This window comes from Malus domestica, chromosome 04, assembly GCF_042453785.1.
Source record: "Malus domestica chromosome 04, GDT2T_hap1".
NCBI lineage: Eukaryota > Viridiplantae > Streptophyta > Magnoliopsida > Rosales > Rosaceae > Malus > Malus domestica.
Window position 1 is genome coordinate 4,715,992 of NC_091664.1, and position 273,680 is coordinate 4,989,671.

The 273,680-nt window shown below is 37.7% G+C and overlaps 19 protein-coding genes and 5 long non-coding RNA genes across 33 annotated transcripts; 10 read left to right on the top strand and 14 right to left on the bottom strand.

The window, feature by feature from the left end:
- The first annotated feature begins 14,114 nt into the window (after window positions 1–14,114).
- On the top strand, window positions 14,115–14,763 carry LOC139195238 (uncharacterized). The gene is made up of 2 exons (XR_011579910.1): window positions 14,115–14,195; window positions 14,312–14,763. It is a non-coding gene; the product is annotated as an uncharacterized lncRNA (long non-coding RNA).
- Window positions 14,764–27,349: 12,586 nt separating this feature from the next.
- LOC103432731 (replication factor C subunit 3) lies at window positions 27,350–39,005 on the top strand. Of its 2 annotated transcripts, XM_029100902.2 has the most exons (11): window positions 27,350–27,529; window positions 27,607–27,717; window positions 28,187–28,219; window positions 28,915–29,083; window positions 29,403–29,584; window positions 29,697–29,833; window positions 29,966–30,064; window positions 31,853–31,922; window positions 32,136–32,210; window positions 37,558–37,603; window positions 38,481–39,005. In XM_029100902.2, exons 1-11 carry the CDS (start codon window positions 27,446–27,448, stop codon window positions 38,537–38,539), a joined length of 1,065 nt encoding a protein of 354 aa, XP_028956735.1. In that variant the 5' UTR covers window positions 27,350–27,445; the 3' UTR covers window positions 38,540–39,005. The 2 variants fall into 2 exon arrangements, with proteins under 2 accessions (XP_028956735.1, XP_070676536.1); XM_070820435.1 differs by lacking the exon at window positions 37,558–37,603.
- Window positions 39,006–41,260: 2,255 nt separating this feature from the next.
- Window positions 41,261–42,482, top strand: LOC103432727 (calmodulin-like protein 3). The gene has a single exon (XM_008370922.4). The coding sequence runs from the start codon at window positions 41,386–41,388 to the stop codon at window positions 42,055–42,057; it is 672 nt and encodes a 223-aa protein (XP_008369144.1). The 5' UTR covers window positions 41,261–41,385; the 3' UTR covers window positions 42,058–42,482.
- Window positions 42,483–44,118: 1,636 nt separating this feature from the next.
- Window positions 44,119–87,025, top strand: LOC108170249 (uncharacterized). Of its 2 annotated transcripts, none has more exons than XM_070820437.1 (5): window positions 44,119–44,256; window positions 82,068–82,131; window positions 82,454–82,500; window positions 82,608–82,844; window positions 86,615–87,025. In XM_070820437.1, the coding sequence occupies exons 2-5, from the start codon at window positions 82,093–82,095 to the stop codon at window positions 86,841–86,843; spliced, it is 552 nt and encodes a 183-aa protein (XP_070676538.1). In that variant the 5' UTR covers window positions 44,119–44,256; window positions 82,068–82,092; the 3' UTR covers window positions 86,844–87,025. The 2 variants fall into 2 exon arrangements, with proteins under 2 accessions (XP_070676538.1, XP_070676537.1); XM_070820436.1 differs by lacking the exon at window positions 44,119–44,256 and adding an exon at window positions 79,790–79,931.
- On the bottom strand, window positions 46,159–48,712 carry LOC103432790 (inactive disease susceptibility protein LOV1-like). Its single transcript, XM_008370997.1, has 4 exons — window positions 48,563–48,712; window positions 47,859–48,195; window positions 47,625–47,770; window positions 46,159–46,824 (listed from the first exon to the last, which is right to left on the bottom strand). The coding sequence occupies exons 1-4, from the start codon at window positions 48,710–48,712 to the stop codon at window positions 46,159–46,161; spliced, it is 1,299 nt and encodes a 432-aa protein (XP_008369219.1).
- Window positions 55,582–59,247, top strand: LOC103432791 (putative receptor-like protein kinase At3g47110). The gene is made up of 2 exons (XM_008370998.4): window positions 55,582–58,379; window positions 58,574–59,247. The coding sequence occupies exons 1-2, from the start codon at window positions 55,694–55,696 to the stop codon at window positions 58,993–58,995; spliced, it is 3,108 nt and encodes a 1,035-aa protein (XP_008369220.1). The 5' UTR covers window positions 55,582–55,693; the 3' UTR covers window positions 58,996–59,247.
- Window positions 87,026–87,753: 728 nt separating the features above from the next.
- On the bottom strand, window positions 87,754–88,376 carry LOC103432728 (uncharacterized). Its single transcript, XR_529033.3, has 2 exons — window positions 88,234–88,376; window positions 87,754–88,040 (listed from the first exon to the last, which is right to left on the bottom strand). It is a non-coding gene; the product is annotated as an uncharacterized lncRNA (long non-coding RNA).
- An 8,816-nt stretch (window positions 88,377–97,192) lies between these two features.
- LOC103432733 (protein FAR1-RELATED SEQUENCE 6-like) lies at window positions 97,193–101,781 on the bottom strand. Its single transcript, XM_008370926.4, has 3 exons — window positions 100,956–101,781; window positions 98,679–99,237; window positions 97,193–97,772 (listed from the first exon to the last, which is right to left on the bottom strand). Exons 2-3 carry the CDS (start codon window positions 99,228–99,230, stop codon window positions 97,551–97,553), a joined length of 774 nt encoding a protein of 257 aa, XP_008369148.1. The 5' UTR covers window positions 99,231–99,237; window positions 100,956–101,781; the 3' UTR covers window positions 97,193–97,550.
- On the bottom strand, window positions 101,780–105,458 carry LOC103432732 (protein FAR1-RELATED SEQUENCE 5-like). The gene is made up of 3 exons (XM_070820438.1): window positions 105,289–105,458; window positions 103,740–104,152; window positions 101,780–102,239 (listed from the first exon to the last, which is right to left on the bottom strand). Coding segments are annotated over exons 1-3 (603 nt in total). The 5' UTR covers window positions 105,290–105,458; the 3' UTR covers window positions 101,780–102,050.
- An 834-nt stretch (window positions 105,459–106,292) lies between these two features.
- Window positions 106,293–117,674, bottom strand: LOC114824328 (protein FAR1-RELATED SEQUENCE 5-like). Of its 4 annotated transcripts, XM_029100904.2 has the most exons (5): window positions 117,532–117,615; window positions 117,234–117,417; window positions 116,424–116,845; window positions 114,714–114,930; window positions 106,293–106,808 (listed from the first exon to the last, which is right to left on the bottom strand). In XM_029100904.2, exons 2-4 carry the CDS (start codon window positions 117,235–117,237, stop codon window positions 114,727–114,729), a joined length of 630 nt encoding a protein of 209 aa, XP_028956737.1. In that variant the 5' UTR covers window positions 117,238–117,417; window positions 117,532–117,615; the 3' UTR covers window positions 106,293–106,808; window positions 114,714–114,726. The 4 variants fall into 4 exon arrangements, with proteins under 4 accessions (XP_028956737.1, XP_028956739.1, XP_028956740.1 ...); XM_029100906.2 differs by lacking the exon at window positions 117,234–117,417 and having other exon boundaries at window positions 117,532–117,674; XM_029100907.2 differs by lacking the exon at window positions 117,234–117,417 and having other exon boundaries at window positions 116,424–116,859; window positions 117,532–117,652.
- A 2,032-nt stretch (window positions 117,675–119,706) lies between these two features.
- Window positions 119,707–123,679, bottom strand: LOC114824330 (protein FAR1-RELATED SEQUENCE 5-like). Its single transcript, XM_029100909.2, has 3 exons — window positions 123,445–123,679; window positions 121,908–122,470; window positions 119,707–120,339 (listed from the first exon to the last, which is right to left on the bottom strand). Coding segments are annotated over exons 1-3 (759 nt in total). The 5' UTR covers window positions 123,446–123,679; the 3' UTR covers window positions 119,707–120,144.
- Window positions 123,680–123,767: 88 nt separating this feature from the next.
- LOC114824329 (uncharacterized CRM domain-containing protein At3g25440, chloroplastic) lies at window positions 123,768–128,136 on the top strand. Its single transcript, XM_029100908.2, has 4 exons — window positions 123,768–123,899; window positions 124,202–124,538; window positions 126,405–126,806; window positions 127,541–128,136. Exons 1-4 carry the CDS (start codon window positions 123,820–123,822, stop codon window positions 127,883–127,885), a joined length of 1,164 nt encoding a protein of 387 aa, XP_028956741.1. The 5' UTR covers window positions 123,768–123,819; the 3' UTR covers window positions 127,886–128,136.
- Window positions 128,137–135,810: 7,674 nt separating this feature from the next.
- LOC114824331 (probable fructokinase-1) lies at window positions 135,811–139,650 on the top strand. The gene is made up of 4 exons (XM_029100911.2): window positions 135,811–136,698; window positions 138,057–138,389; window positions 139,064–139,180; window positions 139,284–139,650. The coding sequence occupies exons 1-4, from the start codon at window positions 136,288–136,290 to the stop codon at window positions 139,410–139,412; spliced, it is 990 nt and encodes a 329-aa protein (XP_028956744.1). The 5' UTR covers window positions 135,811–136,287; the 3' UTR covers window positions 139,413–139,650.
- A 2,765-nt stretch (window positions 139,651–142,415) lies between these two features.
- LOC114824332 (uncharacterized) lies at window positions 142,416–147,888 on the bottom strand. The gene is made up of 7 exons (XM_029100912.2): window positions 147,611–147,888; window positions 146,565–146,674; window positions 145,668–145,817; window positions 145,329–145,561; window positions 143,811–143,921; window positions 143,326–143,370; window positions 142,416–142,704 (listed from the first exon to the last, which is right to left on the bottom strand). The coding sequence occupies exons 1-7, from the start codon at window positions 147,747–147,749 to the stop codon at window positions 142,545–142,547; spliced, it is 948 nt and encodes a 315-aa protein (XP_028956745.1). The 5' UTR covers window positions 147,750–147,888; the 3' UTR covers window positions 142,416–142,544.
- A 1,320-nt stretch (window positions 147,889–149,208) lies between these two features.
- LOC114824334 (uncharacterized) lies at window positions 149,209–151,269 on the top strand. 2 transcript variants are annotated; one of them, XR_003772564.2, is made up of 4 exons: window positions 149,209–149,438; window positions 149,949–150,055; window positions 150,145–150,231; window positions 150,837–151,269. It is a non-coding gene; the product is annotated as an uncharacterized lncRNA (long non-coding RNA). The 2 variants fall into 2 exon arrangements; XR_003772563.2 differs by having other exon boundaries at window positions 149,217–149,438; window positions 150,145–150,349.
- A 12,863-nt stretch (window positions 151,270–164,132) lies between these two features.
- LOC114824333 (B-box zinc finger protein 24) lies at window positions 164,133–167,658 on the bottom strand. Of its 2 annotated transcripts, none has more exons than XM_029100913.2 (3): window positions 166,930–167,658; window positions 165,176–165,475; window positions 164,133–164,610 (listed from the first exon to the last, which is right to left on the bottom strand). In XM_029100913.2, exons 1-3 carry the CDS (start codon window positions 167,110–167,112, stop codon window positions 164,374–164,376), a joined length of 720 nt encoding a protein of 239 aa, XP_028956746.1. In that variant the 5' UTR covers window positions 167,113–167,658; the 3' UTR covers window positions 164,133–164,373. The 2 variants fall into 2 exon arrangements, with proteins under 2 accessions (XP_028956746.1, XP_070676540.1); XM_070820439.1 differs by having other exon boundaries at window positions 164,133–164,607; window positions 166,930–167,497.
- Window positions 167,659–170,334: 2,676 nt separating this feature from the next.
- Window positions 170,335–176,520, top strand: LOC114824335 (uncharacterized). Its single transcript, XM_029100914.2, has 10 exons — window positions 170,335–170,536; window positions 171,181–171,389; window positions 171,481–171,820; window positions 171,988–172,212; window positions 172,622–172,881; window positions 173,793–174,007; window positions 174,763–174,888; window positions 175,070–175,246; window positions 175,620–175,757; window positions 175,847–176,520. Exons 2-10 carry the CDS (start codon window positions 171,251–171,253, stop codon window positions 176,159–176,161), a joined length of 1,935 nt encoding a protein of 644 aa, XP_028956747.1. The 5' UTR covers window positions 170,335–170,536; window positions 171,181–171,250; the 3' UTR covers window positions 176,162–176,520.
- A 552-nt stretch (window positions 176,521–177,072) lies between these two features.
- LOC114824336 (electron transfer flavoprotein-ubiquinone oxidoreductase, mitochondrial) lies at window positions 177,073–192,030 on the top strand. Its single transcript, XM_029100915.2, has 18 exons — window positions 177,073–177,591; window positions 177,827–177,903; window positions 178,487–178,593; window positions 179,185–179,266; window positions 179,349–179,457; window positions 180,150–180,196; window positions 180,302–180,376; window positions 180,612–180,728; window positions 180,864–180,932; window positions 187,784–187,876; window positions 188,594–188,696; window positions 188,860–188,984; window positions 189,370–189,419; window positions 189,516–189,582; window positions 189,676–189,755; window positions 190,951–191,079; window positions 191,163–191,229; window positions 191,837–192,030. The coding sequence occupies exons 1-18, from the start codon at window positions 177,159–177,161 to the stop codon at window positions 191,918–191,920; spliced, it is 1,914 nt and encodes a 637-aa protein (XP_028956748.2). The 5' UTR covers window positions 177,073–177,158; the 3' UTR covers window positions 191,921–192,030.
- A 41-nt stretch (window positions 192,031–192,071) lies between these two features.
- Window positions 192,072–195,670, bottom strand: LOC103432736 (uncharacterized). The gene is made up of 3 exons (XM_008370930.4): window positions 195,182–195,670; window positions 194,863–195,078; window positions 192,072–194,735 (listed from the first exon to the last, which is right to left on the bottom strand). The coding sequence occupies exons 1-3, from the start codon at window positions 195,530–195,532 to the stop codon at window positions 192,243–192,245; spliced, it is 3,060 nt and encodes a 1,019-aa protein (XP_008369152.1). The 5' UTR covers window positions 195,533–195,670; the 3' UTR covers window positions 192,072–192,242.
- Window positions 195,671–196,038: 368 nt separating this feature from the next.
- Window positions 196,039–197,924, bottom strand: LOC114824337 (uncharacterized). Its single transcript, XR_011579911.1, has 2 exons — window positions 197,569–197,924; window positions 196,039–196,289 (listed from the first exon to the last, which is right to left on the bottom strand). It is a non-coding gene; the product is annotated as an uncharacterized lncRNA (long non-coding RNA).
- A 9,580-nt stretch (window positions 197,925–207,504) lies between these two features.
- Window positions 207,505–215,579, bottom strand: LOC139195239 (uncharacterized). Of its 2 annotated transcripts, none has more exons than XM_070820440.1 (2): window positions 212,558–215,579; window positions 207,505–212,125 (listed from the first exon to the last, which is right to left on the bottom strand). In XM_070820440.1, the coding sequence occupies exons 1-2, from the start codon at window positions 214,020–214,022 to the stop codon at window positions 212,070–212,072; spliced, it is 1,521 nt and encodes a 506-aa protein (XP_070676541.1). In that variant the 5' UTR covers window positions 214,023–215,579; the 3' UTR covers window positions 207,505–212,069. The 2 variants fall into 2 exon arrangements, with proteins under 2 accessions (XP_070676541.1, XP_070676542.1); XM_070820441.1 differs by having other exon boundaries at window positions 207,789–210,150.
- A 19,191-nt stretch (window positions 215,580–234,770) lies between these two features.
- On the bottom strand, window positions 234,771–241,362 carry LOC103431477 (uncharacterized). The gene is made up of 2 exons (XR_011579912.1): window positions 240,727–241,362; window positions 234,771–235,157 (listed from the first exon to the last, which is right to left on the bottom strand). It is a non-coding gene; the product is annotated as an uncharacterized lncRNA (long non-coding RNA).
- A 1,512-nt stretch (window positions 241,363–242,874) lies between these two features.
- Window positions 242,875–246,058, bottom strand: LOC103424928 (uncharacterized). Of its 2 annotated transcripts, XM_070820442.1 has the most exons (4): window positions 245,584–246,050; window positions 245,265–245,480; window positions 244,662–245,137; window positions 242,875–243,616 (listed from the first exon to the last, which is right to left on the bottom strand). In XM_070820442.1, exons 1-3 carry the CDS (start codon window positions 245,932–245,934, stop codon window positions 244,670–244,672), a joined length of 1,035 nt encoding a protein of 344 aa, XP_070676543.1. In that variant the 5' UTR covers window positions 245,935–246,050; the 3' UTR covers window positions 242,875–243,616; window positions 244,662–244,669. The 2 variants fall into 2 exon arrangements, with proteins under 2 accessions (XP_070676543.1, XP_008361236.1); XM_008363014.4 differs by lacking the exon at window positions 242,875–243,616 and having other exon boundaries at window positions 244,580–245,137; window positions 245,584–246,058.
- Window positions 246,059–263,305: 17,247 nt separating this feature from the next.
- Window positions 263,306–268,139, bottom strand: LOC103400462 (probable transcription factor PosF21). Its single transcript, XM_008339113.4, has 4 exons — window positions 266,833–268,139; window positions 265,515–265,647; window positions 265,250–265,334; window positions 263,306–264,038 (listed from the first exon to the last, which is right to left on the bottom strand). The coding sequence occupies exons 1-4, from the start codon at window positions 267,534–267,536 to the stop codon at window positions 263,650–263,652; spliced, it is 1,311 nt and encodes a 436-aa protein (XP_008337335.3). The 5' UTR covers window positions 267,537–268,139; the 3' UTR covers window positions 263,306–263,649.
- Between the last annotated feature and the right edge of the window lie 5,541 nt (window positions 268,140–273,680).

Genomic DNA, 273,680 nt, shown 5'->3' on the forward strand with positions numbered 1-273,680 from the left:
GCTAGGGGTGATTTCAAAGCCATGATTATGTGTGCAATATAATTTGATAAATTCCAGTTATGAACTCTTGAATCGTGAATGCAATTGGCTTAACTATTTGATTGATAACTTATTTGTATTTGTTAATTAAGGGTCGACACTTAATTGGCATGCATAAATCCGTTGCTAGAATATAAAAAAGTTTCACATAATCGTTACAAACTTATATTCACATGTAGTGAAGGTCGCTTATAAACGATCGCGTTAAGCTCAATTCCTAGCATGAGTGACATGATGTCATAGTTGCAAGTGCTTTGTCAATGCTTATGATTTTCATTAAACGTAATGATCTTTGATAGTATCTCTATTATGATGTCATGTAGGGAACTTTTGAAGAATGTTTTGGGTTGTCGAATGATGTCATCCGATCCAATAAAACAAGGAAAATCTGAGAGTTAATTAGTGATGTCACGGTTAATTTGGAGCATTGTCATTCATAATTCAATGAAGTAGTAACTGGAAATTAAGTATTTGCATACATGTCATGTGTGGAGAAAAAGCCTCTAGCTATCCCATCCATCATCTTATTTCTCAAATTTGTTTTACAATCTGTCTAGTTTTTCATACTTGTTTGTTTGTTTCAACTTTGTCCAAAACTCAATCCCCCTTTACTTTAGTGTGTCTAATTAGTTAGAATCTGTTTTAATTTGTGTTTTTAAATGTTTTGATTCAAGTAAAAGTCAATTTTCGTCCAAAGTCATTCCTAGTGTCTAGTTTAAGTTTATTTAGTTGTTTTAAGCTGTTTTGAGTATTTTAAGTTTTCATTGAGTCTTGTGAGTCTTGTTAAGTATTTTTAAGTTTAGTTTTATGTTTTTGAGTCAGTTTAGAGGTTATTAGCAAGCCCTCCTAATCCCCGGTCCAGAACGATCCTTACATATACTTATACTACAATTGTCAAAAGAGGGTTAAATTTGTGTGTTAAGTTAATTTTCGCATCATTTCACCACATTCAGGGCCCGTTCCACCACCGTAGCACGATATTGTCCGGTTTGGGCTTACCATTCCTTCACGGTTTTGTTTTTGGGACTCACAAGCAACTTCCCAGTGGGTCACCCATTCTGGGAGTGCTCTGGCCTCCTTCTCGCTTAACTTCGGAGTTCCTACGGAACCCGAAGCTAGTGAGCTCCCAAAATGCCTCGTGCTAGGTAGGGATGTGAATATACATTTAAGGACCACTCCCCTGGGTGATGTGGGATGTTACAATCCACCATCCTTAAGGGCCCGACGTCCTCGTCGGCACACCACGAGCTCTGATACCATTTATCACATCCCAGCCCGAGTTTCACCACATTCAGGGCTCGTTTCACCACCGTAACACGATATTGTCCGGTTTGGGCTTACCATTCCCTCACGGTTTTGTTTTTGGGAACTCACGAGCAACTTCTCAGTGGGTCACCCATCTTGGGAGTGCTCTGGCCTCATTCTCGCTTAACTTCAGAGTTCCTACGGAACCCGAAGCCAGTAAGCTCCCAAAAGGCCTCGTGCTAGGTAGGGATGTGAATATACATTTAAGGACCACTCCCCTGGGTGATGTGGGATGTTACAATATGCTTCTATGATTATTGATATGAAATTATGAAATTATTTTTTAGGGTGAAATTATTGATACAAATTGGGAATTAGAAGAATCGTGCTTTTAATTTGCTCATATGTATGTATAATTGTACATATAGATAAATTGGCATGTCAAAAGCCATCTTTAACTAAAATTATTGGTAATAAGCCACGAGGTGGACTTGTCTATAATCAAATGGACTCGTCTATAATATTAGTTCTTTTGATTAATTGAATTGTTGGTTGGTTGGACTAGTTATTATGCATACTATAGTAATAATATAGTCTACTTTAGGATTAAGAGTCTAAGAATTTTTATTTCTTTCCATTTTACAGTTACATAATTGAACGATACTATAAGAAACAATGCTTAAATCCTCCTTCAAACATTTCGGGTAGTCATTCTTCTTCAAATATTCCGAGTAGTCCTCCTCCTCCTTCAAATATTCCAAGAAGTCCTCCTTCAAATATTCCAAGTAAGTCACAACAAAGTGAAGCCACTGAGTTGGATGAAATATTGGTTAATCTTCTTGCAGACCCTGCACATAGACGTCGAATGCTTGATTATCCACCTAATTATCGTGAAGCAATTCGTAGACACTATCTCCAAGTTGATCCTTGTCAACCTTGAGACCACATCATGCTAAGAAAGGTTAGTGACAATCGATGTTTTATCATTCGTTGGCTTGATAAGTTTAAGTGGTTGGAGTATAGTATATCAAAAAATGCTGCATTTTGTCGTTATTGTTATATTTTCAAATGTGATTTTGATCAAATGGGTAGCACTGGAAGTGATGTATTCACTGAAATAGGGTTTACAAATTGGAAGAAAGGACCTGAAAATCTTCGAGTCCATGAGGGAGGTGTTGGAAGTCTTTATAATAAAGTTGTACAACAAGCTAGAGATTTGATGACACACAAACAACACATTGAAACATTTGTGATTAAGCAAACCGATGAAGCTCGCATTAATTATCGTACTTTATTGAGTGCCTCACTTGAGTGCACAGAATAGTTGTTGGGACAAGATTTGCCTTTTCGTGGCCACTATGAATCGTTGAAATCAAGCAATAGGGGCAATTATTTGGAGCTTATGCAATTTCTTTTTAAGCATAATGAACAAGTTAGGAAGGTTGTGTTTGAGAATGCTCCCAAGAATCTTAAGTATACTTCTTCCGATATTCAAAAAGATCTTGTCCGTGCTTGTGCCATTGAAACTGTAGATGCAATCACTAAAGATATGGAAGGTGAATTTTTTTCTCTTTTGGTTGATGGAGCACGTGATTCTTCAACTAAAGAGCAAATGATAGTGGTATTGCGTTATGTGAATAAAAAAGGAGAAGCAATTGAAAAGTTTTTGGGTGTTCAACATGTTTCCTCTACAACTAGTAGCTCGCTTGAAGGGGCCATTGAGAAATTGTTTGCTACAACAAATTTGAATATGTCCAAGTTACAAGGACAAGGCTATGATAGAGCTAGCAATATGAAAGGTGAGTTAAATGGTCTTAAAACAAAGATTTTGAACAAATACCCTCAAGCATTTTATATTCATTGTTTTGCACACCAACTCCAACTAGCTCTTGTATTTGTGGCAAAGGAAAATGAGGATGTTGCCAATTTCTTCATCGACGCTAGTAGTTTGGTGAATCTTATTGGATCATCGTGTAAGCATCGTGATGCATTTAGAAAGAAACAAAAAGAATAAATTCAGAAAGCTCTTGATCTTGGTAATCTTGAAACGGGTAAAGGGTTAAAAGTGATCGCAACCAAAATAATCTCGGTGAAGCAACTAGGTTATTCAAAGACATACAAACTTTTGATTTTGCATTTCACCTTTTCTTGATGAGACTTATATTGGGAATTACAAATGAGTTATCACAAGCATTGCAAAAGAAAGATCAAGATATTGTGAATGCGATGGCATTAGTGGAAGTATGCAAGCAAAGACTACAATCTTTGAGAGATGATGACTTTGGGGACTTGCTTCATGATGTAGAAAAGTTTTGTGAGGAGCATGATATTATCATTCCTAACATGGAGGATTTGCATTTCCTACTTGGAAAATCAAGGCGTAAAGCTCCAAAAATCACAAACTTCCATTACTATCGTGTGGACCTCTATTTTCAAGTCCTTGATATGCAACTAAAGGAGTTGAATGATCGCTTCAATGAGGTAAACACCGAGTTACTTCTTTGTATGACATGTTTGAGTCCGGTGAATAATTTTGCATCTTTTGAAAAAGTAAAAATTGTTCGTTTAGCCTAACTTTATCCTTAAAATTTTGATCGTATGGATCTCATGAATCTTCCAATTCAACTTGACAATTACATTCATGATATGAAGATACATAGTGAGTTTTCATCATTGGGAGGAATTAGTGATCTTGCAAAAGAGTTAGTGAAGACCCGAAGGTGTGAAAGCTATATGTTAGTGTATAAACTTCTTACATTGGCTTTGGTGTTACCGGTTGCAACCGCTTCGGTGGAGAGAGCTTTTTCTATTATGAAGATTGTGAAAAACACCATTGTGTAACAAAATGGGAGATCAATGGTTGAGTGATAGTATGCTTGTTTACATTGAGAATGATGTATTTGCTTTTATTGATAATGAGCCTATTATGCGACGCTTTCATAACATGAAACCTCGCCGTCAACAATTGTAATTTGTTTGTATTGATTAATTATGAAAAACATTACTATATAAAAAGATTTAGTTGTTGCCATTTTTCTTTAATCTTGCATTCTTTTAAGTTCGCCCCTCCCCCGAGAAATCCTGGCTTCGCCACTAGACAGTTGGTGTGCCTAATCGGAGGATACCACGTGCCCCACTAAAGAGTCTATCTGATTTAATTTTTTAAGAAAATCAATTAAATAAAAACTAAAACGAAATAATAGAAACTCTCGACAGTTGAGCCAACAACCCATAGCTCCCGTCCCCGGCATCCAATCTGTCTTCCTCCCAAATTCTATTTCATCCTTCTTTCTCAAAGATGGGAAAGAAGAACGCAGTTTTGGCCATATATTCTTAGAAAAAATTGAGTAATCGATTCTCTCAACCCCCACTATAATCTCTAGCTCGAGCTGACATTAACTCAGTGAGTCGGCTCCTGTGCTCATCCGCCTCGCAGTTTCATGCCCATCTCAAAATACCGTACAAGGAGCAAAGATTTCCCGTCAAAGAAAAACTCGAACATCAAGCCGATGAAGATGACGACGAGGAAGATGGTCCACATGGTTCCAGCTGGGGCATATAGCGTCGGCGGGTTATCGATTGGAGGAACTCCATCAACCACTCTTTTCTTGTTGTTGTTTGTCTATAAGGAAGAGGAAGAGAGGGATGTGATGTGGTACCAGATTTGGACGGGATTGGGGTTGGCTTGTCTCGCCAGAGAGGGAGTTGTATGGCCTGGAGATTTTGTATTTGAATCTTTCGGTTCAAGTTTTTAATTAATTAATTTTTTTAAAAGATAAACCTTGTGGATTTATTAATAGAACAGATGTCGTGATTTCATTAAAGGGGAATTCCAGCAGTCAATTTTTCATGGTGATGTTGGCTTGGCAGTCGAGATGTTGTATTTTTTAGGTTTAATTTTTGTTTAATTGATTTTCTTAAAAACTAAGTAGGATAGATTCTTTGGTGGGGGACGTGGAATCCTCCGATTGGATGGGTACACCAACCGTCCATGGTGATGTGGGGTTCCCGTCACCTCCAAAGCAAAAGAAAACAAAAGAGGAAGTATTTTAGTTTGATCCAAAAAAAAAAAAAAAAAGAGGAAGTACAGAAAACAAAAGAAATAGTTTTGAAAAATGAACTTAAGTACTAGGGTTTCGTCGTCACATTAACAATCTTACGTATATCTTCGAATTATTATGAATTACTCATGCATATTTTTAAGGTTAGGTTTTCCTAATATATATCCTAGTTGGAACCTCAAACATTGAACATATATCTAACATGCAACTGTCTATGGCATTCGATCAAATGTGAACATGCAAGACTCAATAAGTTTTGTGAAACCCTTTTGAAAAATCATGCAAGCGTTAGGACGTGGCGTCCATCCTAAGTGAAGTTACACATTAACCACAAGAAGCCTTAGTCAATTTTAGGGACAGCCTTCCGCCAAAATTGCATCAAATTATTTTTCTAAATATCCTAATGATGGCCACATCAAGACAATTAGATAATTTCAAATACAGGATTAATAATTCAAAACATGCATACATAACATCATAAGCAAATTGAAAATAAACTACATATTCTTGCTAATGCTCCTGGCCTCACCCTAGCAAAGGAAATTAGTTACTAACAATCATAAAACAAAATGTTAGATAGAAAACATCATGAAAATAAACTTGAATCGTCCAAAGCTCTCTAAACTGAGTTCTCCAACGTAATGCGTTAAAAACTCTAATGGCTAAATAGCCTTATTTATACTACTACAAAAGAAAAGGTCTTCTAAAAACTAGGAAACATAATAGAATAAGATAATTAGGAAATTCATTCCTATTCTAACTTTTGGAAAATCTTCCAAGCTGTAAAACAGCCACGTTTCTGGATTTGTAAGGCTCCAAAACAGGTTCAAAACAGCTAGAATTAAAGCTTAGGACGTCCCGAACATAATTGCAGAAGGCCTCGAACCCAAAAGACATCATCTTGGATGTCAACAAGCCCAAATAAGCCCTCACCTTGACAGCATTGCGCGATGCTATTTTATTTCATCGCCATAAATTATCCGTTTAGTAGAAAAATCTGAAACTTTGATACGAACAAGCTGAGAGACTCATGAACATCTTCTAATTGGAATCACTCCAAAATTCGTACGTTTAATTACTTTTTTCTCAAGAGGAAGTCAAATGTCCTACATTGGAAATATAAGTCAAAGTTTCAAAATTCTCACAAAATAACCAATAAATTAGTACTAAGACAAGGATAAATGTTTTATACAGAATCGACTAATCAGATATTTGTCTTGTTTGAGCTTTGTGAAATATGTATTTGTTTGGACCCAAATTTACACCATCGGCCCGTGTAATCAAGGCCGTTAAGTAAGCATAGTTCTCAACTGTCGGATAGAAAAATGAAGATATTTTTGTTGAAGGATAATATTATGGTTTTTATCATAATTATCTTTTAATATGAATTATATTGGCATATTCTTAAACGGGATGGATAAGATGCAGATTATATCCTCAAGTAAGTGGTACAGTTCAAATTAATTTGGATGTCTGGCAATGAACGTGCAAATTGCAAAGCTTGGGGATTTGATGATTTTAAAGTCATGGTTTTGGATAATGATGGGATAAGGAACCTAGGTAGACTAGGCCTTTTTGCATGGTGATGGATATTGTCCGATGGGTTTAAAAGCTATTGATGGAGTTTTGATGATAAGAAGTCTAGGTGGGCTGGGCTTTTTATGAGATATGATAAAGCCTAACTTTTATTAGGTTTGAAAAGTTAAGGAAAAATATCACGAATCAATTTGAGGGATATGCGTTGGTTTCTGATGTGGATCAATTTCAATTCCACGAATTAGAGTTGTAGTGGAACTCTGCAAAATTATCTGGCCATGCCAAGCAAAAGATAAGTCCCTATTAATACAGAGGCGCTGTGCAAAGAGACCTCCAATTCAACACACAACTGCCCTGCACAAATTCTCTCAACAACCTTGAGATTTTTTATTTTCTCTTTTCGTCGGCACACCTTCAGTTTGGATAAACAACACTGTGAAGGCAACCAGTGATATCTTCAGTTGGCATAAACAGCACTGTCGCCGTAGAACCAGCCGATCTCGCAGCGTCTTCAGTTGCCATAAACAGCACTGCGTCGAGGGCGATTGGTTATCTACCAAAGTCTCGGTCGAGAAGGATTTTCAAATCCTTATTGGCAGAGGTCATCTCATTAGCTTTTTCGGCGAAGTGAGGTGTTACAAGTTATTACATTCGGCACATTAAAAGCCGAATTTGATATTGAACTTCGCAGAACTAGTAGCCTTGTCTTCATGCTCTAGAACCCGAAGGCCAAGAGTGCTCCTTCCTCGGCCGCAGTCGCGAGATTCAGAAGTTAGCAACGCACCCAAAGCAACATCAATAAATTTTACTCTTCGGCCAATGAGGCCGACTAGTTGGCACGCCCCGCACAAAACTGAAGGACGTAGTTAGCTCATAGATTACTCAGTCTGCGCGCCACGTAGGTTTAGTAATTTTTAGGGTCAACAATATTAGACTTGATCAATCTCTGTAATTGATATAATTGTGTATATTGGACTATGATTTGTATTACTATTATTGTCAATAACGCGGATATTGTGATAATGTTGATTATATACATATATCCTTTGTTTCCTTTTCAACCTTACAGTCCAGGTACCGATCTCAGGACATGAGGCATGTTTTTTTTCACCAATTTCCTATTTATGTATTCTAGTAGTTGTGTAAGGTCGGACGATAAGCCATCATATATATTGATTGTATGCATCTGCAACAACAGCTTCAGTATCGCAGCACATTTCATGGTACACCATAAAATGCACTTGCGCTACCTCAACTTCCATTTTCAATTTTTTAATCTCTTCCTTCAATGACTTATTCTCTGAAGTTCATAACCTATTGGTACATGGAGTGACTCATCGAGTTCGCACTCGTTAACACCTTTGTGGTAAAGATTGTCTTGTGAACTGATGAGTTGAAAATTTTTTAACAGGTCGAACTCTTTTTTGGAAGTAGTATTCACAACCTCTTTCGTTCGAATCTCATCCAAATTAGAACCACCACTCCGACTGGTTGTCAAACGATGATCCGCAACACCAAAAGTTTTCTGAAGTTCCAAAATGTAAAAATTTAAACAAGTTACTACACATATTACACCATACAACTATTCTATATGTATCAAATTTCGAAAATATACCATCACAAAATGACTAATTTTACCTTTTCAGAGGTCATAACTGACGACATCAAAATTCCAATGGCAGGGTATATATATATATATATATATATTAAACAATTAATTATAATTTACCATCATTAATTTAGGTATCGTTTGGTACGGAAAGGGACGAAATTGGACGAGACGGAACGGAGAGGGAGCAAAGATGCTCTCGGATGGAAACAAGGAGGAAGAAGAAGGAAAGAGAGATGTTATAATTTTGTGTTCCACAGATGTGGAACGAGTCGTTCCAGGAGGGTGAAGTGGAATGAGTCGTTCCAGGGGTAAGGTGGAACGAAAATTCAGCTAAAATTCGTCTCGTAGAACAACACGTTCCACCCGTTTTAGGTACACCAAACGTGGGACGGAACGGCTCATCCCACTCCGTTTCGTACCGTCTCACCTACCAAACAGTACCTTAGTTTACAGAAGGATCTCCAATTGCACTGTTCGGAGGATTTCAGTCTATTTACAAATTTGCTACCGCCTCTTCCTTTTAAGATATTTATGTTTATGCCATTGGGTGAATTTCCTTACATTTACGGTTTTGCCATCGGCTTAAAAACCGATTTTGAGCCTTTGGGCTGCATCTGGGGTTTGGCTTTTGCTTTTGAACGAGGATCCTCTACGGATCCTTTTTGTGAGGATCCGAAGATTCGTGAATCGTGTTTATTCATCGTACATCATACAGTCATAAATTATTTAAATTTTATTATTTAAAATTGAACACAAACAGAGAAATTGATTGAAAAAACTGACGAATGTATGACATTGAAACAAATTTGTAAGATAAGATATGACATTGTAATTTTTAAAGCATAACATATAAGGTATAAAATTGTGGTTCGATCCATAATTAAAGTAATTTTATGTAATTTATCCTAATTTTTGTGTTTCTTAATTCTTTTTTGGCCTTCGCTTATCAGTTATCTGGAAACCAAATTTAGGCTCCTGTCCTTTTTCAGTTTATTGTTTTTTTTTATTGCCTATTCCTTTATTAAAATTTTTTATTCACTGCCTATTCCTTTATTAAATTTTTTTATTCACTGCCTATTCCTTTATTAGGGTTCTTTGTAAATTAGGTACCCGGCTTCTATGCTCTCCCACTTCTCATACACTTACATTCTCTCATATTTTGTGTGATCACAGTTAAGCCATGTCAATATTTTATATTGATTTTTTTATAGAGATAATAAGATAAAAAACAATAGTAATATAAAATGTTGACGTGGTTTAACCGTAACCGCATAAATCGAAGGGGATGGGAGTGTATGAGAAGTGGGCGGGCAGAAGCCAGGTCCATAAATTGTTGACTTTTGTATTTTAGGTAGGATCCCTAATTGATATGTAATCCCATGTAATCACTTGTAATTAGTTTTTCTTTCCTTTTATGTTAGGGTTGTACACCTATAAGTTCCTCTTATTGAAAAGAATATATCATCATTCAAAGCATTCTCTTCTTGGCACCAGAGCCTAGGTTTTGAAAAGAAAAAAAAGAAAAGAAAGAGGAGACGAGATCGTGCTCTGTACGGAAAACCATAACTACCAGCCGCGCAGCCAGTTGTGCAGCGCCGTCCGACTAGCGAGCGACGCCGTCGTTGCTGACCCGAGAACCCGAACTACCCGCCACGCACCCAGGTGTGCAGTGCGCCGATCAACCAGCGAGCGACACCGTCGTTGCTAATCCGAGTTCACCGAGCCGCTCCCTGCATCCACCACCACGAACCGAGATTCAACCCACTGCCTGAAATTTGTCCCAGATTTCGACCTGTGTATCTGTTTTGCGTGCCCAGATTCGATTGAACCCAGTGCACCCACTTCACAATGGCTCCCTGTGCTTGTCCTTTTTCAAATGGATTTGACCGAACCGGACATGGGAGTAGGACCGATCGAGACCAGTTCAAGACTTGTGATCCCCACTGTAACAAGTCGTGTACCTCGATTGTCGAATCGAAAATAGATTCTAATATAGGTAACAAAGGTAAGGCTTTAAAAGTTTCTGCATCTGTTACGAATAATACATGGATAATTGATTCCGGTGCTACTGAACATATGACTTGTGAATCTAGACAGGTACAAATCCTAAAACCACCCACCAAAACTGTTGTGAGTGTTGCCAACGGTAATGTTGTTCCCATTATTGGAGAAGGCACTGTCTCCCTGTCAGATACCCTTAGTCTTGATACCGTGCTTGTTGTTCCTTCTCTTGACCATAATTTATTATATGTTGCTCAAATAACTGTCGCCCTGCATTGTCTAGTGATTTTTTGGCCTTCCTTTTGTGTTTTTAAGGACATTCGGACTCGCAAGACGATTGGTTATGGTATTAGAAAGGGGAAGCTCTACTACTTGGAGTTGACATCAAACAGTTCTCGAATGTTGACTCACGCTCTTGTAGTGGACGGAAATCCGGGGGATAGGAATAAAGCTTCGGAGGTTTGGTTGTGGCATCGTCGACTTGGACATGCTTCTTTCGACTATCTACGGAGGTTGTTTCCTAGCCTATTTGTTAAGCATGATGTTTCTAGCTTTAAATGTGGTGTTTGTGAACTAGCTAAAAGTCATCGTGCTTCGTTCCCATCCAGTTTGAATAAAAGTTCTGTTCCATTTATGATAATTCATTCTGATGTTTGGGGTCCATCTAAAACTGCTACATTTGGTGGTGCTCATTGGTTCGTTACTTTTATTGATGACTGCACACGTATGACTTGGGTTTGTTTGATGAAATCCAAAGGTGAAGTTACTTCTTTGTTTCAACAGTTTTACAAAATGGTACAAGTACAATATAAGTCACAAATACAGGTTCTCAGGAGTGATAATGGTGGCGAATATGTTAACTCTGAACTTCGTGCCTTTCTTGATCATCATGGGATTGTTCATCAAACTACATGTCCATATACTCCACAACAAAATGGGGTTGCCGAACGCAAGAACCGTCAGCTTCTGGAGGTTGTTCGTGCTTCTTTACTCGAGGCTTGTCTCCCGTTATCCTATTGGGGAGAAGCTCTCACCTCAGCTGCGTATCTCATTAATCGTGTTCCATCCCGATCGGTTGATTTTCAGACACCCCTTCAGGCACTTTCTTCACATGTTGATGCTCATGCAGTCCCTAATCTTCCACCTCATGTGTTTGGTTGTGTGGCCTTCGTTCATCTTCATAAACAACAGCGAAGTAAGCTTGAACCTCGAGCCTTACGATGTGTGTTTGTGGGGTATGCATCAAGGCAGAAAGGATACCGTTGTTATCACCCACCGACAAATAAGTTGTTTGTCACTATGGATGTTGCGTTTCATTAGAATGATATGTACTTTGCCAATCCCGAGTCTTCACTTCAGGGGGAGAATCAGAAAGAAGTTCAAACTCTTGATTATACTATTCCAGATATAGATAGAATGAATGATTTGGATTTAAGTGGTGATGTCTTGGAAATAAGTGGTGATCATTCACACGAAAATAATGATGTGAATGAATTGGAATTAAGTGGTAATGTCTTGGAGACAAGTGGTGATCATTCACATGGAAACAATGTTGAAAACCTTGAAAGGGATGAGTCGACATCGCCAGATAACTCACTGCCTGATAGCTCACTGCCAGTTTCCTCACCACCTGACAGCCCTGTGTCGCCAGCTACCTCACAGTCGATCTTGAGTCCCAATAACCATAATCAATCGTCTTCGATCCCGGATGCACCACCACCACGTCGTCTCCCTGATCGCGTCAACCGAGGTATTCCTAAACTTACTTATGAAGCCGACCCTAAATGCAAAACTAGGTATCCGGTGAGTAAGCCCAACCCTGAGTCTAATGTGTTATACCCGTTAAGTAATTATGTGTCTACCAGTCACCTTTCAGAATCAAATAAGTCGTTTGTGCATCAATTATCTACTGTATCTATTCCTAACAGTGTGCAGGAGGCTTTAACTGATCCACGTTGGCAAGTAGCAATGAATGAAGAGTTGAAGTCTTTGAAGAAGAATGCTACCTGGGAGATCACAGATTTGCCAGCTGGCAAGAAACCTGTGGGATGCAAATGGGTCTATACTGTGAAATACAAAGCAGATGGGACGGTGGATCGTTTCAAGGCAAGACTGGTAGCAAAAGGATACACTCAAAAATATGGAATCGACTACACAGATACATTTGCACCTGTAGCCAAGATCAACACAGTTCGTGTTTTGTTGTCCTTGGCTGCAAATCTTAATTGGCCTTTACAACAGTTCGATGTGAAGAATGCCTTCTTGCATGGAGACTTGACAGAAGAAATTTATATGGATCTTCCACCGGGATGTAATGCTCCAGATAAATACAAAAGAAAAGTGTGCAGATTGAAGAAATCCTTGTATGGCTTGAAGCAGTCCCCTCGAGCATGGTTTGGAAGATTCACAAAATCTATAAGAGCATTTGGTTACAGACAAAGTAACTCTGATCATACTTTGTTCCTGAAAAGACAGAATGGGAAGCTTACTGCACTTATTGTGTATGTAGACGATATGGTGGTAACAGGTAATGATCCGGAAGAACGTGCGGCCTTGCAAAGATACCTATCTACAGAATTTGAAATGAAGGACCTTGGATCCCTGAAATATTTTTTAGGGATTGAGGTGTCGAGAAGCAGTTCTGGAATTTTCTTGTCTCAGAGAAAGTATATTATTGATTTGTTGCACGAAACTGGCATGTCAGCTTGTCAGCCAGTAGCTACACCATTAGAAGAAGGATTGAAGCTTAGTGTTGATCCTAATCAAGTACCAATTGACAAAGGAAGATACCAAAGGTTAGTAGGCCGTTTGATGTATTTGGCACACACAAGACCGGACCTTGCTTATGCCTTGAGTGTAGTGAGTCAATACATGCATGATCCTGGAGAACAACATATGAATGCCGTGACGAGAATATTGCGATATTTGAAGGGAAGTCCGGGCAAAGGAATTTTGTTTAAGAGGAATAATCACTTTAGTGTTGAAGGTTATACTGATGCAGACTGGGCAGGTTCCATTGATGATAGACGCTCAACATCAGGTTACTTTACGTTTGTTGGGGGTAACTTGGTTACATGGAGAAGTAAGAAACAGAATGTGGTTGCCCGTTCCAGTGTAGAAGTAGAATACAGAGGTATGGCTTTGGGGATTTGTGAAATTTTATGGCTTAAGCTTCTGTTAAGCGATTTGGGTATACAACATGATCAGCCCATGAAATTATTTTGTGATAATAAAGCTGCTCGTGACATTGCACATAATCCGGTACAACATGATAGAACAAAGCATGTTGAAGTTGATAGGTTCTTCATCAAAGAAAAATTGGAAGGGAAAATAATTGAAGTACCAGCGATAAGAACAGAAGATCAGTTGGCAGATATCCTCACAAAAGCTGTTTCAAGTCACAAGTTTTCAAGTTTCTTACACAAGTTGGGCATGAGCGACATATATGCACCAACTTGAGGGGGAGTGTTGACTTTTGTATTTTAGGTAGGATCCCTAATTGATATGTAATCCCATGTAATCACTTGTAATTAGTTTTTCTTTCCTTTTATGTTAGGGTTGTACACCTATAAGTTCCTCTTATTGAGAAGAATTTATCATCATTCAAAGCATTCTCTTCTTAAATTAGGGGGTTGCACTGTGTTCATTTTTGTGTTTCTTCATAGTTGGCTGCTTTTTGCTTCTCAGGAAACTGAATTCAGGTTCCTTTTTCACTTCACATCATTTGAATATCCCTGTGTTGCATGGTTGTTTTTCCATTTCTTGGTTGCTTTTGTATTTTTGTAATTCACTTTTTAATTTGATTCTTGACATGTAGATCAAACACAAGCATACAGATCAAAGCATGCATTCACAAGGCAGGCACCAAAGAGATCATTACTGAGGTATTTGTCTATCCATTCTTAATTTTGTTAGGTGCTAGACAAAGCAGGCGCCAGGTGAAATAACCCCCTGTTTGTAATTTTGTTGAATGATTAGTATATTTGTTCCAAACCCCATTTCAATTGTATTTGTATTTCTGTCCATTTATGGATGATTGGTGTAGCTGCTATGATTGTCAGATTGTATATGTTGGTTATTGGTTGACTGAATAAGCTCACCGAGCAAAGAATCTAGATGCTATTTCAGTGTATATGAAGACGGAGTGTGGCTGTGAAATATATGATTACATTGATCAGGGATGGTGAGTATGACAGAGTCCGAGCAAAGTTTCTTGGTGACGCAGTGTAGATGCTATGCTTTTAATTTAGTGATTTTTTTCCAGCAAGAGTTTCGTGAGTTTTTTGTTCAATTACTCTCTCCTCATTTGATTTGTTAGATGTACAAGAGTTAAAACCTTCTTCGCAGAAACTTCACGTCCTCCCTCGACAATTTCAATATAAATATATGTGTGTGTGTGGAGATGTCTCTGTGTGAATATATGTCTGTATATATAGGTGTATGCTTAGTCCCTGAGTTCATGTGTGTGAATTTTTATTCATGTGCTGAATTGTGGCTTTTCTCTAAATTGAAGAACTAAAAATGGCAAGCAAACTAAAAAGCAATTGGATTATGAAATGGGTATTTTGGTTTCTCATCATTTCTTTGGTTTTCTCTGCTTCGTTTATTTCATGCTTGCGTGTTCTTTTGTGTGCCTCATGTCTTTCTCTACAAGAAGTTTGTTGGTGTTCTTAACTAAGAGATATAATTTCAGGGATTATGTTTTTAAATTCATACAAAATATTTCTTGAGGATAAATGGGTTTGTCGGGACCTGTTTTCACTACAAATAGGATGCATCTTTTTTTATAAAAGAAGAGAATGGTGAATTGCTAAAATTTCATTCTTCATCTTGATTTCTTTCATGATGCTTTTTCTTTCATTTTATTTGATTCTTCCATTAGCTTTTTGCTAATTGCTACCAGAAAATTTGAAATTGAATAACAATTACATGCCAAATGGACTTTAGAGATCAAGTATGGAGTGGACTGAGAGGAGGGGTCGTCATTTTCTCTCAGGTCTCTCTCGACAAGGTTTCCAAATGGTTTTCCCTTATTTTTTGTACTTGTTTTTGTTTTTTCCTAGTTTAATGAGATGTAATTAAATGGTTAATTTACCATACTAATGAATGAACTCTTTTGAATTTTTAGTAGTAAACTAACAAGTAGTGCCTGCGCGATGCTGCGAGCTTGAAAATTGTTTGAAACGTTGTGTTCAAAAGATGTAGATATGATGGTTTAAAGCATTAACACTGTTTATAACAAAGATTCAAAAAATTTTGCAGCCTAAAGATTTAGCTGGTGCAATGTATGTTTAAAAGAGTGGAATTGTTGTTTGTCTGTATGCAAAATATACCATGGTCATCCATTTTGTTGCAGCAGTTATACATAATTTTCCAGCAGCAGCAACATTTGCACACAAAAGGCTATCAAATCTGTGAACATCTGCAGGCAGAAAATATTGGACAAGGATTGTCTGCCCTCCTACTTCATTTGCCCTCCTGTTTGTATGATCACGGTTAAGCCACGTCAACATTTTATATTACTATTTATTTTTGTCTTATTATCTCTATAAAAAAAAAATATAAAATGTTGACGTAGCTTAACCGTGACCACACAAAACAGGAGGGCACCGAAAGTGGAAGGGTAGACAATCCTTGTCTGAAAATATTACACCCATCTATTGTATTCTAGGAGTTCTATGTAATTTTCGGTGAGCAGTAACGCTTAGAAAACATTACAAAGCGGTGGTGTATGTACATGCAAAATATACTAGAGTGTTTATCACCGAGGACTATTTACATCCCAAAAAAATATTAGAAGCATTGTCTGATGCAGATTAGGTAAAGCTGGAATTTTTCTCACCCTGAGTGGCTAGAGTTATGGTGGAATATATTTCACGATGGGGAAACCAACCTAAACAAAAGGAAGATTGGGAAACATTTAGGTAGGCAGTAAATTTATGCTTCAATAAATTTAGATCATAACAAAAAGTGATGGTAGAGTATTGGCACCTATCGGTTTTTTAGAGGAGTCAAATCTGCCTTTGGAGGAGTGGGAAATGAATTTTTTATTTTTTTTAAACAACTTGATGGGAATTTGATCAAAGTCTTTTTCACTCGGTCCTTCTTCTACATCACTGTTTCAAATAGATGACAAATGTTAGAAAAAATGAATAGATAATAGTTTAAAACATGTACAAAGGAATGATAGCAAACAAACATTTGTTCATCACCAATAAAAAGAGGTCTTCTCACCGACTCTCTTTTTTGGTTGTGTGATTCTGCAGTTGTATCTGGTGTTGACATATAAGATGAAACCGTAGTTGAGGATACAGTAATTTCCCTTAACAATGTCTGTGGAGTTCTTGGCTCAATATTTGTATCATGAGAGACAATGTAAATGAGGATCACTTGAATTAAGTGTTTCTTCTATTGCCAAAACGCAGGTAATTTTTTTTTTTTTTTTTTTTTTTTTTTGGTCCTATCAATATGAGAAACTCATTGGGTAATTGTTGTTGATCCACCAATCTCTGATATTGATTTACCAATTACTAAAACAGTGATTTCATTGGTGTGGTCCTCAAGAATCAAATTTACTTCAGACTGTATATTTAACAATTGGGGTGATATACATTTAACACAATCAATGATTCAAGCGAGAATTTTTTTTTTTGGTACCAATGCATTAAACGCGAAATAGTATTGATGTTAAGTGAGGAAGAGCATAAATTATTGATCATATATAAATCGGAGAAAAAATGGTGACAGGTTATTTTTAAATTTGGATCCAGGAAATTGAAACAGAGGATGTTACACATTACTAAGGCATTGGAATTTGATTGGGTGTTTTTGGTAAACCAGTAGCCCACTCACTGGATCCTTATTTGTATTCTATCTGCTCAACTTCGGTTTAGCCAAAATAGTGTGTTTTCCTACTGAGTTATCGTGCATTAGATGTTAAAAAATGTAATAGTATTTTCAGTGCACAGTTGAGAGAGTGCATTTGGGGTCCTACAATTCCTGTGTTGAGCTTCCAGTGCACAGTTGAGAGACAAGGAAGTGTGAAGAGATCAAAGTTTAGGATTTTTGTTTGGCCACCATTGGCGAAGTGAAAGGTAAGTCTTCCCGATACTGTTTTGGGTTTGAAAGGAATGACAAATGAAGTCGGTCATAGTATATGTAGTAGGTATGCTAAGATATACCGTTATGAAAGTTTAGTGTGTGTTGGATTCGAAATATTTCTAAAGTCTCTTTGAGTTTGAAAGGAATGACAAATGAAGTCGGTCATAGTACATGCAAGTCTTTGAGTCTTGAATATTTTAGGCATTGTGTCAGCAATTCGGGATGATTGTAAAGCAGTACATGTAACGTTGATGCTTTTTATTTGACACGCGTATTTGTTTCGTTGGAATTAAACTTGCAATATACGTATTTATGCCAAGGAAAAGTCAGGGCCTATGGAGCCTGTTATTCTTTGTTAGAGGTTCTGTTACAAAATTAGGGAGCTATCCTGTCCATTTATGCTTCTATTTAGTAAGATTAGGGTGATAAAGATTTGTAGGGTGTTTTCTAAGTTGTTTTGGAGCTGCATTCTTTTCTTGGCAGACCACATTAGGAAGCATTTTTTCAATTGATGTCTTATGGAAAATTTTCGTTATTTAATCCTCCTTTTGTTTTAGTTTCGTGTTAAGCGCATGGCGTATTTTGCTTTGCTTGCCAGTTGTTGGATGTGCCGTTGAGAATCTTTATGTGGAACTGATTCATAACTGTCGCGGATTATAGGAGCACTTTGTTTTGATTTGTAAACAAACTATAGACTTTATCTTTGTCAGGTTGCAGTATAACGTTTAGCGATTGAATTTGTAAAACCATTTGGCAATCTTTTCAGAAACTTACTATTCTTGCCAAATGCTCAAGTATCACGTCTTCTGCTTTTCTACTTTTACTTTTTTTGTGTTTTTCCTCAACGTAATAGGTTGATTACTTGAGATTATGATTTTGCTAACGCAGTGTAATATACAAATGAATGTTTCTTATAGCATGCATATCCATATCTAGCAAGCAAAGTTTGATTTCATTGATTCTCAAGTACTACGTTTTTTTAGTTGCTTTGTGTGAAAACTATTCGTGCATGTTGCAACTAATGCATTCAGTGCCTACAACAAAGCGATGACACATTTTCTAGTTAAAACTATTAAACAAAACATCAAAACAAAAATCGACATACTTCAAAGTCTTGTTCTTTGTCTCTTGGCGGGGACACCTTATTGGGAGATTCACACCTCAAACTTCCAATCACGTGTGACTTTGATGCATCGCTAATCTAAATAGCCAAAATGATAATTATCGTCTAAACATTATACCACAACAACAAAACATGAAAAAAAACAAAAGTTAAGTTCAATTCAACGTACCTGTAACCTATCAATTTCGATAGTTGACATAGCCTCATGCATTACCTGGATATCCCACTTCACAAATTTGGGTGCTAAGTCCATTCTCCCTCTTACAGGTTCAACCAGTGAAATTTTCTCACACAACCAAAAATGTTGACACACAAAAATATACTGGTCAGCGAATTAAAAAGTATATAGAATGAATTATAAACACACCCAATAGTATACGATACATACCGGCAACAGCACGACACATCCAGATACCTATGATGGTTTTCCGCAATTCTTCACCAGTTGTTTTTGCAAACAATCCCATGTTGCTTTTGCCCAATTGTAGTCTGCAATTGTTCCAACATCTTGACAAAGGAAAGTTATGTTCCAAGAGATGGTACTACCACTATTACAAAGTAATAATGTAATACAAAGATGCAAACACAATAGGCATACAAAATCCTTGCGATTCTGTTGTGTTTTCCCTATTACTACTGCAATCATAGCAAATTCAATATTTTGCCTAGTAACTCTTGCAACTGTTTAAAAAAAAAAAAAACAATGATGAGACCTTCCTCAGACGTTCATTAAGGTTTTGTATCTCGAGCAAAGTTAGGCAATCCAAGCAACTCCTCAACTTCGAACCCTATAAACTTTTCACACCTATCACCAAATTTGAATTCGCATGTCTCGGCATTGAAACAATTAATTATTCTATGCGTAAATTACAATTTGCACCCTCAATTTTGGTTGCAATTGCAACCTCATACACTATTTTTAAAACATTTTAATCTCATACATTTACTATTATTTCATTTTAATTTCATACACCTATTACTCAATCTGTTAAATTGGTTGTTAAGTGGTGATGTGAAAAACATAAGGGTAAATTACACAAAACTACCTCAAGTATGGGTCAAACCACAATCTCATACCTTATGTTTTAAAATTTACAATGTCATACCTCATTTTACGAACTTGTTGCAATATCAGACATCTGTAAGTTTTTCTGTCAATTTTTCTGTTAAATGATAACGTGGCTTGAGGGGCTCGGTCCCTCAAAAATTAATTAAATTTTAAAATTTTAAAAATTTTAAAAATTTTAATTTAAAATTGTGGGACCCACTCCCCATAACCCATCTGGGTTCTACATCTCTCCCAGAACCCTAACCCAGATCAACATCCAGTTCCTTCATGAGGTTCGCCACCGAGAGCTACGCCATGGAGAAAGGACCTAGATACAGAGCCTACACGGAACTTAGAGAATTGCGGCTAAGGAGGAAGTACATGACCCCATAGGAGCTCGAATAACCCGAACCCAAATCGACCCCATTGAAGAACAAGTCAAATTTAAGACCCATGACACCAATTCGCGAAAAGGGTCTTCTGTTCTCGCTCTGGTGCCCAATTTCTCAGCCATGTTGCGAAAAGAGAACCGCAAGCCGCCGTCGAGGCTTCCATCGATGCAGTAGATGACCACGCCGGCGAAGAGTTTGGCGAAAGCAGCGTACGGGGTATTGTCGAATTCGAGAGGGAGTAAGTCGGCGAGCGCGGGGGAGAAAAGGTACAACAATGGCGGAGGGGTCATGGCGAGGAAGGGCTACGCGAGTATGGAGGAGTTGAAGGGTTTGTCAGCAATGGCAATGGCAGAGCAATTCACTCTTTTATTTTGTTTAATAGAGATTTCCTAGTTAGTATTAGTAACCAGGAATATGGATAAAAAAAACGATCCGGATGGTTCTTTCTGCAATTCAATCTTATGTTACCAAAAGTTAAAATCCGAAGAAAACCAAAGACTTTTGGGGGGTTTTTTTTTCTTCTATTCATTCTTTCTTTGATGTTTTATAGCGTGGGAATTTGATTACCACTTATAATTCTTTTGTTTTTTTTTTCTTTGTGCGGAATGTAACTGGTAAATGATAAAGTTTGATGAATTGTTCCAACTCCTGGATGCATTCTTTTCCCCTTTGACTTTGACGTTAGTGCAAATACTCTGTGCCATGGTTGTGATGGTGCTTGATAGGGAAATATATGTATGGAGGTCAAGGTGGAATCGGGAAGAAAGGCAAGGGTGATGGGTCCACATTTTTTTTATTTTTTAATATTTAATTAATTTTTAATTCAGAATGGGCTCGTATCAAGTCATGTTAGTATTTAACAAATAAATTAACAGAGAAAATAAAACGGAGGTCTGACATTGTAACAAATTCATAAAATGAGATACGACATTGTCACTTTTAAAACAAAAACATGAGGTATGAGATTGTGATTCGATCCATAATTGAGGTAATTTTGTGTAATTTACCCAAAACATAAAATCACATATTTTGATAGGGATGACAATTCTAACCATTAAACCCGATAACCATGGATAACCGTCCGAATAGATTGGATTTGGATATGATATGGATATAGGGAAAAACCGTGAACTTTATTCGGTTATGGTTTTGGATGGTTATAAGGATCTCCAATTCGTATCCGACCCAAATATTATATATATATATATATATATATTTGATATATAATATAATTTTATTCAATTTATCGAACCCTCCCTATACTAATTCATTATGCATGCATCAAACCCTATACTATATTTATTATGCACCATGCATGGGGCATACCAACAACCTTATCAATTCAATACTCTTATTGTTATACTCAACCAAATTAATTCATTGAATCATTTTATATATCAACTATCAAATGTTACAAGTTTATCAGATTCATCTCTCTTCAAGAGTCTCACTGTCAAGAAAAAGGTGCATGTTATCATGAACAACTTCAAATATATTGTTATGTTTTTTGTAATTGGATGTTGCTATTTAATGACGAAATTAGTATCTACTAAAATTTATAATACGTCAATTGGATGAATATAAATTTTTTTTTTTTTGACGAAGATGGATATAACCGATAACCGATTGAAAATCCGTTACCCGGTGAATATGGTTATGGATAATCCCCGATGGTTAATTTGCGATTATGGATATAGTTAATTTTTGTTATTATGGAGATGGATATAGCATTTCCGTCCTCAAACCGAACCGTTGCCATCCTTATATTTTGATGATGTGACAAATAAAAATAATTAAATATTAAAAAAACTATTTAAAAACAAAACTATATAAAACAAAGTGGGCTTCACCCACTTCTTCTCCAGGTTCATCGCAGCGTCCGAGCCCTGCTAGACTTCGCCGGACTCAGAGAACCGATCGCGACCGATCTCCGTTTACCCAGTCACCGTTCTTCGCTTTGAGGCCAACCACTGCATTGCATCTCCCACGACTCCCCAGAAAAAAAAGCCAAACCACCTTTCAAAGTCTGCAGCTTTTCACCTTCAATGGGGTTTGTCACTTGCTGATTTCTCCAATCCAGTTCTTCCATGGCAGCACCTCCAAATCCCTCCCAGATCCAAACCCCACAATCCCTTTAGCATTTAGCACCATGAAGTTTCCATTTCTCAACCAAATCCCATTTTCCTAACCAGATCCCACACACCCAATTTCTCATCTCACTCCCATTGAAACACACGTAAGCAAATCCCAAAATTCCATCTGCTTCCCAAATTCCATTCTGAAATTCCTCACTTCCCTAATTCCAAAATTAAAAAAATCCAGTAGGCTTTTTAGCTAAAATGGTTCATGAGATTTGCATAACTGTTTACTTTGGTCCTTGAGATTTCAAATCAATAGAAGTGGTCTCTAAGATTGTCCACCATCCATTATTTTGGTCATTCCTTTAAAAATTCCGTTAAGTGGATCGGAGCTCTTGACCGGAAGTTTGGGTAATTTTCAAAATTTCGTAACTCAATCGTTTCTTAACCAAATTCGACCCATAATATATCAAAATGAAGATAGAGAAGTGTAGAATAAGATTATACCTATTTGGAAGCCTAATGGTTGCCGGAGATGGTCGGAAAATAGCCTCAAAGTTGACTGCTCCGAGGGAAAACTGAAAAACTCGCTAGAAACTGGGTAAACTTTAAACGTTCATAACGTATTCAATACTCAACGAAATCAAGTGATTCAAAAACAAAAATCATACTTCGCAATGAGATGGAGAGAATAGTACCTTTTTTGAAGGCTAACTCACTGTGGTTTAGCAAAAAAGGGCTCGAAAGTGGCTAACTCGAGACTAAGATAGCCACTTTCGAGTCATTTCCCGGCCAAATCACGGTGATTTAGCTACTGAAAAATATACCATTCTCTTCTTCTCGTTGCGAAGTATGATTTTCGTTTTTGAATCACTTGATTTCGTTGAGTATTGAAGAAGTTATGAACGTTTAAAGTTTACCTAGTTTCTAGCGAGTTTTCCAATTTTCCCTCGGACCAGTCAACTTTGAGGCTATTTTCCGACCATCTCCAACAACCATTGGGCTTCCAAATAGGTATAATCTTATTCTACACTTTCCTATCTTCATTTTGATATATTATGAGTCGAATTTGGTTAAGAAACGATTGAGTTACGAAGCTTTGAAAATTGCCCAAACTTTCGGCCAAGAGCTCGAGGACACTTAACGGAGTTATTAACGGAATGACCAAAATGATGGATGGTGGACAATCTTAGGGACCACTTCTATTGATTTGAAATCTCAGGAACCAAAGTAAGGAGTTATGCAAATCTCAAATATCATTTTGGCTAAAAAGCCAATCCAGTATGAACCCAACACGCAGAGCATCAAGATCTACACTTCCATCTATATCTGGCTGCATTTAGCGGCCCCTCATCAACCCTTTTAACGGTCTCTTTATTCTTCCCATAAAGCGCTCGATCTGACCATTATCAGAATTATCCTCCTCGTTGTATTCACTGCCACGCTGAGTGGCCGGAACACTTTCCGCCAAAGTCGATGTTCAATGCTACTGTTCAAATTAGCCACCGTTGATGTAGGCGAAGCTTAGTTATGTTGAATTTAGTTAGACTTGTTAAGCATAATGGCTTAGGGTGGGGCCGGAGAAGAAGGTGGGTGGGGCCAATTTATTCTTGTTTTAAAATTAAATTTTAACATTCAATCAATTGTTTTTTTGCCACGTCATTAAAATGTGTGGGTTTTATAATTGCCATATCATCACTTAACGACGAATTTAAGGGATTGATTAATGGTTGTACGAAATTGAAATGAAATAATAGTAAATGTATAAGATTGAAATGTTTTAAAAATGTTGTATGATGTTGTAATTGTACCCAAACTTGAGGGTGCATATTGTACCTGTATTCTAATTATATCTTCAAAAGTCTTCCTACACGAATGAGGATTCTGGGATCCTCCAATTGTGCGGTCAGTTTTTATCAAATACTATTTATATTCATTTTTAAATAAAAAAATTTACAATGATTTCTGATCACACAATGTCCGATGAACAGATACGATTGGAAGATTCCCGAGATTCTCTCATAGAGGATCCGGAGAGGATCCTATTTCTTCCTACGCATATCATCACTAACCAACCCTCCATCATAACCTCTGAAATAACCCTAAAATGGTGTTCCTCTTAGTTAAATTGAATGAAAATATACATTCCATGTTACAATCAAAAGACTAGTTAAATTGATTGAAACTATGCCATTGAGGACAGGACGACAAACTGCAACTAGTACAAAAAAGACAAACTGGAAAGGTTGTAGGATGGTTAGCTATATCAGAAGCTAACATTAAGAAAAATAGCTGACATCTCTATTTTCTTTTCACGTGGAAAGGACAACAAAAAATGTCAATGAAACATGGATAAGTAAATTAGCCTATCTTAATTTGCCTCCTAATGTCTGAAAATACTGAACTGACCAATGTATATATTAATTTTCTTATCTTATGTATACTAGCCTTCATGCACGCACGTGAGCGCGTGCAAAAGGTATTTTTTGAGTTACGGTGTGTTATGCGCGACTTACACGTTTTAAATGTATTTACCGTAAATTGATAAAAGGAAAGTCAAATATTTGAAGTAAATGAATAATCTTAGATCATGCTAAAAGTAAGTCCTCATAAACCAATTAAAGCAGCTGAATTCACATAATAAAACCAGTCTCTATAGAATTTACATTAAGAATAGAGAAAATAATATTTAATAAACAATTGATTGAATCACATTATTGCTAGCACATTGTGAGGCTAAGCTCACCTGCCTCCCCCTCAGTGTAGATAATATTGTTTGTTTAAAAAAAAATTTGACAACTAATTTAATCACATTATTATCCGCGTGCGAAAGACCTTTTTTATATCTGGCATTGCACGACTTTTAAGATGTTTTGAACATGTTTAAAAATAGAGAAAATAATATTTAATAAACAATTGATTGAATCACATTATTGCTAACTCATTATGAGGCTAAGCCCACCTCCCTTAGTGTAGATAATATCGTTTGTTAAAAAAAAATCATTTGACAACCAATTTAATCACATTATTATTTATGAAAGACCTCTTTTATAATCGGTATTACACACATCTTAAGATGTTTTGAACGTGTTTAAAAATAGAGAAATTGAATCACATTATTGCTAGTATTTTGTGAGGCAGTAATTTTTTTTACAAAAAAGCACAAAAAAAATGTTAAAACAACGAAAATACCCATTCCTTATTTGATGCAATATTTTGGGATGCCTTTGAATTTTTTTTTTGTCTTGAGGGTATTTTTATCTAAATTTTTTTGTTGAAGCCTGGTGACACCAAAGTACTATTCACCTTTTCCATTCTCTAAAAAAATACTGTTAAAAAATTTAATTATTAAAAAAATACTGTTGAAATAGATTACTTCTACCAATTTTTTTATCATTGTTCAACGGTATATAATGTACCCCCGAAGACGACGAGATTAAACACTATAGAATACGTACATATTTTCATAAAAGAAATATGAAAAGAAAAAAAACGTATCAGAATCACCTGTTTAAATGTTTAGATTATTATCAGATTCATTGAAGATGCAATATACGGCATGTTGTTTCAAATTATCTCTATTGCAGTTGAATGATGTGATTCAACACAAAAAAAAAGTTGGATTTTTCTGATTTTGAATCTCTCTCCCGAAGCGTGGGTAGCTATTGAAATTAGTGATAGAACCTAGAATCAATATCGTAACATCTAGATTAGAAACGTCTAAAAAGATGTCCAGAGATAAGGATAGTTTTTTGGAACAGCTGATAAGTCTGGATTTGAAACGTTTGGGGTGAAAGATGATTTTCTGGAAACAACTGATAAGCATAAGTTTCATAGGCATAATACTATTATATTAGTAGGTCAATAGTTTTCCAATGTGGCTACACATTTTTAAATTTGGACTTTTATTGGATGTTTATAGATACATGAGTTTTGTTTAAGGATCGTGAATTGTAAGGGCTAAAATCTAATGGACCCTTACAATTATTACAAGCAGTTTATGCATTATTCCTCCTTTCTCCTTCATGTATGTAATGTCGTTTCTCTTTCTCCTCACCATCTCCATTTTTCTCTCTCCGAACAGGCCTTTAGTTTTCAGGACATATACCTAAACTGTTGCTAGATATTTGTTTGCTTACCAATTTAGATGGGGGCAATTTGCAAGTGAGACTACTTTATTATACTTTCCCTCAAGGTTACTTTTTTGGTCATCAGGATTCATTTAGGTTAGCAATTACAGCTTCCCCTTTAGCATATGCCCTTCAAGCAGTTATAATGGCATTGGTTACATGTATATTAAATATCAGACTCCCTTTTCTGTTACAACTCAAGGTAGTTTTGATAGATTCTAGCGTCCGATGATCTCTCTCTCCCTCCCTCACACATGCACACGCTTATTTTGAACACACTAGCAATGTTTGATATCATTGCATCTTATTAATATGTTTGTCCAAGAATAATGATGTTTTGTTATTCACTAAGATCACCATTTCATTCATTATTCTTTTATACATTTTATCAAACAGTTGGAGAACATATATGAAGCCAACTGTAATCTTCAAAAGGGCAGCTCCTAAGGTATCCATGGACATTTACCAAAATTCGGAAGGTCAGCATCCAAAGTATCCATAAATGCTCACCAAAATTTGGGGGGTCAGCTGACCCCCTGTCTCTCAATGCATCTGCCACTGCTTAGTGGAAGAGATCTGGAGAGGCTCTCTTCTCACATTTTCTCATTTCGTTTTCCATATTTACCCCTTTATTCAGCCTCATGTATGTGGCACATGACTCATTTTAACAGAATTGATGAAAAAGATCATTGTTACATGTTTGGAAGAGTTAAGGGACCAAATGATCATAGATTTTAGTTAAAAGACTATTACTCAATTTTTTTTTTGAAGCAAACTATATACTAAGGAAGATGAGGTGAACTCAACCTCACAATGAGTTATCAATAATGTATTTGCCGATAAAAAGACTATTACTCCAATTAAATGCTCCAAATTAGTTAATGGACCATTACTCAAATAAAACGATTAATCTACACTGTATTTGCCGTTGGATGAATCCAACGGCTATAATAAAATAGATGCCCCAGATTAGGCCCCACACACAGTGGAATTTCGCGCCACTTTTGTCCTCCGGTGAGTTTCTCACTTTTTCCTTGCCTGATTTCTCCCAGTGACGGCAGTGAAGACTGAAGAAGAAGATGCTGTGGGTAGACAAGTACCGACCCAAAACCCTAGACCAGGCAATTGTCCACCAAGACATCGCCCAAAACCTCAAGAAACTCGTGCGACTCTACCACTCTCTCGTCGATATCAATTCCCAATTTCTACGATTTCATAACCCTAACTTCTTCTTGTGCAGGTTGCAGAGCAGGATTGCCCCCATTTGCTCTTTTATGGCCCTTCCGGCTCCGGCAAGAAAACCCTCATCATCGCCCTCCTCCGTCAGGTTTTCGGTCCCAGCGCCGATAAGGTCCCAATTTTCTCATACATTTTCCCGTTTATTTGTTTTGAGCATTTGGGATTCAAATTATTGATCTTTTTCTTTTGGGTCTTCTGTCCACCTTTATATAGTTTGTTTTGGTATCAAACGAATTTACAGAACTAAAACGAAAAGAAATAGATGAAAAAAAATGCTTAGCTCTTAAACATGCGAGGATGGATTCCTCCTTACAAGTCAATCACAATCCGAAAAGTTTGCATCTTTTTTTTCTCTTTATGGTTCCAGTAATGAGCAATTCGTCCTTATAAGCCAACACATACAAATTACGGTTCGCTTGTAAGGATTGGAATGACTCCTTACCTCTGAGGAGTCAATAGTTGTTCAAGTACCCCACTTAAATCTATCTCCACAATTAAACGAGCATTTTATGGAAGAAGTGTGATGTTTTCTTCTACTTGAAATTTTCTTATTTGAGAAATTTTGTGTTTGTGGTTGGCAGGTGAAAGTGGAAAATAGGGCATGGAAAGTTGATGTAAGCTTCACCTTCTTTTGATTGATGGGATTGATCATTGTTGCAACTTCTGTAAAAATTGTTGCTTATTTGTCATTTAGGTGAAAAGCTGTGTTAAATTCCGGTTCATTGATGATTACTGGCCATCTTTTATCCCATACATCGAACATGCTAATGTATTATGTTTATGAGTCATTTCATATCCGAATAATTAATTATGAATTCAAATTCAAATTCAATTTTCTCCTCTTTATGATTAATTTCTCATTTCCTTGTTCAGAATGCATGGATTGGTTTTTCTTACCTCTATTTGTTAGCTTCTTGAAACGAAATTAGGTGCTTACTTTCATTTTTAGAGAAAAGCCTCCATAGAATTGGAGCTTTAGGATATATTTTAGATCTCTTACATGATATGGCAGAAGGACACTTGCATCTCCAACCTTTGTGAGTATAGTACGTTAACCAATTTATATATCTTTTAATGCTCACCTTATTTCCAGACATTTTGGGCCTATACAATGTATTAGTAACGTTATTTATGTTTAGGAAAGATTATTTTCCTTTGAATATCTCCTTGTTCAACCTAAAACTATTGTTCAATGCGTTTTGAGCTCCTTATAACCGGTATTTGATTAAATCTTCCACTTGCTTATTCATTTGATTTTTTTTGCATTCAATTTTAACTAGAAGTTTTTTTTCCTATGATTTATTTATAGGCTGGGAGCAGAACCATTGATATAGAGCTGACTACATTGTCAAGCACAAACCATATTGAATTGAACCCCAGTGATGCAGGCTTTCAGGATAGATATATTGTCCAAGAGATAATTAAAGAAATGGCTAAAAATAGGCCCATTGACACAAAAGGGAAAAAAGGATATAAAAGTAAGTTGAACGAAGTTTACTATCCTATTATTTATGAATAAAACTTGTCCAGTGTATATGTTTGGAAGTATTTCTTTTATACATTCATTTGAACAGTATGCAGTATTTCTTTAGAATAATTTGCTTGTTCATCTTATGGTTTTTTATTTTGTTTTCTCATCCTTTTCACAGTTCTGTTCAATAGGCATTGTATCTTTCTCTCTCGTCCCCATTCTAAAAACCTAAGAAAACAAAGAAAATGCAGTTGGACGATCAACAAATTTGGTGTTTCAGTCTTTAAGATTTGTGTGCTGATAACATGTCCTCTTTGCAATGCCAGTCTTAGTGCTGAATGAAGTTGACAAGCTTTCAAGAGAAGCGCAGCATTCTCTTCGAAGAACTATGGAGAAATATAGTGCTTATTGCCGGCTAATACTATGCTGTAACAGTTCTTCAAAGGTTACTGAAGCAATCCGGTCTCGGTGTCTAAATGTGCGAATAAATGCACCAACAGAAGACCAGGTTAAATTTGCTAGCATACAACTTGTAGAATTTGATATCATAAAGTATGTTTTGACTTCCACTGTCAATTTAGGTCTCATTTGATGGTTTCATGTGAAACTTTTTGTGCCAGATTGTTAAGGTATTGGAGTTCATTGGAAAGAAGGAAGTGCTGCAACTTCCTTCTGGATTCACTGCTCGTATAGCTGAAAAATCAAATAGGAGCTTAAGGAGAGCTATATTGTCCTTAGAAACTTGTCGTGTCCAACAGTTGAGTGCCAGAGTTCTAATTGTTCATCAGTTGTGTGAAGCAGTTATTTTCTTTCTATGCGCATATGCACCTTGCAGGAATAGCACAGGTTCTGATGGCTATGGTCTTCTGTACTTTTCATGTGGTTGTAGGTATCCCTTTACAAGTAACCAATCGATACCCCCAATGGACTGGGAGGAATATGTTTCTGAAATCGCCTCTGATATAATGAAGGAGCAGAGCCCAAAAAGGTTTGGCTCTTACATTATTGACATATATTGCAGCATTTTATCTGTAGTTTGAAATTGTTCTAGTTCAATGGTCAAATTGAACTCAAGAAAACACTGTAAAATGTGGAAAGCCATTGGCTGGCCTATTTGTCTAGTAGAGGCTGCCCCCATTAATTGTTTATTTTCATTCATCATGTTTCTTTCACAACATATCCAATTGAACTTATGTAGATGCTTCATTAATTGGGTTGCTTCAGATAGCCAATTTCTCTCTTTTTTCATATTTTTTGTTTATTAGTTGTCTCAAGGAAGAAAGGAAAAAGAAAGCCACTGTGGATTGGCTACATCTCTCTAAGTTTATTGCTTTAATTAAAATAAATAAAATCATTGGCAGCCTCTCCATAAATGGGGGTAAGGCTAGCCGACATTCACCTCTCCCAGACCCTGCGTAAAGCGGGAGCCTTGTGCACTGGGTACGACCTTTATTGGCAGCTCAAATATGAGCTTCTTATGCAAAATCCGTAGTAGGTCCAGCATCATGTAGTATTTTCCAAATTAGGTATTGGACCTTAGAACCCTCTTTGCACGGCATTTTAAGAGCATGCCACCTTTCATGTTCCTCATTCTAATTCTTAGGTCTCTCACTATGGATGCCCACAGATTTACGGTATGCATGCCACTTATTTACTTTGCTTGTAATGAGATTTTTATGATAATCATTTTTGGCATCTTCTAGTAGTTGGACTTTGGTTTATGAATGAAGATCATGGTGTAAATTCAGTGAATTCTTGTCAGAGTTACTTTATTATTCTTTGTTGCTTGCGGATTCTATACTTTGCCATTAACCTTTTTCTTGTATCTTACTGTACCACCTTGGATGCACTATTCTTGGAATACTCTTTTGATCAACAAAATAACTTCTTCTTTATCACATGCCTTACCTTTTGTGATATCTTGATGCATGTATGTATCATCCATCTTCCCCTCCTTTGCAACATTTCATGGATGGTTAATCTGCCATTAGATGATTGTCAGTCTCAATTGGCTTTTGTGGTTTCTCTTTCTGGAATTCAAGCAGAATAGATTCCACATAGCCAGATGTGACAAATTTTGATGCATCCTGAATTTTCTTGTGCTTTTGGATTAATCTTGTAAAACATAATTCAGCCATCCAGTTTTGTATCTAACCTCCCATGATATTTTTCAAATTTTTCGCTCTTTCAGCTAGATGATGTGAAAGTGTTGGATATTTTGAATCTAAGGTCATGATTATTAAAAAAAGGCTTTATTTCCCACCAAGGGAGATTTTGTAATTGCGTGAAAATGGAGACCAGCAGGCCCTTGTTTACTGTAATACAATTATCTAATATGAAAGGATTTGACAAATTTCTTTTTTGTTATGTTGTTAGAAGAAAGGCCTACTAACGCTCCGGTTCGAAGATGTGACTATGGGACAGAGGTTCAGGGCCGAAGGGGTAGAGGAAGACCTAGGAAAACTTTGGAAGAGACCCTAAGAAAAGACTTAGAGTATTTGGATCTAACGGAGGACATGACACAAAACCAAGCGCAATGGCGTTCTAGGATTCATATAGCCGACCCCACTTAGTGGAAAAAGGCTTTGTTGTTGTTGTTGTTGTTGTTAGAAGATCCTGTATTTAATTCATTTTGGGATGCCTGAAGTTTTTCCTTATATTTTTGTAGCTATATTCACGATTAATGAAGTGGGGTTGGTGATTCCTGGCTTCTCATTTCGGATCTTCTACTATTTCCTAAAATTTTCTGATAAAAAAATTATTCTGTTTGCTTAAGGCTTTATCAGGTGCGGCAGAAGCTGTATGAGCTACTTCTAAATTGTATTCCTCCAGAGATCATCTTGAAGGTACAAATATTTTCCTTTATTATTGTTTTCTATAATTTGTTGCCCTACCTTATTTGTTTTAGGTTTTTTTTTATTTTTTTCCCAATTGTTTTAGGATTTATTAAGTGTGGCAAAAATTTTATGAGCTACTTCTTAGTTTAGTCCCACGGAATAATCTTCATTCTACAGTTTTTGCTCAAATTAACTTGAAAGTTATATTTTCTGTTTTCTCAGAGGCTGCTTTATGAGTTATTGAAGAAATTGGATGCAGAACTGAAGCATGAGGTCTGCCATTGGGCTGCATATTACGTAAGTATAATCATTTTCCATACCCTTGGTTCCGACTTGAGTTCCTTTTGCACAATGTGGTTGGATCAAGTTATATATATATTGACCATCTCCGCTTATTATGAGCTTGCATCTGTTGTGCTGCAAATAAACATTAGCATACCACAACCACAAAAATTATGCTTAGCATGCTGACGCCATCACATTGGTCCACAAGTTAATAAAGTTTTACACGTTTGGTATTTCGTATCATAATGTCCTAATAGTCATTTTCCTTCATTTTTTAAAATCTTTCCCACCCGCTTTACATATTATGGTAAATGATAAAATCCCGAGAAGACAATGCGGTTAGGATATCCATGATCCATGGTTGATTTGGTGGATTCTTCTGGTCGTCATCTGATGTTATTGGATGGTATTGGGAGCTAGGTTGTGGTTGGTTATACATATATCAGTGTATTAAATAGTGTTCTCGTAGCGCACCAAATTTCCGGGTTTGTCGCTAGGCGTTCAAAATTTTCTACAACATGTAGTTGATTTGTGGAGTTCCCAAATAGCATACGCTATTTGATCAAAGTGTATGCAATTGCAGTTATAATTTGGTTGTATTGTTAAAAAGGCGTACATTATCATGGATTTGGGCATTTGGGCTTAGGCCTTCCACAGTAGTTTGAATGAATGGGATACCTATATACAGGAATCAGGCACAACAACAACAACAAAGCATTTTCCCACTAAGTGGGGTCGGCTATATGAATCCTAGAACGCCATTGCGCTCGGTTTTGTGTCATGTCCTCCGTTAGATCCAAGTACTCAAGTCTTTTCTTAGGGTCTCTTCCAAAGTTTTCCTAGGTCTTCCTCTACCCCTTCGGCCCTAAACCTCTGTCCCGTAGTCACATTTTCGAACCGGAGCGTCAGTAGGCCTTCTTTGCACATGTCCAAACCACCGGAACCGATTTTCTCTCATATTTCCTTCAATTTTGGCTACTCCTACTTTACCTCGGATATCCTCATTCCCAATCTTATCCTTTCTCGTGTGCCCATACATCCCATGAAGCATCCTCATCTCCGCTACACCCATTTTGTGTACGTGTTGATGCTTCACCGCCCAACATTCTGTGCCATACAACATCGCTGGCCTTATTGCCGTCCTATAGAATTTTCCCTTGAGCTTCAGTGGCCTACGACGGTCACACAACACGCCGGATGCACTCTTACACTTCATCCATCCAGCTTGTATTCTATGGTTGAGATCTCCATCTAATTCTCCGTTCTCTTGCAAGATAGATCCTAGGTAGCGAAAACGGTCACTTTTTGTGATCTTCGCTAGATTGCTCCGGTCATTAGTGTGGATAAGTATATAAATGAATAGAGATAGGAAAGCAATCACAAGATGTACGTGGTTCACCCAGATTGGCTACGTCCACGGAATAGCGGAGTTCTCATTAATTGTGAAGGGTTTACACAAGTACATAGGTTCAAGCTCTCCTTTAGTGAGTACAAGTGAATGATTTAGTACAAATGACATTAGGAAATATTGTGGGAGAATGATCTCGTAACCACGAAACTTCTAAGTACTGGAGTGTGGTATCGTCTTGACTTTCCTTATCTGTCTCATAGGTAGATGTGGCATCTTCTCTGGAAGTACTATTCCTCCATCCAGGGGTGGTATCTGTAACTGGTGGAGATGCACAAGGTAATGTATCAATGTCACTTGAAGCTTACTTGTAGTTTCAGGCTTGGTCAAGCGCGATACAAACCATGTAGTAGGAGTCCCCCAAGTCGCCGAGCTAGGGGATCTGCTGAAAGGGGTGACAGACAAGGTAAGCAATCAGAGCTCCGGCTGATTGTTCACATTCTCCCTATCTTGCAGGCAGCATGAAGGATAAAGAGAAGAAAAATGAGAAGAGATGATATGGGATACTTTTGTTTTTGAAGAAGTAACTTTCCACAAGCTTATTCTTGAACTGGGCTGGAGGGTTTTCTGGTTTCCTCCAAAGATAAGGCCGACTGAAGAATTTGAGGGTCAAAACAAGTCCATCAAATCTAGAGTACGTTCGACCCTGCTGATATGGGATACTTTTGCTTTTGACAGAGTAATGGATGTATCGGCACGTGTGCTGTTACGCTTGTCTCCACATGCTTCCTTGTATCCTTCTCACTTGCCCTATCTGTTCCTCAGGTAGATGCGGGATCTTCCCTGGAAGCATAAGATGTTGAAGATGAGTACTCGAGAGCAATGCCAGGTAAGTAATCAGGTAAGGGGTTCCAGGCAGTCAGTTCCTGGCTGGAAGCTTGATTCCAAGTGCTGACTGATTGCTCTCTTTCTCCTTGTCTTGCAGGTAAGAACAAGGCCAAAGGAAAAGACAGGGAAAAAGCATGATATGGGATACTCTTGCTTTTAACCCTGATGATATGAGATATTCTTGCTCTAGTATAGCTTGTTTACAGAGGTATTATCGGGGGGAAAGAAAGCTGAATATTTCGAAAGACTTCGTTGGGAGTGCCCTCTCAGATAAGAGGAAGGGTTGAGCATTTTTGCAGGTCTGCATGTCCGTTGGGGATGGAGGTCGACATATATAGGAGTCTCCCTAACATCAAGTAATAATGTTATTCATTTACCCTGCTTGGTCATAGCACGGTAGTGGGAGCTGCCAGCTTCACAAGTTTTAACTCTGTCAGAGCACTTTGAAAAAGTGGTTTGTGGTATCTGGAAAGCTGATGTTGCGTGTGAAGATTACAGACAAGCTTTATCCAAGGAGATCCAGCTCTTGAAGTTGGGAAAGTGGTGCCTCTTCGGTTTTCAAACAAGCAATCCTGTCGGGGATCTGGCTCTCGAGATTCGGAGAACGATGCCTCTTCGATTTTTGAGAAAGCAATCCTACTGGGGGTCTGGCTCTCGAGATTCGGAGAGCGGTGTCTTCGATTTTTGAGAAAGTAATCATGTTGGGAGTCTGGCTCTCGAGATTCGGAGGGCGGTGCCTCTTCGATTTTGGAGCAAGCAATCTTGTTGGGAGTGTTTTCTCGAATGTGAGTAAAGGTTGGGCATGTTTGCTAGTCTACCTTGCCACGAAACACAGAGGTTGACACACAGGGACTTTCCAATTATCCAGCAGTGGTACTGTTCCTTTACCCTCTCTTCGATTTTTGAGAAAGTAATCATGTTAGGAGTCTGGCTCTCGAGATTCGGAGGGCGGTGCCTCTTCGATTTTGGAGCAAGCAATCTTGTTGGGAGTGTTTTCTCGAATGTGAGTAAAGGTTGGGCATGTTTGCTAGTCTACCTTGCCACGAAGAACAGAGGTTAACATACAGGGACTTTCCAATTATCCAGCCGTGGTACTGTTCCTTTACCCTCTCTTCGATTTTTGAGAAAGTAATCATGTTGGGAGTCTGGCTCTCGAGATTCGGAGGGCGGTGCCTCTTCGATTTTGGAGCAAGCAATCTTGTTGGGAGTGTTTTCTCGAATGTGAGTAAAGGTTGGGCATGTTTGCTAGTCTACCTTGCCACGAAGCACAGATGTTGACACACCGGGACTTTCCAATTATCCAGCAGTGGTACTGTTCCTTTACCCTTGTGGGTAATAATATGGTAGCTAGACCTTCAAAATTTATGTGTCTAAACTTTGTTAGTGTTTTTTCTTTGCTAATCTTTTACCTTTCTTGGTCAGAGCGATGTAGTGGGAGCTGCAAGCTTCACGTGTCTCAACTTTGTCAGAGAACTTTGGCAGAGTTTTATGTGGTACCCATGAGCTACTGTTGCGTGTGGGAAGTGGGTGATTGAACAGTACGATTCATGTGCTTTCTACTTCGCCAGAAATCTTCGACAGAATGCCCATAATTTCCGCAAAGCTGAGTGTGCGTGTGACAGGTGCTGACAGGGCTGGAAAAGTAGGTGCCTCTTCGATTTCTGAGATCGGCCCTCGTGGTCTCTGAGCAGCCCAGCTTTTGAGAAAGCAAGCCTCTTCGATTTCTGAGATCGGCCTTCGTGGTCTTTGAGCAGCCCAGCTTTTAAGAAAGCACACGCCTCTTCGATTTCTGAGATCGACCCTCGTGGTCTCTGAGCAGCCCAGCTTTTGAGAAAGCAAACGCCTCTTCGATTTCTGAGCAGGCGCCTCTTCGATTTCTGAAGCTTCATCGAGTGCAGATTTTTATAGGGGCTGACATTAAGTTCCAAAGCACACTTGAATATCCACCAGTAGAAGCTCCATTCTTGCACTTCTAAGATCTTGATTTGTCCGACCTCTTCTCTCTTCAACACCTTTGAAAATGTCTGGCCCCTCCGACCGTCGTTTTGACTTGAACCTTGTTGAAGAGGCAGCCCCGCCTTCTCCAGACAACATATGGCGCCCATCCTTCGTCTCCCCTACTGGTCCTCTTACCGTTGGGGATTCCGTGATGAAGAATGATATGACCGCTGCGGTAGTGGCCAGGAACCTTCTCACTCCCAAAGATAACAGACTACTTTCCAAACGGTCTGATGAGTTGGCTGTTAAGGATTCTCTGGCTCTTAGTGTTCAGTGTGCAGGTTCTGTGTCTAATATGGCACAACGCCTATTTGCTCGAACCCGCCAAGTTGAATCATTGGCGGCTGAAGTGATGAGTCTCAAACAGGAGATTAGAGGGCTCAAGCATGAGAATAAACAGTTGCACCGGCTCGCACATGACTATGCTACAAACATGAAGAGGAAGCTTGACCAGATGAAGGAATCTGATGGTCAGGTTTTACTTGATCATCAGAGATTTGTGGGTTTGTTCCAAAGGCATTTATTGCCTTCGTCTTCTGGGGCTGTACCGCGTAATGAAGCTCCAAATGATCAACCTCTGATGCCTCCTCCTTCTAGGGTTCTGTCCAGTACTGAGGCTCCGAATGATCCCCCTCCGGTGCCTTCTCTTTCTGGGGCTCTACCGACTGCTGAGACTTCTCCTAAGCAACATTTGTGAAGGCTCCCTCTTGTTTGTTTATTTTGACTCAAGTATATGTACATATTTGTAACTTACTGTCTAGTGTAACACAGCTGCTACGCTAGTGTGAGAGAGTTCAATAGATTAATATTACACTCACGAGTTCAATATATTGGTACACACTCGGTTTCCGGCCCAAATATATTGGTATCATACTCACTTTTGCCTGCCTACTGTGGAAGGCCTTAGTGAGACCAATACAAAGGAATTATCAGGTTTATTTTTTATTAACACAATGTATTATTTGTATCGTAATATTTTATATTCCGCAAGGCGTAGTGTAAGCCTTAATGTGTTGACGCATAAGCTTTTCAGAGAATATCTTTGCAACTTATTGTCCTCTGGGTCTACACTTTCGTAATCTCGTAGAGTTATCTTTACATTGCATTTTTTTGTTTTGTTTACAGGAACACAGGATGCGTCTTGGGCAGAAAGCAATATTTCACCTGGAAGGTACTTCTAACTCTCTGGATGCAGCATGAGAGTATGATAAGTAAAAACGAGGAAACCATACACGTTATGTTGGTTGCTCTGGATTTATGGGTTAAAATGTTTTTGAAATATACCTTCACATAGCGAAAACAAAACCTAATTGCATATAAGGTTTCATCTATTTTATGTGTGCATGGTAAATATATTAGGCAGCACTGAGTAATGTTGGATGCTGGCTCTTTATAGCTTGTGCGATATTGTTTTTGTATTCATGTTTTTTGATTTTTCGTTTTGAAAAGAAAAAGGATTGAAATGGACGAAATGATTATAAACCTAGAACTGAAAACCATTTACAATTAATACAAGCAGTTTTTGTATTATTCTTCCTTTCTTCTTCATACATGTCATGTTCTTTCTTTTCTCCTCACCATCTCCATTTTTCTCTCTACGAACAGGCTTTTAGTTTTCAGTACATATACCTAAACTGTTGCTAGATATTTGTTTGCTTACCAATTTAGATAGAGGCAATTTGCAAGTGAGACTACTTTATTATACTTTCCCCGCAAGATTACTTTTTTGGTCATCAGGATTCATTTAGTTTAGTAATTACAGCTTCCCCTTTAGCATATGCCCTTCAAGCAGTTATATAATGGCATTGGTTACATGTATATTAAATATCAGACTCCCTTTTCCGTTACAGCGGTCAGAATCAAGGTAGTTTTGATAGATTCTAGCGTCCGATGATCTCTCTCTCCCTCCCTCACACACGCACACGCTTACATACATTTCTCTATGCCTGTGGGGGCTTGTACTCTTGAATGACACATTAGACAAAATGAAGTTGCCTATTGAGCTGGCGTTGCCTCTAATGAAGTTCCTCTCAATCTTATTTTGCCAGCATTCGTGGCGAAGTTCATGAGCATCTATAAGGCTTTCCTCATTGAAGCGTTTGGCTGAACTCTGCACTAGCATGGTTTCCCGTCGACCTGAAATGTATTTTTTTCTACTTGATGGCAATGAATTGTACTCAGAGTTCGGTGTTTATCGTGTCAGTAGATGTTATGAACGACGTGCATTGTCAGCATCGTGTCAGTAGAGGTCGCACTTGGTGCGATGGCAAGTGCCTTCGTCCATGAGCGGTAGGTCTCGGGTTCGAGACTTGGGAGCAGCCTCTCTATAAATGGGGGTAAGGCTAGCCGACATTCACCTCTCCCAGACCCTGCGTAAAGCGGGAGCCTTGTGCACTGGGTACGACCTTTTCTCACTTAGTTTGTAGAATGGTTAGCATTAGACAACCTCTGGCATCCTCCTACTCAGAAAACTTTTAGCTTTGTTTATGCTGCATTTTCCCGAAAGATTGTATTTGTATTAGAGAAAACATTATTTTCCTAATTAGGTTTTATTTAAATTGTTTGTTATTATATCTCTGTTAGTAGTATTGTTAGGTCTATTGTTCTTAAAGCAACATGTTAACAGCAATAATTAGCATGTTGGGATAGTCTCGAACATGTTTATTATATTAAGAGAAGAAAGTCTAAGCACTCGTTTGGTATCTAAAATTGGATTAGCACGGTTAACTTAATATATTCACGGTATGTTGAAGGATTCGTTTGGTCACCTGATTTGTTGTCCGAGAACTTGACTTGAGTGTGATCACACGCAACGTGACGTACGAGGATATGGAGAGTTGTGTCGTATCAGATAGTATCACGACACGGATGTTTAAAGGAAGAAAAATGCAGGCGAGACAGTTGGCGCGTTGACGTGAGGCAACTGCCCGTTTGGCATTAGCGGCGGTTGCACGGGCGTGATTTAAGGGTCTGGCTGGCCAGATCTGATTTAAAGGCAGTTGCTAACTTGCTATCCCACTTGAAAGAGAAACAGCAGCTCATCAACAGCTGGACTAAAACTGCACTTTGTGAGTCTCTCTTATGGAGCATCTTAATTATTTTTAATATATATACACATTTTATTTATATATATTTTTTATAAAAGACCATTCGAGTCGGAAATCGATCCTCTCGGGTTTCCTTCCTCCTAATCCATCAAATCAGGGAATCCGTGATGTTGAAAATTGATCCAACGGTTACAAATATGGCCCATTTTAAAAGGTATAATAACTTTAACTGTTGGATCAATTTTCAACGGTACGGATTCCCTGATTTGGTGGATTAGGAGGAAGAGATCTGAAGATGATCCATTTCCATTCGAGTCTGAGTGGCGCCTTTTTTTTATAATTTTTTTTATAAATAAATGACCAGTTGGTGGTGAAGTCAAGGCACTTAGCCTTTTTGGAGGCCAAGAAGACTCACTGAGTTTTTTGGTTTTTCTCTAACCACCATCGTGTGATTCATTAACGTCACAAATCGAGGCTGAAATGAGCTGTGTGGGGTACGGACTTAGGCCTGGTAATTAGACTTTTTAATATACAATAGAGTATCTGATCACATGTTGCACAAAATGTGAGCACAAACAAACTGCTGCCCGACATGTTTTAGTACTATACACGCATAAACTGGTTATCCAGTCCAGCCATGCGGTGACCTAGGGATGGCAAAAGTCTCCGTCGGCTCCCCACCATGTGGAGGGAGAAGCAGGAAGCCACATCGGGATTGGGTTGGGTTTGGTATTGTGATGCGGTTCTCAAATCCGCCCCAAAAATTCTATTAGTAAAGTGATAATTACTTGTATAAAAAAGTAGGGAGCTGACCACTTGGGTTCATTTCACAAATTAACTTAAACACTAATTTTTAATTTTTAATAATAACCTAAAAAAATGATTGGTTGACAGATTATGGAGCAGAAACATACGAGTTGTTAACGTATCGTGACGCTCCACCACTACGAATTTCAGTGTAGCACTGGAACTCATATAGATGAAATAATAAATAATAAAATGATAGAAAACTCATTATCTTTGAGATCTAACTTAATACTTTTTATTTACTGAGTAGACGTAGAAATTATAATAAAAGGAAATGATAAGATCATATCCATTTTTTTCTTTTGAAGTAAGAAAGAGAGAATGGACTTAACTTCATAATAGATTAATAATAAAATAGCTTAAATTCGTCATTGACGATAACCGAACATAAAATATTTCATTTACAAATGAAAATAAATATGACTAAATCGTAATAAAATAAAATAAATAAAGGTCTCCATAGTTGATCGAATCTCACACCAAACACCGTCAGAAAGCTGCCACAACTTTGATTTATTCGACTACGCAACGACTTTGCTTCAAAGAAACGAAAAAGATGTAAACAATGTCTCCACTCTTAAATTCCGCCACGCGTCATCAAACCTACACGCCACGCGGGGAGAGTAAATCCAACGGTCATTTTTTCCTTGCCGGCCCCGAACCTTTGCCGCGTTCCAGTCCCCAACGTCGTCCTTTTTTTTCTTTCTCCCAACTCTTTAACCAATAGATCCGTTATCAACGTTCACTTTTTTAAATCAACGGTCATATTTTAAATCAAAAACCTAAAAAAGGTACGCGAAATCGGTTCCCCACCCACTCCAAGTCACAAACGACAATTATAACAACGCGTTTTTGAAAACTGTAAATTAATGGGTACACTAATGAATCATTATTAATAATTAAAATTAATTAATAATAATAATAATTTGATTTTTTTTCAAAATACGCGTAAAAGTGGCACACTATATTTAGAGGCCAATGTGCGCACCCAACCCTAAAATTGTCTCCAAAGTTTTCTCAACAAACAGGAAGAAATAGTGGTCAAGGCAGAAGCAACAACCACCCTACAAAAAGAGGTGTTACCCTAAACTCCTCCCAGATGCCAACCATTTTCCCAAGGATTTTCCTTATTTACAATCTTCTTAATACATTCCTCCTCTCTTTGGTCCCCAAGCATCTCAGGCATCTCCTCCCCTCCTCCTGGTTCCCCCACCACACCACTCTTCTTGACACCAAAACACCGTCACCCCAACCCCCACCTCCGTCGTCGTTGTCTTTGCCCTTGCCCTTGCCTTCTGGCGGTGCTTGTCACGTCAGAATGGACCCCAATGAGCTCAAACGCGTGTTCCAGATGTTTGATCGCAATGGGGATGGGCGGATCACCAAGCAGGAGCTCAACGACTCCTTGGAGAACCTGGGAATCTACATCCCGGACAAGGAGCTCTTCAACATGATCGAAAAGATTGACGTGAACGGTGATGGGTGCGTGGACATTGACGAGTTCGGGGAGTTGTACCAGTCTATCATGGACGAGCGCGACGAGGAGGAGGACATGAAGGAGGCATTCAACGTGTTTGATCAAAACGGAGACGGGTTCATAACCGTCGATGAGTTGAGGTCGGTTTTGTCTTCCCTCGGGCTTAAGCAAGGGAGGACTATAGAGGACTGCAAGAGGATGATCATGAAGGTGGATGTGGACGGAGATGGGAGGGTCAACTTCAAGGAGTTCAGGCAAATGATGAAGGGAGGAGGGTTTAGTGCGTTGAGTTAACAAAAAATGTGTCTTAAACCCTAATTGGATCTGTAGATATTTTTCAAAAAGTACACAAAAAAATGAGTGGCGATTGTGATCACATGTTGTAGGATACATGGTACGTACAAATCGTCGAGGGTGTACATGGCTCAACGGCATTGGCGGCCGCTGTGAGGGACGACGGCACGTTGGGGCTCCGGTGAGGGCTTTGGGAAGTATGTTGTTGATGGTGTGTTTAGGAACGAGGGAGGTAATGTCAGTGGGACAAATCTTGGGAGAGGGGGAATAGGAGGGCATAGATTAGAAGTTGGGGAATTTTATTCTTTGTGGGATTTTTATTTATTAAAACCAATTGATTGTTATTTTCCCGACTTGTTATTTGCTTGAGAATTTTCATATTGTATTTGTTATTTGGTTATTGAAATTTCTGTATATTGTTGTCATGAATTTTTACCACATTGGATTGGACTCTGCATCGAATTCGAGCCCTTCGGTTCTCTGACTTTTAACACCTTGGATCGGACATGCGTTGATACACCTTTCGATTCGTTGAAACTGCGAACGTATTGTTGATCAATAATTTATCTGAAAGTGTAGTTAACCGCATTGCAAAAATTACCAAGATAATGATGTAAACGTGTAATGTGTAGATTCAGATAGGAAAGACTTGTTGCAAAGCCATATGCAAATGTGTAGTTTCTTCCCACAGTGTACAATTTATGAATTTACGGAAGTGCTGACATTGATTTCTTAGATAAAATCGTTAGGGAGATCATGTTTTTAAACTACTTTAGATGTTCCGTGTGTTTTTCGAGGCTAAAATGGCGAGACGACTGTGCTCGAAGTGGATGTGCACCGCAATGTCGAGCACCATCGCGATGGAGGATGTGCACAGCATGGTAAAAACGCCAACAACACAAGACATTCAAGTCTACGCTGTTACCTTTTTCATTGAAAAATCTTCCTTCTCCCTCAATCATACAACTAAATTTCGGTTTTACTTGTTTCCTTAAGCATACAGCGCAGAGGACGCCCCCAGAACAGAGCAGGGTTATTCTTATTTCGGTTGTTTTGTTTTACCAATTTGAAGACAAATTTCGTTTGTAAAGAATATTTTTACAAACCAACAGCCAAGGAGCATTTTTATAAGAAAATTGGAGCAATGGTTCTTGAATTTTGGTCAACTTAGAGTTTTGATCTTTGAATTAAAATATTTTTTGAGTATTGGTTTCTGAATTTATTATAATATGGAACAATGATCATTTTACATAATTTCATTAGATTCTCTATCTAAAATAAAGGGTTTTAAAAAGGCGTGAAATGGATGGAAGTTGTAACTGAGTTAGCCAAAAGAAACAGGTCACGAATTTTTAGTTCTGGGACCAAAGCTCCAATTAAGTTAAAGTTCATGGACCATTGCTCCAATTATCTCGTATTTTAATTGTTTTTTTACTTGTACGTCGAAGGTGTTCTACTCACATAGATGACAAAAAAGTATTATATTTGTGTTAAGTTTGATCCTATAATTAATATTATTTGTATAAATACAATATTTTCATGATTATAACGAAAAAGCTTCTTTTTGAATACAACAATGTACTTATACTAAGGAAATAGAAACTTAGAATAAGCCACACAATGGACCTGTAATAATTTAGTTTGATTCAAACTTATCTTTGATGATAATTGAACATAAGATTTCTCACTGATTCATTAAGAAGAATAAAACTACACTTTAGTACTAAGTGAAAAATAAAAACTTTCCAAAACCTCCTAACCATCAAATTTCGTTAAATATTGAGTTAGTGTGCAAAATGCTACTCTTATCATATATTTATACTATTTTTCTAATAAGGATGAAACCATACGTATTGACGGATCATACCTCTATGAAAAAGAACAATACAAATAAAAGTACAGATATATGCTAAGTTTAACATTACTCCCTAGTGTGCCGACGTGACATGGAGCCACCTAAAACGTAGAAAAGTTAATAAGCTATTATTTTTGAAGACGCAAAAAGTTATTAAAATTAAATTATAGGGGTTAACCTGCGACGATTGAAATTACTGGTGCTAAAGTAGAATATTAAAAAACTAGACCACAATCACAACTTTCATAAACCCTGATCGTGAAGAAATAAACCTTCTTTGGTCTCTCTGACAGCCCCAAATCGGCGACTGGAAGCTTCACTCCGCTGCTTAGGATTTCAACAGGGTAAGTTTTCTCAGCTCATTCAAAGCTAATGGGTGTTCTTCTCAGGATTGTAAATTGTGTCGATGTCTCTGGTTTCAATCTATTCAACTTAAACCGGAATTTTGGGTAATGCCTTATTGTAAAAAAGAGTGGGGATTTTTTGGGGTACTCCATGAAAGTGCAAACTTTAGTTTAGAGAAATTTGTAGAGGGTGGGAGGTGGGGAGTGCCCATTTTACACCTCTTGACTTTTCCATACATTTTATGCTTGAATTATACATTTATTAGATTCCATGAGAGTGTCTTTATATCCAAAGCAAATGGAGGGTCAGAGAGGAAAAGGATTTTCCCAAATATTTCTTGACAGTTTTTTGCTTTATTATATAGGCAACCATACGTTCTCCTTTTTTCTCCAATTTGGGTACCTCCTTATATTTTTTCTTCTCAATTATGTGTTCCTGGGTTTTGTTTCTTTTTTCGCTGGTGATGATTGGTTGCTGGGTATACAACTATTGGTGCAAACTTTCCCATGTTTTATACCTTAGTTTGCTTCTTTTGATTTTATACCACAGTTTTCTACCTTGCAATAGTATGAACAGTTTTCTTATGTATGTAATCCTACAGTGTAGATCTTGTTATTAGTGACCTGATTAGAGTAAGTAGGCTCATCTCGTTGGAGTCTGATGTTTGTAGAAGAGCGTAGAAATGAACTTGGTCATTTCCTCGAGGGCTTTAAAAAATTTAAGCATTTTAGTCAAAATGATTCCTAAGATTGGCATAACTCCTCAATTTGGTCATTGACAATGAAAATTGATAGAAGTGGTCCCTAAGATTGGCATAACTCCTCAATTTGGTCACTGACAATGAAAATTGATAGAAGTGGTCCATGAGATGGACATAACTCCTCAATTTGGTCATCAAAAGCTTTTTCAACCATTTTAAAAGCCCTTCCAAATGAGTCCAGAGTATGTGTGTCCTTGATTTTCATATGCACAGAACTACTTGCTGAGACACGTAACTTACAGTGCATCAAGAATCAGATGCGAAAGTTTTTTTTTTTCCAAACCAATGAATAGAAATACTTTTTATTCTTCCTACTAGAGCAAACAGAAAGTTGAGAGGTCTGATAAGATGGAAAGAATTGGGAGATTTTACTTGGCATTGTGATGGTGAAATGAAGGTTGAGAGAGTTGACACAGTGGAGCTGCATCAAGAATATTTTGACATAACTAGGTGTATTGAATACATACTCCTACTGTCTCCACGATAGCTGCTTAAAATCGAAGCAATTCAGTCTCCGAATCGGGCCTTTATGACAGAACTGGTCAATAGAAATACTCCAGCAACTCACCCTTGTCATATATTACATAAATCGCATTGGATAGGTATGTCATATTCATCACATTCACACCCCGTAAACCGAAGGGAGGTAGAAGCAAATTGATAATATTTTGATTCATTCTCTACGAATCATTGTCAATGTTCTGGTATCAGTTAACAGTTTTCCTTGAACGCTTTTTAGCTTATGGAACGCTTTAATTGATCAGGTTTTTGCCACCAGGTTTAACCACCGAGGCCCTGAGGGCGTAGACTGTCGATGAAAGCACCAATACGTACAAAAGAAAAACCCAAAGAAAACTTCAAATCCATCTTGTTTCGGTTTCAGCAACTAGAGCAAACGCCCTGATCAGTTAAAGAACAACAGCAACTACTAAAATAAATAGCGCCTCATCACAATCAGGCAGCGCATGTGGATAAGAAACAGACAAAATTACACACAGCAACTGCAAGCAGAAAACACACAATGAAAATACAAGCAGCGAGCAGCAAGCAATTTTACGTACATTATCGTCATAAGAAACAAACAAGGAATTGATTTCATTACCGAAAGCAACCTCTCCAATGGCACACTGAAGCAATGGATTCACCTTATGATCAATTTCCACGTATTGGTCTTGAAAGATAGAATTTGAGTCTCTGCAACAAATTCCTCTGGCATATTTGTGAGCGTCAATTCCTCTAAGGTAGTGGAATTGATAAGTGTTTCCGGAACGCTTTTTAGCTTATGGCAGCGTCGGATTTCCAATTTCTGGAGGTTTTGCATTGCTCCTTGCTCAACCACCCACCCCTCTAGATCTTCCAGCACCCAGAGTTGCAGGATTCGAAGTGAACCAAATTCACTTTGCTGAGAAACCATTTTGCTTCCAGAGTAAGAGTTGGCCAAAAGCCTCAGGACTGTCAAGTGTGGAAGCCGCCGGAGCATCAGCATAGGATCAACATTCAACCTTGAGCATGATAAAGTAAGGTCCCTGAGGCTTGGTGGGAACTCCAAAGGGTCCTTGTCTAAGTTGGCTAATTTTCCCAGCAAATAAAGTTTAGTGAGATTCTTGAGACCCACCAAAGACACCAGATGGAGTGATGAAGGTCTGGCCATTTCATCATCTTGTGTGGACCTCAACTTTAAAGATTGGAGGCTAGTTGGTTTCGCGATGCACTGGCCTAATCCGTGAGCAGTTAACGGCCTGTGAGACCCAACTTTTTTAGGTTTTTGCGGAACTTGATATAGCTTTCTAACAGTGTCAAGGTCTTCCTGTCGACAAATATTCCAGATAATGTCTGAATACTACGTGTGTCGTCCAAATCCTACCCACACGAATATCATTCAAGTATAGATGCCGCAAGACATCCATGTTCTGAAAGGAAACTGGGAGAGAACGGATATAAGTATGCTTGAGGTCCAAGGTCTGCAGATGGATGAGGTTACGAACAAGATTTGCTATGTGCTTATATGGTCTTGAGCTACTTTTCATATTGCTAATTGGTTTTACAGTGGATCCTCAATTTCATCATGGTATCAGAGCAGGTTGTCCTTGTGTGAAGCCAAATGATCACACGCGCTCCACGTCATCCAGTTGTTGTCCACGTGTAGGCTTGAAAATCCGTTACACGTACGGCGGCGTATTGAGAGTTGTTCCACATTGGTGAGGAACAAGGATTGCTATGTGCTTATATGGTCTTGGGCTACTCCCTATATTGCCAATTGGTTTTATGGTGGAATCTCAATTTCATCATTGTTGAGAGTTGTCCTACGTCGGTGAGGGACAAGGTTTGCTATTTGCTTATATGGTCTTGGGCTACTCTCTATATTACCAATTAGTTTTATGATGGAACCTCAACTTCATCATAGTATCAGAGCATGTTGTACTCGTGTGAATCCAAATGGCACACACTCCAAGTCACCCAGTTATTGTCCACGTGTAGGCTTGAAAATCCGCCACACGTGACGGGACGTGTTGAAAGTTGTTCCACATCGGTGAGGGACAAAGTTTGCTATGTGCTTATATGATCTTGGGCTACTCTTTATATTGCCAATTAGTTTTATGGTGTAACCTCAATTTCATCCGGAAGAGCATCCACGAAGGTCCATCTTAGGCCCATATACCTCAAGTGATAATGATATCCCGGTTCTTCAGGCAACGCAGGTTTATAAACACGTTCAAGATCAAGCACCGTGAGTAGCAAATAGCCTCTTTTACCTATGATCTTGGTGACAAAATTTCCAATTTGGAGTGCTTGCATATCCTTCTTTTGGAAGTTAAAGGATGTATAAGACAGTAGATATACATTGGACGTAAAGTTCTGAGTCAGCTGGGTAGTCCTTGATGTTAGCATACTCGGCAACCCTACGAACTGCAAACTGAGGAGGAGGTGTTTGACTTTGATGATCATGATCACGGTCAGTTGATGATGATGACGACGCAATATTTTTGTGAATATGAAAGAAACTGACTTGCTCAGCTTTGGGCAAAATGATGTCATAGAATTTTCCTGTAATACAACATCTCTTGGGACTTGTATCGGATACTGATCTGGATACACGGACCATTCGTCTCTTTTCCAGATCTTCCAAATACTCCACTGCCAAATCCTCTGAAACTTCAGGAGCAGTCACTCCGTTATTCTGAATATGTTACCTTTTGACCAGAAAATCTTCTGCAAGCCAAAGGTGAAATAATCTTCTGATGGGTATATCCATTTCTCTTGGAAACATCCCAAGATAGAGAAGGCATGGCCTTAAGTGGGACGGTAGTTCATAGAGTAGTTGCACTTGCACTTGATCATTGTGCTGCTGCTTAGGGCAGTTTGATGAGCTTGCGGGCGCTTGTGACTTAGTATTGTTAGTATCATCATTATTGTTTGCAAAAGGATGTGGCTCTACCATTTTTCAACTTCCAAGTCGAGATTCTTTCTTCAATTTGCATCATCTCCTTCCAGAGGTTGTGATGAGCCTTTAGACCTTTAAACAATGTAATACATCAGACGAAAACAGATCTCTGCCTACGTGTTCTTCCGAGGACAAAAGTGTCAACAATGTCCTCCAAATCATGAGCTATGCCCAAAAATTCTTCAATCGACTTGCTAACATTTTCATCATCACTTGTCTGCTTTTCTTCTGCATTTCTTAAATGACTTCCCATCTCTTGAATGTAAGAGTATGAGTATGAATTGAACATTAAGAGTCGAGAAGTATATATCTTTTGAATGGAGAAGTCCTATTAACAAGCTTAGTGGAAATCCTTTCTCTTGTAGGATTGTGAGTACAAGTCCTTGTAATTTTGGGACTTATTTCTATGCTATATCTATTGAGGGTCACTTGTATCACTATATGGATTACTTGTTCAAGTTCTATAAGAATTCTAATAGGAGAATAATTAGAACGATCATATATATATATATATGATCTTAATCACTGCTCTTGGCACTGTCTGCTCATTGCGTTTCAAATACCTATTGTTTGGAGAGCATTTGTGTTTGCAAAAGAGGAGAAGGTTATCGGATCAACAAGCTACAATGGCTTCATCTTCTACACCAAGTTCTGCAGGTTAGTGTCTATGCCTATGTATCGAATTTTCATAAACATATTTGCTGATGAATGTTCAGTTTGTTCTTGTTTTGTGGTGATTCAATTGGCATACTTGTGGTGAATAACGTTGGTATATATTTGTATATCTTACATGTGGTATCAGAGTTAGGGACTGGCCTGTACTGCCACGTGATTGGGTGGGTCCCCATTTGACCCTGCGCAATGGGTGAGTCCCGACATGGCTCCACGTAGGACAAAGATGCCACGTGATTAGGTGGGTCCCCGTTTGGCCCCGCTTGATGGGTGAGCCCCGACTTGGCTCCATGTGGTTGCCAATATGTGGATCTCTATGTGTGACCCACAAAATGGGGTCTCACATGGGGGGAGTGTTGGAACACCCATTGTCCCACATCAGCCAAGAGGGAAGAGAGAAAGTGTAATACCCTGAAAATTTTAAATATATGAATATGTGAAGAAAATCGAAAATAAATCGATTGATGATTATAAAGAATTTAATCGAGAACTTTTAAAGTTTTGTTTCCGGAAATTATAATAATCTACGTATTTGTATTATTGAGCTTTTATATGATTTTTCAAGAGTTTATAATAATTTGTGTAAGTTTAGTTTTAAATTAAACTAGTTACGAGGTTTACAATTTGGAAATTAACTATTTAAAATTCGTAGAACCTTTTGAGGTCACAATTTATATTTTTGAATAGAGCTCAATCTCACAAACGCGTGGGCGCAAACCGTTAGTGAAATGGAGTTATAACGAAAAAGTTATTAACGCTTAAAGTCGAGGGTAAAATTGTAAGTGTATCATTTCTAGAATACTCTAGATTTTTAGAGCCAAATCCGGAAGGCCACGTGTGTGGCCCAGATTAAAAGTAAGAAAAATTAGGTGATGGAGATGGAAGATAAAGGAGAGAAAGGAGGGAGAAAGAGGCCAATCAGGAAAGGGGGGGGGGGATGAGAGAGTGACCAATGAGAGAAGAGAGAAAGGAGGGGACAAGAGAGGAAGGAAGTGCACCGGATTCTTCGACCCGGTTCTATGCCATCGACCCGACCCGGCTTTCTCCACCTCCTCCGGTGGCTTTTCGTCGGGTTTTTCTACGAATTATGTTACCAAACCACCTTAAAAAGGTTCAATGACCTTCCCTCTTCCTATTACACCCCAAAAATCATGAAATTTGGCCTTGAATGTGGGAAAACCGCACCGGTGGGTGCGATGAACCCGTGCCTTTGTTTCCCCCAATTCTGAAATGACTCCATCAAATTAATACCACCATTAGACTCCCCTTGAGGTCTGGAACAAAGCCATTCATTGGTTGGGGCGTCGGAGTTGTTTTGGAGATGAATCAAGAACACCAAAAAACAAGGGTTTCCGACGGTTCGTGGCCATTTTGAGGTGTTTCCTGGCCAAATTGGCCTTGGTCTCAGGTATGAAAGTTTCTCTACTCATTGAGATCTTCATTTCTGTAATTTTTGAGAATTTTTAGAAATAGTTGAGTTTTCCGGCACGTCGGGGCGACCGATCGCCACCCGTGGTGGCTGGTGCGGCGGTGCACTGCCAGGGAGCCAACATTGTGTTTTTATGCAAACTTTGTTATTCTAATTATGTTTTTGAGACCTAATTGCTGTGGTTTGACTATTAATATGATTGTAGTATATGTTGGATTAAATGAATATATTCATATTTGGTTTGAACTTTGGAAATGTGAACTACAAATGACTTGATCCCTGTTTATGGTACGTAGGCAGTCTAGCGAGAAGTTAGATGCAACCATAAAACAAATAAGATTAAATAATTTAGAATTACATTTTTGTTGAGAAGTAGAAATTATATTTGGGCCTATCAACAAACTAAATCCTTGAAAATAATTATTTCGGGGCCAGGGTGTGACAGAAAGCACTTTAAATAGAATTACCCCACTCTAACTAACATAGGGGCCTTTTGTGATAAAACCCCATACCTAAGGATTGTGCAGGTGGTTAAGTGGGGATAGTATCGATGTTGTTAGAGTGGGCCCTCTGCCCGTTGACCTGAAAAATTCTACATGATATCAGAGCTATTGATATTTAGACCATTGAATTCAAAATATGGTTTAAGAACAAAACATGACTTAATCATCTCTGGGACCTAGTCTAACCCAGAAAAAATGTTAAAACGACACCGTTTTGTTAGAGAAAAAAAAAAATCTAAAAGAGCCGTTATAACTTCCTTTTCGTTTCAGATCGCGAAGGTGGGGTGGTCTGTGCTGTGAGAGAAACAAATACAGAGGGCAATGATTCGTGAAGGTAGGAGTTGTTTTAGGAACATATATGGGTATTTTGGGTAAAAAACTTTGATTCCCGATGGAGCCCTCTACCCGGAATTCAATTACCACCTCTATAGAGGTAATCCAATTCCGGTAAAATCAGGAATTGAACTCCTGAAATTTGGTGGACCCCACATAAAGTCTCTGTCAATTACCATTTTAACCTTCTAATTAAAACTGAAGATGAATAAGAAATATGAGCAGAAATCTAATTTCACACAACTAAAATTTTGTTATTTTTTTTCAAAGCCTCACCTATATGTGAACATATCTCTATTAAAAATAAAAAATAGAAATTGAACCTCTCTTCCTTCTCTCCTCACTCCCACGTTCTCTCTCTCTCTCTCTCCATTTCCTTTCTATTTTAAAAACAAAAATAAAAAAAAGTTCACACACTTTGTGTGTCACCATATGCTAGTATATTATATATGTATTAACAAGACCTTTTATTTTCTTTATCATTATTTATAAATCGTCTTTGCAAAAAAAAAAAAATATATATATATATATATATATATAGAATTAGGGATGATTTAGTCATCTTAAACGCATATATGGATATGATAATAACTAACATTCTTACCATTCAATAGGTTAGTTGGTTGATAGATGCGAAACGTAAGAAATTCTAAATTTGATTATTTTTATTCTAGGGATGAAAATTTCAATTGGTTAATTGGTTGATAGATGTGGATGATTAAACGTAAGCAAATGCCAATTTGATTATTTTTATTGTAGAGATGAAAATAAATAGTTATTATAATATTTATATGGGAAAATAAATAGTTATTATAATATTTATACGGTTAAAACACGTCAATTACAAATAGACAGACAAACGGGTAAAGAGGTGCAAACATGTGGCAGGTTGTTGGATAAATCGTCAAAATGGTCTTTGAGATTTGTATAACTCATCACTTTGGTTATTGAGATTCCAAATCGATAAAAGTGGTCCCTGAGATTGTCCACCATTCATCATTTTGGTCATTCTGTTAAAAACTCCATTAAGTGTCCCGGAGCTCTTGGCCGGAAGTTTGAGCAATTTTCAAAGCTTCGTAACTCAATCATTTCTTAACCAAATTCGATCCATAATATATCAAAATGAAGATAGGAAAGTGTAGAATAAGATTATACCTATTTCAAAGCCCAATAGTTGCCGGAGATAGCCGGAAAATAGCCTCAAAGTTGACTGGTCCGAGTGAAAATTTGAAAACTCGTCGGAAACTAGGTAAACTTTAAATGTTCATAACTTCTTCAATACTCAACGAAATCAAGTGATTCAAGAACTAAAATCATACTTCTCAACGAGACAAAGAGAATGGTACCTTTTTTTATGGCTAACTCGCCATTTTTTTGCCGAAAAACGGCTTGAAAGTGGCTAACTTGAGACCAAGACAGCCAATTTTGAGCAATTTTCCGGCCAAACCACGGCGAGTTAGCCATCCAAAAAGGTACCATTCTCTTCATCTCATCAAGAAGTATAATTTTTTTTTGAATCACTTGATTTTGTTGAGTATTGAAGAAGTTATGAACGTTTAAAGTTTACCTAGTTTCCGGCGAATTTTCAAGTTTTCACTCGGATGAGTCAACTTTGAGGCTATTTTTAGGCCATCTCTAGCAACCATTGGGCTTCAAAATAGGTATAATGTTATTCTACACTTTCCTATCTTCATTTTGATATATTATGGGTCAAATTTGGTTAAGAAACGATTGAGTTACGAAGCTTTAAAAATTGCCCAAACTTCCGGCCAAGAGATTCGAGACACTTAACGGAGTTTTTAACGGGAAGGACCAAAATGATGGATGGTGGACAATCTCAGGGACCACTTTTATCGATTTGGAATCTCAGGGACCAAAGTAATGAGTTATGCAAATCTCAGGGACCATTTTGATGATTTACCCAAAATCTAATTTCCATCAATTACAGAATTGACGAATTTGAAAGCATTGAGCTTCGATTGAAAATCTAATGGAGTGAAGGGACCAGCAAAGACTCACTATTTTTAGTCCTCACAGTTATGGCCATACAATCATTCATAAAATGCTAAATAGCCAAAACGGTTTATGAGATTTGCATAATCAATAGAAATGATCCCTGAGATTGAAAATCAATAGAAATGGTCCCTAAGATTGTTCACCATTCATGATTTTGGTCATTCCGTTGAAAACTTTTTGGACAATTTTCAAAACTTCGTAACTCAATCGATTTTTAACCAAATTCGACCCATAATATATCAAAATGAATACAGGAAAGTGTAGAATAAGATTATACTTATTTGGAAGCCCAATGGTTGCCGGAGATGGCCGGAAAATAGCTTGAAAAGTGACTGGTCCGCGGAAAAACTGGAAAACTCGCCGGAAACTGGGTAAACTTTAAACATTCATAACTTCTTCAATACTTAATGAAATCGAGTGATACAAAAATGAAAATCATACTTCTTGACGAGACAAATAGAATGGTACCTTTATAGATGGCTAACTCTTCGTGTTTTGGCTGAAAAATGACTCAAAAATGGTTAGCCATTTTCGAGCCGTTTTTCACAAAAATCACAGCGAGTTAGCCATCGAGAAAAGTACCATTATCTTTGTCTCATCAAGAAGTATGATTTTTGTTTTCGAATCACTCAATTTCGTTGATTATTGAAGAAGTTATGAACGTTTAAAATTTACCCAGTTTCCGGAGAGTTTTCTAGTTTTCCCGTGGAACAGTCACCTTTCAAGCTATTTTCCAGCCATCTCCGGCAACCATTGGGCTTCCAAATGGTATAATCTTGTTCTACACTTTCCTATCTTCATTATGATGTATTATGGATCGAATTTGGTTAAAAACCATTGAGTTATGAAGCTTTGAAAATTGCCCAAAGAGTTTTTAACGGAATGACCAAAATCATGGATGGTGGACAATCTCAGAGACTATTTTTATTGATTTTCAATCTCAGAGACCATTTCTATTGATTATGCAAATCTCAGAGACCATTTTGGCTATTTAGCCTTCATAAAATATCTTCTTTCTTCCTAAAGGATAATTTTGCCTAAAAAAAATGATAAATACTTGTGTTTTTTTTTATTTACTTACTTTGTCAATATGAGACTAAAACAATTATTATTTTTCGAGTCTTTAATTTATATGTATAAGAAATGAATGAGCACTAAATTAAATCTAGTATTGCTAAACACATACATACATTAATTTCTTGAAGGCTAATACTAGAAACATCAAATTTTAAACCAAATTTTGAAAACCGTATGATGTGATTGTTGATGATTGTATTATTACTTAAATATTAATTAATGTGCATTTTCCTATTAGTGATATGTCATATGGTTTGCAAACTTGATCTACGCATTACTCTTTGTTGAAGGTTAAACTTGAATTAGAATGAATGTCTAAAAACTGCAACTCACAAAGCTACTAGCTAGTAATTATAAAAACAATTAACAAACAGATAGAAACTCGTAAAAATTGGATAAAAAAAAAGCACATATCATTTTGAACTCATGAGCCTTCATTAATTTTAAACAACAAAAATCATTACTTCTGATTAAACTTCTTGATTATTTAACCAAATTTTATAAATTTGTAAAAATTGGAAAGTAAAAAATGCACATAGCGTTTTAAACCCGAGACCTCCTTGTTAATTTTAAATAGCATAAGCCATCAATTATGGTTAAAGTTCATGATCATTTAAACAAATTTCAAAAATTTATACTTTTATAGAAAGAAATTCATAAAAATTGAAAAGTAAATAAACACAAACACAAGTAGGGTTTTGAAGCCAGGATCTTCTTGTTAATTTTACACACAAAAACTACTAGTTATAGGTAAATTTCTTGAAATTTTAACTAAATTTATAAATTTATATTCTTATGAAAACATATATGAATATACCACCCTAATAATTTTGGTGCCCTAATTTTTTTGGGCCCCGAACGTTTGCCAGCCCGCACTAGGCATGGGCCAAGCCCTGCCCAATAACAACCTGACATGTTAACGGGTTGATCAAAAACTTGTTATTTTCGTTTCAGTTTGTGTCAAATTAACATATTGTATAAAAAATTGTCAGTACTAGTCACAGTCAACCCAGCTTGATAGTGACGGAAGGACCCAGGAGGAGCTGTGGTCTAATATTCAACTCCTTACCTAATCACCATCATGAAATTCTCCCCTTCACATTTGTAGGCCAAGTTTGCACGTAATCCTAAAAAGCCTTGAACCCTGCTTTTTCAAGCCCTGAACCCTGCTTTTTCATCTGCTCTGTATTTCTTCAAAGACAGCATGGAGCATTCCTGTAGTACTCATGGTAGGCTTATTTTGTTTACGTTCTTTCGCGGGCTTGTTCTTTTGTTATGCATGAGCACACATGTGGATGCCGCAATTCTGCCCGGAAATGAAACCGATCGTTTGGCACTGCTAGACTTCAAGGACAGGATAACTCAAGATCCTCTCAATGTCATGAGCTCGTGGAACGATTCCACTGATTTCTGCAGTTGGGTTGGAGTTACATGCAACCCTTCCACCAAAAGAGTTTCGATTTTGAAACTCAACTCCCGAGAACTGGCAGGCTCTATACCAGCTTCTATAGGAAACCTCACCTACCTGACAGGAATCAACCTAACAAACAACGGCTTCCATGGTGAAATTCCTCAAGAAATGGGTCGTCTACGAAGCCTGCAATATCTCAACCTATCTGGAAATTCATTCAGAGGGAAGCTTCCAGCTAATATATCTCACTGCACAGAGTTAAGCGGGCTCGATGTGCGCTCCAATGAGCTTATCGGGTCAATTCCGAACGAATTCAGTTCCTTGTTGAAATTGACTTACCTTTTGCTTGCTAGTAACAATCTCACAGGAAGCATCCCGAAATGGATAGGAAACTTTTCTGCTTTGTATAGTATTTACCTTCTCGGCAATAATTTTCACGGAAGCATACCAAATGAGCTTGGTCGTCTAAAAGGCTTGCAAGTGCTGACGCTTTCCGAGAATAATTTGTCTGGTATGGTCCCTCCTTCAATTTATAATATTTCTTCTTTAAGGAGGTATGCAGTCACTCTAAACCAACTGCAAGGCGAGCTACCTCCAAATATCGGTACTACTCTTCCAAATCTTGAAGTATTTTACGGTCATTCAAACAATTTCACTGGTAATTTTCCTATCTCCTTGTCAAATGCTTCTAGACTTTCGGGTATTGATTTTTCTACCAATGTCTTCACTGGGACAATCCCTGCAAGTTTTGGGAACTTGAAAAACTTAGTTAAACTAAACTTAGCCGGCAATTTACTAGGAAGTGGGAAAACTGGTGACCTGAATTTTCTTAGCTCCTTGGCCAATTGTACTATCTTGGAGATTTTGGGTATTTCCAATAATCAATTTGGAGGAGAATTGCCAAGATCCATAGCCAACCTTTCTACTAGTCTTCAAATTCTTGCTGTAGGTGGCACTTTGATACATGGAACCATCCCTATCGGTATTGGAAATCTTATAAACTTGACTGTTTTGGGAGCGGGTCATAGCTTTTTGAGTGGTAATCTACCCGATGAAATTGGAAAGCTTCAGAAGTTAGGGGAACTGTATTTGAGTGATAGCATGTTTTCGGGTCGAATCCCATCCTCCCTTGGAAACTTGACTTCATTGACAAGGCTCTACATGCACCAGAATAGTTTTGAAGGAAGCATTCCTCCAACTCTTGCAAACTGCCATACTCTATTAGTACTTAATCTTTCTGGTAACAACATAACAGGAGCCATACCTAGAGAGCTTATTGGGCTCTCGTCCCTTTCAATCTATTTCGGCCTGGCTAACAACCATTTAACTGGTGCACTGCCACAGGAAGTAGGTAAATTGGCCAATCTCGTGGAGCTAGATGTATCAGGAAATCAGTTATCAGGTGATATTCCAAGTGCCCTAGGCAATTGTATTATGTTGGAGCGCCTATGCTTGGCAGATAACAAATTTGATGGAACAATTCCTGAATCTCTTAATAGTTTAAGAAGCTTAGAAGAGATGGATATTTCGAGCAATAATTTTTCTGGGCAGATTCCTGAATTTATAGGCAAGTTAAAATTTCTCAAGAATCTCAATGTTTCTAATAATAATTTCGAGGGTGAACTGCCTAAAGAAGGGATTTTTCTAAATGCAAGTGGTCTCTCAATTCTCGGAAATGGTGGGCTTTGTGGTGGCATCCCACAACTAAGTCTACCTCCATGCTCCAACTCAAAGGCTCATTCATCTCGAGGACTGCTTGCCCCAAAAGTAGTCATCCCTGTAGCTTGTGCGCTTGCATTCATAATTGCTCTGTCATACTTCATTGTTGCTCGTTTAAGACGTAAACCTGTAACTTCACCTTCCCATAAGGATTGGAAAATGGGTGTCTCTTACTTGGAACTTGTTGAATCAACTAATGGGTTCTCCATGGACAATCTTATTGGTACGGGAAGTTTTGGTTCAGTTTACAAAGGCATAATCCCTAGTGATGGAACTGTAGTTGCAGTTAAGGTATTGAACCTTCAACAAGAAGGAGCTTCCAGGAGTTTCATCCGTGAATGTAATGCTTTAAGAAGTATTAGGCACCGTAATCTTCTCAAGATCATAACTGCCTGCTCAAGCATTGACAATCAGGGCAATGACTTCAAAAGTTTAGTTTTTGAGTACATGGTAAATGGAAGTCTTGATGCGTGGCTGCATCCAATAGATAAGCAATCTCAAAGTAAGAGATTGAGCCTTAGACAAAGACTCAATATTGCAATTGATATTGCTTCAGCATTGGATTACCTCCACCACCATTGCGATACATCGATTGTTCATTGTGATCTAAAGCCAAGTAATGTTCTACTTGATGAAGATATGGTGGCTCATGTTGCTGACTTTGGTTTAGCAAGGTTCCTCTTGGAAGCGGCGGATAACCCCTCTCAAAGTCAAACCATGTCAGCTGGGCTAAGGGGTTCCATTGGCTACATTCCTCCAGGTATGCGTTTTTGTGATTCTCAATATGTTTTTTATTCCTAAAAACTTATTAGTAGCCCACTTAAGTCTCTATTAATATGAATGAAAATGGAAAAATACCTCTTTTCTTTTGATAAGAAGCATCAGCGAACTCTTAAATAAGATTTGAATTATAAACATTTGACTTGACATCCTAATGTGAGTAATGGATGACAGAGTATGGCATGGGAGGCGAAGTAACCATACTAGGAGATGTTTATAGCTTTGGGATACTGTTGCTAGAAATGTTCACGGGAAAAAGACCTACCGATGGAATGCTTGGAGATGGTATAAGTATTCGCAATTTCACAGCCTTGGCAATGCCTGATCATGCCATGGACATAGTTGATCCTTCATTGCTCATTGAAGGAGAAGATGCAGATGCTAATGATGACAAATACAAAAATGAGATAGAAGAAAAACCTATTACAAATTGTCATGACCACGGCCGAGTCCAAGGAAGAAAATTGGAGGAATGTTTGGTTTCAATGATGCAGATAGGACTCGCATGCTCTGCAATATCCCCGGGAGAGCGGATGCATATGAATGTTGTTATCAACAAAATGAAGGCAATTAGAGACTCATTTATGAAATTATGAAGACGAAGCTAGCAGTATACGAGATTGGGCTAAGTTTCTTTTCTTAATCTCACTCTTTAGACTCTTATATATGCCAGAACATAATTTGCCAAAGATAGTATATGTACCAATGTGTGTTGTATGTAAAGTTGATTTAGTATTTTATAATTATATTGTAGAATAAGGGAATATTGTTTTGTTCTGTTTACGCTTTCTCTGTTTGTATCGTATTACTACTAGAGAAGAGCCAGGTCGAGTATAATTTTTGTGAAAGTCATGTGATCCCCCTTGTCTAGCCTTTTTTTAACTGTCATTTCTCTCTTCGTTCATCATACCTATCATTGTTACTTTTACTTTTTGAATTGAGATTAGTAGGCCTAGTAGTAGTAAAAGTATTCCGACTAAAGAGCTATCTTGCACTTTGAACAGTGAAATTCATCATTAACTTTTTTTTGCTGAAATTACTTTTGATGTTCTATGGTTGAAATAGTTACATTTTTGTATTAATTAGTTTCTGTTTAAATCCAACCAGTCTCGACGATATATGTGTTTGGGTTAATATTTGAACATTGAGCTGCAAATGTGTGGAAGCCCAGAGATACCAACTAAAGGAAGACTTGCCCGAAGCCCAGAGGCAAATTGGCGCATTCCCATTAATGCATAGGCCATGTGCCTATGATTTAAATGTCAAGTTATGAGGACTAACTCACAATCAGCCAAAAAGCACTTTTCAGTGGCAATACAAGTAAAAAGTTGATGACTCACTACCCTCAAAGTGCTTTCGGGCAAGTGCAAAGTCATAGCAGTCGGGCTAATTCGCCTATAAAAGGAGGAATAGGCCCCAGAGACAACAAGACTCAACCAATCAAACAAACAAACATACAAACTCTGCTATCAAGCCAGATTTGCATCTAAAAGCTGTAATCAGCCCAGATCTTAGTCTTTTTTAAGATATCTCCCTCACAAAAGCTATCTTTTGTCTTGCTTAGAAGCTCTGCTATCACCCCTAGTGGCGTAGTATCGATTCCCTTGTGTAGGATGGTTTACATTCATCCCTTTTTAGCATAAAACCTCTGTAAAGTAAAAAAGAAGTGATTGCAAGAGGTTCAACCTTGCCAGACAAGGTGAAATCTAGCCCGAATCTCTTTGTTTGATTTCTGAATTTGTAGATCTATTACTTAATGCATCTTCAGTATGTATTCAAGTCATATCCGCCTGTTTTCCTACTTTAAAAGTCTTATTTGTATTTGGATATGGTCAGTTTAATGGATATGCCTTCATTTAAAACTAATCAAGAACTAAACAAATGACTTAAGGGATCTGGACTCCCCTCATTCGAATATATAAGACTATGAACTGAAAGTCCTTGGTCATAAGGCAAGAAAAAGAACTTAATGTGGACTTAACCCATCCACGACAATCCTTTGATAACAAGAAGTCCGAGTAACTTGGGGCGCAAGTAATCGACTAAACACAATCTTGTTCTACATCTGCTATATTGAAATAGCAGTTGCACGCCTAGCACTTAGTTAGTTTTGATTGCGAGCCTCAAGGCCTACACCTAAGGCCCCACAAAGGTACATTTCAAAACTAACTTTGTCCTCTTCTTGCAGCACATCAGCAAGCAATAGCCCAACTACACATCCAAAGTGCCAATCCCTTGGGGAGATGTGCTGAGAGCTGAGGAGCCATCTCCAGAGAAATCTTTGCCCAAACAATATGACATTATCCTAATTGCAGCATAAAGGAGTCTTATAATCCTGCACTATTTCAGTCCATTTTGATTTGCTTGATCCATCCTAATTAATATTCCTTCATCTAAATTTCGATATAGTCTATCTGAACTCATCAGAGTTTATCATATGCTTATACAGTCAATTCCTTGTATGAAAAGTTAGTAAGTTTGCATGTAACCTAAAAAGTCTGAAACCTGGTTTTACATCTTCTTTGTATTTTAGAAAAAACAGCACAGAGCATTCTTATAGTACTGCATTAAGGAGTTGCAGATGAGCATTTTTTGCTACCGGCAACCAATCTCCACTGCATTGCTGGATTCCCTTCATATTTTATAAACGATAATTATTGATTAAAAGAAACAACATTGATTAATCGTGCAGCTTGTCTTGGTCATATGAATTATTATGCTTTAGAAATTTGATACCAACTCTGTGGATGCAAATTTCCACCGTCTTCTCCATTGACGAAAATGCACCTACAAAATAATAACACCTAAGATTAAGGCTAAAAGTATCACGCGCCCACGATGAATTGGGGGGGGCTTTGGCCAAAGAATCTCCGATGTTAAAGTTAAAATTCTGAAAAGAATATGTTTAGGAGTTTATGGGTAACAAATGGCTTAGCTTTTTAGTGGGAGAATAGGGCTATTATAGGGGAGTGGCCGGCTATATATGTTGAAATTGTGTGAATAATTGTAAGATATTATGTGAAATAATATCTTGCAATTAAGATGGCAATTAATCCTAAATTAAATAGGAAATTTGGGAGTTACCTTTTGAATAAGGATTTGATGAGGAGTGATGAGAGGGATTTGAATAAATACCATTTTGATCACCTTTGACTCTTCCTTGATTGAGCTGTTATTGTCCATTGCATGCACGTGGGAATCCCGGTGTGCCTCGAGAGTAATTTTTTCCTTTTTACCCAAAAGTCCACGTGTCACCTCCATAATTTTCTTGATTATTTTGGGCTCCACAAATGCCCCTACACCTATTGAGTTGCTCGCAGGAAAGGGCATCAGGTATAAAGATTTTCCCTTGCTTGAGGAAACATAAGATTGTTTCCTATTTTGATGTAGATTCCCACTTTAATTGAAAATTAGATCATTCTAGGAAAGGGAAATAAATCACTTCCAACGTCTATTTAAGTCTACCTTAAGTAGATGATTAAATCAACTTCAGAGAGCAATTTATTCTACCCTACAAGAGAGAGAAAGCTAGAGGATATTTGTTCCTCCTCCCTTAGCAATCTTCTTCACTTTCCCGTGAAAAGGGTTGTCCTTTGTTGTTTTCTTTGTCTTCTCCGCGCCATGCTGAGGTAAGAAAATTCTAATTTTCCTTATCTTTTTCTTGGATAGTGCTGTCGCAGGGCAGCCAATGAGGTGGTGTGGCATGTAGGCTAGTAGAGGTCAAGAGTCGGCTAGGCATAGGACCAGGAAGTGTTGTGGTAGAGACCACTGCTTGAGCTGCTTGGCTTGGCTAAAGCCAAGGGCAGCTGTGCAGCTGAGGCTGCGAATTGAGGCATTGGGGCGCAATGCTAGGCGAGCAGCACGACTCATGTCCTTTGGACTATTAGCCTTGACGTGGGCCATGCCAGCGATTGAGAGAAATGAAAAGGATGTGGGCCTCATGGGCTGTTAGAATGTTGGGCATGCAGGCCTCTTGCCTATTGGTTCGAGAGAAAAAATGAGGGAAAAGCCATCATGGGTTGAGCTTCCTTGCTGTTTGGTTAAGCTGAGAAAGATAGGTCGTGGCTCATAAGCAGTTGAGGTTTCGTCATAAATTGTTTGATCTTTAGGCTGCTCTCTGATTTTTTAATTGTCATCCTTTATCTATGTAGATTTGGAATTTGGCTCAACTTCAAGACTTCTCCAGATATGAAGAAAGTGCATGTTGCTTTAGGTATCCCTGCTGAGTACCGTGAAGGGCGTTGGCTGTTTAGTCTTTCTTTTTTGCCGAAAAAAATGTGGGCTGCTCTCGAGATGGGAGATAAAGAGGATCAAGGTGGATGCATTGGCTTATCCAATTGTTATCGTTGAGCCTATTGTGAATGAAGGTGGAAAGTAGAGATCTTCCCTACTTGCTCAAAAGATGCCGGTTGAGAAAAAATCAAAAACTTCCTCCGCTACTCGTGATGGTCTGCCTGTTGCTAAGAGGCATGTGATTGACTTGACTTCTTCCAATGGGAAGAAAAATGCTGAAAATGGCTAGTTTGATTACTGTTAGGATTCCTCAATGTAGAGGTTCTATCATGCCCCTAATGCTGAAGTCTATATCAAGATGTCTGTTGGGAGCTAAGTCTGGTTCACCTTTGGAGAGGCTTGTTACTATGAAGAGCGATAAGGTGGACTTTGCTACTAAAATGGCGCCAAAGCCCATTCCTCTTGTTGCTGGGACTGATTCACGTGCTGAGAAAAATTAGACTACTCGCATGGGCAGTTGTGATAAATCCATCAAGCCTGTTTCTAGAGAGTCTACTGAGATCTATGCACTTTTGAAGCCTAATCTGCTTGAAGAAACTTATTGATGGTGTCAAATGGGTTGTTTGCCCAAGTTCATTTCCGAATCATACGACCCAGTATTGGAAGATTGCTCTGCTTACCATGATGCAAAAAATGGAGATTCTGGCTGCCGAGTCTATGCTCCTTAACCAAGGGGATACCAAAGCTGCCAATGAGGTGGCAACGACTATGGCAGCTGAGGCTTATTCTTCCGCCGAGAAGATAAAAAAGTTTGAGTCTTAGCTCGTTGCTTTGAAGGGGTCAATATCTCTGCCCCCACTTCTCTGTAGCTTGAGACCGCTTGCCAGGAGATCATTGACTTGAAGACTAGGCTTGACGCGATCCAAGTTAAGTATGAAAGTGCAGAGAATGAGATTGATCGTTACATACCTCAAATTCAAGATCTTGGACGTGCCGCTTCTGAGCTTTGTTCTGCTCCTTACACAAAGGTTGCAGAGTTGATTACTACTTATAATGGAGTGATCCACTTCAAGAAGGTCGTCGAGTGGCTTGAACCCTAAGTGTTGGAACTCCAAGGTGCACTGAAAATCAACGAAAATATGATGAAGAAAGTGGATGAGCTGCAGCTCGTCCGTGTTGGTCTGCTCGAGAAGAACGAGCAGTTGAAGGGCTCGAGGCTTCACTTGTTCATAGTCAGGCTGATTTCTACAAGTTGGGTTATGTAGATCATCTTTTTGGTAGGTTGTCTAACTTTGAGTTTGCTATGAAAAACTTCGAGACCTTCTCTATTTCTCTGGAAGACTTACTTGCCTTTACTTTTGAGGCTTCCATTGGTGAAGTAGTCGAAGAAGTTAGTGCCTAGGCTAAGGCAGCCGAGGGTGAAGCACTAAATGATGCTGCTGCTGAGAGCGTCACAGTTGCTGAAGGTGTGGTGACTGAGTAGTCGTGGGATGTCCAAGCTATTGAAGACTAGTCTTCTAGGTAGCCTTTAGGATTTTCATTGTTTTTCCTTGTTGCTTTTTTCTTTGCTTTAACTCCTTCGACCTTTGTTATTTGTTTATCAATTTTACTAGAAAATTTAATAAACTTGCTTTCTTTCTTTTTCTTCATCTTTGATTCTATAAGCAAACAGGCCCACGTAGCCTATGTAGCCGTATGTGTTGGTGTAGAACTTTTTCAAAGTTGTTAGCCAAAGGGTCGACAGCCGGACGCCTTACTTACAAAAGCAGACGAGTCCGTGTGACTACTTGGCTGTAAACCTTGGCTTTCTTCAATCATTTAAGCTGTGTGGCTTGCATCACAAAATACTAAAGATTTTTGGGTCATGAAATTCGCTAACCATTCGTATCAAAAATACGCGGTTGTATGGAATTTTGTAAGCAATGGTTCGAGAGAACTCATTGCTCTTCAAGTAACCAATTTCATGGGCTGCATAGCAAGTATCACAACACTTTAGGAATTAATGTAGATCTAAACGATCATTCCACGCTTAGCAGAGGTGAAGCTTATCAACTGCGTAGCATGTCAGCAGTGGATAGAGTTTCATATATGCACGCTAACTATTTAACCTTTCACAAAAATGTGCGGTTGTATAAGTTTAGCGCGTCTTATTGCTTGAAGAGTAAGCCGTAAACAGTCTTCTAAAACTGTAGACTATCTTAGTGCACTCGGTAGTAGCTTTAAGGTTCTAGGGCAGCCTTCCATAGGGCATACTGTGTAATGTGTCTTCTTTGTCTCTGAGGTTCAGTTCCCCACGGATTAGGCCATGAGACAAAAAATCCTTCAGTTAGCTAAGCCTTGAAAAATACCATTGTGGCTACTTCTAGGAATCCCGGGGCAAGCCATCGTGCTCCTAGTTACACCAGGGTAGCCCGACTCATCCACGTCTAGATATTCGAAGTGTATAGTTTATCCTCTCGCATAGGAGAGCAGACCCATATGAGTGTCGGGGAATTAGTTTACCCTCTTCCACTAGAGAGCATGGTTGGTCCCCAGAGGGTGCAATTCCTACTATAAGTTCTTAAGAAGGGTGCGATCTTCTTTCGATACACATAATCAGGATGGTTTAGATCGACAAACCCCTTCGGTTGCTTCACGTATACTTCTTCTTGAAGTACTCTATTTAAAAAAGCACTTTTCACATCCATTTGATATAATTTAAAACATATATGACATGCAAAAGCTAATAACAAACAAACTAACTCTAATCTTGCGATAGGAGCAAATGTCTCATCAAAATCCAATCATTTTACCTGAGTATACCCTTGAGCAACGAGGCGAGCTTTGTTCCTCGTGATAATACCATGTTCATCAGTTTTATTCCTAAAAACCCACTTTGTTCCAATAACATTTATTTCTTTAGGTCTGAGAACAAGATACTATGCATCATTTCAAACAAATTGGTTGAGTTCCTCTTTCATGGTTATTATCCAATCATCATCCAAAAGAGCTTCCTTGGCATTTTTTGGCTCAATCCTAGATAGGTAGCATGTGAAGTATATTATAGCAGTAGTTGTACTTCTTGTAATATTTGATCTTCTACATTGCCAATGATATCTAACTTGGAGTGGTCTTTTTGCACTTGCTTGTGTCCTGTTTTCAAAGCTTTTGATGAGTTAACATTTTGGTCCACTTCAATCTCAGTAGATGATGAATCATCAATTGATTTAATTTGAAAGAAGTCCTCATCTGAAACAAGTTGTTCAATACTTAAGGATGAGTCATTCACAACGACATTAATTGACTCCATGACATTTTTGGTTCTTTTGTTGAACACCCTGTACGCTCTACTTGTGAGAGAGTAACCTAGAAAAAATCCAATATCACTACGTGAATCGAATTTTGCTAGCATTTCTCTATCTCTGTAAATGTAGCATATATTATTGAACATTCTCAAATGCTTGACGTTTGGTTTCTTTACTTTCCAAATCTCATACAGTGTGCACTTTGTAACGGGTCGAAGATAAACTCTATTTGCAGTATAGCAAGCAGTGCTGTCTACTTCAACCCAAAAATGCTTAGCCAAACAAGCACTTGTTAGTATGACACGGCTCATGTCAAGCAAAACACGATTCTTTCGCTCAACAACTCTTTTTTGTTGAGGAGTTATTGGAGCAGAAAAATTGTGATCAATTCATTTTTCATCACAAAACTCAGAAAATGATGTGTTTTTAAATTTAGTTTCATGATCAGTTTTGAGTCTTATCACATGATCATTTGAAATAACTCTATCCTTTTGAATTTTATTCAGCAAACCGCACAATACTTTGAGCGCATCAAATTTCTCTCACAAGAAAGCAACCCAAGTAAATCGTGAGAAGTCATCAACCAAGACAAGTATGTATTTTTCCCCCCAATGCTTTCGATCTGTACTGGTCCAATCAAGTCCATGTGCATCAGCTCCAAAGGTTGCGAAGTTGAGATGTAGTTTGTTAACTTGTGTGAACTCTTTGTTTGCTTTCCCACTTGACCTCCTCCACCAATTCCAAGTTCTCCAGTCAACATTGGTATACATCTCACATGTTCTTTCTTGGAAAACTTGATCATATCCCTACGATTCATATGGCCTTATCTTTTATGCAACATATCCAAAACATCGCCAGTCGCTTTATTGCACATGTTTGGCACATGTAGCTCATTTGCATTCACACAATAGCAATTGTCTTTTTACCTTTTTCCTCAAAAAAATGCATGCTCCACTAGCAACTTTTACACTACATTTCAACTTATTGAATAATACTTCAACATCATCATTGTTGATGCACAAAATCAGCGAGGACTTTGGTACAACATAAATTGTTAAGTTTGTGACCTTCGCTAGATTGCTCCGGTCATTAGTGTGGATAAATATGTAAATGAATAGAGATAGGGAAGCAAACACAAGATGTACGTGGTTCACCCAAATTGGCTACGTCCACGGAGTAGAGGAGTTCTCATTAATTGTGAAGGGTTTACACAAGTACATAGGTTCAAGCTCTCCTTTAGTGAGTACTAGTAAATGCTTTAGTACAAATGATATTAGAAAATATTGTGAGAGAATGATCTCTATTTATAGAAGAGAGTTTCTATTTTTATTCTGACATTGACACATGTCGTGTTGTGATTGGCTTCTGATGTTGACACGTGTTGCACTATGATTGGCTTGATGTCAACACGTGTCGTGCTGTGATTGGCCTCTTGGTTGGAAGGAAACTCTTCTGGGTCCTTGACGGTATAACGTTGACCGGTGCTTAGTAGTTTTGGGATTGGTCAAGTATGGTACAAACAGTGCTCTCCTAAGTTCCCAAGGGAAGGAAGCTCTTCGGTTGGGGACTTGCAAGATTCAAGCCATTGAGTAATCACGAAACTTCTAAGTACCGAAGTGTGGTATCATTTTCACTTGCCTTATTTGTCTCATACGTAGATGTGGTATCTTATCTAGAAGTACTTTTCCTCCATCCAGGGATGGTATCTTTAACCGATGAAGATGTTAAGGTAATGTATCAATTTCACTTGAAGCTTACTTGTAGTTTCGGGCTTGGTCAAGTGCGATACAAAACCCTATAATAGGAGTCCCCCAAGTCGCCGAGCTAGGAGATTTGCCGAAAGAGGTAACAGACAAGGTAAACAATCAGACTTCCAAGCAAGCAACCTGGATCGGAGGTTCGACTTCGGCTTCCGGTTGATTGTTCTCCTTCTCCTTGTGTCGTAAACAACAACAAGGATAAGGCGAAGCAAATGGAGAAGAGATGATATGAGATACTTTTTCTTTTGAAGAAGTAACTTTCCACATGCTTATTCTTGAACTGGGCTGGAGGGTTTTCTGGTTTCCTCCAGAGTATAAGGCTAACTTAAGAATTTGAGGGTCACATCAAGAGTGCGTTCGACCTTGATGATATGGGATACTTTTGTTGTTGATGAAGTAATAGATAAATCGGTACGTGTTCTGTTGAGCTTGTCTCCACATGCTTCCTTGTATCCTTCTCACTTACCCTATCTGTTCTTCAAGCAGATGTGGTATCTTTTCTAGAAGCATAAGATGTTGAGGATGAGTACTCGAGAGCAATGCCAGGTAAGTAATCAGGCAAGGGTTCCAGGCAGTCAATTCCTGACTAGAAGCTTGATTCCAAATGCTGACTGATTGCTCTCTTTCTCCTTGTCTTGCAGGTAAGAACAAGGGCAAAGGAAAAGATAAGGAAAAAGCATGATATGGGATACTCTTGCTTTTAACCCTGATGGTATGAGATACTCTTGCTCTGGTGTGGCTGGTTTGCATAGGTATTATTGGAGGGGAAGAAAGCTGAGTATTTCGAGAGGCTTTATTGGGAGTGCCCTCTCAGATATGAGGAAGGGTTGAGCATTTTTGCAGGTATGCTTGTCCGTGGAGGATGGAGGTCGACATATATAGGAGTCTCCCTAACAACAAGTAGTAATGTTATTCCTTTGCCCTTCTTGGTCATAGCAATGTAGTGGGAGCTGCAAGCTTCACGTGTTTTAACTTTGTCATATCACTTTGAAAAAGTGGTATGTGGTATCTAGAAAGCTGATGTTGCATGTGAAGATTGCAGACAAGCTTTATCCAAGGAATTCTGGCTCTCGAAGTTCGGAGAGCGATGCCTCTTCGATTTTCGAACAAGCAATCCTGTCAGGGATCTGGCTTTCAAGATTTGGAGAACGGTGCCTCTTCGATTTTTGAGAAACCAATCATGTTATGAGTCTGGCTCTTGAGATTCGGAGAGCGATGCCTCTTCGATTTTTGAGAAAGTAATGCACAAAATCAGAGAGGACTTTGGTACAACATAAATTGTTAAGTTTGTGACCTTCGCTAAATTGCTCCGATCATTAGTGTGGATAAATATGTAAATGAATAGAGATAGGGAAGCAAACACAAGATGTACGTGGTTCACCCAGATTGGCTACGTCCATAGAGAAAAGGAGTTCTCATTAATTGTGAAGGGTTTACACAAGTACATAGGTTCTAGCTCTCCTTTAGTTAGTACTAGTAAATGATTTAGTGCAAATGACATTAGGAAATATTGTGAGAGAATGATCTCTATTTATAGAATAGAGTTTCTAGTTTCATTCTGACATTGACACGTGTCGTGTTGTGATTGGCTTCTGATGTTGACACATGTCGCACTATGATAGGGTTCTGATGTCAACACGTGTCGCGCTGTGATTGGCCTCCTGGTTAAAGGGAAACTCTTCTGGGTTCTTGACGGTATAACGTTGACCAGTGTTCAGTAGTTTCGGGATTGGTCAAGTATGGTACAAACAATCATCATCACAAATTTGACTAATGCTAATTAGTTAGCTTTAAGTCCATCAACCAGCATGACTTTTTTAAGCATGGAATTCCTAGAGTTTTGATATCTCATTTTCCAACAATCCTTACTCATTTTCCATCTCCGAAAGTGACTGCTCCATTTTTACAATCCTTAGTGAAAGTTGTGAACTATCTTTTGTCTCCAGTCATATGTCTCGAGCAATCGCTATCAAGATACCAAGTATCTGACTGACAAGTTAAGAGAGTAGTGAACGCCACCAAACACGTAAGATTGTCTTCCTCAGATGATGGTGACATCTTATCTAATAAGCAAATTTGAGTCTCCTTTCTTCTCCATACTTGCTTTGAGTTTGGAGTGATAAAATTTCTAATAGGCATAATTTTTGAAATTGTATTCATTCCTTTGGGGTGAGCAACAAATCTTACTTTAAGATTTCATTTTTCAGAAATCTAATGAGTGATGTGGTCAGTTCGATTTTCCTTTCGAAGTTTGTTACACCTAGGTCTAATATGTCCTATTTTTCCACAGAAGTGACAAATAGGAATAAATTTTTTTGACCTAATGAAATTTGTTTGTACCATACTTAGAGCCTCCGTATTTAGATCTCGTATAAATACTTGGAGGACCTAAATGTAATTATGTAATAAAGGAAGGGGCAAATATGTAATAAGTAATGAGCCCTTATTCTATAAAATGACTCCTCACCCTCACAATTAGGAGAGGCCAACTCTTAGGCCTGAAGCCCTCTCACGCTCTCACATCCCCTCTCACATTACAGGGTTTCTCTCCCTCACAATCCTCTCAGAAAAATACAATATCAGTGTGGACGTAACCCAAACATTGGGGTGAACTACGATACATCTTGTGTTATTTACTTTCTTGCAGATTCACGGTCGGATTTACGTTGTTCCAAGACCCCTCCGGTTTTGTGCATCAACAAAATTCTTTGGATCAATGAAAGTGCTCATAGAATTTGACTTATTTGCAGTGATATAAGAATTTTCAAAAACTACATCACTATCCATTTTCCTGCTTGGTTCTTGAAGGGCTTTGACAAACTTAGTAACAGTAGAGGAAGAGCTTCCAGTCATATTCAAATCAACACCTAAACCCCTTCTATCACCAAAATTCTTTCCATAGTTAAACATTTTGTCAATTTTTCTTAAGCCAATACTAAACTCTTCCGACCTTCTTTTTCATGTCACTCAATTCATTTTCAAGATTATTGTCTGATGCGAGCATATGTAGCTTTTCCAACATTGACTCTCGTAGCCCTTCTTCATTTTCATTTGAGATTGATTTTCAACCTCTGCTTCCTTCTTCTCGCTTTCAAGATGCACAAGTTTCTTTTTCAGTTCATCATTTTCTTTTCTCACTTTCATGGTGATATCTTAAAGTGCAGTATATTTTTGTAGGACTTCTATGGAATCAGGTTCTTTAACTGCCGAGTCATCAGTTTCATATCCATCAAAAGTTCCAACAAACGCAACCACTTCATCATCATCTTTAAATGCCGTGTCTTTTTTCTGAGTCACTGTCACTCCAAGTAGTGGTTAAAGCCTTGTTCTTTTCATCCTTCAGCTTTTTAAGAGTGTTGGCACATTCATGAGCATGATGTCTATACCCTTGACATTCGAACATTTGTCTCTATCATTTAAACTTTTCTTTTCATCAAGTTTGATAAACTTAGAGGAATTTCCATGAGAAACATCTCGAGAACGAGGAACTTTGGAATTTGAACCAAAATTGTTTCGATGTTCACGTCCCCTGGAACTTCTAAGTTTCAAAAATTTTCTTGCTTGTTTGGTGAGAAAAGCAAATTCATCTTGAGTCAAATTTTCAATTGAATCCTTATTCACTTTTTCGTTGTTGACTTTGAAAGCAACATTTTTTCCTTTCTTGACTTCGGTGAAATCAGATTCATATGTTTGTAGTGATCCAATCAATTGTTCCAGCTTGTAAGTGTTTAAATTTTTTGATTCCTCTATAGTTGTTACTTTCGCATGAAACCTTGGGATTTTTTTAACAATCTTATGTTCTGGAATGCTATCACCAAGATTGTGACAACCATTGACAATTACAATAAGCTTAGCATAAAAGTTGGAGAAACTCTCATCATCCAACATTTTGATATTTTCAAATTTTATGATGAGATTTGAAATTGAATTCTTTGACAATGGAGTTACCTTCATGAGTAACTTCAAGAATATTCCAAGCTTCTTTCGCCGTTGTACATTTACTGATGTAGTTAAATTGTTCAGGCAAAACGGTAGTGAACAACGCATTCAACGCTCTATGGTTAAAAGTGCTAGAGATGCGTTCATCTTCGCTCCATTCCTTTCTCGGCTTAAGCATAGATATAATTACAGAAGATTGTCCTTCACCTTAGGTTTCTTTAACTGTCGAAGGTTCCCAGCCTTCTTCAATTGCAAGCCACACTTTGTCAAGTGCCTTGAGAAATGATTTCATCTTTGCCTTCCATGCAGCGTAGTTCGCCCTCAAAGTGTGGTGGATGGGAAATCGACCCCATGGTACGATTCATCCTAGTAGTCCCACAGATCTCACTAATTATGTTTAGTGACCCGCTATGGCGCCAATTGAAAGTTCTAGGATGAGTACTAATTTAACCTAGAGGTGTAAATAGGTTCCAACTTAAAACTAATTCAAATTATAATTTAAATTAACCAATTATGCAAACTAAATCCTACACACATATTCAGCATAAATATAACGAGTGCACACATGATGTAGGATTTAATGAGGCAAGACCCACTACTGGGAAAATTATCGGGCTACCAAGCCAAGAAACACTAGGAAAGAAAGAATACATAAAGACTTAAAAAACTCATCTACTAGATACTGATACTAGTTGGCAGCTTTGTCTTCGCGCTTTGCTACTCGATCTTTCGTCAGTCTTTGATGAAGTGGCACGACACTAACACAGTTGTCAATCACCTTTCCCTCAAACTGTGCAAGATACTAGCTCAATCATGCAGAATGTATGTATGATGAAGTGTTTGTTGAAAAACAATCAATTACAAAAATCACATGGCACATTTTCATAATTGACTTTCAATTAAAACTCAAATGAAAGCAGCATGAAAGAATAATATTAATTTTCTCTTAAAAACACATGTTGTCGAAAACATAAGATAACATCAATATAAAAATTGTTTTTCTCCCTCAAAACACAAAGCTGCTACCTTTTAATTCTTTTCTCAAAACCTATATTCATGCACACTTTCTCCAAAGACCTGACATCTCGTATATAGACAAAAATCACTACAACGATTAAAACGACATAAGAACGGCAAACCATTTCAACATCCAGATAAACAATAAGTTTATTTTGAAAGCATGCAATCAGATAAACCCCACCAACAAAAGATGTGTTTTGATAAATGTAGAAATGATAACTGATCTTAAAGAGATAAAACACATGATGGGAAAGAGTCCTATCCCAAATACACATACATGAGATATCATGAATGTAGTTGGATGTGTGCGTGCAAACGTACCTAAATAAGTATCTTGTTTACGTAACATCCTTGTGATCGAAAGTGTGAGAGACAACCTTAGACTTAAACAATTACAATTTAAAATATGTAACAAATCTAAGCTATTACAGACTCAGACATTCTGTCAAGAATTGCTAATTTTGCACTAACATGTGTTTGGTTGAAAACACATAGAACCTTTGTATTGACTTGTATATCCAGGAAAATTCATTGTGCAGTTTTGGGTTGAATTTTATAGTATTGTAAGGTTTCAATAAAGGAAAGCAACTGTATCCAAAGGTTTTTAAATGTGTTAAGACTGGAGTTGTGCCAAACAAACAAGTATAGGGAGATTTCATGGATAAAGTAGTACATGGCATTCTATTTATCAAGTATACTAGAGTGGCGCAGGCATGAAACCAAAACGATGAAGGTAACTTGGAAGTATTCAAAAGTGTTAAGGCAGTTTCAACAATGTGTCCATGCTTCATCTCAGCAAGGCAGTTTTGTTCAGGTGTATAAGGGTATGATTTGTGATGTACTATGCCTTTGTCAAGTAAAAATTGTTTGAACCTATTGCTATAATACTCATCACCACCATAACTTTGAAATTTTTTAATTGCAGTAGAGAATTGAGTAAGCAAGAAAGCATGAAACTACACAAATGTTTGAAACACCTCACTTTTATTCATTAATGGTGTTTGTACCATACTTGACCAATCCCGAAACTACTGAGCACCGGTCAACGTTATACCGTCAAGGACCCAGAAGAGTTTCCCTCCAACCAGGAGGCCAATCATAGCGCGACACGTGTCGACATCAGAACCCAATCATAGCGCGGCACATGTCAACATCAGAAGCCAATCACAACACGACACGTGTCAATGTCAGAATGAAACTAGAAACTCTCTTCTATAAATAGAGATCATTCTCTCACAATATTTCCTAATGTCATTTGTACTAAATCATTCACTAGTACTCACTAAAGGAGAGCTTGAACCTATGTACTTGTGTAAACCCTTCACAATTAATGAGAACTCCTCTACTCCGTAGACGTAGCCAATCTGGGTGAACCACGTACATCTTGTGTTTGCTTCCCTATCTCTATCCATTTACATACTTATCCACACTAGTGACCGGAGCAATCTAGCGAATGTCACAAATTTGACACTTTCTATTGTACCAAAGTCCTCACTGATTTTGTGCATCAACAAATGGAAATATCCAAGTATACCTAGTACATTCATCGATAAAAGTAACATAGAACTTGAAACCTTCTATGGGCAATGTAGAAGATGGTCCTCATACATCACTGTGAATGATTTCTAAGGGTTTTACAGTTTTATTTGCAGGAAAAGGAAATGGTAACTTGGTTATTTTGCCTTCTAAACAAGATACACACACATGCCTAGATTGATCTAATGAAAAGGGAACCTGAGATTGGTTCAACATTCTTGCAGCAACAATATTAGAAGGATGGCCTAATCTATGGGGCCAAAGATATGTGTTGACTTGATGACCAATAAGGCAGTTTTGTTGTTTAGGTAAGTGAGATGCTTGATATGCTTGCTTAAGTATGAATGAAGGTATGTGAAATGGAATCGGGTATAATTCAGCTTTACACAGTCCCTGAAGAAGTATTCTCCCTGTTATCTTGTCCTGAATCCAAAAACAAAACTCATCACATATAAACCTACAATGGTTGTCTTTGCATAAATGGTATACTGACAACAAATGTTGTGACAATTTTGGAACATGCAAGATTTCTTTCGACTGAAAAGCATATTTAGGAGCTCTTAAAGTGGATGTTCCAGTGTGAGATATTTACAAACATGAACCACTAGTTGTGGTTATAGTATCACTGCATGTGAATGGAGTTACAAGATTGAGATTTGCCAATTATAATGTCATGTGAGAAGTAACTCTTGAGTCAGCTACCCAAAATTGCTCATGTGGGGCAGAAGGTTGATAATTGGCATTCATTGCAGAGAGATTCGATGGTGGTAACCTGCCTTGATATGAAAAATTAGCCATGTGGTAGCATTGAATTGCTGAATGCCCAAATGTCCAGCAAATTTGGCATTGCATAGGTGAAGATGAAACTGTTGTAGGAGAGTGTCTTTGAAAGCAATCGGAAGCAATATGACCTTTCTTGTTGCAGATCTAACAAGTTGGCACACCATTACCATGCTCAGAGTATGTAGAAACATAAGGTCTTACAGGTCCAAGAGTATCAGGACTATTGTTAAAATTGTTCCGAGGGAAACTTGAATTCCCAAAATTATTCTTGCCTCTAGTTCTACCTCTAAAATTAGAGCCACCATATCCTCCAGAGTTATAGTTATTGCCAGCATTATTATACCCTTCAGAATTGTAGTTGTTTCCACCATTGTTAAACCCTCCAGAATTACCATTGGAATATGAAGGATTTCCGGTTTGATACTGAGATGAAATCCATCACCCATACCCCTCCCCCTCGCTCTCTTTCCATCGCCATCTCTCTCTCTCTCTCTCTCTCTCTCTCTCTCTCTCTTTCTCTCTCTCTCTCTCTCTCTCTCTCTCTCTCTCTCTCTCTCTCTCTCTCTCTCTCTCTCTCTCTCTCTCTCTCTCTCTCTCTCTCTCTCTCTCTCTCTCTCTCTCTCTCTCTCTCTCTCTCTCTCTCTCTCTCTCTCTGAGCCTCCATCCCCCCGAAACCCTCATTGAAGGACAACAAATGATAACCTACACGGCAACCCCCGAATTCGCTCAAAACCGAGAGGACAAAATTGCCCTTCCAACCCACCCCAAATCTGATGGGTTTCTTGTAAATAAGGTGAAATCAAGGGGTAATCCTTCCTAAACCCTGCGAACAAAATTACCCTTCTAAGTTCTAATAAATACCCTTCAAACCCAGCCCAAATCTCATGGTTTTATTGTAAATGAGATGAAATCAAGGGGCAAACAATTGACTGAAGCTGAATGAATAGTCAATTCCTCCTTAATTTTAGAATAGATAATATGAACAAAATCCTAACTAAGCCTACAGACCTGCCTAGGAAGTCCAATTAGTGTTTCCATCTTTTTTTTCTTACTATTATTAAGGAGAGAGTCGAATGTTCGAAATTATTACAATAATTTAGAAGACGAGAAAAGTTTCGAACCCAGGACACTTGGGTGAAAATTTAATACCAGATTTACTAAGATGTTGAACCACATATTAGTGTTTTAATCTTAGAATCATAGCCAATGTGCTTCTAGCATAATTTAGATTGATTAATTAAGGAATTTGAGATTTGTCAAAGTTTAACAGAAAATTGCGGGCCTTCAAAAGCCATGATTGTGGATTTCTACCTAAATAATCACACTGTAGTCCAGTCAAGCTAGCTAGTTAATTTTTGCTTTTAACTTTTGATTTTAATTAATTATCATAGAACACTCCAGCAACTGGTAACTGAGTTCTTCCAATTAAGCATCATAAGAAGGAAAAAACAATCCCCTTCTTGTTCTTCCCTCTTACTTGTTAAGCAAACTCATATTTTTGAGGCTTGTGGGGGCTACGAGAGTCCACTTTCTTTTGACATGCTTTCATGAAAAAAATTAGGGTGCTACCATGCACACCGACTTTTTCTATTTTTCCGAGAATCATAACTGTTATTACATCTATTTATTTGCCATATTTTCTCACCCATTAATTAGTCAAAATAAAATGAGTAAAAAAATATAACAGCCGAGTAAGCGTAACAACATTCGAAATTTATTGCCCGAATTAAGAAGAAAAAAAGCAAAGGGGTAAAAATATTAAAGAGATAGGAAACGTCTTCATGATCACGCAAAAGGACAAGTAAATGTATAACTAGCTTTAGTTGTCAACTAGGGGGGAGGGGAGGGTTTTGGAGACCACAATGATCTCCATGTTATGATGCTTTTTGCTTGGATTCCATATTTACACAGAAATAAAGGTATCAAGAAAAATCATGCAAGTTTTGGGGGACCAAAGCTTGTTGGAGGGTCAGATCATGTATAACATGGCTACTCTGAGTTTTCTTTGTTTACAATTCATGACCATTGACATTTTCTAGCATAAAATTTAAGAAAAACTAATATCTAAAACTTTGAATCTTAACCAGTGCACTTTAATAACTTTATTTAATATTTAGGACAAACTCTCGTTTTTTCCTTTCCAATATTAGATTCGCCTACGCTACGTCACTACGTTAAGAAAAAAATTAATTCTACTCAAACACATATGTATCAGAAGTTACTAGTCTTAACAAGGAATTCTATTCTATGTATGAATGAATATCGACAAGACCATGACATAAGTCCATATACACAAGTATAAAGATGCAGTACGTAGGATTATATATAGACCGCATGATGTCTTAAAACTAATCAGAATTCATACCTGTAAGCAACATTTTTGGATGAGCTACAGAGATTTGCTCCTTCCCCCAATGGTAACCTGCTGTACAAATACAAACGATAAAGAAAAGAGAGACTTGATCAAAGACTATTATGCAAAACTGAGCACAGTAGCGTTCTATGATTCATATCCGACTTCACTTAGTGGAAATAAGAGTTTATTTGGCAATACTTTTAGAATAGCTGAAAGTGTTTTGGTGAATTTTTTTTTCATAAATCAATCACTAATAAAAAAAGATTCATAGCTGACCCCACTTAGTATGAATAAGGACTCGTTTGAAAGTACTTTTAAAATAGTCAAAAATATTTTTATGAAAATCGTTTTGGAACCAATCCTTCATAAAAATAAAGTAAATGAAAAGCAGTTAAAACGCTTCTTGCAAAAGCACTTAACTAGTGATTCAAGGTTTTTAAAACCTAAAAATATTTTTTCTAGAGCGCTTTCTATCATTTCTTTTAAAAGAGCCCTAAAACTTTTGTGTTGTTGTAAAATAAGAGCATTTTAAAAAGCAAATTTAATATTTCACTTCCAGTTTATCATAGATCATAGAGCAATCAGTACACTGAGAAATATACTCGCCAAAACGAAGAGAGTAGAACTGCACTGCGCACAGAAATCCAAATCCGATTTCTCACTGGAGAGGAGAGGAGATGGAAAGGGCCACAATTTGCAGTAAAATAGCTCAAGAAATTGGAATTGACACATAATTCCTTCCCCTTTGGCTTAATTTGCCATGTAAAATCAACTTTCTTGGGCTAATTTCACCTCTTCTCCCATGTTGGCCATCCTTTGTTCCCCAGCTGCCAACGCAGAGGGCGCCCTCAGAAAAGAGCAGGGTTTTCGGTTGTTTTGTTTGGAAGATGATCTGGCGGGGATCCTTTTCATGGGATCTTGTGATGTCACCGATTCATCGTATATCATGTATTTGTTAGGTACTATTAATATTTAATTTTAAATTTTAAATTTTAAAATAATTTCTGATTACACGATGTACGATTAATAGGTGAGATTACGGAATCACTAAGAAAAGAATCCGGCGAAAATCCTTTTCCTTTTTGTTTTTACCCATTTGAGCAATTCTTCAAATTTGCTCATGAGTTTTGGTTTCTAAACTAAAAATTTGTAATTATTAGCCTTTAATTTGTTATGATATGAAGTATTGGTTTTTTTTTTTTTTTTCCCCTAATTTCGTTAGATTTTTTATGTAAAATAAAGGGTTTAAAAAGATAAAAAGTGAATGAAAAGTTTACATTATAATACGAAGTATTGGTCTTTTTACCCATTTCTCTCAGTTTTACATTATAATAAGTTTACAGACTAATTATTTACAAATTTTTGGTTCAGAAACAATTTTATTTGAGTTAAAGTTCATAGACCATTTCTCTAATTATCTCGTATTTTATTATTTTTTCACTTGTACGTGGAATGTATCCTACTTATATAAATGATAAAGACGTATTATATTTGTGTTGAGTTTGTTTCTAGAATCAGTTTTATTTGTATACAAAAAATTTATAATTATAAAGACTTAAGTTAAACCATACAATAGATCAGCTATAATAATTAGTGAGATTTAAATATAAGACCTCACTTAAAAAATAAAACTACACTCTAATACTAATTAAAAAAAATCCTAAATTTGACAACAACAAAAAAAAATCCTAAAACCGTTAAATATTAAGTCAGTGTGCTGACGTAGAGCCCCTAAAACGTAGAAAAGTTAATAAGCTATTATTTTTTATAAAGGAAAAATAATGAAAATTGTTTGAAAACTTTGAGTTTTAACGATAAAAACAAAACAAAGGGCAAAGTAAATAGTACCAGGATTGACTTTTTAGTATAAAATGTGATTTTTCGTTAAAGTAAACAGTATCGAAAACTTTTCGTTGAAGTTCCCTTTTTATAATTATATAAAGCTATTAAAAGTAAATTATAGGGGTTTACCTGCGACAATTGAAATTATTGGTACTAAAGAAGAAGGGTTATTATACAAAATAGTCCTTAAGATTTGCATAATCAATAGAAATGGTCTTTGAGATTGAAAATCAATAGAAATGGTCCCTGAGATTGTCCACCATTCATGATTTTGGTCTTTCCGTTAAAAACAAGTTATGAACGTTTAAAGTTTACCTAGTTTCCAGTAAGTTTTCCAGTTTTCCCGCTGATCAATTACATTTCAGGCTATTTTTCAGCCATCTCCGGCAATCATTGAGCTTCCAAATAGTTATTTTATTCTACACTTTCCTATCTTCATTCTGATATATTATGGATCGAATTTAATTAATAAACGATTGAGTTAGCAAGATTTGAAAATTGCCCATAGCGTTTTTAACGGAATAATCAAAATGATGGATTGTGGACAATCTCAAAAACCATTTTTATTGATTTTTAATCTCATAAATTATTTCTATTGATCATGCGAACCTCTAAAACTATTTTGTATAATAACCCAAAGAAGAATTTTCATAAAACTAAAGGACTGAAATCACAACTTCCGAAAACCCTGAACGCGAAGAAATAAACTTTCTTCGGTGTATCTGACAGCCCCAAATCGGCCACTGGAAGCTCACTCCACTGCTTAAGATTTCAACAGGGTAAGTTTTCTCTTCTCATTCAATGCTAATATGTGTTCTTCTCAGGATTGTAAATTGTGTCGATGTCTCTGGTTCCAATCTAGTCAACTTAAACCGGAATTTTGGGTAATGCCTAATCGTTTGTCATACAGATTGGGGATTTTTTGGGGTGCTCCATGAAAGTGCAAGCTTTAGTTCAGAGAAATTTGTAGAGGGAGGGAGGTGGGGAGTGGCATTTTGACACACCTTGAATTATACAATTTTCGATACGTTTTATGCTTGAATTATACAGAAATTAGATTCCTTGAGAGGGTCTGTATTTTGGCATGGATTTAGATAAAGAGAAGGATTGAGGGATTTAACATTGCACCAAAGTTACTAGCTTTCCACTTTTTTTTTCCAAAGCAAATCAAGGGTCAGAGAAGAAAAGGATTCTCCCAAATATTTCTTGACAGTTTTTTTGCTTTATTATGTAGGCAATCATACATACTTCTTTTTTCTCCAATTCGGGTACCTCCTTATGTTTTTTCTCTATTATGTGCTCCTGGGTTTTGTTTCTTTTTTCGCTGTTGATGATTGGTTGCTGGGTTTGATTTTATACCACAGTTGTCAACCTCTGCAATAGTATAGTTTTCTTCTGTATGTAATCCTGCAATGTAGATCTTGTTATTAGTGACCTGATTAGAGTCAGTCAGTAGCCTCATCTCGTTAGAGTCTGATGTTTGTAGAAGAGCGTAAAAATGAACTTAAGGGCATTTCCTCAAGGGCTTTAAAATTTTTAAGCATTTTAGCCAAAATGGTCCAAGAGATTGGCATAACTTATCAATTTAGTCCTGAGAATGAAAATTGGTAGAAGTGGTCCCTAAGATTGGCATAACTCCTCAATTTGGTTCCTGACAATGAAAATTGATAGAAGTGGCCCTTGAGTTTGTCCCCCGTAAATCGTTTTGGTATTTTCGTGAAAAATCTGTCAATATCTTTGCTAAATTGTCACGTGAACGACCACGTAATCACCTTTTGAAGTGTATTTTTGTCAAACCAACACCTCCACTTAACGAGGATATTGACAAATTTCTCATGGAATGACCAAAATGGTTTACGGTGGACAAATTTAGTCTTATCGATTTTAATTGTTAGGGACATAAGTGAGGAGTTATGTCAACCTCAGAGACCATTTTGGCTAAAAAGATAATTTTTTAACCAACCCATCTGAGCTTACTTTTCAATGTGTAGATTTTGGTTATTCTTTTTTGTGTAAGCCCTTCTGTTTATAGTTCTTGGTGCATCTACACTTTTTGTTTTTCTGTATGCCTGCCTATGCATACATATTTATCTTCTTACTTTTAGGCATTATCTGAAGTGAGATTATGTACTTCATGTTCTCTGTCATGACTCGTGCCATGGTCAGTTAATTTTTGGAATTAATCCGAGTTTTCTCATCTTTAAATTGATATTTACTTATTGTTACTTTTCTGTATGTTGATCCTAAAGACATGTGTAAGTGCAGTAAGCCTGCAAGAGTAAATGTAATAAGTTATTTGGACTTAATCAAAAGTTAACAAGAGCGTAGCTGTTCATTTGCTTGGGCAGTGGACTGTATAACTACAGTTAGCAATGCACACTTTAATAGTGATCTTGTGAAGAAGCAAAACAGTTTGTATTTTTAAAGACATGGAAACTATTTCCGAAGGATCTTCATGCTTTGTCTGGCTGTTCTTTCTATGCATGTTAGCTGACCCAGTTGATCAGCGGTTCTGTTTGACTACTGCTGTTTTTCTGTATATCCAGCAATCATTTGAAAAGGATCAATGCTTCAACATGGTTTGATCAAATTTAAATATGAAACCATGTATATCATAATTCTATTAAGATTATTTTTCTATTTCATTCTTATTTTGCATTTTCAATAAGATGAACCAAAATACTGCTACCCCATCTGCCTGTATGAATTATCAAACAGTTGAGCTCTCAGAAATTGTATGGCCTATTTATTTTGGCCCTTGAATTAATAAAATCCAAATTATTGCTAAAACATAAAGATATGGCTGTTTTGAACTAAACCAAAGGCTAGGATTTATTTAACTACAATTTGTTTTGAACAAAACTGACACACATTAGATTGCGGTTTTACATCTACTGATGATTTTGCTTCCACAGGTGCATGTTGATTCATTAACTGCCAATGGCGAGCTCAGTACAACGCTTCTCCACCTATGCTAGGGTACAACCCTCATCATTTTCTTAAGTTTAGTTTTGATTAACTTATATTTGGGACCCATTTTTCAATGCGGCACATCATCCATTTGTTTTGAATCTTTCATATACTAGGGCAACATTTTTTTTGTATGCCAATCCAGTTGGAGTATTTGTGTAATTTGGGATGATAGTGTGAAAGTTTCTTAGGCCTGAACTTGTTGAACTTGTTCGTTTTCCACGAATCCATAAATTATGCTGTTTTCTACTATCTTAAAAGTGATTGGACTTGGAAATATCTGTTACTCTTTGAGCTTTCCTTTTAATACTTTTATTTGCATACATGGCAGGCTGTAAAATGCTCAGCTCCCAGAACTGCAACTCAACAAGGATCTGGGTAAGTTGGGATGTGCAAAATTATCTGCATCCAGGTCCCTATCCGAACTCTTTCTGAAATCGGATGTTCATAGGATGTCCAACCTAACCACAAAAGTACCCCTGCAGGCCCCTATCCACATTGCCTGCTACTGTTTCTCGCAAGCTCACCACAGCCACTGCAGCAAATGAGACTCAAACACATAAACTTGAGCGCATTGCCGGCGAGCTCCTCGACCTCACAAAGCTTGAGAGGCACGACTACTCCATTCTTTTTAGGCTGAAAATGGGCCTCAACCGGTATGGCCCAGCAGTCTCAGGGATTGGCTCCACATCTTCCGAATCTGGACCGGCCTCCACGGCTGCCAAGTGTCACGGGATGACTCTTTAAGCCTTCCGCCCGTGCGGCACTTAGACTTGAATACCTCGATGAACAAGCTAAGTAAGCCTTCGAAGCCTCGCTTCCCCGGATCGAATCACAAAGAAAGCTAAGATAGCTTGGAGAATGCTAGAATCACTTAGAAGATGGGAGAAAGGAAGCTTTGTATTGAAACTTAGGAGAACTTTACAATTGCTTACAATTCTTGGATGCTCCGCCACGTTCTTGATTTCTCCGGGACGTTCCAGAAGCTTCCATGAAGACATGGCTTCATGGGCTTAGATATATGATGTCTTGGGCATTTTCTTTGTTTTTAACATGCGGCCCGTGACATCCTCCCCCACTTAAGCCGTCGACGTCCTCGTCGACTCTTGCCTCTCGAATGTCTGAATCAAGTCCTTATATTGCCATAAGGACATCTCCTTCTCCCATGTTGCTTCGGAGTATGGTAGCCCCTTCCATTTGACAAAGTACTCCACATGCTTTGGTTGTCTTGGTCGCACCACGACACGCTTGGCTTCAATGCTCTCCACTTCTTTGTCAAATGCCTCCGTCATCAAAGGGGGTGCTCGATGAGACTCACCTCTACTTGGTTCCTCATCGTCCGCATGATAAGGCTTCAAGTTGCTCACATGGAACACCGGGTGAAACTTGAGGCGGGGTGGGAGTTCCACAACATACGCGGCTTTGCCAACCTTCTTGATGATAGGGAATGGTCCCTCATATTTCTGCAACAAGCTCTTGTGCAAGCCACGAGTACTCTTGTGCTGAGACGCATTGAGCTTCATAAAGACTTGGTCGCCAGTTTGGAACTCCACATTCCTTCGCTTGCGATCCGCCCATTTCTTCATCTTCTTTGAAGCCTTCTCCAAATGAGCCCGAGCAAGTTCGTGGGCTAATTGCCACTCCTTAGCGGTTTTGAAAGCGGCTGGACTATTCCCCGTGTAGCCAATCACGACCGTGTTCGGGGTCAAGGGTTGTTGCCCTATAGCCAACTCGAACGGACTTTTCCCCGTCGACTCCGAACGTTGCAAGTTATAAGAGAATTGGGCAACATCAAGTAACTTAGCCCAATCTCGTTGATTGGCACTAACATAGTGCCGCATATAAGTCTCCAACAATGCATTAACCCGCTCCGTTTGTCCATCGGTTTGGGGATGAAAAGCTGTGGAGAAGTCTAACTTTGTGAAGTACCTTGCTTCACCAAGTTGATCGAATAAGTCGGCGATCAACGGAAGTGGGTACTTGTTCTTGATCGTAATCTTGTTCAATGCTCTATAGTCGATGCACAACCTTAGGCTACCTTCTTTCTTGCGTTGGAACAAGACGGGTGCACCATATGGGGACTTGGAGGGTTGGATGTAGCCAGCATCAAGCAGCTCGTTGAGTTGCTTCCTCAATTCCTCCAACTCGGGTGGCGACATCCTATAAGGTGATTTGGAGGGAGGCTTAGCACCAGGCTCCAACTCAATCGCATGGTCGACCTCTCTCCTTGGTGGCAACTTCTTTGGCAGTTCCTTAGGCATCACGTCCGCAAACTCCACAAGGACGTCTTCCACTTGTTTCGGCAAAGGCCCGTGCTTCTCCTCCCCTTCATTCAACATTAGGGTTGCAAGAAATGTGGCCTCGCCTTTCTTCCAAGACTTGGCAAATTGAATTGCCGACAAGTGCTGGGTACACTTCTTGGCTTGCCTTTCCAATGGCACCAGGCAAGGTTGTCTTCCGTCGGCTAGGATACAGAAAATATTGTAGAAGGGAATGGGAAAGGCTCGTACCTTGTCCATGAACTCTAACCCAATGACTACGCCATAGTCGTCCATCTTGACTACGGTGAAGTCGATCGTTCCCTTCCATGTGCCAATGTCTACGTGCACATTACGCGCAACTCCAACAATGGGGGTGGCAGCGGAATTTACCGTCTTCACGCTACCAGGCTCCTTTGTGACTCGGAGGCCCAGCCTTGTGGCTTCCTCCGACGTCATGAAGTTGTGTGTTGCTCCCGTGTCCACCAACACACGCGTCGTCTTGTCACCAGTCTTGACGTCGACGAACAATGATCCTCCCCCAACTTGAGCCTTAGGTTGTGGGAGGGTTGTCTGGATGGCATTCAGTAGACTGATGCATCCCATCGTTGCATCGTTACTCTCCTCGGCCTTGTCCTCCTTGAAGGCCATAGCCTTAAGGGCCTTCTTTTGTGGGCAATCTCGCATCATGTGAGGGCCATCGCATAGGTAACAAGTGGGTTGCCAAGACTTACCTTTGCCTTTGTCATGCTTATCGGCTTTCTTTTCCTTCGGTTTGCTTGTCTCGGCCTTGTCCTTCGGCTTGTGTTCTCCCCCACTTTTCTCATGGTTACCCCTCTTCCCCGTGGACTTGGAATCACCTTGGTGGCTTGATTTAAACTCAATCAAGGATTCGGCAGCGGCAATGGCATCAGACAATGTTTGCACGTGTCTCCTTTGTAGTTCGAGTTTTGCCCAATTTTGCAGTCCACTCATGAAGTACATGAGCTTGTCTTCCTCTAACATGTTGGGCACCTCGAACAACAAACTCACAAAGGTGTTGACATAGTCTTTGACACTCCCCGTTTGCTTGAGCCACCTTAGTTTCTCCTTGGCTTCGTACTTGGCATTTTGGGGATAGAAGTGCAACATAAGATCTTTCTTAAATTCATCCCAAGTGGTGAGAGAAAACGTACCTTGCTCAATCTCCATGCTCCGACGACGCCACCACATAAGGGCATTGTCAGCTAAGAACATGGTTGCCGTTGAGATTTTGGACTCGTCATCTTCAAGCTTTAGGTACTCGAAGTATCGCTCCACGTTCCACACGAATGTGTCGAGCTCCTTTGCTTCCCTCTTCCCATTATAGGATTTGGGTTTAAAGGAGTCGATTACCTTGGAGTCCAACGCCTTGATTTCCCTCGACCCTTGCACGAATTGCTTCACGACTGCTTCTTTACAAAACGCCACATCTCCCTTGAGTTCCCTTGTGTCCTTTATTTCTTCTTGAAGTGCCACAAACCTTGCCTCTATGTTGTCAAGGTGAACCTGGACTTCCCTCCGCATCTTGTCTGCCATGGTGTTGAGGGCGCCAAGGAGCTCATCTCGTAGCCCTTCCACCAAGCCACGCAGTTCATCCTTACCATTGTCCACCATGGTTTGGATTTCCTCCTTGTCGACAACGTCCTCATCAAGTCGAGTATCGAACTCGAGTATGGTTCGTTCCACCTTCTCGAGTCGCTCTTCCATGGTCTCCATCGATGCTTGCAAGTCCTTTAACTTTGGCTTGCTCTTGGCAACGTCTTGGACCTCGGCAGCACGCTCCCTTAGCTCGGAGACTCCGGACACCGTCTCTCCACTTGCCATATCCTACTTTCCTTCAAGTGATTCACGAGCTTGGCTCTGATACCAGCTGTCACGGGATGACTCTTTAAGCCTTCCGCCCGTGCGGCACTTAGACTTGAATACCTCGATGAACAAGCTAAGTAAGCCTTCGAAGCCTCGCTTCCCCGGATCGAATCACAAAGAAAGCTAAGATAGCTTGGAGAATGCTAGAATCACTTAGAAGATGGGAGAAAGGAAGCTTTGTATTGAAACTTAGGAGAACTTTACAATTGCTTACAATTCTTGGATGCTCCGCCACGTTCTTGATTTCTCCGGGACGTTCCAGAAGCTTCCATGAAGACATGGCTTCATGGGCTTAGATATATGATGTCTTGGGCATTTTCTTTGTTTTTAACATGCGGCCCGTGACACAAGGTAGCTGAGAAGACTGCATTTGATATAAAGATAGAGAAGTTCGATGCAGCGGCAAAGATCAAGATCATAAAGGAGGTTAGGACTTTCACGGACTTGGGGCTGAAGGAGGCGAAGGAGTTGGTGGAGAAGGTCCCTGTTGTGGTGAAGAAGGGCATGACGAAAGAGGAGGCAGGGCCCATTGTTGACAAGCTTAAGGAATTGGGTGCTACTGTGGTACTGGAATGAACTGGTTTCTTTTTGTTTTTTACCCATTCTTTTTTTCATCCACTTAGAAAAACAACGAGGACAAAGCCGTATTTCCTTAAGTGGGGTCGGCTATATGATCCTAGAATGCCATAGCGCTCGATTTTACGTCAAGTCTTCTGTTAGTTTCAAGCGATAAATGAAGATAATCCTAAAACTTATAACCGCTCCTTTTTGATCCGTCCACGGTTCACCTAATGATTTTTTATTTTTTTTTATGTTCTTATATAGTTACATTGGCAAGTTTTCTGAGATATGCTATGTTTATGGCTATTTTTTTAAGTTCTTGTGAAATAAATGAATTTTCCTTCAAATAATTTGAGATATGTATATCTGTATGTACATGAGGTGAAAGAATTTTCCTTCGAGGGGATTAAGAGGGATTAAACTTGAACTTATCTGTTCCGAAACTATCATTTGTGAGGTTCAGAAGAGATAAGTTTCCTTCATGAGTAATTCATGTTCTACCTTTCAAGTTGCACAAATTTGCCCCTTGAACTTACAAAATTATCGACTTTGGTCTCTCTCTCAACTATTTTTCCTGAAGCATAACACACATTAGCCTCATTTAAATTGCCCTCACTTTCTACATTTCACAATTTTCAAATTTCCGAAATTATGTTTCTGTGCAGGATGTAACCTTAAAAGGCAATTGACATGAGAAAATTGGTTAGTTGGGAATGTAACTCATATGCTTTGAGCAAAAATACATTAAAAATAGGAGCAAGTGTGCCCGACTTGTAAATTAACATAAGTCGGGCACACTCGTTCCAATTTTGTTGGATGTAAGTCGACTTTAAATGAAAAGAGACGTGCAAAATTAAAAGGACCAATTTGCGACGAAAACAATTTAGTGCTCATAGTGGGAAAAACCGAAAAATTCAGGGGGGAATTTGTCAAAAACCTAGCTTCTTGTTATTCATTTATTTTTTTGAAGGATGGAGGATATACATATTATTCTTGAGCAACAACAGTTGCTTCACCTTTGTCGAGCAACTCATACATAGTCCTGGTCCTCTTCTGCAAATCCCATTGGTACATTTTCCACGGCATCGCCGCCACCATCGCCACCGCAATTCCCATTGCTATCTCCTTCACCAGGTTCGGCCCTTTCAGTGGCGGATGCGGCACCCTACCCGCCGCCATTACACACTGTCTCTATATCGATATATCCTTCCTCTACCATCACAAGAACAAACACCATATTAATTATTTTTTGTTATTTCAACCATGCAAATTTAGAATGAACGTAGAAAATTACGGACTTGGCTACGCTAACATGCATTTACTGATATCGCATTTACTGACTACATTGTCGATACCTCGATAATAAAATGAATTCCACTTACATGGACGGTAGAGAGAGAGATACCTGAGGGGGAGTTCGGAGGAGCAACACAGATACACACTCTGGTTTCGCCGTTAATCGAATGTTTAGTTTTTGGTTTAAAGCTTCAAATCGTCGGAGTGGTTTAATTTATAGGCAAATGTTGAGAAATCCGATTGTGATTGGGTACGTGTTAGTTAAATACGTAGTCAAATGCTGCATTATAGTCTGCAGATTTGGTGATTTCTGTTTTAAGGGAGAGGGTGTGTGTATTTGTGGAGAGAAAGAATGTTGATTAGGCTTGATATATATATATTTAGTTTTGTGAAGAGATAATGAGAATGAGGATCCTCTCTCCGAATCCTGTCTAGATCCTCAAATCGTGTCCGTTCATTGTACATCGTGCGATCAGTTTTCGTCAAGTATTGTTCATGTTAATTTTAAATAAAAATATTTAAAATGATTTCTAATCGCAGGATGTACGATAAACGGATACAATACGAGAATCCCCAATACCCTCACAAAGAAGATCCAGAGAGGATCCGCATTCAGATAATAATGTCATTAATTGCCGGTATTCCTCTTCAGTAAGAGGTCTTAGGTTTGGTTCTCGTCAAAAAATAAATTTGGATCACATTATTGTTAGTCCATTGTGAGCCTAATCCCACCTCTTTCATTGGGGTGGATAATATTGTTTGTTCAAAAAATAAAAAGTCATTAATTGTGTTATGAATTTTTTATAAATCTAGAATTATATTTCAACTATTCGAAAGTTTTTTACAAGTGAGCCTCTATCTACGATGTATGGACACGGATACGGAAATATGCAATATGTATTTGTGTGCTTTTGGTTGAGTATAGTTTCGATAAGGTCCGCCACTTGAATATTCTAGCAATTGACGATCTTAACATTGAATTAACACCAAATTTTTAGTATGCTATTATAGATATTGTTTAAGGACCTTAGGAACTTACTAGTGAAAATCTAGTGGTTGGGGATCTTACGGAGCAAGTGATGTAAGATCATGGACCATACCTTTGATTGACGGTTTGATTCTCATTAAATGTCATTGTGGGAGACTTATGAGAGTTTTGGGTATGTGAATTTATCGAGAGAATCTAAATGTGGACTTGTGCTTTATTTTTGGCGGTGATAAAGCTTGATGTCTTGAATTCCATGCTAGAGTGCGTTAGTGTGGACCTCAGGTGAGTGACTTTAATATAGGTGATATTGGTGATTACCCTGTTTTCATAATTGTTATCCTATGTGGATATGACTTGGTTTTATAAATATGTTTTCTATGGAATTGTTATTTTTAATGCTTAGCCATTGAATTAAGTTTATGAAATGAGATTTGACATGTAAATATTGAAATATGGTTTGATTGGTTTGATTGCCATGTTGTGATGAAATGTGAGGACTAGTGGTAGACCGTTAACCCGTGGTGATGGGGATTTGTTGATTCAATATGGTTTCATCTTCCGCTTCGTTGATTCGTTCTAAATTTAGTATTTGTGCCTTATTTCCCTTGGTTGAGCTTTTGTAAATTAGGTAACTTGTACTTGTCTCATTTCTTTGAGCCGTTGTATATATGGTTGTTGGCCTTCCGCAATTTCGTTGAGTGGTGGTCCGGAATCGTATCCACTCAGATTCCATTGAGAGATGGTCCGAAATCCCTCCTACTCCGCGATTTTGTTGAGTGATGGTCCGTAATCGTATCTAGCTTGGGTTTCATTAGTGGTCCTGCTTGGTTAATCCGCATTGGGGGACCGTACTATATATGGATCGTGCTTGGTTAATCCGCGTTGGGCAATCCTTATGGCCAAGGTATAAAATATCAATGATATCAAAAATATCGGTAGTCCAAAAACATGGAAATATCAATGGAAATATCGGGATATTATCGATATTGATAAAAATAATATGGAAACCACAGAAATTGTAAGAAAAACTTGGAAATTTTTATTGAAACTTTGCATTATGTTTATTTAGTCAATTATCTATTAGTTTATCACAAAAATTGGAAGGAAATGCGTTGCATGATGGATTTAACTTATTTAAGTTGATTATATAGCGAGCTGGCAAACATTGTAAGTGTAGAAAATATGTAGTAATTAATGAAAGAAGTTTAAAAACACCATAATCATTTATATATAATGAATTAGTACAATATTTTACACTTTATACATTGCATGGTAAGATACATGAGTGACTTAGTACCACATAGAGTTCCTATGAGGTTCAAAATTTTCACTATCTTCATCATCTCTATGTGTAGAGTAAGTGTATTGTGAAGAGTAGTTATCAAATGATAAATCCCCAAAATAGTTTTTCATGTAATTGTTAACATGCCACCCATATGGATCCGAGATTGGTTGACGTTGTCCATAAGCAAAATCATTTGAAGATTGAGTCTCGGATTCTTTCCATGAGTCGCTCGTTTCCATCCCAACAGGAATGGGATATGAAAGGTAGGGAAATGGTTGGTTATGAGTATAACCATAGTTACTACTTCTCACTCCAACAGAGTCCGAAGTTATAGATAACAAGTCATCTTCTTAACTTGACAAAATCCCCTTGCCTCTTTCTCTACGAGTATAGTCCTTCCCTATGGCACCAATTCCTGGTCCTACCCGCCTACTGCCATGGTCCTCATCCTGTGTTGCATGCGTGAAGTTTGCCTCACCAGTGAAGGGGCTCATAAATCCGGGAGGTGGTCCAACATAGTTTCCATATCCACCACTACCTCCAGCTCCACCTCCGGTGGTAGATGAGTCTCTTGATCTTGTAGTAGAGCTATCATTAGTATCAGCATGATCTTGTGGTTGTGTAGGATTGGAAGAATGTGGAATTCCAGTGTTTCTTGGTCTTGGGCGCAAAAGTTCTTCGAAAGAGTCAGCGCTGCTAGATCACACCTCCTCCTCTAATACTCTTTCTACATTTATCCCTTCATTACGTGCTTCTTCAGCAACTTTGGGAGCTGGGTTGCCTTCATCATCATCTAAATGAAGAGGTCTAATTCATTGATAAAGTTGGTTAGCCTCTGTATCATCATCTTCAGCAACAATATCAAACACATCTAGTGGGTCACCACGGTCGACATGATCTATTTCTGCTTCCTTATCTCAAATTTGAAGCTTCATGTTGTAGTAGCAATAAACTAATTTTTCCAACCGACTATGAGCCAACCTATTTCTTTGCTTTGTGTGTATGAGTGCAAATGTACTCCAATTTGTTTTATAAGTAGATAAGGAAGTTGTTTGTGATAATACTTTGATTGCTAACTTTCTCACAGTTGGTGCATTAGTCCCATACATGATCCACCATTCAGCTATAATGAAAAACAATGTTGATAAGCCTAATAACTCCAACAAATTCTATTATAATAGTGAAATATGTTTACACTCACTAGGAGACATTTTTGTTCGAGCAGCAACTGATGTTGATTCTCCAAAAGTTCTTCTTGCATCTTTAAACCATGTTAGCTGAATTCAATAAATCGTGTTAGTTTAACCCAACAATGTAATTATTATAATTTAAGTAATTGTGTACCTCATTTCCAAATTGGCTAACTGCTGGTGATGCAGGGTTTAATTTAGAGTATACATTATGTACAACACATATAAGGGTACCATCATCTCCAACACCGGGTCTGTATTGGTATCGAGGATTCAAATAATATGTTGTTCAAAGAAACACATACTCTAATAAGAGAAATAATACTTATGCAACTAAAGAAATGAATTGCAAATTATGACATAATTTATACCTGCTGCATGCAAATCGTGGTATAATGTTTTATACCATCGGTCATCAATTATCCTTATGACCCACCTTGCACCATGATTTCTTTCCAAGTCATCCTTCACTACACGCATCAACTCATATATTGCCCCCATAGTAGGATACACTTATGTGTCAACGATCCGTAAAACTTTGTAAAGAGGTTCAAACACTTGGCGCACATGTTCTGATTGAGTCCAAAAAGCATGATCAAACACTATACTTTCCACCATACGACCTGCATTTGAGCGGCTAAAATTGTGGTTGGCCCAATCGTCACAAGTGAATAATTGCTTCAACCCTGCTTTCTTCTTAAGTAGGTTGTCTAATGCAATATAGTTGGTGGCGAATCGAGTGGTAGATGTACAAATAATTTCTCCTTTGCAAAATCCACGCATCTTTGCCAACAACCAACTGTGATTGTAAATATAATTTGTGATCGTTCTAGCTCTTTTTACCATAGAAGCAACATTTTTTCTCTTCCCCATTGCCTCAAACATGAGATCAATACAATGAGCGGCACATGATGTCCAAAACACATTATGATGTTTCATTAACTTTTTTCCAGCTTTGACAAATGCAGAACCGTTGTCGGTCACAACTTGGACAGCATTATGCTCTCCCACCTCCATGATTACATCCCTCAATAATTTGTAAATATACTTGTAGTTCTTTATATGGTCTGAAGCATCAACAGACTTCAAAAAAATTGTCCTTCCCTTGGAGTATACCATGAAGTTTATGATAGACAATCTAGTCGAGCCAGTCCATCCGTCACACATGATTGTGCAACCATTAGTTTCCCACTTTGACCTCAACTTGTTAACATACTCGCCAATGTCTTTATACTCCATATCCAAATATTTGTTTCTTACCTCATAGGGAGTGGGAGGTTGTACTCCAACACCGGCATGTTGACATCCCAATACCATATTTTTGAAATGATGTGATAATGCCTTCTCAGCAGGGACATTTTCATAGATAAAGAACTTGCTAATTAGACGCCCCATTCCCTCTTTCACATTACCTCCAGTGAAATAACTCCAAACACTCTTTTGACGTGCTTTGGATGACTTATATAAACTTTGGGCTATTGGTGGTGTTGGTTGTGATTCTCTAACACTTGCTCCCCATCTCATTTGTGCACCACCACTTGTCTCGGAACCTTGTGCTCTATTAGGAATTTTATGAAGGTGTTCTCTTTCCCATGCTAACTGTTTGGAGGTACATAATGCTTGTTTCAAACGGCGTCGTTCTTCAAGTCTCATGTCATCATCACATTCATCCTCATCGTCATCATCATCACTGTCAACCGCTTGGCCAATGACTTCTCCTCGTAGCCCAGCTCGAATATTTTCCATTCCATGTGTTATCTTTTCCTTCTGCTGTTTTTTATTTTTTAATAATGTGGTGATGAATGCCTTCACTTCTGGGGGGGACACTATCGCATCGTTGGACATTATGTGCTAGATCTAATCCACTAAGATGGTACTTAAGTCGTGTCACTCCGCCACTCTTCATTACCCGACCACAATATTTGCAAATTGTGCCATGTTTGTTTCCGTCTATTGGGTCTCCATGTTCCCAAACTGGATCACGTTTAGTAACTCCACTGGACATCTTAAACGTACCTATATTTATTTTTCATGAAAATTAGGCAATTATTTTTTTGCCAAAAAATATAGTGACGGAAACATATTAAATAAGAAGTAAAGAAAATAGGAAGTAAAGTTATTCTATAGAAGAATTAAATAGGAAGTCAAGAAAATGATTGTAAGAATTTAAGTAATTATAAAAATAATATGGAATAATAAACCTAATATTAATGAATAATAATCCAATTTGATAATAAAATAATAAATAACATTAAACATATTAAAATTATTCTAGGGAATAATTATACAACATTACTTAATTACTTCAAAAAATGAACATGCAAGTATAAATTACAATAATATAAATATAAGTTCGCAAACTTGCCTTAAATATGAAACCTTTTGTGTTGAAGGTCTAGAATGGATCTGGAATGGCTTTGAAAGGGGTAAGGGAAGAAAAAGAAACGAAAAGGTGTAATAGAGGTTTTAATTTTCGAAAGGTCAAAAAATGTGTGATGATCTGATACTCCACCTCTGAGAATGTGATAGAATAACATAGTGGCACACGGTTTTGAATGGTCTGAAATTGTAAAAGTTGTCCATGGTCTGATACTCCACCATTATTTTTGTCCATGGTCTAAAATTGTACAAGTTGTAATTGTAAAAGTTGTCTGGGTTTTGAATTATTTAGATGATTTTGAATAAAACCACCATTATTTTTGTCCATGGTCAAAAAATGTGTGATCATCTGATACTCCACCTCTGAGAATGTGAAAGAATATCACGTGTGGCACACGATTTTGAATCTTGATGCATGAAACCACCATTATTTTTGTCTTGTAAAAAATTGTACAATTCCTAAAAGCTGTAAAAGTTGAATTATTTAGATGCTTTTCTTTTCTCACACCACCTACACACACACGCACACACAGAGATCCACACACGCACAACACACGCACACAGAGACGTCAGTCGTCTCTAGATCCTTCTCTCTTCTCCCTCTCCTTTTCCCACAAACACACACACAGATCTCACAGATCTCTCGAAGTCTCGATCCTTCTCTCTTCTCCCTTCTCCCACACACACGCACAGAGACCTCAGTCTCTCGATCCTTCTCCCACATGGCCTTCTCCTCCTCCCTCGCCTTCCTCCTCATCCGCGTCTTCCGCCTCGTCGGCGAACCCAAGAACTCTCCGGCGAGTTCTCTTGATCCTTTTCTGGTTAGGTAAGCCCTCAATTCATCTTGCATGTTATGTGGTGTGGTTGAGAATCGAGATATACTAAGTTTTATCTGGTTTTTTTAACAAGGTTTTAGAAGGAGATCGACCCGGGGGAAGGAACACCCAGCTCCAGCGAGGCCGTGAGGGTCGAGGAACTTTCCGAACACCTCCGACCGTTTCACGGCAAACGGAAGTTATAAAAACATTCCTCTCCTCTTGTATTTCATTTTTATACTTAGATCGGAGTCTAGGGTGCTCTTTTACAGTCGGTCGGAGCTATAGAAGCTCCGGCGTTCTTCTCCGATTGCACCAGTTCAAAATTTCACGATATTATCGGTTATATCGTGATATTATCGATAATATCGCGATAATTTGACGAAAAATCATTGGATAAGTGTTAAAATATCCCTCTCTCACAAAACTGACATTATCGGCGAAATATCGTCGATAATATCGGCATTTCAAACACTGTTTAAGGCTATGTATGCTTAGGAGTGATCATGATTGGTTAATCTGCATTAGGTGATCATTTCTTAACAGATGTAGGAGTGACTCTGCTTGGTTAATCCGCATTGGGGGGTCACTACCTACTTGGTTACTTTCTTAAGGGTGGCGTTGCTTGGTTAATCCGCTTTGGGGGGCCACTTCCTCTTTGGTTACTTATGTAGGCTTCGGCCGAACTGGGTCCATCTAGCCCTAGTTTTTAATGTGCGTATGATCGATGGTTTTTGAGAATCTTGTGATTTGAATTAGAAAAACTGTTGGATATCTGGGTGACTCATTCGGAGTTTCCAATGACTTGATGATGATTCCATAAAGCATGATTCTATACTGGATGTTTATAGATTATGATCGATGGTCTGTTTTAATTGAATATCACATACTTGTATTATTGTCACTCACTCTAGCTTCGTAGCTTACCCGAGTGTCTGATTTGCCCAGTGTGTTATCTCCATGATGTAGGCATTGATTTTACTTATGACAGGTATGGATAGATAACGAGAAGTAGCTTGGTATTTCAGTTCCGTTGAGTGGTCTGGAATCTTTGTTTTTGCTCATTTTCATAAGGTTAGTCTAGAACCCTAGATTTTTATGAATGAGAATTACCCCCAATAGACCTTGTGAATATAAATTAGAAGTACCATGTGTATTACTCATAATCCAAGTAGGGAATTACATAGAATTTCTTAATTAAATTCGGGAAATTATATGTTGTTTCATTAATTGATTAATATAGTTAGATATTAATATCGTGCATCTTGGATTTATGGAATTGATTAATTGACGTGATCGCGAAATGACGTTGGGTATGATTGAGATTATTATGATTAGATTAGTTGATCATTGTGACTTGAGAATAATATTGTGCTTCGTTGGTTCTTTGATATGTTACATACTATGAATTGAGGTATTATGTGAAACAAAGTGATTTATATGATAGATAAATTGGAAAGCATCTGTGTGAGAATGGCATACCGGCGTGCATGATAAGGTGATATTTGTTGTTTGGAGTTAAGGTTGATGTGTAGTGTGGTACTTTATGAGTTCTGTTAGAAGTATTTTACAAAAAGTTCCAGAGCTTGACGAATAGTGAACTACGAATGACTTAATCCCTATTGAGGGTACGTAGGCAATCTAACGAGGAGGTTAGATGCAGCCATAAAGTAAGCGAAAAATTACTTCGAAATTTGATTCTCGAGTTGTGATTTGCCATATCCCGGAGGCGGGGTATGTAAGATATACGAGTATTTAGTGACGTCACGTATCGATCTTGAACATATATCGGGATCGGGATCATGGCGTGACAGGTTGTCTGTTTTATAATACGTATTTGTGTAATTTGGACCATGAAGGATTCCTTAATGTGAATGAGGAGCCAAAGAGGATCCTGAAATCCTTTAATCGTGTCCATTTATCGTACATCATGCTATCAGAAATCATTTTAAATTTTTTCATTTAAAATTGAACACAAACAGTACCTGACGAAAACTAGCAGCACGATGTACGATGAACAGACACGACAATGAATCCCCGAAATCCTCACCAAAAAGATCCAGAGAGCATCCTCATTCCCTTAATATTATCTGTTTGGCTGCTTAGAAAATTTTTGAATTCCAACGATAGGTACTTATTACAAGGATGAATATAGCGCCTCCCAACGAAGAAGGTAAGGGCAGCAGCTCGGGAAGCTTCTTTCGTGCGTGCTTGGCTTCCTACTGAGTTCGAGTGAGGGTCTTTCACCTGAAAGTTCTTGCTCTTCCACTGGTTACCGGCTTATGACCTGCGGGTAACTAAGGCTCTACCCTCTCTGCGGGAAGGTCAGTACGGAAGAAGGCTTGACAACGCCGGGGGCTTGGACAGAAATGCTTACCAATTCCTACGGGTGCATATTTAGTCCACCAACAAAACAAAAATTACAGTAACATTTCAAATTTGGTAAGAGAGGAAAACAAAACTACATTACTATTCAACAAGAGAAAGACCCAGAACACTTTGAACATATGAGTTCTAACATTTTATCAAGTATTTTGCCGATGTGCTCATAAAGCCTTCACTGAGGATGAGCACCTTGATCCAGACACCAAACTTCAGCTGCCACCATATTTTCTGAAAGACAGCCATTCTGTGGACTTAATTTGTCCTCTGTGGCAACCTTGACCGACACCATAGGTGAATTAGCAGTTACGTAAACTCCAAAAACTGATAAAATAGGTTGCTCATCATCAACGGCAAAGCAAGGGGCAAGAAAAGGTACAAGTTGCATTAACTCCATCCGCTATCCGAGTCCTCTGATTGTTCCTCCTCAATTTCTTTTATGCTCTGAACTGTATCCGAAACTTTTTTTGACATGTGCTCTGTGTGTTTTTCCAAATCTTTCAAGATCATATTTAGCTGTTCTTCATATGCAGCACAACGTCGCTTACATTTTTGCCTCTCGTTGTACAGCTCAAGGGACAGCTCTCGGATTCTTTTATCCTTCTCATCCTGAAAATTAGGAGCAATGATTAAGAGTAATTTAAGATGCTATTAGGTCACTACATCATTGTTTTTCATTAAACATGTCACTACATCATGGGAAAATTTAAGATGCTAAACCAGGGATCTTAGAAATTAATAGGCGCAATGATTAAGAGTAATTTTTTTTAATCTGTGTTATACTAGCAACAATTATGGGTGCTTTAGTTTTTGCTATGTCAATAATATGTCTGTTAAGTCTCCTGGAATATCCGTCCACGTAGAAAAGTGGGTATTCACAAACAGACCATAACTAGGCAGTTGGTTGATCGACACAGGTATAGATGAGTTTCTGTTAACCTAGTTGGAATTAACATAGGAGGACTTAAGTTGGAGAAGTCAATATGTAAAGATAAATGAATCCTTTTGCATGTCTACTAAACAACAGCTTCATATAAAGAGCAAGGAATGTTTAGCTTCAACTTAACGGCTAATGCAAGATGATTCCAGGCCTGGACAAGTGCCTGGTAACAATACGCACAGCTCTTCCACAGTTGAAGGCATGGATTAGCATGTTAACCATTCTGATCGACAAAGTTTTGTTGCTTTACCAACAACCCCAAAGTTTAAGCTATTAGCATGTCAATTAACAATTCTTTTAAAATCCAGCACTTCCCTTTGTGCGTGGGTCTCTCCTCACTAGTTTTGTTCGATGACCACTACTTTCCCAAAGCTTAAACTATTAGGACATCGATTAACAATCATTTTATAATCTAAAAGCAAATCCGTGATCCTTTTTTAATTATTTGGTAATCTGTTTAGTTTTCTTCAACATTATCATTGAACACAGTATTTAGTACCAGTGAGTTGGTGACAAATCTTCTTATGCAAACATTTCATTCAGTATTATGCTAAAAAAAATACTCCCCAACATACCTCACTTGCTAAGTGCTTTCCTGATCCCCGCCATGGAACCTTGCTGGGACTCATTAGTTTGTGATTATGCTCTTTAACAAATTTTGTGACTACCCACTTCGGTCCATCTCTTAGAGCTAGCCTTATCATAGCTTGACAGCCCTCACGGGTTACTGGGGGTGGAGGAAGAACTCTGTCTTTTCTGTGCACATACTTTTTTGCTCGAAAGCCTTCTTTTGAGCAAACAAAATCTTGACCAATAATCTGATTATTTACTCGTGAACGACGATTGTGGTGTATCCGTACGGTGAAACCGGAGCGTCTGCCATATGCAACATAAAATTCTCTAGCTTCATCTCTTGAGTTGAACTCCATGCCTATATACGGTTCTAAAGCTTCTACGTTCATAGGTAGATCAGCTGATTGTTCTTCTGTCTCCTCTTTTTCATCTACACACAAGTCCAAATTCTCAGGAAGCACACCTTGTATCCCTTCATTATGTTCATAGGTTTCAGCATGCACATCTAGGTCACTCTCATCTGAATCAAATCCATGATTAGATTCGTGATCCATTACGTTCCTACAAGAAGAAACAACAAAATTGACTAATCATTTTCCCAAAAATAGGACACATAAACAACGACAAAATAGTAGGTCAACTTCTACTACAAGTGATTTGCTTGACAGCAGAATTTTTAGTTTCAAAAACCTATGTATTGTCAACACTGCACTTGTCTATGCCCCATTACTGTTTCTTAGAAAGAATAGAGTCTGAGGGAGAAGAAAAGCATAAGAATCGAGGGTTTACAGGGTTTACAAAAGCAATACTTAAATGACTTAAGTTATACTTTACATATTGCAAAACATAAATAAATAAATGCAAACACAAGCACTAATAAATAACTGGAACGCCAATAACACAGTAATGACATGTAACAGAAGAAAAGTGACCCATTACAGTAGGAGCCATTGTAATTATCCTCAAAGTTTCATATTCATCATAAACAACAAAGGTTTTCACATGTATGGTTATGTATACCATACGGACCATTAAGCTTTGTGATAATAGGACCTAAAATAAAGCTGAAGAACGGTCTTCAAAACATGAAGTACACAAGACTTAGTCAAGATAATGTTCTAAGCATCGAAAGAGGAGAACCGTTTCCAGGTATTGGATTGCCCAATATGCGTGACTCAACCTTTGTTCACTGTGTTAAGACAGCTATATTCTGTACAAGCAATGGAAGTTTCATAACTAAGAGCACTCAAATGTGACATGAATCTCTCTTCAGATTCCAGATTCCTTCCGATGATGGGTGATTCGGATAAAATAAGATTGATAAACTAGGAGAAGGTTTCTCACAAAAAATAAACTAAGAGCAGGTTTATCGTTGCATGAGACAAAGACTATAGAGTAACTTAAAGCACAATAATTTTTCAAGCACAACATAGAGGACAATGTACCTTCAAGAGGGAAGTTTCTCAATAGGGCATTTAAAAGAGAAGCCCTTGATTGCAGAGAAAGCAAGAAACTTAGGAATAAGGCCGTTGGCGTGCAACTTTGACCAACCTAATTTTCAAATTAATAAATTGCATCTCTTGAAAGAGGCACTCTTTTTCCCATTGCACCAGTTTTCGAGTCTTTCTAATGTTTGGTTACCTATCACTTCACAAAATTTATAGTATAATGGCAGTCTATCCCCCACAAAAAATGTAGTTAGACTTAGAGTTCAATTACACAATTCCGCAGACGGTTAGTACGAAAGTAGTCAGCCTTATAAAGACAGACAAGAACCTTACAGACCCAAAGGGCATTTTGCAAATCATTTTCTTACATTAAATTCGAATGCTGAATGTCCAAACAAAAAAATTAGAAAACATAGGATAGTCTTAATAACAATCCAATTGTCGAAACAAATAACATGAGCCATTATATCTCTTGGTACGGTAAAGATTAAAACACATTTTGAACTAACAGTCCAACATTGGTTTCTTAATTTAACTATTTATGTAAGCTCAGCATCATGATTTCACCTAAAAACAGTCAAAGTTGATAAATACACACACAGAAATCATAGTTTTTCACCAAAGTTGCGAAATTTTACGAAGAATGCGGCCAGTTTGTGGTTAAACAATCATCAAATTTGCTTCAAATCAGCATCTAAACATAATTAAAAAAAAAAAACCTGAGCCCTGGAGTTATAAATACGAAAAGCATCAATTACAACAGTTAATCATAAGAAACTTAGCAAGGGAAAGCAAAGAAGAAAGAATAAACAGGGTTTGGTTTTAACTCACAGTCGCCAATGACGAAAGGTTTGAAGAAAGCGGAAGTCCTAAAACGATCTGCGCATGGCAGCTCCACGAGCCCAAGTGGTAAATTCTGCGGGGTTCGCTGGTAGTGGTGGGTCCCGCAGGAGATGGAGAGCGTTGGAAGGGCGGAACACGGTAACAGAAAGACCAGCCCGAGGACTCCGGACTCGGAGGCGGAGCTAGTCTCAGTTGCTGGGGATGTACAGGAAGATGCTTTTCGACTAGGAACCGAGGGAAGTTTTCACACCAAAACAAGTAGCCTACATTCTGTTTAAGTGCGACCAACAAAAACAAAATTTCTGCGTTTACACGCGCTATATACCCTTTCACAATATTTTTTGTTAAATTATTAAATCTGGTGTAACAAACGCACTTTTAAAAGTAATTGCAAAAATAACACTCATTCTATACGTGTCACGTGAATTCATCAATGGCATAAATAAACTGGTGGCTCAGTGGTAAATGGCAAATTACGAAACTTCTTTAAAACTTAAAACTGAAGATCTCGAGTTCGAAACCCGATGATGGTGTGAAAACCAAACTTGTGACCATAAGGAAGCTGAAATGGCTCTGTGAGTCTTCCTGACCTCCGAAAAGAGTAGATAACCGTGGATTACCATCAGTTATCTCCCTATTTTAAAATTAAAAAAATATATATATATCAATCCATAAGGAATAAATATTCCAATTCAGTTGATTCACGAACGTCATATCCCAAGATTAGAGCGTCGCGAAAGGTTGGTTTTTAAAACAGGCAAGACTCACGGGCCAAACAAATAGCAGATCCAGGGGTAATGTTACCCTAAAAATACTGAAAATGAGAAGAATCTCTCGATTCATATATTCCTTAGGTCTAGTGTCTAAAGCTTGTCATAAATAATGAGCCTCCTTTGTTGCGGCCCAAACGGCAGCTCTGCTCAGAAGCCCTACTTTGTCATGTCCCCATCACAATCTCTTGTATATTTACACTTGAAAGATAGAAGATTCAGAAGCATCCTATTTCCTACTTTCCTCAGTCTGGAGTTTCTGATTCGACATTCGAGAAATACAATTAAGGCCCTCCTAGAAACGAAATCATACTCACACAACTGTTTTAGCTTCAAGCTCTTTTAGCTTGTTAGAAACCGATTGAACTTTTGTTGAAAGGTGCGCGTTGTGGTCTTCAATATCCTTGATAAAGGCAAGTAGCTGATCTCTATACGCTGCACTTAACCGCTTCTTAACTCGTAGCTCTGCAGATAACTCCTGGATTTTCTTATCTTTCTCATCCTGGAAACATATGCAAAACGATGATCAATGAACTCTGGGGGAAACGAGTGGGTACAGTGTGTGCTGTGTTAATCTCGAGAGGGAACACAGCCAAGAAAGAAAAGGAAACCGCATATGGAAACAAAAGATATCTCCCAAAACCCAACAGATTTATAAAATCCCCAATGGCAATAGAGCACTATACATTGGACGATTCAAAAGTACAAACTTTCACAAAACACAAGTTCTGAAGCATCTGAAAGGAAGAAACCATGAGTACAATGATAATCAAAAGGCTCACGAGTTGAATATTTTGTGAGAGCATCAATGTGGTATAAGAGATTTTAAGGCCATAAACACATGCAAAAACAAGCTGTGTTCAAAACGGAAAAGGAATAATTAAAACACATTCAGGAATAACAAATTAAGGTGTTAAATTTCCAAGCTAAGCTCATCCTAGAAATTTTCAATGTTACGTACAGGATTACACTTTACATACGAAGAAAAATAAGTCTTGAATCCAATGCGGTCAGGGACTCAGGAAGGCTTCAGAACATATTAAGATTATCTGTAATTTTCCTTTTCAACATTTAGAAGTATGCTCTCCATATTAAAGTGGAAATGTAAGGAGTCAATTTAATCCTTAAAAGGAAAAAAGTTCATTAAACTGATACATCAAATAGTTCTAGATAAGCTGACATTATCAAATAAAGGAAGGTAGTTTGATAGCAAGAACGAGGGAACAAAGAAATACGGTAGCCTTCAACTTTAACTTTCACGTCTTTCTTCCTTTTTCATTTAATATAAGTTACAAGCTATATTGCACCGATACTTCAAATTTGGACAAGGGTGAGTATCGGATACCTACACCCCCATGATACCCTCCGATATTTCTTGGATACGGTCAAGATACTCCTAAGATATTGAACTAGGAATTTGGGTGGTTGTAGTTTCTAAACTCCGTTGTTCTTGTGGGTTTAGTAGGATAGACAAGGTATGTGGTTTCGGAATCTCCAGAGTTTAGGGAATAATCCCTCTGTGTTATATGGTTGTACTTAATTTTTCGAGAAGGTATGTGGATATTCCCTGTGTTATATTGTTATACTTAAAAGAACATAATGTTTCCGCTTCTTAATATGCTTTTGAAATTCTAGGATTAATATAATTATACTTTCATGGGTATCGTGATAAGTTGATTTTTGTTTTTTTAAGTATTGCATATGTCAGATTTGGTTTAGAAACAAAGAAAATATATTTTTTAGTTTAGCTCACAGGTTTGGTTACTGTTGAGTTATTTGACATGATTAATTAAAGGAAAACTAATGAAAAGTCCAAAAAAACTTCTTTTTTAGAAAAAGCCCTTTTCAAAGGTATAGTGAATAGTGCCATTGCCAGTTAAAGGTAAAAATATGGTTTTTCGTTAAAAGTTAACAGTAGGGTTCACTCGTATCTATAAAAACACAACTCATTAACAGAAATTGTCCTGCTCATGAGAAAATATGCAAAGCAAGAGAAGCTTACAAGCGTTCTGCGGATCTTTGGTGATTGAATCACTAACAGATGATTATGGTCCCCCAAAAATTTCTTGATAACCCATCTTCCAGGCATCTCTTGTTTCAACAAGACCATGGCTGGACAAACTTCTCCTTCTCCACACTCCTTCTGCATTACTTTTCTACGATTCTCAGAGACCCCTCTGCATCCAAGTCCACGAGAGATTATTGACCCATCACGCTCAGACTTCCGGGATGACAAAACACGGGTCACAAATCCAACACGCCTGGCATAATCATCATAGAATACTTTGGCAGCTTCTTCTGATTCAAAAAGCATACCCTCATATGGTTCTTGACATGGGCCAACTTCAATATTATTTGATTCCCCTCCTGCAGAAGTTTCGACTGTCCCATTCAAATCATCCATTTGCACCTCCACTGTAGCACAACGTATCAAGTTATAAAATGCACTAAGCCAAACATGCTATTAAGCAGACCGTTTAGTTCTGCATATGGATACACGAACTTGAGATTTGAAAGGGAAATGATTAAATGACCAAATCATATAAATTCCACTCAAAGAAAGCTTAAGATTTAGGAATGTGGTAATGTAAGATTAAGACATAAAATCTTAAAAAACAATCCAGCATTGGTATAGATTTTAATGCGTATTATCAATGATAGGTGTGTTTTGAGAGGTGGTCTACTCACAAAATCCTTGATGCAAAACACCTACAGTTCGGCCACACTAGTCCGTTTAAGAAATTTGCATCTGCCACTCAGCCCTATGGCCCCTAACTAAACCCTATATGCGCTAACATATAGCAAATGATATCCTTCAATGCTACGCGTGTTCTAAGCAACATCAATATGTTACAACCAATTAACAAATACAACATCGCACACTGAGAAAAGACTATCAAACCTCACCATCCTCTATTTGACAATGCTATATACGGAGGGCAATGGTATGAAATCTCAAACAGACATGGTGGAACAAATGTGCGAGATGCAATTAATAGGATGTACATGCTTTGCCGAGCACACACAAAACAAAAGATTATAATAACACTAATACACGAAAGCTAAGCTATATCTCCATCGACTCTCAAGCTTATTTAAAATCTCAGAAATAAGAACACCAGCGCACTCAAGACTTCACCGGTTCCTTTTAGTTTACAGTGCAAATAAATCGTATTTGTATCTAAGAAATCTTTTGAAGAAATTCCATGTCATTTCGCGTTTCAATAATCTTCACGAAAGGCATGAAAATGTGGCCAAACATCCACACCCTTAATTTCTCTTCTCATTATTCTCTTCTCCCACAAATTTCGATTACCAATTACAAATACAGGAAAAGTAGTGTGCCCACAAACAAATAGGAACTTGAATGAGCTCAACAAGTAGAATTGCACACAAAACAAAGTCAATCAATCAGAGGGTATCAATATCATCAATGGCGGATACACAGAGCGTTTAATAACAGCAGAAAAAACCACAACAAGAAGAAAGAAAGGTCGTATCTTTTACTGTAAAATATAAAACAGAGAAACGGAGAGATGGGTTGGACTTACTTGAACCCCAACAGGATTTGGATTTGGATTTGGAGTCCGGTGGAGGTGGTGGTCGGAGAGAAGAAACGGCGAGCTTAGATTTTGAAAGAGGGGAAAAAAGATGCCTCCGAGTTTTCACTTTTTCAGACTGTTTGAGCGTCAAGTGTTAGTGTAAGAAGAACCGCACGCGTGGTTAATCATCGGAATATACATTTAAAAAGGATTTTGAGTTAAAATGCGTAACTCTTCACTTTAGTTTCTTGACAATAAAAATCGGTACATGTAGTTCTTAATTTTTTTCACCGTAAATCATTTTGGTACGTTAGTGAAATATTTGTTAACATCCTTATTAAAATGTCACGTTGACGACTACGTGACCATTTTTTTAAGGAAATTTTTGTTAAACCAACTCCTTCACTTAACAAAAATATTGAGAGATTTTTCACGAAAATACCAAAATAGTTTACAATGGACATACTCATGATCCACTCCTATCGATTTACTATTGTCATGACTAAAATGAAGATTTATGTTAATTCAGTTACTATTTTGACCAAAAAGCCAAAAAACAAACATACAACCAAATTATATTTTTTTCTTGGAAGAAGAAAAAAGGTGTTGTAATTCGCTGTTCAAAAATATCATCTCACTCTCTCAATACAATTTTTTCTGGAACAAATGTTGAGTGTAAATTAATATTTTGGAGGGCGTTTCACATTTTTAAGTATATGTGGTATTATATATAACAATCAGACAGTCTGAGTTTGATACCTATAACATTATTATTAAATTAACGTGACTTAAATTATTATTAAATTAACGTGAGTTCAATATATTGATAGCACACTTATTTTTTCTGGCCTGCATCTTCGTAACAACTCATAAAATTTGCAATAATATATACCTTCGTTCTTATAAATGGCACGTGATCGGTTCGGAATATCATTTTGGCATTGTTTGGGTGAAGAATGTGCAAGTCCCGAACGATTGAGATCTAGTTAATAGGGAACGAAAGAAGTACAAAATGTTAAATAGAAATGCATTTCATGCTAGGTGTGTTCAAAGAACTCTCACGCTCGAAAACCAGAAAAGTTCAAGCGAGGAAGCTTCAACCGCTGGCAGCAAAAGATGTTCGACGGAGTACAGAAAAGCGTGATGGCAACAGCATACGAGAAGTAAAAATCTACCTTCTAGGCTTCTAGTATCGAAATTATGTACAAGCGGATTCGGTTTCCACAACTCTAAAATGCTACCAAATTCCTTTAAAATGGACACAAACTATTTCTCTGTCTAGACTTTGGGACGCCGATGCCCAATATAACCGCAGTTAGCCACCCGTTACGCCTCTCGGATATTATCTTGCACCATTCAAAATATGCACTTGGACCGTGGCAATGCTTTCAAGTTGCTGCACAAAAACGAGTAAATTTAAGCGCGATTGCAGCTCATGAACTGGTCACCGTTTTAAGCAGCTCCATCAGTGCTTGCACGTCTGCGCAGTCACGGACAAATTGGATTTGCTCGCATGGCTGCAGCCTGCACTGAAATGAAGAAAAAAGTTGCATAAAGACATGAGCTATTCACTCTACTTTTCTTCTTACCGTAAATGCACTGAAATTCATCTTACTGAATGCAATTGAAATAGATAAATACTTGTATTAGCATTCGTAAGCAATTGTAACTTTGCAATAAACTTGAAAAATCTGTTTATGATTGGCATGATAGATCTCGATCAATGTCTGAAATCATATTAAAAATATGAGCCTCCTCGTATCTAATGAATAAAACAACTCGAAAGTCTAATATAAGAGTAATAAGAGGAAAGGAATTGAAAAGAAACAAAAAGGAAAATGAACACAATAGGAATAGTGTTATTTAAGTTAGAAACAAAATGAAAGATCTGTGCAGAGAGAGATGCCAATAAAGATGCGAATAACTCCACGTTACAGCCAAAGCTGTAAAAGTTGGAAATTAAGAACCTAATCAACAAGTATTTAAGCATGCCAATCAAATATTCAAAACGACGACGACAACGACGACAACAACAACAATAACAAAGCCTTTTCCCACTAAGTGGGGTCGGCTATATGAATCCTAGAACGCCATTGCGCTCGGTTTTGTGTCATGTCCTCCGTTAGATCCAAGTACTCAAGTCTTTTCTTAGGGTCTCTTCCAAAGTTTTCCTAGGTCTTCCTCTACCCCTTCGGCCCTGCACTTCTGTCCCGTAGTCACATTTTCGAACCGGAGCGTCAGTAGGCCTTCTTTGCACATGTCCAAACCACCGGAACCGATTTTCTCTCATATTTCCTTCAATTTTGGCTACTCCTACTTTACCTCGGATATCCTCATTCCCAATCTTATCCTATCTCGTGTGCCCATACATCCCACAAAGCATCCTCATCTCCGCTACACCCATTTTGTGTACGTGTTGATGCTTCACCGCCCAACATTTTGTGCCATACAACATCGCTGGCCTTATTGCCGTCCTATAAAATTTTCCCTTGAGCTTCAGTGGCCTACGACGGTCACACAACACGCCGGATACACTCTTACACTTCATCCATCCAGCTTGTATTCTATGGTTGAGATCTCCATCTAATTCTCCGTTCTCTTGCAAGATAGATCCTAGGTAGCGAAAACGGTCACTTTTTGTGATCTTCGCTAGATTGCTCCGGTCATTAGTGTGGATAAGTATATAAATGGATAGAGATAGGAAAGCAAACACAAGATGTACGTGGTTCACCCAGATTGGCTACGTCCACGGAATAGAGGAGTTCTCATTAATTGTGAAGGGTTTACACAAGTACATAGGTTCAAGCTCTCCTTTAGGGAGTACAAGTGAATGATTTAGTACAAATGACATTAGGAAATATTGTGGGAGAATGATCTCGTAACCATGAAACTTCTAAGTACCGGAGTGTGGTATCGTCTTGACTTTCCTTATCTGTCTCATAGGTAGATGTGGAATCTTCTCTGGAAGTACTCTTCCTCCATCCAGGGGTGGTATCTGTAACTGGTGGAGATGCACAAGGTAATGTATCAATGTCACTTGAAGCTTACTTGTAGTTTCAGGCTTGGTCAAGCGCGATACAAACCATGTAGTAGGAGTCCCCCAAGTCGCCGAGCTAGGGGATTTGCTGAAAGAGGTAACAGACAAGGTAAGCAATCAGAGCTCCGGCTGATTGTTCACATTCTCCCTATCTTGCAGGCAGCATGAAGGATAAAGAGAAGAAAAATGAGAAGAGATGATATGGGATACTTTTGCTTTTGAAGAAGTAACTTTCCACATGCTTATTCTTGAACTGGGCTGGAGGGTTTTCTGGTTTCCTCCAGAGTATAAGGCCGACTGAAGAATTTGAGGGTCAAAACAAGTCCATCAAATCTAGAGTACGTTCCACCCTGCTGATATGGGATACTTTTGCTTTTGACAGAGTAGTGGATGTATCGGCACGTGTGCTGTTACGCTTGTCTCCACATGCTTCCTTGTATCCTTCTCACTTGCCCTATCTGTTCCTCAAGCAGATGCGATATCTTCCCTGGAAGCATAAGATGTTGAAGATGAGTACTCGAGAGCAATGCCAGGTAAGTAATCAGGTAAGGGGTTCCAGGCAGTCAGTTCCTGGCTGGAAGCTTGATTCCAAGTGCTGACTGATTGCTCTCTTTCTCCTTGTCTTGCAGGTAAGAACAAGGCCAAAGGAAAAGACAGGGAAAAAGCATGATATGGGATACTCTTGCTTTTAACCCTGATGATATGAGATATTCTTGCTCTAGTATAACTTGTTTACAGAGGTATTATCGGGGGGAAAGAAAGCTGAATATTTCGAAAGGCTTCGTTGGGAGTGCCCTCTCAGATAAGAGGAAGGGTTGAGCATTTTTGCAGGTCTGCCTGTCCGTTGGGGATGGAGGTCGACATATATAGGAGTCTCCCTAACATCAAGTAATAATGTTATTCCTTTACCCTGCTTGGTCATAGCACGGTAGTGGGAGCTGCCAGCTTCACAAGTTTTAACTCTGTCAGAGCACTTTGAAAAAGTGGTCTGTGGTATCTGGAAAGCTGATGTTGCGTGTGAAGATTACAGACAAGCTTTATCCAAGGAGATCCGGCTCTTGAAGTTGGGAAAGTGGTGCCTCTTCGGTTTTTGAACAAGCAATCCTGTCGGGGATCTGGCTCTCAAGATTCGGAGAACGATGCCTCTTCGATTTTTGAGAAAGCAATCCTGCTGGGGGTCTGGCTTTCGAGATTCGGAGAGCGATGTCTTCGATTTTTGAGAAAGTAATCATGTTGGGAGTCTCGAGATTCGGAGAGGTCGCACTTGGTGCGATGGCAAGTGCCTTCGCCCATGAGCGGTAGGTCTCGGGTTCGAGACTTGGGAGCAGCCTCTCCATAAATGGGGGTAAGGCTAGCCGACATTCACCTCCCAGACCCTGCGTAAAGCGGGAGCCTTGTGCACTGGGTACGACCTTTTAATAATGTTAGAAGTCTGGCTCTCGAGATTCGGAGGGCGGTGCCTCTTCGATTTTGGAGCAAGCAATCTTGTTGGGAGTGTTTTCTCGAATATGAGTAAAGGTTGGGCATGTTTGCTAGTCTACCTTGCCACGAAGCACAGAGGTTGACACACAGGGACTTTCCAATTATCCAGCAGTGGTACTCTTCCTTTACCCTCTCTTCGATTTTTGAGAAAGTAATCATGTTAGGAGTCTGGCTCTCGAGATTCGGAGGGCGGTGCCTCTTCGATTTTGGAGCAAGCAATCTTATTGGGGGTGTTTTCTCGAATGTTGTAAAGGTTGAGCATGTTTGCTAGTCTACCTTGCCACGAAGCACAGAGGTTGACACACAAGGACTTTCAAATTATCCAGCAGTGGTACTGTTCCTTTACCCTCTCTTCGATTTTTGAGAAAGTAATCATGTTGGGAGTCTGGCTCTCAAGATTCGGAGGGCGATGCCTCTTTGATTTTGGGGCAAGCAATCTTGTTGGGAGTGTTTTCTCGAATGTGAGTAAAGGTTGTGCATGTTTGCTAGTCTACCTTGCCACGAAGCACAGAGGTTGACACACCGGGACTTTCCAATTATCCAGCAGTGGTACTGTTCCTTTACCCTTGTGGGTAATAATATGGTAGCTAGGCCTTCAAAATTTATGTGTCTAAACTTTGTTAGTGTTGTTTCTTTGCTATTCTTTTACCCTTCTTGGTCAGAGCGATGTAGTGAGAGTTGCAAGCTTCACGTGTCTCAACTTTGTCAGAGAACTTTGGCAAAGTTATATGTGGTACCCATGAGCTACTGTTGCGTGTGGGAAGTGGGTGATTGAACAGTACGATTCATGTGCTTTCTACTTCGCCAGAAATCTTCGACAGAATGCCCATAATTTCCGCAAAGCTGAGTGTGCGTGTGACAGGTGCTGACAAGGCTGGAAAAGTAGTCTCAACTTTGTCAGAGAACTTTGGCAAAGTTATATGTGGTACCCATGAGCTACTGTTGCGTGTGGGAAGTGGGTGATTGAACAGTACGATTCATGTGCTTTCTACATCGCCAGAAATCTTCGACAGAATGCCCATAATTTCCGCAAAGCTGAGTGTGCGTGTGACAGGTGCTGACAAGGCTGGAAAAGTAGGTGTCTCTTCGATTTCTGAGATCGGCCCTCGTGGTCTCTGAGCAGCCCAGCTTTTGAGAAAGCAAACCTCTTCGATTTCTAATATCGGCCTTCGTGGTCTTTGAGCAGCCCAGCTTTTGAGAAAGCAAACGCCTCTTCGATTTCTGAGATCGACCCTCGTGGTCTCTGAGCAGCCCAGCTTTTGAGAAAGCAAACGCCTCTTCGATTTCTGAAGCTTCGTCGAGTGCAGATTTTTATAGAGGCTGACATTAAGTTCCAAAGCACACTTGAATATCCACTAGTAGAAGCTCCATTCTTGCACTTCTAAGATCTTGATTTGTCCGACCTTTTCTCTCTTCTACACCTTTGAAAATGTCTGGCCCCTCCGACCATCGTTTTGACTTGAACCTTGTTGAAGAGGCAGCCCCGCCTTCTCCAGACAACATATGGCGCCCATCCTTCGTCTCCCCTACTGGTCCTCTTACCGTTGGGGATTCCGTGATGAAGAATGATATGACCGCTGCGGTAGTGGCCAGGAACCTTCTCAGTCCCAAAGATAACAGACTACTTTCCAAACGGTCTGATGAGTTGGCTGTTAAGGATTCTCTGGCTCTTAGTGTTCAGTGTGCAGGTTCTGTCTAATATGGCCCAACGCCTATTTGCTCGAACCCGCCAAGTTGAATCATTGGCGGCTGAAGTGATGAGTCTCAAACAGGAGATTAGAGGGCTCAAGCATGAGAATAAACAGTTGCACCGGCTCGCACATGACTATGCTACAAACATGAAGAGGAAGCTTGACCAGATGAAGGAATCTGATGGTCAGGTTTTACTTGATCATCAGAGATTTGTGGGTTTGTTCCAAAGGCATTTATTGCCTTCGTCTTCTGGGGCTGTACCGCGTAATGAAGCTCCAAATGATCAACCTCTGATGCCTCATCCTTCTATGGTTCTGTCCAGTACTGAGGCTCCGAATGATCCCCCTCCGGTGCCTTCTCTTTCTGGGGCTCTACCGACTGCCGAGACTTCTCCTAAGCAACCTTTGTGAAGGCTCCCTCTTGTTTGTTTATTTTGACTCAAGTATATGTACATATTTGTAATTTATCGGGGATATCAATAAATAAGTTTTCCTTCATTTCAACGTATTGTGTTAAATCACCAAAGCCTTCTTCGCTAAGTTCTTTGAATTTTCTTTTGTTGAAGCTTGTATGTTGGAGCTTTGTGAGTGGAGCATGTAGGTTGAGGTAGTGTTCCCTTAATTTCCCGAGCGAGGACAACTTCTCGGTTGGAGACTTGGAAAATCCAAGTCACTGAGTGGGATCGGCTATATGAATCTTAGAACGCCATTGTGTTCTGTCCTGTGTCATGTCATCCGTTAGATCCAAGTACTCTAAGTCTTTTCTTAGGGTCTCTCTCAAAGTTTTCCTGGGTCTTCCTCTACCCCTTCGGCCCTGAACCTCTGTCCCATACTCGCATCTTCTAATCGGAGCGTCAGTAGGCCTTCTTTGCACATGTCCAAACCACCGTAACCGATTTTCTCTCATCTTTCCTTCAATTTCGGCTACTCCTACTTTACCCCGGATATCCTCATTCCTAATCTTATCCTTTCTCGTGTGCCCACACATCCAACGAAGCATCCTCATCTCCGCTACACCCATTTTGTGTACGTGTTGATGCTTCACCGCCCAACATTCTGTGCCATACAGCATCGCCGGCCTTATTGCCGTCCTGTAAAATTTTCCCTTGAGCTTCAGTGGCATACGGCGGTCACACAACACGCCGGATGCACTCTTCCACTTCATCCATCCAGCTTGTATTCTATGGTTGAGATCTCCATCTAATTCTCCGTTCTTTTGCAAGATAGATCCTAGGTAACGAAAACGATCGTTCTTTGGTATTTCTTGATCTCCGATCCTCACCCCTAACTCGTTTTGGCCTCCATTTGCACTGAACTTGCACTCCATATATTCTGTCTTTGATCGGCTTAGGCGAAGACCTTTAGATTCCAACACTTCTCTCCAAAGGTTAAGCTTTGCATTTACCCCTTCCTGAGTTTCATCTATCAACACTATATCGTCTGCGAAAAACATACACCAAGGAATATCATCTTGAATATGTCCTATTAACTCATCCATTACCAACGCAAAAAGGTAAGGACTTAAGGATGAGCCTTGATGTAATCCTACAGTTATGGGAAAACTTTCGGTTTGTCCTTCATGAGTTCTTACGGCAGTCTTTGCTCCTTCATACATATCCTGTATAGCTTGGATATATGCTACTCGTACTCATTTCTTCTCTAAAATCCTCCAAAGAACGTCTCTTGGGACCCTATCATACGCTTTTTCCAAATCTATAAAGACCATGTGTAAATCCTTTTTCCCATCTCTATATCTTTCCATCAATCTTCGTAAGAGATAGATTGCCTCCATGGTTGAGCGCCCTGGCATGCGCGATTTCGTTCTGGATTCATTTTCATAAGGATTCGACGTGATCATGGAGTGCCGGCTGTCGACTACCTGACGCCCTCCCCCTCCTCCTTTATCCGGGCTTGGGACCGGCAATGTAAGATAAACTTACACGGCGGAGTTAAATATTCAAAACGACAACACACAAAAAATAGGTAGGACTACATCAATGTAATTACTGTTTAAAATTTTTATGTTAAGCTTAACCTATTTGCTGAAACCGATATGCCCTTGGAATTGAATGAATGTTCCTAATCTGTATCCAACTGATGTTTTGGGGTAGTTTGACTTTTGGATACCGTTAAGAACCCGTGTGTAGAACTTGGCCCTACAAAACTGGCTTGTAAGTTCTACCAATGCGGGATAACGGTCCTGACTCCTGACAGAAACGGCCCGAATATGCAAGTGTATTGAAAGTAATACTTGGCTAATCTGCAACTTTTAGAAAAGGAAAACCAGGTATGTGAGGGTACATTCTAAATATACTGAAACTTTTTTCTTTTCCAAAACAAAGAACCAAAAAGGAACCTGAGTGTATTATAACATGCAAGGGCACTAAGAAACACAACAAAACATAAATAAAAAATGAAGAAATAATTCATACATATACATATATTTTATTATCGTATCCTTACCACCATATCCTAGTTTTTGGAGACTTGTCGTATATGTATAGCATATCTTGTATTCATACCCATGCAACATAGGGAACAACAAGGGCAGCCTCACGGGCCGGCCATTGATTGTCCTCGTTGAAGAAATTTGGGAACTAAAAAGAGACATGTTTTACAGCAGCATTCATATCAGGGGGAAATTGTACTTTTAATTTTTCAACTCAGAACCAATTCAAGATTAATCGGAACCAATCAACACTAATGAAACTTCATCAATCATACATTCACCGAAGAGAGAAATCCAAGTTTTGAACACTGCAAGCTATGATACTTGAATTTAAGTTCAAGGGATTTAATCTTTTCCCCTAAATGTATTAAACAGTGAGGAATTTTATTCAGCGCAGTTTCAGATCATCATTAGGGAAAAGAAAGCAAACACTACACCTTATGGAAGCAATGAAATATTCAAGTTGCAACACTATTGATTTTTTTTTTTTTTAACAAACAATATTATCTACACTAAAGGAGATGGGGTACCTCACAATGGGCTAGCAATAATGTGGTTCAAATTCACCTTTGGCAAGAATCGAACCTAAGACCTCTCACTTACGAGTGAAGAGGAATACCTCTAGACCGTACTTGAATTATTAGCATTGGAAAACAGACATTACTAAACCTTAATTTCACTGCAGAAATGGTGTCCAACAATTCTAGCAACCTAATTGATAAAATCAGGAACAAATAGAAATAAACTACACCCTACATAATTTTGATATACTCACTCTCAATTGAAGGCTATCTATGCTGTGAAAGCTCCTGATCTATGGCCTCAAATTCTTTAATATTGCTCTTTACATTTTGAACTTTCTTGGATAGCTGTTCATTATACTCTTCAACGATCTCAGTAAATGCCGTTAGCTGTTCCTGATATGTAGTGCACAGCCGTTTCTTGTTCCGAAGCTCTGCAGTTAATTCTTGAATTTTCTTATCCTTCTCATCCTACAAACAAAACACAAGACACAAGAGACATGACTTAGATCATACTTGATGCACGAAAAACAAAATGTTGATTAAATAGGATCATACAGTATATTATATGCACAGAAAGATACATACATCTCCAAACATAGACATATATGCATGCAGTGCACACATTGTTGTTTTGTGTATATTTGCATTAAACATTTCCCATGTTCAGTTCAACAATGGAAGAAGAGAATTTTTAAAGCAAATGGGACAACCGCACAAAGAGCTTGAAGGAAATTGAGTTTTGAAACTTATATCTTATCCAACTGCAATATCTCCAAAATCAGATCACCCAAAGGCTTAACCAGTTCACGTTGTTGACCCTGTGTTATATTCCAAAACAAAAGACAGCACAAGAATTTTAGTTTCTTTGAGCCCTAATAAGATGACATCCTACCCTGTGTAGTGTGCACGGTTCTGTAGCACTTAGAATCAGTACACACTGTCATTAGCATGATTTCTAGCAGTATAACCATCTGCCATACTAATTGCAAAACAGGGATATCTGGATTTAAATCTGTTATTCCTACGAAGTTTGATTGGTGAAATTATTTCAAATTACTTATTTTATGTATAAAAGAGACAAGAAATAGAAAGTGGGACAAATTCTTCATATAAAAAGTAACTGAATGAAAAGGAAAAGGCCAGACTAAATTATGTTCGTGACATAGCATGAAGAAAAGCAAAGTAAGACGTTAAACCAGAAGTTACTCTCACTAGACTACCACAAAAATGAGGCTCAAAATTCACCATATTGAGTTTCTACCAGGTTGTAACTTTACAAGGTGAAGCTCATGCCAAGGATATAGAGATTCTAAATGATATCACATATGGTACAGAAATTGTCAATCTAATTTGGGAGTATTCAACATCAAAATGCAACATCCATAATTGTTTCCGAAGGTAATACACAAAGGACCTAGTCCTGAACTGTATCTATGACTTGCTTTTCTGTACACAGCCGGTAGAGCTGCCTGAATAAATTTTCACCTCCATCAAGATGGTCTTATAAAACATAAAATAAAATGAAATAAACCAATTCTGCTGATTATGCAGAATCCTAGATTCACTTTCTCAATGTCAGTAAGGATCTTCATGTTTTAAAAAGAACTGTTCGTTTCTAATTACATATATGCTTTGAGCAAGGCATTAAAAAAAATTTACTAGAAATTCATGATACATAAAAACAATTTTTTGGTACTGCTACTAGTCTTCTTAAAAAGCAATACAAGTTAGACTTTAAGAACCAACAAAGCAGCACTAACCCCAAACAGGAGTACGTATATGGTTTTCCTTTTTTCTGAAAGTACACTATGGATATAATATACAAGAACTGTTTTTTAAAGGAGTATAAAGTCTAAATCTTACATCTTAAAATATACATCACCTGGCAAATCAATGATTTGAAGACACTGAAAGTTCAACTATTTATACGAGAATGTCAACAAAATGAGAAAGATACTCACCAAGGTTTGACGAGCTTCACGTGGGGACACCACTAGTGGATGATTATGATCCTTTATGAATTTTGTAATCACCCATTTACTGGATTTATCATACTTTACGTGAATCATTGCCTTGCAACCTTCCCTTGTACTTGCTCGTGGTTTTCGAACCGGCCCAAATTTACCTCGAATACTAACACAGTGTCCCTCCTTATTACACCCAAGTCGACGAGCAAGAATCCTACCATCTCTTTCAGACCGACGACATGACATCACACGCATGACAAATCCAACATGCCGTGCATACTCATCATAAAATATCTTGGCAGCATCTTCAGATTCGAATTCCATACCCTCATATGGTTCTACAATGGAATCGTCGTCATATGCAATCAGTTCCTGCGCGTCAGAACTCTCCAATGCTATATCCCCATCCGAATCCACTGCAATACATTGCCTGTTAAATATCTTCTCAGCTCTAACAAAATCATAACAATATTATCTTTTGGGCTGGTAGAACAGGCAATATAATGAAATGGGAAAAAATTTAGCTTTCCCATCTAAGGTTAATATGATTCTGCGAAAAAAAACCCAAAATATTACCCAACTACGCGCAAAAAAGCATCTTCATTTTCTGGTATTCAATAATCATAGGCAAGTAAAATATACGTTTCTTATTTTATCAAACAGGTGGTGAGCAACATAAAAAAACACCCAAAATACAATTTACTGCATAATTTCACAACAAATCAAATTGACAAAGTCACTGTAAACTAAATAAATCCCACCACACCCTATAGAAAAGAGATAACAGAGAACTACAGATTTTACCCATTTAACAGTGAACAACAGCAGGCAGCTAAGCTAACACTCTTCAATCCCAGTGCCAAAAAAAATGCAAAAAATAGTATCCGAATTACGAAGTACAGAGACACAGAAACCCAAACAATTTAAACCGATCAAATTTAAGCAAAGTTGCTCCAGATTCAGAGTCCTGGGGTATGAACTTGCATGACTGAAATGGGAACAAAGTGGGGATAAGAGGCCAAAATAAATGGAGGGTTTCGACGAAGGGCGAGGCAGAAGAAATGGGTATTCGTTGAAATGTCGATAGGAACGGAGCACTTACTTGATTCGCGCAAGCTAAGTAGATCTTCGTTTTCCGGTCGGGAGTGAGAACTCCGTGGAGTCTTAAATGCTTCAAATCGTTTCTTTTCCTTTGAGGAAGATAGACCACGTCAGATGAAAACTCGAAGGCAGACACTTTAAAATAAAATGCACGTGGCGCTTTACCGGCTGAAATCTCTGAATCCGGATCCCCGAAGATTCGTAAGGAATTATTTTAAATATTTTTATTTAAAATTAAACACAAATAGTATTGAATAAAAATTGATTATATAATGTATGATAAATAGACACGATTCATAAATTTTTAAAATCTTCATCAAAAGAATCCTCTCCGAATCCTTTTGGGAAATCTTCACCCCTTTTCTTTCTAATAACAAATTATTTAATTCAAGCTTTTTTATCCAAATTCTGACTTTGATTTGTGAGATTTCAAATTAATAAAAGTGAGTGGTGTATGAGATTGTTTATCGTCAATTATTATGTGCGAAATTCATGTTAAATTGAGAATATTTGTTAAATCAACCCCTTCTTTTGAACTAGTAGTTTCTCTAATTTAAGGAAGATTTTTAACAGAATGAGCAAAATCCCCCTTAAACTGGTGTTTCTTCAATTTAACAGAGATTTTTCACAGAAAACCAAAACAATTGACAGTGGACAATCTCACATACCACTTATATCAATTTTAAATTTGAATGACCAAAATATAAAGTTATGATAATCTCATAGATCATTTTAGCTAAAATAACATTTAATTTACTAATATTACTGCTCTACTAAAAAAATTGAAAACATGCAAAAATTATTTTTGCAATTTTTCTTTTTGTAATGTATAGTGGTTGAGCAAAAGAATCCAACCGCATTAATTACTTAATGGTTATGACAATTGACAATTTGGCATAGTTTGTTGGTGTAATTTTAGAGAAATGACTTCCATGTCGATAACATAATAAAATAAAAATGTATAAATTTTTATCTATTTATTTATATTTCATGGCACGACCGTCATGTGACATTCCATATCAATGTAAATAATTCTTGTAATCATATTTTTTGGGGTATAGTAATCACCCAAGTCACTTGGATTCTTACTTTAAAATGCAGAAAAGATAGAAAATATTGTAATTGTTACAAATAGACAAAAGAGAGAACTTCTGAAGCGGAACATGAGCAATGTATCATACTGTTTATTATCTTTATTAGTGTCAAATAAGTGAAATAGACGTAGAATATGAGATGTGAAATAAAGTAGTATTATCTTGATGCTTTTCTTCTTTTGTCCTGCAAGGGAAAGAGTAAGTTGGCACTAATTGTTTACTTGAGATGGATAGATGATCTTTACATTACAAAGTTCCATTTATATAGAGGAGCCTGACACCCGTAGAAAATAAATGGCCTGAATGAAGGTCTTCATCCATTTCACTATTTCATCTTTCTAAGACGCCGGCTTGGTATTACTGTGCTTTGAAAAAAAAACTGTTTTTGTTGTGATGTGAGAATAAGCTTATTTTTGCTGCTTTATGTTTTTAGCTTTTTTTTCACCCAATATTGTGAAAATAAGTTATTTTTAAGTATTTACCAAACACCTTTTTGAGCTTAATTTTTTTTTATACCCACTTTTTATAAAAAAAAAACCCTAAACCCTTTTTATAAAAGCACTTCAGTACCAAAACCAGTACTTACTCTACCCAAACGCTTTAATTGGTATAGCTAAAATTCACTTTAGCTGCATGTTGATTTGCTTCTTTATGCATTCATGTGTAGTATTCACATCATATTTCGCGACATATGTGTGACATTCACACCATATTTCACGAGAGTAATAAGAATTCAATCATGGCTTCCACCCTGTTGAGAGCACATGGACGATGCATGGTCCTCATACAACTCTCTGACCAAAAAATTATGTACGCAACTAGTCATCCAAGTGAGTCGAAAATGGAAGCTGCCATCTAAAAAATACCGTTAGACCGTATTGCTAGTGACAAGGTTGGATCAAGAGTTCGATTCACTTCAATTGTAACGAACAACTCCTGATAAATAACTGAAACTTATAAGTGGTTTTATCGTACAGAGTTTTGGAAAATCCCCTCTCCAGCAAAAATTTTCAATATGCCGAAAACACAGTCTGGTACGTTAAGTGTCTTAATACAAGTATACGAAAACCACAACCATCAGCAAAGGGTAATTCTCAAGAGTTGTATTTAAAAGGAAGATTGGAAACAGTGTTCTGAAGCTATACAAAACAGACCTCATAGCAAATTTCACGTGTAAGCGATGGTCCGATTCCAACTTCCTTCGGACGTCCTATAATCTGCTTTATAAGCACAATTCACATGGATGGCTCAGGTAAAACTGTACATGGACTCAATCACATTTTCCCTACTGACTATTTGATGCAGACGAGAAATTTACGCAAGGCAGTCCAATGAATGCCAGTGACTAAAACATCACAAAGCTATAGAAGGTTAGAAACTAACTAGCTTCCTAAAATCCAGGCGAACCCCTAACACTAAAATCAAAACAATGACCGAATGATTCATCCTACAGAATTGTCCACGACATTGCTTGATTCTATGTTTTACCAAACGAGAAAGTGCTTAAGTTGCAGAAATCCTTATCTGTGTCCTTGCAGTTCTTTGCCTTCAATCTCCTTCACACTGTCTACTATGTGTTGGATCTTTTTTGATAGGCTCTCGTTGTGTTCTTCAATGTGCTCAAAAATTAGTTCCAGATGTCTTTTATAGGTCACAGCACGCTTTTTCTCTATGGCCAACTGCTGAGATAATTCCCGAATCTTGTCATGCTCATTCTGAACGAGAAAACAAAAGGTAATTAAAATACACGTCAAGCTGTATTATTATGATTCACAAATTCAAACCCAATTAAAATTTTCCCAACAATAGCATCTCCATTTTCTCGTCATGATTTTCAGCATCAATCCATTTCAATGTCTGGATTAGTCGCAAGTAAGTCTGTGGAGAAAGAACATAACTCCCACATGTAATGTATTCGTTTGTGAAAAGCATACATAGTCCATTCTTCGCGTGCACAAAACCGCAAACTAGGAAATGTTTATGTTTCAACTACAATACTTTAATAGGCTAGAACCTTGTTTTAATGATCTAGCTGCTAACCATGGTAACTAAAAAAAACTGCATGGTTTTCACTTTTCACCATACAACACAGGAGGAAACAGCGAAAACCAAAAGCCATAACCTACACATGCAAGCATGGCGGACAGAAACAACAATAATATAACATATTAAACATCCTAGAAAGCAAGTGCAAATCATCTCAAGTACTCATTGTGGAAATGGACAACTATGAGCTTAGGACTCGAATACAACACAGGAGACAACAATGAAAACCGAAAGCCATAACCTACACATGAAAGCATGGCGGACAGAAGCAACAATGATATAGCATAATTACATTCTAGAAAGCAATTGCAAATCATCTCGAGTACTCATTGTGGAAATGGACAACGATGAGCTTAGGACTCAAAGACATTTACACATTCAAGGATCGAATGGCATGTTGGAGAAACAAAATCACCACCATTGCGGAAATGGATGTCTATCGTACACAGCCTTATCATTGCTTTTGAAAAGAGGTTGTTTCCACAACTCGAACTTTGACCTTTCCATCACAAAGGAGCAACCTTTCTGTTGTGCCAAGGCTCGCCCTCAAGGAAGTATTAAAGAACTACATTCCAAAAATTCTACAACCACGTCTGATTTTAGGCTACTGTAGTGTGTATAGACACTAGCTGCCGCATGTCAAAAAAAGCCCAAACAGCAAAAGAATTCAACAGTCACTTGCCTAACATTAAATACTATGTGAATAACATTTCATCAAAAAAGGAAGGGAGACTAAAAACTGTTTCAGATGAACATCAAACCAAAAAGCCAGAGTTTTCAAGATTTGAGTCCGATCTATTACGAAACCACCTTTTTTTTTTTTTTTTTTTTTTAAATCCTGCCTTTGCTTTTGACATCTCCCACTCACATTACTTTTGGCCAACTTCTAGCCATTGTAGCCTCCATATTTGTAAAATTCAATCATTACTAACTTCATTACCTAGCATCTGATATCATACAGTACAGAGTGAGTTGCTAAAATGTGCCTAACCGGATACTGAATATGATTACACTATTTACTCTACTTCAAATCCCAAACATAGTGATAGCCATTTACTCTACTCCCATGGTAATAGAAAAGAAGATATTCATGAATACAGATTGTAATATACCACCCCCCATTATTTGTAAAAGACCTATTACTATTAACAAACTTCAGAACTTTGCAAGGGATAAGAAAATTTAACAATGGAAAAAGCCAAACACTAATGGTCAAAAAAGGAGAAAAACAACTAACCGGATATTGATCATAAATGCAATCCCTTCGACCTTTCCCAGGTGTCAAAGGATGAGTGTGCTCCTTTACAAATTTTGTGACAACCCATTTCCCAGAAGTTACTTTCCTCACCAAAATCATTGCTCTGCAACCAACCCTGGTCTCGGCTCTTTGCCTTACAATTTTTTCACGTTTGTCAGGCATTCTATAACCCTCTTTGTTACAAACAAGTGCACGACCAATGGCAGATCCATCGCGCCTTGATCGAGAGAGCTTGCTTACACGAATTATGAATCCCACATGTGTGGCATATGCATTATAAAATGCATGAGCAGCTGCTTCAGTTTCAAACTCTTGACCAACATATGGCTCATCTGCGGAAACCACCGATACTACAGGAACTGCTTCTGGAATTATATCCCCTCCGGGAGAATCTACATTTATTTTATCATCCAGGCCCAACTGGAATGCCCCTTCAACAGAACTACCGCCGGTTTCATTTTCATCAGCTGCTCTACTAAGTTCCATCTCAGCAGAACTCCCCACCACCTCGCCATCAACATCACCATCAAGTGCAAATTCCACTGCAATAAGAAGAATTTTTTCCAATAAGTTTCGCCACACAATTGATGGTCAGCATAAAAAATGACTGTCAGCAGACAAATATTTGGAAAGACTTATTGATTCCAAAATATAACAAAAAAAGTCTGAAGACAGTTCAGAATCTTCTGTTCAGATAACAACAATAACTTCAGAAAACAACACGATAATAACTGTTTGAGACTTGGGCGGTTTAAATTTGTGGAACAATCAGAGTGCAGTTTCAAATCTGAGGAAGGTTCATTCTTACCATGAGGGATTCCGCAAGTACAAACTAAAAGTAGAGATCCGGTTTGAGCTAACACATGACTGTTGATTATTTCCCAAGAGTGAGTATGAGGACATGAAAATAACTCCTAAAGTTACGAGTTCCTCATTACCAATACTATTAAGCTAAATTTCCTCCACTTGTGTTTTTGAACTCTTGTCAAACTTACCCTATACCGAAAACTCATCCAAGATAAACCCCAATTCTTTGGTTGATTTCTAAAACAAAAAAAGAGAAAAATAAAGTATTATCCCCAATCTTCTTTTCTATGCCAATTTGGCCACCTAAAAGCAAAAAACACAAAATTAACCGAACCAATTAGCAACCGAACAAAGTTCTTTGAACAAGATTAAGTTAATCAATATGGTCCAAACCATTGATTAGTGGCATTTGAATATTAAACTTCTTCTCCTCTCTTCCCACAAAGTCAGTGCTCTAATTTTCCCCAAAACGCATATTTACTTTCACATACAAATATTCAAACACTAATTAATTCCATAGCTAATTAAAACAACGCAAAACAATCCAGAATCTAAAATCTTTTCTCACTACCATTCATATTCTCGACATTTTCTCAGCAACCAAACGGAAAACTAATCAAAAATTAAAAACCCTAAAATAAATTAAACAAAAAGGAAGAAACTTTTACAATTTTTAGATCAAATTAAATTAAAAAAATAAGAGACTTACTGTAAATTCGCGGAACCCTTCCGTTAGTTGATCGTGAAGGACATGGAAACGCCTGGTTTCTGAGTCTCGACGCCACAGAGAGAGAGAGAGAGAGAGAGAGAGCGAGGAAGGCGAGAGGGTTCAGGTTGTAAATATGGGGCTCAATTCAATATGACGTGTCAAAATCGGATTGGATAGAGAAAGATATAAAAGTCAACATTCAACTTTAAACTCCTGTGGTTTCGACACGTGGTTCTCTGGGTGGACCTTTGGCCTGCAGAATCGCAGCTCGTATGGTAAGCCGTCCGGTCCAAAGCGGTTTGAACCCGGTTCGGTTGCAGACCGTGCAACCTTAATCTTCTGCACTCCCACTCTCACTGGCAATTTGTCAGTAAAATGGCAAGAGCTGTGTTTTCGGCTGCTGTTCGCAGAGCTTCTTCGGTTCTCAAATCGCCTTCCAAACCCCACTCTCTAAGGTTCTCTCTCTCTCTCTCTCTCTCTCTCTCTCTCTCTCTCTCTCTGCAATACATTTTATATGGTTGTTTGGTTGTTGCCGCTATCCTTAACATCAATTTTCTCTGCATCCAAACACAACCCGTTAAACCGTTTAATTGAATTATGAGAAAATGTTAATGGGTTTTCAAGAATTTCAATTCTGTCCTGCCAATAGTATAATCCCACTGAACTCTTAAATTTGTTATTCAATATAATGATGATTCTGGATTGTGGAATATTGATGTGGGTTCACCATTTTCCTGCCACATTTTCTGTCATTCAGGTCAGGTTTTCCAACCCAAGAACCAATTTTCATTGCAACCAAACACTTGCCTCTGCCAAATCCTCTAAACCCATCATGGGTTTTCAGAAACTTGAGCCATGGGTCGGTGAATTTGGTGATATCACAGGGGAAACCCAAGTTCGAGATGCACGAAATCGATCCACCAAAAAAGGAGAAGTGGTTGACCAAGAAGAGGTTGAAGCAACAGAGAATGAGAGAAAAGCAGGAGAGAAGAGCCGCCAATAGGAAGGATCCACGTCGGCTCGGCATTCAGAGGAAAAAGAAAGGGCAGAAGTTTGCTAATGCTGAGGGGAGAATCAAGTACAAGCTTGAAAAGGTGAGCTGAATTGGACTATTCTGGTTGTGATGTCTTTACTATGGATTTTACCACTTCCTTGGCTTTGTGATCATGATTCAGAGAGACATTGTACGGATAATAACTACAGCTTTATGCTTAAGCAGCGATTATTATCTTAAGGCTTGCCAACATGTAGAAAGTCGTAATCCTAAGTGCGGTTCCACTTCCTCTCTATCCCAGCAAGTATAAATCATATTTGTTCCAATGGAAGTTTTTAAAAGAGGTATGAATTAGAGTGATAGTACTTGTTTTATTTAGAGTCTATTCGGGTTCCTACCAACCACCTGTGACCCTGCGAATAATTATTTACTAGATGAGGTTCATGACTTGATTCCCAAAAGGTGAGTTACCATCCATGGGACATGTTCATCATGCCATTAGTTTTGTCCCTAGATCTTATCATAATTTCCTCATCTTTCACATTATAAGTGAACCCTAAGGATCATTGCAAGTTGAATTGGCAAGTAGAAGGTCTTTTTCCAATTGGTCATAGTTGTGGTCCTTCTGCAATTTCTGCTCTGAAAACTTTTGAAGGACTTTGCGGAAAATCTGTGTTAATTAAATAGATAAAAGTCAACTATAGGTTTCCAATTCGGCCATTCATAGGCTTGAGAACATCAGATAGAGTGGTTAGTTCTAGTTTGTTCTCCAAGGTGGATTTTCACCAAGTAGAGATTTGACTTGGAAATGAGTTGAAATTTTGTTTTCTGGTATTCCTAGTTCTTTATGCGCTTATAGTATGTCTTATGTCCTTTAAAAGCCAGATAAGCTTGTGGCACTTTATATTATATCTGAACTAATATTAGTCTAAACTATATAATTTTTTCTCTTCAATAAAAGGGTAAATGCATACTGCGGCTTTTCTTGATTCTTAGAGTTAAGCAATGCTCTTCCTTGCAGACCAAGTACTTTGCTTAAGAAATATTGTCTCAGGACAAAGTCTTGCAACAAACTCTGATTAAAGTCAAAGCTATTAAGGTTCCAAAAAAAATTATAAAAAAAACTGGAAAAGAAAAAGAGTTTCAATTGACTGTTGCATGCCTTAGTTTCTTAAATTGAAATTTATGCTTTTGCATATTTGAAAATTTTGCTGGAACTGGAAAAAGAAAAAGGAAAATAAGAGTGCTGTGTTCGGAACCAAGCTATTTGTCAAGTATAATTTTTTTAGAAGGAAACACATTTGTTGAAAATATATTTCTTAGGGGTTGGGATGCCGTTAAATTTTTTAACATCTAAAGGTGTTTATAACTCCAAATTAGGCCACACCCTTGGGAAAAGTCTGACTTTTTACCCTCCCCTGAATCTATTTTTGTATTTAAACAAAGGTTTAATTTTTAAATTTAAACCAATTGTGTCAGGGAAGGTGTTAGTTTACAGTAATTCTCTCATTTCTGCAGTTATGTGCCTCTTTTCATTCAAAAGCTATTTCCTTTAGACTGAAATATTTAGGAACTTGCACAATTATGATGACCTATGATCGTTTTTTATTTATTTTAATGTTCGATTCGCTTTCCCTTTTTTCCCTCCCAATATGAGGAGGCCTCATATAGTTTCCACCTTTTTCTGTGCACTAGTCAAGAATTTGTAATTGGTTTCCAATATTTGGTGAGGCTTAGGTCATTTTAGTACTTTTAAAACAAAATTGAAATACTTTCAAACACTACTGCCCCTCATGACCAGTTTGTCTTTTCATTTGTTTTAAAAAATCTTTTGATAGCGCAAGTCTTTTAAAGATAGGAATTTTTTTTTATCACTCTCCCAGACCCTGCGTAAAGCGGGAGCCTTGTGCACTGGGTACAACGATCGTAGTCTTTAATTTTCGTGACTTTTTTTCTTTCTATTCAGGCTAGAATAAAGGAAGCTTTGCTGATTGAAAGACTTAAGAGGTATGAAATTCCAAAAGTCCAGGGTCCTGAGGTACAACCAGATGACCTGACAGGTGAGGAGCGGTTTTATATGAAGAAAATGGCTCAAAAGAAGTCTAATTATGCACCAATTGGAAAACGAGGAATTTTCGGGGGCGTTATTCTTAACATGCATATGCATTGGAAAAAACATGAAACCGTCAAGGTGATTTGCAAGCCATGTAAACCTGGCCAAGTACATGAATATGCCCAGGAAATTGCTAGACTGAGTGGCGGGATCCCAATTCAAATAGTTGGAGATGACACCATAGTATTCTATCGAGGAAAGAACTACGTCATGCCAAAAGTTATGTCACCCACAAATACTTTGTCCAAGAAAAAGGTGATTTTTCAAGCTTCATCTATTCAGTTTCTTCTCTCTCTGGTGTAACTGTTTATTATTTTAAACTCAACTTTATAGCATTTTCCGTATTAGTTTGAAATGTGAGGTGTGGTCTGTTTTTGCTAGGTATTGCACTTTCACATCTTCCATTTCCGTAATTGTTTTGTTGTCAATCAAGTACCTTTGGAAAGAGTATCTAGTCGACAGACAAGTGCCTATGGCAGTCATTTCCGCATCTATTTCTCTCTTTCTTTCTTTTTTATCCGCTCATTGGGGTCAAGTTTCAATTAACTTAATTCTGGTCATTTCAGCATATCCTTCATTAATTTTTGTTCTTAATAATTTATGGAAATGAACATAACTTAACTCCAGCTAGAGGCTTGTCGGCTCACGGCCTGCAGGTATGGCTGTGGCCTTGCCTGGCCTGTTTATTGGTCCCATGGCTGGGCCTGTTGATTACCTTGTCCAGATCAACTCTCTGATCTAGCATGAACCAAGTTCACGGAAACTTTATAGTTCAACCATAAAACATTTCACTGGAAAACTTGATTTAAGGTACTTTAACAAAAAGTTATCCTCGAGTAAGGAAAATAATTATTTTGTTCAGCAGTTTTGACAAGCAGAGGGTAGTTCAATTTTATATTCTTGTTGCTTTACGAACGTCTCATCTTGTAATGGAGCTTGAAACTTGAGTGATGAACTCTCAATATTGAGTCTGTTTTCCCTGTTTACAGGCACTGGAAAAGTTTAAGTACGAGCAATCCCTCGAGACTGTGCGGCACTTCATTGCTGTTGCTGAGAAGGAACTGGAGCTGTATTACAGACATATTGCGCTTTATGGTGACCCAAATGACAGAAATCCCATTTCAATCTTGGATAGTCCAACAAAAGAGACCAAGGAATCAGGGGAACTTGAAAAGCAAAAGGTAGATTCCACAAGTGATTTCTTTTCCGCGAGTCTTTCAGAGATAGACACAGGTTCCTCAATCTCAGAGCTATCAGAATGTGAGGATTCTGAAGATGACAACCTATCAATAAACGAATCAGATTCTGAAGATCACAACGTTATCAATAAATGAATCAGATTCTGAAGATGGCAGTATATATGAAACAAGCTCTTCGGAGAAGAAAAACAGCACGTCACCGTTGGATGTTAGGTACGAGAGAACGGAACCTTAATTCCATTTCAAAATGTTTTCTTTTCTCCTCATTTTTTAAGCACTTAGGAAGGCAAGGTACATGGTACTCTTTGACTCATTGTGCATTTTGGTTGGTGAGGTGTGGAGTATGTATTTCACTTTTGTATATAATGGATTCCCTCTTTGGTGTATGTTTATATAAATATATATATATATATATATTTGAAAGATAAGGTGGCATATTTGAAAGGTTGTTTTTTGAATTCGTTGTAATCAAAGTCTTTTTGAAAGATAAAAGATGGAATTATTGGTAGTGGCATGATTTTTAAGCATCAGAGATATCTTTCAGTTCAACCAGGTATTATTCTTGGTGGTGGCACTCTCTGTTTTATTATTATTTTATTTTAGAGCGACAATAACACCTCAGAAACGATAAAGAAACAGATTCGGGAACAATATTTCAGTTCTTTTGCAGCCAAGCAGATTCCGGACCACTTCTTTCCCAGCTTATTTTGGGGCCGGGTCGAGGAGTGCAACATTTCGATCTAGTTGAGTTGGTCTTGAATAACCTTTGAGATGTTTGTTATTAAGTATAGAATCATGAATTTTAGTGATTTTTTCTTTTTGTATTAAGCAATATTTTACTTGGAGGAGGTTGCGCTATGCCACACAATGAGACGATTGTATATGACATTCTATTTTGGGGCTCAGGTGGGTTGTACTAGGAGTGGAGCTAGAAAGTTAGTTCACTTGGAGCATAACTAATTATGTAGTGGCGGAAATGTAAAAAAAAAAAATTAAAATTTTCCAACGTTTTCGATGAGGCATTTCGGCAACCACTTGGGTGACCCATACCATTGTGTGTTTAGTGTACATCCCTGCCCTTTAGTGCCATTTTAATTTTGTCGATAGGTCAATACATGTACACATGGGCAGAGAGGTAAAATCTAGAAGATGATTGGGAGGAGGGAGGGTTAATGGGCTTTTCTTATTTTGAGAAAACATGACTAGCTTTAAACTTTACTAAAATCAGTGTCGTTTCGCTAAAAACAGACATATTTTTTGTTGATGGTGTTGGATATGGATTGAGTGATAGAGTTGCACTGCAGAGATGTCGATGTTGTCTAGTTTTTGTTGAACTCGCCTATTTCACGATAAAAGAATTGAAAAGGAGAGATTTTGAAGATAGTTTTAACAAATTGCTTAAAACTAAATGTATATTTTAAAAACATACAATATTATCTACACTAAGGGGAGAGAGAGTGAGCTAAGCCTTACCATGGGCTAGCCATAATAATTAGGTTCGAATTCTCATTTGGCTAAAATCAAACCTAAGATCTCCCTCTTACAAGTGAAGAGGAATACACTAGACCGTAATACTAAGTGTATATTTTTTTAACAAAAAAATGAGAAGGGGCATGTGCCCCGTAGCCCTTCATCAACTTTACCCCCGCTCTCCCCTCAATGGTCCCGTGCAACTCTAGTACTACGATCTAGTGGTATTCTTCTAAATTTGCAAGTAAGATATCTTAGGTTCGAATCTTGATAATGATGAGTTCGCAATCAATTTATTCTTCCACTCCATTAGTATTGATACATCCAACAATAACAACAAAGTATTATCTCACTAAATAAAATCAGCTATATAGTATTGATGCATGGTTGTATAAAAATAAGGGCGTGCATGAATTTATAAATTGTCAAGAAAACCGAGATCAAACTCCAACCAACCACATTACTTAAAGTCTTAAAAGGGAGTTTTTTAATTGCTTCACTTTCAAGCGGCATTGACTAATCCATGTCCAGCACATGCGGACGTGTTGTACACCATGCCTAACCATGTCCATGCCACTAATATATTGAAATTTTAATTTATTTACGAATATATATTTATTTAGGATAGCGTTATTCACACTCAATTTTACTTTCAGTATATTCTTGTTAATTTTTTAACATTAATCTTCTTTAATTTGTTTGATTAAACAGCTGAAAATTAAAAAGAGTGTGAAAAGTAAAAATGAATGTGTGGATAACACTACCTTTATTTAACTGGAAATAGAGTTTGATGGTTCGGACTTTGTAATGAGAATAAAAGGTTGTGTATGTTTAACTTCAAATGAAATGATACAACTTTCGTCTTTATGATTCATATGTTTAGGGCTAGTTTAGTAGACTGGTTGAGATAAGTTGTGACTAATTAAAATGAACGTGAGTTTAACTTATTGTTTGTTGTGTCAAAATGTAAGTTGGACTGGATGAGTTAGGAATTCACAATGGAGTGACTTATATAACGTATCTTTATACATGAGTTACAAGTCACGTCTTACAAAGTCTAACCAATCCTTGCTAATCCAATTTTATTTCCTAAGATTCAATCTCATATAGCTCACCAAACAAGCCTTTAAAGTCACACAATGAGGAGTTCAAATCTCCTGCGCTCAAATTTTTTTTGTTGCCTCTCTATAACTTGTTTACTTGAGTGACACATGTCGTTTTGACTTAATATCTTTAATTTTTAATGAATAATTAGGTGTCAACAAATGAGATAAGTCACAGAGAGGCCATTAGTGCAGAAGTTTTGAACTCTACAATGAGTTGGTAATAATGTCTTATAGAACTTGTCATTAACGAAAATAGAAATTAACACATTTTACTTAAAAGTGAAAAAAAAATACATGTAAATTGTAATACAGTGGTATTGGTGACACTTTTGTCTTTAGTATAAAGAGATACATACGTCCACTTTTCAAGTAAATACACAACTTTTATAAATAATCACTTCTACATTTATACAAAGGGTACATCTCATTTTGTCATTCATCCAATTAATTCAATGTTTTGTGAGACTCCTAAATTCTAGAGAGTTGAGTGAGTCTTCTGGCTTATTGTAGCAATGATCGTTGAATTTTACTTTAAGATTGATTTAGTTTATGAATTCTCATATTATTATTTTTTCTTTCTCATACTTAACAATGTATTGTACCATTGGTTATTTTCACTAACATTGTCTATTTTTCGGTTAAATTTAGGACTATATTTGAAACTTAATCCCACAACATTAAAATTCAATTTAAAATTGTGAAATGAGAAAAAGAAAAAAGACCTAAAAACCAGATTTTTCTGTGTGTAAGGAAATTTAATACATAGGATTTTTTTTGTAGTTCAATATGTGATTTTTTTTTATGTTAAAAAAATGTGTGATTTATTAGCTGTTTAGGTCTAGCCATAGTTGATCTCATACCTACTTTGAAATCACATTACCTAATATTTACAAGTTACTAAAGTCCAACCATTTTCACTTTATATTAATCTCTTAATTTTTTTTTGTAATTACATATAAAATTAGACCCTGGACTTTTGTAAAAATATTATATGAATTAATCTGCTTTAATTTGTTGCTTAATTAAAGAAAAAATTATTCTCCTTTTATTGTTTATTATATAACGAGGGCAACGCGATGTGATTTTGTTCATAAAATAGTTGTAGTAGATGGTAGTGGCATGTGAATAGCAAGTGGCTCAGTGGTAAGAACACGGATTTTAGCTCTTAAAATACCAAAAAAAAAAAAAAAAAAAAAAACAAGGAGGTTTCGGGTTCGAGGTTCCAAGCTAGTGAGTCTACTTGATTGTGGACAAGGAGAGGCTGAAATGCCTTGTAAGTCTTCTTCTGAAAGAGATAGATAACTGTGGCTTGACACCAGTTGTCTATTATTTTATTTTTTTAAAGATAGTAGTGGCATGTAACACTAGTACGTACTTTCCTCATTAAATCCAGCCAACCACAGTAAAACAACAAAATCATCAAACTCTCAAACGTCTTCGAAAGAGATGGATAATTGTAATTTGCCACCCGTTGTCTATTTAAAAAAAAAAAAATAGTAGTGGCATGTGACACTAGTACGTACTTTCCTAATTAAATCCAGCCAACCACAATAAAACTACAAAACCATCAAACTCTCAAACCTCTTTGGATAAACCATTTTTGTTCAAACTGCTTTGTCCTCTTTTCGTGTGAAGTGTACAGTGAAACCATGAACTCACTTATTACGGAAGCAGAAACCATTGGCCGATGAGTGTTTCCACTCTCTGCATAAATTATCTATGTGCCCCAGATTATATACAGAAATTTTTTCGGGAAATATATTAAATTTCTTTTATTACATTTAGTATTCTAGACCGTGCTCTTGACATTCTAAAATTTCTCTTATTTGTATAATCCATTCTTCCTTTCATTTTGGTCGGTCTTCATTCCTTTATTCATATATTTTTTTTAAATCCATTTCAATAATCGGTCAATGGAAACAAAAAAGGGTTACTATTACATGACACTTCTTCTGGATTGTCTATACTTTTTTATCCTTTTACGTTAACACAGACTTATAATCACAACACGTGGTCTAGTAGTAAGGGCGCGAACTACGGCTCTCCAATAAACAAAAAAAAGTGAGAGGTACCGGGTTTGATGTTCCGAGCTGGTGCGTCGGCTTGAATGTGATCACCGGCAAGGTGAAATTCCCCATAGCCTCTCCGGGCCCTAAAGTAGTGGATAACCGTGATTTGCCACTAGTTATCCCCTTTAATAAAAAAAATAAAAAAAACCTTATAATCCGTTCAAGTTAATATGATACTTACTATATAATATTTTTCTCTAATTAAACTTGAGCATTTTCAAATTATTCCCGCATAGGTTCCACTCAAATAAAAAAAAATCATCTAACGGTAATTAAACAAATGATTACTGGAATAAATCATATGAAAATAATCAAATTGGTGTAACAATTTTGGTCATAAGTGAATGTTGGTAAGGATGGTCTATCGGGACACGAAAAATGATAGTTTGGATCATGTAATTAAATTGTGAAGTGTGCCCTAAATCAATGGTTAATATCATATTATTTTATTAAGAGAGAAAATTTGATATGAACCCAAATAGTTGTAACTCTATGTTGCTCTTGGATTTTTTTTTTTTTTTTTTTTTTTTTTGGTTAGGTAACAATTCTTCCTTGTTAAAGTAAACCAAATATCATCATCTATGAATATACGAACTAGGTATAATCTCATGATGCCAATTTTGAATGGCACCCCATTGATTCCAGCAATCTTTTTGTATTTTGTATTTTTTTTCCTCTTTCCTATAATGGATGTTAAATAGTCAATTTCTCCATTGATGTTAGATTTTAAAATTTTCATCTAATTTCTTATCTATTTTGGTTGCGAAGACAACACTTAACAACTGTGGGAAGGCAAAAAAGTAATTTTGTTTTGGTAAATTGGGCATAAAGTCAATACTTTGCAGTTGCAAATTGGACTCTTATACCTAATTCAAATATAAAGTGTACGTAGTCAAGAGGAAAAGAAGACGACGAAAAAAAAATATGTTGTCCACATTAGAGATAAAATTACTTGATTATCCTCAAACATTTGCCATTTAACCAAAATAGGTAGAAAATTGGATGAAAAACTCCAAAATCCAACGTCAGGGGGAAAGAATTGGCTAATTATAAAAGTTCAGGAGGGTAATCAGCTAAAACTAACACTATGTTTGGATGAAGAAATTTAAGATTACTAAGGAATTTTAAAATGACGGAAATTGAAATTACAAGATTTTATTTTCAAGAATTTGTAAATTTTCTTGTTTGGTTAATCTAAAAGAATAATGGAATTGAATACTGAATTTGTTATTTTTAAACTCTAAATCATAGAAATTGGGAAATGACACATATTTACATGGAATTTGAACTTGTGAATTGGAGGTCCCAAATTCCAAGTTTTTTTTCCACGTGGAAATTCTAAATTTCTATGTTTATGAATCCAAACAAAGGAATTGGTGCATGTTAATTTATAAATTCAGACTTTTACCAAAATTCCAAGTTTATTTCCTTCATCCAAACATAGTGTAAAGTTCAGACGAGAAATTAACAAATCTTTATAAGTTCTGAGGAAAATCAACAAATATCTTTTATCTATTTATGATGTAGGCACTAAGATACATATCCTACAATTTGAAAGTTGATAATTCTATTTAGTTTTGTTGCAGATGCATCGTGGAAAATGATTCAAAATTAAATGCATAAATTAAGGTTTTCAATTAATTTTGAACTTTTCAAATATAATATTTATTTAATTTTTTTGTTGGAATATCAAATATAATCAGACATGAACTCAACATCAGCAAAAAGAAAGGTTAACCAAATATGTCCCAACTCTGATTAATCCATTTGGGATTATTACAAGAGACCAAATATGGGTGGAAAGTACCCATATTTCACCACCCAAATGCGACCATGACACCACACTCCCCGGTCCCCTACAATTGCAATAATACTATGTTGGGTATTATTATTCACACTCTTTTTAACTTTTCACACAACTCCGTATTCATTTTTATTATTTGATCATTTTCAATTCATTCGATCTGACAGCTGAAAATTAAAAATAGTGTGTAGAAGGTAAATATGAGTGTGTGAATAACACAATCTTATGACTTACTTCTCAACCTTGGATCTTAGAGTGACAATTGTTGTTCAACGCTAAGGGGTGATTTTATGATCTGTGCGCTTGGTATGTATTATGTGGAGGAAGCTCAACTTTGTTGGAAGTGACCCATACCAGGGTTTTTTTTTGCCTACAATTGCATGATCATCAAAGGGTGGTGCTTTCTTTCCATTGTGGGAAGAAGATGCAGTGGTTTGAGGGGATTCACAAACATGTTCTACTGTCAGTGTAAGTCTATAGGTGATGATACTGTGATCACCTTGGGTGTCTTGACGGTGTTGGGTTTGGCTCATACGATTTGGGTCTTATGAGTTTAAACTTCACGTTGGTTAGATATGAGTCTTTTGTGGCCAAGGAATTGTACCTTTGAAGAATTTATTTTGTGTTCTGTCGTTGTTTTGTTTTGTTGTAGTTGTGGTTTTGTTGTCTGTTTGCCTGAAAAATGAAGTACTTCTTTGTCGAAGGAGCGTCGTCTTTTGCAAGTTCATCAATAAGTCGTGCAAATGTTTTTTCCTTGTGCGCGTACATTTCCGCTTGGTTTGATGTGATTATGTGGAGTATATTTTGTATTGCTTCTCTATTGTGTTTGTAATCATAAAATTGTATTCACGATCAATGATGTTTCTCGTTTTATTTAATAAATGGAAATGAAAGTTTGTGTAACAATGAAAGAGGGTGTATTCAATTGAGAATTTGAGAGATTTTAATGGATTTTTATGGAGTTTAATTGATTTGTAGAGATTTCATATAAAATTTTGATTCAATTCCCTTGAAATTTCATGGGGAGATGTGAGATTTGTGGATGCTTAAAATACACTATGAAATCTCTTCAATTCCCTTTGATTCTTTAACTTTCTCAAATTCTTTAAAATCAATTTCTAATTGAATACACTTGGATTTCTAAGGATTTTAATAAACTATCTTAAAATTCTAATTGAATACACCTTGAATTTCAGAGAATCACTTAAAATCCTAATTGAATACCTTTAAATTCATTAAAAAATTAAAATCTCTCATAATCCTAATGGGATACATCCTATCCAAAAATTTTCATTTTTTTAATTATGATTTAAATATATTTTTGTAAAAGATTAATTAATATATAAACTGTTTAGTCATCAATTAAGATCAATTTAGATCATCATGATGTACCATCCAATTTTTACTAAAATGATCTTTACGTAACAAAAAGGTGCACATGTGCATCTAATTATTGTTTCACTATTTAATAAAGTAATCATTTTTAACTATTTGTTATTATTTTTTTTCTGGCTTCACCATGTCCATATATTTTTAATGTTTCTGAAATACGATAGGATATATAATGTATTATTATAAAAATAACGAAATTCTTGTGTTTGAAAATTGACAACTCAAAAATAAAACATCCGTAAACTTATATAATAACACGTGATGTACACTTGTGTTCCCATCAAAATAAAATTTCTCCTCCATATCAAGTGGACCCTAGAATGGGAGAATAAATTATTCATTATTCTCCAAATTTGGACAATCATAAAAAAAAAAGGGCAGTTGGATTAATTTGACTCAAGAAATAAAACAAAGACATAAATAATCCATTAGTGAAATTATTTTAATTAACTAGAATTATTAATAATATCATAATCCGTTTTCTCCACCGATTCCTCCTTAATCCTTTCTTTGCAAGGCTTCCTCACATAAAGTATAATTTCGGATTCCTCATAATCCTCCCCTTCCTCGGTTTCTCCCTCTCCCTATAAATACTCCCACCTCCGATCACTTCCTCCTCTCTCATTATTTCCCTCACCATCCCACCAAAACTCTGTTCCTCTCTCTCTCCTCTCTCTCTCTCTCTCTCTTTCAGTTATGGCTAACAATGGCGTACCGCAGACCGGAAAGGGTATGATCGTGAGTTTCGGCGAGATGCTGATCGACTTCGTCCCCACCGAATCGGGCGTTTCTCTTGCCGAAGCTCCTGGCTTCCTCAAAGCCCCAGGCGGGGCCCCCGCCAACGTGGCGATCGCCGTGGCTCGCCTCGGCGGAAAGGCCGCGTTCGTCGGAAAACTCGGCGACGACGAGTTCGGCCACATGCTCGCCGGCATCCTGAAGAAATACGGCGTCGCTGGAGAAGGCATCTCGTTCGATCAGGGCGCCCGCACCGCCTTGGCCTTCGTGACCCTACGCGCCGACGGTGAACGTGAGTTCATGTTCTACCGGAACCCTAGCGCCGATATGCTGCTGAAGCCCGACGAGCTCAACATCGAGCTCATCAAATCCGTACGTTTCTCTCCTCTCTTTTCTCTCCTTACGTTTTGTGTTTCTTTTCTCGGAAAATTTGGAGGGAGGGTTGAAGGTTGAAGGTTGAAGGTTGAAGGTTGGGTGTGATAAACTTACCTGCCGTTGATTTTCTGATGTGGGATGCACTTGGATCTCACTTTATTTCTTGGCCCTTAATTTTCTGATGTGGATCCCGCTTATCACGGATCTCTCGTATCAGACAGACACACCGGTCCCGATATATTCCCCACAAAAATAATTAATTAATTTTAAAGAAATAAATAAATAAATAAAATTTCATGACAAAAATAATAATTAATTTAGGTTTTTTATTTGTATAGATTTATTAGATAAGGAGTCGACGGAGTTCTAATTCATTTCACGTTTCACGTCGTAGGATAAGAGCAACATATTTTTTCATCATTGTAGTAGAGGCCACTTGCATAATTAATTTAGAATTGAATAGGTAAAGTTTGGCAGCGCGATTTGGTTTTGGGTGTTCGTATTTTTTTTCCCCACGCGCACACGTAAGCGAGTGGTTGTTGTACATTTTGTGGTCGGTTCGGTAATATTGCATGTTGATCCAATCAATTGAAAATACATGTTGAAATTTTTGGCTCTATTTTATTTTAAGTTGGCTTTTTTGGTTTTAATTAAATTATTTTCTCTCCTTTTTTTTTTCTTAATCCAATTATTTTTCACTTTTTGTCATCTTAGAAGTTGATGGGGAGGCATTTATCATAAAGTAATTTTAGGCTGAAAGTTCTTTTAAAATGGTCAAAAGTTGGTTAATTAATTTTGGATTAAAAATGTCCTTGGTTTTTTTTTTTAAGAAGAAGCATAGACCCACTTGACTTTTACTAAATATTAGTTTTAAAAATATTTTAACAAAACAACAATTTTACTCATTTTAAAAATATTTTCACGAGCTCTTAATTTTCTCACTTTTTATAACATACTTATGATTTTTTTTTTTTAACAAACGATATTTTTTATACCAAGTGAATAAAGTGAGATGAGTTTCACAATGATTAGCAATAATGTGGTTCAAATTCATTTTTGGCGAAAATCGAACCAAAGACCTATCACTAATAAGAAGAGAAATACTACTAGTATTACTAAGTGACAATATACCCATAATTTTTAAATTGACATTTTAGTCATGGGCTCATGGGAGATACGGTTTTTCACTCTTTGCACGTGTACATTATCGATAGTGTGACAAACTGAGAAAGCACACAATATTTTCCTTAAAATGTATCTTGGAGGCTTACCATTTTTTGTATTACACCATATAGATAATGAAATGATTGATGTAGTTTTGCTCACCGAGTCTGGTTTTGATTTTGTATTTATAGGCCAAAGTGTTCCACTATGGATCCATTAGCTTGATCGTGGAGCCGTGCAGATCGGCACATCTGAAGGCAATGGAGGTGGCTAAAGAAGCAGGTGCATTGCTCTCCTACGACCCGAACCTCCGGGAGCCGCTGTGGCCGTCGCGGGAAGAGGCAAAGAAGCAGATAATGAGCATATGGGATAAGGCCGATGTGATCAAGGTGAGTGATGTGGAGCTGGAGTTCCTTACAGGGAGCCCCAAGATTGATGATGCCAATGCCATGACACTGTGGAGAGATAGCTTGAAGCTCCTCCTTGTCACTCTTGGTGAGAAGGGTTGCAGATACTACACCAAGGTCAGTTCCTTATGCGATCCAATCCAATTCTTTACTATTTTGTTGCACCTGCATATGCATTGCTTAATTAGTTCTGAGTTTTTGACTTTTAGTCACGTTGGGCCTGGGGTAGGTGGGGGTGGGGTCTATGTCCATGATTTTGGTTGTGGACAAAGTAAGTTTGATTATATTTCTTGATATTAATGGAATCTTTATCTTATTCATTTGATGTTTTTGTTTTGCATATTAAAAAAACGAGTTGCTATTGACACTCTACAAATGCCGTGGCCGTGCACCATTTATGTAACAAAGTAGAAATATTTCAAGTATTATTATGTGGCAAAGCAGACATTTTTGAAGGAGTTAATATGTGTTCAAAACTAATAGAAAATTGGAGAGTTTCGAACCGGTGACGACGGGTCGTACCCAGTGCACAAGGCTCCCGCTTTACGCAGGGTCTGGGAGAGGTGAATGTCGGTGACGACACATGGATAAAATTCAACACTCTATCCACATGAATATTTAGTTTTGAGTTTAGAGGGGATTGGGTTTTGAAGCATGGGTAGACATCCAACTCCCTATCCATCAGGATATTGAGTTTTGTTTACTTTTTTTTTGGAAACTTTAGGCATTTGGTTTGGTAATTGGGTTAAAAACTTAACTTGTGTACATTACTTGTAAAACAACAAATACAGAATTTCCGTGGAGTGGTGGAATCCTTCGAGGTCAAAGCCGTTGACACTACCGGCGCCGGTGATTCGTTTGTCGGTGCTCTCCTTGCGAAGATTGTCGATGACCACTCTATTCTTGAAGTAAGCTATACAGTTGACGATGATTTTATGCATCTTATATGCTATATATATTTGAATTATATTAATTTGGAAAGCTGATGAACGAATTTGGTTGGATTTGCAGGACGAGAAGAGGTTGAGGGAGGTACTGAAATTTGCAAATGCATGCGGAGCGATTACAACAACCAAGAAGGGAGCGATCCCCGCACTTCCCAACGAGTCTGAAGCCCTCACCCTCTACAAAGCAAATTAGAACAAGGTGATGGATCTCAACAGCAACAAGAAGAAGAGGGGAATATCTGCCTCTTTTTATTTTTCTTTTTATTTCTCCTCTTTTTATTACTTTTTTTTTTATTTGTCAAGTTTGTAGGAGCTTTTGTTTCGAATTTTGTGTTTTATTGGAGAGGGATTTTCCAGCATTGGTTTGGCTGCGTGTAATGATGGAAGTTGGAGGCTTAAGCATTGCCTAATAAGTAATATGATTTCTGATATTTCATCTTGTTCTTCTCATCAAATGAGAACCCAAATTCGATTGTTGGATAATAATCAACGATGAAAGATAAATATATATAGAAATAAATTTGAATTATGCTAATAATTAAATAAATAACAACACTGTATATTGAATAAACAAAATTGATATTTAAACAAACGAAGCGAAGATCGAGGTTTGCGTATTGCAATGTCTTTGAAATAATTTTGTAGGCGCTTGCTTCTCTAGAAATGAACAATCTAAACTAGGATTCCAACACCAAAAAACTTAGTTTCTAGCAAATTAATTACTAGGTCTCTCAGTATGCTTGCTATTGAAGAAAAAATGATTTTCAGTGGTTTGATTGATATGCAAATGCATGTAATTATAATAATTATATATCTGTTCACAACATGTATGAGTTTAGGAGACGACTTGAATTGTACGAGTTTAAGAGCGACTGCTTAACAGAAAAGATGTGTCGGTTTAGATATAAATGGAACATAAGGCATATATTGTTGTTTGTTTAGCGTCGATTTAGCATCCGACGATAAAAGTATTGCTTTAGTCAAAAAGTTGTATTTGTTTTTTTTTTTTTTTGGAAAATAAAAGTTGTATTTGTTTTGCTTGCACATCCTTTCCCCTTTTCAAGCACATCTATTTGGGGCATTTGGAGCGAATAAAAACAAAAGATAATTAAGAAACGTGATGTGTATGGAAAAAAGGAGTGTACAAATCATTTTTTTTTAAAGTTAAGCAATTTTAATTTGGATACTATTGGCGGAAGAGGATCTTTGCTGGCATCTTTTCTTGGGGATCCAGAAGATCCTGTAATCATGACCATTCGTTGTACATTGTGACGTCAGAAATCATTTAAATTTTAAAATTAAATATAAATGATACCTAACGAAAACTGACCACATGATATATGATGAACGATCATGATCACATGATCTACCGGATTCTCAGAAAAAGGATCCGACGAGGAACCTTTTTCACTATTGGCACTCACATATTAAGTTTTTTTCAACCACTTTATATTTATTTATGATATATATTATATTAAATAAGAGTGAAAAATACGCCAGGTGGAAGTGCAAAACAGCAAAACAACAATTTTGGCCCCAACATGTAAAATGTGGACCGTTGGAAATCATGCCATATGATAACTTGGTTTTGTCCATATATAAAACAACTCGTGTCGTATAGGCAAACTAGCCAACTACTTGTGGAGAGATTTATAGTATGTCGGAAATAGATAGTACATCACGTGTCATTATACAATTGAGTTGATATGCCTAATATTTTACAAAAAAAAATTCAAAGGTTCAATATCTACAATAAGTTCTAACAATTTTTTTTGTTTGTAGTGAATCGGTAAATATCATTAACATTCATTGATTTTTCTATCTCTCGCCGATATATGGTGAAGTTTACATTTCCACCCTCATTTTCCATATCGATCATTGACTTTTCGGATATTTTGACGAAAATATCGACAATTTTGTGAATATTTTAGTCATTGCTAATTAGTGATTAAGCATGAATTTTCTTTTGGTGATTTCCTTAATTAGAGAGATACGCTCATGAAGAACCATAAAAAATAAATAAAAACTTTTATAGGTTATCTTCAAATTTTTATGCCAAATTGTAAATTAATGAATGTACATCAAGTCAAGCTTGGTGAGTTTGATTATCTATGGTAATTCTTTTTCCTCCAACATAAAAAAAAAATTAAGACAAAATAAAATGTTTCTAACCAAAGAGCCAAGTGCTCTGTCCAACTCTAAATAAATCAAAGATCCTTTCCTTTATCCAACAAGTACAACCCAAGACCCTTGTCAAATGCCAAAGCAATCTGAACATATCAATGGTGAAAAACTCGTATTTGGAAAAAGAAAGTGTCAGGTCAACTTATATAGACTTTCTTAAATTGTGTGACGACTCACATGCAGAAATGGACGATTTCACTAGCCATAACGCATAAGATATTTTAAACGTGAAATGCAATTCATGAAAAAACTTGACTTGAGATGAAGCAAAACCATTTGCAATTTAATCTTCAATGACCCAGACTTTAATACCAAGCATTCTAAAGTCTAATCTCTAATGAAAATTGATCTAAAGAACATGTGTGATAAATGATTACAGGTTTGACAAAGAAAGTCAAAAAACTACTAAGTTTGAACTTCACAACAACAACAAAATAAATTATTAAACCACATGATGTGGTTTAAAAAGATAAAGGGAACTTTAATGAAAAGTTTTTGGTACTGTTCATTTTAACGAAAAATCATATTTTTACACTAAAAAGTCAATCATGGTACTATTCACTTTACCATTTATTTTGTCATTTTCGTTAAAACTCAAAGTTGTTAAGCCTTTCTCATTAGTTTTCCTAAAGATAAAAGCAATAAAATGAGACTCCATGATTTAAACCACATTTTGTAAATCAAATGATGTGACAATAAAATAAGACTCCTTAATTTAAAGAATTTAAAAAAGAAGACCAACCATCAACAACCGCATCATGTGGCCAAATATAAAAGCCTGCATATAGAATCTTGTTCTCTTGGTCGCCAAGTGACCAAAGATTCATGCTCGCTCACCCTTTAATTTAATATCAAGGGTTGAGATTAAAACATTGAAAGAACATTCATTTATTCTCTATCCCTGATATCAAATTCAAGGGTGAGTCACAAACATTCCTCCGTCACGGGATGACCAAGAGAACATTTTTGCTACATATAAAAGAGCAATAAACTGTAAATGCAAGACAAAATATATGTAAATTCCTTGTGACAAAATATATTCTTACTTAAACTCCTTTACAAGTATCTTTAGTATCGCTCATAACAAGGATTCTTGGACGATGTTTGAGCATGGTGAGAGAAAGTAGTAAAACAGGTTATTTTAGAACGCAATAGTTTGCGGTTTTAGTTCGCTAACCTCCATCTGCAAAGGCCTCCAAGCACGCTCGCACCTTTCCCATCTCCCCTGCATATGAGCCAAAAATGCCTCTGCCCATTTTTCCTTGCTCCCTCTCATGCTAAGATCGTAGGGCACCGAGAAACTGTTCAACCAATCAACAAAAATCAAATCTCAGTGATAACGGATACTAAAGCGTGTCTCTGTGTCCGGTGCAGGTAAAGACTACCGAGAGTTATATTCTGGGTAGATAATATATTATGTGTCAATGACAATTTATAAAGGCACAGGAATGATAAACACAATGGTGAACCCGACCCCCATCCATCTACCGATAATATAACTCTCTCCACAAATGTAACACTATCCATTCTCCACAACAAGAAAAAAATGCGGATAGAGAGTATCTATTCTCTGTTAAGTGCATCTCCAAGGACTTATAAATGAACCTTCAACTATGCCCTTACTACATAACTTCTCAAAAGCCTTAACTCAATTAACTTTGGGACTTCCCAACAGTTCGGAAAGAAGGCTAAAAATATAGGGTGGGGTTCAAAATATCACAAAATTCATCCTCGTTACGCATAACATCAATATCATCTCCAGTACCGATGTGCTCTTCCCATAACAGTCAAAAGAACTTGCACTCTAAAAAAAATAAAAAAATTCTTTGTGTTGCCTCATCAAGTATTCTTTTCAACTTACAGAAGATATCCATCAATTATAACACTAATAAAAATAAAATAAAAAATTCACGGAGAGTTACCTCAAGAGTTCGTCTGGTTGATATACTTCATCAGGGGATCCATTCCTGCAAGAATTACAAACTTTTATCTCAACAAGCGACATTGCGTCCGTGAGCAATGTATTTTGAAGACTGACCTTTTGGCTAGTACTGTTAAGTATGCAATTAAATTGCTCAAATATGAGAAGTTTTCTGTAGTTTTTGTTATTTAACTTAGAGCACAACAAGAGACTAGTATTCTCAGCACTTTTTAAGAATTTATCTAAAACAAGCCACAAAAACCAAATGTAAAACATACGAACACATTTTTACTTTTATTGGTTACTGGACTTCTTGCAAATCCAAGACACTATACGTGTACGATGCCATGTTAGTACTTTAGAGAATGAAAATATGTATGTGTGACCCAAGTGGGACATCGAATATCGTGATAAAATATAAATCTAATAATTCAAATTCTGATATAACTACTGAACGCCTCATAAAACAAGACCAGAAAAACTAACCTGCATATTGATATTTTATAGATATGAAGACACTTGGAAGAAAGATTACAAACAGCAGCAACATTATGCTCCTCTCTGAACAAGTACACAACTGGATACCCAAGAAGCCATCTGAAGTATTGAACACAAATTTTTAGTGTATGACACTAAGATTCTAATCCCAACATCTAATACAAGAAGAAATTTAAAACTATTAATTTTCGAATGGGATTTACATGCAACTTCTAACAAGTTCATTCCTTAAAACTTTCTGAAATAGTATAAGAATTACTTCAGAATATCAATTCAGCTTCCAATTTGAGTGACTTTCTAGCAAACTATTAGACTTACGACTCAAATGTTTAGGAGTTGACGGACAAAACAGGCAGTGGCAAAACAACTCTTTATTTATTTCCCCCCTCCAGTCCCACTTTATGTTTTATTTCCAGCCTAATTACTGGCATCAGTCAAACTACAAGTTATCGATTTGTCTAGTGAGTTTCCACTTCATGTACTCCAAATACTTTGTAGCCAGGTTGTAGACTGGAAGTTCAATACCAAATAAAATAAGATTTTTTTTTCCCATTAATGGGAAAACGGAATCAGATTTCAATTTCTAAATATTTTATGCAAGCGTAGGGGACCATCCGACCATAAAAATTTTCATTGTAACTTTTAGTCATTCGGTTATTCCTTGGTGTATGCTTTTCGCAGACGATATAGGGTTGATAGATGAAACTCAGGAAGGGGTAAATGCGAAGCTTAACCTTTGGAGAGAAGTGTTGGAATCTAAAGGTCTTCGCCTAAGCCGATCAAAGACAGAATATATGGAATACAAGCGGGATGCATGAAGTGGAAGAGTGCATCCGGCGTGTTGTGTGACCGTCGTATGCCACTGAAGCTCAAGGGAAAATTTTATAGGACGGCAATAAGGGCGGCGATGCTGTATGGCACAGAATGTTGGGCGGTGAAGCATCAACACGTACACAAAATGGGTGTAGCGAAGATGAGGATGCTTCGTTGGAGGTGTGGGCTCACGAGAAAGGATAAGATTAGGAATGAGTGGGTTGGACATGTGCAAAGAAGGCCTACTGACGCTCCAGTTCGAAGATGTGACTACGGGACAGAGGTTCAGGGCCAAAGGGGTAGAGGAAGACCTAGGAAAACTTTGGAAGAGACCCTAAGAAAAGACTTAGAGTACTTGGATCTAACGGAGGACATGATACAAAACCGAGCGCAATGGCGTTCTATGATTCACATAGCCGACCCCACTTAGTGGGAAAAGGCTTTGTTGTTGTTGTTGATGTTGGTTATCCAAGCCAACTTAGTAATGTGCCTGTAAAAGGGACCACCTAACTCCTAAGCAATTATCTGACCATACCAGTTAAAAGTCCATCTGAGTCATTCAGGCTACTTTACATATCCAAGTGGTGCTGAAATTGTTCACAAACATATTCAGCATCACAGAAACCTGAAGCAGGGAAATGCTACATCCCAAGGGTAGTAAAGGTGTATCCAAACGTAAGCTTAGACAGTTACCCATTTAGCGTTGGCAGTAAGACCTCAGTATTTTGCATGCAGCTACTCAGATCGATAAATTCAGATGACTGAGAAGGGATGAGTTCATTTATGGGCGGTTCAGCATCAGCTGTTATACTGTGAGATGGCGAAGCCTCATCTTTCCTTCCACCAACAGGAAATACCAGAGAGAACAACTTCTGAATAGATATAAGCTGCATCCCCAATGGGTTTTTTTCTGCTTCTGTTATCATCTGCAACACAAATGAAAGAAAGGCAATCACCAAATGGGAGAAAGAAAAATGTTCAAGTTCAAGGTAAAGATTACAGGGGGCGGAAAAGAATATAGCAGAGAGTAACCTTTGGAGGATCTCGTTCAACATCCACAAAGAGCAACTCTTGTTCTGAGTTCAAGCTTGACCTAACATGATCAGCAAGCCCTCTAACGTGTATCAAATATATCATTTCTTCTATAACCATTACTCTCAAATGCTCAAAAATGGGTGACTCCTGCACAAAAGTCTTAAAGGTTATTTGATTTTCAGAAAACCAATAACTCTAAAAGTAAAAGGAAAAAGGACAGAATAATAATATGACATGATATGCAACGTCAATAGATCATGTAATGCAGATTATCAGCTAATGCTCGGCCCGCATCCTAGTGGAAATGTAATGGGAAAGAGAGCTGAGAGAGATAAGAAATGATTAAATCATAAAACCCGGATCATCTTTGCCAAAAAACCAACTAAAGACATACCAACACATATCAGTACATGTGTTTACAGAAGTACGAATAAGCAAATGCAGGTAATATTATATAAAATGAATTGCAATCTTTCTTACCAAAGAACAAACATTTGACTTATGAATTTTAAACATTAGACTCCGAATCCTTAAACCCTAAACAAAAACTTATTCAGTGTGGGGGGGGGGGGGGGAGAGAGAGAAAGCACCACGTCTCGCGGGTTATACCATCGATGTGCGTGTCACGTTTACATGTGTGTGTGCGCGCACCACCATGATTCCTAATTGAACTTCTATGAAATGGTTTCACCGGATTCAGCTAATTGTCTTGACTAATTGTTAATAACTTAATATAGACATTTGACTATAGCTATAAGTTAAACCTATTGGTAAATGGTATTATTAGAATGATTTAGAAAACTTGGATAAAATGTCAGTATGAACTGTGACAGAATCAGCAGCAAAACTAATTTAAAACCAGTCAACTAGTTTAATAAAGTTTTAAGGACAAACCTTTTGACAAAGTTTCAAAATAGCGCAGAGTCTCTCTTGCAGTTCAGGCATCTTTCCGCCATAGTCTACCAGTATCACTGGCCTCATTCCAGTGCACAAAGCTAGAATATCTGCCTCCACAAAACCACAAGTCGTTAAACATAACAGTAAAATATACAAACTTTGGTTGAAATGTTTACAGATATATTCCTAGTAAGCCAGAGGAATTCATAGTGGCAAGGAGAAAGATTCTTGAAGGCTTGGATGCGCTTCTCATTTACCGTACACGGTAAATTCAGGATCTTGTTTCAATTTTTAAAGGGTGATCACCAAAAGTATCACCACATAGAAGTGGACATATAGTTATCGTTATAAATCAAAATACTACAAAAGCGCAGGGTTGAACACAATTGTTTTACTTCCATTTCCATGTACATTTTACGGGGAAAAAGAATATTAAATCAAGATTATATGTACTCTTTCCTCTACAGCCTCTTTTCATTTCGTGATCACCAAAGAAAGTTTCTTTCCCTTCTTTGCTTTCTATTCAAATAACAAAGATCATCATCAATCAAATGTATGTTTTTTGGGTTACAATCAATCAAATGTATCTTCATAATCACATGATTTCTCCATTTTTGCTCTGGATGAAACGAAAAGAAAACAAAAAAGGAAAGATTTTTCAGGAAACCCAACCCAATCCCACTGACAAGTATAAAAGAAAGATCATTTGCTGGCCCTCTAAATTACAACACAAAAAGGTGGAGTTGCAAAATTGAAACCAAAGGAGCCACAAGAGCAGCATCTCAACTTTTAAAGATAAATATTATCGACAAACATATTCAGCTGAGAGCTTATACAGGCACCAATGAAGAATTATCTACTCCAACGTTTGAAGGAGACCAAATTTACCAAAACTCATATGCAAAATTGAGCTTGTGAATTGAAACACAACAAAATATTGAAAACCCAGAAGCCAAAATGGAGTGTTCATTCGGGAAATCAGAACAACATAAACTGTTACAATTGAGAGAGAGAGAGAGAGAGAGAGAGAGAGAGAGAGAGACCTGTGTCAAGTCGACGTCGAGAGTATTTGAGACGCCATTTGATTTGAGAGAGAGAGGAGTTCAACACTCTCAATGCTTCATCTAACTCTGCAGCTTCGGTTAAGAATTCCTTGTCTTCTTTTTCTCGAGGATCCTCCATCGACACACAGAGAAGACAGACTTCCTGAAAGTGCCGCTGCTTGTTATGTCAAGCGGTTTTTACCAGTAGAGAAGAGTGGAGTGTGGCCATTTGGCATATGAATTCCCGTTTCTGTTTTTTTTTTTTCGTATATTTTCTTCGAAATGAATTTCACATACGGGACTAATTAAAATTAAATATAAAAAATATATTGTACAATATCGAAGACATAACAATAAAAGATTCACAACATAACGATTAAATATTGATGACAGATTAAAATATTGATCATTTCGCTAATTGAGATTTAGCTTCAATATATCATTTTGACCAATTTCCTTTACTTATGTTCTATCAAAAATCATATGACCGTTTGAATAAGAGTTCAAGATTTTTTTGTAAAACCGTATTCGTTCATTTTCTTCATTACAAATGAATGTTTTAATAGTTTTGAATTTGTATATTTTTTGTGAGAATGAGCTGTAAATGATATTCTAAATGATAAACGATTTGGATCGTTAAATTATATTACAGAGTGGGTCCCATAAAAACGTGTGTAACAAATGTTATGTAAAAAAGTGGCCGCCCATTTATTTTATGCTAAATCTACAATCCACTTGGTGTTAGATCTTAAGTTTGTAATTTTAAATAAAGATCCAACGATTAAAATATCTGTAGTACCTCTAGAGCATAAAAAAACATAATAAAGGTCGTACCCAGTGCATAAGGCTCCCGTTTTACGCAGGGTCTGAGAGAGGTGAATGTCGGCTAACATAAAAAAAAATCCCTTTACGAAACACCTTGTTTCGTAAACTCTGGGAGTTTGAGTGGCTCAAAATCAATATACCAAATATTTCTCTCATCTAACTTAGGCGATGTATTCAATTGGAATTTTGAGGGATTTTAATTCTTTTAATGAATCTAGGGGTATTCAATCAAGATTTTAAGTGATTATCTGAAATTCAATTTATAATCAATCAAGATTTTAAAATAGTTTATTAAAATCCTTAGAAATCTAGATGTATTCAATTAAAATTTTAAAGAAGTTTATAACATTACAAGTGTATTCAATTAGAATTAGAATTTAAAGAATTTGGAAAAGTTGAGGAATTAGAGAGAATTTGAGAGATTTTATAGTGTATTTTAAGCAACCACAAATCTCACTTCTCCCTATGAGATTTCAAGGGAATTGAATCAAAATTTTACATAAAATATGTACAAATAAGTTAAACTTCATAAAAATCCATAGATTTATAAATCCATTAAAATTTCTCAAATTCCCAATTGAATACACCCTTAGACCATCATGAAAGAAATGTCAAATTATAATAGTATAGAACATTGTAAGGTTTAAAAACTTGTTAAAACTTTGAAGGGTCTTATTGTATGGTTTAAAATTTGAGGGGGCTATGTGATAAAAACAACAAACTTGTGAGGTTTCAAGTTTCAAACCTGATCAAATTCCGCTCTGGACAAATTTGACCATTCTTTCTTTCACTACAGTCCAATTTCTGGCGACGGAGCTTTGGTGGGGAGCAAAGACGACGATTACAGCACCGGATGGAGTCGGAACTAAGAACCTCCGGCTACCACTCTCCTGACAGATCCGTGCTGCGCAACCGTTGCTGCAATCGTCGTCTTGGCTGTCCACCAAGCTCCGTCCGTCACCATACATGTCAATTGGATATCGAGTTATCGAATATTTTTAAGGTAGCAAGCAAGCAACAAATAGCATTTGTCGATAGAACTCCATGAATCAATGTGCTTCTTTTTTGTTCAAATTTATATGCTTTTTGTTATTCATATGATATACACTTGACATTTGGTTGTATCCAATCCATTGTTTGATACATACTTGATAAAGGGTTGAGATTGTGGTTGTTCAATTTTGTGTTCTTTGTTTATCTTCCAATGCTGTAAATTATATTGGTTTATTGTATTGTAAATGTCGGCCTGACGTGCAATTTGGAGGTTTTTATGGAGGTGCTGCTAAATCCAACTCAATCCTGTAGAAATTACGGTTTGCAATGATCTCTAACTGACATGGAGTGTATTCCACTAGTTTTAAACATCGTAATGGCCTTGCGTGAATGTCTTCGAATGACTAGATTAGCGTTCTAATTTCTGTTACTTCTTAGAGGTTAGAAGTTGGTCCATTGAGTTTGTGCTTGTTTTTAGGTAATTGCGCTTTATTTTGGTGCTTTGTATTGAAATGAGCAGATCCGTTGGTAATATTCTGATCGTCAATGCTAGTGCTTCCGAGTGAAGTGAATGACCAGTATGTGAGGAACAAATTGAAGGGTGTTCTATTTCCATTTCTGTACAAGGTAGGCATGAATCTTTGGATTTTTCCTTGTCGGATCAGATTATCCTGACATAGAACTTACACATTCTAACCCACCGTTTCTATTTTCAGTGAGCCAGTAGGAGGCAGGCTTTCCTATATATACCATAATCGATGACATCAATGCGGTGGACCTATACATTTCATATGCAGAAATTGGTACCTATACCTTTTAGTTTCTTAAGGCTCAAGAGCAACAGAAGTGTTTTCAAAATGTCATCTAAGATGCTGTTAAAAAATAACACTCCTTTACCACATTTAGCGTGCGACATAAACTGTAAGTAGGAGTATCACCTGTTACCAAGTGCTTTTTGTTAACTGATGTATGTTGCAAACGGGACCAAAGACTAGCATTTGGCCAAAAACTAAATTCTTTTAGCAGGCCGTAACGTTGTTTTACTGGTTACCGTGAGGGAAAATATAGCTGTTCTTGTTGATGCACTAGTTCCTTTTCCTTTTCTTATTATTTGGAAGGAGTATGTTAGGTATTTTGACTCTTAAAGAGAAACTTTCACTAGGGCATCAATCTGAGACAATCAGCTATTGGCTATTTTCTCAACGGCACATGAATGTTTTGACTGTAGATCGGCTGGTCCTCAGCTTCTCGAACTGCATCATGGTTGCAATTGGGATTTTCTTTTAGTGTCTTCGTATTTTGTGTTTATTTATGGTTTTGGTATTTCAATCTTTCAATGGTTGAAGATCTTATCTCTCTTAGTACTCAATGATCTCTTAAACCCTTTTTTTTCTTTGGTCATTGCCAGGTTTAGCCCTGAAGCACTAAACTGGTTGTTAATCAGGGGATTGCTTGGCTGGTTTGCAATCTGCAATGCTGAAAGTGACATAGCTAGCTCTGGATACCATTGCTGGACGTTGTGGCGTATGCAGGGTATAATTCCGCAGGGTTGTGCTTGCCCGTATTTGGACAGGTTCTGTTGAGTTGCTCATATTATTTTGTATGCCTTGGACCTGTTTATTTATGTGTGGAAAGTCTTCTTGGAGAAGACTATAAAGGGAGAACTCTATCAAGAGAGTCCACTTTAGAGAGGTGAGGGGTTATGATTCATGCAAGTATACATTATCTGTTGCTCTTTATTGCTTTGTCTCAGTAACCACTTTTTACATGGCTTGACAATCCTAATATGAATTGGATTATGTAACATTGTTTCTATTTGTATACAATTTTCTTTTTATTCATTTCCTGAGAAAAAAAGTAAATCTTTTTTATTGGAAAAATCTTACCCACTGGTATCATTCTGTCCACCGCATTCTGAAAATTTCCTTTGCCCCCCAAAGCATATTGGAAGGTTTTCTGGACACTTCAGGCAGTTATTTGAAAGACTACCCCTTATTGTCTTTGGGCCAAGAATGAACTCCTGCGGAAGCTTTCCTTGCAGAAAGTTGTGATCTAAGTAGAGGGTTCTCCATGCTTCTACTTTTGCTCTGAATTCCCCCGGTATAACACCAAAGAACTGATTCTATGACATGTTGATTGACTTTAAATTTGGAAGAGTGACCAAATTGAGAGGCAAATGTCCACGCTACTGATTTCCTTCGGCTTCAAGCACTTGAAGCTGTGTTTCGGGTCCAAGAAATCTTACAACTTCTAAGGTGGTGAAGGTGTTGATTGAAACATTGAGTTCGGTCAATTTGGGCAAGGTAAAAATATCTCTTGTAATCGTACCTGAAAGCCTGTTGTCACTCACATCTAGCAACTGCAGACGTTTGCGTTTGTTTAATGCCGGAAGGTGCCCGGAAAGCAGGTTATGGCTGAGCATCAATTTTCTCAAGCCTAATGGAACATTTGGCATACGCCCATAGAGATTGTTTCTGCTGAGATCTAATGTCCTCAGCTGCCACAACCCTTAGACTTCAGGGATTCTCCAGTGAATCCATTGTTGGACATGCTAAAGTAGGTCAAACTCCTTAATCCACTAATGCTTGGAGGAATGGTGCCGGAAAGCTGGTTATATGAAACGTCTAGAGATTGAAGCATTTTGAGCGCAGTCAATCCTTTGGGAAGGTTGCCTGTGAGGAAATTGCCGGACAATGAAAGTCTGGTGAGCTTGTTTAGTTCAGAAATGGTATCCGGGATTGGTCCTCGAAAGTGGTTTTTGCTTAGATTGATGATAGTGAGCTCTGTTTAGATTCCAGATTGACGGTGTGATGAACCCCTCATAGCCACTACCGTCAAGCTCAATCGTTATTCTGCTAGGGGAGTTGTCAAGCGCAAGATTCCCAGAAACTCCCCCACCCCCCGGTACTCTCACATGGATCCAATGCAAACTCCCAAGTACTCAGATAAGAAGAGACGGGAACAGAGTTGGGATCAATGGCACGCTTTATAAGACGAAGAACTTGAGTATCGGAATCGAGAGTGAGCGAATTAACTAGCATCGAAACTGAAAATGTGGTGATGAAAATAAGATAAAGTAGATAGAAGGAGCAGAGGGGAGGCATAAGCTTGCCCATTGGTAAGGGGGAGCTCAAAGCTTATTTCAGTTGTTGGTTTGCTTGCTTTGTGTGGGTGTGTTGTATGCTATAAAGTGAGGGATGCAAAAAGACCCCTTGAATAGGGAAAGATTTTGTTGTTAAATCTCATGCCAAGAACTTGGGGGCAAATTATATCCATTTCTTTTAAAGGTTGTCTGCATTTGGGGATTTTGCTCTCTTTTGCTCATCCAACCTAATCTTTCTTTATCCAAACCATCTTTTTGTATACTCATTGTTTTTGCCAAATAGTTGACAAAAACGATCTGTTGCATGCTTAAATGGAAACAACAAAAACGATCTTTTTGTATACTCATTGTTTTTATTTGACTCTCTCTCTCCCGTTTCTCTGCTTTCTCTTCTTCCATTTGACTCTCTCTCTCTCTCTCCCGCATGCTCAGATACAAACCCATACTTTCTCTTCATTTCATTATCTTTCTCTTCAATTTCGGTAAATCAAACTATTTTTCCCCAATTTAAAACCAACGATATGAAAAGGCTAAGGGAGGCGAGTGTGGACTGAACTGCATCAAACTATGATTTCCCTGCACTTCGCAAACATCGCGTCGTTCCGGCCAGCGCAAACGCCGAATTTTTCCCTAGAAGGAAGTGCGTTTCGGTCTGTTTCGCCGGTATTTCGGCAGATTCGTCTCCAACTCAGCCCGGAAAGCCCGAAATCGAGCTCGAATTCATCTGGGTTGTTGGGTAACGAAGCTACGTTTGGGTAACGAAGCATTTGGGTTGCTGGGTTTGTGGTGGAGGAGGAGGCTACAGGAGAGAGGGAGGGTAACGAAGCTACGGGAGAGGGAGGCTGCGGGAGAGAGAAGGAGGGTAGACAATGGAATTTTTGTGTTCAACATACGTGGAACAACCCGTTCCAGGGGGGAGGCGGGACGCAAAAACACCCAATTTCTGTCCCGTGGAACAGCGCGTTCCACTCATTTTTGGCGTACCAAACGCGGGACGGAACGCCTCGTCCCATTCTGTCCCGTCCCGTTCCACGTACCAAACGCACCCTTAGTGAGTACCAAACAACATACATAAATCTAATCAAGTCCCATCCCATCCAGTCTAATACTACAAGTTATATCCATGTCAGCCCATCAAACGTGCCCCAAGAGCATGAGGAAGGTTATGAGGAGATGAGGGAGGTTGAGAAAGAGAGGATTTTGATATTAAATCCATAAGAAAAAAAGTCTGTCACGTCCTTGTTTGATTCGGTTTAGCTTTTAAACTGAAAACCCTATAACATAACCGGTTCAAGCTAGAACTTGTACATTTCCTAAAAGTCTCAAAAAAATTATTTTATGGAGTCCCATGTCGAATAATTTATCACTAAGATGGGTTGCAATATAATATATATATATATAGCTACTTATTGAAAATAACGATGAGGGCAATTATACCATGGACAATGATGATCATAATTGAATGAGCTGTTAATTGAATTATTGGAAATTTGATGTGGAGGATAACCAGGATTAAATATGTTATGAAACCAACTGTTATAAACAAATAGAAATAATTGAAAAAATGATTGATCTGTGTTTACCTTGAATTTGAGATATTCGATGAATTGACTGTGAGTAAGGATTTTATGCTATTCAAAATCAGTTGTTATGAAAATATTCTTCATAATGAAAATAATGAATTCAAAATAATGATGCAAATATAATTTGAAAATAAGTTTTATTGCAAAACACTGGAACTTACAATTGATTTACTGACGATTGAGTCAGCAAATAAGAAAATGATTGATGAAAAGGATATTGGTGCACGCAAGCATCCTTGACATTTGAAAGTTAAAAGTGTTTACAATTTTGATTTCTTTGGGTACAGTGTGAACTCAAAGAAAGTTTTTACTGAGAAATTGTGAAAATTCCAAACTTGAAATCTTCCTCATCCGGAGTCTACTTTTTATAGACTTGGAAAAAGGTATTGGGTGACTTGCTTTTACTATTGATGAATGATGACTTGCTTTCACTATTGATGAACAGTGAAATTTGTTGGAATAATTGCTGCTTTCATTGTAGAATATGGATGATTGAATGACTCCAAACTTTGTCAGAATCATTGGTGGGAATGTGCTGGCTGACTGAATAATTCCATGCTTTGTCAAAATTATTGGTGCGAATATTGTCTGAACGCTTCACATGGTGACTTTGGAAAGATGACTGAATTTTCACATGGTAATTGTCCTAATGTTCACATGGTGACTTGACATGATGACTGAAGTTTTCACATGACTTTATGCAAATGGGTCATGGGAATCCTGGTAGTCGACCCACTTAGCTGACTGTGTTTTTTGACTTGTTGACTTGGCTGGTTGCTGTGAGGACGCATCTGAAGATTCGGAGTCTGAAACTTCTTCTTCTTTAGTGTGGAGCATCGCTGCTTCTGCAAGTAATTGTTGTGCTAAATATTTGAGCTGAGTGACTTTATTCTTCTTTGAGCCTGATGATTTGGAAGACTTGATTGTTCTTTTGAAGGATGAGGATGGACTAATGTCCAATAATAACTGTTCCGGGATGACTGGTAGTGATAGCTGTGCTGGTTGTGCCAGAATGATTGGAGGTGGAGTAATGGGAAATTCAATGAGGACCTAATTGATGGTTGAATTTATCCCACCGCTTGATTGATCTGTCCTGGTAGTCGACCCACTTAGCTGACTGTGTTTTTTGACTTGTTGACTTGGCTGGTTGCTGTGAGGACGCATCTGAAGATTCGGAGTCTGAAACTTCTTCTTCTTTAGTGTGGAGCATCGCTGCTTCTGCAAGTAATTGTTGTGCTAAATATTTGAGCTGAGTGACTTTATTCTTCTTTGAGCCTGATGATTTGGAAGACTTGATTGTTCTTTTGAAGGATGAGGATGGACTAATGTCCAATAATAACTGTTCCGGGATGACTGGTAGTGATAGCTGTGCTGGTTGTGCCAGAATGATTGGAGGTGGAGTAATGGGAAATTCAATGAGGACCTAATTGATGGTTGAATTTATCCCACCGCTTGATTGATCTGATTCTGTAGACTTCACGTGTTTCGACTTCATAATTCCACTTCATAATCCATGAGACTTTGTACTTTGGCCATGAATATTGGGAGAAGTGTAATTCTGTAGTTGAATCGGCTTTTGTCAAATTTCTGCTGGAAATTGGCGGATAGGACCTGCATAAACTCTTTTGGTAGGAGACTGGCTATTAGGCTGTGAATTGACCACCATTTTGGGAACCATGCAGGAAAATTCAATATGAAACTCTTGTCAAAATTAATGAACCATGAATGACTAAAATCTTCTGTTTGATGGAGGAAGATGTTAATCCATGCATCAAAGTAATTGTAATGGTTATTGGGAATATGGACATATTGAGTATGAAGAGATTTGGTTTTATAAAAGGGGATTCTCCAATCTGATTAGGTTAAAAAACCTTCCAATGTAAAGAGAATAGTAGAGGATTTTGTTTTCATGGGTTTTGCTGTAGAGAGGTTTGATTGAAATTGACTCAGTTTCACTGAGGATAGCTTGATATTATTTCAGTGTTTTATGTGATGTTATAAGATGATAATGGAAATTAGGTGGAAAAACTGTTTTGGCTAATTTTTCTGGTGCTTGTTCTTGATTAAGATTGAAAAGGATACTGAAAATATATTCATTGGGGTTTTTCTTGACGTATGGTGATGTTTTGGTATAACTGACTGGTTGGGATGATGATGATTGGTATGTTGGGGTTGAATAAAGGTCATATTGACTGACTAATGCCGTTTGGTAATTGGGACGTGGTGTTTGGTAATTTGGCCTAAAGTTTCCTATTGTGGAATATAAGGGAGTGAAACGGTTGGTAATGGCTAAGGCCGATGAAGAATATGAGCTTGATTCTTGTTTTACTGGTGGTGGTGGTAAAGTGGCTGGAAGCCTCCTTTGATCAGGTCTTCTTGCTGTCATTTTTCTCCTGCAAAAATTCTTTGGTTAGGAAATCAGGGATGCAATTTTGACTACCTTTGATGTATTCGATTTCAAAATAAAAATACTTAATATTGCTTGCCATCATGCAAAAATCTGTTTTGATGCAATGTTTTGAACATTTTTTTGTAAAACATGTTTTATAGATTTGCAATCGACTCTGACTAAAAACTTTTGATTTAATAAATCATTTTGAAATTTGCTAATGCATAATACTATAGATAATATTTCTTTCTTAATATTACTATAATTACTTTGTGTTGGATTCCATACTCCTGAATGGAAACGAACAATTTGTTCAGGAGATCCGGAAGAGATTGACTACTTGAGAATACCTCCGTAACCAATTTCAGAAGCATCAGTTTCAACAATTTTGAATGAATTGGGAGTTGGAATGCCAAGATAGGGCAAAGTCTTAATATGTAATTTAATTTGTTTGACAATGGAAGTATGAGTATTGAACCAAGGTGAAGGATTTTCTTTTGGACGATCAAACAAGGGTTTGCATTGTTGTTTAGGATGTGGATAAAATTCTGCAACATAATTTAAGGATCCTAAAAATTTTTGTAACTGGGTTTTATCAGTGATTTCATCTGGGAACTTATCTGCAAACTGAATTACTCTATCTATTGGCTAAATGGTTGACTAATGGATATTGTATTCTAAAAACCTAATTTTGGTCTGAAATAACTTAATTTTGATTGATGAGACAACTAGTCTATTTGACTTAATTATCCTAGCAAACATATTTAAGTGTTTCTAATGCTCATCTATCGATTTGGAATAAATGAGAACATCGTCAATATAAACAATTGAGAAATGACTGTATTGATTAAATATTTCATTCATGATATTTTGAAATTCTCTGGATGCATTCTTAAGATCGAATGACATTACATTTCATTCATAATGGTCGAAAGAAGTGACAAATGTAGTTTTGTATTTGTCATCATCATGAATTTGAATCTGCCAAAATCCAGACTTCATGTCGAATTTTGAGAATATTACAGCTTGACTAAGTCTCTTAATTAAATCTCTTTTGTTAGGAATTAGATACCGTATCCATTCCAGGACTTCATTAAGAGGTTTGTAATTAATGACTAACTTAGGAGTTTCTCTTTCTAAATCAGCGTTTTTTCTGGACATAGAAAGTAGGACAAGACCAGGGTGATTTACTTTTCCTAATGATTCCTTTATTGAGAAGTTCTTGGATTTCTATTTTGCATTATTCCATAACTTCTTGACTCATTTGGATTGGTCTGGCTTTTGTTGGTATTTTCTTTTCATTAAATTGCTTATTGTAAGGAAGTTTAACAATGAGTTGTTTTCTGTGCCAAAAACCGTTGGGAATATCCGAACAAATTTCATGAACAAGTTTATTTTGAAAGTTGTCAATGTTTTGTAACAAAGATTTATTTGTTAATTGTTCTTCAATTCCTTTGTAATTAATTTCTTCTTTTAAGAAATTAATTTGTTGTGATTTTTTGGTGACTAGATTTATGGTTTTTGAGATACTATCTTTTTGTAATTGTCTTAATTTTTTGAGATCTGTTTCCGTGCAAAACTTAAATGTGATTTTTTGTCCTAACATTCTAGTGGTTATACGGTCCTGGTGCACCTTAAAAGGATATATGAGAGTTATGAAAGGGGGACCTAAAATGATTGGGTCTGAAATGGTTTTAATCAAAACAAATGGGGTTTTAAAACAAACATGGGTTTTTGGGATTTCATATTTTAACTGCATTGGTGACTAGTTTGCTGCACTAAGAATTTATGTTGATTTATGAAAATACATAGTGGGAATTAAACCTTCTTGAATACAATTCAAATCCGCACATGAGTCAATTAAGGCAATTGTTTCTAACCGGAAATCTTCAATTATTATTTTTATTTTAGAATACCATTTTTGGATCCTAATTTTTTGTAGTAATCCTAAAACTAGGTTTTTGGTTGGATTTTCTGTGAACTTGAATTCTGATTCTTGGTCTGAGGAATAACTATTGTGTTCTTCATCGTTATTGCTAAGGAGTGCTTGTGTTTGGATACTACTGAGATGTGAGCGAATTTATATGTTTTCTGATTTTAAGGACTTAATTTCTTCCTTAATTTTGTTGACTTCTCTTTGTAGATCTTTGACCGTAATTTCTTTCTTAGCCTTATTAAACATTTCCAAGGTTGTGCTAAGACAGATTTTTGGGGTTGCTTGTGGTTGACTAGTACTGGTTTCTTCTTGGGAGACTAACTTCTTAAGCTTGTTTAAGTAAAATGATTTTAACTCAGGGTCATCTACTTTACTAATTAACTCGATAAGAAGATTTTCTTGTTCTTCTTGTTTATTGAGGGCTGGAATTCTCTTACAACAAGTATATGTGCATCTTATCTTTATGTCAGGGGATGAAAGGCTACTTGAGGAGTGATTGAGAGAAGATGAATTAGATTCTAAATCGTCTTTGGATTGACTATGGTCTGTGTCTCTTAATTCCAAGACCTGGATTAACTCGGTTTTCTCTTCCTCATAGATTTTCAACTGGTTGATTGTTTTCTTAACTCTACATTTGTTTTCATAATGACCAAATTTGCCACACTTGTAGCAATTTCCTTTTTGTTCTTGGTTTTTGTGAGTGGAATTTTCTTGAGGGTTTCCTCTTCCACTTGCTAGACTTGGGTTTCTCGTAAAATTTATTTGTTTCAAAACCCTTATTTTTGAATTTGTTATATTTAGGGTGTCTCCTACTGGAGTATCTATTTGGGTACCTATTGTAGGCTTTTGATCTTTTCTTTTTGTTAGATGGTGCAATAGGAGGTAATTCATATTGTTCACGAAATGTTCCTAATTCGTATTTGGCTATTGACTTGTCTTTGTTGACTTGTTTTGTAATTTTCATATCAATTCACATTTTCAATCATTCTTTCTGGATAATATTAATAATATTTCCATAAGTAAGGGTATGATATAGTATGATACCTTCTTCATTAACTAAAACGTTTCTGATTTTATGGGCAAATAGATTTGGTAATCCATTAATGAATTTTTCTTTCCAAAATAGTTGATTACTATTTTCTCTAAGCATGACTCTGGACATGAAAACATCTTTGTACCAGCTAAAATCACTTAAGGTTGGACATCTTAAGTTACTGAGTTGGTCATGAATCCTGAATGTGACATTACTAGGTGTCCCTATGAAATGTTCCATGATAGTGAAAAGTAATGTGTTGACTGAATCCGGGACCCCTCTTCTAATATGTTCATCGAAAACATGTGTTCCTTCTTCATTTCTTTTTACTGCATTTTTTTATTTCATTTATGGATTGTTCAATAAGATGTTTTTCCCACCAGGAATGGAGTATTCATGTAAATCTAGTGACCAAAAGGTCCACAACTTGGGTTTGACTAAGTTATGATTGGTAATATAACTATTAGCAACCATGGAGATGTGTTGTAATTTGTTCAAAAGTTCTTGTTCTGATAATCCATCTATATTTCATTCATAGAGTTTATCAGCCGAGATTGAGAATTGGTTTTGAATGTTTCTTTCTTTAAATTGAATATCCAGAGGTGTTGGCCTTGGATACCAATTTTTGGTAAAAGTTGTCGGGTTGACTCTTTTGTTTGTGATTCGTTTTAGTTCAAAATTTTGAAAAGCTTCTTCTACTTTTCTGATGGAATTTGTTTCACTCTCGCCTTCTGAATCTCATATTGCAGAAGTTGTTTCTGGTTGAGATTCATTTGGGTATTGTAAAACATTGATTGTTTTTCTTGTTTTAACTCTTGTAACATTTAATCTATTTTTTGACTTGTGGAGATTGTTTTCAAAGCTGTTGTGCTAGATGAGGCTTCTAGGAAGTTGACTAAGGATTTTTCCTTAATTGTTGGTTTGGAATGTGAAAGTCTATCTATTTTGCTTTCTATTTTATCTAGTTGTTTTCCTATGGTGTGTAGACTCTAGTTTGTGAAATTGTTTTGTTCAATGACTGGCCTGACTCCTACATCTTTTTTGGGAAGTTTGAAAGGAGTGGCTGGTACATGTGTGTTTGCGGTTGTGATTAAAATTGTTTATTGTGGAGGGTGACTAGAGGAGACTATGATTTTGTCTTCTTTGACCCAATTTTCTTTGGTGATGACTTCTAACTTCTTTTCAAACTCGTAATATTTTTCAACGAAATCGAAGAAAAATACTTCAAATCTGTGTTTTTTTCATGAAATTGGTCCATTTATTGTAAATGTCCAATTTTTGTTCTTTTCTATTTTCCCTAAAGATGTTTCTTCTAGGAATGTTTTCTATTGCTTCGATGTCAGCATTGAGTTTCTTCCATTGAATTTTGAATGGTTTGTTTAGGACTAGTAGTTGGTGGTTGACTTGATTTGCTTCGAAATCATATTCTGTTTGAGAGGTTTGTTCTCCTTGATTTTGGGTGTTAGGTTGGTATCCTGGATGAGTAACCTGAGAGGTTGTTTATACTGATTTTAACTTCATATTGATCAAATCATTAATTAATTATTGTTGGGTAAATACTAAGCTATTATCTATTGATTTTAATTTTCTATTGACTAAAGAATTAATTAAATCTTGATCCCGACCCACCATATCGGCTGATGTGGATCTAGAAAAAGAATTCCTAGTGGGTTCTAAAGATTTGTGTAACACTAGATTTCCTAGCTGGAGGGTTGAAATTGATTTTAACTATTCTGTCAAAATATTGTTCTATGTTGTCTAGGTTGACTAAGCTATTTTGTATGCTTACTGGTTTGCTTTCATTGATCAAGCACCAATATGAAGGTAGACTGATATTTGACCATTTGATAGTTTTGGGTATTTTAATGTTGACATTTTCTTGATTGGTTTGTATTAAGAGTGTGTGGTCTCGAGGACTTTTAACTAAGGCTTGGAAATTCATGTTTATTCTTGTGACTTTGTAATAAACTTTAAAAATTAAGGCTAATGGTTGTGTTCGTGGCAGGAATTCCTGTCGGGGATATTTCCTGGCCGGCGAGCACACAGCTCCCTTGGAGGTTGGCGCCGGTTGAGGGCTGCTGTCGGGCTTCTGCTTTCCTGTCGGGCTTTGTCGGGCAAGTCTCGTCGGGCAAGACTCTTCGGGCAAGGCTTAAAGAGAAGGACAGCGTTAACTTTGAGAGGTGCCTTTGTGGGGCCTTAGGTGTAGGCCTTGAGGCTCTCAATCAAGGTTAACATTTTGGTGCTCAGGCGTGCCACTGCCATCTTCATTATGGCAGATGTCGAATAGATGTCAAGTTTTAGTTGTGAATATGCATACGCCCGAGAAACTGTGTTGGATATAACAGGTGCCTTTGTGGGGCCTTAGGTATAGGCCTTGAGGCTTCCTGTCAAACTAAACCAGTGCTTGAGCATATTATATCTGGTCTTTATGGTTGTCGGGGTCTTATCACTATTATATTTCTGATTATCCGAGTCTGAGAGGTAGAGCGAACCCAAATAGGTGCCTTTGTGAGGCCTTAGGTGTAGGCCTTGAGGCTTCCCATTAGAGTCTGTTCTTATACTCAAACCATCTAGACCGCAGAATAGAATAAATCCAAATAAGTGCCTTTGTGGGGCCTTAGGTGTAGGCCTTGAGGCTTCCTATCAGAATCCATTCTATACTTAAGCGTTCTATAATAATCATGATATAATAGAAAGAAAACTAGAAGGTAGGTCGATTACTTGCGCCCTAAGTAACTTCAGACTTCTCGTTTATCAAGGATTGTCGTGGATGGGTTAAGTCCACATAAAGTTCTTTTTTATGCCTTGAGGCCAAGGACTTTTAAACTAATCAGATTTACATGCCTGCGGGCTTAGGACTTGGATCTGATTTAAGCATTGAAGATATATTTAAATCGGATCCAAGTATTGAGAAAGCTTTGTCATCGTGATTTTGCTAGAAACAACTTGCATATAACTAAAAATATACAACATATTGCTAGACTTTAAAGAAAGAGAAGACAAAGACAGAGCAAAGCAGGTCGGGCAAGATTAAACCTTATCAATTAAGGCTGATCGTCTTGCAGGTCCCTATCTTTGTAGTTCTGTCAAAGGTCTGAAAGCTTAGAGGTGGAGAGGGGAAAGGAGAATACAAAAGGTGAATCGATACTACAACAAGTTTGAACAAGGTAGCAGAGCTATTACAGAGTTTAGGAGAAAAGATTATCCCGAGGGGGATGAAAGCTTGGGCTGACTACAGCTTCGTTTTGAAAGGCAAATCTGGCTTTTTGAGCAGAGTTTGTGCTTTTGTTTGTTTGTTTGAGTGTCTTTATTCCTGTCTTCTCTTCCTCCTTTTATAGACGACTCGGTTTGGCTCCTGTAGCGACAGCTTTGTCCGAATGCGGTCTGAGGGTGATGACTCATCAGCTTTATTACATGTAATGCCACCATAAAGTACTTTATGGGCTGTGCAGTCTGATCAGTCTACACCACTTGGTCCTTGGGTAGGTAGACAAGTGGCCTTTGTGAATTGTATCAAGTCAGAAAGGGCCCTTTCCTGCTTTCCCAAGTTTCGGCCGGGCTTTGATCTTCTATTCCTCCAGGCCTCCTTTTGGGCCTACTCCATCCTTGGGCCAAAAATCAAGTTTTAATCCAAACAGGTTGGACTCTTTCAAGAACTTGGTACAATGAGGTTTTGATGTTTAATGTGAGTGCTTTCAGTATGTGAGGATCTGAAAGACTTATCGTGAGATCTGAGAAACAATCAAAATGAATTGGTCCGTTGTAAAGGCTTGACTCAATCATTCCAAGAATGCTATCATTGAAGTCAATGAATCTTGCATCTCGGAGACATAACAAAATAGAGGTATTGAGGCTTCTTCTTGTTAAGGGCTTGACTGCTATTTGGACTAGACCTATGTGAATGTAATTGTAACCATCTTTTCTATGAGTTTTAATTTGTTCTTGTGTGAATAACTGACAAGTCTCATGTTCTTTACAAAGAGCATAAGCTTTTTCAACTGTTTTGACGTGATGTTCACTTCTAAAAGAGGCTTTTGACCATTTCTTTTTGTAAATGTTTTTACTAGAAACCTTGGGGATATTCCAATCTCCAAAGTCGACCGTGTGAACTCAAAGAAAGTTTTTATTGGGAAATTATGGAAATTCCAAACTTGAAACCTTCCTCCTGCGGAGTCCACTTCTTATAGAATTGGAAAAAGATCTTGGGTGATTTGCTTTTACTATTGATGAATGATGACTTGCTTTCACTATTGCTGAACAGTGAAATTTGTTGGAATAATTGATGCTTTCATTGTAGAATATGGATGATTGAATGACTCTAAACTTTGTCAGAATCATTGGCAGGAACGTGCTGGCTCATTGAATAATTCCATGCTTTGTAGGAATTATTGGTATGTGTGTGTATATATATATATAAATAAATATAAAAGATAATTCCAAATTGAATATCTCTTGATCCCATATGAGATCCAGTTCTACACCCTAGCACTGAACAAACGAATAGAAATTGAACTTCACTTCGCGGGAATGGCATCATTTATTAAGAAGTGCTAGCGTTGACGAGATGAGCTTGGTTCTTTTTAACGCGCAATCGCTTGACAATACATGCTTCAAGACACTCTTTTTTCTCATAAACACCAATTACCACTGTCGCTTGGTATTATAACAGCAGGCACATAATCTGTGCCGTATGATCATATTGCTGACTAGGCAAAATTACATATCGACGGATCAAATAAAAGGGGCAGGAATCCCACAAAATGCATTATAAATTCTTAAATACGTACTGGTATGCACTTAGTATGAACATATATAATAAATACATAAATACGTACGTGCGTGTACTTAGTATGAACGTATATAATTCAACCTATCAACTAATCCATCAAGTTGATACATGTCTAAAATCTGCCGAGGTCAGGAACAGTGAAATACTCATCATCGTCATCTGGGATTTCAATCCTAGGCTTCTTCTGCGGACTGCTCGATTTAGGGGGTCTGTAGGAGGTAAAATTGCTAGACTCCGGTGCTGGGAGCTGCGGAACTTCAGCTGCTGCCGGTGCCTCCTGAGGATACTGATCACCGAAAATACCCATGTCTGCTATCCATTCGAGCTCTCCAAACTCAAGCGAATCCTTCTGAAGAAAGCACAGTCCAGAGTTTCTCAAGGTTAGGGATAGATGAAAGAAAAGGCAAACAACTTATCAACAATGTTGGCATCAATTTTATATAAATGTTTTTTCTATACTGACTTCACCCGAACAACTGCCTGAACTCCATCCCAACTAAGCAATGACCTATTTAGAGCTATCAACTTATTGAAGTCATATAATCTCGTATAATCGTGCATATATGCTCTATGAATGATCAAACTAAAATAGCGATGAGAAAAAGAAAAGTGAACTCAATTAAAATTATCCTCTACTTCTATCTTGGAAGTCCAAAAAACTCATGAAGTTTCTGTACTCTCCCTGGTTTATATACAGTAGATAAATAATTAATTTCAAACCCTGACTTCCACGGATATTATGATAACGCCCATTTCTCTGGTCTTTCAACAGAAAAAGGGTAAGTTCTGGTGCATCTTTCAATGCTGTTTCTACGTGTTCAATTGAAACCATGCTATTCTGTGAGAAGACAATTGTGTAATTATAATCATTATGAGTAAAGCATAACATCCAAATGTGTAGGGATCTTTCTAACCTTGTCAGAAGATTCAAAATCTGATAATTGCAGTAAGTCATCAACACCCCAAGGTGATGAGATGCCTGAAGCCTGTGGTGCTGAGACTTTTGTTGAAATCTTCTGTGCACCTTGATTGGATGGCTCCAAGCTACTCGTTTCAGCTTCCTTAGTACTACTGGAGGCCAATGGCACTCGGATTCCTGTGGCAAGGAACCTCTGGTGGTTTGCAGAGAGGCTATTGGCTGAATGAATTGGTTCATCACAATCCTGACAAAAGAGGGCTCTGTCTTCTACGCAGAATATAAAAGCTATCTTATCCTGCAAATCAGAATATATGTGTGAGAGGGGGAGATTGAAATTTGAGCAATTACTTCAAGAGAATTTAACAAACTCATCAGAATCCAGTGATGCTAAGACAGATTTAAAACGAAACCTTATTTATCTTTCAAGAACTCTTACGTGAGTTTCTTGTTGTTCATTAGTAATTGAGATGAAGACGGTTGATTTCAAGAAAGCAGAAATAAACCAAGAGGAAAGCTCAAATGTGGCTTAAGAAATTCAAGCTGATCATCTTGCATAGTCTGCTACTACAGTAATTATAAGAACCCGTCAGCCTTTGATTCCCTGATTCTGCTCATCTTACGGAGCTGTCGAAACATCTCTGTCTACCCCCCACTATGTTTAACTCGGAAGAAAGAGTAAAACGCCCTGGAATATAGTTATAAATGATGTACCATAAATTATAAATCCTTCCTGAATTACAGCAAAACCTAAGACTACTCGAGTAATTTCAGAATAACACTTTCTCTAATTGCCTTACCTTTCCCTACTCTCCAACGCATCAATGAATTTTTTTCTCATCTTCTCCATGACTCAAACCATGGTCCACAACAAGGACTAAATTGTACCCTTTGTGCTTAAGAATTAAAAGGCACCTTTTACTTTCCAATTCAATAAAAAAATTCCTGATTATGGATCAATCATTATTAAATTTGACGAATCGACATTCTCAGAATCCACAAGGCTGGACATCTACTCAGCCATTAGCTGACTTGCATTGCAAGTAGCGAACAAACTCTCAAAATCCCCATGACTCAACCATTCACTGACTTACATTGCAAGTAGTGAACAAACACTTCATTCACTAGCAACATACACTTCACAAATTAGAAATGACTACTTTCATATGCACAAAAATTAATCATCAGTTGAGTTGCGCTCATCTGTATGGCGTCCGCATCACTCCATATAACTAATCAACCTGCTTAGCCCAAAAGCCGGTCACACCTAAGCGGACTATGTTGAGAACATAAAGTTTCAAACCGGGCCAATCATATCGTACTTATAATTTTACTCGAAAGAAAATTATACTACTAAGTTATTGGGAGTTTTAACAAAACTCTCTTGTACTGTTCACTTTTAACGAAAACCCATATTTTTACCTTTCTTGGTACTATTCACTTACCCTTTTATTTGTCATTTTTCATTAAAACTAACGTTTTTGAGTCATTTTCGTTAATTTTCCTTATTAGATATTGGAAACCTCTACCCATTGTCACTTGGTTTCGGGTTTAGTTAAGAATTGGATGCTCCAACTCCAACACTCTTAGCACCCTTAGACCTATCTCAATCCGGCTCACCCTTTACATTCATCAAATCTAAATACATAATTAACTAATATCAGGAACTAAAACCCCAAACAAAAACATAAAAATTGGAAATTGGGAAATTAATCAACACATAGAAAGAAAATGGGAAGTGAAAATAATTACTTGGCAAATGTCGCATTTAGGAAGCTTGTTGGAGAGGCTCTGAAGGAGCAGCCTCTGGTGTTTGCTTGCAAGCTTATTCGCTGCGTGTACTTCAACGTCGCATTTGGCGCACAGAGCCGCCTCGTCGGCGCAACAAATCACCGTCGCCGGCGCCTTCTCGCACACATCACACTGAATCTTCATCTTCAACGATTCAATCCTGTAGATTTATCAGATTTCTTCCACCTACCCACAACTCTGTTTCCAGAAAAAAAAAAAAAAATCCCAGAAGCAAGTGAGAAAGTTGTAAAACTGCCAGACAATTCAAGGGAGTGTGATCAAAATTCCAAAGATCAAAGCTTTCCCAGAAAGTCCAAACAGATTATCTATGGAAAATCCTCCTGAAGAGAGAGAGAGAGAGAGGAGAGAGGAGAGAGAGAGGATTGTGTTGTTGGTAAGAAGATAGAGGATTTGTTAGGCAAGTCAAGTAATTGGCGGAGGAGATTTCTGGAGAAAGGTGTGAGATTTGGAGAGGTTTTTGTGGTGATTGTGTTGGCGGCAGGGATAAGGATCTGGGATCTTCTTTTGTGTTTCAAATTCAAGACAATTGGGAGATATCACAGCACTTGTGGGGCCCGCCGGCTTCTGTCTTGTGGCTGTAGAGCCATTGACACCTGACGGTGGTTAGTACCACATCTCTTTCTCAAGACCAAATCTTCTAGAGCAACTTCACTATTGGAGCTCTCGTTCAGACAATCCACTATTAAATCTACTATATAAAGAGTAACTACCTTAATAAATAGTAATTGTATTTTGCATCTCTACCGTTGCATTTGAATAGCCTTGGCAATAGGCAATAAAATCTTATTAATTTTTTTTATAAAATAATACTAAATAAATTTATTTGTAATTTCGGATATGATATTTTAAATCGTTCTTGTTGCGTCACGTGTCATTTACCCAAAACGACTATTATTGGTCATAGATTTCGATAAGATATTTTCAGATATTTGTTTCGGATATTTTTTTCGGATTTTTTAAAATTTCAGATTTTTTTTTCAGATTTTTTTACAATTTTTTAATTTTTTTTATTCAAATAATTAATCTCTGCCTTTGGATTTAAAAAAATTGAATTCTAACACTCTAGATTGTGCCACGTGTCACAACGGTAACTTTTCTTAATTTTAAAACTATATTTTTTTAATTTATAATGCAGATTAATATAAACTGTTGATCTCAGATCGAACGCTTTATATTAAATCAGCTTTTTTTTATTATCGTTGGAAATCAGACGGCCCGTATTAAAGAGATGTTGGGATCGAACGGATCGTGGGAAGCCACGTGGCTTCCCAACGGTCACTGCACACGGGTCATTCACTCTAAAAACGTGTTGGCTGACGCACCCCCATGCGCACGTGAGGGGCACGCGCCTGACACAAAAAAAATAAAGAAAAGGACTGATGCCAGACATGGCGTCAGCTTGACGTCACACCCCTCGGGCTGAAGGGCTGGCAATCCCTCACGGGCCTGGCCCTCGGGCTGCCCAACGCTGGAGCCGAACCCACCGGCCCTCGAGCCCTTTCCTCTCGCCTGTTCCCCGAGCAAAGTCCAACGGTGGACTTGCTCTTAAGGAGTTTTAACAAAACACTCCCGGTATTGTTTACTTTTAATAAAAACCATAATTATACATTTCCCTGGTAATATTCACTATATCTTTAATAAAGACTTTTCATTAAAAATGAAGTTTTTTTGGACTTTTCGTTAGTTTCTTTAATCTTTTATGCCTAACACGTATTGGTCTTTCTGTACATCGAATTATAAACTGATTCACATTTATAAACATAACTTTTTTTTTAAATTTTGTTGTCATAAATTTAATGCGCTAATTGAGGTCATAGAAAGTCATTTGTATGGTTTTACTGGCTAACCATGTTTCTAATTTTTTAGAAAGATGACTGCTACTGTGCATTTCATTTGTATGGTTTCCTACAATATTGTGTTCATGTTATCTCTTAAAGTAGGGGGTGTAATATCAACACACCCCTTTTTACTTATCTTACACCTTTTTGGTTTTCGACCGTCGAATTGGATGAATTGAAGAAGATCAACATACAGAAATTAACAAGGGACGTGTGAGAAGTAAAAAGAGGTGTGTGGATAATATGTTTGATTTCCTCGACTAATCTCAATCTCGAATGTTTGATTGTTCCTTTCATGTTTTCAAAGATGAAACGACATGCTTGTGTATTCAGTGACGGATTTAATAAAAATTCTTAAAGGAGTTGGTGAGAAAATAGTTTGCATAGTTAAGAAAATAGTGTGCGTAGTTGATGAAAACAATAATATTTTTGTAGTTAAAATTTATGATTGGACTACGAAAGTGTGTGTGTGTGTGTATATTCTGATCGCCTTATTACAACTAATGAAAATTTATGATCCCACAAATGTCATAAACGATGTTTAGAAATGACGATCTTATTGACGATGTATAGCTCTCTAAGGACTATATCTTTCCGAGTAAGTCATAATAATATACTGTAAATAGTTCTTTATGCTGGGAAATACGGTTCCATAACTTGTCTAGCATATGAATCATTGATAATTCACGCGCAACACACTGAAAATCATGTGCTTATGACATAATGGTGAGCTGCATGAAGCTCGAAAGAGTATTGTTAGTATAAAAATTGGCAATTTCTAACAAAATGTATAGATCTGTATTCTTCTTAGATTAGTAATGATTTTCATATGTAATTGTTGTTTCTAAGTAGCTCATGCCTATCCTCTCAAGAACGTCAAACAAAATCAAAGACATTGGTTCAAATGCGTTCGTCGTATCATTCGTGTAGACTAGAGCTTTTGGCTAAATGTGCTAACAATTTTGTTTTAATTGATTTTTTTGCTCAAGCAAAGTTTATAAAACTCTTTTTTTTTTAATTAATATGAACAGTTTTTTTTTTTCCGTGAAATTTTATAAAACAGCAATGAACTGGTTTAACACTTATTGCGCATTTACGTAACAGTAATGAAAATAGGATGAATTGAAATGAAAATAGGATGAATTGAATTCACGAGGAGTTGAAATGAGAAGAAGTCAGAATCAGATTCATGTTGAAGTTGTTTATTTAAATGTTCTGGAATCGGAATAGAAATGACGTTAATTCCATAAAGTTATTTACTAATTCAGCAGAATCGGAATATAAACCAATATGATTACTAAAATACCATTGTCCCAAATCAAATATTTTATATACTTTTTTAATAAAATTTGATATAATATATAATAGTAAGAAAAAAAGTAAATTGCTTTTATATTTCATAAACACAGTAAAATGCTTTTGTTTATTTTATTTTTTATAAATTTAAGTATTTACTTTAATATATAAATTTTCTCGCTCAAGTTGTAGTTTCTTCTATTCGACGTATAAGTGGATTTGTTCGACGTATAAGTGGATTTGTGCATAATGTGAATAAGAAAACCCAGCCATATACCAATAAGACCTCCCAAATAATAATTAAAAAAATAATAATTTACCCAGCCAGCGGCAGGTGTGAAAGTACTCTCCTCCTCCCCCTCCTCCTCCTCCACTTTCAGACTTTGGGTGGCCATTATCTCCCCCATTTACAGGTCAGGCTTCTTCTTCCTTCTTCCTCCTTTTATTTTTCTGTTTTTTCTACCCTTATTTTCCTTTTAATTTAGTTTGGAAAATATTGATTTAGGGATTCAATCCTACTAGTACTAGGGTAAACCTCAATCCCAACTGATCAGAGTAATTAGGCTTAAGAACCGTGGATTCTCTCACGGTTTTCTTTTCAACCGCCGTGTGTGAGTAAATCATTTATCAAAGAATTATACTGTGCTTGAGAATGCAGTCGAAATGTAGAAATAATGTGTTTAACAGGTTCTGTATAATATCGAAATGTCATATAAACAAAGGAAACTCCGCCGAAATTTTGTGAGGAAGAATGGCTTCAAGTTCAGCCCACCTGCGTTCCTTGTTTCCGTCCCTCCCGCAGCCCTTTTCTGTCAGCCCCTCGTTCCATCTTCTGCTCCACCCCTGCCACACCCATAGCACTGTATATCTTTGTTATCGACATTTTATAATATATAGATTGCATGCCAATATTATTAAAAAAATCTTACCAAAGCACAAGCTTCTTGGGTTTCTTGGGTTGAATTTTCAATGGAAGCAGTCCCTTTTGATTTTGAATTGTTAAGCCCTTTTGATTTTGAATTGTTAAGCTGAACTCCTTTCTGTTTTATGACTGAAGAATGAAATTGGGAAAATCTTCTCACATCTTCATCTTCTGAGAAGGAAGGGGAAGAGGAAGTTTGTTGGGTATGTCTCATTCGTGCATTCGTTCTCTTCCAGCGCTGAAGAAGAAGTTTGGTTTTGGTCTCCTTCATAATCCGCTTCAGAGTTCTACCAACACAATCCCCAACTTGTACATAGAGAGACAAAAGCACTCAAATAATTTTGGTAAGAATTTGATTTTCCTGCTATCAACTTCTATCTTTTAATTTCCAAGATTAGATGCAACTATATGTGCTTGATGATTGTTTTCTTTCAGGATCATTATTCACCGCGGCCTTTTTAAGTCCCTTTGGAAATCCAACTTTAAGGTTTAGGGCTCAGTGCAGGTCAATATCAATCTTGCATCCTTTTATCCTTCAGGCCACAGGGGAGCTTTGCACGCTACCCACTTATCAACTGCCGGCTTCTGATACTTGCAAGGGTACAGCTGTTCATTTAGAGGAACCCCATGTCGATTCTGATTGCAAAGTTACTGCCGAGAAAACTAGGGGATTGTACAAAAAACCAGTGGATTTCACCAAAGTGAACAAGAATCTGCTTCCTACTGTAGTTCTTGTTGGGCGCCCGAATGTGGGCAAGTCAGCTTTGTTTAATCGGTCAGTAATTCATTTGCCTTTTTTCCCTTAAACTTTGTTTACTATGTATGTGTATTTGGCATAATTTTCATTTTACTTGTCAAAAAGAGAAAACGAATGCAGATATTGTAACTTGCAGCGCTCTTGGCCTTGCCTTCTAAATTTTTTATTTTGTGGGTTTCTTTTAGTTTAATCCGGAGGCGGGAGGCTCTTGTCTACAATACACCAGATGATCATGTTACTCGTGATATAAGAGAAGGCATTGCCAAATTGGGTGATCTACGATTTAGAGTACTGGACTCAGCTGGTTTAGAAACGGCTGCATCTTCAGGCTCTATTCTTGATAGAACATCAGGAATGACTGCAAGTGTTCTCGCAAGGTCTCAGTTTGCGGTTTTCCTGTTAGATGTAAGGTTAGTTATATGGAGGCTGGCATATCTTTGTTTATGTAAAAAGAAAATGTTCTTAATGTGGTTCAATTTGGTTTGTTACACGATGAGTATGTTTTTGGGCTATTCTGGGTATACATGCACGCTTATGCATGCATAAAAATACATCCAAATACGTGTGTATGTGGGATTATTAACTGTGAATGAGAAACTGTATATTATATGATCTAGTACTAGTACATAAGCCACATCTGGTTGACCAGGGAGTTATATTTTAGGGCCTTTCTCTTGAAATTTGTAGTTTTCTTTTCCACTGTTATAATTTGAAAGAACACCTAGAGTGCTAGCACCTTACACTACGACCCTGGCCACCACTTCCTCTTTTCCTTTTACATGCAAATTTATTAAGTCCTTTGTGATATCTTGTGATTAGAGCTGGACTGCACCCCCTTGATCTGGAGGTTGGAAGGTGGTTGCGCAAAAATGCACCTGGAATCAATCTTGTCGTTGCCATGAATAAGTCTGAAGCACTTTTTGATGGTAGTGGTTCTCTTATGACGGCTGCTACTGAAGCTTATAGGTTAGGATTTGGTGACCCTATTGCCATATCAGCTGAAACTGGACTAGGAATGCAAGATCTTTATGAGAGCCTGAAACCTAAGCTTGAGGACTATATGCTCCAAGTATTAAACAGTAAGGAATTTATCCTTTTCTTCTTTCAATAAAATATTGGTTTCATGCATAGAAACTTGTTCTCTCCTGTTATGTGTATTTCCATGCATATAGATGAACTTCTTCAAAATATTATATGGTCTTCTAATCCCTCTGGTCTCTCGTGGCATGCTTGCATTTTATGCAACCATATTGCTCTATGGAGAAAATTAATGAAGACTATCATGCTTATATAAACTTGGATTTGGGTTGCAGTGTTAGTATTCACACATCTTAGCATATACTTTTTTAGCTCTAGATATAACAGTGCTGAGTTTATAATTTATTTATGTGAAACAAGAAAATGTATTAAAATTTCAAGCGCGAGGATGGAAAATAATGTTAATAAAAAACAAATCTACCAACATATCAGACACAAGCAGAATACATTTATCTCAAATCTAACATTCTCCACCATCAAGCACGATTACAGAAAGGAATGTTCTTAAAATGCTTTGACATTGATGCCCCAAGAGGAGTCAAAAGTCTAGTTCTATGATTTTTTCCAAAGAAAATCTACTTTCTTAAATGTTTAGTTTGTATTATAATATATTCTGAACATTTTCTATTGGCCCTGAACCTTTGGATACTCTTATTATTTGTCTCTGAACCTGTTTGGTGGATTTTGCACTGAATGACGACTACATAGTCCAATATCAACAAGCTAGTATTTCAGATTTTGGATATACTTAATCTTGTTAAATATTTATTTTCGTTTTAAACTGCAAACAGGCTGCTATGGATGGTTTCATATGTTTTATTGTAATACAACCTGTAAACAAGCTGCTCCTTAACCACATCATTCATATTCTTTTATTGCTTTCTTGATGAAGGGGTCAATTTTTGTGCTATCCTAATTGATAACCCCATTTTTGTTTCTTTCTTGATCCTAGATGAAGAAGGTACTGCTGAGGATGGCAGTTCTTGTGATGTTGAGGAAAGTAAGCTGGAATTACAGTTGGCAATTGTAGGAAGACCCAATGTTGGGAAGTCAACCTTGCTGAATACATTGTTACAAGAAGAACGTGTGCTGGTGGGCCCAGAAGCTGGTTTGACAAGAGATTCAATTAGAGCTCAGTTTGAGTTTGAAGGGAGAACTGTATACCTGGTACATATTATATTTATTTGTTTGGTGCTTCTTAACTTTCAAACTCAGGTTACGAGTTGATTTCCTTTATTTATATTTTGTAGTCCTTAGTGGGATAAGACTTTGTTGTTGTTGTATATTTTGTAGTCCTTCATATTCCTTGGCATGCTCTTTATTACCTGGTCTTGTATCTGCCAGAGATTATATTCTGTCTCAACCCCAACTTTACAGTATATATCAAAATCATATACTATTAATTCCATTTCATAATAGTGTGCTTGAACTGATAGATTTGTAGGATCACTTCTTCGCTCATAAAGAACTTGAGTGATATTAGTATACTTCATACCTTTCTATTTCTTGGGTAGAGAAATCAGTTGGAAGTTCTGGAATGAGAAAACTTCAAAGATGTTTCTTTCAAGCATTTTTGAGTTTTGACAAGACATGCTTCAATTTTAAGCGCGGCCTGGGCTAAAATGCAGCTTGTTATAGCAACCACTAGCCCTCACTTTGGATTTCTATCTTGAGTACAAGTTTTGTATTTTTTCTTCTTGGCTTAAGAAAATGTATTATTGTTAATAAATGTGAGACATTAAGTGCATATCTGTATGCTAATTCGCAGTGTCCCAGGATAAGCAACTATAAGGTGCTTGATAAAGTTTGAATGTTGTTGCACTTTCTATTTTTAATTTTTTTGTATAAGTATTCTTTGTTTGAACTATCAAATTTCTTGAACATGGCTTATTTTATTTGATTTATTGTGCCTTCCTATTCAGGTAGACACTGCAGGTTGGTTACAACGAGCTAAACAAGAGAAAGGACCATCATCCTTGAGCATTGTGCAGACAAGGAAGAATCTAATGAGAGCTCATGTAGTTGCTCTGGTCCTTGATGCAGAAGAGGTGTGCCAAACGATATGTTTATTTTTAAGAAAATTCTAGAGTTCGTGATATGTTTAGATTTCTGCTACATAAAATTTGATAGTTTGCACTATAAATGTTATATGACGTAATGTAAGTGATTTTTGTTTTTTCCTTGATATTTAACTGATTCCTTTCTTACAACATCATATGTAATTATCAGATTGCAAATTCTAGGAGAAGTTTGAAGCATGATGAAGTAGTTATAGCTAGACAGGCAGTTGAAGAAGGCCGGGGCTTGGTTGTGGTTGTGAACAAGATGGATCTATTAAGGGGGAAGCAATTATTTGACAAGGTCATGGAAATTGTGCCCCAAGAAATCCAGACTATCATGCCCCAGGTACACATGCGCACTATTTTCTTAAGTTAAATGTCTATAATGCTCCGTGCTCATTTCAAATGCTTCTCATGGAAAACAAAACTGGATATTTACAATATTTCTCACATGCTTCTCCTTGGCTGCCTGAGTTAATATGGGTTTTTGTTCTGTTTTAATGATATGAAATATTATGATATAATGGTTGGGTTACTAGTTTGATGCCGCGAATTATTTTGGTGGATGTTCTGGGTGGGTTTTGAGAAGATATCTGAAAATGACAGAAGCATTGGTGGGAGGGCGCTGGGGGTGGGGGGATTTCAAGTTCTCTCTTCGATAATGTGTTTTGAGCAATGGTTTAAATGGTAATTAACGTCAGCATGGCTGTGGCAAACAGGTGACTGGGATACCAATCGTATTCATATCAGCCTTGGAGGGAAGGGGCCACGCAGATGTCATGCACCAAGTTATTGATACATATGAAAAATGGTGTTCACGATTGTCAACAGCTCGTCTCAACCGTTGGTTGCGTAAGGTCAGTTGATGGTACCTTTTTTATATCATCCATCCAACACCGTAAAGGTCATTGGAAGTAACCGTCTGTCTTTCCCCGTGTTTCATCAGGTTATGAGCAGGCATTCTTGGAAAGATCAGGCTGCTCAACCCAAGGTTAAGTACTTCACGCAGGTGAAGGCCAGACCGCCTACTTTTGTTGCCTTTTTGAGTGGGAAGAAAGAGCTCTCGGAAACAGACATCAGGTTCTTAAAAAGGTCTTTGAAGGAAGACTTCGATTTGGGCGGAATACCGATCAGGATCATGCAGAGGTCCGTCGAAAGGAAATCTGCGAGTAGCAGTAGCAAGAGCGGCCAAACTACACATAGAACGGCTGAAAGGATGTCGTCCGACAAGAGAAGTAGCGTGTTGGTTGAAGTTGAATAGCACTTGAGTAAAGGACTATTGTTGCCCTCTGTAATCTCAAGTAATATAACCCTCCTCAGTTGAGGTTGTCTAATTATCCAATGGTTGCAATTTTTGAGCTTCTATAATTCGCTTTAGGAAATTTATTTTTGTTACAGGTTATGCTATAACCTGTTTTGTTAATTGACTTGAAATTCTTAGTTGAGTGGGACGTCTTATCTTCGGCTCCTAAAAATGGTAGGCAAATAATTGTTAGTCCATTGTGATGCTTAAACAAATGCCACCTCCACTATCGTTGTATCAAATTGTATACTTGGATTGATGAAGTGAAGTGAATTTCACTAATATTTTGACAGTTGAATTATATGGTTACATATCAAGCGTTTGCGTCTTGAAATTCAAAATGTTTCATTTAACCTCCTAAATGTTAAGGTAATTTTTCGTCCTATTTCCTTCTACCTAGTCATAAACTACCAGTCTTTCCCCAAACAAACTGAATTTGAAATAAATTATTATATTCTTGTCGGGCATATATATGACCTATAAAATATGAGAACATGTATACGAAAATTATAAACAGAAATGTTGTGATTTATGCTTTAAAATTTCTTTTTTATGTTCCTCGTTAAGATAAAATTCTGGCATTATGGTTTAAACCGTCTTTTTTTTTTAAAGTTTTGCTAGTATATATTTTTGCAAAATATTAATTACATCCTTAATAAGAGACTTTTTTTTTAAATTTTTGTTAATTTAACCAATGAAAGAGTATTAGTTGTCATTGAATGACATAGCGTTAGTTAAGACCAAATCTATAGACAAAATTTTATAAACTAAATAACACGAAAGTTAATTATTAAATTATTACTTCATATTAATAAACATGCTAATTACTTATTAGTTCATATTTTATCCGTAAATTTTGTCCTTGTGCCATTACCCATCCTCTTTCAAAACGAAACCATTAACCCCCCCCTCCATTTGCTGCAGTGCTCAGATTTTCCTGTTTCTCTCTCTCATCATGATCAGGCTCATAACAAAATCCAAATCTTTCAGGAAACCAAGCTCCTCATCCTCATTTCTATCTTCAATCTCTCCCAGTCCATCTAACCCATTTTCCTCTTCGCCAAAAACAACCCATATACCAAATGGGGGCTATCTCTACGTTCAGCTTCTGGGTCGAAATTTTGCTTCTTTACGATCCCAGATTGGTTCCCGGCCGGAAGTCTCATCTGGGTATTGCCAAAATTGGGTAAATGTTCGGGCAAATGGGACTTTGGGGTCTCAGACCAGGAGTTTGTGCAGTGAACCGGACAGAGAGTCTATTCAATATGATGTTGTCATTGTTGGGGCTGGACCTGCCGGTCTATCGGCAGCGATAAGGATGAAGCAGCTGTGCCGCGAGAAGGATGTTGATTTGTCAGTGTGCGTTGTGGAGAAAGGAGCTGAAGTTGGTATGTTTATAATCACTTGATACTACTTACAAGCTTGAATCTTTCTAGTCACTAGATTAAGATATTTTGTGGGATAAGTGGATAAATATATATATAAATATATGTGTGTGTATACATATATATCCTTGTAATCTGAAATGCCAAGATTGATCTTTGCTTGGCTTTTGGATAATTGAATTGGACTTGCTGTTTCTTATTATGTTTGATCCTTTTGTCATTTTTTGATTACTTATAGGTGCTCACATTATTTCTGGTAATGTTTTTGAGCCCCGGGCACTGAATGAACTTCTCCCACAATGGAAAGATGAAGAGGTACTTATCTGCCTCCTCTCACCTTCCCTTTGGTTTCTGCTTCCCCCGAAGGCTACGAATTTACTTGAACCCTATGCCCTTGTTTCTTTTGTTTTTTTGCTAAGCTATTGAAATCTTTACTTTCAGTGGATGCCAATTGCTTTTGGTTCACTAAATTTTTTATATCTGCAAATAACTCAAATTACAATTGGAAGGTGATAAGATCGTTGTTTTGTATATCAACGTTGTTGCTCATGTTGCCTAATGCTTACCACATGTAGTTTTGAACAGTCTAATCCTTTTGAATAGTCTAATACTTGTTTGTGGTTAGCTGAATAATTTGGCTTCCAAGAAGTTTCTATGGAGAAAAATTTTTACGCTTGTAAAATTTGATTTTGATAGAGTTGGCATTTTTACAGTCATATTTTGAACAAATGGATGTGGCATATGTTGCCTATTCTTTTTCCCTGATATAAGTACAAGGGATATCAGGGCTTTATCTGCTAATGTGGAATGTATTACTCGTTCGAGAAATAATTTGTAACTTACTTACATTTTCTTCCCTTGTATTTTAATGTATATTTTTTGCCAACTTTGTTTGCAGTCACCAATCACTGTACCTGTTACTTCTGACAAGTTTTGGCTTCTTACAAAGGATCGTGCACTTTCACTGCCATCTCCTTTTGATAATAGGGGAAACTATGTTATAAGGTACTTGAAAATTGTGCTATGGGCTGCCATGCATTTTGCACTGTTATGTTTACTGTTCTTCTCTTTAGTTGTGCTGGAAGTTATCAAGAAACTAGCAGTTAATTTGTGACTTTGGCGTGAAATTTGTCTAGAAATTCTTTTGGGTATTTCTCTGATAACCCTATCAGCTCTCATACAATGTTGATGAGCCTTTATTTTTCCCTTGTCAATCTGGTTCTGTTCAACAGCTCATCTACTTGGAGCTAGTGGAATTTTTTTTTAATTTTTCGGTCAATTGGAGCTAGTGGAACTTAAGAAGCTCTAGTATCATGAGACCTCAACTAAAGGGGAGAAATAAAAAGACACCAAAAGTCTATGATTAAATTTTAGGTAACATTTTAATTCGTATCTTATAGTGAGATTTCTTGTCCTTGTTGTCCCTGTTGTTCCTGTGTGATTTTTGTGGTAGAAATGAAATCTTCGTTCAACTTCAAGATTGGCAACATTTTCACGAAGCTCCCTTTTGTTTTTGTCAATATTTCTCTTCACTGTCATTTAATTCATGTATAATTACAGTTAAACAAGCTCTTTATTGTGGACCTTGTGATGCAGTTTAAGTGAGTTGGTACGATGGATGGGAGTGAAGGCAGAAGAGTTGGGAGTAGAAATATATCCTGGCTTTGCTGCTAGTGAGGTATTCCTGTTAACTTTTTTCCTGCTGTTGCTCAATGTACCGTATATTAAATACTGGTATTACAAGTTATCAAATTTGTCAGATATTATATGATACAAACGACACGGTTGTTGGCATTGGAACTAATGATATGGGAATTGCCAAAGATGGTTCAAAGAAGGAAAATTTCCAGCGTGGCATAGAATTGAAAGGCACCTCTCTCTCTCTCTCTCTCTGTCTCTTACTTGTCCTCATGCATGCATGCATGCACATGTGAGTGTGGTCAACAAATATTTGAAGTTGGAAAAGCCCCACTCTGGGCATATGTAGCACATGTGCTCTTACTAGAATTTGGTATTGCCAGTTTTCAAGATTGTAAAGTAACTAGGCGCAATGTTTAGTAGATGACAGATGTGCCACATCAGCTTTACCTAAGGTAATGCAGAGTAGGTATTTTATTTAAGTTAGCTAAATCAAGTGCATTTATCTGTCTAATCGGTGAGGTTAGTTAGATAAGTTAGTTTATAATGAGCTATAAATACTATACTTAACCTTAAGGGGCTGATTATTGTACTGGTTCATTCGAACAGAAATTACAAAAGAGTTTCTTCTTTCTGTTTCAACTTCTCCAGCTTACTTGTGCTTGATTCATGGTTGGTTTTTGCTGTTCAATCAATCATTATATCGATGCTTTATGCTGTATTGTTGGAGATCTTTATCTGAACGAGTCATGTTCATTGATCTTTCCGGGTTACTATCGTTAGGTTTTGCCCTTGTGTGGTGTCATGTCCTGTTAGAACTGTCACTTTATAACTCCAAGAGGAGAACAAAGAGTTATCCACTTGCTTTAGAATTTTCTATGAACTGGTACTGCTTACATGGACTAATTATATCCAATATGCAGGGCGAGTAACACTTCTAGCTGAAGGGTGTCGAGGATCATTATCAGAGGTTTCCAAAAATATTTCCTTTACCTCCAATACATTCCCACTGATTCTAAACTTTCAGTCTTTGTCATTCACATGTAATTCGAATATCTATCTGTTTCTATAACAGCAAATAATGAAAAAGTACAACTTGAGAGAGAAGGGGCATTCACAGCATCAGACCTATGCCTTGGGAATTAAAGAGGTAGCTTACTGTTTAAAGCAAATAAATTAGTCATACTTTAGATATTGTATTCTTACGGCTGTTTCAGAGAGACGTTTCAGCCATTATTTGTTATTGGGATTAATTGATTTTGTGGATTTTTTAATGTTATTTTGTTTTTATTATTTTTGTAAGTTTTAACTAAAAGAAGAGAAATTTCTTGAAATACATACTATTCTGATTTGTAGCTGCTTTCCCACTAACTTTATGTTCTCAGGTTTGGGAAATTGATGAAGGAAAGCATGAGCCCGGTGCTGTGTTGCACACTCTGGGTTGGCCCCTGGATCCAAAGACATACGGCGGTTCATTTTTATACCACATGAAAGATAGACAGGTAGCCAAACTTTTTGATGAATAATTGTCTATTTTATAACGTTGTTAATATTTTCTCTTTTATACTCAGTAAAACAAGGTGATACTTCTGATATAGAGAGTGCAATATTGATGGGTTTCTTGCTTAACTTTTCAGATTTCTATTGGCTTTGTGGTTGCTTTGAATTATCATAACCCTTTCTTGAACCCTTACGAAGAATTCCAGGTAATTAAATCAGTGGTTCTTCTGAATGATCTAAATGCATCTGCTGGCTTTGGATATATGCCTCTCTCTAAATTGATCAAGGGTTTTGCACCATTTTTGGGTACTCAAAATTTTAATGTTTCTAAGTTTTTGTTGTGTACATGCAATTGTAACTCAGAAGAGTGTAGAAACTACTCTTTTTATCGTCGAATCCGGAAGAAAGAAGTGGTTGTAGCTTTGAAGAAGATGAAGCATAAAAAAGCAATAGGCCCAGACGATATACCAATCGAAGTGTGGAAACTTTTGGGAGAGACAGGTATAACATGGCTCACTGACCTTTTCAATAGGATTTTGAAAACGAAGAAGATGCCAAATGAGTGGCGAACGAGCACTTTGGTGCCTATCTACAAGAATAAGGGCGACGTACAAAATTGCATGAACTATAGGGGTATTAAGCTAATGAGTCATACAATGAAGCTCTGGGAGAGAGTCATTGAGCATAGATTGAGGCAAGAGACACGGGTTTCGGACAACCAATTCGGGTTCATGCCAGGGCGCTCAACCATGGAGGCAATCTATCTCTTACGAAGATTGATGGAAAGATATAGAGATGGGAAAAAGGATTTACACATGGTCTTTATAGATTTGGAAAAAGCGTATGATAGGGTCCCAAGAGACATTCTTTGGAGGATTTTAGAGAAGAAAGGAGTACGAGTAGCATATATCCAAGCTATAAAGGATATGTATGAAGGAGCAAAGACTGCCGTAAGAACTCATGAAGGACAAACCGAAAGCTTTCCCATAACTGTAGGATTACATCAAGGCTCATCCTTAAGTCCTTACCTTTTTGCGTTGGTAATGGATGAGTTAACAGGACATATTCAAGATGATATTCCTTGGTGTATGCTGTTCGCAGACGATATAGTGTTGATAGATGAAACTCAGGAAGGGGTAAATGCAAAGCTTAACCTTTGGAGAGAAGTGTTGGAATCTAAAGGTCTTCGCCTAAGCCGATCAAAGACAGAATATATGGAGTGCAAGTTCAGTGCAAATGGAGGCCAAAACGAGTTAGGGGTGAGGATCGGAGATCAAGAAATACCAAAGAGCGACCGTTTTCGTTACCTAGGATCTATCTTGCAAAAGAACGGAGAATTAGATGGAGATCTCAACCATAGAATACAAGCTGGATGGATGAAGTGGAAGAGTGCATCCGGCGTGTTATGTGACCGCCGTATGCCACTGAAGCTCAAGGGAAAATTTTATAGGACGGCAATAAGGCCGGCGATGCTGTATGGCACAGAATGTTGGGCGGTGAAACATCAACACGTACACAAAATGGGTGTAGCGGAGATGAGGATGCTTCGTTGGATGTGTGGGCACACGAGAAAGGATAAGATTAGGAATGAGGATATCCGGGGTAAAGTAGGAGTAGCCGAAATTGAAGGAAAGATGAGAGAAAATCGGTTACGGTGGTTTGGACATGTGCAAAGAAGGCCTACTGACGCTCCGATTAGAAGATGCGACTATGGGACAGAGGTTCAGGGCCGAAGGGGTAGAGGAAGACCTAGGAAAACTTTGGAAGAGACTCTAAGAAAAGACTTAGAGTACTTGGATCTAACGAAGGACATGACACAGGATCGAGCACAATGGCGTTCTAAGATTCATATAGCCGATCCCACTCAGTGACTTGGATTTTCCAAGTCTCCAACCGAGAAGTTTTCCTCACTCGGAAAATTAAGGGAACACTACCCCAACCTACATGCTCCACTCAGAAAGCTTCAACATACAAGCTTCAACAAAAGAAAATTCAAAGAACTTAGCGAAGAAGGCTTTGGTGTATTTAACACAATACGTTGAAATGAAGGAAAGCTTATTTATTGATATCCCCGATAAGCTACAAATATGTACATATACATGAGTCAAAATAAACACACAAGAGGGAGCCTTCACAAAGGTTGCTTAGGAGAAGTCTCAGCAGTCGGTAGAGCCCCAGAAAGAGAAGGCACCGGAGGGGGATCATTTGGAGCCTCAGTACTTGACAAAACCCTAGAAGGAGGAGGCATCAGAGGTTGATCATTTGGAGCTTCATTACGCGGTACAGCCCCAGAAGACGAAGGCAATAAATGCCTTTGGAACAAACCCACAAATCTCTGATGATCAAGTAAAACCTGACCATCAGTTTCCTTCATCTGGTCAAGCTTCCTCTTCATGTTTGTAGCATAGTCATGTGCGAGCCGGTGCAACTGTTTATTCTCATGCTTGAGCCCTCTAATCTCCTGTTTGAGACTCATCACTTCAGCCGCCAATGATTCAACTTGGCGGGTTCGAGCAAATAGGCGTTGGGCCATATTAGACACAGAACCTGCACACTGAACACTGAGAGCTAGCGAATCCTTAACAGCTAACTCATCAGACCGTTTGGAAAGTAGTCTGTTATCTTTGGGAGTGAGAAGGTTCCTGGCCACCACCGCAGCGGTCATATCATTCTTCATCACGGAATCCCCAACGGTAAGAGGACCAGTAGGGGAGACGAAGGATGGGCGCCATATGTTGTCTGGAGAAGGCGGGGCTGCCTCTTCAACAAGGTTCAAGTCAAAACGACGGTCGGAGGGGCCAGACATTTTCAAAGGTGTTGAAGAGAGAAGAGGTCGGACAAATCAAGATCTTAGAAGTGCAAGAATGAAGCTTCTACTGGTGGAGATTCAAGTGTGCTTTGGAACTTAATGCCAGCCCCTATAAAAATCTGCACTCGACGGAGCTTCAGAAATCGAAGAGGCGCCTGCTCAGAAATCGAAGAGGCGTTTGCTTTCTCAAAAGCTGGGCTGCTTAGAGATCACGAGGGTTGATCTCAGAAATCGAAGAGGCGTTTGCTTTCTCAAAAGTTGGGCTGCTCAAAGACCTCGAAGGCTGATCTCAGAAATCGAAGAGGCGCTTGCTTTCTCAAAAGCTGGGCTCCCCAGAGACCACGAGGGCCGATCTCAGAAATCGAAGAGGCACCTACTTTTCCAGCCTTGTCAGCACCTGTCACACGCACACTCAGCTTTGCGGAAATTATGGGCATTATGTCGAAGACTTCTGGGGAAGTAGAAAACACATGAATCTTACTGTTCAATCACCCACTTCCCACACGCAACAATAGCTCATGGGTACCACAGATAACTTTGCCAAAGTTCTCTGCCAAAGTTGAGCACGTGAAGCTTGCAACTCCCACTACATCGCTCTGACCAAGAAGGGTAAAAGAATAGCAAAGAAACAGCACTAACAAAGTTTAGACCCATAAATTTTGAAGGTCTAGCTACCATATTATTACCCACAAGGGTAAAGGAATAGTACCACTGCTGGATAATTGGAAAGTCCCTGTGTGTCAACCTCTGTGCTTCGTGGCAAGGTAGACTAGCAAACATGCCCAACCTTTACTCACATTCGAGAAAACACTCCCAATAAGATTGCTTGCTCCAAAATCGAAGAGGCACCGTCCTCCGAATCTCGAGAGCCAGACTCCCAACATGACTAAAAGGTCGTACCCAGTGCACAAGACTCCCAACATGACTACTTTCTTAAAAATCGAAGAGAGGGTAAAGGAACAGTACCATTGCTGGATAATTGGAAAGTCCCTGTGTGTCAACCTCTGTGCTTCGTGGCAAGGTAGACTAGCAAACATGCCCAACCTTTACTCACATTCGAGAAAATACTCCCAACAAGATTGTTTGCTCCAAAATCGAAGAGGCACCGCCCTCCGAATCTCGAGAGCCAGACTCCCAACATGATTACTTTCTCACAAATCGAAGAGACACTGCTCCCCGAATCTTCGAGAGCCAGACCCCCAGCATGATTGCTTTCTCAAAAATCGATGAGGCATCGTTCTCCGAATCAATCGAAGAGGCGCTCGCTTTCTCAAAAGCTGGGCTGCTTAGAGACCACGAGGGCCGATCTCAGAAATCGAAGAGGCACCTACTTTTCTAGCCTTGTCAGCACCTGTCACACGCACACTCAGCTTTGCAGAAATTATGGGCATTCTGTCGAAGACTTCTGGTGAAGTAGAAAGCACATGAATCTTACTGTTCAATCACCCACTTCCCACACGCAACAATAGCTCATGGGTACCACAGATAACTTTGCCAAAGTTCTCTGCCAAAGTTGAGCACGTGAAGCTTGCAACTCCCACTACATCGCTCTGACCAAGAAAGGTAAAAGAATATCAAAGAAACAGCACTAACAAAGTTTAGACACATAAATTTTGAAGGTCTAGCTACCATATTATTACCCACAAGGGTAAAGGAACAGTACCACTGCTGGATAATTGGCAAGTCCCTGTTTGTCAACCTATGTGCTTCGTGGCAAGGTAGACTAGCAAACATGCCCAACCTTTACTCACATTCGAGAAAACACTCCCAACAAGATTGCTTGCTCCAAAATCGAAGAGACACCGTCCTCCGAATCTCGAGAGTCAGACTCCCAACATGACTACTTTCTCAAAATCGAAGAGAGGGTAAAGGAACAGTACCATTGCTGGATAATTGGAAAGTCCCTGTGTGTCAACCTTTGTGCTTCGTGGCAAGGTAGACTAGCAAACATGCCCAACCTTTACTCACATTCGAGACAACACTCCCAACAGATTGCTTGCTCCAAAATCGAAGAGGCACCGCCCTCCGAATCTCGAGAGCCAAACTCCCAACATGATTACTTTCTCAAAAATCGAAGAGACACTGCTATCCGAATCTCGAGAGCCAGACCCCCAGCATGATTGCTTTCTCAAAAATCGAAGAGGCATCGTTCTCCGAATCTCGAGAGCCAGATACCACAGACCACTTTTTCAAAGTGCTCTGACAGAGTTAAAACATGTGAAACTGGCAGCTCCCACTACCGTGCTATGACCAAGCAGAGTAAAGGAATAACATTACTACTTCTTAGGGAGACTCCTATATATGTCGACCTCCATCCCCAACAGACAGGCAGACCTGCAAAAATGCTCAACCCTTCATCATATCTGAGAGGGCACTCCCAACGAAGCCTTTCGAAATATTCAGCTTTCCTTCCCCCCGATAATACCTCTGCAAACAAGCTATACTAGAGCAAGAATATCTCATATCATCAGGGTTAAAAGCAAGAGTATCCCATATCATGCTTTTTCCCTGTCTTTTCCTTTGGCCTTGTTTTTACCTGCAAGACAAGGAGAAAGAGAGCAATCAGTCAGCACTTGGAATCAAGCTTCCAGCCAGGAACTGACTGCCTGGAACCCCTTACCTGATTACTTACCTGGCATTGCTCTCGAGTACTCATCTTCAACATCTTATATTTCCAGGGAAGATTCCGCATCTGCTTGAGGAACAGATAAGGCAAGTGCGAAGGATACAAGGAAGCATGTGGAGACAAGCGTAACAGCACACGTGCCGATACATCCATTACTCTGTCAAAAGCAAAAGTATCCCATATCAGCAGGGTGGAACGTACTCTAGATTTGATGGACTTGTTTTGACCCTCAAATTCTTCAGTCGGCCTTATACTCTGGAGGAAACCAGAAAACCCTCCAGCTCAGTTCAAGAATAAGCCTGTGGAAAGTTACTTCTTCAAAAGCAAAAGTATCTCATATCATCTCTTCTCATTTTTCTTCTCTTTATCCTTCATGCTGCTGCAAGATGGGGAGAAGGTGAACAATCAGTCGGAGCTCTGATTGCTTACCTTGTCTGTCACCTCTTTCAGCAGACCCCCTAGCTCGGCGACTTGGGGGACTCCTACTACATGGTTTGTATCGCGCTTGACCAAGCCTGAAACTACAAGTAAGCTTCAAGTGAAATTGATACATTACCTTGTGCATCTCCACCAGTTAAAGATACCACCCCTGGATGGAGGAATAGTACTTCCAGAGAAGATGCCACATCTACCTATGAGACAGATAAGGCAAGTCAAGACGACACCACACTCCGATACTTAGAAGTTTCGTGATTACGAGATCATTCTCCCACAATATTTCCTAATGTCATTTGTACTAAATCTTTCACTTGTACTCACTAAAGGAGAGCTTGAACCTATGTACTTGTGTAAACCCTTCACAATTAATGAGAACTCTTCTATTCCGTGGACGTAGCCAATCTGGGTGAACCACGTACATCTTGTGTTTGCTTTCCTATCTCTATCCATTTATATACTTATCCACGCTAATGACCGGAGCAATCTAGCGAAGATCACAAAAAGCGACCGTTTTCGCTACCTAGGATCTATCTTGCAAGAGAACGGAGAATTAGATGGAGATCTCAACCATAGAATACGAGCTGGATGAATGAAGTGTAAGAATGCATCCGGCGTGTTGTGTGACCGTCGTAGGCCACTGAAGCTCAAGGGAAAATTTTATAGGACGGCAATAAGGCCAGCGATGTTGTATGGCACAGAATGTTGGGCGGTGAAGCATCAACACGTACACAAAATGGGTGTAGCGGAGATGAGGATGCTTCGTGGGATGTGTGGGCACACGAGAAAGGATAAGATTGGGAAGGAGGATATCCGAGGTAAAGTAGGAGTAGCCGAAATTGTAGGAAAGATGAGAGAAAATCGGCTCCGGTGATTTGGACATGTGCAAAGAAGGCCGAATGACGCTCCGGTTCGAAGATGTGACTACGGGACAGAGGTTCAGGGCCGAAGGGGTAGAGGAAGACCTAGGAAAACTTTGGAAGAGACTCTAAGAAAAGACTTAGAGTACTTGGATCTAACGGAGGACATGACACAAAACCGAGCGCAATGGCGTTCTAGGATTCATATAGCCGACCCCACTTAGTGGGAAAAGGCTTTGTTGTTGTTGTTGTTGTTGTTTAGTGAATACAATACTTCCAAGTTCTTTGTCATTTATCTGACCTGAAAAAAAAATTCGGTCCTAGTAGAAATTCAAACATCATCCTGCAATCAAAACACTGCTGGAAGGTGGGACTGTTCTTCAATATGGGGCTCGCACCTTGAATGAGGGTGGTTTTCAGGTAAATTAGTAATTTCTATTTTACATGATATGTGTACAATACATCAAGAAAGAAGTTCAATGGAATGCTATCACTCTGAATTTTCTCCACATGGCTGCATCATGTATCTTTTTAAATTGGATATCCATGGACAACGATTGTAAATATTCAAAATTATCCCCTATAAGTATGCTGTCACCACTGAATGAAATGTTTACTGAAGAGTTAAGGTAGGAGGCTTTAAGAACAGAGTTTCCCATAGCTGGATCTCATTGTTGTCAATCATAGTAATTTCATGTAAGATGTAGTTAAAGCACACTGCAAGCAGAAGTAGACAATTTGTAATCCTTCTTCTCCTTGGTTTCTCAACTTTTGATTGTAAAGCGTAATGCCCTATTGCCAGACATTCTAGCGACATAGGTGCTTATGTTGCCACACAGTGTATAGGGACCACACATTCAGGCAAAAGTTTACCTGATCAATGGTTTAGATTTACAGTTTGGCATATGTGGTCAGACTATCATTCTGAACCATGGATAAGATGGGTGTTTGCTTAACGTGTGGTGCCAGATTTATAGTCTTGCGACATGTCTGCTATACCGTAAGGGAACAGTACTCTCTCTGCTTCCTCTCTGCGTATTTATAATTATATAGATGTGTTCGTAACTATGTATATATCATTTATTTTTCTGTTATACATGTTATACAAATACAAATATGATGATAGTTAAATTTCAGTCTATCCCGTATCCAGTTTTCCCTGGAGGAGCACTTATTGGATGTTCAGCTGGCTTTTTAAATGTACCTAAAATAAAAGGAACTCATACTGCAATGAAATCAGGTATCATTCACCAAATAGTTGTTCATCTGGTTTATGTTTTATCTTACTTCTATTCAGCTGAAAATAATTCAGCTGGCTTTTTTATGCGTTACATAAGTGCCCGTACTTCTAAATTGCTTTTAAGTTCATGAAGATATCTAACTTATTAGTTATATTACTACAGGCATGCTAGCTGCAGAAGCTACATTCAGTCTACTTCATGAAGGCTCACGCATGGAAAAATATTGGGATGCTTTAAGGAATTCTTGGATATGGGAAGAACTGTACCGAGCTCGGAACTTCCGACCAGTTAGTATAAAAATCCATTTCTTTCTCCTTTGTTTATGGTTTCGGAGTTTATCTACTCCCTATTTTTGCCCTACAGTTCTACAGTTGATAGCTTTTTATTGTAATCATTGGGGGATCAATTACCTCCTTTTTGAGCCCTATACTAATGGGTCAGCTCAGATAACTGTTACTCTACTGCGCTCCATCTCGTTCAGATTGATTATATAATTACCTGATCCATGCAAAGTTTTGACTCATTTTTTCCTTGGTTTTCATTTCTTGGAGTAAGTTGAAAAAGGCAAAATTTGTTTTATGTGGCTGGTTTTATCTGATGCTTCTTACTTTAAGCTTCGTACGTGGAAATTTATTATAGTTTATGGTCACTGACCTTTGTGTATTATTGTAGGCATTCGAATATGGACTTATTCCTGGCCTGGCCTTAAGTGCTTTAGAACAGTGAGATCATATTGCTCCTTATTACTTCGACTGATTAGTAATTTCTCATACTATTTGATGTTCAAACCTTAGTTGCCAATATTTTCTGCCTATCAGTTACATAATGAAAGGAAGATCTCCCTGGACGCTGAAGCATGGAAAACCAGACCATGAAGCAACAAATGTAAGACATTATTCTGAAAACTATGGACTCAAACTACAGACTCAAATAGTCAGCACACTACAGTTTGGTACTAAGTGATTCAAATATTTGCAGGTTGCACAGTTCCACTCTCCAATTCAATATCCAAAGCCAGATGGGGTTTTATCTTTCGATATTCCAACCTCCTTACACAGGTTTTTAATACCAACTTTCTTGTATTCATGTTTCTTTTGGTTAAAGATTGGAGTGTAACAGTTTTCAAAGGTACCACCTTGCCAACATATGTTATACAATCAGGTTTTCATAACCTACTTCCCCAGGCTCTGAAATTAAATATATGTGAATATAATGGCATGGAATGGAGGTTTTTCAGAGTTCTAGAACTCAGGGCACATCAATGTTTAAAATGAAATCCCACTTCTTTGTGAATGAAGTAATGAACAATGGGGACTTGCACGGAACTGTTAAAAGAGTCCAGAGGATATTTGCTCCAAAAGAGAGCCCTCTCACATCCCCTTTTTCATGTCTTAAGCTAAGCTTCTATTGGAGTTGCATGCTTCTAGCATAGATCCTTTTGGACAGTTATGTTTTGTTCCTTCCCAACATGATTCCGCTCCACAGTAGTTTGAGGGAGTTATCCTACTTTAACAGAAATAGTTTGGTAAGGCCAACCTCTGGTACAAAGGTGCCCCCATTTCCCACTCTTAGTATGTGGTGAAATTGAGGTTTAACCTCAATGTGGTTCAAGTTGGCAGTTAAAGACTTGAGAAGCGGAGATGTGCTAGGCTGAGAGCCTAGGTTAAAAGGAATTCTTTGTTCTGTCCTTGAGTTTCGGCAATGAATTAAGAAAAATTAAGATTTTTTTCTTTTGTGCTTCACTAAAACCCAAAAAGAGAAAGGATACGTGTAGCTGACTACTAATAGGTAGGAGTTGAGGGACAATCATTGTCATTCCGTCGGAATATTGCCACTTGTATGTAGCTTCTAACTGTCAAGCATTGTGTATTTGAAGACCACTAATATAGATTAACAAAATATTCTCACAATTATGGTTGAGCGTTTTAGTGTATTGCATTTCACCAGAAAAATGAATACGGCTTCGTCATGGTGTGAGTGTCTAGTGACCATGGAGGTTTTCTACTGGATGTTTCAGTGTGCAACAAAAGCTCCTATTTCCTTTTATTCTTTTCCGGAATCCAGTTTATTAAGGATTTTTATCTCTTTGTATATGTGGTTTGTGTGTTTGGGTATGCCTCGATGATTTTGTACTTTCTAAATTTTTCTTTAGCTGTCAAAGAACTAGCAACTCAGACTGATATTGGTACTTTCCTGCTTGCTCTTGTCCTATTTTGTAGTAAGTTATGAATTTATCTTTGTTTGCTTGTATAGGAGCAACACAAATCATGAACATGACCAACCACCTCACCTTCGGTTGAGAGACCCCAACATTCCTGAACTTGTAAATTTGCCAGAGTATGCTGGCCCCGAGTCACGATACTGTCCTGCACGTGTATACGAGTAACGTCCATTCTATTATTGCTTGTGTTTGATTGGCCATCTGTAAAAGGATTCTCTTATTCATCTCAAGTTTTAAACTGTAGGTATGTCCCTGATGAAGAGGGTCAGCCGAAGTTGCAGATCAATGCTCAGAATTGCCTACATTGCAAGGTAATTTGAAGGGGTAGTAAGAGCTACCTTTTATGCATGCCAAATTTTCAACATATAAGCATCCCCATTATGCACACATAAGGCCGGAAAAGTTCCATACTACAGTTAAGAAAGAGAGCTTAATAGTTTATGTCCCGGCCAACATTTTATTTAGTTTTCTTGAATTCTTATTCCGGCATATCTCATACACCTTTACTAGTTCATCTTGCACTTCGTACAATTAATCTTTCGGGAGAGGTTTTGGTCCGCAAATCAAATTTACACATCTCTTTATCCCACACTCGTGTCATTCTGGAAGTCGTAAGTTGGGAACCATACATAGTAGGATGCTTTCACATGCAATGGTTGCTTCCAACACTCTTACATCAACCGATCTTTTATCTTTTTTCGAAGTTTTGAGGATGCACTGGTAACCTACAAACTTTGTTGGTCATCTTTTTAATCTCAGGGTTGCAACTGCCCGCTTGTATGCTGAAAAACAAAACCTGGCAGTCTGCATCGATTGTTCGGCCAAATATTTACCTTGCTTGAACAAAAACGAATAAACAAAAAGCAGTCATTTCTTTTTGTTGCCTTACAACGTCTTCTTGCACTATGTGTTTTACAGGCATGCGATATCAAAGACCCGAAGCAAAACATCAACTGGACTCCACCGGAAGGAGGTGGCGGTCCAGGCTACTCCATAATGTAGAGAGTAAACAAGTTGTTTTGCTATTGTCATTGCTAAATGTTACAGTTTGTGTATACAATAATTCTACTGTGTTTTCGCCAACGTGAATAAAATGTTGAATCAAAATCGAACGCATGGTTGTCTGCGGTCTCACAATGTGACAGTTACAAAATGTGGTTGGAGGGTGCGTCGCAGCCCTCGCTTAGAAAATGCCTGAATTACGTAAAAATGTAGGATCCGCGAGTACAAAGAAGTTGGAAAAGAAGAAAAGAAAACAACATTCCGCAACCATATAATTGTTGGCTCATAACACCTTCGCCCGCGCCTTCCATTGAATCTATGGCTACGTGACTACATCAACAGTCCTAGCCAATTCAACAGCTGCTCCGACATAACTATGCGGCGTTAACTTTAGTAGATTGGTCTTGGCTTCATTAGGTAATTCCAGGCCTTGTATAAAATCTACTATACTCTCCTTGGTAACAGCTCTTCCTCTGGTTAGTTCCTTCAACTTCTCGTAGGGCTCAGGAACTCCGTATCTTCGCATAACCGTCTGTATTGGTTCAGCAAGAACTTCCCAGGTAAGGTTCAAGTCCTCAGATATGCAACCTTCGTTGACCTGAAGCTTTGATATTCCCTGAAGAGTGCTTTTGTAGGCAAGAAGAGAATGCCCCAATCCCAAACCCATGTTCCTCAAAACAGTTGAATCCGTCAAGTCACGCTGCCAACGTGAAATTGGTAACTTCATGCTCAGATGACAAAGATTCCCATTAGCCACGCCGAGATTACCTTCACTGTTTTCAAAATCAATAGGGTTTACCTTGTGAGGCATCGTTGATGACCCAATCTCACCGGCCTTAGTTATTTGCTTGAAATAACCCAAAGATATGTAGTCCCATATATCTCTATCAAAGTCGATCAATATGGTATTGAACTGGCAAATTGCATGAAAGAGTTCTGCCATGTAGTCGTGAGGTTCAATCTGCGTGACATACGGATTAAAGCTCAATCCAAGAGATGTTACAAACTCTTCAGCAATCTGAGGCCAATCAACATCAGGATAGGCGACAAGATGAGCATTGTAATTTCCAACAGCCCCAGCAAATTTCCCCATTATCTCCACCCTAGAAATCTCTTGCCTTTCTCTTCTTAATCTGACAGCAAAATTTGCCATTTCCTTTCCCAAAGTTGTGGGTGAAGCAGGCTGTCCGTGAGTACGAGATAGCATAGAAATATGAGCATTGTCTTTAGCCATTTTGCATATTGCCTCAATCAAATCATCCATGACTGGATATATGACATCATTCATGGCTCCTTTCAACATCAATGCATGTGCGAGGTTGTTGATGTCCTCAGACGTGCAAGCAAAATGAACAAATTCAAGTACCTTGGCTATTTCTGGATGTGGTTGGCATCTCTGTTTCAAATAGTACTCCACCGCCTTCACGTCATGGTTTGTCACTCTCTCAATCTTCTTTATTTCTAATGCATCGTTATTACTAAATCCATCAATTATTTCTAGCAAATACAACCGAGCATTTTCACTAAAGGTAGGTACCTCTGTGACTTGAGGGATTTGTGAAAGCCATAGCAACCATTTGATCTCAACTAGAACACGGAAATAGATCAAACCATACTCACTCATGTACGGAGCCAAGTCCTTGACTTTACCCCAATACCGACCATCCAATGGTGACAACGCCATCAAACTGACAAGCTCAGATTCACCAGAAGATTTAGCAGACACCATCTTCACACTCTCAGTGTTATCATTGGTGTTATTTCTGGTGTATCTAACAGCCATATCCACCGTCCTGGCCAGTTTAACAGCTGCTCCAACATAGCTATGCGGTGTCAGCTTTGATAAAATGGACTTTGGTTCTTCAGGTAATTCCAAGCCTTTGATGAACTCTCTTATACTTTCTTTGGTAACTGTTCTTCCTCTTGTTAGTTCCTTCAGCTTCTCATAAGGCTCAGGAACACTATATCTTCGCATAATAGTTTGTACTGCTTCCGCAAGCACCTCCCAAGACTGGTTCAACTCTTCACTCATGCGAGCTTCATTAACCTGTAGCTTTGCTATTCCCTGCAGTGTGCTTCTGTAAGCAAGAAAAGAGTGACCTAATCCAACACCCATGTTCCTCAGAACAGTAGAATCAGTCAAGTCACGCTGCAAACGTGATTTAGGCAACTTCTCACTCAGGTAGGAAAGACTTCCACCAGCAAAACCAAGATTACCTTCACTATTTTCAAAATCAATAGGGTTCACTTTGTGAGGCATTGTTGACGACCCAATTTCACCAGCCTTAGTTGTCTGCTTGAAGTAACCCAAAGATATGTAGCGCCATATATCACTATCAAAGTCGATCAATATATTATTGAAACGGTTGAGGGCATTGAAAATTTTTGACATATAGTCATGAGTCTCAATCTGAGTAACGTAAGGATTAAAACTCACTCCAAGAGATGTTACAAACTCTTCAGCAATCTGAGGCCAATCAACATCAGGATATGCAACAAGATGAGCATTGTAATTTCCTACTGCACCAGCAAACTTCCCCATGATTTCAACCTGAGAAATTCTGCGCCTTTGTATGCTTAACCTGACAGCGAAAATTGCCATTTCCTTCCCCAAAGTGGTGGGTGAGGCAGTCTGACCGTGCGTGCGAGAAAGCATGGGAACGGACGCGTTATCCTTTGACATGTCACAAATTGCCTCAACCAACTCATCCATGACGGGAAACATAACATTGTTGATAGCATCTTTCAACATCAACGCATGAGCAAGATTGTTGATGTCCTCAGATGTGCAAGCAAAATGGAAAAACTCAAGCACCTACAATAACAAAACATTACACAATTCTCAAACATATGAAACGAAGCTATCAACGGGACGGTATCAAATATAAAGGAGCAGCTTCAAGCTTGTTTCGGAATTTAAATGACTCGATAAAGGGATTCACCTTAGCTATCTCTGGATGCGAACTGCATTTCTGTTTCAAAAAATACTCCACTGCTTTCACATCATGATTAGTAATTTTCTCAATCTTCTTTATTTCCGCTGCATCATCGACGCTAAATCCATCGATGATTCCTTGCAAGTAAGATTGAGCATCTCCACTGAAACTGGGCACCTCTGTGACCTCAGGGATTTGTGAAAGTTTCAACAGCCATTTTATCTGAAATTAAGAAAAACAATAACACCTTCATCAAATTCAAAATTCAAATAAAGAAAACGCAACAAAAAATTACGAAAACTCGGTAGCAAATTAAACGAAGTACCTCAACGAAAACTCTGTAGTAGATTAGGGCATATTCGCTCATAAAAGGAGCCAATTCCTTGACTTTACCCCAATAACGGCCGTCCAACGGCGACAAAGCCGTCAAAATCGAATGCCCGATTTCGACTTTGCCGTGGCATGTACCATTGGTATCTTCGATGGCGGCTCTTAGAGAGCAGTCCATGCGGCTCCGAGAGAGTGACAAAGAAGAAGTGTTGGAAGAACGATGAAGGTATGGGGCTTTGGATGGCACAGAACTGAAGAAGCAGGAGAGTTGGTTGCAGTTCGGAGCCCTAGAAGAAAAAGAAGAGGAAGGAGAAGAGGCTCCGACGTCGATGAATCGGAAGGTCATTTTGACGAGCTCGGAAATCCCAAGGAAAATCCCAGAAAGGGGTCTGAAAACCCTAGATAGGTGGCGAAGAGGATGATGGAGGCGCGCGGTAAACACTCCGAAAACCAAAAATTTAATCGATACTAAAACTGAAACACTGTTCCTAACTGACTATTTTGCCCCTGTTTATTTTTTATTATTACGTTTCTGCCATTGCCTGAGATAATATATATTAGGGCTGGGTTCGGTTCTTATCGGTTCGGTTTTTTTTGTCAAAACCGAAACCAAACCGAAATTTCGGTTCGGCCTAAATTTTTTTCGGTTCGGTTTTTTTGGTTCGGTTTTGGTTTTTTTTCGGTTTTTTTTTTTTTTTCCTCCAAAAAATGCAAAACAACCACAACATAAGATAGAAATAGAAAATATGACATGTTTCCATCTCTACGTATAAAGTCTCATAAAACTTACTAATTAATCTAAAAACATAAAGTCTCATAAAACTAAAAGTCTTCAAAAAATGAAAATAAACATTTAAAGTCCAACTAGAAATAGAATCAATCATCAATCAAGTTTAAGTCTTCAAAAAGTCCAAATTAAACATCAAAGTTTAAGTCTTCAAAAAGTCCAAATTTAAACATCACACAAGTCAAATAAACCTTCAAGGTTTCATCACTTCATGTCTTGCACAAATAAAATCTTCCAAGTCTTCAAGCTCAAGCTCAACGCATAGGCGGCCTAGGAGGCAACATAGCACCTTTCTTTGAGCTTCTCCTTGCCATTTCTACATACAAATAAAAAAAAAAAAAACATGATGTAAAGCAAGCGTGCAACATAGCATCTAGTTAAAATAGTCTAATAAAACCAAATGCAATAAGTAAAATTACCTTTCTCAACTTCTTCACAAAACTCAATCTCCTCAATGGTTGGCTCATGATGTAATGCTACATGAATTGACCTAAGCCAATTTTGTGTACATATCAAAGCCTCTACCATTTTTGGACTCAAAGAACTACGATATGGATCAATTATTCGTCCACTTGTGCTAAAGGATACATCATTGAGAAGCAAAGGTAAGATACAAAACACAAACTATATGCACAAATGTAGTTATCAGCCATCTAGATACCTCATTGATTAAGAAGAAAAAGAAAACAAATTTGCCAAGTGATTATAATGAACTGCATCCATTTCAGATGATATAATGAACTGCTAGCCCAAATTCCAAGTGATTATACAGAAGCTGTAAAACTGAAACTATTAACTTTCTTTGAGTTTCGCACTTGTTTAAGTTGAAATTAAACCGACTTGATAATCCAAATTTGCCAAACTGACCCCAACGTACTGAAAATATTTTTGGCACACATACTTGGCATAATTGAAATTTCCAGCAACTATAGTACATAGTTACTAGCGAAGAAAACAATGACACCTTAGTTCAAAGTATCTGGATCTACAAACTAAACATGCAACGAGAAAAAACTCTCACATACTTCCCTTAAAGGTTCATCTGCTGTACTAAAAAATTAACTAATGAACCATGTTAGAGCAAAAACGCAACAGTTTGTATTATTTATAACAAAACGTAAACAAGCCTTGTGACTTGAATAAGCTAAAGACAGTCCATGCCATGGCAAAATTTGACAGATTTAAGACAACATTGCTAATGACTTCAACTCTTCTTCCTCGCATCCTGTGTAGTACTAAAATCTTATACAAAACATCTGCAGAAGAACCCATCTCGTACACATCTAAGTCACTGGAGATGGAACGAGTTAAAGAAATCAAAGCATCTGCAGAACCCATCTCGTACACATCTAAGTCACTGGAGATGGAACGAGTTAAAGACCATTACGATATAGACAACAAAAATTAAAGAAATCAATCACAAACCATTTACGATATAGACAAATGATCGCAATCAATTCAACAATCCCTACAAACAAACCATTTAAGTACAACCGCAGACTGGAGCCAATATGATAGCGGGTCATATATGTTGACGGAACCAACGAAATTGAAAAAAAAAATATGCAAAACGCATCATGGGGTGAGAGACTAACCTTGCAAATGAGGGAATTTGTGGGTCGAGACTTGAGCCTTGAAACGGCGAGAGGGAGGAAGTCGTGGGTCGCAGGGGTGACAGATTCAGATTGAGAGTGAGACGGCGACGGCGAGTGAGAGGGATAAGAGAAAGGTCGCTGAGACGGCGATGGCGAGTGAGAGACAGGTCGCTGAGAAAGTGAGAGAGATTTGGAATGACACCGTTCAAGAGAAAGGGAATAGGAAAGGAATGGGTTTTCGGTTCTATTTGGTGTTTAGGGTTTCAGAGTTCTTCAGATACTGAAGAAGGATTGAATTGAAGGAAAGGAAGGCATGCAAGGACGAACGAAGCGAACGACACCGTTCAAGAGAAAAACGACGTCGTTTTTCCTTACTTCGGTTTGGTCCGGTTTTCGAACCCCAGAAATCGAACTGAACTGAACCAGTTTTGGTTCGGTCCGGTTTTACACTTTCGGTTCGATTTTTTTTTGTCTCGGTTCGGTATTCGGTTCGGTTTTTTTCGGTTTTTGGTTTTTTGAACCCACCCCTAATATATATACATTATATTATTTTTTTATTTTTTCTTATTCTCGCTTTTCTCTTTTCCCTCTCGCTGTTCTCCCCCGACTGCGGTTCACCGTCAAACTGTTAAACGAGAAAACCAAAACATCACCAATTGCATTTGCTTCTCAAACCGTTAACGAAAAATTAAATTTTTACATGAAAAAATTAATTTTGGTACTATTTATTTTACCCTTTATTTTGTTATTATCGTTAAAATTCAAAATTTTCAAACCATTTTCATTATTTTTTTCTTTTAAATAATGACTCCTTGCCCATTCTCCTAATTTTAGAAAAAGAAGAAGCATTTAATTTTTCTAATTGTTTGGTTTACTATTTACTATTCAGCAAAATTTATGTAACTTCTGGAAAGTAGTGCCATCATTCTTTTTTAGAAGAAATTTTTAGTTGTGACGGAAATACGGGTGATACATCACGTGTTTTTATGTAAGTGGTGGGAAATTTTATTTTTTAAGTTATTAACTTTTTAACACACATATTCCACAATTTATATAGCAACATGTGATGTACTATTCCTTGTGACGGTCACACTGAAAAATCTCTCATCTCTCCAGTATATGAACCTTTTTGATTTTCCGTTTTGCTTTATGATTTCCTTATTAAAAGTAAACTAAACTATTTATGGTTGAGTTATGTTAATATATGTTAAGTTTCTGAAGCCCCAACTGTTTATTTGTTTTCATTTTTCTATTGATAGAGAAATATAATCAACAAGGAAACATAGATAAGAAATTCATCAAGTTAAGAAAAAGTCGGATGGGTATGTATGTGTGTATTATATATTGGAATTGGATCCTCTCCGGATCCTAATAATTTTTAGAGAGGTTCCCTGTTTGTAACCGTTGGATCAAATTTCAACGGTTTGGATCATTTGATCCTTGTGCCCAGAGTCTTCATAATGATTATGTGTTGAACTAATTAAATGGTGGTTGGAGTTTGATTTCGCAAAAATGCTTTGAAAGGTTTTCTGTTGGGATTTAATGATTTCATTCCACATGCTATTGTGTCACTCAGTGTCATCATTTGGGACAAATTTAGGGAAATTTTTGTGACTTGATGCACATGTATTTTCCCTTGTATTGCAATTGTTGTGATGTTTTGAATGCATGAAAAGTGGAGATGACAATTGTTGTTGTCCTTTATGTTTAGAGCAAGTGGAGATGGATCTTTGGATAAAAAGAAAAAGGGTAAAAGACTGTTTACTACCCTTATGTTTTGTGGTTTTCAACATTTAGTACATCAAGTTTTTTTCGTCTCAGATTCATACATAAAGTGTAAATTTTGGGACAGTCTCATACATCCGTTAGTCAAACTGTTAAATCTGCCGTTAATTGTGACGTGGCGCCCATGTGGACAAGGACTGGGCGCCACGTGTCAGCCATGTTTTTTTTTCTTCTTTCTTCTTCCTTCTTCCTTCTTCTTCTTCTCTCTGACTGCAACTTTTTTTTTCTTCCTCCTTCTCCTTCCTCCTTCCTCATTCTTCATTCTTCTTCCTTCTCCTTCTCCTTCTTCTTCTTCTTTTTCTTCCTCCGAATCTGGAGAAGTTTTTTTTTTCTTCTTCCTCCTCCTTCCTTCTCCTTCCTTCTTCTTCCTTCTTTCTTCTTCCTTCTTCCTTCCTCTTCTTCTTCTTCTTCCTCCAAAGCTGCCCAGATTCGGTTTTTTTTTCTTCCTCCTCCTTCTTCTTCTTCCTTCCCCTTCTTCTCCTTCTTCCTTTTTCTTCCTCCGAATCTGGGCAAGATGAAGGGTTTTTTTTTTTGAGGAAGATGAAGAAGAAGGAAGAAGGAGAAGAAGGGGGAGAAGAAGGAAGGAAGAAGGAGAGGAAGAAGAAGAAAGAAGAAAAAAAAACATTCATCTTCCCCAGATTCGGAAGAAGAAGGAAGAAAAAGGAAGAACGAGAAGGAGGAAGAAAAAAAAAAGTTGCAGTCGGAGGAAGAAGAAAAAAGAAGAAAAAAGAAGAAAAAAGAAAAGAAAAAAAAAACTGAATCTGGGCAGATTCAGAAGAAGAAGAAGAAGAAGAAGAAGAAGGAAGGAGAAGGAAGAAGGAGGAAGAAGGAGGAAGAAGGAAAAAAAAAACTTCCCCAGATTTGAGGAAGAAGAAGAAGAAGAAGAAGAAGGAGAAGGAGGAAGGAAGAAGGAGAAGGAGGAAGAAAAAAAAAAGTTGCAGTCGGAGGAAGAAGAAGAAGAAGAAGAAGGAAGAAGAAAGAAGAAAGAAGAAAGAAGAAAAAAAAAAGAAAAAAAACGTGACTGACACGTGGCGCCCAGTCATTGTCCACATGGGAGCCACATCACAATTAACGGCAGATTTAACAGTTTGACTAACGGATGTATGAGATTGTCCCAAAATTTACACTTTAGGTATGAATTTGAGACGAAAAAAACTTGATGTACTAAATGTTGAAAACCACGAAACATGAGGGTAGTAAACAGTCTTTTACCTAAAGAAAAATTAGCACGGCTACTTCAGTATTCCATTTCAATAATTTGCATTTAATTTTTCAAGTGTTTTACACGTAGAGAGATGAGTTGTGTACTCTGAGTTCGTTGGATCATTTTTCTAAGGATTCGGAGAATCCCGTGATCGTGTCCGTTCTGATCACACGATGTATGATGAACAGACACGATCACGGGATCCCCCGAATCCCCAGAAAAAACAATCCGGCTAGGATCCTTTTCCTCTGAGTATCAGATTTTGTTCCCTAGACTTTAGTTGTGTTGAAGTTGTGATTGTTTTAAGTTTAGATTTCTATTTACTCTCAGGTTGGTTTAGAGAAATTATTTATTTATTAGTATTTGACTCGTATCCCAATTCTTTCCTTTGGCCCTTTGACCCTCTCAATATCTTTTTTTTCTTCTATTTTTCCGATTTTGATAATTATCTAGGTGGAATTTGTGATTGAATTTTGTTGAATTTTTTATTTAATTTAATCAGTAATTTTTGTAAAATACGCAGGAGAGTTCGAAGTCAAATAGGGGTAAGCACATATTAAGCTTATGTATCTCAATGTGATTGTTTGTAGATTTCCTACGAGTTTATGACTGTATTAAATCGTTTATGTAATACACATAAAGTATTCTCCCTTGTATGTAAATAGTACTATATACAAAATCTTCCTACGGTTTCTTTTCAATCTTGCAATATCGCGCGGGCATTGTGACAACCTGTCCTTACCTTTACAATTTTATAAAATTTAAAATAGTGATTTTATGAAAATGCCCCTAGAGGAAAATTTTTTACTTTCGTTGACCATCGGTTAGAGAGATGTAGGACTCATTTTTTAGCGTATCCTCATAGTACTCGTCACTACGAGCGCATAAGCGGAAACCGTTCGCGAGTCTGGATTATAACGGTATAGTTACATACGTTTGAAATTGGTTATTTAAAGTTTAGTTAAATAAATTGAACTCCCATCTTATGGGAAAGAAACCAATCATATTTAAGAAAGAAAATAAGGGACGAATCGGTTAATGAAGGGGGGACCAATCAGAAATTGAGGGGTGAGAGAGGGCCAATGGGCTGAAGACAGAGAAGCTCCCAGCCTTCACTTTCCCGTCTACCCATCCCTGTGACCTCCCATTTTTCGTCACCGATTCCAATAAACTCCAGTGGAATTTTTCGACGCCACCACCACCTTTTTGAAGCTTTCACTCCCCTCTACAAAACCTAAACAAGAACCACCTTGATTAACCTCTGTATGTGGCGGTGTGAGGCCACAAAACTCGATGAAAACCAATGGTGCTTCGGCCACCCATTTCATTTTTCCGGTGAATCGGTAAAGCGATGGCCGACACCACCACTTGAATTTTGTAGCCCATCATCCTAGGAGTAAATCCCGACCAGCGTTGACCTCGTTGGACCATCGTAGGTGACGAATTGACACCGGGAAGCTTTAGGCACCAGCTGGCTTTATTGGCGAAATTGACCATCTTCCATTCACTTTTGGACTTCGTGGCAGGCGCCGATTGTTTATGACACCTCGATATTCATGCTAGGGAGTTGAAGCGCGGACCTCAGGTGAGTAGGTCTTTTCCTTTTTTATAGTGTGTGTGTGTGTGTGTGTATATATATTAGTTTCCATAAATGCTTTTGAATTGATTTATGCATTTCATGCCATGACTAAATTATGTTATAGAAATGTTGCATTGTTGTGAAATACCAAGATGATCCTATGGGATGCGCAGGTAAGTTCAGGTAAGTTTATTATGTTGATTGGAGTTATTGCATCATTATGGCATGTTTACTTTTAGTTTGCTCATCATTGCTACACCCATGTGAGTGCTTAGTCGAGGCCAGGCTAGCCTTCACCTGTATGTTCACCTCCCAGCACCGCACACGCTTACCTTGGATCCAAGTAGGTGTTAGCCTGTCGTACAGACTGCAATAGGAAGTTCCGACTCGTAGGTGACTGCGCTTAGCGCAAGCTTCACGTGATCATAGCACTAGAGCGTATATTATTATTACACCTAGTCTGTCGTACATGTCACATTAGATGACTCCGACTCGTGTGTTAGCATATGCCTGATGAGCGATAAGTGCAGTCGTACAACTCACATTAAGTGACTCAGATTGACATATTAGCATGGATTACAGCACATGATCATATCCATATTGCTGTTGGGCTTTTCTGCTGTGTTACACTTCTGGACTTACATTTGGCTTGCATTGGATTTTCATACTTATACGTAGTATGATATTTTTGAAAACTATACTTGTTTTACGGCGAGGGGTTATAATGTTTTTAGAAAGGTTTTTATAAAACGTTATTTTTATGCCCACTCACCCTTATTTTTCGCCCTTCCAGGTTTGAGTAGCTGAGCTTTCTTATCGACGTGGATTCTTGGCAAATCTTAGTATATGTGGCTACCTTTGAGGTTATAATCCTTAGTCTATCTTATTGTACTTTACTTATGCTCTGTCATCACGTGTGAAATGAGTTTATTCCTGCTCATAACGCACTCTTGTATTTAGGCACTTTTAGGTTTAAATTGATTCACATTTTCCACATCACTACACTTATTTCTTCGTCACTTTTCAAGTGTCGGCCATCACAGCTCGACTCGGAGTCCAAATGGGCATTCTGGGTTGAGATGTGTCAGGCATTCTTTGCTAGTCTCTATTGATAGGAACAGACAGAAGTACACTTCGGGTCTCGAGCTTTATAAAAATTTATTGGACTGAAACACCCCTCAAAAATAAAATAATTTACAATGGAAGTGACCGCAAGATAATTCCGAGCCCTAACCCTAATTTAAGAAGATATATTCAACTGAGATTTTGAGAGATTTTAATGAATTTATAAATCTATGAATTTTTCTAAAATTTAATTAATTTGTAGAAATGTTATGAAAATATTTTATTCAATTTTCTTGAAATCTCAGGAGAAGATGTGAAATTTGTGAACGTTTAAAATACACAACAAAATCCCTCAAATTCCTTCAATTTTCTCAACTTTTTAAAATTCTTCAAAACAAATTCATAATTAAATACATCTAAAATGTTATAAAATTCTACATAATTTAATGGCGAAATTTAATGTATATACATCACATTGAATAGGATTGCTAGGCGTTCCAAATCGCTTGGTGATTAGTACTTAATCGGCCACACTGCTTTATTATTTAACCTCAATTGTTGTCATATGGGTTTCTTTCTTTGGTATGTTTGGAGATTGCAATTTGCATGTAAGGGTGGGTACTTGGAACCGAAAATCGAAATCGAAACATGAATCGAATCGGACTACACCAAACGGTTTGGTTTTGCGGTTTTGAAACGGTTGTTGTTTCAAAACTGAACCGCAGCAAAGATAACGGTTTGCTTTCGGTTTTGGGTTTTCAAAACCGCACTAAAACGAAAACCGAAACCGCACCATATATTGAATGTTATGCTTTAATTAGTTCAACTAGACTAGTCATCCATTTTTGCAACACTATTCGACATTAGTGCCCTGAACTCACTGCTTGCATCTGTCCGTCTCTCTCTTTCTTAAAACTCATCTTCATCTCTCTCTCTCTAAACTCATCTTCATCTCTTCCATTGTGAAATCCCATTATTGGATTTCACTGTTATAATCTACGTATTTGTATTATTGAGATTTATATTATTTTTCGAGAATTTATATTAATTTATTTGAAATTAGATTTCAATTAAACTAGTTACGAAGAGTGAAGTTTGGAAAATTATTATTTACTCGTTGACCTTTCAAGGTCACAAGTAACGTTTTCGAATAGGTCTCGAAGTCACGAATGCATAGGCGAAAGCTGTTTGCGAGTCCGGATTATAACGGTATAATTACAGACGTTTGAAGTTGTGTTGCTTTATAAAAAAAAAAAAAAAAAAAAAGAGAAAGCCACGGGAGTGGCGAGAGAAGAAAAAAAAAGGAGGGAAAGGATCCCCCCCCATTTTGTCAACTCGTGCACCCACAAAAAAACGGTTTCGACCTGACCAATTTCAGGCCAAAATCCTTCATTTTTCAGGCGTTTTACACCCATTCATCACCTGCAACCTACTCATCTACCTTTCTCCTTCCATCTCCATAAAAAATCAAGGGTTTTTTGAAGGAGAAATTTTGTCCTAGCTTAAGAACATGTGAGAACATTTGAACACATATGCAAACTAATAACATATTAAAGTAGGCATGCATTCAAAAGCAATTCTAAAACCCATGACTTTCAAAGCCTAGTGAATGGTGAACCACAAGACTCTTTAACAATATTAAAGAGAAGGAAGGGTTTAGAGATTCATTACCCTTGAAGCTCATCCTTGTTTACACAAAGGATTCACCCAAGTGGAGGGTCTTCAAGTCATCTCCTAGCTCATTGGATATTCCTTGTGATTTTCTTCCTTTTGATGCTCCTTTGATCCTTGGGGATTTGAGGAAAGGATCTCCAAGAACACCAAAGATTTGGTGTCTCTAAGTCTCCACACCAAGGATGACGTGTGAAGATGAAATGGATGACTTAGAGAAGAAAAGATTGCTAGCTATATCTTCTCTAAGTGGCCGGCCTCCTTTAGAGAAAAAGAGAGAAAGTGTTTCTCATCTTTTCCTAAAAAAAAACCCTTATGAGAAAAAGCTATAAATTTGACTTTATACTACTTCACATGTGAGTGGCAAACTTGTAATTAATTCAAGTTTGCTTCCACTCACCCTTATGGCCGGCCATGTCTTTGTTATTGGGCTAATTGCCCATTTTGTTTTAATTGTCATACAACTTAAACATAATAGGCCTTGTGGACCAAAACACTTTTGGGCCCCGAAACCCAAAAACCAACTTAAAAGCCCAATACGAACCTTTCGTAAAATTAATTAACTAATTAATTAATCTTGACAATTCTCAATTAAACCATTTAATCGCTTATCCATCTCATTTATATTTCTTCACTTTCATCCTTACTCGGTGTACGATCCATTAGGTTTCAATTAGCGAGGTAGTGGGCGATTGTTACTCTTAACGATCGATTGTGAATTGAAACAACATTTCAATTCTCCCTTTGATGAAGATTAGTGTTTGCTAATCTTCAAGGCTTCCACAAACCATGAGTGACACCTAGCAGTATGTCATGGCTACCCAAGCTAAGTAGAAGTGGTTGGAGAACCTATCCAGTTATAATTACAATGCAATACGGTCATTCTCTAATACAATACTCTTAATCACATTGTTTGAGTGATAGTTTGTTTCATGTCTACTATCCAATGTGATACTTCTTTATATGATTCAATTGAATATGATTTGGAACAAACTTCCTAAGTCATATTCATATGCTTTGGCCAAAGACTCCCGAATCATATCTTAGAGTATTCTCCCTTCACCATGGAAGGTTAGAGATCCCTTGTTGTGCATTCATATGCCTACATGACTAGATATCTTGACCCCAACAATGCCGTGGACACTCTCGATGAAATGCCTTTGACATGATTAAAGATCAAAGACCTAATCATTAGACATCTATGATGCCTCAGGTCAAAGGACTACTTTGCATATTGCAACTAACGAGTTCTTACATGACATGTATGTTTGAACTCTCTTTTGATCGTTGTTCAGTGTACTTGATTACCCTTTCGAGCACCTACGTGTTTGTCTTAGTGTCCAACACTAAATGACTTGAAACTAGTCATACTCACGCTTGAGTTGACATAACACATACTAACCTTAGCGGATTGTCAATGCCCAATTGGCAATCCTATGGCGAGGAACATTTTAGGAATGAACATAAGAGAAATGTCTCGTTAATCTAACTTACTTAGATCACTTCTCTTTCACATTAAATACTTTCCTTGGATTCCCTTATTGCTTAAACACATGATATAATAAATAGTGATTAACAATAAGCTTTGCCCTTCATTAAACATATAATAGTATAATACAATAAGTATTCCAAAAGCTATTACATCAAATGAGTGGCTTTGTGGACATACTTCCAACATTTTTAAGGTCTAATTCGGGTAGAACTCCACCGGAGAACCGGGGGTTCTCGACGGCGATTCGTCATTTTGATGTGAAAATTACTTGACATACAAATTAAACCCTCTTTTTGACAATTGTAGTATAGATGTAAGTAGGGTATCGTTCTAGGCCGGGGATTAGGAGGGATTGTTAATCTATTAAAAATATTAAATAAGACTCAAGGACACAAAACTAGGCTAAAAACTCTAATAACTCGAAACACACTTAGAATGACTCAAAATAATGGAAACAAGCAATTTAGACACTAGGAATTGAAATGGACGGAAATTGAATTAAAAGACTAACAACAATGAAAACTAACTAAATAATATAATTTAATAATGGGGGGGTTTGGTTTTGACGAGAAGTAAATTAAACTTAAATAAATTACAGAATTGACAAAAGCATGAAATTAAGGTGAAAGGATATGTGACAGACTAGCTAGAAGGTTCTTCTCCACACATGATACATATGCAACCTAAATTGATTTTTCAGTTGTTCTTTCAATAAATTGTGAATGACAATGTTCCAAGTTAATTAAGTCCGCTTAAATTAACTCTTAGATTTCCCTAGATTCATTGGATTGAATGGAATACGCATTACAACCAAATTATTTCTCATCAAAGTCCCTAAATATGGAATACGCATGATAGAGACATTCAACAAAGATCATTAAGTTCAACGGAAATCATAAACATTGACTAGGCATTCATAACTATGGAATACACATGTTAATCCAGCCTAGAATTCACTAACATGATTGTGGATAACAACCTTCACTACTTGTGAATATAAGTTCATAACGATTAGGTGAAATTCACTTATATTCTAGCATCAAATTCATGCATGTAAATTAAGTATGCATTCTTAATCGACATACAAAAATAAGTTATCAATCAAGCAGTTAAGCAAATTAAATCACAACTCAGAAATCATAACTGAAGGTAATCAATTCATATTAAAAATATATTCATGGCTTTGAATTAACATCTAGCCAAAATAAATTTAGTTACACATTATTAAAACAGAAATAAAATATAAGTTTGGAAAGATTTAACCGAGAGAGAAAACAGCTTGCTGCTTCTGTCTGTCTGTGTCTTTTCTGATTAAAACTGCCCAAGGCAGCTTTGCTGCTTTCTTCACTGGCACTGTACTTCCCATGCCTCCCCGCCAGACTATCTCTCCCTTTTCCTGCACGCTGTCTCTCCCGTCTGTCCTCTTTCCTTATTCTTTCGTTTCTGCTTTCTCTTTTTTCAAAGCTGCAAGGGCAGCTAAGCTGCTTCTCTCTGCGCCTTGCGTCTATCCTCTCCGTGCTGCAATCCCGCGCTCTCTCCCTCCTTATTTCTTTTTTCTGCTCAATTTTCAAGTATTAAAATTGTCCATATGTTGTAATATAATATATGAATGGTAGTGCTTTGCCAATAAACCAAATGATGAAAAGCAGGAGCACCGAAAGCTCCTAGTGGAAAGACATCTTTTAGCTGGACATCTTTATTTCCATTCCTTTTTGAGTGGACAACTATCTCCTTATCTTCTTTTAGTAGACAGATCCTAGTGGCCAACCTAATTTCCACAGCTGTGTGCTATAATTGAATAAATTGACTATTTGGATAGTACTGATTTGCTGAATATAACTTGTCATCTATTTAGGATCTGGATGATCTGTCAGTTTTTTCCCATCTTCTGCCCGTGTCTTTTATTCTTCCACCTGCCAAACTCCACTTCATAGTGGGCATCCCATGTTTTTCTCTTTTCTGTTTATTATTTAAAAATCATTTGTGCTATTTTTATTTTCTTTGCATAACAGATCCTATAAACACAAAAATAACGTAAATAGCTCAAAATATAAGGAACTAACCAAGAAAAGACGAGTGAATTTGAAGTAAAAATATATATAAATATGATCCGATCAAATACCCCCATACTTAGTTTTTGCTAGTCCTCGAGCAAAACAAAGAAAACATGAAAAAGTAATAACATGAAAAACATTAGCTTCCCTCTATGTGACGCTCATAGAATTTCATTCAAGAAAACAAATCATCAAGAACCATAGCTAGCATCAAGGAACTAATCCAAGTTCATCTTCCTTATTCAAATATTAGCAGTAATCTTTGAATCATCCTTGAAGTGTAGTGTGTGAGATAGTCATGCTAATGCAATTTCAAAATTTTTATATTTTTAAAATCATCATATGCAAACTAGCAACCTTCTCACGGGATATACACTCAATCACACATGTGTTTAGTTTAAATGTGTTTCGCTCAAAGAATCAAATGTGAAATTTCTACCATAAGCTTGCATAAAGATCTCATCTCCACAATCATAATTGCAAAACTTAAATCAAGAGGACTTTTATTGGATGTAATGAGGTTTAGGGAGAGGGTTATTGAAATGAAAGAATAGGAAAACACAAGTTCCAATCTACATTGCAAGCAATTATTTTCTTTAGATTTATAAGAACTCAAGCTTTCCAGCAATTCTTCTAGCATCTCCAACCACACCTTTAAACTGAAACTTGAACAACTTTTTATTTTCTTTGTGTACAATCTTTTTTTTTTTAATACAAACATGGGATACCCCCACACTTATTCTTTTGCCAAACACCTTCAAAGTACTTCACAAACATTTCTCATAAGACAATCTCACATTGCTCACTAGCTTGCTTGGAAAGGGTAAGGAAAAATGTTTCAGGTATAAGGGTAGACATATCTGGTGATAAGAAATAAAAGACTCAACATATACGGCTCAAATTGGCAATCTAATGATATCATTTTTATTTGGGAAACATGGTTATTTGGGCCATAGTGGTAAACCTAATGCCTCTATCATTTCCAAGTTTATGCAATCAATGACAAATATTTCGAAAGATCGTTACGCAAGTTCTAGAGATGTATCTCACATAAGTTCATCACACATGAAAGAATAGGAGTGTATGAAAAATGCACACACTTTCAATCGGCTCAAAAACTCACATAGGATGTATATGGTCACTAAATTCACATATGAAGCTTTAAGTCATACTTTAATTTCACATTAACAAGGCTATGTGCATTTGGTTTTTTCAAAGATGGTCAAACATGTACAAAACTAACAAGAGAATTAGGAATTTCACAAAACACATGTTAACTAAGTTCTTGATAATCATGATTCAAATTTGATCCAATTATATCATTGGGTCGGGAAACTAACAAAAATCTAATTCAAAACAATAAGGGAAACAAGACAATATTTTTGGATTTTTAAATTTTTGGATTTTTTTTTAATTTTTTTTTAAAGAAAACAAAACTAATTAAGAAAACAAAAAGCAACAACATGGCAACAAATGAAACCCGTTCGTAGTTGAAGGTACAAAAAATTTCAATTTGGTCATTTTTTATACTCTTTACCCCCAAACTTAAACCGGACATTGTCCCCAATGTCAGAAAACACTATAATGCAAATAAAAATAAAATAAATAAATAATAAGAAACAAAATAAAGCAATTGGACTGAAAACTTCCCTAGTTTGCAGTAAAATTAAGCGATGACCCCCCAAGCTAAAATTCTGCAATCAACTTCAAGGGTGGAAATAACCAAAAGTTCCTGCAAAGAAAAGAAATAATTCAGTTAAGTAACACAAGAAAATGTAAAAAAAAAAATTGCAAACGAAAAATTGAAAATCACGATAAAAGACAATGAATAGAACTAATAAGTGATCATTGGTCGTGCTTGTTGTCTTTCCACAGCTTTCCTCTTGAACTGGGTGACACTTAGCTTTTTACTTGCAAGTGATGATTTGATGATATTGTACAGCGAGGCTTTGCTCTTTGGCGAAGGTGCCCTCCAAATGTTGTTGAAGCTTATCGAGTTCTTGGATTTAACTCACACTCCTTTTTCTGAGTTCTTCGCTGCTTGTTTCTTCCATATGGTAGGCAGGCACAAGGTAGCTATGTTGGTCTGATTCTTTCTTCAATCTTTCCAAGTGCCCACCTATTTCTTTCTTTCTCCTTGTCCCTAGCTGAGGACAAATTGGCAAATTGTCTCCACATGCTTCGAGGTATCATTTTCACCTCCCTTACTTGTCCTCCAAGTAGATGTGGTAGACAAAACGGAAGCACAAGATGAAGAAGATGAGTACTCGAGAGCAAGGCTAGGTAAGCAATCATGAAGGGATTCCAGGTAGTTGGCTCCAGATCGGAAGATTGATACTTAATGCTGGTTGATTGCTCTCTTTCTCCTTGTCGTATAACAAAGACAAGGAGAAGGACATGGAGAAAGCATGATATGAGATACTCTTGCTTTCAACCTTTATGATATGAAATACTTTTTCTTTGAATGGGTTGTTCGCAGGAGTATCCCAAGGAATGAGGAACACATAGTAACTTAGGAGGATTCTTTGGGAATGCATTCTCGGAGATGAAGAAGTGCTGAGAGGGTGTGCCTTTGCTGTGGAAGGCGAAGGTAGATACTTATAGGAATTTTCTTCACAACCGGAACTATTCTCTCACTCATTGTCGGCAGCCGGTGGATGGATGAATAGTACAAATTACGCGCTTTCTGACAAAGCTGCCCGTAATTTCCGCAAAGCTACCAGTTGCATGTGACGAGTGACAACACGTCTGGACAAATTGATCTTGCGAAATCCGGGGTTCGGCTCGTGGTTTCTGAGCAAGCCCAACTTTTAAGAAATGAAACGCCTCTTTTGAGAAAAGAATCCGGCTTTTGAGAAAGGAAACTCCTCTTTTGAGAAAAGAATCAGGCGTTTGAGAAAGGAGCCCCGACTCTTCGATTTGCGAGAAGACGCCTCTTCAATTTCTGAGGAGCGCCTCTTTGATTTCTTCTTTTTATAGAGGCGTTAATTTTGTTCCACAACACACTTGAGCTCCCTCCTGTAAACACTCCCTTCTTGCACTTCCGAAATCTTAATCTGTCCGATTTCTTCTTTCTTTACCATTCTGAAAAATGTCTGGCCCTTCCGATCGTCGTTTTGACTTGAACATTGGTGAAGAGGTAGCTCCGCCTTCACCAGACAACATATGGCGCCCATCTTTCATATCCCCTACTGGTCCCCTTACCGTTGGGGCTTCGGTGATGAAGAATGATATGACAGCTGCGGTGGTGGCCCGGAACCTTGTCACTCCTAAAGATAACAGACTGCTTTCAAGGCGGTCTGATGAATTGGCTGTCAATGAGTCTCTGGCTCTCAGTGTGCAGTGTGCAGGTTCCAAGTCCAACATGGCCCAACGCCTATTTGCCCGAACCCGTCAAGTTGAATCGTTGGCGGCTGAAGTGCTGAGTCTCAAGCAAGAGATTAGAGGGCTCAAGCATGAGAATAAAGAGTTGCACAAGCTCGCACACAGCTATGCCACCAACATGAAGAGGAAAATTGACCGCATGCAGGACACTGATGGTCAAATTTTACTTGATCATCGGAGGTTTGTGGGTTTGTTCCAACAGCATCTGCCTTCGTCTTCTGGAGCTGCGCCGACTGCTGAAGCTCCAAAGAATCAATCTCTGTTGCCTCATCCTTCTGTGGCCCCGCCGACTGCTGAAGCTCCGCCGAATACTGAAGCACTACCTGACCAATGAATGCTATTAATTTACACATCATTGTAAAATATTTTTACTTTTATGTCTTTTTTTTAATATGTAAATTAATGTAAAAAGACTTTGTTTAACATGCCCCCACACTTAAATTAAATAACACAAACTCACAGAAATCAACCAAATAACACAACTAACTAAACAAAACAAAATGAAAGCAGTAAAGATAAGGGTGTAAGTTGAATGCTTGGGTTGCCTCCCAAAAAGCGCTTGCTTTAATGTCCGCAGTCGGACGAATCTTTCCTTTAAACTCCCCTCGGCTCCAAAGCATGGAATTTATCTTTTAATGGGAGGTGATATTTGAAATGATTCGGCAATGGTTTAAATTCAAGAGTGGGTGCCTGAATCATCAAAATCAGAAACATGTTAGTATAAATTAAAATTAAAATTGGAGAAGATGGCTTACTTTCTTTTTCCGACACAAACTCAATGACAAACACCACATCTTTGAACATTTCCGGGACTTTGAACTTGGCCAGGTTTACTATGATGGTTGTGGCTTGTCCCGTGTCATCAAACTCAACTGCTTTGGGCTTGATTGTCTCATGCACAGCCTCTTGGATGTATTCTTGATATGCTTCAACCACTTCATTTTCTTGAATCCCTTTTCTTGGTGTGCAAGGTTCTTTGAACGTTTCAATACCATCGGGAACTTGTTTTGGTGCACCAAGAATTGGGATATCACTTTGCACCTTTGGAAGAGCTTCCACAATGTCTTTTTCACTCTCTTTGATATTTGGAATAAAAAACCTGCAAGGAAAAAGGACATTCGGTGGAATAATGTTAGAATGAAGTGAATTTAGAACTTCCTCACCTGAGTTGGATGACATAGGGATTTGAGGAGCTTGCAGCAAGAATTCTTCTAAACTGCCCAGGTCGTCCTCCTCCTCTTCTGCTTGCAGCAGCAATTCATCCATGTTCGGGCAGTGTTTGGATGGTTCTGGGATAGCTTCATCCTTCATGTCACCTTCCAAAGCGATGGCTTCATCGATTTCACTTTCTGCCTTTGACTTTGCAATGTTTGAGTTGGAAAGTTCACTTTGATCTCGAATCTGTGCCATGAGTTCCACAATCTGCCCAACTTGCATATCCAATTCGTCCACTATTTTGACTCGGTTTTGCATCTCCTGGTTTTGATTTTCTACTCCCTGATTCAAAGAGGTGAGTAACTTATTAAGTGTATCATTATCCAAGGACGTACCTGAATTGAATTGGGTTGATTGTTGTGGTGGCTGTGACGGTTCATATGGCCACTGATAGAACTCTTTCAATGGCGGCAATTGTTCTTCTTTTTGTGAACCCTGCGCCAAAGAAATTAGTCCTTCAAGAATTTCATTATAATTCATGGGCATACTTTGATTTGATTGGAATTGTTGTGGGGGATGTTGTGGTGGTTGTATAGGTGTGGTGTAGAACTCCTCATATGGCTGCCAATATGCATCTTGTTGAGCCTCCTTGGCTTGATTTTGTGAGCCCTGCACCAAACAATTTAATTCATTAAGAATTTGATTATAATTTATTGACGAACCTGAGTTTGATTGAGCATATTGCATAGGTTTTGAATAGAACTCCTCATCTTGCTGCCAATATCCATCTTGTTGGAATTGTTGAGGTTCCCCCCACATATAATTTGAATGATCTCTCCAAGCCGAATTGTAAGCGTTGGAAAACATGTTGTTGCTTGGTTGATCATAGCCTTGATAACCCCAAGCATCTTCGTTCACAGTGAATTGAGGATGTTGATGAGTTTGATATCCGTGCCCATAAGACACACCAAATGTAGGGACATTTTGCATTGTAGTCCTTCCGGCAATCTGTGACAATTGAGAAGTAAGATTCGCCAATTGAGCTTGAATGTTAGCAAAATCCATGTCTTACTTCTCTCAAACCTAAAATCAAAGAAAGAAAACTAAATCAAATATCAAAAGTAAAATAAACGAAACAAAAAATCAGAAACGAAAAACAAAAGACACGAAAAAGAAAGAAAGGGGGATTAGCAATTTTGCTAATCTCCGGCAACGGCGCCAAAATTTGATGTGAAAATTACTTGACACACAAATTAAACCCTCTTTTTGACAATTGTAGTATAGATGTAAGTAGGGTATCGTTCTAGGCCGGGGATTAGGAGAGATTGCTAATCTATTAAAAATATTAAATAAGACTCAAGGACACAAAACTAGGCTAAAAACTCTAATAACTCGAAACACACTTAGAATGACTCAAAATAATGGAAACAATCAATTTAGACACTAGGAACTGAAATGGACGGAAATTGAATTAAAAGACTAACAACAATGAAAACTAACTAAATAATATAATTTAATAATGGGGGGGTTTGGTTTTGACGAGAAGTAAATTAAACTTAAATAAATTACAGAATTGACAAAAGCATGAAATTAAGGTGAAAGGATATGTGACAGACTAGCTAGAGGGTTCTTTTCCACACATGATACATATGCAACCTAAATTGATTTTTCAGTTGTTCTTTCAATAAATTGTGAATGACAATGTTCCAAGTTAATTAGGTCCGCTTAAATTAACTCTTAGATTTCCCTAGATTCATTGGATTGAATGGAATACGCATTACAACCAAATTATTCCTCATCAAAGTCCCTAACTATAGAATACGCATGATAGAGACATTCAACAAAGATCATTAAGTTCAACGGAAATCATAAACATTGACTAGGCATTCATAACTATGGAATACGCATGTTAATCCAGCCTAGAATTCACTTAACATGATTGTGGATAACAACCTTCACTACTTGTGAATATAAGTTCATAACGATTAGGTGAAATTCACTTATATTCTAGCATCAAATTCATGCATGTAAATTAAGTATGCATTCTTAATCGACATACAAAAATAAGTTATCAATCAAGCAGTTAAGCAAATTAAATCACAACTCAGAAATCACAACTGAAGGTAATCAATTCATATTAAAAATATATTCATGGCTTTGAATTAACATCTAGCCAAAATAAATTTAGTTACACATTATTAAAACAGAAATAAAATATAAGTTTGGAAAGATTTAACCGAGAGAGAAAACAGCTTGCTGCTTCTGTCTGTCCGTGTCTTTTCTGATTAAAACTGCCCAAGGCAGCTTTGCTGCTTTCTTCACTGGCACTGTACTTCCCATGCCTCCCCGCCAGACTATCTCTCCCTTTTCCTGCACGCTGTCTCTCCCGTCTGTCCTCTTTCCTTATTCTTTCGTTTCTGCTTTCTCTTTTTTCAAAGCTGCAAGGGCAGCTAAGCTGCTTCTCTCTGCGCCTTGCGTCTATCCTCTCCGTGCTGCAATCCCGCGCCCGCGCCCTCTCCCTCCTTATTTCTTTTTTCTGCTCAATTTTCAAGTATTAAAATTGTCCATATGTTGTAATATAATATATGAATGGTAGTGCTTTGCCTATAAACCAAATGATGAAAAGCAGGAGCACCGAAAGCTTCTAGTGGAAAGACATCTTTTAGCTGGACATCTTTATTTCCGTTCCTTTTTGAGTGGACAACTATCTCCTTATCTTCTTTTAGTAGACAGATCCTAGTGGCCAACCTAATTTCCACAGCTGTATGCTATAATTGAATAAATTGACTATTTGGATAGTACTGATTTGCTGAATATAACTTGTCATCTATTTAGGATCTGGATGATCTGTCAGTTTTTTCCCATCTTCTGCCCGTGTCTTTTATTCTTCCACCTGCCAAACTCCACTTCATAGTGGGCACCCCATGTTCTTCTCTTTTCTGTTTATTATTTAAAACTCATTTGTGCTATTTTTATTTTCTTTGCATAACAGATCCTATAAAAACAAAAATAACGTAAATAGCTCAAAAATATAAGGAACTAACCAAGAAAAGACGAGTGAATTTGAAGTAAAAATATATATAAATATGATCCGATCACATTCCAGTGAGTATCACCATTCACCATCACCCTTAATGAACTTCCCTTGGACCTAGAAACAAGACCTAATTGGTGGTTGGGGCGTTGGAACACCAAAGAAGCCGAATTGAAGAACACCCACTTTAGGGTTTCGACGGCGTGCGAGCCAATTTGAGGGCCTTCCCGGTCAAATTGGACTTGTCCACAGGTATAAAGTTTGTTCTACTCCTTGAGATCTTCATTTCTGTAATTTTTAGTAATTTTTAAAAATAGTTGAATTTTTCTGGCGAGTCGGGGCGGTTGACCGCCACTCGCGGCGGCTCATGCGACGGCACGTGGCCAGTGGACCTATGTTGGTTAGACAGTGACTTGAATTTATGAGATATGCTTATTATCTTAATTTCATATATTAGTATCAATTGTGAATATGAATTGGTCTTATAAATATGATTTCTATTGAAATGTGATTTATATATATTTAGCCATCCTATATGCTTATTAAATAGGATTTGGCTTGTGCACTGATGAAGGTTGTGATATATATGTGTTTAATTATCTTTTTAATAATGTGATTGATAATTATGATGAATGTTATGACAATTATGAGATTTAAAAATTGTTTGATAATATTTTGGATATGATTGCCAACTAAATATCTTGAACTTGGCATTACTACCTAGCATGAGATCGAGATGGAAGTCAGGAGATGAGTTAGGTAGTTTATTAGATTTTTAGTAGAAATATTAATTAAGGGAATTCCTTGTGTTGTGCTCCATATGACTAGATGCTGGTTAATATTTGGAAACGATAGCGTGTATTGTATAATTATGTATAATGTGTGATGATGAGATTACACCATGTGATAGTGGTACATGGATGGTCCTGCTTGGTATATCCGCGATGGGGGACCATACGCATTCTAGAGGTGATGATGATTAGTTGTACTTGGTACATTTGATAGGTGATCATATTTAGTTTGGTTCCGTTGAGTGGTCAGGAACTTGAGGTTGTGGGATTTCATGTAGTGGTCTAAAATCTCATTATTTGGAGAAGTAGGCTTGGCCTAACTGTGTTACTCTAGCCTTAATTTTATATATATATATATATTGTGACAATGGTTTCGAGAATCTTGTGAATTGAGTCAGAAAAGATATTGGACGTCTGGGTGACTCCTTCGGGATTTTCTACGATTCAATTATGATTTAATAAAGTATGAATTTAGAAGATATGGAAATGATTGTTAGTATTTTGATCAAATTAGTTAACTAATGTAGCTAGAGAACGGTTTGTGCTTCGTCAGTTCTTTAATATGATATATGTTGTGAATTGCGATATCATGTTGAGACATAATGATTTATTTGTTGGATGGAAGAGAAATCGTGATTCTTCATGGGGGTTTGCTATGTAGCCCTGAGTCCAGAAATTTATGTTGGTCAGGTTCTAATAAATGATCGAGGAATGCTATGTCTTTCTGCTTAAACTCAGTGTGATACATGTTTGATTTTGTGAGAGACGAACTATGAATGGCTTGATCCCAAATAAGTGTACGTAGGTAGTCTAACGAGGAGGTTAGATGCAACCATAAAGTACAAAAAAATTGTAAAGCAATTCGAGTATTGAATTAGGCTTTGTACATATCCCAAAGGCAGGGTATGTCAGAGATACGGGTATTTGTTGACGTCACGTGTCAATCCTGAACGTATGTCGGGATCGGGGCGTGACATCCACAGTCGACATTAGTGCCCTGAACTCACTACTTGCATCTCTGCGTGCGACATGGCTGCTTGCATCTCTGCGACCTCATTGCTGTTGGAAAATACTTGGCAACTTCCCGTAATGCACCACGCATCTGCCGGCATATGGAACATAGTCAATATAATTAGGGTGGATTAAGTCATATGTAAAAACAGGAATGTTGTTATCAAGAAAATTAAAGACTGACCTCATTAGACATGAAGGCATGGTCAGGATCATTAACAATTGGTGAAAGGGTCTCATCGTAGTCTAGGAAAACAACCATCCTTTTCCCTTTTTGCTATTTTCATCATCCGATCAAATGAGCCCAATGCAGAAGGGTGCTCAACCTAAACATATAACACCCAAAAAAGAAGTATAAAATAAAAACGAATAAGGATATATATGGTAAGAATTGTCATAAGATCACCAACTAAGTCCAAATGGCTAGAACGTACCACCTAGGAATTATAAGCTAAATCTGAGGAGAGTGGTTTATTAGGGGTAGAGATGTCATGCAGGTTTGACGGTCTTGTGCATAAATAGGTGTATATTTTAAATTGTACATTTTTTTCTCAAAAACCAAATCGAAACCGTTTGAAACCGCACCGAACCGAACCAAACGGTTTGGTTTCATTTTGGTTTTGGCTTCAAAACTGCATCGAACTACATTGCAAAAAGTTTCGATTTCGGTTGTGGTTTCACTTGAAACCACATCGAACCGCACCGCACCTACCCCTTGCATGAACACTTCAATTTCTTGGTTACTTCGTTAATTTCTTGCAATTTCCAATTTGCCATATGGATTTTTTTGGATTTGATTCTGTATTTAATTGTTCTGTTTGCGTTTGGAATTATTGCAATTTTCAGAGAAGCCAATTCTGCAGATTGCGTCTGCAATTACATGAGAGATCAATCGCGCTTTGTTTTATAGGTAAAGTTTGAGTGTTAGACAAAGTTTGATGGGATGAGTTGTAGAGTGCTAGTGGGATGAGTTCTAGAATGGTAGTGGAATGAGTGGTCAAAATGGCTTTTACAACACTATTTAAGTTATTCCTTCTTTGCCTGATGTTGAACGAGATTTCAAATTCGAATTCTGGTACCTGTTATACATAGTCCCACATGGTGTGAAGAGAATGAGCATATATGCAAGTCCTCCTTTTTTTGCGGACCCGTGAAGGATGGAAGCTTGTGCGAGTTGCTGTTATAAAATAAGGAGTCTTACTACTTAGTCCCCACCCATCTTCTCCAAGAGAAAAGAAGAAGAAGAAACAGATAAAGCCAGTAAGGCTCCCCACTCATCATTCTTTTTTTTAGTAACATTAATATTTGCATTTGGTTGTCTTTACCAAGCAATTCAGAGACATGGGATCAGAGATCTCTCAGATGTCTTCTCCTCATCCTCCTCCTCGTGGTGCATGTCGGCCAGCAGTTGATATTGAGATAGAAGAGAATGCTTTGCATTGTTTTATATTCTTCTCAATAATAGGTACTTATAGGTTTACAACCCTAACATAAATGGAAAGAGAACTAATTACAAGTGATTGTATGAGAATGCACGAAATTATAATCAATTAGGGATCCTACCTAAAATACAAAAGTCAACACTCCCCCTCAAGTTGGTGCATATATGTCGCTCATACCCAACTTGTGTAAGAAACTTGAAAACTTGTGATTGAAACAGCTTTTGTGAGGATATTTGCCAACTGATCTTCTGTTCTTATCGATGGTACTTCAATTATTTTCCCTTCCAATTTTTCTTTGATGAAGAACCGGTCAACTTCAACATGCTTTGTTTTATCATGTTGTACCAGATTATGTGCGATGTCACAGGCAGCTTTATTATCACAAAATAATTTCATGGGTTGATCATGTTGTATACCCAAATCGCTTAACAGAAGCTTAAGCCACAAAATTTCACAAATTCCCAAAGCCATACCTCTGTATTCGGCTTTTGCACTGGAACAGGCAACCATATTCTGTTTCTTACTTCTCCATGTAACCAAGTTACCCCCAACAAACATAAAATAACCTGATGTTGAGCGCATATCGTCAATTGAACCTGCCCAGTCTGCATCAATATAACCTTCAACGCTAAAGCGATTATTCCTTTTAAACAAAATTCCTTTGCCCGGACTTCCCTTCAAATATCGCAATATTCTCATCACGACATTCATATGTTGTTCTCCAGGATCATGCATGTATTGACTCGACTCATTACACTTAAGGCATAAGCAAGGTCCAGTCTTGTGTGTGCCAAATACATCAAACGGCCTACTAACCTTTGGTATCTTCCTTTATCAACTAGTACTTGATTAGCAAGGTCCTTCTTCTAATGGTGTAGCTACTGGTTGACAAGCTGATAAGCCAATTTCGTGCAACATATCAATTATATACTTCCTCTAAGACAAGAAAATTCCAAAACTACTTCTCGACACCTCAATCCATAAAAAATATTTCAAAGATCCAAGGTCCTTCATTTCAAATTCTGTAGACAGGTATCTTTGCAAGGCTGCACGTTCTTCCGGATCATTACCTGTTACCACCATATCATCTACATACACAATAAGTGCAGTAAGCTTCCCATTCTGTCTTTCAGGAACAAAGTATGATCAGAGTTACTTTGTCTGTAACCAAATGCTCTCATAGATTTTGTGAATCTTCCAAACCATGCTCGAGGAGATTGCTTCAAGCCATACAAGGATTTCTTCAACCTGCACACCTTTCTTTTGTATTTATCTGGAGCATTACATCCAGGTGGAAGATCCATATAAATCTCTTATGCCAAATCTCTATGCAAGAAGACATTCTTCACATCAAACTGATGTAAAGGCCAATCAAGATTTGCAACCAAGGACAACAAAACACGAACGGTATTGATCTTGGCCATGTATTTGTATAGTCAATTCCATACTTTTGAGTATATCCTTTTGCTACTAGTCTTTCCTTGAAGCGATCCACCATCCCATCAGCTTTATACTTCACAGTATAAACCCATTTACATCCCACAGGTTTCTTATCAGATGGCAAGTATGTGATCTCCCAGGTAGCATTCTTCTTCAAAGACTTTAACTCTTCATTCATTGCTATTTGCCAACGTGGATCAGCTAAAGCCTCATGCACACTGTTGGGAATAGATACAATAGATAATTAATACATAAATGACTTATTTGATTCTGACAGGTGACTGGTTGACACATAATTAGTTAATGGGTATAACACATTGGATTCAGGGTTAGACTTATTCATTGGATACCTAGTTTTGCATTTAGGGTCAGGTTCATAAGTAGGTTTAGGAATACCTCGATTTACACGGTCAGGGAGGCGACGTGGCGGTGTTGCATCCGGGATTGAAGGCGATTGATTATGGTTATTGGGGCTCAAGGGCGGTGAGATCAATTATGAGGTAGTTGGCGATATATGGTTGTCCGCTGGTGAGGAAACTGGCAGTGAGTTGTTAGGCAGAGATGAAGGCTGTGAGTTATCTGGTGCAGTCAACTCGTTACTTTCAAAGTTTTCAACATTGTTTCCATGTGAATGATCACCACTTGTCTCCAAGACATTACCACTTACCTCCAATTCATTCACATTATTATTTTCTTGTGAATGATCACCACTTATTTCCAAGACATCACCACTTAAATACAAATCATTCATAATATCTGTCTCCGGAATAGTATAGTCAAGAGTTTGAACTTCTGTTTGATTCTCCCCCTGAAGTGAAGACTCAGGACTGGCAAAGTACATATCATTCTCATGAAAGGCAACATCCATAGTGACAAACAACTTTTTCGTCAGAGAGTGATAACAAAGATATCCTTTCTGATTTGAGGCATACCCCATAAATACACACCATAAAGCCCGAGGTTCAAGCTTACTCTTCTGCTGTTTATGAAGATGAACGAATGCCACACAGCCAAACACATGATGTGGAAGATTGGGGACTGCATGAGCATCAACGTGTAAGGAGAGAGCCTGGAGTGGTGTTTGAAAATCAACGGGTCGGGATGGACCACGATTAATGAGATACGCAATTGAGGTGAGGGCTTCTCCCCAATAGGATAACGGGAGATAAGCCTCGAGCAAAGAAGCACGAACAACCTCCAAAAGCTGACGGTTCTTGCGTTCTGCAACCCTATTTTGTTATGGAGTATATGGGCACGTGGTTTGATGAACAATGCCATGATGATCAAGAAAGGCATGAAGGTCAAAGTTAACATATTCACCGCCATTATCACTCCTGAGAACCTGTATGTGGGACTTATATTGTACTTGTACCATTTTATAAAACTGCTGAAACAAAGAAGGAACTTCACTTTTGGACTTCATCAAACATACTTAAGTCATACATGTGCAATCATCAATAAAAGTAACGAACCAATGAGCACCGCCAAACGTAGCAGTTTTAGATGGCCCCCAAACATCATAATGAATTATCATAAATGGAACTGAACTTTTATTCATACTGGACGAAAATGAAGTACGATGACTTTTAGCCATTTCACAAACACCACATTTAAAGCTAGAAACGTCATGCTTAACAAATAGGCTAGGAAACAACCTTAGTAAATAGCCGAAAGAAGCATGTCCAAGTCGACGATGCCACAACCAAATCTTCGAAGCTTTATCCCTCTCCCCATAAGATCCTTCCACGACAAGAGCTTAAGTTAAATTTCGAGAACTGTTTGATGTCAGCTCCAAGTAGTTAGATTTTTCCCTTCCGAATACCATAACCAATCATCTTACGAGTCCGAATGTCCTTAAAAACACAAAATGAAGGCCAAAAAATAACAAGGCAATGTTGGGCAACAATTATTTGAGCAACAGATAATAAATTACAGTCAATGGAAGGAACAACAAGTACGGAGTCAAGATTCAGGGAATCAGAGAGGGAGACATCGCCTTCCTTAATAATGGGGACAACATTACCATTGGCAACACTAACTATAGTATTGGTGGATGGTTTTAGGGTTTGGACCTATCCAGAATCATAAGTCATATGTTCAGTAGCACTAGAATCAATTATCCATGTACTATTCATAATAGATGCAGAAATTTTTAAAGCCTTACCATTATTACTTGTATGATCAGAATCTGCCTTAGCTTCGGCAACCAATGCACGCGACTTGAATCGGTCACAATTGATCATACTCTCCTGTTCGGTTTGATCAAATCGATGCATAGTGAGTACGTGATGCAGTAGTGAGTCGTGAGTGGATGCAGGGATCGGTTCGGTGAACTCTGGTCAACAGCGATGGCGTCGCTCGCTGGTTGGACGGGCACGGTACACAACTGGATGCGCGGTGGTCTTCGGTGGACTCAAATAAGCAACGACGGCGTCACTTGCTGGTTTCACAGTGCGCGGCACAACAGGCTGCACGACGATTTCTGTTCTCCGGACAAATTGCGATAATAATAATTTTTTTATTTTTCTTAACCTGGCTCTGGTGCCAAGAAGAGAATTCTTTGAATTGTTTTATATTCTTCTCAATAATAGGTACTTATAGGTTTACAACCCTAACATAAATGGAAAGAGAACTAATTACAAGTGATTACATGAGAATACACGGAATTATAATCAATTAGGGATCCTACCTAAAATACAAAAGTTAACAGAGATTCCATTTGGAGGTAAAGAACCACCCAGAAACTGGCCGGTGGATACTAATCCATCAAATTTAGTAGATAAGGATGATAAGCAGGATGACATCTATCTTATAGGGATATTTTGGATGCAGTTCCTAATCCTTAACATTCTTTGATTAAAACCTTAATGGTATTCAAAGTTTGATCAAAGTTCCTTGACTTTGTACACCTCATTATATTATTATTAATATTTATATTTTTATAGTTTTGACATTAATTGTTTGATATTTTATGAGATTTATAATCTTATAAATTTAAAATCCCTCATTATAATATTATTAGAATCGGTTACAATAAAAAGAATCAAATATTTTGATTGAATAAATGGATAAAAACTATGTAAAAATAAGAAATAATAAATGGCAAAAGAATGTATCCATAGTGTTAAAAAATTGGTACATTTCACATATAACAAAGTGGTACATTAATAAGGAAGAATGGGTACATTAGAAATAAATTAGGATACAGATAAAAGATTAAAAATTATGAATACAAATGAATTTTTAAAAATATAGGCGCTAAAAGAAATTAATACATGGGTACAAAATAAAACTAAAAAGAAAATACTACAAATTTAAGAAAAAATGTTGCAAATTAAAAGTGGGTACAAGCTAAAAATATAAATATATGATACAAAGTTTAGGCATAAAACATAAATATACCATATGTAATTTTTCTATCATTGATTAAAAATACAATGTCACGTGACGGTATACACATGGGTACAAACACAAATAAAATTTAAAAAATATGGGCACAAAAAGAAACTAATATATGGGTACAAATTAAAAATGAAAAGAAAATTGGTATAAATTAAAAAATATTTGCAAATTAACTAGATTTACTGTACATTATTGAAACAAGAAATGAACGTCAAACTTTAAAATCTTACATGGAGAGAGAGAGTATTTGTTGTCGCATGTGCGTTTCAGCGTTTACTCGTGTATTTTGGTTTACGATCTTGCCCCTAGCCAGCTCTCTCCAGTCTCCACCAAGCTTTTTGCCATTTTCAACTCTCTTTTTTTTCATGCAAACTAAAGCCAATATTTACACTAACTATTTTACGCTTGTTCGGGAGTTGGTAAGTTGCACTGGGAATAGAATACAACTTGTTTGATAATTATTTTAAAGCAAGGCTCATTTAGTAATTATCTCGTTTTAGGTTTTATTGATAAACTTTTGCTTTTTGTGCTTAAGACATAAAATGTATATTGATGAAAAATGGTGGTGAGAGCAACGGTGGGAAGAGATTAAAAAAAAAACTAATGAAAATGGCTTGAAAACTTTGATTTTTAATGATAAAGATAAAATAAAGGGTAAAATGAATAGTACCAGGATTGACTTTTTAGTGTAAAAATGTGGTTTTTCGTTAAAGTGAACAGTACCAGGTGCTTTTCGTTAAAGTTCCCTAAAAAAATGAATAAAAACAAATTCAAGATTTTGAAAAGAACTTAAAATAGTTTTTTATTTTTTGTTTCAATTTTCAATTTCTTCACCTTTTCTTATATATTTCTTCTACGTCTACCATCACCATCCTTCCTCAAGTTTGGTGCCTACAACCGAAGATTTGCAGTTTTGTAAATATATATATATATATATATATATATATATATATATATATATATATACATTTTTTTTTGACAACTAATTCATCTTTTACCCTAACTTGTAATTTAAAATTATCCTATATTTTTGCAATTAAATTTTAAAAATTATCCAATACAATCCAATCTTGCATACCAAAAACGATTATGCGTTTCTTTGACAAAGTCCATTTGACGTCAGGTGAAATCATGATGCTATATTGTGTGGTGGTTTTGATCACTCTCAATTGTATCGTAATTGAGTGGTGGGCAATATCGTTATGGGATTATAAGGAATATATGCTGCAAGGAGTTGACGTGACAAGCAAACAATTTAGTGAGTGGTGTTAAATCACCAAGAATAAAAGTTGACAGACTGAGACTAATCCTGAAAACACATTTAATTTTCAGATAACAAATCTTCATAATCTAAATCCACAATAATTACCAGGAACAAAACACAAATCACAAGGTGCTTAAAGATGAAGATGTCACATTATAACTAGAATTGATTTTATTAGTTTAATATAAGTTTGTTACACATGTAATTAGTGAGTGAGTTTGTTAGGAGTGAATAGCCAAAGGCTATATATATGTAACTGTTTATTCTACTGATGAGTGTGAAAAATAACAGTTTTCTTAATCTCTAAGAAATACTCTTTCTCTCTCTTCCTCAACAACTCTGATATTCTATATGGTATCCATCGCCGTTTGCCTCACGGCCGCTTAGATCCTCATCGTCTTCGCTTCGCATCTCTGATTCTTCGCTTCGCATCTCTGATTCAGTGACTGTTCTTCACGAATTTCACCTCTGTTGTCATGGCTTCTCCCTCTGATTCATCATCTCCGTCTGAACCAGTCCCAAATTTCTCTTCTCAAACCCTAATTTCTCAAATTCGTTGAATTCGTATGCTTCTCTGACAATTCAGAACATTGGAAGCATGGTTCCTATCAAGTTGAAGCGATCCAATTATCTGCCATGGCGTGCACTGTTTGCACCAATCTTGCGTCGTTACAAGCTTCTTGGCATCATTGATGGCACAGAGTTGTGTCCACCGCCTCTACTCTCTGATCGATCTGTTAATCCTGCCCTTGAGATATGGTATGAGAAAGATCAGAATCTTCTGATCTGGTTGAATTCCACATTATCTGAAGATGTGATTCCCTTTACAGTCGGTGTCTCTTCTTCTCGAGATCTATGGCTCAAGCTTGAACACCGTTTTGGTGGTGTTTCTGATGCTCACATCCACCAGCTCCGATCTCGTCTTCAGGCCATACAGAAAGGATCTCAATCTATGTCCGATTATCTGCAACAAGTGAAAGAAATCTCTGATTCTCTCTCGGCTGCTGGTGCACCGATTTCTGATCGAGATCTCATAGCGGCAACACTGGCTAGGCTTCCCGACGAGTTCGAATCGTTCATTGATTCACTCATGCTTCGTCTTTCGTCCACTTCCTTGGATGAATTACATGGCCTTCTTCTTACCAAAGAACTCTCTATGTCTCGTCGCAAGAAGCTCTATTCCACTACTGAATCGTTTCAAGCCTTTTCAGTGCAGTCCCAAGCACCACTACTTCCCACTCCACCGACTCTTGCTTTTGCTGCTCAGAATTATCAATCAAAGCCAAATTCCTCTCGATTCTACTTGAATCGTGGCCGTAACAACAATCGTGGATCTCAATTTAACAACAATCGCTTCCATTCCAATCGTGGTTCTCGAGGCAATTCTCGTGGCAACTCGTCACATCGCGGTCAAAATCAAGGTTCTCGTGGCTCTTCTTTTTCTGGTCATTCCATTGGTTGTCAAATTTGTGGCTCCTCCAGTCATGAAGCTCTTGACTGCTTTGATCGCATGAATCCTGAACTTTCTGGTAGAATTCCTCCTGCAAAACTTGCGGCTATGTCTGCTCATTACAGCTCCAAACCATTGCCTTCCTGGCTTATTGATTCTGGCGCTACTTCTCACATCACAAATGATATTGCCACCATCAACTCCCCTACACCATACATTGGAGAGGACAAAGTATATATTGGTGATGGTAAAGGTCTGTCCATTCACCATACTGGTTCTTCTTCCTTGCATACTGCACATGCTGATTTTACATTGCGCAATGTTCTTCATGTTCCTTCTATGAAGCATAATCTGTTATCTGCTTATCAGTTTGTTAAGGATAATCATTATGCATTGACTCTTGATTCTGATGGGTCTATGGTAAAGGATCGTTCTACGGGGAAGATGCTTTTGCAGGGTCCCGTTAAAGATGGATTCTACTATTTGCAAAGCTCTTCTTCCAATGGTCTATCACCTTCCAGCTCCTCTCATGCTTTTGTCAGTATTCAAGCTCCTCTTCGGCTCTGGCATAGTCGCATTGGTCATCCTTCTTCGGCTATATTTCGTAGATTAGTCACTACCAATACACTGGCTATCAAAGGATCATCAACTGTGGATTTCTTTTGCTCTGACTGTGCCATAGCAAAGAATCACAAGTTACCTTTTAGTTCTTCTATTTCTTCCAGTACTCATAGCCTTGAATTGTTACATTGTGACTTGTGGAGTCCTGCTCCGATAACCTCTGTCAGTGGTTTTAGGTATTATCTCCTTATTGTTGATGACTTTAGCAAGTATAGTTGGCTTTTTCCTTTGAAAGTCAAATCTCAAGTGTATTCTACATTTGTAATCTTCAAAAACTATGTAGAAAACTTGACTGGCAATAAAATCAAAACTGTTCGTTCTGATTCAGGGGGTGAGTTTGTTAGTTCTTCCTTTACATCTTATCTGCATACTCATGGTATTCCTCATCAATTGAGTTGTCCACATACACCGGAGCATAATGGTTGTGTTGAACGCAAACATCGTCATCTAGTTGAGACAGCTAGAACTCTTCTAGTGCAATCCCATGTCCCTCATCAATACTGGGTTGAAGCTTTCACTACTGCCCTATATCTTATCAATAGATTACCCATTTCTAAGCTTTCCCAATCCTCTTGGGAGTTATTATTCCACACTGTTCCCGATTACTCGAGACTCAAGGTTTTTGGTTGCTTATGCTTTCCTTTGTTAAAGCCTTATGTGTCATCGAAACTTGATGGCAAAAGTACCAAATGTGTCTTTTTGGGATACAGTCTTCAACACAAGGGATATCGGTGTTTGGATCCTCAAACTCAACGGGTTTACATTTCCAGACATGTCATCTTTCATGAAACTTCATTTCCCTTTTCTGATCGTTCACATTCTGTGATCTCCGATTCTTCTTCTTCTTCTCCGCCTTTTGATTTAGTCTTTTCTAAATTCTTACCAACTCCAACCTGTCATTCCACCACCACTCCCATTTGTTCTGCATCGTCCTCATCTATTTCAATCCCACCCCCTCGACCCAACAACCTTCTCCCTCTCTGCCCCCACCATCCCCTCTGCAGCAAGTTACCAATGTCCATCCCATGCTAACACGGTCCAAAAATGGTATTTCTAAACCCAAGGCTTTCAATGTCACTAATCATCCCCTTCCTTCTTCCATTGATGTGATTCCCACTACATATTTGCAAGCTTCCAAATCTGCAGATTGGAGACTGGCAATGCAGAATGAATTTAATGCTCTTCAGTCCACAGGCACTTGGGTTCTTGTGCCTCCAACCTCTTCTCAGAATGTTGTTGGCTGTAAATGGGTCTTTCGTCTTAAAAAGAATCATGATGGCTCTATTGAACGGTACAAAGCCCGGCTTGTAGCCAAAGGCTTTCACCAACAGGAAGGTTTGGATTATCACGAAACCTTCAGTCCAGTTGCTAAACCTGTTACCATCAGAATCTTACTGACCTTTGCTGTTCAATTCAACTGGTTTCTGCATCAGTTAGATATTAGCAATGCTTTTCTTCATGGGGATTTGAAAGAAGATGTGTTTATGGTTCAACCTCCCGGTTTTCAAGATCCGTCTCTTCCTCATCATGTCTGTAAGCTCAAGAAATCTTTATATGGGCTCAAGCAAGCACCCCGGGCCTGGTTTGACAAGTTGTTTCAGGCTCTTCACTCTCTTGGATTTACTCAATCTTCTTCCGATGCATCTCTGTTTGTTCTTCAAGTTCCATCCTTGGTTATTGTGCTTGTTTATGTTGATGATATACTCATCAGTGGTCTTAATGTTTCTCTCTGCCAACGTGTTATTCAACAGCTCAGCACATTATTTCCAGTCAAAGACTTAGGACCCCTGCACTATTTTTTGGGTTTGGAAGTACACCGAACTACCACCAGTCTCTTTTTGCATCAAGGTAAGTATCCCATTGATCTGTTGCACAAGACCAATATGGCTGGAGCTAAACCTTGTTCCACTCCCCTCAGTTCCTCCAAATTAGATCACAGTGGTGTCTTGTTACCAAATCCTACTGAATATCGATCTATTGTGGGTGCCTTACAATATCTCACCTGGACTCGACCCGATATTTCCTTTGCTGTCAACCAAGTGTGTCAGTTTATGCATGCTCCCACAGTCACTCATATGCAGGCAGCAAAGCGGATTCTTAGATTTCTCAAAGGTACTGTTTCTCACGGTCTTTTGTTCAACCAGGGTCCTTTACACCTCTCTGCCTACTCGGATGCAGATTGGGCAGGCTGCACCTTTGATCGACGGTCCACTAGTGGTTTCTGTGTATTTTTGGGTTCTAACTTGATTAGCTGGTGTGCTAAGAAACAAACCACAGTGGCTCGTTCATTTACTGAGGCCGAATATAGGTCCTTGGCTCACACAGCAGCCGAACTTACTTGTGTCTGCAAGGTATTGAAAGATTTTGGCTTCTCCTTATCTGCCACCCCAACTCTCTGGTGTGATAACATCTCTGCTATATCTCTTGCCTCTAATCCTATCTTCCATGCTCGCACCAAACATGTGGAGATCGATTACCATTACATTCGGGAATTGGTTCTTGCCAATTTAGTCAAAGTGCAGTATGTGTGTAGTCAAGACCAAATTGCAGACATTCACACCAAATCCTTATCTAAATCTCGGTTTCAGTTTCTGCAGTCCAAGCTCTCTCTTGGTACTCTTTCTCGTTCCAAGTTTGGCTTGAGGGGGTGTAAAGATGAAGATGTCACATTATAACTAGAATTGATTTTATTAGTTTAATATAAGTTTGTTACACATGTAATTAGTGAGTGAGTTTGTCAGGAGTGAATAGCCAAAGGCTATATATATGTAACTGTTTATTCTACTGATGAGTGTGAAAAATAACAGTTTTCTTAATCTCTAAGAAATACTCTTTCTCTCTCTTCCTCAAGAACTCTGATATTCTATAGTGCTACAACTATACGGTACTCGACCGATCGATCTACAACTAAAACGATATGTATAGAACAGGCTACAAACAAAGGTGTCATCTAGGTGTATCTAAAACCAGACTCAAAAACAGAAGGGGGAGGAGGAGGAGGGGGAGGAAGGGAAGGGAGGGTAAGTCCTAACTAGAGGCGACTGTGCAATTACAATTTTTGAACAATGCTTCATCCGTCTTTAATTTTTGGCAGACCCGATAACATTTCAATCCTTCGTTACAGATTGGTTGACCTCTGATGTATTTATCTTTCTGGCTTGGCGAAGGCACGGATCCTCCTACTTTCAACTCCCCACTTTGTTGTTGCTGCTGCTGTTGCTGTTGCGGATGCTGGTGATGTATTATCTTTCTGTATGTTTATTGCCCTGTCACTGTCTTTTCCAATTGATGGTGTTCATGTTACATTGCCATTCATGATGATGATTTAATTGTTTCTCGATTTGCAATAAGGGGGATAACTAGTGGCAAGTCACAATCATGCATCCCTTCCAGAAGCAAGGAAGACTCACAGAAGCATTTCAGCCTCCCATGGCCACAAGTCTGGCTTCCACACTAGCAGCAAGTTTCGAACCCATGACCTTTAGCTTTTAGTTTGAAGGAATTCGAGCTCAAATTTTGTGAGCACTACATTGGATTGTATGGCACTTGGTTAGATGTTATTTTGGTCGACAATGCAAAGATTGGAGAAACAAAGAGGAGGGCACATATAACTGCCCCTTCCCATTGACCTTCTCAAATTTGGATCACTTAAGCATTGGATTGTATTCATTCTTCATGTTAACTTTGTTCTGCAGGCTTCCTTCCTATGGATAACTTAAGCATTTAAGTTATTCATTTTTTTTAAAGATATTTATGTTGGTTATTTTAATTATTTTAATAATATTTTATTTTTAAAGATTCAAAATTTATTATTATTTTATTTTATTTATTTATAATATTTAAGAGTTGTGTTTTATTTGAAGTGTCATATTCCTTTTAAAAGGGTATGAGAAGTTCTTTAAATAAGAAACCTCAGACAGAAAACATAATACGCTAAACTTTTCTGTCTTCCTCAATTCTCACATCTCTCTCAGTCTATGTACATTTCTACTTCATAATTCTTGGGCAATTGATCACTACTTGGCAATCTCGTTTGCCGTTGACGTGCATATCGGATCAGCGTCTGCCGTTGACGTGCATATCGGATCAGACATCCTGTGAGGCTTTGGGTTGTATCTTGAAGTTGTAGGCATCGCCATAACCTGCACGTAATGAGGCGTCTACGGCTTTAGGGCAACGACATCCGGCTCTCTTTGGTTCACAGGCCAGATTTTCTTATTCCTTATTCCTAATTTAATTTTCATAAGTTTGATAATGATTATACATTTGATTTGATATATTTGATCATATAAATAATTGGTATATTTCTGCAATATATTTCACAATTTAGCTATTTAAGTCATTCTTTTTTTGCCTGAACCAGATTTCAAATTCGAATTCTGATACCTATTATACATGGCCCCATATGGTGTGAAGAGAATGAGCATATATGCAAGTCCTCCTCTTGTGGACCCGTAAAGGATGGAAGCTTGTGCGAGTTGTTGCTATAAAATGGGAAGCCCTACTGCTTAGTCACCACCCATCTTCTCCAAGAGAAAAGAAGAGAAAAAAAACAAGAGCCAGTAAGGCTCCCCACGCATCATTCTTTTTTTAGTAACATTAATATTTGCATTTGGTTGTCTTTACCAAGTAATTCAGAGACATGGGATCGGAGAGCTCTCAGCCGTCTTCTCCTCCTCCTCCTCCTCCTCCTCCTCCTCATCCTCCTCCTCCTCCTCCTCAACCACGTGGAGGTAAAGAACCAGCCATAGACTATCAGGTGGATATTAATTCGACATCGATGCTCTACACAGTAAAAGGCTTCCCATAGGCAAATGGTGAAGTGGTTCATACATAGGACATCTTATATATCGCGGTCTGCTGTCAACTAATAACATCAATATTATTATTATGTATAACAATTAAGCTCTTCCATTAAAGTTCTATATATGTACTTCCAGAATCGAGAGCTTTGTTATGTCTGTCCCCTAGCAGACCTGGTATGTATTTGTAATTTTAGTGAATTTTAATTTTATTGTGTGTATATATATATTGAGCTCTTAAGAAGATGAAAAATCGATAACTCACTAGATTTACTGTACATTATTGAAACAAGAAATAACCGTCAACTTTAAAATCTTGCATGGAGAGAGAGTACCGGCTGTCGCGTGTGCGTTTCAGCGTTTACTCGTGTATTTTGGTTTCCGATCTTGCCCCTACCCATCTCTCTCCAGTCTCCACCAAGCTTTTTGCCATTTTCAATTCATTTTTTTTCTTCATGCAAACTAAAGCCAATATTTACAGTAACTATTTTACGCTTGCTCAGGAGTTGGTAAGTTGCACCGGGAATAGAATACAACTCGTTTGATAATTATTTTAAAGCAAGGCTCATTTAGTAATTATTTTGTTTTAGGTTTTAGTTATAAACTTTTACTTTTCGTGCTTAAGAAATAAAATGTGTATTGATGAAAAAGGGTGGTGAGAGCAACGGTGGGAAGAGATATATATAAAAAAAAAGAATGAATAAAAACAAATTCAAGATTTTGTAAAGAACTTAAAAATAGTTTTTTATTTTTTGTTTCAGTTTTCAATTTCTTCACCTTTTCTTATATATTTTTTTTCTACGTCTACCATCACCATCCTTCCTCAAGTTTGGTGCCTACAATCGAAGATTTGCAGTCTTATAAATATTCTTTTTCACGGCTAATTCATCTTTTACCCTTAATATTTACGAAATTTAAAATTATCCTATATTTCTGCAATTAAAATTTAAAAATTATCCAATACAATCCAATCTTGAGTACAAAAACGATTATGCGTTTCATTGACAAAGTCCATTTGACGTCAGGTGAAATCATGATGCTATATTGTGTGGGGGTTTTTTATCACTCTCAATTGCATCGTAATTGAGTGGCAGGCAATATCGTTTTGGGATTATAAGGAATATATGCTGCAAGGAGTTGACGTGACAAGCAAGCAATTTAGTGAGTGGTGCTAAATCATCAAGAATAAAAGTTAACAGACTTAAGTATAGTTTGGCATTGAGTTGCTTAAAAAAAAAGCTGCTTATTTTCAAAGTTTTTACGTTGAAGGTGTTTGGTAAACTATAAAAAAAAAATTATTTTAGAAGTTGTTGTGAGAATAAGCTAAAATCTTCAAAAAGGCTGAAGCAGCTAAATGCTGCATTGGAAAACTGATTTTTTTTCAAAGCGCGTGGAGCTACAGTGCTTTTAAAGTTCAATAACATCCTCAAACCAGAAATGGTGCTCCTTTGCCGATCTCCACAAAACCCAGAAACCCACCAGAAACAACTTTGCTGATCTGCACAAGAAATGGAAACACACCCAGAAACCCACCAGACTACCATAGCCAAAACCAGAAACGATTTTCCTTTGCCGATCTGTGTGCTAAACTAGCCTTAACTTTCTAGGACATTGGATACAAACATCAAAACCCAAAAGCCAAAAATTGAATAAATATCAGCTTTAAGATTTCACCGCCATCAATTCTATAATTTGATTAAACACAATTCCAGAAAAATAAACAATCTGAGCCACTAAAAGCTTGAAACTTTATCGATTTTGGAAAAGTCGAAAAGAAATCGTGGGCAATTTGGGTTAAAAACTAAATACCTCTGGTTCTCCGAAGGTCCGGACTGAAACTATGGCCATTGGGCGTCGGTGAAGAGAGACGGAGAAAGGGAGGGACTACAGAGAGGAGTGTTTTCTGTTGTCGAGGATTACAGACAGGAATTAGGAAGGAAGGTGGTGGGAGGAAGAAGGGTTTAGAGTTAAAATGGGTTTTGATGCCACTTAACAAAGGTGTTTTCTTAATTATTGATTTATTAAATAATAAACTAAATTTAAAAATCTGATTAATTCAAATGATATGGCTGTCCACATCATATGCCACCTAAGGTGGTATAGAAATGTGGTATAAAAACATGGTATGAATAGCATTACTCAAAAAAAATAGGAGACTTCTAGAGAGACTATTAATAAATAAAAGACATGGATTATTAATAAATGAAGATGGATAAAAGGAAGATAGGGCTGGTTTATTATTTTACATTTAACATTATACTCATTTTATAGTTTTTTTGTCATTTCACACAGTCACAACTGTTTTATATAAAAGTTTACCAAACACTACCATACTGCTTTTTTTTTTCCAAAAGAACTTTTACAAAAAAAAATTTACCAAACACTCTGCTACTTTATTTCACAGCAGCTTATTCTCATAGCACAGCAGAAACAACTTATTCTCATAACACAGCAGAAACAGCTTATTATCATAGCACAACAGAACAGTTGTTTTTCAAAGCACAGCAGAAACAATTTTTTTTAAAGCACAGCAATATCAAACCAGCCCTGAGAGACTAATCCCAAAAACACATTTAATTTTCAGATAACAAATTTTCATAATCTAAATCCACCATAATTACCAGTAACAAAACACAAATCACAAGGTGCTACAACCATACGGTACTCGACAGAAAATTAACCCCATCATTCGATCTACAACTAAAACGATATGTACAGAACAGGCTACAAACAAAGGTGTCATCTAGGTGTATCTAACCAGACTCAAAAACAGAAGGGGGAGGAGGAGGAGGGGGAGGAAGGGAAGGGAGGGTAAGTACCCTAACTGGAGGCGGCTGTGCAACTACAATTATTGAACAATGCCTCACATCCGTCTTTAATTTTTGGCAGACCCGATAACATTTCAATCCTTCGTTACAGATTGGTTGACCTCTGATGTATTATCTTTCTTGTTAGATGCAATTAGCCAAGATCAAGATTTAAGCTACATAAAACACAATCAAGAAAGCATAAAATCTTTTGAATATGAACTGATGTATTCACACTAACATGATGAACCTCCATTCGAATATGCCATTGCAGCAGCTGTCCAATTCTGTATGCTGCAACTCTTCTCCTCTCTGGTAGAACTCTTAATGCTCTAACTAAGAATAGGACTTAGTTCTTTTCTGAGCGTGTCTATGAGAGCAGAGATCACAGCATATATATAAATACATATACTTCTCCTAAACCAATGAGGATTTCCTATTACAATCCGATTAGGAAACAACTCATGTTTCCCAGTGTATGTTGGTTCTTCTCCATGACAGATTCCTCTATCAACAAGAACTCACATTCATCTTCCTATAAGGCTTTCTTATACTAATTGGACCAAACAACTGACACTTGTTCACCGTATACTCATGTTCATATCTTTACATTCTCCCACTTGAACATGAGACATGAACAAGCACAGTCTTTACCAATTATAAGAAGTGATCACACAGCCTTATTCAAGATTTTATCATCATGACCAACATCCCATTGCATTTCAAAATACAGAAACCAAGAATCTCAGATTACTATCAAAACAATCATCGATTCAAGACTCACATGTATCCAATCTGCAATTATGACACATGATTAACAACACTAATTCAGAACATGCTCCCACTTTTCAAAAGATCTCAATCTATATCAATCTTCAATGAAAAACAGCATTTCATTAACTGAATAAAATTCATGAAACATATAAACTTTTAAAACAAACAAATTGTCCTTGCAAAGTACCATATGAATCCAACAAGTCTATTATCAAAACCACAATACTCCAAAACGGAAACTTTAGGTTTCGAAGCAAAGACTCTTATTAAAACATAAAACAAACTAACTAAACATAACTAAGTAAGCTAGCTCAGACTAAAATGTAAACAAGGTCCCAAATTGAATTACTCACATAGCAGCAACCTTCAAACTTTCTGAAACAGATCAATTACTCCCACTGATCTAGAGTTTCTAACACTCCCATCCGAGATACATGTTTCTGAAACTCTCCAATAGGCAGTGCTTTAGTCAGAGGATCTGCCACCATCAAAACAGTGCTGATGTGCTGAACTTCAATCATCCCCTTCTTCACTTCCTCTCTTACTTTAAGAAATTTTACATCCATTAACCTTGAGGCAGAAGTTCTTCTATTATTCTTGGCAAAGAACACAGCAGAATTGTTATCACAAAACATCCTTACTGGTTTCTGAATCGATTTTACAATTTTTAAATCAGTCAGAAAATTCTTCAACCACACAGCTTGTTTCATCCCTTCAAAACAAGCTACGAACTCAGCCTCCATAGTGGATGTGGCTATCACGGTTTGCTTAGCACTCTTCCAAGAAACTGCACCACCATTTAACATGAAGATATAGCCACCGGTCGATTTTCTATCATCTATATCACCAGCCAAATCAGAGTCAGTATATCCTTCAAGTTCCAAAGATTCGCCATTTCCATAAACCAACATGAAATTCTTGGTTCTTTGTAAATATCTTAGAACCTTTTTGGCAGATATCCAATGTGCTTCACCTGGATTTGATTGAAACCTTCCCAACATTCCAGTTATAAAAGCAAGGTCAGGCCGTGTACATATAGTTGCATACATGAGACTTCCCACCAGAGAAGCATAAGGCTTACCCTGCATTTTCTCTGTCTCCAAGTCAGTCCTCGGACACTGACTCTTGGAGAACTTATCCCCTTTATTAACTGGAACTTGTCCACAACTACAATTCTCCATATTGAACCGGTGTAATACTCTATCAATGTAACCCTTTTACGATAAGCCAAGTAGTCGTTTCTGTCTATTGCGTACAATCTCAATCCCCAACACATAGTGTGCCTCTCCTAGATCCTTCATGTCAAAACTTTCACTGAGCATCCTTTTAGTTCTTTGTAATAACTGTGGACAAGAACTTGCTAGAAGAATGTCGTCAACGTAAAGTACCAAAAAGTCCTAGTAGGATGTCATGTAGCTGATCCATTTCTTCAAAAATGAAATTTTCCCGCGACAGATCTGTAACATCTTGATCCTCTAAGAATACTGCATTATGTGTTTCTTGGATCCGAGTGTGATGTTGAGGAATATAGAATCTGTAGCCCTTTGACTTTTCAGGATACCCAATGAAGTAACAAGATTGAGTCCTTGAATCTAATTTTCTTTCATTAGGATTATAGAACCTTGCTTCTGATTTGCAACCCCAAACGTGAAAGTATTCAAAATTAGGTGTTCTGCCATGCCATAACTCAAAAGGTGTTGAGATAACAGATTTGCTCGGTACTCTGTTCAAAATATGATTTGCTGTCTTCAAGGCTTCTCCCCACAAGAAACCAGGCAATTTGGATCTTGACATCATACTTCTCACCATACCTATAAGAGTTCGATTCCTTCGTTCCGAGACTCCATTTTGTTGAGGTGTCCCCGGTGTTGTATACTGAGCTACAATGCCGTTTTGCTCTAAATATAGTGCAAATGGTCCCTTTTGCTGTCCTGATTCAGTGTACCTGCCAAAGTATTCTCCTCCCCTATCCGATCTAACAATTTTAATAACTTTACCTAACTGTTTTTCAACCTCAGTTTTGTAAACAATAAAGCATTTAAGGGCATCAGATTTTTCTTTAATCAGAAAAGTATATCCCAGTCTAGAGAAGTCATCAATAAAGTTAACAAAATACTTGTTTCCACATATTGTTTTGACTGGAAAAGGACCACAGATGTCAGTGTGTATGATTTCAAGTAACCCTTTGCTTCTTTTGGCATCTAGTTTTCTAAAGTTGGTCATTTTTCCTTTCAAACAATCAACACATTCTGTCACAGTGGCAGAATCTAGTTTGGGAATTAGTTCGGCTTTGCAAAGTTGAAGAATCCTTTCTTTAGAGATGTGCCCTAACCTCTTATGCCAAAGAATATAAGATGAATCATGTTCTAACATTCTTTTTGAATTGACATTAAAAACGGACTGATCAACAAACTCAACTATACACTCTAGTCTCCAGAGATTTTCAGACAAGAGGGCAATGCCCAAAATTTTATGAAAACTGTTTTTCTTAAAAATTTTCAAACATACATCATCAGCAAAGAATGCATAACCATCTTTTATTATTTTAGAAGCAGAGAGCAAGTTTCTTCTCATTTTAGGCACATAGAGCACATCTTTTAGTTGTAACACAAAACCAGAATTTAGTTTTAAGTTTACTACTCCAATGGAATGCACTGCAACCTTAGTCCCTTCCCCCACATAGACATGATACATAGTATTTCCAATCTCCTTTTGTTTTTGAAAACCTTTCAAAGAATTAGTTATGTGAACCGAGCATCCAGTGTCAAACCACCAAGAATCAACAGGTACTTCACAAAGATTTGACTCAACACAGACAAGTACTTGTTCCTTTTCTTTGCTCTTCACAAAATCTTTAAAAATTTCACAATCAACTTTTAAATGCCCTTTAGTCTTGCACCAAAAACACTTAAGTTTAGACACATCTTTAGGTTTAGCTTTAAATTTGATAGATTTTCTAGGGGAGTCATTTACTTTAGCAGCTATATTGAATTTGTTAGAATTCTTAGTGAATTTAGAATTCTTACCAGGACCTGAAGAGCTGCCTTTATTGAATGCTCTCTTCTCTCGTCCAGGTTGTACATAATTTGCTTCTTCGATCTCCTTGCCTTTCTCTTGCTTTTGCCGAGTTTCCTCTTGCACACATTGTGCAATCAATTCATCTATGCCCCAGTTCTTGTCCTGAGTGTTGTAAGAGACTTTTAACTGACTATACTTGGTAGGGAGGGCTTGAAAAATCATGAACACAAGCTGCTTCTCTCCAATGTTTATTTCCATGGAGTTTAGCTTCTCGGCAGCATCTGACATTTTCATTATATGATCCCTTATTGAACCAGTATCTTCAATCTTGTATTGAGTCAACACAGACATATACTGGCTTACTTCTGCCTTCTCGGACTCCTTGAATTTCTTTTCGATTGCAGCCAAATAATCCACAGCAAGCTCTGGTTTCTTAATTCCTCCCCTGATAGTGTCAGTCATTCCAGCTTCTATGATGGAAAGTGCTACCTTATTAGCTCTTGACCACCTCTCAAAATCTGACTTCTCAGCTCTGGTGCTTTGATCACTAATTACAGGCTTGGGATTTTCAATTGCTATATCAAACTCATTTAGAGTCAATAGCAAGTTGATATCCCTCCTCCACTTCTTGTAATTGCTACCACCAGTAAGGATCGGAATATTTGCTAAATTTAAGGTCTTCATTGATATTGCAGACATCGATGAACCTGAAATCACCATATGAACATTCAAAGTTCTGATTTCGTTTCACAGTCTATTGCACATCAAAGCTTTATAACCAATATCCATATATACAATCTTAACAACAACCAGTTGATAGGCGCATATAGGATTATTGATTTCAGAATAGTTCATGAACTGATCACGGTATAATCAGAATCAACCATCACACTGATTTGTTCTATACATCTCAGTTTATGATCTTAATAGTGACAATAAATTTGCATAAATTTAACCAGATACAATCATTTTAAGAAACTAAATCATATGCTAAGAATGACTGCTCTCATGTTCATAAAAAATCATTATACAAATCTCTATGCAAGATTCATGATATTCATTTTTCTAATCTGAGTTTTGAAGATCACATACCTTTTAAAGAGACAACCATCAATACCTAGCAGCGGAAACAATTTTGGACAGGTATTGAACACTCAATAACAAGATTTGGATTACTCGGATTGCAAGTGAACGGGTCAAAATAAGAGGGACGAGTTAAAGTCCTCTTTTGCAGAAGAACAAAACCCAGAAAAACCCCAAAAGAAAAACCGCGCCGATTTCGAATATCAACAGTCATATTAATCTGACCTGATTTTATCAAAAACGCACCGTTTAGGAAAAATTGTTTTGATATTTAGAACCGGTTTCGAAACCCGATAATGGCGATTTTCATTGACCCGTGTTTGATTGATTTTAAGAACTTAAATCTAAGCTCTGATACCACATGTTAGATGCAATTAGCCAAGATCAAGATTTAAGCTACATAAAACACAATCAAGAAAGCATAAAATCTTTTGAATATGAACTGATGTATTCACACTAACCTGATGAACCTCCATTCGAATATGCCATTGCAGCAGCTGTCCAATTCTGTATGCTGCAACTCTTCTCCTCTCTGGTAGAACTCTTAATGCTCTAACTAAGAATAGGACTTAGTTCTTTTCTGAGCGTGTCTATGAGAGCAGAGATCACAGCATATATATAAATACATATACTTCTCCTAAACCAATGAGGATTTCCTATTACAATCCGATTAGGAAACAACTCATGTTTCCCAGTGTATGTTGGTTCTTCTCCATGACAGATTCCTCTATCAACAAGAACTCACATTCATCTTCCTATAAGGCTTTCTTATACTAATTGGACCAAACAACTGACACTTGTTCACCGTATACTCATGTTCATATCTTTACATTTCTGGCTTGGCGGAGGCACGGATTCTCCTATTTTCAACTCCCCACTTTGTTGTTGCTGCTGCTGTTGCTGTTGCTGATGATGCTGCTGCATCTGTTGCTGCTGGAGTTGATGGAGCTGATGCTGCTGAAACTGGTGCTGCTGCTTCTGAGAATGAATCTGGAGCTGTTGAAACTGCTGTGCAGTTAGAAGAGTGTGCATTGCTTGATTGTTTGGATAGAACTGCTGCTGACCCGCCGCGCCAAAAGAAGCGTAGTTCATCATAGGTCCACCATTTGGCATAGCTTGGCCAGTCATAACTTTCAGATGCTGAATTTCTTCTTTCAGTGCATTGTTCAATGCTACGAGACAAACAAAAACAATAATGTTTCGGCACAATTTCATTCACATAAGGATCAAGAACCAGAAGTTACACGGAATCCGATCAGCAAGAAAACCTAAATTATAGTATTGTACTGATACTACACAAACAAGATGCTACAGTCTAATTTGAGCAAAACTTCTACATCGGATGCTAACCAATACAATCCAATCTTGGGCGCAAAAAACGATTATGCGTTTCTTTGACAAAGTCCATTTGACGTCAGGTGAAATCATGATGCTATATTGTGTGGGGGTTTTGATCACTCTCGATTGCATCGTAATTGAGTGGAAGGCAATATCGTTTCGGGATTATAAGGAATATATGCTGCACGGAGTTGACGTGACCAGCAAACAATTTAGTGAGTGGTGCTAAATCATCAAGAATAAAAGTTGACAGACGAAGTACGGTTTGGCATTGAGGTGCTTAAAAAACAAAAGGAAAAATAATGAAAATGTCTTGAAAACTTTGAGTTTTAACGATAAGGACAAAATAAAGGGTAAAGTGAATAATACTAGGTTTGACTTTTTAGTGTAAAAATGTGGTTTTTCGTTAAAGTGAACAGTACTGCAGGCTTTTCGTTAAAACTCCCTAAAAAAAAGCTGCTTATTTTCAAAGTTTTTATGTTGAAGGTGTTTGGTAAACTAAATAAAAAGGGATTATTTTTGGACAATGCTATGAGAATAAGCTGAAATCATCAGAAAAGCTGAAGCAGCTAAATGCTGCTTTGGAAAACTGGCTTTTTTTTCAAAGCACGCAGAGCTACGGTGCTCCTTTAATGAAACTTTCTAAAGTCCAATAACACCCTCAAACCAGAAATGGTGCTCCTTTGCCGGTCTCCACAAAACCTAGAAACCCACTAGAAACGACTTTGCCGATCTGCACAAGAAATGGAAACACAAAAACCCAAAAACCCACCAGACTACCACAGCCAAAACCAGAAACGGTTTTCCTTTGCCGATCCGCGCGCTAAACTAGCCTTAACTTTCTAAGACATTGGATACAAACATCAAAACCCAAAAGCCAAAAATTGAATAAATATCAGCTTTAAGATTTCACCGCCATCAATTCTATAATTTGATTAAACACAATTCCAGAAAAATAAACAATTTGAGCCACTACAAGCCTGAAACTTTATCGATTTTGGAAAAGTCGAAAAGAAATCATGGGCAATTTGGGTTAAAAGCTAAATACCTCTGGTTCTCCGAAGGTCCGGACTGAAACTATGGCCACTGGGCGCCGGCGAAGAGAGACGGAGAAAGGGAGGGACTACAGAGAGGAGTGTTTTCTGTTGTCGAGGATTACAGACAGGAATTAGGAAGGAAGGTGAGTGGGAGGAAGAAGGGTTTAGAGTTAAAATGGATTTTGATGCCACTTAACAAATGAAGATAGATAAAAGAAAAATAGGAGACTTGTAGAGAGACTATTAATAAATAAAAGACATGGATTATTAATAAATGAAGATGGATAAAAGAAAGATAGAGTTGGTTTATTATTTTACATTTAACATTATACTCATTTTATATATTTTTTTGTCATTTCACACAATCACAGCTCTTTTATATAAAAGTTTACCAAACACTATCATATTGCTTGTTTTCTTTTCCAAAAGAACTTTTACAAAAAAAATTTATCAAACATTCTGCTGTTTTATTTCACAGCAGCTTATTCTCATAGCACAGCAGAAGTAGCTTATTCTCATAGCACAGCAGAAACAGTTTTTTCTCATAGCAAAGCAGAAGAACCTTTTTTTCAAAGCAGAGTAATACCAAACCAGCCCTGAGACTAATCCCAAAAACACATTTAATTTTCAGATAACAAATCTTCATAATCTAAATCCACCATAATTACCAGGAACAAAACGCAAATCACAAGGTGCTACAACCATACGGTACTCGACCGAAAATTAACCCCATCATTCGATCTACAACTAAAACGATATTTACAGAACAGGCTACAAACAAAGGTGTCATCTAGGTGTATCTAACCAGACTAAAAAACAGAAGGGGGAGGAGGAGGAGGAGGAGAAGGGGGAGGAAGGGAAGGGAGGGTAAGTACCCTAACTGGAGGCGGCTGTGCAACTACAATTTTTGAACAAAGCCTCATCCGTCATTAATTTTTGGCAGACCCGATAACATTTCAATCCTTCGTTACAGATTGGTTGACCTCTGATGTATTATCTTTCTGGCTTGGCGAAGGCACGGATCCTCCTATTTTCAACTCCCCACTTTGTTGTTGCTGCTGCTGTTGCTGTTGCGGATGCTGATGATGCTGCTGCATCTGTTGCTGCTGAAGTTGATGGAGCTGATGCTGCTGAAACTGGTGCTGCTGCTTCTGAGAATGAATCTGGAGCTGTTGAAACTGCTGTGCAGTTAGAAAAGTGTGCATTGCTTGATTGTTTGGACAGAACTGCTGCTGACCCGCCCCGCCAAAAGAAGCGTAGTTCATCATAGGTCCACCATTTGGCATAGCTTGGCCAGTCATAACTTTCAGATGCTGAATTTCTTCTTTCAGTGCATCGTTCAATGCTATGAGACAAACAAAAACAATATTGTTTCGGCAAGTCAATTTCATTCACATAAGGACCAAGAACCAGAAGTTACATGGAATCGGATCAGTGAGAAACCTATGTTATAGTATTGTTCTGATACTACACAAACAAGATGCTACAGTCTAATTTATTTTTTTGGTTTCCTTTATGTGCCAAGATCAGAATGAGCAAAACTTCTACTTCGGATGCTAATTGGCTCTAAAAAATGAAACATCCAATATGATGGCCAGTTCACTTCAGGTCAGCCAGCATGTTGTTTATGGCTACTACAACGTTGAAAATGGGCATAAATTCAAGGAAAATCTTTCTTGCCCATATCGGTGGGGGAGGTAGACCCAGCACCGCATTGATTAGCATGGAAACTAGATCCAATGGTTGTACACAGGCTGACTTAGAAGCAAATAAAGAGACTATGAACAAAAATCTACCCATTTGATAGACCTTCAGTTTTTAGTTCGAAGGAATTCGAGCTCAAATTTTGTGAGCACTACATTGGATTGTATTGCACTTGGTTTGATGTTGTTTTGGTCGACAATGCAAGGATAGGAGAAACAAAGAGCATGGCACGTATAACTGCCCCTTCCCATTGACCTTCTCAAAATTGGATCACTTAAGCATTGGATTGTATTCGTTCTTCATCTTAACTTTGTTCTACAGGCTTCCTTCCTATGTCTAACTTAAGCATTTAAGTTATTCATTTTTTTTTAAAGATATTTAGCTATTTAAGTTATTCCTTTTTTGCCTGATGCTGAACGAGATTTCAAATTCGAATTTGGGTACCTATACATGGTCTCACATGGTGTGAAGAGAATTAGCATATATGCAAGTCCTCCTCCTTTTGTGGACCCGTAAAGGATGGAAGCTTGTGTGGCTTGCTGCTATAAAATGGGGAGCCTTACTGCTTAGTCCCCACCCATCTTCTCCAAGAGAAAAGACGAAGGAAAAAAAAAAAGAGCTAGTAAGGCTCCCCACCGATCATTCTTTTTTTAGTAACATTAATATTTGCATTTTGTTGTCTTTACCAAGCAATTCAGAGACATGGAATTGGAGAGCTCTCAAGCGTCTTCGCCTCCTCCTCGTCATGAGTCTCAATCTGAGTAACGTAAGGATTAAAACTCACTCCAAGAGATGTTACAAACTCTTCAGCAATCTGAGGCCAATCAACATCAGGATATGCAACAAGATGAGCATTGTAATTTCCTACTGCACCAGCAAACTTCCCCATGATTTCAACCTGAGAAATTCTGCGCCTTTGTATGCTTAACCTGACAGCGAAAATTGCCATTTCCTTCCCCAAAGTGGTGGGTGAGGCAGTCTGACCGTGCGTGCGAGAAAGCATGGGAACGGACGCGTTATCCTTTGACATGTCACAAATTGCCTCAACCAACTCATCCATGACGGGAAACATAACATTGTTGATAGCATCTTTCAACATCAACGCATGAGCAAGATTGTTGATGTCCTCAGATGTGCAAGCAAAATGGAAAAACTCAAGCACCTACAATAACAAAACATTACACAATTCTCAAACATATGAAACGAAGCTATCAACGGGACGGTATCAAATATAAAGGAGCAGCTTCAAGCTTGTTTCGGAATTTAAATGACTCGATAAAGGGATTCACCTTAGCTATCTCTGGATGCGAACTGCATTTCTGTTTCAAAAAATACTCCACTGCTTTCACATCATGATTAGTAATTTTCTCAATCTTCTTTATTTCCGCTGCATCATCGACGCTAAATCCATCGATGATTCCTTGCAAGTAAGATTGAGCATCTCCACTGAAACTGGGCACCTCTGTGACCTCAGGGATTTGTGAAAGTTTCAACAGCCATTTTATCTGAAATTAAGAAAAACAATAACACCTTCATCAAATTCAAAATTCAAATAAAGAAAACGCAACAAAAAATTACGAAAACTCGGTAGCAAATTAAACGAAGTACCTCAACGAAAACTCTGTAGTAGATTAGGGCATATTCGCTCATAAAAGGAGCCAATTCCTTGACTTTACCCCAATAACGGCCGTCCAACGGCGACAAAGCCGTCAAAATCGAATGCCCGATTTCGACTTTGCCGTGGCATGTACCATTGGTATCTTCGATGGCGGCTCTTAGAGAGCAGTCCATGCGGCTCCGAGAGAGTGACAAAGAAGAAGTGTTGGAAGGACGATGAAGGTATGGGGCTTTGGATGGCACAGAACTGAAGAAGCAGGAGAGTTGGTTGCAGTTCGGAGCCCTAGAAGAAAAAGAAGAGGAAGGAGAAGAGGCTCCGACGTCGATGAATCGGAAGGTCATTTTGACGAGCTCGGAAATCCCAAGGAAAATCCCAGAAAGGGGTCTGAAAACCCTAGATAGGTGGCGAAGAGGATGATGGAGGCGCGCGGTAAACACTCCGAAAACCAAAAATTTAATCGATACTAAAACTAAAACACTGTTCCTAACTGACTATTTTGCCCCTGTTTATTTTTTATTAGAGTAAACTGTCATTTAACCCCCTGAACTATCACGTGAGTTTCAATTTTCCCTTGAACTATTTTTTTAGCCAATTGACCCCTTAAACTATGTTAAAGTGGCCAATTAACCCCCTACCGTTAAGTATCTTTAACTCCATCCAATTTTCTGTTAGAAAGTGTCATGTGCTTGGCACATGACCACCTTTTTACATTTTATGTCTAAATCTTTACAAAGAAAACATATATAACAAATATTAAAAAAAAAAACTTACAAACCCTAAACTTAATCATTTAAAATAATAGAAAAAGTAAGGCTTTTTATATTAACACCCCACAAAATGTTGAATGCACCACATATTAAAATTTAATATTAAATGACTTATTTACTCCACTATGCAATGACAATTTTGACCTTATTAGATTTAAAAAAAATTATAAATACATCCTAAATCACTTTTAGCGTATTATTTATCTTCTTAACTATCAAAACCCTCTCATCCTCCATTGTTGAACAAAATTCTAACCAATGAAACTACAAATATGTTGATTGAGAAAAATTGTTTTTGACGAATGAAACACGAAATCGATGTTTCTGAAGCTTCACATGAGATAAGACTTCACATTTTTCATTGTTTTAGTGATTTCGATGACATCGATAATTATTTAATCTTGCATTTGCTGCATTATTTTTCAATATGAACCCTAAAAGATGAATATGAATATGAATATGAATATATAAGTTTAAATAATGCAGCAAACGCAAGATTAAATAATTATCGATGTCATCGAAATCACTAAAACAATGAAAAATGTGAAGTCTTACCTCATGTGAAGCTTCAAAAACATCGATTTCGTGTTTCATTCGTCAAAAACAATTTTTCTCAATCAACATGTTTGTAATTTCATTGGTTAGAGTTTTGTTCAACAATGTAGGATGAGAGGGTTTTGATAGTTGAGAAGATAAATAATACGCTAAAAGTGATTTGGGGTGTATTTATAATTTTTTTTAAACCTAATAAGGTCAAAATTGTCATTACATAAATAAGTCATTTAATATTAAATTTTAATATGGGGTGCATTCAACATTTTATGGGGTGTTAATATAAAAAGTCTTACCTTTTCTATTATTTTGAATGATTAAGTTTAGGGTTTGTATGTTTTTTGTTTTAATATTTGTTTTATATGTTTTCTTTGTAAAGATTTAGACATAAAATGTAAAAAGGTGGTCATGTGCCAAGCACATGACACTTTCTAATAGAAAATTTGATGGAGTTAAAGATACTTAACGGTAGGGGGTTAATTGGCCACTTTAACATAGTTTAGGGGGTCAATTGGCTGAAAAAATAGTTCAGGGAGGAAATTGAAACTCACGTGATAGTTCAGGGGGTTAAATGACAGTTTACTCTTTTTTATTATTGCGTTTCTGCCATTGCCTGAGATAATATATATACATTATATTATTTTTTTATTTTTTCTTATTCTCGCTTTTCTCTTTTCCCTCTCGCTGTTCTCCCCCGAGTGCGGTTCACCGTCAAACTGCTAAACGAGAAAACCAAAACATCACCAATTGCATTTGCTTCTTAAACCGTTAACGAAAAATTAAATTTTTATATTAAAAAATTAATTTTGGTACTATTTATTTTACTTTTTATTTTGTTATTATCGTTAAAACTCAAAATTTTCAAATCATTTTCATTATTTTTTCTTTTAAATAATGACTCCTTGCCCATTCTCCTAATTTTAGAAAAAAAAGAAGCATTTAATTTTTCTAATTGTGTGGTTTACTATTTACTATTCAGCAAAATTTATGTAACTTCTGGAAAGTAGTGCCATCATTCTTTTTGAGGAGAAATTTTTAGTTGTGACGGAAACACGGGTGATACATCACGTGTTTTTATGTAAGTGGTGAGAAATTTTATTTTTTAAGTTATTAACTTTTTAACACACATATTCCACAATTTATATAACAACATGTGATGTACTATTCCTTGTGACGGTCACATTGAAAAATCTCTCATCTCTCCAGTATATGAACCTTTTCGATTTTCCGTTTTGCTTTATGATTTCCTTATTAAAAGTAAACTAAATTATTTATGGTTGAGTTATGGTAATATATGTTAAGTTTCTGAAGCCCCAACTGTTTATTTGTTTTCATTTTTCTATTGATAGAGAAATATAATCAACAAGGAAACATAGATAAGAAATTCATCAAGTTAAGAAAAAGTCGGATGGGTATGTATGTGGGTATTATATAGTGGAATTGGATCCTCTCCGGATCCTAATAATCTGAGCTTAATGATCATTTGATCCGGATTGTTGAAATTTGTTTCACCGGCTACAATTATTATAATTTTTAGAGAGGTCCCTTGTTTGTAACCGTTGGATCAAATTTCAACAATTTGGATCATTTGATCCTTGTGCTCAGAGTCTTCATAATGATTCTGTGTTGAACTAATCAAATGGTGGTTGGAGTTTGATTTCACAAAAATGCTTTGAAAGGTTTTCTGTTGGGATTTAATAATTTCATTCCACATGCTATTGTGTCACTCAGTGTCATCATTTGGGACAAATTTATGGAAATTTTTGTGACTTGATGCACATGTATTTTCCCTTATATTGTCATTGTTGTGATGTTTTGAATGCACGAAAAGTGGAGATGACAATTGTTGTTGTCCTTTATGTTTAGAGCAAGTGGAGATGGATCTTTGGATAAAAAGAAAAAGGGTAAAAGACTGTTTACTACCCTCATGTTTTGTGGTTTTCAACATTTAGTACATCAAGTTTTTTTCGTCTCAGATTCATACATAAAGTGTAAATTTTGGGACAGTCTCATACATCCGTTAGTCAAACTGTTAAATCTGCCGTTAATTGTGATGTGGTGCCCATGTGGACAAGGACTGGGCGCCACGTATCAGCCACGTTTTTTTTTCTTTCTTCTTTCTTCTTTCTTCTTCCTTCTTCCTTCTTCTTCTTCCATTTGACTGCAACTTTTTTTTTCTTCCTCCTTCTTCTTCCTCCTTCCTCCTCCTTCTCCTCCCTTATTCTTCCTTCTTTCTTCTTCCTTCTTCCTTCCTCCTCTTCTTCTTCTTCCTCCAAATCTGCCCAGATTCAGTTTTTTTTTTCTTCCTCCTTCTTCTTCTTCTTCCTTCCTCTTCTTCTCCTTCTTCCTTCTTCTTCCTCCGAATCTGGGCAAGATGAAGGTTTTTTTTTTTTTTTGGTGAGGAAGATGAAGAAGAAGGAAGAAGGAGAAGAAGGGGGAGAAGAAGGAAGGAAGAAGGAGAGGAAGAAGGAGGAAGAAGAAGAAAGAAGAAAAAAAAATTCATCTTCCCCAGATTCAGAAGAAGAAGGAAGAAGAGAAAAAAAAAACTTTTAGTCAGAGGAAGAAGAAAAAAGAAGAAAAAAGAAAAGAAAAAAAAACCGAATCTGGGCAGATTCGGAAGAAGAAGAAGAAAAAGAAGAAGAAGGAGGAAGGAGAAGGAAGAAGGAGGAAGAAGAAAAAAAAAAACTTCCCCAGATTCGAGGAAGAAGAAGAAGAAGAAGAAGAAGGAGAAGGAGGAAGAACAAAAAAAGTTGCAATTGGAGGAAGAAGAAGAAGAAGAAGAAGAATGAAGAAGAAAGAAGAAAGAAGAAAGAAGAAAAAAAAAAGAAAAAAAAACGTGGCTGACACGTGGTGCCCAGTCATTGTCCACATGGGCGCCACGTCACAATTAACGGCAGATTTAACAGTTTGACTAATGGATGTATGAGACTGTCCCAAAATTTACACTTTAGGTATGAATCTAAGACGAAAAAAACTTGATGTACTAAATGTTGAAAACCACGAAACATGAGGGTAGTAAACAGTCTTTTACCCAAAGAAAAATTAGCACAACTACTTCAGTATTCCATTTCAATAATTTGCATTTAATTTTTCAAGTGTTTTACACGTAGAGAGATGAGTTGTGTACTCTGAGTTCGCTGGATCATTTTTATGAGGATTCAGAGAATCCCGTGATCGTGTCCGTTCTGATCACACGATGTATGATGAACAGACACGATCACGGGATCTCCCAAATCCCCAGAAAAAACAATCCGGCTAGGATCCTTTTCCCTTGAGTATCAGATTTTGTTCCCTAGACTTTAGTTGTGTTGAAGTTGTGATTGTTTTAAGTTTAGATTTCTATTTACTCTCAGTTTGGTTTAGAGAAATTATTTATTTATTAGTATTTGACTCGTATCCCAATTCTTTCCTTTGGCCCTTTGACCCTCTCAATCTCTTTTTTTTCTTCTCTTTTTCCGATTTTGATAATTATCTAGGTGGAATTTGTGATTGAATTTTGTTGAATTTTTTTATTTAATTTAATCAGTAATTTTTGTAAAATACGCAGGAGAGTTCGAAGTCAAATAGGGGTAAGCACATATTAAGCTTATGTATCTCAATGTGATTGTTTGTAGATTTCCTACGAGTTTATGATTGTATTAAATCGTTTATGTAATACACATAAAGTATTCTCCCTTGTATGTAAATAGTACTATATACAAAATCTTCCTACGGTTTCTTTTTAATCTTGCAATATCGCGCGGGCATTGTGACAACATGTCCTTACCTTTACAATTTTATAAAATTTAAAATAGTGATTTTACGAAAAATGCCCCTAGAGGAAAAACTTTGACTTTCGTTGACCATCGGTTAGAGAGACGTAGGACTCATTTTTTTAGCGTATCCTCGTAGTACTTGTCACTACGAGCGCATAGGCGGAAACCGTTCGCGAGTCTGGATTATAACGGTATAGTTACATACGTTTGAAATTGGTTATTTAAAGTTTAGTTAAATAAATTGAACTCCCATCTTATGGGAAAGAAACCAATCATATTTAAGAAAGAAAATAAGGGACCAATCGGTTAATGAAGGGGGACCAATCAGAAATTGAGGGGTGAGAGAGGGCCAATGGGCTGAAGACAGAGAAGCTCCCAGCCTTCACTTTCCTGTCTACCCATCCCTGTGACCTCCCATTTTTCGTCACCGATTCCAATCAACTCCAGCGGAATTTTTCGACGCCACCACCACCATCTTGAAGCTTTCACTCCCCTCTACAAACCCTAAACAAGAACCACCTTGATTAACCTCTGTACGCCCATTGGCCTTGATTAACCTTGATTAACCTCTGTACGCCCAGCGGAATTTTGGCTTCAAAACCGCACCGAATTGTACAACAAAAAGTTTCAGTTTCGGTTGCGGTTTCACTTGAAACTAATCCCGAAAACACATTTAATTTTCAGATAACAAATCTTCATAACCTAAATCCACCATAATACCAGGAACAAAACACAAATCACAAGGTGCTACAACTATACGGTACTCGATCTACAACTAAAATGATATGTATAGAACAGGCTACAAACAAAGGTGTCATCTAGGTGTATCTAAAACCAGACTCAAAAACAGAAGGGGGAGGAGGAGGAGGAGGAGGGGGAGGAATGGAAGGGAGGGTAAGTCCTAACTGGAGGCATCTGTGCAACTACAATTTTTGAACAATACTTCATCCGTCTTTAATTTTTGGCAGATCCGATAACATTTCAATCCTTCGTTACAGATTGGTTGACCTCTGATGTATTATCTTTCTGGCTTGGCGAAGGCACGGATCCTCCTACTTTCAACTCCCCACTTTGTTGTTGCTGCTGCTGTTGCTGTTGCGGATGCTGGTGATGTATTTTCTTTCTGTATGTTTATTGCCCTGTAGCTCTGTCTTTTCCATTTGATGGTGTCTTGTTACATTGCGATTCATGATGATGATTTAATTGTTTCTCGATTTGCAATAAGGGAGATAATTGGTGGCAAGTCATGGTCATCCACCCCTTCCAGGAGCCGAGAAGACTCACAAAAGCATTTCAGCCTCCCATGGTCACAAGTTTGGCTTCCATACTAGCAGCAGGTTTCGAACCCAAGACCTTCCGTTTTTAGTTTGAAGGAATTCGAGCTCAAATTTTGTGAGCACTACATTGGATTGTATGGCACTTGGTTAGATGTTATTTTGGTCGACAATACAAAGATCGGAGAAACAAAGAGGAGGGCACATATAACTGCCCCTCCCCATTGACCTTCTCAAATTTGGATCACTTAAGCATTAGATTGTATTCATTCTTCATCTTAACTTTGTTCTGCAGGCTTCCTTCCTAGGGATAACTTAAGCATTTAAGTTATTCATTTTTTTCTAATTATTTTTATAATATTTTATTTTTAAAGATTCAAAACTTATTATTATTTTATTTTATTTTATTTATTTATAATATTTAAGAGTTGTGTTTTATTTGAAGAGTCATATTCCTTTTAAAAGGGTATGAGAAGTTCTTTAAATAAAAAACCTCAGACAGAAAACATAATACGCTAAACTTTTATGTCTCCCTCAATTCTCACATCTCTCTCGGTCTATTTACATTCCTACTTCATAATTCTTGGGCAATTGATCACTACTTGGCAATCCCGTTTGCCGTTGGCGTGCATATCGGATCAGACATCCTGTGAAGCTTTGGGTTGTATCTTGGAGTTGTAGGCACCGCCATAACCTGCACATAGGGAGGGGTCTACGGCTTTAGGGCAGCGACATCACGCCTCTCTTTGGTTCACATGCCAGATTTTCTTATTCCTTATTCCTAATTTAAGTTTGATAGTGATTATACATTTGATTTGATATATTTGATCATATAAATAATTGGTATATTTCTGCAATATATTTCACAATTTAACTATTTAAGTTATTCTTTTTTTTGCCTGAACGAGATTTCAAATTCGAATTCTGATACCTATTATACATGGCCCCATATGGTGTGAAGAGAATAAGCATATATGCAAGTCCTCCTCCTCTTATGGACTCGTAAAGGATGGAAGCTTGTGCGAGTTGTTATAAAATGGGAAGCCCTACTGCTTACTCACCACCCATCTTCTCCAAGAGAAAAGAAGAGAAAAAAAAAAGGAGCCAGTAAGGCTTCCCACACATCATTCTTTTTTTAGTAACATTAATATTTGCATTTGGTTGTCTTTACCAAGCAATTCAGAGACATGGGATCAGAGAGCTCTCAGCCGTCTTCTCCTCCTCCTCCTCCTCCTCCTCCTCCTCCTTCACGTGGAGGTGAAGAACCACCCAAAAACTGTCCGGTGGATTATAGTTTATTAAATTTAGTAGATAAGGATGATAAGCAGTGTTGGAAACCAGAAAGGCTCGACGACCACATGACTGCTCTACACAGTAAAAGGCTGCCCATAGGCAAATGGTGAAGTGGTTCATACATAGGACGTCTTATATATCGCGGTCTGCTGTCAACTAATAACATCAATATTATTATTATGTATAATAATTAAGCTATTCCATTAAAGTTCTATATATGTACTTCCACAATCCAGAGCTTAGCAGACCTGGTATGTATTTGTAATTTTAGTGTGTGTATATATATATTGAGCTCTTAAGAAGAAGAAAAATCGATAACTCGCTAGATTTACTGCACATTATTGAAACAAGAAATAACCGTCAACTTTAAAATCTTGCATGGAGAGAGAGTACCGGTTGTCGCGTGCACGTTTCAGCGTTTACTCGTGTATTTTGGTTTCCGATCGTGCCCCTACCCAGCTCTCTCCAGTCTCCACCAAGCTTTTTGCCATTTTCAACTCATTTTTTTTCTTCATGCAAACTAAAGCCAATATTTACACTAACTATTTTACGCTTGTTCAGGAGTTGGTAAGGTGCACCCGGAATAGAATACAACTCGTTTGATAATTATTTTAAAGCAAGGCTTAGTAATTATTTCGTTTTAGGTTTTAGTTATAAACTTTTACTTTTCGTGCTTAAGAAATAAAATGTGTATTGATGAAAAAGGGTGGTGAGAGCAACGGTGGGAAGAGATATTAAAAAAAAAAATGAATAAAAAAAAATTCAAGATTTTGAAAAGAACTTAAAAATAGTTTTTTTATTTTTTGTTTCAGTTTTCAATTTCTTCACCCTTTTCTTATATATTTTTTTTCTACGTCTACCATCACCATCCTTCCTAAAGTTTGGTGCCTACAATGGAAGATTTGCAGTCTTATAAATATTCTTTTTCACGGCTAATTCATCTTTTACACTTAATAATTACGAAATTTAAAATTATCCTATATTTCTGCAATTAAAATTTAAAAATTATCCAATACAATCCAATCTTGAGTACAAAAACGATTATGCGTTTCATTGACAAAGTCCATTTGACGTCAGGTGAAATCATGATGCTATATTGTGTGGGGGTTTTTGATCACTCTCAATTGCATCGTAATTGAGTGGCAGGCAATATCGTTTTGGGATTATAAGGAATATATGCTGCAAGGAGTTGACGTGACAAGCAAGCAATTTAGTGAGTGGTGCTAAATCATCAAGAATAAAAGTTAACAGACTTAAGTATAGTTTGGCATTGAGTTGCTTAAAAAAAAAGCTGCTTATTTTCAAAGTTTTTACGTTGAAGGTGTTTAGTAAACTATAAAAAAAACATTATTTTAGAAGTTGTTGTGAGAATAAGCTAAAATCTTCAAAAAGGCTGAAGCAGCTAAATGCTGCATTGGAAAACTGATTTTTTTTCAAACCGCGTGGAGCTACAGTGCTTTTAAAGTTCAATAACATCCTCAAACCAGAAATGGTGCTCCTTTGCCGATCTCCACAAAACCCAGAAACCCACCAGAAACAACTTTGCTGATCTGCACAAGAAATGGAAACACACCCAGAAACCCACCAGACTACCATAGCCAAAACCAGAAACGATTTTCCTTTGCCGATCTGTGTGCTAAACTAGCCTTAACTTTCTAAGACATTGGATACAAACATCAAAACCCAAAAGCCAAAAATTGAATAAATATCAGCTTTAAGATTTCACCGCCATCAATTCTATAATTTGATTAAACACAATTCCAGAAAAATAAACAATCTGAGCCACTAAAAGCTTGAAACTTTATCGATTTTGGAAAAGTCGAAAAGAAATCGTGGGCAATTTGGGTTAAAAACTAAATACCTCTGGTTCTCCGAAGGTCCGGACTGAAACTATGGCCATTGGGCGTCGGTGAAGAGAGACGGAGAAAGGGAGGGACTACAGAGAGGAGTGTTTTCTGTTGTCGAGGATTACAGACAGGAATTAGGAAGGAAGGTGGTGGGAGGAAGAAGGGTTTAGAGTTAAAATGGGTTTTGATGCCACTTAACAAAGGTGTTTTCTTAATTATTGATTTATTAAATAATAAACTAAATTTAAAAATCTGATTAATTCAAATGATATGGCTGTCCACATCATATGCCACCTAAGGTGGTATAGAAATGTGGTATAAAAACATGGTATGAATAGCATTACTCAAAAAAAATAGGAGACTTCTAGAGAGACTATTAATAAATAAAAGACATGGATTATTAATAAATGAAGATGGATAAAAGGAAGATAGGGCTGGTTTATTATTTTACATTTAACATTATACTCATTTTATAGTTTTTTTGTCATTTCACACAGTCACAACTGTTTTATATAAAAGTTTACCAAACACTACCATACTGCTTTTTTTTTTCCAAAAGAACTTTTACAAAAAAAAATTTACCAAACACTCTGCTACTTTATTTCACAGCAGCTTATTCTCATAGCACAGCAGAAACAACTTATTCTCATAACACAGCAGAAACAGCTTATTATCATAGCACAACAGAACAGTTGTTTTTCAAAGCACAGCAGAAACAATTTTTTTTAAAGCACAGCAATATCAAACCAACCCTGAGAGACTAATCCCAAAAACACATTTAATTTTCAGATAACAAATTTTCATAATCTAAATCCACCATAATTACCAGTAACAAAACACAAATCACAAGGTGCTACAACCATACGGTACTCGACAGAAAATTAACCCCATCATTCGATCTACAACTAAAACGATATGTACAGAACAGGCTACAAACAAAGGTGTCATCTAGGTGTATCTAACCAGACTCAAAAACAGAAGGGGGAGGAGGAGGAGGGGGAGGAAGGGAAGGGAGGGTAAGTACCCTAACTGGAGGCGGCTGTGCAACTACAATTATTGAACAATGCCTCGCATCCGTCTTTAATTTTTGGCAGACCCGATAACATTTCAATCCTTCGTTACAGATTGGTTGACCTCTGATGTATTATCTTTCTGGCTTGGCGGAGGCACGGATTCTCCTATTTTCAACTCCCCACTTTGTTGTTGCTGCTGCTGTTGCTGTTGCTGATGATGCTGCTGCATCTGTTGCTGCTGGAGTTGATGGAGCTGATGCTGCTGAAACTGGTGCTGCTGCTTCTGAGAATGAATCTGGAGCTGTTGAAACTGCTGTGCAGTTAGAAGAGTGTGCATTGCTTGATTGTTTGGATAGAACTGCTGCTGACCCGCCGCGCCAAAAGAAGCGTAGTTCATCATAGGTCCACCATTTGGCATAGCTTGGCCAGTCATAACTTTCAGATGCTGAATTTCTTCTTTCAGTGCATTGTTCAATGCTACGAGACAAACAAAAACAATAATGTTTCGGCACAATTTCATTCACATAAGGATCAAGAACCAGAAGTTACACGGAATCCGATCAGCAAGAAAACCTAAATTATAGTATTGTACTGATACTACACAAACAAGATGCTACAGTCTAATTTGAGCAAAACTTCTACATCGGATGCTAATTGGCTCTAAAAATTAACCATCCAATACGATGGCCAGTCCACTTCAGGTTAGCCAGCATGTTGTTTATGGCCTACTACAACATTGAAAATGGGCATAAATTCAAGGAAAATCGTTCTTGTCGACATCGGTGGGGGAGGCATACCCAGCACCGCTTTGATTAGCCACAGGAAACTAGATCCAATGACTGTACACAGGCTATGAATTAGAAGCAAATAGAGAGACTAAGAACAAAAATCTACTCATTTGATAGACAAGCAGTAAAATGGTCAAGGCAAGTCTACATTTACAGCTCAGTAATAAAAGCCAAAAACACATAAACCTCTCCGACTAAACATTCATCATAAAGATGCCAACTCATGCAATATAAATTTAAAAACACTAATTTAGTACCTTCTGGATAAGTTGAAGAAACAATCAAATCAAATCATAAACTAGTTTAGCACATAATTTAGTACCATCTGGATAATTTGAATAAACAATCAAATCATAAACTCATTGTGCAATAGGAAATGCCGAGGAACCAAAGTTCTTTTGCCGAATCTTATAACGTAGACTATAATAAATTAGGTATTTGGTAAAAGCATATGGTGCAAAAAGTCTTCATCAACCAAAATCAGAATTAGCAACCAATTTTTATTCTGAGTTAGCAGCAGGAAACAATGTCTGCCAACTTAACTTATGGCATCTTGGATTCTAATCTAACAAAAAATCAAGTATATGTATGCTAGCATCTACTTATTGGATCGTCCATTACGTCCAAAGTTATTGTGTGTCAGCGTGCTTGTATCATGCTTAATTTTTCCTTTCAGCCAATGACCACAGACAATTCAATAAAATTAAGGAAAGAAATAGATTATATGAAAATTAATTCTAATCATGAAAATTATGTACATTGTTTGCAAACGCAGTTTCAGTTCACTGTTCTCAGCAGTCAGACCATTTATATCTCTCTGCTCATAAAGAAATCCATAAGAATAATCGCTTGTATCTCGTTATGTAAGCTAGATCAAACAGTCATGTGAGTAGTGAAGTGAAAACGAAGGGAATCATAAGCAAAGACATTCATCTAATCAGTCCAATAAAGAGAACCGGGTCTAATAAAGGAATGGGTTAAGTGAAATTTACCTGCAAGAGAGTCAATTGAGCAGACAAGGATGTTGCTTCTGTTTGCAACGTCTGGACTTTCTGTTCAAGCTCAGCCATACATCGCATTTTCCTTTCTTTTGACCTTGCAGCTGACTGCCTATTAGCCCAGATCCTAATGCATGTCAACCAAAGGTAAAATATTAAGCATAATAGTTGAAGCAACAGGGCAAAACAAGGAGACAACAAACTCTTTTATTTTCATTTAAGAAGGGAAAATGAAGAAGGGCAAAAACTAGAAAGCACCAAAGAAAATCAGATCCACTTCAAGGGTAACAAGATGTCACAGGTGCATTGTTGGATTGTATTGCACTTGGTTTGATGTTATTTTAGTCGACAATGCAAAGATTGGAGAAACAAAGAGGATGGCACATATAACTGCCCCTCACCATTGACCTTCTCAAATTTGGATCACTTAAGCATTGGATTGTATTCATTCTTCATGTTAACTTTGTTCTGCAGGCTTCCTTCCTATGGCTAACTTAAGCATTTGAGTTATTCTTTTTTTTTTTCAAAGATATTTAGCTATTTAAGTTTTTTTTTTGCCTGATGTTGAACGAGATTTTAAATTCGAATTATGGTACCTATTATACATGGCCGCACATGGTGTGAAGAGAATGAGCATATATGCAAGTCCTCTTGTGGACCCGTAAAGGAATGGGAAGCCCTACTGCTTAGTCCCCACCCATCTTCTGCAAGAGAAAAGAAGAGAAAAAAACAAATAGAGCCAGTAAGGCTCCCCACCCATCATTCTTTTTTTAGTAACATTAATATTTGCATTTGGTTGTCTTTACCAAGCAATTCAGAGACATGGGATCGGAGAGCTTTCAGCCGTCTTCTCCTCCTCCTCCTCCATGTGGAGGTGAAGAACCACCCAGAAACTGGCCGGTGGATACTAATTCATCAAATTTAGTACGTAAGGATGATAAGCAGGATGGGAAACGAGACACCCCCTCCTACATATGCAGTAAAAGGCAACCCAGAGGCAAATGGTGAAGTGGTTCATACATAGGACGTCTTGTATATCGCGGTCTGCTGTCAACTAATAACATCAATATTATTATTATGAATAATAATTAAGCTCTTCCATTAAAGTTCTATATATGTACTTCCAGAATCCAGAGCTCTGGATGTGCTTTTAAAATGACTAAAAACGCTTTTGATGAAAATATTTTTTAAAACAATTCTTAGTAAAAATGTTATTAAATTCTGAAAAAAAAAAACACTTAAAGTGATTCCTGGGAGAAAAACATAACTGATACTTCTTGTACAAATGACTTAAGATGCTTTTGGAATCCAAAAATATTTTCTCTAAAAACGTTTTCAGTCAGATTAAAAATACATCCAAACGAGTCATTTTACTTTTCGTGCTTAAGATATAAAATGTATATTGATGAAAAAGGATGGTGAGAGCAACGGTGGGAAGAGATAAAAAAAAAATGAATAAAAACAGATTCAAGATTTTGAAAGGAACTTAAAATAGTTTTTTATTTTTTGTTTCAGTTTTCAATTTCTTCACCTTTTATTATATATTTCTTCTACGTCTACCATCTCCATCCTTCCTCAAGTTTGGTGCCTACAACCGAAGATTTGCAGTTTTGTAAATATTTTTTTTGACAACTGTTGATGCACAAAACCGGAAGTTTTGGTACAACGTAAATCCGACCATAAATTTGCATGAAATGTAAATAACACAAGATGTATCGTGGTTTACCCCAAGATTTGGGCTACGTCCACACTGATTGTATTTCTCTGTAAGAGTTGAAGAGGGAGAGAGGGAGAGCTTCTCTGTGAGGATGAGAGCTCTGAGAGGGTGATGATATGGCCTAAGAGATTGGCCTCTCCTAATTGTGAGGGTGAGGGGTCCTTTATAGAATAAGGACTCCTCACTTATTACATATTTACCCATTCCTTTATCACATAATTACATTTAAGTCCCCCGAGTATTTGTACGAGATCTAAATACGAAGCCCTATATATGGTATAAACAGTAATTCCCCAAGTCTTCAGTCAAGAGAGTCTTTTGGCTGGAGATTTGAAATTGAATCCATGTATAGGCCGAAATGGCAGTTGTTCAGAGGCGGTATTTGTATACCCTACACTGAAGCTTTGTAAGTGAAGCTATTGTAAGTGAAGCTTTGAAGCTATAGCTCTGTAAATGAAGCTTTTGAAGCTGATTGACATGAATGATGCTCATGAATGTTTGATTGACATGAGTGATGCTCATGGATGTTGACATGAGCGATGCTCATAAATGTTGACATGAGTGATGCTCATGAATGTTTATGTATGATTGATATGAGTGATGCTCATGAATGTTTATGTATGATTGACATGATTAATGCTCATGTATAATATGAAGTACTGGGCGTACTTTTGATCACTTGGTTGGTGGCATGAAAGAGAGTACGGGTTGTACATTTCATCACTTGGTTGGTGGCATGAATGGCTAGTTGCCAAATGATATTAGAGTACAGGTTGTACATTTCATCACCTGGTTGGTGGTAATAGCGGCGGGTTGCCGAATAATTTTGGAGTACTGGGCGTACTTTGATCAGGTTGGTGGTAATAGTGGCAGGTTGCCGAATAATTTTGGGCTTATGGGCGTACTTTTGATCGCCTGGTTGGAGCTATTTTGGGCTTATGGGCCTTCGCCCTACACAACATTCCAGCCCATTTATTTTGGGCTTTTTTATTTTTTTATTTTTTATTTATTTATTTTTTACCCTCTGATGGGGTTTATACAGATATCTCCGAAAGATACGAAAAATAAATTACATCATTCAAAAATAAAGGTTTCGACAGTTGCAGATCGTTGGTGCGTACTGGGCCTCTCTTTCTGTCTCTGTCATGCATGTGCACCCAATTTAATCATTAATCTCTCCTTTACCGTTTGTCCTTTACCACTTGCGGTCCTGCTCATTCAAATCATAATCTTTCAGATTTTATTCTCTTTTCTACTTTTCTTTTTACTTTCTACTTTTGTTTTCGATTTTTTGTTTCTTATTTTCTTTACCCTTTTGCAGATGGCAGACAAGGAATGATAATGGAATTAATAATAAGAAAAGAATCTTATCTCCGCTTTTGCTTTTGTTTCCCACTCCGTTTCCTGCATGTTCTCATGCGTGAAGTTATCATTGGAAAGCTGGAGATTGGGACCTCTTTGACGAGGGCAAGACCGGAAAGGTAAAGCAGAAGAACTCCGGAGGAGGAGGAGGCAGCGGGCGGCTTGTTGAGAGCAATAACTTGGAGTAGCATATGAGAGTTTTTTTTTGCAAGTAATCATTGGAGTCCGACTTGATTCTCACAAAGCTTCCCACAACTTTACCCTCACCCTCATTTTCCTAATATGGAGGCCAGTTGCCAATCCAGATACTGGCTGTCCATACTTTCTCAACCACACAAATGACAATACCAAGATAATCGTACACCATGCAAATGTTGCCTCAAGCAAAGGAATGGATTGATCCTTAGATGTTCCTCGAGGATAAGAGAGGGTGAAAATGTTGATTTTGTGCTTCTCCGGCTACGTCAAGAGCAGGGTTATCTCGTTCGCGACGGCCGCGCCACCGTCATCCCCCGATGCAGATGGGTCGTGCACGATCAGCTCCACCTTGTGCTCTCTGTCGCTGGCCTCCATCGATGACGACATTGGTGGTTCGAATGGCTCTGGGTCTGCAGAATAGTGTAGAAGCCATCTGGAGTAGAAATGGTCGACTCGGCAACTTTCTGGGCGAAAATAGCGAGGCGGGTAGAGGCTCGCAAGGCGGACAAGTTGGAGGAGGAGCAGTCGAAGTCGGTGTCGTTCACCAGGTTCTTGATGGACTCCAGCACCTTATTCAGCAGCGAGCCCTAGACCAGTTGAAGCTCCAACATCGTTTTCGGGTTATCGGAGGCGAACGGGTCGTTCGATTTGGAAATTTTGAGGGGGAGATTTTGAGGCAAAAGCTTGAAGCTGCTGCTTTGAGCTTCAAGGTTCAGCTTCGGGGACGAAAGCAAAAGAAGATCTCGCCGAAGTTTTAGCGGCGGTTCGCCAGCAGAGCAATTCGGGGACGAAAGCAAAAGAATATCTCGCTGCTGCTACGCATGCCGTGGAAGCAGGAAATCCTGTATAAAATCCGCAAAATGAAGATGAAAATGCTCTTCATCGCCTGATTATGCTCGTCTTTGCTGTTGAGCAGCCCCAAGTAATGGCTTCAAAATGACAATATAAAGAGGCAGCTGCACAGTTTGAGGTTGTGAACCAGTTATGTAGCCATTTTGAAGCTTACAGGGATATTCTAAAAATCACCGAGCTGAGGGAAAAAATTATGAACATCAAACAACAAATATTGGGGGACATGTGTCAAGATCACATGACTGAAGTGGCGGGGATTTAGACACGTGCGGAGGTTAAGGGAGGAGTGGAGGTGTTTTTCCAGGAGCTTTGTAATTTAGATGTTGCTTTTACAAGAGCGAGAGGAAGGGAAGAGCACAGGTGTTGGAATTTGGATCTTTTCTATTTCTGGATTTTTGCAGATTTTGCAGATTTACGGTGGATGTGAAAAAATGAAAGAGAACCGACATAGTTTTTTGTGTCGATTCCCACAGACGGCGCCAAATGTTGATGCACAAAATCAGCGAGGACTTTGGTACAACAGAAAGTGTCAGGTTTGTGACCTACGCTTGGTTGCTTCAATCACTAGTGAAGATAAGTACATAAATGAATAAGGACAGGGAAGCAAACACAAGATGTACGTGGTTCACCCAGATTGGCTGTGAAGAGTTTACACAAATACATAGGTTCAAGCTCTTCTTTTGTGAGTTCTAGTGAATAGTTTAGTACCAAATGACATTCAAGATTATTGTGGGAGAATGATACCTATTTATAGAAAAGTTGGAGAGAATAGTTTTGTTCTGACATTGACACGTGTCGTGTTGTGATTGGCTTCTGATGTTGACACGTGTCGCGCTGTGATTGGCTTCTAATGTCGACACGTGTCGCATTGTGATTGGCCTCTTGTTTGAAGCTCTTCTGGGTCCTTGATGGTATAACGTTGACCGGTACTCAGTAGTTTCGGGATTGGTCAAGTATGGTACAAACAATAACTAATTCATCTTTTACCCTTAACTTGTAAAAAATTTAAAATTATCCTATATTTCTGCAATTAAATTTTAAAAATTATTCAATACAATCCTATCTTGCGTACAAAAAACGATTATGCGTTTCTTTGACAAAGTCCATTTGAGGTCAGGTGAAATCATGATGCTATATTGTGTGGTGGTTTTGATCACTCTTGATTGCATCGTAATTGAGTGGAGGGCAATATCGTTGTGGATTATAAGGAATATATGCTGCAGGAGTTGACGTGACAAGCAAGCAATGTAGTGAGTAACGCTAAATCATCAAGAATAAAAGTTGACAGACCGAGACTAAACCCAAAAACACATTTAATTTTCAGATAACAAATCTTCATAATCTAAATCCACCATAATTACCAGGAACAAAACACAAATCACAAGGTGCTACAACTATACGGTACACGACCCAAAATTAACCCCATCATTCGATCTACAACTAAAACGATATGTATACAACAGGCTACAAACAAAGGTGTCATCCAGGTGTATCTAACCAGACTCAAAAACAGAAGGGGGAGGAGGAGGAGGGGGAGGAAGGGAAGGGAGGGTAAGTACCCTAACTGGAGGCGGCTGTGCAACTACAATTTTTGAACAATGCCTCATCCGTCTTTAATTTTTGGCAGACCCGATAACATTTCAATCCTTCGGTACAGATTGGTTGACCTCTGATGTATTATCTTTCTGGCTTGGCGGAGGCACGGATCCTCCTATTTTCAACTCCCCACTTTGTTGTTGCTGCTGCTGTTGCTGTTGCTGTTGCTGATGATGCTGCTGCATCTGTTGCTGCTGGAGTTGATGGAGCTGATGCTGCTGAAACTGGTGCTGCTGCTTCTGAGAATGAATCTGGAGCTGTTGAAACTGCTGTGCAGTTAGAAGAGTGTGCATGGCTTGATTGTTTGGATAGAACTGCTGCTGACCTGCCCCGCCAAAAGAAGCGTAGTTCATCATAGGTCCACCATTTGACGTAGCTTGGCCAGTCATAACTTTCAGATGCTGAATTTCTTCTTTCAGTGCATCGTTCAATGCTACAAGACAAATAAAAACAAAATTGTTTCGCAAGTCAATTTCATTCACATAAGGATGAAGAACCAGAAGTTACACGGAATCCGATCAGCAAGAAAACCTAAGTTATAGTATTGTTCTGATACTACACAAACAAGATGCTACAGTCTAATTTATTTTTTTTGGTTTCCTTTATGTGCCAAGATCAGAATGAGCAAAACTTCTACATCGGATGCCAATTAGCTCTAAAAAATGAAACATCCAATATGATGGCGAGTCCACTTGGTTAGCCAGCATGTTGTTTATGGCTACTGCAACATTGAAAATGGGCATAAATTCAAGGAAAATCTTTCTTGTCCATATCGGTGGGGGAGGCATACCCAGCACCGCTTCAATTAGCCACAGGAAACTAGATCCAATGACTGTACACAGGCTATGACTTAGAAGCAAATAAAGAGCCTAAAAACAAAAATCTACTCATTTGATAGACAAGCAGTAAAATGGTCAAGGCAAGTCTACGTTTACAGCTCAGTAATAAAAGCAAAAAACACGTAAACCTCTCCAACAAAACATTCATCATAAAGATGCCAACTCATGCAATATAAATTTAAAAACACTAATTTAGTACATGATTTAGTACCTTCTGGATAAGTTGAAGAAACAATTAAATCAAATCATAAACTAATTTAGCACATAATTTAGTACCTTATGGATAATTTGAATAAACAATCAAATCATAAACTCATTGTGCAATAGGAAATGCCAAGGCACCAAAGTTCTCTTGCAGAATCTTATAACATAGACTACAATAAATTAGGTATTTGGTAAGAGTACATGCAGCAAAAAGACATCATCAACCAAAATCAGAATTAGCAACCAATTTTTATTTGGAGTTAGCAACAGGAAAAAATGTCTGCCAACCTAACTTATGGCATCTTGGATTCTAATTTAACAAAAAATCAAGTATATGCATGCTAGCATCTACTTATTGGATCGTCCATTATGCGTCCATTATGTGTCCATTATGTACAACATTATTGTGTGTCAGCGTGCTTGTATCATGCTTAATTCTTCCTTTCAGCCAATGACCACAGACAATTCAATAAAATTAAGGTATGTGGCTTTTCTTGTTTCTATACATTGATATAAAAAGAAAAAGACAGATGATAAAGATAAGGAAAGAAATACTTTACATGAAAATTAACTCTAATCACGAAAGGAAAAAGGGGCTCACCATCTTGCAAGTGAACCTGTTGCTCCATTGTTTGTAAACGCAGTTTCAGTTCACTGTTCTCAGCAGTCAGACCATTTGTATCTCTCTGCTCATAAAGAAATCCATAAGAATAATCACTTATATCCTCATTATATAAGTTAGATCAAACAGTCATGTGAGTAGTGAAGTGAAAACAAATGGAATCATAAGCTAAGACATTCATTTAATCAGTCCAATAAAGAGAACCTGGTCTAATAAAGGAATGGGTTAAGCCGATGAAATTTACCTGCAAGAGAGTCAATTGAGCAGACAAGGATGTTGCTTCTGTTTGCAACGTCTGGACTTTCTGTTCAAGCTCAGCAATATATCGCATTTTCCTTTCTTTTGACCTTGCAGCTGACTGCCTATTAGCCCAGATCCTAATGCATGTCAACCAAAGGTAAAATATTAAGCATAATAGTTGAAGCAACGGGCAAAACAAGGAGACAACAAACTCTTTTATTTTCATTTAAGAAGGGAAAATGAAGAAGGGCAAAAACTAGAAAGCACCAAAGAAAATCAGATCCACTTCAAGGGTAACAAGATGTCAGATGGGCATTAATAAAAAAAAAGGAAAAGAAATCAAGCCAAGCCCATCCATACCACCCCTCTACACATGATTTCTAGAAAGAACAACTCAAATTGCCTTAAAAATCAGCCTATCTGAAGAGACAGAATCATAAGGGCATGCTTCTAGATATAAACCAGACAATATGATGAGCTGCAGTCATCAATAATCTTACTCTTGGGTAACGTGAGTATAAAAAAATGATCATACAATTTTCATCCAGACAGTTTTCAAAGAAAGTGTAATAAGTATTGAATGATACTGCTACACGAACTATGTTCCACAACCACTTGCGAAAATGGTTTAAACAAACATATTTCTACTGAACTCCATTGAAGTATGACCAGTTCTAACAACAATGCATCTTTAGGCCCCAATTAGTTTATTGTAGTCCAATTAGGGGAGCCAATGACCGTTATCGACTACTTCTGGCTTTAAACCAATGTCAAACACCTCATACATCAAATTATATATGAAACTCATATGCAATAAGAACAAAGTTATTCATCAGTGAGTCAGTGACATACCACAACAACAACGTTGAACGGATTCTTAAAAAGCTAAGAACTTTGACTGCTAAACATAGATAAAACATTGTATGAACTCAAAACAAAGAGCAGACTATTGTCTGGAATTACAAACGCTAATAATTTTATAACACCATAATCCTCAAGCCACACAAACATGTGTATGGGCACATAGAGAATAAACATGTGTCCTTGCATATGAAACACTACCACCATCAATAAGGGAAAATCAGACTCACCAGCAAAACTTAACAATAAACAATGTTTTTTAAGAGATTGACAATTAAGTATTCTAAAATAGTAGGATTCTAAAAATGACTACCTAACCTAGGCTTGAATACATGTTCAAATTACACGTGAAAGCAATAGCAATACAAAGTACTGACAACTCAACTTTGCTACCAAAAAATACTAACAGCTGAATTCCTAGTTAAGAGTAACATGATATATGATTACTCAAGTATTAATACCTCTTTGCACGTTTTGGATCAACCAGGGCAAGCTCTGCAAGCTTAGCAGCTGACAGGGCTTTCTTGGAATCAGCTGCATTGATATCTTCTGAACTGGAGACCAGCATCTCTGGTTTGATGGTTGACGACCCATCCATTGACTGGCTATGTTGGTGCCTAACTCTGGGCCTCTCATTAGAACCGATGGCAATATTCTCTGCAGACAAAGTGGGTGCTCTTGATGATGGTGCTATCGCTGGAGCAGGTGTTGCTGCAGAAGATGATGGCTCCCCGAATTGAAAGGATGATGTAGCAGATGACGAATTGAACTTTTCCATATCAAGGTACATGGAGAACAGGTCTTCCTCCGTGTCATCCGAAAATGAAGGACCATCCGCACCGCCCACAACACCAAGGTCACTATCAAAGCTAATATCATCTGGAAGGGTCAAGATCTCCGAATGAGCACGTCTATGGCCCAATTTCCTTGGTGGGTTATCTGGCATTCGGCTAATATCATGGCTAAAGTGACTAGATTCAGCAGACATCCCATGACCAAAATGACCCGAGTCCGCACTAGCACCCGAGGCCAGTGGAGGGAATGGTGATGAAGAGGATGGCTCAGGTTTCACATTGAAAGCAGCTCCGGCCGGCAAGAAACCCGAGTACCTGCCTGATGGGGGTGGGAAACCACCACCATGGGCAGGGGACTTGTCCTTATCCATCTCTATAAGAATCACAAACCCTAAAATTTACCCTTAAAATAGCTAAGATACCAAAAATCCCAAGAAATGCCAACTCCTTTCAGAGCTAATCAAAATCTAAGCCAAAGTATCCAAATTCAGATCCTCAAACAAGAAAAAGAGCCAACCGAGATATGAAACAACACGAACAAAGTTGCATAAATTACAAACCCCAGGAAATAGAGATCTGACAGCGACAAGTGCAAAATAAATACAAGAGCTTGAGCATCAAAAGGAAATTAAGCAAACACATACAAGACCATCAGCACGAAAAACCCCTAGAAACCATCGCAGAGCAAAGCACAGCAGCTGAACATGGTAAATTTCCGGGAAAATATGGGAATTTTGGTGGGAATTTTCCCGGAAAAATAGTACATGGGGCTCGGAATTGTTCTTACAGGGCAGATCTTCGGATTGGGAGCTGGAAAGCGAGAGAACCAATCACGCAGCTTTTGAAGAAAGCGAAATTCGAATGAGAGCATTCACATGGCACAGAGAGATAGAGATCTTATGGCGAGGAGGCGTTGAATTGAGAATAAGTTGGAATTTGAAGAAATAGAATAAGACTACCGTTGGAATGTTTATTAAAAATTTTATGAATCGAGTAAGAATAAAATTAATGTGATTATTAATTAAAAAACTAATGGAAATAGTTTGAAATTTTAAGTTTTAACAATGAAAATAAAATAAAGGGTAAAATGAATAGTATCATGATTGATATTTTAATGTAAAAATGTGATTTTTCGTTAAAGTGAACAGTACTGGAAGTTTTTCGTTAAAATTCTTTTATTAATTTACATAAATTGTTTACTAGTTGTTTATTAATCACATAAATAGAATATACTTTTTGACATTATGTACCAATTGATTTTTATATGTTAAATTAAAGTTTATTTATGATTTTTTAACTAAAAATTATGAAATTTAAGTTTTTTATTTAAATATTTGTTGTAAAAAAAATTCAAAAAAAAAAAAGAAAGTCAACCCTAAACCAGGTTTTTGGTGTTTGTTATTTTTTTCCTAAAGTTTTAAATTTTAAAATTATTAAAAACTATAATGTGTCAAGTTGCTTTAACTTTTTTTAAAATTAATGTGTGATTTTGTTTAAAATTAATAACATGTTGTTGTAGGCCTATTTGATTGAACGATCTAAGGTTTAAAGAGATAGGGGGTCGGCCACTATTGGAGAGAAGAGAGATTGATTTGATTGTGAGGTGTATTTGATTCACCCTATTGTGCTTTTATTTATAGTAGTAGGAAGGGTAAAACCTTTCACTTTAAGATTACAACATTTAATAAGTAATCTAATCCTAATAGAAATATAAGATACATTCTTAGATTCCCTAGGATTTACACAATCACATTCATATTCTAAATATGACTGCAACACTCCCCTTTGAGTGTGTAAATACTCAACAAACCATTGCATCAGATCTTCAGCAGATAAGGTAGAATAGTTGATGAAGTCATCGGCACAACGAGTGATCGCGATTCTCAAATTTACTTTGAAGTATGCATTTGCAAAAACTCACAAAAACCTTTGCTCTGGTAAAACCCAAGATAGGCAAAAACTCATAGACTAAGGAGAAAAGTAAGAAAATATGCATAATGTCTAAAACACTTGTCAAACTTGACGAAGGTAGTGAACTCATTGTAGTATGATCATCCTAGGATGGGTGCCTCATTAAAATCTCATTAGGTAGCAAAAACCCAGTAGGAAAAATGCTCATAATCCTAGGAAAAAGAGTACATTAAGATTATGTGAGTATGCTTCTAGATACTCCCTCTGAGTTAGACATAACTTCTAAATAAGAGAACTACAAGCGATACAACTCAGATAATTTACGCATACCGATTCCTCTGACGAGCTTCTAAAATGTAGACTTGGGCAATGACTTGGTAAAAAGATCGGCCAAGTTGTCTTGGGTACGGATTTGCTTGACTTTAATGTTCTGATGCTGATGCTGCTGGTGTGAGTAAAAGAACTTCGGCGCTATGTGCTTGGTGTTGTCTCTCTTGATGTATCCCTTCTTTAGCTGCTCGATACATACTGCATTGTTTTCAAAGATCGTCGTAGGAATGTCAACGACTGATGTAAGACCACTAGTGCTTCGAATATGTTCCATAACTTCTCTCAGCCAAAAGCACTCACGCGATGCTTCATGTGGGGTGAAAATCTCAGCATGGTTAGACAAAGTCGCAACTAGCGTTTGCTTGGTAGACCTCTAAGATATAGCGGTGTCTCCAAAGGTAAAGACATAACCCGTTTGAAAATGTGCTCTATGTGGGTCATACAGATATCCAACATCTGCATAACCAACAAGGCGAGAATTAATATGATGGCCATATAGGGCGGCAACACGTGGAGATTTGCGGGTATAGAACAAATCCAAATATGTAATACCTTTGAGGTAGCGGAAAATGTCTTTAACATCATTCCAGTGCTTTGTGTGGGTGCATTGTTATATCTAGCCAATAGATTCACAACGAATGAGATGTCGGGTCTAGTGCACTGAACCAAGTATAATAAAGCCCCAATTGCACTTAGGTAAGGAACTTCGGGTTCCAAAATTTCTTCCTCATCCTCATTTGGACGGAAGGGATCTCGTTTAGCATCTATAGTCTGAACGACCATGGGTGTACTCGAAGGCTTCGATTTATCCTCATTAAAACTTCACAACACCTTTTGGGTGTAGTTCGATTGATGTACTAGAATTCCATCCGAACAATGCTCGATCTCTAGGCCGAGACAGTATTGAGTTTTCCTAAGATCCTTCATCTCAAATTCTGATTTCAAGTATGTAGCAATTTCCTCAAGCTCTGCGGGAGTCCCAATGAGGTTCATGTCATCGACATAAACTGCAACGATTGCAAATCTGGAATGTGACTTCTTTATGAACACGCATGGGCATAGTTCGTTGTTCACATAACCTTGACTTGTCAAATATTCACTCAAACAGTTATACCATATCCGCTCGGATTGTTTCAATTCGTAGAATGACCTCCTTAACCTAATTGAGAAAGTGTTCCGTGATCTAGAACTATTTGAGCCAGTCAATGGAAGTCCTTCTGGAACATTCATATAAATTTCCGTATCTAGATCCCCATAGAGATACTCGGTTACCACGTCCATAAGCTGCATATTCAGTTTTTCAAAAACTAACAAACTGATTAGGTAGCGGAACGTTATAACGTTCATTACGGGGGAATACATCCTCGTAATCAATCCATGGGTGCTGAGAGAAGCATTACGCTACGAGGCGTGCTTTGTATCGCACTATTTCATTCTTTTAATTACGTTTCTTCAGGAAAACCCACTTGTAGTCAACGGGATTCACAGTGGTGGTGTAGGAACGATAGGTCCAAATACCTTACGTTTCGCGAACGAATCGAGTTTGACCTGGATTGCTTGTTTCCAGTTTGACCAATCGGTTCTACGTCGGCATTCATTGACGGAACGTGGTTCAATGTCATCGCTAAGCATGATGTCAGTAGCTACTGAGTACGAGAATACATCGTCGACGATCATCTCATTTCCATTCCAAACCTCATCCAATACTGTGTAGTGGATCGAAATATCACGATTCTCGGAAGGCCGACATGTTTCATTTGAAGCATCACCATAATCTAGAATAACCTCATGCGTTGGAACAGATGAGTGAGCGATGGTCGGATTCAAACTAGGGTCACTAGTTGGTGTCATTTTCCTCTTCCGGGGTTGTAAATCCTTTGAACCAAGGGGTCTGCCACGCTTCAGGGTCGGAGCAGATGATTGGCTAGCTGCCAATGTACCTTGCCGCGTGAAGTGTGTGGCCTCCCCATATTCGGGGACAATCCAGTCTTCTTAGGTGGGTTGTTGACGTACACGGGGTACATCTATCCTTGCAGGTGTGTTTGCAGCGGGTATGTGTGATCTTGTCACCTTTGCTAGATCATTAAAAGCATTCGACATGTTTTGAGAAATACTTTGAAGATCTATAATTCGACGCACCTCAGTTTCAAACTAGGCAGTGTAGATATCTAAATGAGACATAGTGGGAGCATACCACGACAATTCGCAGCGTTTTACGAGAACGTTAGCATGTTTATCTCCCCTTAATGACGGAAAGACTGTCTCATCAAAGTGACAATCCACAAAACGTGCGGTAAAGAGATCTCTTGTCAAGGGTCCTAAGTAGCGAACAATTGATGGTGAATCATAACCGATATAGATTCCCATTTTTCTCTGATGACCCATTTTGGTACGTAGCAGCGGCGCTATTGGCACATAAATGGCGTACTTAAACACCAGTAAATGCAAGACGTCAGGCTCGTATCCTGTGACCAACTGTAACGGTGAATGTGGTTAGGTAGCGGTGGGCCTCAGGCGGACCAACATAGCTACGTGCAATATTGCATAGCCCTAGGCAAATACCGGCAATTTGGTTCTCATAACCAAAGTTCGAGCTATCAATTGAAGGCGCTTTATGAAAACTTCTGCCAAGCCATTTTGGGTGTGAACATAGGGTACATGATGTTCTACATTTATTCCTAATGACATGCAATAGTCGTCAAAAGTCTGTGACGTAAACTCTCCAGCGCTATCTAGTCGAATCGACTTGATCGGATAATCAAGATAGTGAGCCCTTAGCTTAATGATTTGAGCTAGGAGTTTAGAAAATGCGGTGTTGTGTGTGGACAATAAGCAAACATGTGACCATCGTGTTGATGCAACAACCAACACCATAAAGTATATGAATGGTCCGCAGGTTGGTTGGATAGGTCCACAAATGTCCCCTTAAATCCTCTGAAGAAATTTAGGGGGGTTGTGAATAATCTTTGTATATAAGGGTTGAGTATTCAACTTCCCTAAAGAACACGATTTGCATGGTGAGAGTCCAACATAGGGATGTAACCTATGCCCGTGTGAAGATTTGAGTATTCGACGCATCATGTCACGTCCAAGATGTCCCAAACAATCATGCCAAAGCAATAAAGTGTTCGGGAACTCAGGCATAGGGCCGGCCACACTGTGGGCTTCTATGCCGTGAATGGTTGTGATGTACAACCCACTCGACAAGCGTTCCAACTTCTCGTGAATATGCTTCTGGGCATATTCATACGAAGTGATACAAAGAAATTCAGAACCATGATCTTCAGTGGTTTTAAGATGATATTGATTATCTCGAATGTCTTTCAAACTCAGCAACGTTCTTCCGGAACGTGGAGAATAGAATGCCTCCTTAATGGTCAGAATTGCACCATTAGACAACATGATACGTGCCTTTCCGTATCCTTCAATCAGGTTGGATGAGCCTGAGAGAGTTGTTAAATGAGCTTTCTTGGGTATAAAATTAGTAAAATAGTATCGTTCACGCAAGATGGTGTGCGTGGTTACACAATCTGCCAGACAGCTAACTTCTCTACTAGACATACCTAGAAATAAATTGATTGAATTGGTCACATGTATAAATATAAGTCAATTCATTCAATTAAGTAATTCGAGAAAATAATATCCATTCAAATAACAATCCATAATTCAAAACAAACTAAAACCAAACAAATTATTTCAAATACTTAGAAAAATTGTTCAAAATTAAACCATAAACCTAGCAAAATAGGGGGTAGGGCTGGCCACTCCTAGTGGGTTCGGTGACTAGGGGTAAACACCCTAAATACATGTCTATTTTATTCATCCATATGCGATGACGCCTCTTGGAAATCTGATATCTCCATTGATGTAGGTTGCATCTTCCAGATGATCCACATGTGCAAAGTTAGACTCATGACGGGAAGCTTGGCATACGCGTGACCAATGATCCATTGATCCATAACGATATCACATGTCCAATTCAGTAGAAGCAGCCTGAACATGAGCTTTGCCATTGTTCTTGAAGTTTGGGACCTTAGAGGCGAGTGATGGATGCTGCTGGGTCACATTTATTCCCTTAGGTGCTGCACTCTGTTGAACTTGGGCCCGTGGTTGGGCTTGCCACCCATTGCCACGGCCACAACGGTTCTTTCATCGTTTATGGCTGCTAGAATAGGTCGCATACGCTTCAGGCGCGGCGTTCGATTTAGTGGGTCGAGCTTGATAATTCTTCATCAAAAGTTGGTTCTGTTTTTTAGTGAGAAGTAAAACAGAGA

What these genes read in the sequence shown, in the direction of transcription:
- LOC103432731 (XM_029100902.2), top strand. Translation starts at nt 27,446, where the DNA reads ATGCTGTGGGTAGACAAGTACCGACCCAAAACCCTAGACCAGGCAATT. An exon ending in CCCAAAACCTCAAGAAACTC is followed by an intron (nt 27,530 to 27,606) that starts GTGCGACTCTAC and finishes CTTCTTGTGCAG; the next exon opens with GTTGCAGAGCAGGATTGCCC. An exon ending in TCGGTCCCAGCGCCGATAAG is followed by an intron (nt 27,718 to 28,186) that starts GTCCCAATTTTC and finishes TGTGGTTGGCAG; the next exon opens with GTGAAAGTGGAAAATAGGGC.
- LOC103432727 (XM_008370922.4), top strand. Translation starts at nt 41,386, where the DNA reads ATGCCAACCATTTTCCCAAGGATTTTCCTTATTTACAATCTTCTTAAT.
- LOC103432790 (XM_008370997.1), bottom strand. Translation starts at nt 48,712, where the DNA reads ATGGGAAGTCATTTAAGAAATGCAGAAGAAAAGCAGACAAGTGATGAT. An exon ending in CTCAGAACTTTACGTCCAAT is followed by an intron (nt 47,771 to 47,858) that starts GTATATCTACTG and finishes CCAAGATCATAG; the next exon opens with GTAAAAGAGGCTATTTGCTA. An exon ending in CTCTTCCGGATGAAATTGAG is followed by an intron (nt 46,825 to 47,624) that starts GTTACACCATAA and finishes ATTTGTCGACAG; the next exon opens with GAAGACCTTGACACTGTTAG.
- LOC103432791 (XM_008370998.4), top strand. Translation starts at nt 55,694, where the DNA reads ATGGAGCATTCCTGTAGTACTCATGGTAGGCTTATTTTGTTTACGTTC. An exon ending in CATTGGCTACATTCCTCCAG is followed by an intron (nt 58,380 to 58,573) that starts GTATGCGTTTTT and finishes AATGGATGACAG; the next exon opens with AGTATGGCATGGGAGGCGAA.
- LOC108170249 (XM_070820437.1), top strand. Translation starts at nt 82,093, where the DNA reads ATGGCGAGCTCAGTACAACGCTTCTCCACCTATGCTAGG. An exon ending in GCTTCTCCACCTATGCTAGG is followed by an intron (nt 82,132 to 82,453) that starts GTACAACCCTCA and finishes CATACATGGCAG; the next exon opens with GCTGTAAAATGCTCAGCTCC. An exon ending in GCAACTCAACAAGGATCTGG is followed by an intron (nt 82,501 to 82,607) that starts GTAAGTTGGGAT and finishes GTACCCCTGCAG; the next exon opens with GCCCCTATCCACATTGCCTG.
- LOC103432733 (XM_008370926.4), bottom strand. Translation starts at nt 99,230, where the DNA reads ATGGATCACGAATCTAATCATGGATTTGATTCAGATGAGAGTGACCTA. An exon ending in GAAAGCACTTAGCAAGTGAG is followed by an intron (nt 97,773 to 98,678) that starts GTATGTTGGGGA and finishes CCTAATTTTCAG; the next exon opens with GATGAGAAGGATAAAAGAAT.
- LOC103432732 (XM_070820438.1), bottom strand. An exon ending in CAAAGATCCGCAGAACGCTT is followed by an intron (nt 102,240 to 103,739) that starts GTAAGCTTCTCT and finishes ATATGTTTCCAG; the next exon opens with GATGAGAAAGATAAGAAAAT.
- LOC114824328 (XM_029100904.2), bottom strand. An exon ending in GTGAAGCTCGTCAAACCTTG is followed by an intron (nt 114,931 to 116,423) that starts GTGAGTATCTTT and finishes TTTTGTTTGTAG; the next exon opens with GATGAGAAGGATAAGAAAAT.
- LOC114824330 (XM_029100909.2), bottom strand. An exon ending in GCATTTATGATCAATATCCG is followed by an intron (nt 120,340 to 121,907) that starts GTTAGTTGTTTT and finishes TTTCTCGTTCAG; the next exon opens with AATGAGCATGACAAGATTCG.
- LOC114824329 (XM_029100908.2), top strand. Translation starts at nt 123,820, where the DNA reads ATGGCAAGAGCTGTGTTTTCGGCTGCTGTTCGCAGAGCTTCTTCGGTT. An exon ending in TCCAAACCCCACTCTCTAAG is followed by an intron (nt 123,900 to 124,201) that starts GTTCTCTCTCTC and finishes TCTGTCATTCAG; the next exon opens with GTCAGGTTTTCCAACCCAAG. An exon ending in TCAAGTACAAGCTTGAAAAG is followed by an intron (nt 124,539 to 126,404) that starts GTGAGCTGAATT and finishes CTTTCTATTCAG; the next exon opens with GCTAGAATAAAGGAAGCTTT.
- LOC114824331 (XM_029100911.2), top strand. Translation starts at nt 136,288, where the DNA reads ATGGCTAACAATGGCGTACCGCAGACCGGAAAGGGTATGATCGTGAGT. An exon ending in GTTGCAGATACTACACCAAG is followed by an intron (nt 138,390 to 139,063) that starts GTCAGTTCCTTA and finishes CAACAAATACAG; the next exon opens with AATTTCCGTGGAGTGGTGGA. An exon ending in ATGACCACTCTATTCTTGAA is followed by an intron (nt 139,181 to 139,283) that starts GTAAGCTATACA and finishes TTGGATTTGCAG; the next exon opens with GACGAGAAGAGGTTGAGGGA.
- LOC114824332 (XM_029100912.2), bottom strand. Translation starts at nt 147,749, where the DNA reads ATGGAGGATCCTCGAGAAAAAGAAGACAAGGAATTCTTAACCGAAGCT. An exon ending in TCGACGTCGACTTGACACAG is followed by an intron (nt 146,675 to 147,610) that starts GTCTCTCTCTCT and finishes TTGTGGAGGCAG; the next exon opens with ATATTCTAGCTTTGTGCACT. An exon ending in TTTTGAAACTTTGTCAAAAG is followed by an intron (nt 145,818 to 146,564) that starts GTTTGTCCTTAA and finishes ACTTTTGTGCAG; the next exon opens with GAGTCACCCATTTTTGAGCA.
- LOC114824333 (XM_029100913.2), bottom strand. Translation starts at nt 167,112, where the DNA reads ATGAAGATTCAGTGTGATGTGTGCGAGAAGGCGCCGGCGACGGTGATT. An exon ending in CTAAATGCGACATTTGCCAA is followed by an intron (nt 165,476 to 166,929) that starts GTAATTATTTTC and finishes TCTGATTTGCAG; the next exon opens with GATAAGATAGCTTTTATATT. An exon ending in ATTTTGAATCTTCTGACAAG is followed by an intron (nt 164,611 to 165,175) that starts GTTAGAAAGATC and finishes TGCTTTCTTCAG; the next exon opens with AAGGATTCGCTTGAGTTTGG.
- LOC114824335 (XM_029100914.2), top strand. Translation starts at nt 171,251, where the DNA reads ATGTCTCATTCGTGCATTCGTTCTCTTCCAGCGCTGAAGAAGAAGTTT. An exon ending in TATGCTCCAAGTATTAAACA is followed by an intron (nt 172,882 to 173,792) that starts GTAAGGAATTTA and finishes TCTTGATCCTAG; the next exon opens with ATGAAGAAGGTACTGCTGAG. An exon ending in TCCAGACTATCATGCCCCAG is followed by an intron (nt 175,247 to 175,619) that starts GTACACATGCGC and finishes TGTGGCAAACAG; the next exon opens with GTGACTGGGATACCAATCGT.
- LOC114824336 (XM_029100915.2), top strand. Translation starts at nt 177,159, where the DNA reads ATGATCAGGCTCATAACAAAATCCAAATCTTTCAGGAAACCAAGCTCC. An exon ending in CTGGCTTTGCTGCTAGTGAG is followed by an intron (nt 179,267 to 179,348) that starts GTATTCCTGTTA and finishes CAAATTTGTCAG; the next exon opens with ATATTATATGATACAAACGA. An exon ending in GAGCTCGGAACTTCCGACCA is followed by an intron (nt 188,985 to 189,369) that starts GTTAGTATAAAA and finishes GTATTATTGTAG; the next exon opens with GCATTCGAATATGGACTTAT.
- LOC103432736 (XM_008370930.4), bottom strand. Translation starts at nt 195,532, where the DNA reads ATGACCTTCCGATTCATCGACGTCGGAGCCTCTTCTCCTTCCTCTTCT. An exon ending in ACTACAGAGTTTTCGTTGAG is followed by an intron (nt 195,079 to 195,181) that starts GTACTTCGTTTA and finishes TCTTAATTTCAG; the next exon opens with ATAAAATGGCTGTTGAAACT. An exon ending in CGCATCCAGAGATAGCTAAG is followed by an intron (nt 194,736 to 194,862) that starts GTGAATCCCTTT and finishes TTGTTATTGTAG; the next exon opens with GTGCTTGAGTTTTTCCATTT.
- LOC139195239 (XM_070820440.1), bottom strand. Translation starts at nt 214,022, where the DNA reads ATGGATTTTGCTAACATTCAAGCTCAATTGGCGAATCTTACTTCTCAA. An exon ending in GTTTGTGTCGGAAAAAGAAA is followed by an intron (nt 212,126 to 212,557) that starts GTAAGCCATCTT and finishes TTCATTGGTCAG; the next exon opens with GTAGTGCTTCAGTATTCGGC.
- LOC103424928 (XM_070820442.1), bottom strand. Translation starts at nt 245,934, where the DNA reads ATGACCTTCCGATTCATCGACGTCGGAGCCTCTTCTCCTTCCTCTTCT. An exon ending in ACTACAGAGTTTTCGTTGAG is followed by an intron (nt 245,481 to 245,583) that starts GTACTTCGTTTA and finishes TCTTAATTTCAG; the next exon opens with ATAAAATGGCTGTTGAAACT. An exon ending in CGCATCCAGAGATAGCTAAG is followed by an intron (nt 245,138 to 245,264) that starts GTGAATCCCTTT and finishes TTGTTATTGTAG; the next exon opens with GTGCTTGAGTTTTTCCATTT.
- LOC103400462 (XM_008339113.4), bottom strand. Translation starts at nt 267,536, where the DNA reads ATGGATAAGGACAAGTCCCCTGCCCATGGTGGTGGTTTCCCACCCCCA. An exon ending in CTCAATTGACTCTCTTGCAG is followed by an intron (nt 265,335 to 265,514) that starts GTAAATTTCATC and finishes CTTTATGAGCAG; the next exon opens with AGAGATACAAATGGTCTGAC. An exon ending in ACAGGTTCACTTGCAAGATG is followed by an intron (nt 264,039 to 265,249) that starts GTGAGCCCCTTT and finishes TTTGTCTTGTAG; the next exon opens with CATTGAACGATGCACTGAAA.